The sequence below is a fragment of the Mytilus edulis genome, chromosome 10, assembly GCF_963676685.1.
Source record: "Mytilus edulis chromosome 10, xbMytEdul2.2, whole genome shotgun sequence".
Taxonomy (NCBI): domain Eukaryota; kingdom Metazoa; phylum Mollusca; class Bivalvia; order Mytilida; family Mytilidae; genus Mytilus; species Mytilus edulis.
Window position 1 is genome coordinate 58,942,187 of NC_092353.1, and position 288,358 is coordinate 59,230,544.

At 32.3% G+C, this 288,358-nt stretch overlaps 7 protein-coding genes across 14 annotated transcripts; 4 read left to right on the plus strand and 3 right to left on the minus strand.

Moving 5' to 3' along the window:
• Nucleotides 1-10,994: 10,994 nt before the first annotated feature.
• On the minus strand, nucleotides 10,995-179,032 carry LOC139491560 (uncharacterized). 8 transcript variants are annotated; one of them, XM_071279310.1, is made up of 74 exons: nucleotides 178,891-179,032; nucleotides 136,516-136,585; nucleotides 133,873-134,343; nucleotides 129,840-129,893; nucleotides 127,199-127,327; nucleotides 125,232-125,708; nucleotides 124,099-124,155; nucleotides 119,534-119,662; nucleotides 117,675-118,151; nucleotides 116,069-116,125; nucleotides 113,723-113,851; nucleotides 110,071-110,553; nucleotides 108,501-108,557; nucleotides 105,260-105,730; nucleotides 101,579-101,635; nucleotides 100,354-100,482; nucleotides 99,071-99,547; nucleotides 98,218-98,274; nucleotides 96,234-96,704; nucleotides 94,067-94,123; nucleotides 93,225-93,353; nucleotides 91,835-91,963; nucleotides 90,843-90,971; nucleotides 88,703-88,831; nucleotides 87,724-87,852; nucleotides 86,849-86,977; nucleotides 86,041-86,169; nucleotides 84,551-84,679; nucleotides 81,993-82,121; nucleotides 80,207-80,335; nucleotides 78,912-79,040; nucleotides 78,392-78,520; nucleotides 77,841-77,969; nucleotides 76,960-77,088; nucleotides 75,832-75,960; nucleotides 75,093-75,221; nucleotides 74,291-74,422; nucleotides 71,199-71,327; nucleotides 66,601-66,729; nucleotides 65,590-65,718; nucleotides 65,141-65,269; nucleotides 62,640-62,768; nucleotides 62,082-62,210; nucleotides 59,695-59,823; nucleotides 59,056-59,184; nucleotides 58,229-58,357; nucleotides 56,101-56,229; nucleotides 55,162-55,290; nucleotides 54,582-54,710; nucleotides 53,949-54,077; nucleotides 52,835-52,963; nucleotides 51,877-52,005; nucleotides 51,533-51,661; nucleotides 51,027-51,155; nucleotides 48,233-48,361; nucleotides 47,579-47,824; nucleotides 36,161-36,292; nucleotides 35,430-35,561; nucleotides 34,121-34,261; nucleotides 33,062-33,202; nucleotides 32,189-32,301; nucleotides 30,808-30,933; nucleotides 30,323-30,426; nucleotides 27,246-27,408; nucleotides 25,585-25,860; nucleotides 23,638-23,800; nucleotides 22,281-22,681; nucleotides 21,160-21,390; nucleotides 20,320-20,606; nucleotides 18,679-19,233; nucleotides 18,064-18,329; nucleotides 16,048-16,304; nucleotides 14,391-14,544; nucleotides 10,995-12,229 (listed from the first exon to the last, which is right to left on the minus strand). In XM_071279310.1, the coding sequence occupies exons 1-74, from the start codon at nucleotides 178,894-178,896 to the stop codon at nucleotides 11,001-11,003; spliced, it is 13,950 nt and encodes a 4,649-aa protein (XP_071135411.1). In that variant the 5' UTR covers nucleotides 178,897-179,032; the 3' UTR covers nucleotides 10,995-11,000. The 8 variants fall into 8 exon arrangements, with proteins under 8 accessions (XP_071135411.1, XP_071135412.1, XP_071135413.1 ...); XM_071279311.1 differs by lacking the exon at nucleotides 90,843-90,971; XM_071279312.1 differs by lacking the exon at nucleotides 62,082-62,210.
• A 21,353-nt stretch (nucleotides 179,033-200,385) lies between these two features.
• On the plus strand, nucleotides 200,386-204,591 carry LOC139491562 (uncharacterized). Its single transcript, XM_071279318.1, has 2 exons — nucleotides 200,386-200,421; nucleotides 202,177-204,591. The coding sequence occupies exons 1-2, from the start codon at nucleotides 200,402-200,404 to the stop codon at nucleotides 203,678-203,680; spliced, it is 1,524 nt and encodes a 507-aa protein (XP_071135419.1). The 5' UTR covers nucleotides 200,386-200,401; the 3' UTR covers nucleotides 203,681-204,591.
• A 1,169-nt stretch (nucleotides 204,592-205,760) lies between these two features.
• LOC139492863 (uncharacterized) lies at nucleotides 205,761-227,598 on the minus strand. The gene is made up of 3 exons (XM_071281014.1): nucleotides 227,163-227,598; nucleotides 213,715-213,852; nucleotides 205,761-209,169 (listed from the first exon to the last, which is right to left on the minus strand). The coding sequence occupies exons 1-3, from the start codon at nucleotides 227,596-227,598 to the stop codon at nucleotides 207,410-207,412; spliced, it is 2,334 nt and encodes a 777-aa protein (XP_071137115.1). The 3' UTR covers nucleotides 205,761-207,409.
• Nucleotides 227,599-235,753: 8,155 nt separating this feature from the next.
• Nucleotides 235,754-237,882, minus strand: LOC139492510 (acetylcholine receptor subunit beta-type lev-1-like). Its single transcript, XM_071280679.1, has one exon. It carries the CDS (start codon nucleotides 237,715-237,717, stop codon nucleotides 236,512-236,514), a length of 1,206 nt encoding a protein of 401 aa, XP_071136780.1. The 5' UTR covers nucleotides 237,718-237,882; the 3' UTR covers nucleotides 235,754-236,511.
• Nucleotides 237,883-264,416: 26,534 nt separating this feature from the next.
• LOC139491563 (uncharacterized) lies at nucleotides 264,417-265,758 on the plus strand. Its single transcript, XM_071279319.1, has one exon. The coding sequence runs from the start codon at nucleotides 264,433-264,435 to the stop codon at nucleotides 265,339-265,341; it is 909 nt and encodes a 302-aa protein (XP_071135420.1). The 5' UTR covers nucleotides 264,417-264,432; the 3' UTR covers nucleotides 265,342-265,758.
• Nucleotides 265,759-266,817: 1,059 nt separating this feature from the next.
• Nucleotides 266,818-268,801, plus strand: LOC139492864 (acetylcholine receptor subunit beta-type lev-1-like). Its single transcript, XM_071281016.1, has 2 exons — nucleotides 266,818-267,765; nucleotides 268,721-268,801. Exons 1-2 carry the CDS (start codon nucleotides 266,818-266,820, stop codon nucleotides 268,799-268,801), a joined length of 1,029 nt encoding a protein of 342 aa, XP_071137117.1.
• Nucleotides 268,802-275,978: 7,177 nt separating this feature from the next.
• LOC139491564 (acetylcholine receptor subunit alpha-type unc-38-like) lies at nucleotides 275,979-278,172 on the plus strand. The gene has a single exon (XM_071279321.1). It carries the CDS (start codon nucleotides 276,068-276,070, stop codon nucleotides 277,265-277,267), a length of 1,200 nt encoding a protein of 399 aa, XP_071135422.1. The 5' UTR covers nucleotides 275,979-276,067; the 3' UTR covers nucleotides 277,268-278,172.
• Nucleotides 278,173-288,358: the final 10,186 nt, after the last annotated feature.

The window sequence follows — 288,358 nt, forward strand, 5'->3', positions numbered from 1 at the left end:
ATCTTTAGAGGTGAAATCTGTAAATATAGAATCTGTACTTTGGCAACTTCCCTAAATTATTTAAAATTGATAATTTGTCAAATAGCTTGAAACTAACGGATTTAAACTTTTATTTTATAGAATTTCTGCAAAAAAGACCAATTTTGGCATTTTATGGTCAAAATAGGCATTTTATAGCTTTTTCAATGTTGATGCATAAATGGCATAATGACCTTCTGTCTGACAGCCCGTCCCTAGGATTTTCATGGAGTGTCAAGGATTGTATACTAAGTATTTCCATCGTTGCCATGAAATAGACAACTTTCGAGTTCGATGCATTTCCGTCAAAAACTCTGGTTTTAGTGAACGTCATTTGTGCGTTTAGGGGCGTCGTCACTTCCATTCCAATGTTGAGCGAGTGGTTGGAAAACTATAATTCTATATTGTACGAATTATACGACAAATTGAATTCTCAAAATTGACAATCAGCATTGATGTCATTAGGGAATTGTCATTAAGTACCTACAGAACAACCATTATTTCTAGTTCATCCTGCACAATAACGATCACCAAGACGCTTGATGAACGTAAATAGTGCAGGGATACAGGCGACACCCTCTATCTGGTAAATGACGTCATAAAGGCGCGTATAATTGACGAGTTTTTTCCGGTGACGGATGAACTCAAAAGTGGTCTATTCATGACAACCATTGAAGGATGGAAAGCATGGCAGCGATGGCAAATTCCCAATTTTTCCATGGAAAGTATGGCATTGATGGCAGGTTAACAAGAAAACGATGGCTACAATTAAAGATTTCCATGGAAAGTATGGCATCGATGGCAGGTTGACATGAAAACGATGGCTACAATTAAAGATTGCCATGGAAAGTATGGCAGCCATGGCATTTCCCTGTATTCACTCACAAATGGACATGCGGATAATATTACCTTGTATGATGTAGTTATATATAGTTGAATAATATATTATATTCAAAATAGGACACCGGGAAAGTAATTATCTGCAGGAGTTCTCAGCAGTTTGAATTACCTTGTTACTTTCAAAATAAAGCAGACCTTTTAAATTTCATTGCCATACATTGCTGGCAAAATAGATTAAAATAATAAAAACTATTAAAATAACTATGTTTCAATGTGAAGTTTTAAAACATTGAAATGTTCAAAGTTCATTATTGCTATCTGTCGTCTATTTATGTCACCCGATCGACAATGTCGGGTGACATATTGCTTTTCCTCTGTTTCTTTTTCTGTATTATTATTATACTTCCACCTATTTTGTCCGGCATGTTTTTTGGAGTGAAATGGAACCAATCTTAATGATAGTTCACTATAAGGTGGAACAAAAAATTTCGGGGTGCAGGTGGGTCTAAGACCATAAAAAATGGCTGCCGTTTCCATGGAAACAGAATAATTGTGAAAAATTCCAGTTTTTGGTTTTGGTGAATAATTTAGAGATTCTTAAACTCAGAATCATCATATTTTGATACAATGTAGGTGCCAGCCATATACTGGTTTTGGATGATTTTGGCAATCATTGGAACTACTATGTTGCCATGGAAACTGCACCAAAAATTTCAAAAATATCAAAATGCTCCAAATTTTTTGAAACTTCATAGTAACGATGAGCAACATTGGTAGATGTGCAATTTGGCGTTGGAATTTCGAAAATGTCTGCTGTTACCATGGAAACAAGTCGAAAATGGTCAAAATGCTTCAAAAACCTTAAAGTGGCATTTACTTTCTTAAAATGGTAGGTCAAATCCATTGAAACTTTGATGGTATGTTCCCTCCCATGTACCAATGTGGTATCTGCCATTAGAAATTTGGAATGGTATCTGTTACCATAGAAACCAGCCAAAATGTCAAAAATTTCAAAAATTTCAAAATGCTCCTAAATTTATGAAACGTAATATATTTGTTGACTGTCAAGTCTGCATGAGACTTTTGAAGTTGGAATTTCCAAAATGGCCACCGTTGCCATGGAAACTGCAGAAATGTCAAATATTTTCAAAATGCTCCAAACTTAATGAAACTTAATATAATTGTTAACTGGCATGTATAGATGACTTTTGACTTCGGGATTTTCAAAATGGCTGCCGTTGCCATGGAAACAGAAGAAATGTGAAACTTTTGACAATGCTCAAAACGTACTAAAAATTTACAGAAAGATATATATCGCAATGCGTTGATCTGCATTCACTGTTAAATTGTTTTCAAATGGATGCTGCTTAGTGGCAATAGGGGAAGGGTGACATCCGCTATTGCTTGCAATGGCAATTCTAGTTTGTCTTGTGTTTCTACAGATGACTGATGACCTGGTGGAAAACTTTCCATTTTTTTTTGTATGATGCCTAAAAAAACAAGTTACCCTATTAATTTTTATTCTGAAAAATATCATATATATACATGTACTAGACTAACTAAGTGTATTAAAATTAACCCAAAAAGTGTTTGATATTTTGAACCACTGGTCTTTGGTACTTTTATCAAGATATAATGTGTGATAATTAATTAAAAAATTGGAAATCTTTGTAAGACACACATGTAGGTGCTCAGTAACAGTGATCTTCCAACAGCAATCATGTCAGTGACATGATAGCTGTTGGAAGGTCACCAGTCATGCATTGAAGTGCAAATTATAATTAAAAGTTTATATAGCTTTCTATACTCATATCTCTTGCTGCATTGATAGCATTTCCCCATATTCCTCTTTTTATAGTTACATTGTATTATTAACATAATGTATTAATTGTGGTGAGAGTGACTATTAGACATGTTACGAAAAGGTATATTCTCGACGCTGAGGTTGACAAATTAGACTTTAAATTTGGGGACGGTATCAAAACATTGATTATAGATTTAAACAGGTAAAATTTAAATCCTGTGCGTCTTGGTTAATTCAAATCACATTATTTAGAACATCATCATTTAACATCGTATATGACAATTGCTTTTGTGATATCATTACTGGCTCTCATAAGACATGAAATGTGTACGCGTGCAGAAGTGCGGGATGGGCTAGAAAAGGGGGGGCTGAGAGTTAAACAAGTTAATTCGATTATATATTGATAATATATAAATAGTAAGCCAGTTAGATATAAGTTTTATTGTTGTTTTACAGTTCCTGAAAATGTTTCTCTCGGGTGTCTCCATAAGCTTCAAATGACGCTGATAGTTGTTAAGCGTCGTATAGCGTGCTCTACATATACCCGCCACTCTAATATACGCAAATTCATATTTTCACATTTTCGTCTTTCTGCTCGTGGTTAAGCTCTTAGTTAATGGCATTTGTAACGAGGGGCGATCGACATGGATAAATTTTATCCGCTAAGATGACTAAATTTTAGAGGAAATCTAACTACAAACCTGGTCCAATTAAAGACAATTATTATAGATTATACTGTTTGCCATCATTTTGGTGTCCTAGGAAACAACTTCCAATAAATCTTATAATTTCTGTTGTCCTAAATAACCTATGTATGAATGCAATGTCTCCATAAGTTGTTGTTAAGGTGTAAATGCAAAGTTATTATGCAATGCTTTTGAAACTCTGTAGGGATATTCAACCGGTGAGTAGTGAGTCGTATTTTACTCAAACCTCTTATCGTTCTGAACATGCGTGAAATATTTGCCACTGTACGTTAAGCAATCAACAATCAATCAATCAAATAACCCTTATAAGGAAACAACAAATTGAGTTGAAACTGTTTAATTTAAGATAAACTTGAAAGGAAATAGAGGACGCTATATGGCCGGCAGTAAATTTTCTAAAACTAAAATTGAATTAAAATCGTGTTTTATGTGTTTTAAAACAGATCCCATTAGAAAAAAAATTTAGGCGGCAAATAACTGGTTCTAAATACATACACTCCTTTGTTTGCTTTTCGTAACTATATAGAAATGACCATTATATACATATATATTCGCGAGTAGGTATAAAACAAATTATAGTTATTAAGATCATTTGCAAGTAGATATAGGAAGATGTGGTTTGAGTGCCAATAAGACAACTCTCCATCCATGTAACAATTTATAAAATTACACCATTATAGGTCAAGGTACGGCCTTCAACACGGATCATTGGTTCACACCAAATAGCAAGCTATACAGGGCACAAAAATTACTACTGATTAGCTATAAAAATTAAGATAATGGGCAAGGTATATTAAGGGCATGTATGTACCCCGTGCCTCCGTTGCCCCGCACATCTACTGCATTAACATGATCCCCTCCTCCTCCCATTTTTTTTTGCATTATAGTTTCTTAAAAATATTATGGAATTCTTTAATATCGATTTCTTATATTTTTTCTTATAGTACAAATGTTATTGAATATTCGTTCCATACGGAATTGCCTTCAAAAGGATCAATGCAGTTTTTAAATCATATTCAATGTTAAACTTTTTTGTGCTTTGGCACAGTCCCCACATTGAAATTGTATTTATCAACCTCAGCGTCGTGAATATACCTTTTCGTAACATGTCTAATAGATTAAACCAACACGTGCAATTGGATTTTTATAGGTCTGTTTGAATTGATTTTATAAATTAAAAATAGATGTTTCTCATTGTTTTAAACCGTATTAGAATGATTTTATGTGCATCGAATTAGTAATCAAATGATTTACCGTTGTTTCATTTTCATTGTTGACATTCTTTTTCTTTAAATAACCAGTACACGTACAATGCATGCGTTGTCAATCTCTGGCTAGGAGTAAATTGAAGTTCACATGAATACGGATTTAAAAAGTCGACTCATTCACTTGCAAGTAAATAACTAATTATCAATTTATCTAAGCGTAATTTGACAAAATTGAACCTTTTTGGCTGCAAAAAGCGAATTGTTATTTCACTATTTCACTTTCATTATTGATTGAACAGAAAAAAATCAAACTTTAGATTATTTATATATCTCATAGCTAGTGCCCCTTTAAATAGAAATATTTCTTTTATGATAAAAAGATAAAATTAATGCTCATGTCAATAGATATAAACAATTCACCAAAGTTTTCTGCAATTGTTGAAAGTATTTTAGAGTTATTGTCCGAAAACTGAAAAATCACTCTTTTTAATATAAAAAAACCTTAAAAAAAAAACTGGAAACTTAAAATCTTCAATTTATAAAAAAAAAAAACACGAAAGTTGATGGCAACTGTAACATGCGCTTTAAAAAGTAGTTTATACAACTGTGTTTCAAATATATATTTTAAATAGAAATATTTCTTTTATGATAAAAAGATAAATCCTCATGTCAATAGATATAAACAATTCACCAAAGTTTTTTGCAAATTGTTGAAAGTAGTTTAGAGTTATTGTCCCAAAATATAAAGTATGAAAGGAACATAGAGAAAACGGCAAAAATATGTGAAACTTGTAACTACTCATACACAACATTGATGGCAAACTGTACAACTTCGTGAAAAGCATCTATCAGAATTCTGAATTTTGTGTTCGATTAAATGGCAAACTTACAAGCTGGTTAAACTGTAAATCCGGAGTGAAACAGGGTGACAATTTATTCCCGACATTTTTCTCAATATTTATCAATGATCTAGCAAAGGAATCGAACGATCTAAACGTAGGAAAAGATTAAGTTAATATTGTTTGTCAGATGACATAGCTACATGTATATTAGCGAAATCGGAATTGGACCTTCAATGTATGCTAGATAATAAAACTTCACCAATGGTGTAAGCGGCGGCGAGTGTTGATTAATACTGAAAAGTCGTAAGATATTCATTTTAGGAAAGGGAAATTCAAACAAACTGAGTTTAATTTCACCATAGGCAGGAATCAGTTGGAATAAGTTAAACAGTACAAATACTTAGGTGTAACATTCAGCCACAACGGATTTTTTTGCGACAAAACACTGCCGTTGTAGCTAAATGTTACACCTAAGTATTTGAACTGTTTAACTGTTTGGCGGACGAGCACTTGGGAATATAGTTGCAAAAATCTATAATATTAAAGACTTTGGATATAAATCATACGAAAAATTGTTTTACTCTTGTATTGTTCCTATACTTGATTATTCGTCTGGTGTATGAGGATACCGAAAATGTCAGTCAATAAACAATATTCAGAACAGCTATTCTTTACTATTTAGGAGTACACAGATTTGCACCTATCCTTGCTATATATAAAGGCAACAGTAGTATACCGCTGTTCAGAATTCATAAATCGATAAAGAAAAAACAAATACGGGTTACAAACTAAAACTGAAGGAAACGTATCAAATATAAGAGAACTACGACACAACAGAGACACAACACCGAAACGTAACACACACAGAAACGAACTATAATGTAACAATGGCCATTTTCCTGACTTGGTACAGGGCATTTTATGAAAAAATGGTGGGTTGAACCTGGTTTTGTGGCATGACTAACCTCCCGCTTTAATGGCAGTGTTAATTATAACATTAAAATGACAACATTACACGACAGGGTTACAATAAATAAACAGATAAATGGGAGAAAATAAAGGACAGAGAAACAAACGAATAACAGACATCAAAAGTTAACAGGTTAACAAATATTTTTATACGCCAGACACGCGCTACGTCCACACAAAACTATGCTCAGATGTAAAAAGATTGAAAGCCATAACAACTACAAAGTTGAAGATCGCCGAGTTCCAAAATGTCGGCTGGATCCAACGTCAGTATAGGTGTTTGGTCAATGTTATGAGATACTGGAATAGACTCATTCGATTTGACAGCATCGAATGACCAAATTGGCATTCAATATTGACTATGATTGCTGTAAAAGTAATTGGCGTAGTGAAGTTAAGGCCATACTATACCAGCTTGAACTAGGAAAGTTTTACGAACTGAAATAAGAGGTCGACTTATTATTGGTTGAAACTAACATTTTTTCGTCTGTATTTAGATATCTGGAGGAATTCCGTCCAAGACGTTTCCAAACTAAGAACATATAAGAATTTTTAAAACAGTCTTTGAAACTGAAAATTACAAAAAAATGAACTTGAGAAAAATTAAGCGGTCACACTTAGCCCCATTTAGAATTGAAATTTTACCATTAAGAGAAGATACTAGAACGAAAGTGTAGAAGATATGTTTATTTTGTAAGAATCAAAAAACAGAAACTGAGTTCCATTGCATGTTTGATTGCCCATTGTAATATTGAAAGTCGAATTAACTTTTTTGGAAAACTTTTAATTGAGGAAAACTTCACAGATTTGAATCAAATTGAACAAATTGAACTTTTAATTAATGACTTTCCACATAAGAAAATTAGCAAAATATATGGTTCGTGCATTTCATATAAGACGTCAGTTGCTGTATAACACTTATTTTTTTGCGTATTTAAAGCATAAATTTTTGTTTAAAAATATCTTAATGTTTATATATTTTTGAACACAAAATTAGAACGTGATATAATTGTTTTATAATTATTTAATTTCATTTGAGATGACTTATAGGTCCTTTGGGCAGGGTGTATTAATATTTATTATATATTATATGTTTATAATTACATTAGATGTTTTTTTTTTTGTTGTAAAGAAAAAAATCAGTATTGAAACAGAATGGCGGGGGGAAAAGATTTTAATGTTTTTAGAAGGAAGTCTTGAATTTATTTTCCTTCTATATGTTAGGACTGATTCTGATTCTGATTTTAAGGCAAAGAATTATTTTAAATAACAGCAGTTACTGAAGACAATGTAGATGTCCTTATAAAAGTAACATACGTATACGTTGAATTATATACAGAAACAGTATCGATATCGTAATCACCATACATGCCATATACCACATACATGTAGATCGACTTTATATTAACTCATGTACGGTGACAATGAAATGGAGTACCAGCCTCTAACCTGTTCTGCGCACATATCACATACATTGACAGCCGCTGATTTAGTGGAGTTTCTGGTTGCTCAGTCTTTGATTTTCTGTATTTGGTTTTATTTACTGGTCTTTATGAAAATAAGATTTAGTATGATTCCAAAATGAGACACTTTTCCACTCGTTCCTAACTTACAGTTCTGTATATTATATTTCCCCAAATGACATTAACATTAACAAGTATAGGTCAACCAACGTACAGCCTGCAAAAATATCCTTACTGAATGGTCTGTTGTAAAAGGTTTGTTTATCAGGTTTTTTTTCATGTTGGTGTCTTGTCTTTTGCCGATTATTGGTATCGAGAAGTGATGCTTTTTTTTAATTGTAATTTCTATCCTGCCTTTTCATTAGTTCTCTTTTCGGTCCTGCCTTTTTATTAGTTTATTCTGATTTGATTAATACATATAGTCATTCTGTTTTTTTATTGGCAAAGTTGCTTCTCCCGCCTGTTGTTTACTCAAACCTTCTGTCCTGCCTTTTTATTTTTCATAAATTTCATATTATACTAAAATGTTCAAAAAAATTTCCCTTTTTATAGGTGGTATGAACAAGTATTCTCTGGATTTTGTTTAATAGTTATAACAATCTTTGATCTTAGAAAAATTGCCTTGCTTAAAATGAGGGCTTTTGTTATTAAATATATTATGTAAATTGTTGTGTCTTAGTTTTTTTACTGTATTTTTTACATTCAAGAAACCAATACTATAAAGTACATGAAAATCTGCAGAAGTTATATTTCCCATAATATTTTTAATACAGATTTGTTCTGAAATATTCAGCTTATTTTTCAAAATTTTTACTCAAACAGGAATACCAAGATGAACGTGCTTAATCAAATTGACATCGCACTAAATATGATAGGGTAGAAAAAACGGACGAAAGATACCAGAGGGACAGTCAAACTCATAAATCGAAAATAAATTGATAACGCCTGGCTAAATATGAAAGAAGACAAACAGACAAACAATAGAACACTTGACACAAATAGAAAACTAAAGAATAAACAACACGAACCCGACCAAAAACTAGGGGTGATTGCAGGTGCTACGGAAGGGTAAGCTGATCCTGCTCCATATGTGGCACCCGTCGTGTTTCTTATGTTATAACAAATCCGGTCAATAGTCTAATTCGGTAGGTCAAATTTATGAAAAGGAAAGGGATTGTAGTTACGACGTAAGGAACATATCCGATATCATTTGTGAAACGGTTATTCCATAACGGTCAACCAACCAATAAAGTTTTCTAGAGTTTTCTGATAGACATCTACCATGTCGATACACTTTAATGAGCTTAAGTCTTTCATTCCCTTCGAGTAAAATATTATTTACAAAATTTACAAAGACAAAAATGTCTGTCTATGTTTAGTATTTTACACAATTTTGATTTGGAATAAAATGGTTATTCCAGCAGACTTGTCTACCTTTGCAAGTTTGCGAATTGAAGCAAACAAAATACAAATCAGTTTTATCCAAAAGAAAAGGGTCAATTTCTCAATTACAACTTTTATAAAATATTAACCTAGCCAAATATTCCATCATTAATTGCTGTTGTTTAAATGATTGTTTAATATATTTTTGAAGTCATACAAGGTAAAGTGAAATATTTCATACCATTTTTATGTTATTAATAACCTTCACCACATTAGCTGTTTTTTCTTTCAACTTTAATTTCAATTATTTATTTTTTTGCATCTCTTACCCCATTTTCGGCATGCTTCATGACCATTTACCTTATTTTTATCCTGGCCTTTTGATATTATTCATTATACATTTTTTTCTTATTGATTTTTATATTTTTCTGTTCGTTCCTCCATGTATCTATCCATCCGTTCGTTACACATGATGTTAGTTGCGGTTTTTGCAGAACAAATGAAGCACATTTTCTAAATTATGGTATCGAGCATAAATTGCGCATGTTTTGTTTAAGCATTAAGTACGCATCTTTAGTGTACGCATGTTTTGTGTATGCATAAAGTACACATGTCTTGTGTACTGTTATTTGTCTGTTTGTTTATTTTGTCCATGGCGTTGTCCGTTTATTTTCGATTTATGAGTTTGACTGTCCCTTTGGTATCTTTTGTCCCTCTTATTTTGAGTCGACTTTTCCACAAATTGTCTGCATTTCTATAGTAATTCACAGTGCGCATTTACTTGCCATGTTCTACTTACTTATATACGAGTCGGAGTTTATTCAGGCACTTGTTAAAAACAAGAAGACCAAAGGAGCCAGAACATTCAATGTATTATTCCAATTTATTGATGCTCATCTTTCCATGAGCAATCCAAATTTTCCTCGATTCCATTGTAATTTCATTCACAACTAAAATTAAGGAAGCAACAGATACAGATTCATCCGTCTCATTTTTAGACTTAAATATCGAATTTGTTATGAGCAAAAATGAATTAGTTATCTCAGAACCAGAATCAATGACAATTGAGGCGATTTTAGTCTTGAAATTAAACATTTCCCTCACTTTAGCAGCAATATACCAACTTCATCTTGATACGGGATATCTATTTCCCAGCTTATCCGGGTTTCAGGAACTTGCAACAACTTCTTGGACTTTATCAAACGTCACCAGTGTCAAAGCAAAAAGTTGATGTTGAGGATAATGTCAAAGAACGTCTCGTCTTTTAAAAAACAGTTCATCGGAAGATACCAAGACCTTGTTGATAAATGTTTCGTATCAACATCTCACATTATACATGATGGTTTTAGATCTTCATGTATATTTTAGGTACTGACATGGTTTATCATATTAAATACATGGTATACTTTCTTTGCATAATTTTAACCTTTACTGTTTAGTCTTTTTGGTAAAATACCTTGACGTATTTCTGTATTTATACATACCATCATTGTGTTTATGTGAAAACCCTGTCGTACGAATTGACAAAAAAGACATGCCATTTCAAAATGTACCCGTTTTTTTTAAAGGCCACTCTACTCTGCAGTAAAACACATGTTTGTACAAGATCTGATTTATCCAATATGTGACTATGTATCTTTCGAAGATTTTGGTATTTTGAGAACATCGGATGTTAGAAAATACCTTATCACTGATATTTCGTATCAGAACATATGGACTGCTAACTGTATTGATCTTTTGATAGATGAAAAACTCAGGACTGCTAATTATTTTTTTTTATTATATGATCGAAACATTCTTTGGATCCTGCCCTTTAAGTACTTCATCCTTAACGACAACTGTGCATCTTGTTTTACTACCTTTTTCCTAACAGATTTTTTTGCATTAATTACAATTACAGAAAACATATTCATTAAAAGGAACACAAATACAAATATAAACAAAAGTATAAAAACAGGACCTAATTCAGGGTAAATTTCAAGATATTGTTTGAAATTGGCTATCCTGAAAGTCCATTCCATCAAAGTCAAAAAACTGTATCCGAATGATCTGTATCCTACCAAGGAGGAGCCAAACAACAAATAACCACAACATGCAAAAGCTAACAATGAAAAAATATACATTAAAGTGAAATACTTTAAGGGCTTGTTCGCATATTCCATCATTGAAAATAAATATTTCAATTTATGAGTCAGCATTAAAAGTTGCAGGAATTTCATCGATGTAACTGCGGTTAGCACAGCCAAAATGTAAAATAAAATGCTGTCCCATAGGATTGCAAGACTAAAATTTATGTAGCTGTTGTTACCAGAGTCTCTGTACTGACGTAGTACGATTGTTGTCCTTCTATATCTCACTATAAATATCACAGTTGCAGTATAACACAATATCAACATAAACATGGAAAGCTTGTTCCAAAATATTTTAAAGTATGTACAAAAACCAATAAATCTTATCTTTCTGATTTCAATGTATGAAAAAAGAATAGTCAAAACTAAAAATATCGCCTCAAACACCAACCACGTAATTTCTTCAGTAGACGAGTAGTCAGATAAAGGCAAAGTATATATATGATGTGTTTTCGTTAGAGTACCAGGACTGCTGTACTCAAAAGCTATCAAAACTGAACTATACATATAAACATTAGGATTATACAAAACGAATTCTATGAAAAAAGCTCTTGTTCTTATGTCAATCCATGACTTAAGATTCAACTCTCCAATCTTTGAAATAGCTGAAGAATCTGCTTTCATATCAACTAAATAGCCACCCCCACTATATATTGCCCCATCGCCTATGTATGGCACAGAATCTAAGTCCCAGACATTTTGGTAGGACCATTCATCATTGGCGGAGATCCCTTGTGACTGAGTCAGCCAGGACTTATTGTAATGGTTGTTGTCATCTTCTATCGAGTTCAATGAAGACGAACATTCAATACCAAGATGGTCAAAACCAAATAGTTTCTTCAACTTCTTTGGAAACTTGCAGCTGTCTGAAAAAAAATTCAAATATGTTAATGAATAGCTGTTATATCTAGAAAGAATAATACAGACTGTAAAGTGATTTATTTTCGCGGATAGAACTAAATCGCCAAATTAAATTACGCCAATTTAAATGTGTACATGCAAAGATATTGATGACACTTTTGAAACCGCCAAAATAAAAACAGCCAAATAATTCGTATACCTCATTAAATGAAAATTGCGAAGTTTTACACCCGCGAAAATAACCCGGTAAACGGTACAACATTGAAAAAGATAAAAAAAAAAAAAAAAAAAAAAAAACATTACACCTATACTTGTTAATGTCTCTGTCATTTTGGTCTCTTGTGGACAATTGTCTCATTGGCAATCATACCCATCTTCTTTTTTTATTATTGCAGGAACTATCATCACACTTTAGCATATGTAGGTTTGCTTGAGGGTGACTACCTACCATGATTTTCTTAAACAGTGAATGCATTTTATAAGAAGACTAAATTGAAGAAGCAACCCGGGTTTGTACTCTTTAATTCAATCAAAATTGCAGAAAAATCAAATATTTGATTAGCTTTTCTTGTCAATTTGCAAGCAAAAAGTAGGTCTCACTATAAACGGATAAGAGGTCCTCTTTCTTTTACTTGTAAAAAGTTACACTATGGGTGCTACTTCTGGAACAGGAGGGAATGTTATTATTTTTAGCATCTTTTTTGGAGGGCTATGCACAGGTATTTTATTTGGATATTTTAACGGTTTCATTTCTATATTTTGCAAAGTTAATAATAAACACAATTATTAATCTTGATGCTTTAGTTGTTTCTTAATTATTCATATTTATACTATATGTTAACCCAAGAAGATGACATTGTTGAAGTTTTGACTTCACAAGTACATCATATATTTAGTTCACAAATAATTGTGAATAAATAATTTGACCGATCCATACACACATAAATATATATATATATAGATATTGATGATATTATCTGTAAAAGACTGAAAAGCAATATTACGTAAATTTTATCCTCCCAAAATTGTAAGTTTACATGAATTTCATAGGAAAGAACCAGAGTTTAATATTACGATTTGGTGGTGAGCAAATCTTGATATCTCAAAAAGGTAAATAAGTTTAATCTATGATTTTTCTACTTGCACACTTCTTTAATTGAATATAACAACTTAAACAATGAAAATCATGCTGAGTCTCATTAAAGATCTCATATCTTAAAAATTAAAACGTATACGTTAATAAATTTGATATAATTCTATGCAAATAAACTCATCATATAAATTTTATATTTACGCAAGACGCGCGTCTACAAAAGACTCGTGAAAAAAGTTTTAAAGACCAAATAAAGTACGAGGTTGAAGAGCATTGAGGACCAAAATTCCTAAAAGTTTTGCAAAATACAGCTAAGGTAATCTATTCCTGATTTAGAAAAGCCTTAGTATTTCATTTTTTTATAAACAGTTAATCTATAAATATGACCATATCAATGATCATTCATGGTAGCACAGAAGTGCCGATTACTGGGCTGGTGATACCCTCGGGGAATTAAAACAAACGTTTCTTAAATGGAGAATAAAGTAAGCAACTTCTGCTATGCAAACATCACCCGCAATGTTACAAGACTTGTAGTCTTAATAAAAATGAAAAAGCCTACAGGAGCTTTAAAACAGAGAAATGCAGAAAAGTAAGGTATTCTTCTAAATGTGTATCAACTATAGAGTCACTGATCTTAGCCATTAATTTTTTTTTTGTATTACCTGTTGGGACCCTTATTTGTTTCAAACGAAATTTTCCCAGTGGTGTAAATAGTTATTTAAGGTATCAGGATTATATTTTAATACGCTAGACGTGCGTTTCGTATATAGACTCATCAGTGGCGCTCATATCAAAACAGTCAAAAAGGCAAACAAGTACAAAGTTGATAAGTTTGATTTATATTTTTTCTACCTACACATGTTAGAGTTGAAATTGCATTTAAAACACTTCTTTAATTGAATATAACAAATTAAACAATGAAAATCATGCTGAGTCTCATAGAAGATCTTATGTCTTGAAAATTAAAACGTAAACGTTAAGAAATTGATATAATTCTACACAAAACGTTTCTTAAATGGAGAATAAAGTTACAACTTCTGCTTTGCCTACATCACCCGCAATAGAATTACCTGTTGGGACCCTTATCTGTTTCAAACGAAATTTTCCTAACAGTAGAAAATCATTTTCTGGAATCTTCTTTAACGTGTCATATGGTATTGTTCTACTCAATGGTGGTATTACACTTTCCTTGATATAAGTCCAGATATCACCACGTGTCTTTACCTGAAAAGCCATATTCAGATATGAAATGTAAAACGATGTACAAATTTGATTTTAATATCAGCTTTTATGATATAATCAGCCTAAAGAACAACCATTGTTTTTCAAAAACGTTTGCTTTCTTTAAGTAAACATTTAAATTTATTATAGTTTTTGTTAATATTTCGATCTTTATTTTTAATACAGGAAACCAATTTATTGAAATAAACAATTTTATTTTTTTCAGTTTGCATTAACCTTGATACTTTTTTTCCCCCTGTGGTCATACGACAATGTTGTCACATTCTGTTTGATATGTTGTGTCATGTGTACTATTGTTTGTCTGTTTGTCCTTTTAATTTTTAGCCATGGCGTTGTCAGTTTATTTTCGATTTATGAGTTTGACTGTCTTCTGGTATCTTTCGTCCCTCTTTTATACAACTTTGACTGCCCTTTATAGTATTTACACTATTCACTATATACCTGCTTTACTTGATAGCGAATGACACATTTTAGTATTTTCTATTCATTAAAATTAAAAAAAAAAAAATATTGGATACCATGCGTAAATTATACACCATGTATGAAGTTTGTTTCGTCAAATGTTTAAGAAGCCTTCTGGCAATCAAATTTTCTGTTTTTCTTTCTTCTTAGAACAAACTCCCGGTGTGATACAATGTTTTTAAAATCATCTGTTCGAATCCCATATATAATGCATGCATTGATTCTAGTATGGACTTCTAATTCCAGAAATATTTCACTATTCCATTATGTACTTGATAAAATGAAAAAAGAAAGAAAATTCACATTTTCGTTTGTTTTGAACACTTCTTCGGCACTTGGAACAAAGCGAAATCATACATCTTGAGTTTAACAACTCTTGCAGCGATGATTATAGTCCCAAAGTTTATGCTCATGCCCATTATTATGTTGAAGTTTTTTTTTGTATTAAATTTCCGTGTCACTCCCGGTTTCCTTACAGACACTGTGCACTAGGTGCCATACAGACAGAAAAAAAACACTTCTATCTGTTAAACTCCTAATATAAATATATCTTGTCTCATTATACAGAACTAGTTCTACTGAAAAAAGGAATGTACCTAGAAGAAACAAACGCAATGTTTTTGGTCATAGCAATTTTTTAGACAAAGAGGGTACCGTCACTATATTAGCCATTACTTTAGTGAGTGCTTAATTCTCATATATCCCAATGAATTTAAGATTTTGCATACTTCAAAAGGTGAGTTTTTGCTTCCTAGTTCGATAGTTTTAATCGATATCGGCACAGATTTACCACTTAGACCATGAATTTATGGTAATTGTCAATTTTCATTTCCTCAGAACTAACACCACAATCCATCAAATTCGTTAATATATGGAGGTTAATACGTTACTCTCATGCATGCTTATACTATATGGATTTCAAGTGTTTGTAAATTGCTAAAAAGCACTATTACGGTAATTATTACAAATACATTGCCCGATACATTTTATCGGTTTCTATATCCCCCTATTTCTGTTACTTACGGTATCTACTTTCTTGTTGATAAACAAGTTACTGATGACTTGAGACTGCTGGAAACATTTCTCCACGGGACGCTGGTTGTGTACAACAAATAACAATATAAATGTAAAAAAGACATAAATAATAATGTCTAGAAGTTTTGTGTGGACTTTTCTCTTTAAGTCAAGTTCTTGTTTAGCTTTTTTAAGATGTTTTCTTTTAGCATGCTCTGGGATAAAAGTCCACTTTTTGGATCTTCTTGGCCAAAAGTTGTCATTTTCTGAAATTTTAAGATAGATTTATTTAAACATATCAAGTGAAGTAAATATTATGTATTGATATTCTTAACGTACATAAGTATGTCTCTTTTTAATTAATATTCAAAAACTTGTGGTCAGGATTATGAAATTGGCTTTTTCTCTGTTAACACATGATTATTTCAAATATTTTGGCCACGAGCATCACTGAAGAGACATGTATTGTCGAAATGCGCATCTGGTGCAACAAAATTGGTACCGTTGATTTTATTACTACCACTGGGTCGATGCCTCTGCTGGTGGACTATTAGTCCCCGAGGGTATCACCAGCCCAGTAGCCAGTACTTCGGTACTGGCATGAAAATACGGATTTTTTGTGTTATTAAAATTTGCTGTTACAAAATATTAGAAATTATTATAGATTAAGGAATGTATCTCCCTCATGCAAAGCTCTGATTCCTTTCACGAATTTGGCTATACTTTTTGGACCTTTTGGATTATAGCTCTTCATGTTTTATATAAGCTTTGGATTTCAAATATTTTGGCCACGAGCATCACTGAAGAGACATGTATTGTCGAAATGCGCATCTGGTGCAACAAAATTGGTACCGTTGATTTTATTATGACTTTCAGATGATGACGTCACTATTCAAATTTAGAACTACTAGTTTATCGTCAAATTTAATGTTTAAGATTACAAAATCCAACAATTTTTGAAGATAGCGGTGGTGTTCTTTCAAACTTTTATATTGATTTTAGTCATCATCTACATCTTATTTATCCAGTACATAAACATAATGTCAAATCAGAAATCTGTAGTTTAAGGGTTGTCGTTAGTTCATGTCCGTCATATTTGTTTAAGGTAAATTTATTTGTTAGAAATGAGACCAATTGTTTCTTTTGTTTTATATTTTTCAAGTTGGGTTCTTTTTTATATGACTATATAGGATGGGTTTTCCTCATTTTAAAGGCCATATGTTTATATAGCACTCAAATATACCAAACTATGGTGTCTATAAAGCATTAAAGGTGCCAATTAAAAAAAAAAGAGAGAGATCTCCATATCGGAAAGTAAGGTCCCTTCTGTAATGTCGAGGCCATCTATTTGAAAAGTCAGACCTTCGATTGACAAGATAAATGTGTGTTTGTTCTCTTATCAATAGACAATAAGTATGAAATATTTCTGATTTTTTTTCAAAAGCGTAACATATACACAAGATGTTCTACGAACTGACTTACTGAATGACTTATTGGCTGACAGAACATAAGCAAATTTAAATAAGTTACCTTTGGCCTCGGCGGTAAGCATTGCTGACTTAAACGCGTATGGCGTATAAAATTATAATCCTGGTACTTTTGATAACTATTTACACCACTGGGTCGATGCCACTGCTGGTGGACGTTTCGTCCCCGAGGGTATCACCAGCCCAGTAGTCAGCACTTCAGTGTTGACATGAATATCAATTATATGGTCATTTTAATAAATTTTCTGTTTACAAAACTTTGAATTTTTCGAAAAACTAAGGATTTTCTTACCCCAGGAGTAGATTACCTTAGCCGTATTTGGCATAACTTTTTGGAATTTTGGGTCCTCAATGCTCTTCAACTTTGTATTTGTTTGGCTTTTTAACTATTTTGATCTGAGCGTCACTGATGAGTCTTATGTAGACGAAACGCGCGTATGGCGTATAAAATTATAATCCTGGTACTTTTGATAACTATTAAACGAGATTTTTAACGACAAATTGTTTATTTCTTCATTAATCAAATAATCAAGCTTACCTTCAAATTCTCGTACAATTAAGGCGGGTCTATAATAAGTTATGTTTCTTCTTTTCAATAGAAATGTAAACAATAGCGCAAAAAACACAACACTGGTTGGTTCCATCACAAAGCAATCATCAACAAAAGCTGTCAAAAAGGACACTAGCCAATTCAAACTCTCATAGTAGCCATATTGTAATCCGTACAGCATTACAAAGTATGAAGAAATCAAAGACGTCAAAATTGTTGTTGTCCATGCAATGTATATACCCCACGTTGGAAAGCTGAAAAAGATCTTAAATTAACAGTATTTTTTGTTAAAACAATTAACAGATCCCAATACATAACTGATATGGATAGATTTTTTTTAATCGGAGTGATTCTTTACAAGGGATTTATCCCTCACTTAGACAAGATACTTGTATGTATGTTAGCCGTTCTTTTTTGTGAAACAAAGCAATACCAACTTTTTTCATTTGTCTTTTAGTTTGGAATGGGAAATATTGGTGTAAAGTGTAGAAAAGTCAAATTATTTAATGCTATTGCAAGATGAAAGAGTCTTAGATTGTATAACATATTACACAACATGAAAATAACCTAGTTAGCATGATGATAATAGGTTAGTAAACTTACATTGATCGTTTTACTGCCACAATTGGAATCTCTCCTTTATCTGATCTCTTTTTATCACATGACTCTGGACTGGTTACATCAATTTCCATATATCCTTCTCTACGTAGTTGTTTTGTCTTTGATACCAGAAACAGTTTAATGATAACAAAGTTAATAGGAAACATGATTAAGCTACTTTCAAGACCAATGATGAAGTCTTTCAGGGAAAATTCAAATTGAAAAGCAGCTACATCAGAACTAATCGTGTTTTCAGAAGGAATTCCATGGAACATTATACATGCCAACATAGTACACAGCAATAAAGACAATGCGCATGATAATCTTTGAACTCTCGTAAAATCACTCCAAGGTGGTTTTGAAATTATGCTGATCCACAAATGAGCTCTACGCAAATCTGTAGCTGTTCGCAGTAAAAACTGTTGCTTTAAATTATAGTTTGACTCGATTGACAGACAAACTTTGGCAGTCCCACTCTCCATTCCTAGCCAATTATCGTGGTAAAAGGTATAAACTTTCTTAGTTTGCAAGTCTTGTATTAGTACTCTCGAAAGAAACCTAAAATATATTATTCGAAATGACTTCAATAATAATCAAATACTTTCTTAAATAAATGATGTTCAGACTTGGGCCGATTTAGTGATTGTTGTTTTGGTAACATTCGCCATTGTACCAGATGGTATGTTGATCTCTAGAAGTGTCATCTTACGGCGGCCCAATTATAAGGTTTGCTGAAACAATAATCATGTACAGAAAATCTCCTTTAACCTTCACCCTATTTAGCAAATGAATGTACAAGAAACTAAGATCTGAAATTTCGCAATGGGACTTTTTTTTTTAAAGATTTGTATAACAGCTGATATACCTTTCATATTCAATAAAACGTGTATACAACGAGAGATTAAAATGGAATATAAAATATATTAATTTGGAGTTCGCATGGCCAAAACTTTGTTTTCTAATGTAGTGTTGTTTTTTTCGTTTGCTGCCTGTATAAAATTTAAAATCACGAAAACACTGAACTCCGAAAAAAGTGCGAAACCGAATGTCCATATTCAAATGGCAAAATCAAAAGCTCAAACATATAAAACGAACGAATAACAACCGTCATTTTCCTGACTTGGTAAAAGGGATTTTCTTTTGTTAAATCATACGTCTCTGAGATAGTTTACCAAATTATGTTTGACTGCTTTTACCTTTGGCATCGTTGTTCTTTTAGACGTAAGTCTTGTAAAATTTTACACATTGCCCCTTGCAAAATATGATCGAATTTTGCTGACACAGATTAGGACACTTACATTACAATGTATGTGGCAGGGTAGGAAGGGAAATGTAATCATTGAATTTTGGTCATGGATCTTTTTTCTGTATGCAAATTTATCTAAAGAAAAATGGTTCTTGGTTGTTAAGTTATTTATAAGTCTCGTCCAAAGCTCCCGCATACATTTTAATGGAGTAGCCTTTAATAAGAATCACAGTTACTGTAGTGAAGGCAATCTTGATTAACAGGCTGCTAGTTCGATTTAAAATTATAGTCTGATCATATTTCGACAGATTTAAATTAATAAATAAGTGGAGCAATTTGGAATAAAAGTTCTATAAAACAAAATCTTTAGATTTCGAAATAAATGATGTTATACAAACCATGATGGCGATGAACCACTGTTATCATGCCATATAGTCACATTCACCAAGTCTCCTATATCGTAAGAAGAAGTAATTAGAAACCAGTCTTCGGCCCCTGTTGAAAATAAAACCTGCGGCGATGAAGTTCTTGTCAAACACTGCCTTGCAGTATGTCCGTGTTTGCCTTTGATATAGCATGCAACATTTGCTGTAGTTCTAGCGTCATACCGCCACCCAGTGACAATGCACATAAGATATTTAAACGGTTCTGAAGGATCACTTGAACAAGGTGTTACTATACCATCCTACAGAAGATAAGGTGTTAATCAAGTCAATTATTTCACTTAAATGTCATGATAAACTATGTTGAACTTTACAATCGTCAAAGAGCAAAAAATTCTGGCATTCAGCGTCGAAAATCATGACATTTAGATCAGTATGTCTTGTATAGCTCGATTTAAACTGTATACAGGAGTACACATTTAAACTTTCGATCTTAACTACTAAAAGTAATTATAAATAGGATGAATATAAATATATTTTTGACCCTATTATTGAATGTAGTTTTATTACAACACATTATCGAACGATCAGATTGTGTTTTGTTTGAGATAAATTTATTACAAACACATTTTTATTTTTTTTTTTATTTTGATTGAAACACTCGTAGGCACACTTCAGCAAATATGTCTTTAGTACTTATCCAAGTTCCTTTTTTTCATTGGCCTCCAGTATTTTACATCCTTGGATCTAATACTCATTGTGTTTATCGTTTCTTGATGAAAACAAACCAAGAAGATCATATTTAATGTGTTATATTAACTTTCAATCCTTAAATACTAGTATTGTTTTATTTACCAAATGTCTATCCTGCCTGTCTTTTTGTCTTGCCAAGTACAGAGCAACAAAATATATAAACCAAACCAATACTACCACGGAAACTACAACTGGGTTGTCAAAGAATGTCAGGAACAGTAAGGCATCTTTAATCGGATCTACGATATTAGGTAAGACAAAATACCCTCCAGCAAAATCCGTCAGATGATCAACTTCACACTCCAAGTTCTTGCTAGATGAAACAGGCGAAACCTGAAAAAAAGTGTTACATTTGTCTTAATTTCATTTGATTGTATTACAGTTTGGGTATCCCTACAAAGCACTTTTTTAGCGGCAGTATTCGTTTTAAGTTGTCATCGTGTTCGATGGTTTTTCTGACATTTTTATCTTTACATCTTTTATCTTTATTCAAAAGGAACTGAGGAAGGACTTAAAATGAGACAGGTAATTTTCCTTATAAAGATATAAGTATAAAGATTTAATTTATCATGTCTTCAGAAATAGAAGCTGAAGCAATCATTTCATGATATGGTGGAACAACGCATAAAGCTACACAATGCGTCTAATAAAATAGAGACTAGAAATGGGCAACGTGTCATAGAGACCAAAGAATAATAATTTTAAAAATCCCCTTATAGGTCTTAAACACTACGATAAAAAAGGCAACGTATATAAATACATTTTATAATATTAAGATTGTAAACAATAATATTTTGCGTTTAAATTTCTGAAAGAGAAAATTACTTTTAAATTGCCATATCAGAACAGAAATTTTCGTATCTTAAAAAAAAAATTAAATCATCATTATTGCACTAAATGCTGTTCTTAGCTTACAATATTGGACAGTTTCCCTTTTCATTATTTTTTATATATCCAGGGATAATAATACATATATAAATGTTAGAATTATACAATTAAAACATACAATGTAATATATAACTTAATATAAATAAACATCGATATAAATTGATTCATTGATTTCATTTTTGTCTGCTTTCAAGTTACAAGAAATAACGGTTCTACACCGTAACGTTTTGTAATTATCATATTCTTCATTCTCACAGAATACCTGTATAATTTGAATTTACCTATTCTTTTATAATTTGAACGATTTATTTTTCAAACTATGTAACTAGAAATACCTTAAATCCACCTGTTATCCAGCTTCCGCTAGTGTGATTCCAGTATCTACAAGTAATGGCAGTCGACAGAACTTTGACAGTAATATTCTGTCTAAATTTCGCATTGGTTCTATATCCCGGATTAACGATAAGACCTATACTCCAGTAGAGCGTTTTCTCCGGAGGGTCTTTTATGTATGCTGTTTCTGAGTAGTCCAGTAGCACCCCATTTTCTGCTTCAAATGGGGTAACCTTTTCTTGAAAATTTATTGCAATGTTTATTGACACGTTATTTTGTGGAGCATCTGTAATTATCTTTACCATGTAATACATGTCTGCCGGCTGTGTCACTATAAGTCGTAGAAAGTAATCTTGTATGTGATTGTTGGTATTGAAAATAAATTTGTCGTATTTTTCGTCATCTACAAAATTTTACACAGAAATTTATGATTGTACTGGTTTGAAGAGTTGCATGAAATGTTCTAAATAAATTTACAAGCACTTATATTTCATTCAAGTTCTGTCTTTCTTAAATTTATTTTGAGACTTTCAACTTACATATTTAAAACCATAATGCTACAGAAAAACATAATATAACAGTAAAAGTAGTCAACCAAAATTCATGAAAATTCGTTACAGAATACTGACATGCAACATTTATATATGCAGCTATGCACTAACTAAAATGCTCTAGATAGAATTGCTTAACAGTATACTGATTAAGATATTTAGAATAGTATTTTTTTTATAGTAGAAGAGGACTTTCAGAAAGAAAATAATTTAAATACAGAACTTTAATATTTTGGTTGAAAATGGTAAAGTAAAGTAAAGTATAATCGCAAACAAAACATCAACAAACGAAATCTAGATGAACGTGTATATGAAAATTATAGGTCAAGGTACGGTTTTTCAATGATGTGTACTTTTTTTTTAAATATTGCTGACCGCAGCGATACTAACAATTTATATCTATAATCACATAGCTTATAACTTAAAAATATCAATATATGACTAACATGTGATGATTGTAACAGGATGCACGAAGTAACCAAAACAAAATCCCAATAAGAATTTCTCCCTATATAAACTGTGTCACTATTTCCCTTGACCCTGCCGATGTTTAACCGGTATTTCCTATCATGGTTATTCGACATAAGCACCATATATAATATACAATGTAACTTATCATTGTTATGATTAAAATATTGACAAAAATAACGAACTCAATTTTTTTTTTTTTTTATAAACTTGATAAAGTTAAATGCTCGAATATACATTTATGTATATCTACGTAAGAACGAATTAAAATCGAGTGATATACAAAACTATCTGTATCTTTCTTTCCTTTTTTACCTCTGTATTTACATATCATACTTACTCCCACAATTTCCAATTGGTATTTCAACAATAATAGGTTTATGTAACTTCGTCACATTGATCGTATGCTGATTGGAGTCCTTAAGAACTAAAGATACCATTGGTGAATTTATATATGCAGAAGAACTGTCCCAAGATCGCGGATTCTGGTCTAAGAATAGCATCTGTAATCAAGACATATGCCATGCGTTATTAAGAACAGTCATTCCCAAGGTCTGTCAGATATATGACAATGCCCTGTAATAAATAGTTTGATCCAATAAAATGTTACCAACTACTGGACCAAATTACAAGTGAGTATGTAATAATTTTTTACATATTTTAATAGTCATTCGTAATAGACTGCTTAAGCATTGACTTAAGGTAGCACAATACAAAGATTTTATAACTCCAACTCCCAAGTTTTAAAATGCTGTAACTTTCTTAATAAAGCTTGAAAATTTATAAAAGTGGTAGTTTTGGATAGCTAACAGATTACTCTTTCAAATAAATGCAATGTTAGTATTATGCTTTAATTATGTAACCAATTATAATGTTAACTGTGTCTAAAATATTTTTCACCAAATTTCCACTTTCAAATGAAATTAGCTTCTGCATAGGTATCCCTAGAGGGTTGATTTTATTATATGTTGTTCCTATGGCCATTATCTACAAAAGGGTGTCTCAGATTTTAGATAGAATGTATAGAACAAATTTTACACCTAATTAATCATTATCTTCTTTTATGTGGTTAGGATGTTTACACTAATTAGAGATTTGTGAGAGAATGGAATACCATAGAGACAATCTGAGACACCCTTTTGAAGCCCAAAATGTGTTGATTAAGATTTCGTTAAAATTTTTAGTATAGTTAAAGAGATGATAGAGCTAAATTCATTCAAGTGAACGTACCCAGATTTTGCCACTAATTACATAATAATTGATTACATAATGATTGCATAATAAAAATATTGCATTCATTTAAAAGATAAATCTTTTATCTATATCTATATATACCTCTTTTATTATTTTCTATGCATTCATAAGAAAGTTACAGCATTTCAAAGGTTAGTGATTGGAAGTAAAAAAATCTTTGTATTGTGCTACCTTAACCAGTAATGTTTGAATAGTTACTGAACCAAAAACTTTTTTTTAAAGCTCTGTTAAAGAAGTAGCAGGTAGATGACTGTATTATGTAAAAGTCGTTGTTCAATTATTCATGTTATTGCATAGAAATATAATATTGCCCACAGAAAGTAACCAAAATACAATAAAAGGGCTATCGCATGAATATTAGGGAACATTGTCCCTCGTAAAACAAATACTGCACTCGCAAGCTAGTGCAGTATAAATTTCTACTCTGGACAATATTCCCAAATATTCATACAATAACCCTATATTAGTGGATACATTAGCTTCTATTAATACAAATTTGAGTTCAAATAATGTAGTAACCGATAGCCATATGTTGAATACCCAAAAGATGAAATAATAAAAAGAGTATTATGTTTTTACTAGAGAATATAGTAACATTCCCTATAGACTATTTTCAAACTGAAGTTTTGAAATGCATACGAAAACTAAGGATTTTCTCACCCCAGGAGTAGATTACCTTAGCCATATTTCGCACAACTTTTAGGAATTTTTGATCCTCAATGCTCTTCAACTTTGTATTTATTTGGCTTTTTAACTATTTTGGTCTGAGCGTCACTGATGAGTTTTATGTAGACGAAACGCGCGTCTGGCGTATAAAATTATAATCCTGGTACTTTTGATAACTATAATCATAAGCATTTTTCAATACATACCTGACATTTGAATCCATTGGTACTACCGTACTTTCTTTAAGTTAATTCTTTTTATTTCTGATGGAAAGTTTAAACAATAAGTTAAGCATTTCTTATAGACTATTTTCAAATTAAAGTTTTGAAAAGCAAAAGGTAATTAATAACCTATTTTAAATACATACCTGAAATTTAAATCCATTGGTACTGCTATCTTCAAGTTGATCTTTTATTTCTGATGGAAGTCTAAACATACTAGTTACAGTTTTGTTACATATTTTTCTTGAAGTACCTATATCCGTTGAAGCGTTCGCTGATGTATTTAGTTTTGAAAGTCCAACTACTAAATTCATAGTCTTTGATGTGAACTCCTTTTTGTTAGGTTCGTTCTCGTTTAGAGATTCAAGTGCAGATTCAGCTATGACATCAACAGTGTGAAGAATCTTCTCTGTTCTCTCAATCTGATATATAGATATAAGAAGATGTGGTATGAGTGCCAATGAGACAACTCTCCATCCAAGTAACAATTTATAAAGTAAAATCATTATACTAGTTCAGGGTATGGTCTTCAACACGGAGCCTAGGCTAACATTGGACAGCAAGCTATAAAGGGCTCCAAAAAATACTAGTGTTAAACCATTTAAACTGGAAAATCAACCGTCTAATTTCTATAAATATAAAGTTTTCTTGCATATCTTAATCTGTTATAGTGTGTTAAGTCAGGTATTGCATGAATTAAATAAAAGAAAGTCATCAAATAGACTGTGTTACTTGAAGTATATTATATGATAAAAAGTGAAGATGTAAATAGAGCAGTATAAGAAAACAATTCGAGGAAACTACAATAAAAAGAAAGTAGAAAAGAGTACCATTCCATAAATGCATTAGTAAAAAAAAAGAAGGCACGGGTCCACGTAAAACAATGCCGGATTATAGGAGGACACGATTATTTAACAGATTTTTTAGAAAATAAGGTCTCATGATTCTTCAGTTTATGACTGTGAAACACCGAAGTGTATATAAGACCCATATGGTGATGCAATTATCAACAGTATAAACTGTCTGAAACAAATTGAAAAAAAAATCGTTCATCGTTAAAAATAATTGGCAGTCATTAAAGATGCTCTTTCATCCAATTGTAAATAATTGTATAAAAACAATAAATCTGATTGATGTCACTTGATGCGTATTTTGATAGATTAATGAGTAATGTCAATATTTGCCTATGATAATCCGAAAATAGACACACAAAAAAGATAGTAGGACTTTTGTTGTGCTTTAACACTTTTATTCCAGGTTAGGATTGGTGATGAGAGCAATATACATTGTACATGCTTAATTGTAAAATAACTCAAACACCGAACTCCAAGGAAAATTCTAAGCGGAAAGTCCCTAAACAAATGTCAAAATCAAAAGATCAATCACATCAAACTGATAGTCAACAACTGTCATATTCCTGAATTAGTATAGGTATTTTATTTTAAACCTGTGACATTCTTAGTTGCTTCTCCACTGTAGTGAGCCTGTTATTCAGTAGTTTTAGTTCGTTCATGTCTGAAATATTTGTTTTTTCTTGTAAATTGTTTTTACATAAATCTTTTTCAATTGAATTGATTCATAGTTGAATTAAAAAACTAATTTTATGCGTACATTTTGGAATTTGTTTGAACGAGTCTTAATATGATGCCTTCAATTGAATAAGTGAACAATAAATTATTAAAAAAAAGTCTGTTTCATTTAGTTTTATTTCTTTCTAAAAATACTAAAAGTAATTTCCACAATTCTAGATATATATCTTCTAAAAATAGTGGTGTTAATGTATAATATATAATTTAAATTTGATAACCTTTTTTTCTCTTTCAACTTTTTGTTCTGTTGTTTGTTCTTTAGGTTCTGGTTGTTCTATTGTATGTTCGGTGTTATATTTGACAATGATATTTTCTTCAGCAATATCAGGTTCTTGTACATGATTCAAATCCATAAGGTTAGAACTGGATTCAAAAATTGATCTGAAAACAAGAATGTGTCCCTAGTACACGGATGCCCCATCCGCACTACCATTTTATATGTTCAGTGGACTGTGAAAATGGGATAAAAACTTTTTGACAATAAAATAAGAAAGATCATATAGGAACATGTATACTAAGTTTCAAGTTGATTGGACTTCAAGTTCATCAAAAACTACCTCGACCAAAATATTTGTAACCTGAAGCGGGACGGACGAACGAACGGACGGAGGAACGAACGAACAGACGAACGGACGCACATACCAGAAAACATAATGGCCGTGAATGGGACATAAAAAAGATACATATTCTTTTTATGAAAAGTCAGCATGCATAATATAATTAAAATCTTTTACGATCAAACATTTGAATGATAGACTTGGTAATACATTTCACTAGCAATGGTACAAAATGAGTAACTATAGTATTTTGTGCATACGATACAAACTTCTTTGCAGAAAAGACAAATACTTAATAACACCCATCGGGTTCAATAGTATAGATGTTTGACTTTTTGTTATATGTCAATTTAACAACAACCATATTTTTCGCTGTGTTTTGTTAGATTTCATCAGATGTCTAATCTAAAATTAACACATGCTGGATTATGTTTAGTAAACTTGCAACAAAAGTTGCAGTAGAGGTAAAGAAGATAATATATGCAGACAACTACTGGGTACTGTTTTATTTAAACTCATAATATGTACACATATATTCAAGTCGTTGAAAATTAGTGCCAAAAAGGGATTACAATACATCATGTACATGTTCTACTGCAAAATGCAGTTTTAAAATTCATTGATGGAAAGCTACATCAGGGAACTGATATAGTTTGTAATAACATTTGGAAGCTGTGAAATTTGTTTTAGTTTATAATGCTGCGTACTCATTGAATAGGAGGATTCATATCATAAATTTTGATTTTGAAATTGAGTGAGGACAATGGAAACTATTTTTTTTTAATTTTCTGTTTATATTGTTGGGTTATATAATGGAATGGTTTGTCAAAAAGTGAATAAAAATTACTTGAGTGAGGTTGTTATACTATAACCATTGTTACCAGTCTATTAATTAATCTATTTCATCCATCAGCAAGTGTTACTTACATAGAAGCCTATATATTAATGTGGTAGGAAGGTACCTGCTTATGTGTACTAGTCCCATAAACAGTGTAAATTTAAGAAGCTGACTTACAAGGTAACAGGTACAAGACCCTAATGTGGTCCCATTATCCTATTTCCAATTTGATCAGTTGTTTCTCTTACTCCTTACTACTACATGTATGACTTGGCATCTGAGAGAAGGAACAATTTATATACCATTTGAAGTCCCTTTTTGAACACAAAAAAGATGTTTCCTAGTGTTAAAAATGGTTGCTTATATTGGCATTACAAATTGTAATAAACTTTAGACAAAGCCGTGCTGGTCATTCATCTTTTATGTTTGTGTGCAACATGAGGGGGGAGTTCTTCCTCATAATTTCCAAAACAAAAAATTGAATCCCTATTAATTGTTCTCAGAAACATACAGGAACAGTATTATTTTACAATAATAAATGATGCCATCTCAAGATTAATCAGAAGCAGCAGACAACACCTTATGATATTTTACTTTTGGGGAAAAATCACTTCCCTTCAGCAATTTTTTTTCCTTTTTTTTCCCTTTCCAATTCTGAAAAAAATAATTTTCCCTTCCCTTCTAAAACAAATATATTTTTTGTCACCTCCCTTCTTTGATAATGTTTTTTTTTTTTTTTAAATGAGAAAGAAAACAATTTGTTACATAAAAATTATCATCTTGGCATTTTTCAGGTTTTTTTTACTCTCTGTCAACATTGTCTTTCAAAACAACTTTTAAACATTTTTGTATGCTGAACAAGACTTTAAAAACCTCTGTCACAAGACGAGATACATCATGGAAAATAATTTACACTCGATTAAAATACGAATAAGATTTCAGAATATTGTCTCATCGTTCGAAACCACTTTTATGTAAATTAATAACGCTATGAGATGTAACAACACGTGTTTTTTATGAACCGCACTATTTATAGACTCAGCTGTCAATTTTGTCTATATCCGGTTCTATTTTAAATAAAAGTGGACTTTCGTTTTGTCGACCTACATACTGCAGTACAGCCTTTCAACGAAAAGAAATAAAATCCGTAGCACTACAGACTCCTGAGAGTGTCTAAAACGATGATAAAAGACTCTGACTCAATCAGTAATGAAAGGTTGACTGTCAAACGGCAACAAGAAATAATAATTCAAAGTCGTGCACCTGATGGCGACAATCAAAGTTTCGATTTCAGGTTGTTTTACAAATATCCTTCTCACAACTCCAAAATATACGTACAATCACTACTTTTGTACAAGTTAAACGACTTTCATGACCGCAGGTTAAGTTTTCTAAATGTTTCAACTCGAAATAAAACTCCTGACCACGATTGTTTATGATTTCGCCATTTTGTTTTTCTCGAGGTTTTTTTTTCTCAACAATCTTTGAAAAAACATATTTTAACAGTGTTTTTACGCCCGATACTAAAATATCGAATGCATTTGGTGTTTATCATAACATCCATAGACCAACGGGGCCAAGAAACATGTTAAAACGTTTTTTTTACTGTTGCACTGGAACCGTCTAAAAATAGACATCTATGTATCTTTAAGGATACATTCGGCGTCAACACCGGTGTGACAAAAGAACACATTCGGCATGCGCGCGGGTGTGCCAAAAGGCTATATTCGGCATGAAAGGGTTAATAGAGATATTCCCTTTTTGCATATTTTGCAAGACTTTTGACATCATGATCTTTCAAAAAATATATATCGATAAGAAATCGAGAATTTTATATTATTTTCAATTCATGAATTAATTATTCCTTTTTAACTTTTAAGTAATTATAATGTTAACTTACATGACCATATTGTTTACTTTGTCCGTTTCGTTTTTCATGTTTTTGTTGACATCTGTATAAGATATCTGGCTAGATATCTTGTCTATAACGGTAATCAATGCATCCTGTAAGAACACTTACATAATCAAATACTTGTCATGATGAAATTATAATGATGCTGGATTTTATCATGTTTGTAAACATTTTTGCTGGAATTGCAAAAAAATACATGTTTTACCATTTGCACTTAAATTAATACAGAAAATAACGTATCATTTCAATAACATCTTTTTTATATCTTTCTGTAAGTTGGTGTATTAAAGAGATGAATATCTTTTTTTGATATCACGTGCATGGGTCTCCCTTCTGCCTCTCTTTTTGAAATGTTTATATTGCAGCTAGTACAAATCCAAATGAAAAAAGTTGATAGTGTTATTTCCCTTATTATTCTATAAATATTTCATGTTTTACCTATTTTCTGTTAACTGAAAAAATTGATGGCATACCTGTACATTATCTGATAATGCATCAGTTTCCTTAGAAATTTCGTTCGAAGCTTTTAAGATGGATTCCATGTTACTTTCACTCTCTGTCGGTAAATCAGCTAAAACTGTAACCATTTCCTCAATAACCTATGATGGATTTAATGAAAAATATTATGAGTATATAAAATATTTTCAGTAAAAATATTTCTAAAAGATATTGTTTCGTTTCATGTTAAAAATACAAGAAAAGCAAGAGGATGTAAATTCTTAAAACGAGTCGAAAAGATTAAACACTAAGACAATCGATATATTTTTGTTTGTTTCATTTTCCTATTAACTTAACTTAATGTTTAGTGCCATATAAGCATTTCCTCATTTAAGTTCACATTTTAAAACATAATATTCATTATTACAACTAATAAATGTTTTTACTTCACGAAAAGGTTGGACTTGTTAAAGATAATGTAAGATGCAAATGATGAAAATAAAGAACATAATTCAATGAAATATAATAAAATTGAGAATAGAAATGGGGAATGTGTCAAAGAGACAACAATCCGACCATAGAAAAAACAACAGCAGAAGGTCACCAAACTTATTTTATTACAGGAATTTTTCAGATGCATTTTACTTTCCAAAATATAGCTTAAAGATTACATTTTAACAATTTTCTAAAACTGCTATATTTTGGGGCCAAAAAGGGGTCTTACTGAACCTACTCCTTTCTATCTTTAAAACTTTTTACAGGTATCACAGCAAATTACGACATGTTAAACCTTTAAAAAAAAAAATCAGAATAATGCATTGCAATTCATGTACAAACTATGCATTAATTCATATACCAAAGAATGAAGTATTGTCTACTTAAAAGTTTGGTCAGCAAACGACAAGTAATAAACTGTCATTTGGAAATCCGCTTATCATATGTGACTGTAATATATTCCTCTTTGTATATGTTACAATATATCCAGTATGGACCAAATCCCATTTACAGTTTCATTTAGCAAACAAAAACATATGTCACTGATTTTAGTCTATTTTGTGTAATTGGGACTTTGATGTGTGAGGTTTTGACTTCGAAATTAAACGTGTTAAATACATTCTTTCTATGAATAAATAGCATCATATATCAAAGTAAGTAAACAATCCCATATATATGGAATTTGATTCAGCACCAAAATAAATTTGCTCTCTACATGTCAACCCTATTTTAATAACTCTGACCTTGATCTTCAGAAATATGACATTATATTCGTTAGGGATCTTACTCTCATTTAACATGTTTAAGGTGACAATATATCAACGTAAGATTACAATCTGATAAACAAAAATTACTGATGGATTGATTAATCAAAAACCTTATTTTCACTGCATTGGGTATTAATGAATAGACACATCTTACATGAACTTTTTCTTTTGTCTCTGTGTTCATGTAATGCATTAAATCCATCGTTGCTTCTACAATATCTCCATAATCCTCAGTATTGTTAACAAACTCTTCAACCTTGAAATGAGCTTAAATGATAAAAAAAGTACGTTGGTTTGCGTTTAGCTACCAGTTTATGTCAATTGAGTCAATTCAAACAATTGATGATATTATAGGGACTTCACTTTTGTCTACGGCTCATAATATAACTGTTAAATAATTATTTGTGTAGTTTATTCGTGTGGTGTATCTATGGATTTTCAAATTAATTGTTTTATAAAGTTAAACAGTTTCAAAAATATCTTAATTGCACAAAATGTACTGCAAAGCCTCACATGTTTCTTGTTTTCAAGACTCATCCTTTTATCGTTATTATATCTAAACAATACTCTACTATCATTCAAAAATTTCAAATCACTATTATCTTCCACCACATACAGATTGATTTATTAAAAGTAAGATGTAACACATTTTTTTGAATTTGTTCAAATTATGTGCAATTTTGAATAAAGATATTTTTTTAACTGTTAAAGGAAGTTCGCTACTCAGTTTCAAACTACCAAGCTTTTCATAACACTAGTATATATCATTGTATATTGATTTGGAATTAATAAAGGAACCAATTGTCAATGAGCAAAAAAAATATAGGTCACTGCGCTTATTTTCAAGATATCAGCCATTGAAATTTTGGCAGGAAATGTTCTCTCTTGGTCTTTCATAGCTTTATCATTGACAAGCTTTAGTTCTCAGAAACTAGTTCTCAGAAACTATTAAAAAACACAAAGATTATCCAAGATTTTACAGATTTTTTATAATTAATCATAAAAAGAATAAGTTTTAAAATCATACCGTCATTACAAGTATTATCATCTGCATTGTAACGTTGCATTGCTGGCAGTTTGCAATAGCAGACACTGAATGAACAAAGCAAGGGAGGATAACAACTCGTATTTCTAGCGTCGATGGAGCAAGGGTCTTGGTATCTTCCAACTATAATGAATGGTTTGAACTGTTTTATTTTCTAAAGTTCATAGTTTTAATACACAATTGACGACTGTTTTTCAATATTAGTAGATAATAGTTAATAGTGAGTTGTATGAGGAACGACCAAAATGCCATGTCACTGAAGTAATTTGCTTAACATCGCCTTGGTGGACGTGTGGTTTAATAACATGATTGTGTAGTTTATCTACTGCATCACTAGTTTGTCAACACTTAGATTTTGCTGGACGGCTATTTATTACCGAGGGTATTATCAGCTCAATTTTTAGTTTTTAAGTACTTTTCAGAATAAAACTTCTTAGACTGCCACTGTTAAACAAATTTTAGTCTAACAACGTAATTTTGATGTTATTATCATCTGAAAAAGACTGAACAAGAAACCATTAAGTCATGTTCAGTCTTTCTGTCAATCTTAGATCAATAATCGGCGGGTATTGTAGTACTATTCAGACCATTCCCTCGAATTCAAGTCAGTTAGGTTCATTGATTTTTCATGTTATTCGGTAGGGTATTATTCTTTACTGGTTAACAGCAACTACATGTACTGAATTGTCTGAACAATAAAATGTAAAAAAAATCCTTTATTATGTACCTGTCCAACAGTTTCTTACATGTGATGTTGTCCAACAGAAAAGTCTCATGCAAACAATTCTTACTCTCGTTTTTCGAAGGTTGATAGAAATTATGCATCAATTTTGTTCATAAATTTAAAATCAATGAAAAGTGTATGCCAATCTTGTTCATGAATTTAAAATCTGTGGAATATCTATGTCAATCTTGCATGTCTTGTTCGTGAATTAAAAATCTGTGGATTATTTCCGTCAATCTTGTTTTTTGATTTGAAAATAAGTTTATAGAATGTTTATGGTAATCATTTTCATCAATCAAAATCATTCATGTACCTACTTGTTGTACAAGTATTATTACTTGGGTCATGATACATTGTTGCTTGCTCTTCACAATCACAAACTCCAAAACCACAAATCAAATTGTTGTAACATGTTGAATCCCCAGGTATAGAGATGCATGCTTCTTTGTAATTGTTTCCTATAAAACATATACTTTTATTATTACACCATTACTATAACAAACAATGCATTGTGCGAAGATCATATGTGCCATACTTTTCAGCGTACGGGACATGAGATTAAATTTATTCCAGTTGTTCGGTTATTGGTTATAGATATGAATCCCCTTATTTATAGTTCAAAGCAAAATTCAAAAACTACTTTTCTTTCTGTATCAGAAATAAATTCTACGCGTCAGAAGCGCTTTTCTGGTTTTAGCCTCAACTGGGAAGCTTAAATCCAATTATTTCAAATCCAACGATGTATGAATATCTAAAAACGTGAAAACGATAAAAAAAAAAAAATCTAATCTTTGTGCATACGCACGTCTTTTTTTTTATAACTACTTTCTAATATACATCATTGTCATTAATAAATGTAAACACACATAGGAATAATATATCAGATATGGGGTATGAGTCAACGAGACACCAATCCAGCGAGAATGATAACTAAAAGACAAATGATAAAATCGAAATCGTCGATTTGCTATATATACTTGTGAATACATACTTCAATCAATCAAAAGACTGTTCTAGGCATTTAACATTGTCGTGCCTTCCGGAAGTGATTGTCACGTTTTCATTCTACTGATGAGTACTGAACAATTGATACATGACTTCAGATCAACAGGTTTTAGCGTATTTCCACTAATCTCATATAAACAACGATACGTTATTGGTTGTACCTTTTCCCCCTTGATTTTGTGTATTTGTTAAATAGGTATACTTGAAATAAAATTCGGTACAGTACAGTGATTCGACAGTTGATTCCGTTAGATATCGACAACTTGAAATACTTCTGATTAATAACCAATTTGTCCAAATCGTGTTATGTCTTAAAATATATCTTTCGGTGTCTCCTTCTTAGTTTTGATATGGTGAATTGTTCCTCATGGTTGTACTTTTGTATTTTTTTTTAAGATAAGTGATCTTAATCATTGCTGATTGCATACACAGCATTATTAGAAACGAGAAAAAAAAACCAATGTATAGTTCCTTTTTATTATATACACACAATAAGTCAAATAAATTAATCTTTGAAGTAACAATTTTTGATGAAAATATCAAGGTCTATAATACGTATTTATAAAGTAAAGACAAGACGAAAAAAAAACTTTCGCAACATAACACCATAAAATTGCTTACTTGCTTTACAACTGTTATCTATTGGGTCGTGATACTGCTCACCAGGACTTTCACAATCACATCTCCCAGAAACACAAACCAAATTGTTGTAACAGCTCAATGGTGTTGAGCATGTTTCATTGTATTTTTTTCCTATCAATTAACAGTTTACATGATTATTAAAGCATATTCCATCTAGAACAGAATTCGTCGGTCTGAATGAACGTGTTGAATTTCCAATATTACTTAAAATTATTTTGTTCACATGAAGTTGATTTCGATATTTTAGCCCTAAAATTGAGGTTAACAATCACATTCAAGGGAATTCCGAAAAGATTCAAAAGTAAAACTGCTATTGAAAAGAAATGTTATATGTCTTCAAAAAAAATCGGTAAGCAAATCAGCTTTTTTTTTGCAGCATTCACAATGCGTTATATTTTTGTATTGGTATTTCTTGGTATTGTTCTGATTGCCAGTTTTTAAAGTTTTCCGTGCAACAAACTGTTTTAATTGACTTTTTTTCACTTTTGCGTTGAAAGAGCTTAAGATACTATTCTGTTTTCCACCTCAAAATTATGTTCTGTCGATGTCTTTTAACTTCACATTAAGCCGATTCGATATGTATTACATACCATGCAACAGTTTATTTGTTTTTGAAACTGACAGGCTTTTTAAAATGTGTTCCTGACGTCCTTATCCGTTTATATTTATTTGCTTATAGGATTTGATTTGTATTTTGATTAAATACTTACTTGCTTTACAACTGTCATTCAATGGGTCGTGATACTGCGTTCCCGGATTTTCACAATCGCATCTTCCAGAAACACATAACATATTATTGAAACAAAGTAGTTGTGGGGTGCATGTCTCTGTGTACTTACTTCCTACAAATAAACAAAGAACACACTTATATGATCTCAATCCTTATGGAAAATATTTTGCTGGCCGAAAGGAAGTTGTAATTTGACAAAGAGTCTTACATTATTTTGTACTTAATACAATTTCGACATATTGTCTTTTACGTTAAGAATAACATACGCACTTAGCACGGAATCAAATAACAAGTATATGGATTTAAATTCTACATTCTATCTATTTAATATCTAATCATGCTAATTAAAAGAAACTTATTCACATATGATCAACATGTAACAATAAGCTCAATATGTAATTACAATATACTGCAGAAAGGTTAGCATAATTGTGTTTTCAAGTTTGCCTTTGATTAAAAAGATATATGAGTGCTATTGTACAAGCTATGCATGTCTTCAAATATATGAGATCAAGCTTTTTACAGTGAGTTAGCTAACTTTAATAAAAGTCATAACTGTATTGATAAGCAAGATGCTTCCGCCTTTATGTTGGAACATAACAATGAGAAGATGTAGTATGATTGCCAAGGTGGTCACTTTTCAATACAGATCGAATAACAGAAACAAAAAACTATAGGACACCTTACGGTTTTCGACAATAAGCAAAACCATATACCACATAATGAACTACAAACAACCGTATGATATTGTATATATGACAATGTCTTTTAAAATTGGCTTTGCATGTATAAAGCTTTCTTATTTTCCGTGGAAAAAACTAAATTAGAGGCTTTTTCAACTTTCTATCACTAATTATTTTTCACTATAGGCGTTGTATTTTTCTTTCGCAATATGCAGATGACATCTACGGTTATGGCATCGAACAGTATGCACGCATTTAAACATTACAGTTTAACTGCATCACTGATCTAAAAATTTGGTCAAGAACAAATTCAATTTATATTTCTTTTTTTGAATTCAGTCAGTGTCAGTAGCTACTATTTGTTACCATAATTGTTAAGCCAATAAAAGTATATTAAAAGTTGGAAAGAAGTCCGGTTATTCTTAGTTCATACTTTTGTGTTCATAGAAGAGACAAAAGCGTATAACTGATGTTTGAAACTTGTTAATCTATTAACATGATTAAGAATATACACAAACTGCGATAATTTTTTTTTTATAGGAAATGGAATGAACTCAAAATGGTGCAAGACCTGGTGCGTCAATAGGATAAGAATCCTCTAAAATTGTTGCATTAGCTGCTATGCAATTCAGCTATCATGTTACTAAACGGAATAGGACACTATATAAATAACACATAGCTGAGAGGGTGATAGAGCAGACTGGTATCCCGAGAAAAAATTCAACCGCAGCGAAGCCAAGGTTGACAATGCTTTTTTGATGGTTACCAATCTGCTCTATTACCCTCTCAGCTATGTGTTATTTAATCTATTATACTGAATGTTCTATCATTATTATTGTTATTGTCTTTTACAGATGCATTTTATTTTAAAGTATTTTCTATGTATTCACGTACTTAACAACCTTACGGGTATTAGAAAAATCAACAACAAGGAAGCAAATAGACAATAATAATGCATTGACTTGACATATCAACGAAATAAGAATTCGGCCCGAAACGGGAAAATGCTTGGCTATTTAAAAAACAAATTTATTTCCAATTGTTGTTATTGTGTTGTTGTTATTTATTTAATTTCAATTTTGGTGGAAATCCCCTTTTAAAAGGCCTCATATCTGGCGGAGAAATATACATCACAATGAATATGATGAAATGTACATCACCTGTTGAAACCAATCGATGGTGAACGAATTTGTTTGAGTATGAAATAAAACATCAACAATAAGCATAACACATATTGATTTTGGGTTTTAAAAAAAAATATTAACAAGTGAAACATGTTTTCCCAACAACTGTAAATTTAATTCATTGTCCTTTAAGTTACTGATTTTTGATAGGTCTAGCCGAGAGGGTAACATACAAAAAAATTGTCACCCGCTTAACCATGTGATAGAGTAAATTAACATCCTCGTATTAGTCAATCAAAATATGGGATTTTAACGTGAAGTATAATAAAAATCGGTTAATTTGCAATCAATTTAAATATCAGGCAGCACATCTGACAAATATGATATAAGAAAAACATGTCTATAATGATTTAAGACACAGGCATATTTTTTCGTTTACCAGTTCATAAAGGTGTAGATGACTTTAATTTTTGGTGTCGATTATACTCTTCAATCATGGCAATAAAGTAGAATTTTTCCCACCACGAACTCAGGTCTGATGCCAGAAGGTAGTACATATTTAATATAAAATAGTTCCAATGAAAAAATGAAACTTTGAAAACATGCAGATTTTTTTAGGTAATTTGGATAGCAAATAAATGATGAACCGCTGGTGATCATTGTAGAACACTATTTTAGTGTTAACGTTGAATCAAAATAAAAGTGCATGAGGTTTATAAAAGTTAGCTTTTTTTCAGACCAAAAGTACCTGTTTTTTGGTACATTCAAAACTCCGGCAACCAATTCCCTTGCATATGCACATTAAAGTATGTTGATTGTTCCAGTACAAGCCATCATACTACTTTGCAATGCAAAGATTGTCACGGTTTTTTTTAAACTTAGCTGTGCCTGTTTACAATTTAGGATAGAGAGCATTCAAGCCATATATTAGTTGTATTTCTTTATGAGCACAACCCTTGTAAATGCAATCCATTTAACATAGAACCTGTCAAGAGTGGATTTCACAAAAATAACTTACGACTTAGATTGGTCGTTAGTCATGAACAATTCAGTATACTTACGATCAACCTTAATCATAAGTCGTTTAGTGAAACTGACTCCTGGTGCATACTTATATACTGTAATTCGATAATGTCTGCAGCTGTTTATTAATGCAATTGTTTAAGTAGCAAATCAGTGCACTATTCCGACATATTAAATAGTCTCTTGGGATTTGTGCCAAATAATTTTCTTTTGTTAACAAATTTGTGATGGTGACCTTATTGATTCCTTCATGATACTCCCCATAACGTTATAAGCACAAAAATGTAGATGAAATCCATATAAGTGAAAGTCTGATAAATATACTGGAATTTAAAAAAAACGTGCCTTCGTTTATTAATCCAACGATAACGACACTAATTAAAGTAAACAAAGATATAAATAAACAATACTAAAAACACAAAGAGTTATATGGCTTGTATATAATTCCTAGAGATTTATATTTTTATTGTTTTGTCATTTTCAACTTCCTCATAACACTCATTAGTTGCTTGCTCTTCATTGATTTAATGAGATGGGGTACAAAAGGCTTCTGCTATAGACAAAAACTATGAAAATTAGCAGCATAGTGTTGGTGTTGTTTTTATTTTTGCTTTATTGGCATGTCCTTAGGATTCTGTAGAGTGCATACTTGCTTTTATCTCACTTTGAATCTTTATCAAAATAGATTTCGTCATATTTATTGGCTGCTCTTTGAATATGAAAATCGGTTTTAATGTTTAATTTGGCCAACGGTTCAAGCATCTCTCACCCTTCAGGAGCACATGAAGTCATCCCCAGTTGTTGTTTTTGTGTTGGTTAATTTTTAGTATTCTATGTTGTGTCCTTGTACTATTATTTGTCTGTTTATCTTTTCCACTTTTAGCCATAGCGTTGTCAGTTTGTTTCGATCTATGAGTTTGAACGTCCCTCTGGTATTTTTCACAGACATTTGTTGTACGTGATATCTGTTGGGTATTGTTTGAATGCTTTAGTCGAGAATTGTGTATTGGATCGTATATGGCAATGTGATTGCCGGTTAGACAATAAGTCAAACGCCCATCAAGTCTAAACCAATTACGATAGCTTATTAACGACATAATCAACATCCTCAACACTGGGCTGACCCTTTTTTACCGTCGTACGTAGAGCAGGGTTATTTTTTTGTTATTCCGACTCAAACAATGATAAGATTTTATCAATTTCCCTTCACCATGTGTTTTGCAGCATATATTTGTAATATTTTGTTTACGGAAACTTTAATCTCCATAATCCCTTTCTCTTTGTATGGTTTTTAAATGGAATGGGTTCAAGGAATTACCAACAGCCCTGCACAACTCTACATAAGTGAAATATTGGTCTAGTGAGGGTTTACTTGTCTTTCCAAATAAATCGTGTTCAAATATGGATATTGGTTTAACCTCAATTACTGACTGTTCTGTTGCAGAAAAGCTCCGACTAAAGCTGCTTAACATAAGACTTCAACGAACTATGTTAGTCTGTCGAAACCCTAATTTAAATCGAAACAACTTTAAAATATGCAATCTTTCTGAATAATCTACATCAATGTACATTTAACTACAACTTGTATTTCTTTTACGAATTAAATATTGTATAATCAGTTCACCATACTCACACAGCTATTCTAAACACTCATCTCTGCCTGCTGAAGTATTTGTATGGGCGTGTTCGAATTTTCTAAACCTGTTTACATGTATGAACCATACTCGATCCAAAAGTCTGAACTTTTCTACACCAACAACAGATTATTATCATTCAGTTGATCTCTAATTAAATAATGTTGATTTTGTGACTCACTAAATTTCATAATTATACAATACTTATATCTTTTATTTTCAATTTTATTCAAATAGTAATCAAAATTTACATTCATTACACGCATGCTGAATACTACAATATACACAATTATATTTAAAAACAATAGAAAAAAATACTATGCATGATAGTTCTACATAAATACAATATATCTAAAACTGATTTTTGATATTTGAAAGTCTATAATCACATATTAATGACTGTAAATATACATAATTAAATGTTGAGAACCAGAAATAAAAATTATACCATGACTTTAAATCTTAATCTAAATGGTTTTAATGTTTTAGTAAAAAGATCTTACATCTCAATTTTAGTTGGAAAACAAGGACACAGGTTATAAATTCAACGCGTTTTTCTGTGCTTTATTAGGAACGCTCAAAGCCGAATATTTCAATATCTAAGGATGGATAAAACGGAAACAGAATCAAGTATTGATTTAAACATTGATCATAGACTGTTTGATAGATATCTGTTCCGGAACGTGAATTCAAAACAAGTCAGTCCATTTATTAGTAGCATTTTTAATATATGAAAATAAAATTATAAGAATTCCCCACTCGCACTAACATTTTCTATGTTCAGTGGACCGTGAAATTGGGGTAAACCCTCTAATTTGGCATTAAAATTAAAAAGATCATATCATAGGGAACATGTATACTAAGTTTGAAGTCGATTGGACTTCAACTTCATCAAAAACTACCTTGACCAAAAACTTTAACCTGAAGCGGGACAGACGGACGAACGAACGGACGGACGAACGAACGGACGCACAGACCAGAAAACATAATGCCCCTCTACTATCGTAGTTGGGGCATAAAAATTCATGCCGTAAAGACATGTGGTTGGTAGTTACGGAACTATTGATAATTTCAAAATCTACAGTGCGTGCTTAAAATCAAACCATCTTATGAAATAAAAACCTGCTAACGCATCAGAGCAGTGAAAATTGTCTTTCATTTGTTAACAATATGCATGTAAAGCTCACTTCAAAGTGTATTAGTTAATGACAATACTCTATTCGAACGAGGTAATACAACGGGAAGAAGTTTCAAGAAATTGTACAAAATGTTGTATGTCATATTTTATCTTTTGGAACCTAGATGAACAAATAATGAAAGAGATATTTTTCAGTGAAATAAACTTATCAGTAATTCAATTTATGAAAGTAAATTCCACCTCATTGAGGACAGATAAACAAAATCAAAACTGAAATTCTGATGTGTCTATCATCTGGCATGAGAGTTGTTGTACTTATGTCAGCTGCAGATAAGATTAAAAAAAAATTGAATAAAAATTGATTGACTTTTAAGTTTAAGTATTTAGGTAGTACTGTATATTTTTTTCAATATCAAATAGTTATGATAGTAAAAAAAGGGGGTTGATGCGTATTAAACAATCTCCTCATGATAATTTCACAAAGTTAACTGCATATTACAAGAAGCTAACTATAATTGATGTTTTTATACAATTTTGATTATTGCTGAAAAGTCTCCGATGAGGAAATAATTTTGTTGAACAACAACGTATTTATAAGTAGGGTCTCTTACATAATATATTGGCCTCAGCAAAAGATAGTCAGGTTCCTGACACAATACCATGAATACCGTAAGCCGACTTCCAGTGCGAATAAAGTAGTTACATTTAAAATAAAGTTAACGAAAACGATTGATTTACCAGGTATCCAGGTTAAAACAATAAGTGAGAAAAAAAAACAGCAAAATAAATGGAAGCAGTTAGGACCAACCAAAAATACAAATAAACTGGCAGTCAGTTCAAATGTTTAAAACCATATAGCAGCTAGAGTCCAACACATTATATAGTTACAAATTCAAGAGTATAATAAGCAGTATATAAAAGTTTTCTACTTTGCAGACACAAAACAAAAACCTGTCAGCATGGTTCATTTGTAGTGTTTCCAACCATTCTATTATGGTCAGACTGAGGTCTAACTTGTATTCGTCTTTTTCTTCTGAAATTAATAAATAGAATAGTATACAGAAGATTCAAGGCAAACTAAATGAATTGCTGCATCTTTAAAATTCATATCTATCAAATTTTCGGCTATTTAACTGTCAATTCCTGTGAGAATAACGGAAAATCTGTACAATTTTTGAAATTTTTAACATTAATACATAGCTCTGATTTCATGACCAGTGTTATTTCACTTTTATTCTTCTTTGTTTGATCACCTTTTCACCATTATTGATATATGATTCAAAAAACTGTTCTTGTTCTCTTTCAGAGTGTTGCAGTTCTTATATAAGTGTACGTGTGCTTGAACGTAGTAAATTTAGATAAAGATTTTGCTTCAAAAAGATTAAACATGGGTTATACCAGTATTTGATACCACCTATTTTAAACGTGGCAGGGATTGTGGTATTTTAAAATGTTGATTGTGATCCTTGGTTAGGATTGTAAACTTTTTTGAAGCATCAACATTTTAAAGAAATTGTCATTAACAAATCAAATAATGAACTCATGCTAAAACTATTTCATTACTCCAATTGCTTAATATAATAAGTGATATGTAAATGACAATTAAACAAAAACAGCTGTTTGCAAACTAATTCAGTGTGAAAATATTTCGTAAATAATCGCATAAGATTTAATTGGTTAAATACATGACCAAACTGTTACCTTGGAAAAAAGACAATGAATAAACACACAGCAAATATAAACAGCAGTAGAAACACAAGGCCACCAATAACAAATTTCAAAAAGTGGAAAGAGTCTTCTGAAAAATAAAATCTCAAATGAGTATATCACCAATTTTGGCAAATGAATACATTTGGTCATCACAGAAACACTTAAAATGATATTATTGCATAGCAATATAATATTTCCCACAGAAAGTAACCAAAAGTTAGCGAGCAATAAATTCTAATATTGCACTAGTGCAATAAATCTTCAAAATCTTGACGTCATCAACGACAAAATCTTAGTTTAAACCAATTTTTACTTTCAAATATTATATTGCTATATAATAAAAGGGTTATTGCATGAATATTGGGGAATATTGTCCCTAGTAGAATTGTATATTGAACGAGCTTGCGAATATTTGAAAGTAAAAATTGGTTAAAAAGAGAAAGACAAACGAAAGAAAAAAGCACTCACAGAAAAGAAAAGATTGAGGAAAACGAATCCAACTTATAAGGTAATACGCAATATTAATAAAACCATTCAGGTACAAAATAAAACTTTAATAACATTGTAATTGCTGCCTTTACACTGAAATAATCTTGATGTGAAATGTATTTTGACACAAATGGCTCTAACTCTTAGAACAATAAATTGAACTTGTAAATAACTAGAGTACTAGAGATGTGAATTTAAGATAGGTTTACAATAAGAAAAAAAATCAGAACTTTTTTTTCTCCTCATAATAGTACGTTTTAGTAATTTTTTTTGATAATATTTTACCTGTTGATTGCTCTTGAGGTCTCGAAACAGCTGTGGTAATCTGTGCCTCTGGGATTTCCAATAAGCAATCGTTAATGTCAGCCACACACTGCCCATTACTGCATCTATGTAATCCCTCGGGACATAGTTGTACAATCGTACCTTAGAAATAAACAAAATCGCATGTTTGCGATTTTTTTTTTACTTCTTTCATGTGTTACTATTTATATTTCAGTTGTTTCTTATTCTATTCTTCTTTTACTAACGAAAGATCCGAAAAATAAATCGCACACGAAATAAAGTTGGATTACAGTACAGTAGCTTCTTTTTTTTCATTTCTCTTTCTGTCATAAAAACCCTACCGTATCTAGATTGAGTAACTTGTACATCCTTGACGTTTAATTTTAATATCATTATGTTTCTTACAATGGGAAGGTGGAGAGGCTCAGGTATATTATTGATAAAGGGTATTCTTGAGGGAAAAAAACTAAAAGTCAGATTATTGCTTATTATAATCATCCGAATAGAGGTAATATGTAGATTCTATTACTCAACCATTAAGCTAGTTTTTGATGTATTTTTAACGTATTACCTTTTAGATTGGTAATATTATGTTTCAAGATGTCTGGTCTAGTATATAACCTAAGACCTTCAAATTCGCCTTTGAAAAATCTTATGGAAAAAACAATATTTGACAGCCTTAAATAAATTCATCATAGAAACATGAGGTTAGCTTGTATTAATTAGCCCTGCATATCCCCTTTTAACCATATTGTACTACAAAAAACTACCTCCTTGTACTATTGGAAGCAAGTCATTTCGTACCCTGACCATTTCGTACCTCTGCCATTTCGAAATGGTATTACATATAAATCTTCAATGAGGTACGAAATGGCATACATATCAATCCTCATTGGGGTACGAAATGACAAAAAAACATATTAATCTTTCATGAGGTACGAAATGGTATTACATATTAATATTCCATGAGGTACGAAATGGTCAAAGTACGAAATGGTCAGGGTACGAAATGTTTTTTTCCAGGGTACAAAATGGGAGGTACGAAATGGTTATGGTACGAAATGACTATAATTCGTATTATGTATATCCAATAAATCTGTTGTACCATTAGAAATATATATTTTTTCCAATAGTTAAATGCTTTTTTCATGATTCGATACACTTACAATTTAATATCCCTTTGGAATTATTCAAACTGTTTTGACGAAATTGTTCACAAATAGAGGAGTACATTTGTGTAGAAAATATACTTCCTAAATATCATGATAACAAATAATGTCATCAAACATAACAAAAAAAGTGTAACACAGTTCGTTTTGTTATCTTACGTGTACTATATTTATATGTGTGTCCCTAACATTTTATTAACTGTGCATTTACATTCAGATATCGCACATCAAATTTATTCGTTCATAGTATATTAATTTACGTTTTTTAATTGAGTTAAGCCTGCCAATTGACATTTTATCGTGTGTTTTTCTATGTTGTAATGTTATGCTATTGTTTCAGAAAAAAGGAGAAGGTTTGGTACCATTAAAATGTTTAATCCCGCTGCAAATGTTTGCACCTGTCCTAAGTCAGGAATCTGATGTACAGTAGTTGTCGTTTGTTAATATAAATAAATTTGGTGTATTCACTGTCTTCTGATTGGTAAAAATTATTAGTTTTATTTTCAATGTTGTCAATTTTTATGGCGACACGTCCACTCTGACGTTGTGTATTCATACGCCAACATGTGTGTACGTTGTTATTGTTAATATAAATAATATAAAGTGTTCTTCGAGCTTTATTTTTGATAGAAATTTATTTAAAATGAATGGCAATAATTTATTTTGAAATTATTGAACCATAAAATTAATTTTTGACTCTTCACATTTTACATAATCCGCTTCGCGGATTATTCAATGTGAAGAGTCAAAAATTAATTTTATGGTTCAATAATTTCAAAATAAATAATAGCCATTCATTAAGTAAACGACATTTATACGTGTTTCTCGTTTTTTATAAAGATTAGACCATTGGTTTTCCCGTTTGAATGGTTTTTATACTAGTAATTTTTGGGCCCTTTATAGCTTGTTGTTGGGTGTGAGCCAAGGCTCCGTGTTAAAGGCCGTACATTGACCTATAATGGTTTACTTTTTTAAATTGTTATTTGGATGGATAGTTGTCTCATTGGCACTCACACCACATCTTCCTATATCTATTATATATCTATATGATCTATTATGAGTGCTCACTGCTTAAAAATATGATACTAATAAAAAAATCAAGGGTGTTGACTGGGAGATAGAAAATGTATTAATGATTTAGTAAAGACTTTTATCTTGTAATTTAAAAACAAGCATTGCGTGACGAAACTATAGAGAATAACACTTTTGAAAGTACTTAAATGTATAGAATCTTTTCTGAATAGCCAATAGTCTAAACATATGTGAAGGATTTTCAATCTAAAATTGAGTGAAATAACTATATGTGAAAAAAACTATATTTAGTTTTAAAAAGAAATAAAAAGAACCATAGACATACAAAAATGTAATATAAGAGATTTTGATTCAACAGATAATGAATGGTCGATTCTTTTAACACAAAGGTTGTCCACTTTCATTATTGGCAATCTTCTTTTTATACCTATATGATAAATCTAAAGATTATGTGCCTGCTTTTATAAATCAAAGCATCAGATGAAAACGCATGTTTTTAATTACTTTTGGTCTCCCTAAAAATCATTTTACTTGTGCAGACTTAGAATAATACATAGAGACTACCTCCTTTTTTTAAACATTAAACCCATTCAATGCTTACTCGATATATATTGAAAACAAGAACTTATTACTCATTTCAAATTTCATTCTCTGAAGTAATAAACTTTCTGCCCAATCGTATACCATCCTCAGAAGGCAAGTGATGTGTTACGCTCGTGCATGATCATACATCTAACACAAACACTAATCATAAAAAGAAATTGAGGATCGACTAATTCCACACTTCATAAGTCAAACAGTCCCCTTCAATCAACTTACCGATATGATGATAGTAAATCTCATCTCACTCATGATATATTTATAGTTGTTAAATCTCTTTTTGGCAGAAAAGTCGTCTGATCTGTATTTTTTCCTATTACTGATTGTGAAATTTTTCGCAGCTGAAGATTTGACTTACAAATGATACTTGCAACGGGTTAATACAACAAGTATCGCTTCTTTTTTTCATTTTATGCACGTTTTTTTCTTTATACGGTATTTCATTTATTACCAGGGGGATTTCTTAGATGTTTACGTCGATAAACTGTTGTTGGCATTAATCAATACTTACTACAAAAGGGAATATCACACATCTCCAACCGCATACTAGGGTCCATGGTATAACACCAGGGTGAAGGTTGGGCATCTTCAAAGTCTGGATTACGACAATAGTTGTGCGCATATCCAGGTGGTGGATTGAACCTATAATGCACATGAGGATCATTTGAATCCCACCTCTGACAGGTCCTATTGTTGATAGTTATATTGACAGCTCCTCGATATTCCATACCTTGAGATGTCATTTTACAATCATCGTCTGCAAAAAATTTAAATTTAAATAAAATGACAAGGTGTTAAAATTTACTAATATACTTTTCCTGATTGTGAATTGCTAAATGAGATTTCTACCTATCGTATGTTAATAGATCCAATGCCTTAATCGGAAAGATAATAAATTCAAAAGAGTGTTTCGGTGGTATAATTAATTTCTGAGACTTTTTTAGAATTACTGATCTGGTTACAGGACTGTTAGCTTTCTAACTTTAAGTTTCACAAAATATTTCATTCCCTTTGGACATAAAACGATAGAACTTTTGAAAATGCTTAATTTCGAAATTCAATTAAAATCATAAAATGAGCAACTATCTATATCTAAATAAAGCAAAAAAGAATCTAGAATTTTGCTAAATAATGAACAGTTTCATACTTGATAATAGACACTTACGTATATTACAGGTATTATCATTTTCGTTGTAGTATTTGGTTGTTTCACAATCACATATACCAGCATTACAGATGAGAGGAGTGATACAACTTCTAACTGATGTCGAACAAAGGTCATTGTGGGTTCCAACTGTAAGGAAAGTAATCAAGTATTATACTTTGATGTCTATTTTTTACTTTTCTATAATTCAATATTTTGTTCGATTAGATTAACAAAATTGAACCAGCGTCAAAATCTTAACATTACTCTATCAGTTCTCTCAATAAAAATTAACAAAATAAAACAAAATTTGATTTAGAGCTTGCAAATTCACATTTTAACTTCGACGAGCGAATAGATCGAGCAAATCAAACTCTTCTAGTTATCAAGCGGTTGGTATTTATACAAATAACATCTTGAATTCAACTGCAGTTCTTCTTTATTTTGTCACCATCTGATGACATTTAACTATTTATTAAGATAGATTTTATGACTGCTGTACCCATATTTTGACTTTTTTATTTATTATGTCTGTTTAGTTCACGCATCATTGTAAATATAACGGAATTTGATGAGACTGTCATCAAAGTGAGAGGTTTAGCGCTATTAATCCATCATTTTCTACATTTGAAAATGCCCGTACCAAGTCAGGAATATCATAGTTCTTATCCATTCGTTTTTGATGTGTTTTGTCATTTGATTTTGCCATGTGATTATGGACTTTCCGATTAGATTTTCCTCTGAGTTCACTATTTTTGTGATTTTACTTTTTGATAACGTTAACTCGCAATGTAATGCTTGCTGGTAACTTTACCTTAATCATTTTGAAGTCACTGATAATGCCTGCTCAAGTATATAAGTCGTGTTACGGAAATGATGGGGTTACGAAGCAGTTGTATATAGGCGAAAGAAATAACATAAAAGTCATACAGAAAATTAGTGTATCAACAAATATATGTTCAATGTTAACAAGATGTAAAAGTAAAAATATATTTCATTTTTAATAGACTAAAAATTGTCAGTTTTCATACCGGCTTCCTCAACCATTAAAAAATGACAGCTACGAAATAGCAGTGGCAATGAAAACATATAAGTCAATCACTATATTGCAAGATATTAAATTTAAAATATTGTTGCGAGTTAAGTGTTTTCTGGTAAAGCTGTTTATGAACAGTAATTTAACATGACAAATAATTTAGATACATTACTATATCAAATATAACATTTGAATAATTGAGATTAAAAAAAATTTATATTTTCAATAATCTGGTTTAATTCAATGAAATATTTGTGTGGGTGCATGGGTGTTGCAGCCTGTAGCTCAATGCCATATTTGGCATGGTCTTATACAGCGCTCGCAGCATGAATCAGAATTTTGGAATTCCCGTATCAGCTTGAATAGAATTTTGGAATTCCCGTAACGCGCACTTGTTAATTTGCTGTCGACAAGAAAGCAGGTGTTACGCAAATTAGTTAAACTATCCAAACCCGCCCACCCTCCCTATGAGAATAGTTGCTGCTGTTTTTGTTTTATATTTTCAGGCACTTGTTTGCTGTAATTGATTGCAATATTATGGTTACCAGTATACAAGCAGGACCTTCATAGTATTGAACCTATACAGGATAATTTGGAATAAACTTGCGTTTCTATGATTTGAACATTTCCGTCATTAAGCACATTATTAACATATGGACTATTGTGATTTAAGCATCCAGAATTAATTCTAGTTTTAAGTAATGAACAATTTTAACAATTGGAAAGAAAACAAGACATTTTAAAGAAATTAATTATCTTCTACTATCCTTAAGCGCAGAGTCAATTTTGAAAGGGGGAGGTCCAGGGAGACTGGTAGTGATAGGGGGGTTATTTCACTCGGCCCTTGTTCTGGGCCTGACTAGTTTTACAATTTGCAGGTTTGGAAAATGTGGTTGGTGGTAACGGTGGGTTCTACAGATGGGTAACTTTGGGACCTCCTCCACCTCATCTTATAGAGGGGAAACCTACACCTGCCAACAGGTGGGGCACTAATAACTGGACCATTGGTAATACGAGCGTTTTCCCCCGGTCACTCCAAATGGTAGGTGGTGGTGTAACCGTGTTTAACTACCAGGGGTTTTATGACACTATGTCAACATAGGTGAGCTGATAGCCATTGTGTATAGGTAATCGGTAGTCACCAGCTGGCGCCTCAACAACATATTATAGAGTACTATGTAGCCAAAGTAATGCCACTAAGTAAAAATGTATATTCTAGTCATGAAAATGTAAATACAAGTTGGTGTAATAAAATGTATATGTTATTCAAAGGATTGTTTTTGTATTTGTTGTAAAAGTTATAAATGAAAAACAAAGGATGGAACCTCTACACAAATGAGTATAATATACAGAAATTCTGTATCATTTTGATTTTGGTATTTGTAATTTTCAGTAAACAACAGATAACTCTAGATTAATTTTAATTTTAATTGATAACTTTGTGATTAAAGAAAGGACTTCGACACAGTTTAGAAAAACTCTTGATCGTTGTTCTTCATCTCATTGTTATTCGTTCAGTATTGATATAGGGTCTTCTACGAGTATTGCAATTAAAACCAAACAGGCTTCGATTATATACCAAGACTAGTTGTTTAGAATAAAACCAAACAGGCTTCGATTATATATCAAGACAAGTTGTTAAAATTGTACCACCTGCATTTTTTCAGAGAATTAGCATATTTCTGAAATAAATATTGAATTTTCGCTAGAAATGTCTTTTCAGATAATTAAGGAATTGTGTCATGCATCATTCTATCAATTTTAATAATAAACACCTACGTGGTTTGCAGGTACTAAAGTCTTCGTTGTAGTAATGCGTTGTTGCACATTCACATAAACCAGACACACACATATAAGGGGAGTAACAACTGTTTACTGATGTCGAACAAGTTTCATTGTATCTTCCAACTAAAAAGAACAAAGCAATCGTGAATTATGTGTGAGATAATGCATTTAGCTTTCGAAAATTTACATAATGTTTTAAATGTTTTTAATAAGAATACAAAACTTTCACCATAACAAATAATGAGAATCCCAAAAAAAATCACAAACCCAAAATTTTAGATTCGTTGTAAGCCAAACAATAACACATGAACAACAACACACACGTATTAATTCACTTTCCGATTTAATTGATAAAACTCCTTGTCCTTAATTGATAACACCTTCTAGAGATTTATTTTAACAGAATGAACATTACTCCAACAGGAATGGAGAAATGTCACTACATGATTTTTTCGGCTAAACAATGAATCTATTCTTTCAACTTTAAAACAAACACTTACGTGTGTTGCAGGTATTATACTCTGCGTTGTAGTAAAGATTAGTTTCACATTCACATACACCAGAATTGCAAATAAGGGGAGAGTTACAACTGTTAACTGCTGTCGAACAAGAATCTTTGTATCTTCCAACTGTAAAAAAACAAAACAATCATGATTTAGTTGTTAAATATTGCATTTATCATGTTCAGTTTTATAAAAGTTTAATTCTTTGACAATTAGATCAGAAAACCTCCACCAGTGCCATAACTGATAGACTCGCAATAATTCACATTTACAAAAAAAACACCATCAGTAATTTGATATTTTTTAAACAGGAATATTGTTAGATAATAACAAACACCTACGTGTGTTACAGGTATTAGAATCTGCGTTGTAGTAATGCGTTGTATCACATTCACACAAACCAGAAGCACAAACAAATGGAGAGTAGCAACTGATAACTGCTGTCGAACAATGCTCTTTGTATCTTCCAACTGAAAGAGAAAGCAAGTATGATGGAATTGTGTGATATGACATTAATGTTTGGCCAATTAACAATCGTTAGAAGTAAGATTAGATGGCTTTCGCCATTACACAAATTGATAATATGTAATTCAATCACTCTTTCAAAATGAATTGATGAACCATGATTATCTTAATATTGTTTTAAGCCTTCTGTCACTTAATATCTTGTAGAAAAAAGCATTTCCTGCCGGACTTGTATGTAATTAGATCTAAAGCAGTTTTACTACAATAAAACATAAATGATATCCAAGCTATGTGCCAGTAGTGAAATATTTTGTTGTTCAGAAGCAAGAGAGTATTATCAATTGATCAACACATTCTTGGTTGCTCCAATTTTGACAAATAACAGTAATGATTTTCAATAAATTATATTATTTTCTTTTTTTTTTTGCTGTAATATTTTATACCTTTTCAAAAAGTTCTATAAGGTCTGAAAATTTAAGTTTGGGGACAGAAAATAGAGGTTACAATATGGGCATCAATTAAATATCAACAGAACACGGTTATGCTACAAGAAATTCAAATCTAAACTATTGAAGTATATTTCAGTTAAGCTGTTTTTACATTTTTGCTCTTTTACACATTCCAAATTTTTCATTCTCAATTGTATTTAAAGTAGAATATAAAATATGAAATACAGCTTGAGTAGTAAATAAAACTATTCCCTTTAAATAGTATTTTTTAACAGAAGTGTAATAATCTTGAAAAGAATGGAGATTTTGTTTAAAATTCACTTCTCTAAACAAAAAATTAATTGTGTCATGGTTCATTCTTTAAATTAGAATAATAAACACCTACGTGGATTACAGGTATTATAATCAGCGTCGTAGTACTGCGTTGTTTCACATTCACATAAACCAGAATTACAACTGAGGGGAGAATTACAACTGCTTACTGATGTTGAACAAGGCTCTTTGTATCTTCCAACTGTAAGAAAAAGAAATCATGAAATAACTGTTTGGGCCAGGTGAACAAAAAATGAAGATGCACGAGTTGTGGTACTTATCATATTCCAATTCATTCTGATAAATAGGAATTAGGGCTTTACCAGTACCGGAATATTTATCTGTTGATCGAACAGGAAGCTTTATAGATTTACAGATAACTTATCTTGGCCTGAATAGGAAAAAAATACGGACGACCTACGTGAATGTAATATAGACGCATTTCAAGAGAAGTATTATTATACATTAAATAAACGTAATGATACATTATGATTTTAATATAAAGTCATAGTTGAATAAACTTAAGTTTACAAACGCTGTTTCTAAAAAAAACCGGATCGATAATGGCATTTATCTGTCGCTTAGCACACAATCTATCAAGTAATAACTTGTCTTGATTAAAGTATACCAATTGTACTTTTTTGTCGATTTTTACAAGACAACAATAGTGTTATATTTCAAATTTACTTTATTATGAAAATTTTGCTGTAGAATTTAACATGTTTTACATCTAAACACTAAATGATAAATGATAGGACTTCTGATAATGCTTTAATTTGAAGACGTTTAATAAAGATTTATACATGAGCGATATTCATACGTCATAACAGCAATAGCTTGCGAAAATATGTTTAAATCTAAGTTTTATAATAAACATCTATTACTCGATTTATTTCACTTGACTTGGCGGAGTTTAACCGATTCGCTCAAAATAAACCAGTCCATCCATAGATAAGTGTTTTAAAGATAAACTCATCAATGAAGTGTCTAGTCATTGTTTAGTAAATTCGTTTGATGACACTGATAAGTGATTCGAAATCAGTAATAATTATAACGACAATCATCCTTATCACACACATCTTCAAATCGACTGTCCTTATGCAAATTAAAACGTAAGCTCCGCCCGATCAGTTGAAATAACATTGATAATACCTGTGTTAATATCAATTTAATTAATAAACACCTACATTTGTTACAGGTATTATTGTCTGTATTGTAGTAGTGATTTGTTTCACACCCACATAAACCTGATACACAAAAAAGGGGAGAGTAACAACTGCTTACTGCTGCCGAACATGGTTCGTTGTATCTTCCAACTGTAAAAAAAAAGCAATCACGAGTTAACAGTAAGATGTTGTAATTATTTTTTGACAATTAACATCTTGGTCAATTTAAAAACGAATGCTTCTTAAATGAAAGGAAGACTATACGTGTTATAATATCGTTCAATTACAATTAAGTTTAATCGATATCGAGTGTTATCAATGTATCAACAAATATTTATTTAATGTTGACAAGATAACTGTGTTTAAACCACACCGGTAAAAATTGTTCGGACTCGATGGTATCTAACATCCGACACAATGACTGAACATCAATAGACAGAAGAAAGATAGGGTTCTCCTTAATTTCTTATCTTTTTGTGATATCGAGGAATATATATACATATACAACTATTTTCTATTGTGAGATGCAATATTTTCTACAACCGTTCTATATTATTTCAATAGAATTGACATATTTTTGAAAGCTTCACTATATTTCATAAATAAAGAATTTTGTCATATTTCACTATTTCAACAGTAATAATTAACACCTACATGTATTGCAGGTATTATGATCTGCCTTGTAGTAATGATTGGTTTCACATTCACATAAACCAGAGGCACAAATAAGGGGAGAGTAACAACTGCTTACTGCTGTCGAACACGTTTCTTTGTATCTTCCATCTGAAAAAAATGTTGCATTCAGTTTTGGATAATCTACAATCTTTTTTATTAACATATTAGGAAATATTCACTTTAACCAAAATTGTTAATTCTTAAATAATTATATACTACACATAAATAAATAAAAAATTATATGAAACTTGCTTTTCTAAAAAATTAAAAAACTGACGATGTACTTGGTAATAAATTGTTATTGCATATTCCATTTTTTTTACACAATATGCATCATAGTTGCCAGTGACAAGTGTATACAGTGATACAGTTTATATATCTGAATAACAACTTACAGACATTTAGTAATTACCCTGACAGGTTAAAAAAACAGATCCGTCTATGTATTTTTTTTTTACAGAAATACCTTATAAATTTTTAAATACAGTCGAATTTTCGCTTGATTTTATATCTTTGTATCGGCCTCAATTTTTTCTTGAAGGTAATAATGAACACTTACATATGTTGCAGGTATTACTCTCTGACTTATAGTAATGATGTAGTTCACAATCACATAAACCAGTTTCACAAGTCAGGGGAAGGTAACAGCTGCTTACTGCTGCCGAACAAGGTTCTTTGTATCTCCCAACTGTAAGAAAAAAGTCATGATATAAAAGTTTGATGTTGAGTATTGTATTAAGTTTTGACTAGTTTACAAACTCAGTCAATATGATAACATAGCTTTTCTTCAGTATTTCCCAAAGTGAATGTCACACTTACAAAATGGATAAAAGAACAACTCTCAGAAACTTAGTATTTATTTGAACCTTGTCTTGATTGATACTTTTGAAGAAAATCATTAGAATGACAGTTTTAATGAAATTTGGTTCTAATGCACTCTAATTAAGTATGTTTATTTAAATGCATGCATGATAGTTCCCCATGTTTTGTGCAGGCTGTGATAAAGTTCTCAATATTTATTTGTAATATATCATTATATAAATGGAATGTTGACTAAAAATGGAAGCTCAATTGTCGTACAAAATAGTGTGGCAAAAAGATTTGAAGTCTACATTTGACGAACTAGGTTATTGCAATATAATTCCTACTATAGTTCTATCATAAAATACTACACTTAATCATGTACATTTAAAGCCTTAATAAATCAAAATAATTCGATCAACAATAGTCTTGTTTCTACAAAGAAGCAGAAATGAAAATGATATTTTTTATCATTTATCTCAAAATGTATCAACTTTTATCAATTGATCATTAAAAATATTTTTGACATTAAAAGATTTAAATTTGCCAGATAACAGTACTGATAAATTTTAATTTACAAAAGTTTGTTTGATTTAGGATTTAAACTTGAAATGAGAATGTTCGATAGATTTCCCTTATATGCTCAAAATTTAATGGGATCATTATTTTTTTTTCATCTATACTTATAAACACCTACATGCATTGCAGGTATTGTCATCTGCCTTGTAGTAATGATTTGTTGCACAGTCACATAAACCAGAGGCACATATAAGAGGAGAGTAACAACTAGTTACTGCTGCCGAACAAGGTTCTTTGTATCTTCCAACTGTAAAATAACAATCATGACTTCATTGTCTGATATTTTATATAGTTTTAGATAATACTCAATATTTGTCAAATAGATAAGAACATTCAACTATCACAAAAAATGATAATTCTTAAATAACAGATTACATGCATGAAAGAACACATTTACTTCATATTCTCTTGAACCTTGCATTGCTAAAATTTTGTAGTAAAATCATTTTATGATGGTTTAAATTAACGTGAAGGTTTTACGACTTTTAATTGCGCATCCCGTTTTTGACATGAAATATGCATTACAGTTCTGTGTGATTTGTGTATACAGTCTTATACACATTTGCAACTATATTTTCCAAAGCTTTAAAAAAGACCAACAGTGTAGACTAAACAAAATTGATTAGACGTGGTGTCGTACTAAGAAGTATTTTAATCATATATAAAAGGAAAATATTGAAGAAGGTGTTTATCAGTTCAAAAAGGCGTGGATACCTTAAACATATCAATATGCTGATCAAATAGGAAACTTGGAAGTCGTACGGAAAAGTGTGGAAAAAAATATTTAAGCCCAAATGGACGAACTAGGTGAATATAATATATGTATACCACTTCCCATAGTTGTATTAAAAGACACTTATCAGAACTATATATAGTAATATATCAAACAAATAACTCCTAAACTAATGAAATGAATTAAGGGAATAACCCTTGTCTTCGCGTATTTTTCAGAGAAAGTTGTATGTAGTGGGTTGTAAAAAGTGTGTTTAAACAGACATTGAACATTGTGCTGCAAATGTCCAAATGGATTGGCATATGGTAAACTGAGCAGCCACAAAACTGTTGAATATTATTAGAAACGAGTCATTTATAGTATTAAATGCAAGGAGATAAAAAAAATTGCTGGAGATGACCTGTTGAAGAATGAACACATTCTTGCTGATGTTTAGTCTTTGTGTGGGACACACCAGTTTGTTGATCTGGGGGCTTCATTACATATGACGGTGCTGGAACTTTTACAGTTGTTACAAGTAATAATTATTCTCCAAAACAAATTTGAGATTTTTGGCCATAATTTTCCAGATAATGATATATACATATATCAAGTTCCCAGAGCTAATTCCGTGAAGGATTATAATGAATCAATTGTGGTAGGGATTAACATACAAAATGTCCAGACCTTAATAATATTTCGAAAAGAGACATAAAATTATACTTGAACTGCAAACACAGGCACGTTATATCCCAACAAATAGTCAGAGGGAGATAGAATTTTAACACTCTTAAGATTTTTTATTCGATTCCAAAACGTTTCACAAAAGTGATGAGTGCAAAATGAAATATCTAATAATATGACATGTATGAAGCCAGTTCAGATAATCTTTTTGCTATAATAACTGAGGTTAAAAAGCGACAAGTACTTTGTACTGTTATACCTAAGGCACCCATTATGGAATTGTCTTTACTTTTTGGTCTAGATTTTAAATAAAAATTGAAATAAATTACAGAACTTGAAACATTATCACAATTTGCAGCCTTTTACTAGAATGTAAGATTTATATAGGAGCGACAGTCATACATCTAATCATTACTGTCTTGTCACAAAATGTTTTTAATTTAAACCATTGATGAGAGTGAAAAATTTTCATTACTCTCGACTTTTACTTTATTATGATAACAACATGACAACGTATATAAAATGCATGCCAGGCCAAATTACAAATATAACATATGAATAACAAAACAAAGACTAGTACGAACTCAAATGACTTGTTAATAGAGTTATACCCCCTGTAAAGTTTAATTAACAGACTTAACATTAAAACGAATAGTAGGGAATAGTTTACTAAATATGATCTTTTGATTAATAATAAATGTGTTGAAAGCCACACGGTTGCCTATATTTGCTTACACGCACTTCATTTAAACTTTAGTTGATAGCGATTACATTGGAAATCATACCACATCTCCCTATTTTAATATACACCATACTGCATTCTCTTTCAACTGTAATAGTAAACACCTACATTCGTTGCAGGAATTATGATCTGCCTTGTAATAATTATTTGTTTCACAACCACATAAACCAGAAGGACAAACAAGAGGAGAGTAACAACTGTCTACTGCTGTCGCACAAGATTCTTCGTATCTCCCACCTGTAAGAAAAAAGCGAAATTGATTTAATTGCTTGATGTTGCCCTTAGTATTTGACAATTAACAAAGTTATTCAAATACATTTTAATCATTTCATTTTAATCATTGCACAAGTTAAACATCCCTCGATAAATCTTTCATGCAAAATTGGTAGAGAATTTTTACTTCAACAAGATGGAATTATTAATGTACTCTAGGCAAACTATGTCAAACATGAAAATCTTACTAACAAAAGACATGTTCAAATAACTATTTTGAACGGTTGACAAACAAGAATGTGTCCTCAGTACACGAATGCCCCACTCGCACTATCATTTTCTATGTTCAGTGGACCGTGAAATTGGGGTAAAATCTCTAATTTGGCATTAAAATTAGAAAGATCATATCATAGGGAACATGTGTACCAAGTTTGAAGTCGATTGGACTTCAACTTCATCAAAAACTACCTCGACCAAGAACTTTAACCTGAAGCGGGACAGACGGACGAACGAACGAACGGACGCACAGACCAGAAAACATAATGCCCCTCTACTATCGTAAGTTGGGCATAAAAAATTCCACCTAACCAATTATAAAGCAGAATGTACATCAGTTTGGAAGGAATGTAGATTTTGTGCAAGATTCCTTTTTTTTGGCTAGATAGTAAATTCATTTGTATTTGTGAAAATCTATTCTTTCCAAACTTATAATCAACACATACGTGTATTGCAGGTATTAAGATCTAATTTGTAGTATTCTGATGTTTCACAATCACATAAACCAGAGGCACAGATAAGGGGAGAGTAACAACTGGTTACTGATGTCGAACATGGTTCTTTGTATCTTCCAACTGTAAAAAAAAAAAAGATCATGATCTTATTGTTCGATATTGCATTTAGTTTTCTATTATATAAAATCTTGCCCAAGTTGATAATTTCTAAATAAATTATGCTCAACAAGTGAATAGAAAAACCAGTAGTAACTTGATATAAATTTTAATATTTTTAAAGATTTTAAAAGGAACTACAGTTCTCGTATGGAATTTTTTTTAACGATTCATAAGAAACACAGACACTTATATTTTGTGTGGATATAAACATAAACCTGATAGATGATTTTTTAAAGCATGAAATTGCAAACGTTGCCGTACTTATCATTGTCTTATCCTTTAACAGTTCTGAAACGCAATCTGTAGACCAAATTCGAAGCTCATGAGATTAACAAAAACATTTGACAACATTATTTGTAGGCGAACAGACAAAAAAGATGAAGGCCATATAGCTCCACTCCCGAATAGTATTATTATACACTAAACTAAACTAACATAAAAAGTCGTAAAGCATTAGCATTATACACCTACGTGCGGGACAAGTATTATAATCTGCGTTGTAGTACTGCGTTGTTTCACACTCACATACACCAGAAGCACAAACAAAGGGTGAGTAACAACTGATTACTGCTGTCGAACATGGTTCTGTGTATCTTCCAACTGTAAGAAAAAAAAATTAATATTGAATTCAGTTTTGGATAATTAACCATTACCTACCACCATTTCACCCGTCAATAAACAATGATCCCTGTGATATGTGCAAGCAGTGACAAAGTCTGATCCATTGTTTTTTAAATTTAAAAAAAAAGAAAGCGAAATTTGTACACTAATTGGTTTTTTTTCTAAAATTTTAAAAGAAAAACACATGCTTACATAAAACCTGAAATTGCACTCGCTGTCGTACTAAGCACAGGGTGAGAAAGAAGGTGTTAGATAGTTAAAAAAAACATAAATTATGTAACAATGTATCATCATTATAAAAAAAGAAGATTTGGTATGATTGTCAATGAGACAACTTTCCACAAGAGACCAAAATGAAACTGAAACTAACAACTAGTGGTCACCGTACGGCTTCAACAATGAGCAAAGCCCATACCATATAGTCAGCTAAAAAAATGACTAAATGTAAAAATATTCAAACGAGAAAACTAACGACCGTATTTATTTTAAAAATAAATAAACGAAAGAAAAAAAAATAGGTAACACATAAACAAACGACAACCACTGAATTACAGGCTCCTGACTTGGAACATGCACATACATAATAATGTGGCGGGGTTAAACTAGTTTGCTGACCGAACAAAAAGCCCGCAAGGTCTACCTACAAGTGTAATAAAAATATGTGTAGGCCTAAGAAGAAGAAAAAGGTAAACTCCATATAGCCACACTCATATATTTGTATTATTAAACAATATACAAACATAGCAATCAATTTTTGAATATTGCCATAATGAATCAAAACATGTACATGTGAAAACGTCTAAACTTCAATTTACTGCACAAATCAAATAGGGAGCTGATTCGGTTCACAGTAAATTGTTAATTAAATACATGTTGATTATATAGACGACAAGATGTTGAAGATACATTCCAAAAAGACCCATCCAATGCACTCCTACAGTTTTATAAAAACACTCTAAAGTACTTTTACTAATGTATTTAATATGAGCCATAGTAAGTATATGTTATTTACAAATAGTTGTATCTACAAAAAGAGTGAATAACTAGTACACTGTATTGGTTTTCAAACTTTTCCAATAGTGACAAGAGGTTGACATTTCAAAATATATCTATATCCAGAAATTCTAATAATCTGTTTTTTTCGCCTATTTACATGTATTTTCTTTTGCTCCATTTTTAGAGTGTTTTACGCTCGACAAGAGTAAATCTGAAAACTTCTGAAAAAAAATGTGATAACTGTTCATTGCAAATTCCCTGATAATGTCTTTTCAAGTATAAAAGATGCGATACAAGAATTACGTTGCGACGGAGCAGGGGTATACAGAAAATATGGAAGGAAAGAACGGTAAAGTAAGTGTATTAGCTCTCAGCATACTAGCCACCCAATATTATCTATAAAGACATTTTTGGTTTGATGTTTTTAAGATATCAAGGTACCATTATCGATATTTTTCAATACAATGAAGTTTGTCCATTTACTATAAATTTAAGAAATTTTGCAGTTTAAATCAATTTACAGAACTTCAAAACATTCTGAAATTAGTTCGAAGCATTTTAATCAAGATTCGTATATTAGTAACAGTCATGTATCCATTCAGCACTATCTTGCCACTAGATGTTTCAGATATAAAAAAAAAATATTAAGAGTTTAATATTTTCTGAAAGATAAATTTGTAAAAGTTGTTGCTTAATTCAACTTCTATGAGACCGAAATTGTCAATGCATTCTATGCCAACGATGTCAACTATGACATGATAAGTCTAATAACACAGACTTTGGTTAATTTAGATCATAAGTCAATAATAGTATTCCTCTTTTTTAAAAGTTCAACAAGAATGTGTCTTTAATTCAAAGATGCCCAATCAGCACTATCATTTTCTATGTTTAATTGACCGTAAAAACTATAATTTGCCATTAAAATTAGAAAGATCATATCATAGGGAACATGTGTACTAAAAAAAAAGATTGGATTTACTTCAACTCCATCAAAAACTACCTCGACCAAAAAATGTTTCCAAAAATTTTAACCTGAAGCAGGACAGACGGACTGACAAACAAATAAACGGACTAACGACCGGACGGAGAATCGGACGGACGAACGGATGCACAGGCCAGAAAAAAATAATGCACATAAATGGGCCAAAAAAATAAATTAAGAGTTTTTTTAAATTAATTTTCTTTCACAAACAAAGAATTTGTTAAGCTTCATTCTTTTAATATTTGTAATAAATACCTACACGTGTTACAGGTATTATCATCTGTATTGTAGTAATGATTTGTTTCACATCCACATAAACCAGAAGCACAAATAAGGGGAGAGTAACAACTTGTTACTGCTGACGTACAAGGGTCTGTGTATCTTCCAACTGTATTAAAAAGCAATCATGATTTAATTATTTAATATTGCCTTTTTTCTAAATAAACAAAAAAATCTCAGTCCTTTATACTAGACAATTTTGATTGTTGCACGTTGATAATCTCTTCATAATGATAAATTATTCATACAGAATGAGTAAAAGAGGTGTATACTAAAAAAATTCAACTTCAACACAACAAACATTATCAAATGTGTGTTATCTAAATTATTTTACTATGACATTTGACTAACACCACACAATCTTGAATTGACTTACATGAACAGTTTATCAAAATATTCATTAGTGACATTTTTTTCAAAAGAATTAAGATAATTCAGAACAGAATTGAGAATTTGACCAATAACTACATTTTGGTATTATAAAAATGTTTGTCTACTTAAAATCTGTTAAGTAAACATAAATTAAATAAACACCTACATGGGTTACATGTATTATCATCTGTATTGTAGTAATGATTTGTTTCACATCCACATAAACTAGAAGCACAAATAAGGGGAGAGTAACAACTGTTTACTGCTGTCGAACAAGGTTCTCTGTATCTTCCAACTGTAAGAAAAAGAAAACGAACCATTTAGTTATTTGATGTTCCTTTAGGTTTTTATTATTTTAATTAGTTTTAACAATATGATTCGTATCAATAGAATAAAAAACATTTTAAAGATTGCACAAGTTGATTAACACTCAATAAATCATACATACAACATGAGTAATATCGCATAAATATATAAAAATAAGGAGATTTGGAAGAATTGTCATTGAGACAACTGTCCACCAAAGTTGATGTGAGCAATTATAGGCAATTGTAAGGCCTTAAACGATGAGAGAAACCCGTACAGGATGGTCGGCTTTAAAAGGCCACAACACTAGAAATATTTAACAAATCAATTCAGAAACATATAACGGCCTAATTAATAGCATATTACGAAAAACAAACATAACAGACATGAACCGAAAACAACCAATAAGATACAGGCTCCTGACTTGGGACATGCACATAATGAATGTTGGGGTTTTACACATGATTGTGAGCGCTCTTACATGAGTCAGTGATGTAACAGAACAACATAAGAACTTAACTCATCAGATGGGTCCATATAGAAAAACATATAACAAAAACACAGGACGTGAATAGGAATTAATACATAATATACACATTACTACAAAAAACGGTCTCACTGTACGTTAGCTGTTGAGAATAAATAAAGGCAAAAGTAATATACCGCTGTTAAAAATTCATAAATCGATAGAAAAAAATAAATCCGGGTTCCAAATTGAAACTGAGGGAAACGTATCAAATATAAGAGAACTATGACACCACAGAGACACAACACCGAAATGTAACACACAGAAACGAACTATAATGTATCAATGGCCATTTTCCTGACTTGGTACAGGGCATTTTATGAAAAAATATTCAGTGCGTATCCCCCAATATATCATTGAAGAAAAAGAATAAGAAGCAGGTGTTTAATATAAGAGGAAATAATTCATGGATTACAACTCATCAATATATATACTCCGCTGAACCAAAAGGGTGCTAATTACATGTAGATCCCCTAACGGAAAATTGAGACGGAATCATGGTCGCCCTCTTAAAAAAAAGGACGAACAAGGTGAATGCAATTCAAACCCACTCCGAGGATAGTTTTATTATACCGTTATCTTCACCAACATTTTAGCATAAAGCCCTAGAACTCAATAAAAATCGCATTTCTACAAAGCAGGAATGATAATGACACTTTTCAACATTTAACCCAAAAGCCATTAACATAATTTACTCTTAATAATCTATCAACACATATTGCTCGATGTTACCAAGACGCAAGTTTGTCAGATAACAGTAATGATATATTTCAATTTAATCAACTACACTTCCGTTCTTAAAGTGATGATATTGTTGCGATGGTAGGCCAATTGAGGATCGGAAATTCGTTATATATAAATTTGACTTATATCCATTTTTGCACAAAATGAAAGTTATAACGAAGTTCTGTCAGTAATGGTATACCGGTATTTCAATAAACTAAAATATGTTCTTTTAACTGTTGCATTCCTTGCTTTTTTTTTTAATTTGAAATCAAGAAAATTTTTGAAATGTCTTAGTTTAAAGACTTTTAATGAAGATTCATAAATAAGCGACAATCATATATCCAATCAAACACTGTCTTGAAACAAGATCCCAGTTAATTAATTTTTATGCAAATCTTTTTTTTAAATGATCAAAATATTTGAAAACTCTATGTCAACTATGTCATATATGACATTTAAATAGCCACACATACAATTCTATGAGCGAACCTGACAATATTTGTAACATAGTTTACACACTTATAAAAGGAATGGAGCATGTTGGATATATTAATTTCTTGTACTATGAAATAATGCGAATATTTCAGAGTGAAAAGGATTTGAACGAATAGTGATCGTTTTTTTTAAATAAGTAAATAATTGAAGTTAGTTTGTTAAGTTACACTAAGGCACAAACATGGAGTTTCGACACGTACCTACATGTAAAGTATATGCAAGTATCAATACTTTTACCTTTATGATTAGCTATGTTTTAGCATTTTAACATTTTTATCTGTACATTTTTCTAGGATTTAGTGCTTGTGCATAATAAAACGGACTTATCTTGCTCGAAATCCCACTTCCACCTCATCGTTGGTGAGTAGGAGACCAAGACTAACGGAATGAGTACTTATACTTGTAAATAATTGAACTGATTATAAATAAATAAGTATTATAACCTGTATTTTACCTGAGTTTACCTGTCAAAAAATGCGCGCAATTGTAATCAAAAGCTGCGCGCAAACGTAATGATTTTTGCGCGCAAATGTAATGGTAATGCGCGCAAACGTAATGCACCGGAAATAATGGTATCATGCTTCATATCTTTAACTTTAATAATAAAAACCTACGTGTGTTGCAGGTATTATCATCTGCATTGTAGTAGTGTGTCGTCTCACATTCACACGAACCAGAAACACAACTTAGAGGAGAGTAACAACTGCTTACTGATGTCGAACAAGATTCTCTGTAGCTTCCAACTGTAAGAAAAAGCAATCAAGATTTAAATGTTTTATAGTATTTCATTTAGCTTTGGTAATTAACAATTTTTTTTTTAAATTACATTTGTACCACTGCCCTTATACTCTTTATAAAATGGACAACATAACCTTGGGTTTCTTTTTATTCATTTAAACCTTGTATTAGTAAAAATCTTGTAAAAAAATAATTTTGATGCTGATAATGGAAATAAGCTATCATGAATTTTGAATGGAGAAATTTCCAAAGATCGCTTTTTTTTTTAACCAAATAACGAATTTTGTCATACTTTTATATTTCAACTTCATTTATGAATACTTACGTGTGTTACATGTATTATCGTCTTCGTTGTAGTACTGCGTTGTATCACAGTCACATAAACTAGAAACACAAGTAAGGGGAGAGCTACAACTGATGACTGACGTCGAACAAGGTTCTTTGTAGCTTCCAACTATAAAGAAAATAAAATATGTTTTAATTGTTTGAATTGTTACTAAAGTTGAAATTTCCTTTGATAAATCAATCATACCAAAAAAACTGATTAATTGACGACGGTCGTATAAAGCGAAAGAAACATACACATGAATTTTATAAAGATAGCAATATCGTGCAATTAGAATTTTCTATGTCTGTTTGATTTCATGTAATATGTTAAACAATTAATTCAGTTATTCATCATTTTACACTGTATAAGAATTTGTTTTGTGAATCGTTTCAGACAACGACATGGTTCGCCTTTGATTCACTTTCAATGTTGACATTTTTTTTAAATGGTTGAACACAACTTACACATGCATAATCAATCTCTTTCTAGTTAATTGGTTCAAATTGAAGGTCGCACGTAAACGGTTGAAATGAAGTCGAATTGGTCAACTCGAAGTGACTAATTTATCAGCGATGTTTCTTTATGTATCTTGACAAATTTGTATTAAACTGGCTGCAAAAGAACGTACTCTTTTTCATCGTCATTTATGATATATTGTAACGTTTGCCACTTTTAGTTTGTTTTAAATTTTTTTTGCTGTAGGAGTTTTTCGTTTCGTATCTAAAATAAATTTCAGAACGTCTGAAAATCTTTTAGTTTTAAGCCTTTTGATAAGGAATCTTATGTGAGTGGCAATGATATATGCAATCAACGCTATTTTGTCACATACTGTTGAAAATTAAACTTTTAATGAGTAAAAAAATGTTGCTAATATATATAACTTCATCTAGTCAACATAAACATATATCAGAAAGAAACTGAGAACTTTCGCTAGATTTGCTGTTTAGCCTTACAAAAAATTTGATTATACTTCATTTTTTAATAATATGTTTGATAATAACAACTTACGTTTGTTACATGTATTATAATCTGCGTTGTAGTAATGTGTTGTTTCACATTCACACAAATCAGAAGCACAAATAAGAGGAGAGTAACAACTGCTTACTGCTGTCGAACATGGTTCCTTGTATCTTCCAACTGTAAGAAAAAGCAATCATGATTTAAGTGTTTGATGTTGCATTTGTGTTTGGATATTGTTTTGTACTATTAACCAAATTGATAATCCTTAAATAGATCTCTTTTATGACATGAATACAAAAAACATTAAAAACTTTCATATTTTTTTAATCATGCATTCCGACTATCACGGTGGGTATGGTTGTCCTGCGAGAGAACGTACTGTGCTGGTGATTTGGTCCTGACGGGTGCTGGTGATCAATGAAAAAATGTAAACAAAGATGAAAATAATGTTTTTAGACGTTTTCACTCATAAAAAATGGAAGAAAACGGTTGAGATTTTTCAATTTTGTTTCTTATGGGTTCATATATAAACCATTAAAAAGTTGACCATCTACACTGTTTCAGTAAGCGTAACACAAAAATGCTCATTTTCAGAAAATCTAGAATTGAAAAAATAAAACAAAAATGCTCATAGAGTCCGCTTTCTATACCGCAATCCACACGACAAAACTATTTTGTGAAAAAACATTGCAATTTATTAAAATTTAGCATTTTCTCAATTTATTCATGTCCTGATACTGTGCTGGTGGGTCCTGTCATTGTGCTGGTGGGTCCTGATACGGTGCTGGTGATTTTGGATAAGAAGTTGGTCATATTTGAAACAAATATTACAAAATCAATAAAATTGGGCAGATAATTGTTGTCAATAGGATCTATGACTCCTATTTTAGCTCTTGTGCATCCATTTGGCTGTTTAATATGTGTTTTCAAATGATCGTAACTTGTATTACATAATTACATAAAAGGGCAACATCTTTCGTCAATATAAGATAACAATATAATAAGATAACAATATATTGTATCTAAAATAAGAATAGTGTTATTAAGATATTAAATACCCATTACATTGATGCTTCAACAATGATCAAATCCCATGCCGCATAGACATGTTTGTAAGTGCTCCGCATACCCCTCCCCATTTCCACCCAACCAACCCTCCTCATTTCCTCCTTCATTGTTACAGTGGTGTACCAACACAACAATTTATCACATAAAATAATAACACAAAGACACAAATTATTGAACAACGAATGCTCGCAGGTACTGAAAGCTAGTTCAAAGCCGCATTTTCACTAACCATGTTCTCATATACAAAAATCCCAATCGTGTCGATTAAAAAAGTCTCAAACTTAAGTTCACATTTTAATGTTTGATGAAGCAGAACTTTAAAAGTGTGCAGTGAATCTTGTGCTCACAACAGTTATTTTCATAATTATATTTACATAAGACTTATAAAGGAATTAAGAAGGTACCAAGAAATATTTTACAGTTCAATTTAATGATCATGAATGGTATGGAAGTTTACATAGGACAAAAAGAAATTGATAGTATTTTTTGGCGAAAGACTTAAACGCTTCTTTGCATTATATAGTACAGCTCTTCTATAAAAGCATGCAAAAACAAAACTTTGATTGACTTGCTTGCTATGTTTGCTTGGATGTTGTCAAACAATAGGTAGGCGGAGTTTGAATACATACTGGGATTTGATTTGACAAATATAAACTGACAGGAATTGAAGTTAATGTTTATTGTCCAAACAAATTCTAGTATATAGTAAACAGACTACTTACCTGTCGTTTAAAAACATCCAAACAATCATAGCAAGCAATTTGATCAATAGTTTGCTTTGCATATATTTATAAAAGAGCTGTAAATTCTAAAAAAAAAATCTTGTTGTCGTAGATGGTTAAATCCTCAACAAAATCTCAATAACTTTGTTGGAACGAATAAAGGTTTTAAATCAAATTTTCGTGGACTTTTTAGCTTCCACCCTGACGAGGCATGTTAGCTGTTCGTATGCTGTTGCACCTGACGCACGGAAACTTTCACATTTTCATCTTCTTTTCTGAAATATTTTACCCAGCTCATACTTGACAGGATTGTTATCCTAGTAAAAAATGTAACCTATGAATTGAACACAAGTTAAAAATTCCACAATACTATATAATTCATTTTATGTGTCAATTTGTTCGAAAAAAGTCGAAAAGAAGAGAGTTTTTTTTTAATGTCATGATTATCTGTCGCTTTCTAGATCTATGCTTAGCATTTATTTCAGATGACATGGACTCCTCACCCTGGTGACCCTGCTGCCTTTCATAACTTTATCCGTATGCATATATTAATAGATAAACAAAAGGCTGCAACTGGTATTTTTGGATTTAAAATGATTCGTTGTAACGAGAATATTTGTGGTGAATGGAAACTGTGGGGTCAAAATCTTAAATTGCTTATAAATGTTGCTGGACCCAGTTTCGTTATCTGATCTGAATTTTCTGAAATGTGCAAGGTAGATAGACATTAGCCTTTTGATTTTTTTTACTCGGTAAGTTTTGCCCTAATTGCTTGAACTATTGCAATATTAAAGCCGATTTCAATGAGTGTGTAGACAAAGGGAATATCTTTGGTTATCTTGCTTGCTGAACAGAAAAGTCACAGTTTAGCTAACAAGCAAGCTAACCAAAGATATTACCTTTGCCTACATACTCAATGGAATCGGCTGTAACTAAAAACTCGAATACATTTTAACAGACATTGGTCATGTTTGTTGATGAATAATGTTTTTCCTAGATTCACTCTTGAAAAATCATTTGGTAACATTTGGTCAAGTAATTTCAGAAAAGATCTTTTTGTAATTGCGGACGCCAAGACAATACATGAACCTCACACAACCCCTCGACACATGTGAGCTTATATATGATCTTATAGCGATTCGGGTTGATAACCAGTTGAAATTAAGCCAGTTTTTTGTGTGTGTAGATTTGTATTGTTTTATAAAAAAGAAGATGCGGTATGATTGTAAATGAGACAACTATCCACAAAAGACCATAATGACTCAGACATTAACAACTATAGGTCACCGTACGGCCTTCAACAATGAGCAAAGCCCATACCGCATAGTCAGCTATAAAAGGCCCCGATAAGACCCTGTAAAACAATTCAAACGAGAAAACTAACGGCCTTATTTATGTAAAAAAAAAAAAAAAAAAAAAATTCTATATATTTTTGCTCTCCATTTTTATGCAAAACCTTTTACATTTTTATTTTATGGGTTATTGTTGAAGGTCGTACGATGACGTATGGTTGTTAACACATACTTCCTCTGGTTTCTTATGGAAATTTGTCCATTGACAACAAACATACACATCATCTACTTTATATAAGTATTGTAAAAATTACAACGTATTTTGGTGATCTTGCAAAATGATCGTAATCCAGAAAATCGTAAACATATTTTCTTATCTTTAGTTAAAAGGGGGCAAGAAGGGTTCCATTAACAGGCCAATAAATAAGATTACAGTTAATTTTAAAAAAAGATAAAAAAAAATAGGGGTATTTTTTCTCTCATAATAACAGTAAACAGATTCACAACAATGTCAATTTCAAGAAAGCAGACAACAGTTAATTAGTCAATAACAGTACAGCATCAATGATCTTGAATATATGCCACTTTTAACTAAAATATAAAGGCACAGAACCAGGACATAGGAGCACAGAACCAGGACCGTTTTTCTTATCACCAGCACCGCGTCAGGACAATTCCGTTTAACGAACTTGCACGACTTTTGCAATGTAATATTGTTGTAATATACTTTGCATGGTACTTATGACGCATCAGAGAAAAATTAAGCAACAAAACAGTCGTGTTATTGCCGTTCTGATACAATGTAAACAAACCCACCAGCACAGAATCAGGACCCACCAGCACCCGTCAGGACCAAATCACCAGCACAGTACGTTCTCTCGCAGGACAACCATACCCACCGTGACTATATTGTATATTTTATGATGGTCAAACATTTTTCGTAGGATGAATTTGATGTGTATGCCCGGTTTACCGCGAAATTAACACAAGTATTTGTATTCTAACCGAATTATCAAATGATGCTTCTGAAAATATTGATTCCAATGAATCCATGTAGTTATGCCATTGTATAAGTTCAGAGAAAGATTTTGTTTGTAAAATGGACGACGATAGACGATACGGTAACTTCTGTTCAGGTGAGCTTAAATCTTATCTGTCAAATCGGACTTGAAATAGATAGATTGATAGACAGATTGGTGTTTAACTCCACTTTCAACATTATTGTAATGTGCCTGAAAAAAACATCAGTGAAAAATCTTACAATCTTAATCATTTAAACTCTTTCCATATGCAGGTACTTATATTCATTGGATTTTAATTATTTTCCCATGGAGCGGGATATTAAGACTGATGAAGCTCATTCATTGAAAACTTAAATACTTTTGATTAATTTTAATGATTAGAATAAAATATGAAATGAGAAAAATCCAAAAAAAAAATACTCATGTGATCTTTAGATTTTTACTGTCTTGGTTAAAAAAAAATTATTTACACTTGCAAGTTAACAATATTTGATTTCAAAATAATGCGGCGAAATTAGTCAACATTACTAATGAAAACCTACGTGTGTTACATGTATAATCATCTCCTTTGTAGTATTGAGTTGTTTCACATTTACATAGACCAGATGCACATTTAAGAGGAGAGTAACAACTCTTTGCTGCAGTCGAACATGGTTCTTCGTATCTTCCAACTGTAGTAAAAGCAATCATAATTAAAATGTTTGATAAAGCATTATTTTTTGAAAAATGTATAAGCTTAGTCAATTTGATTAGAATATGTGAACCATACCCAAGTTAATAGCCTTTTTGAAACACATGCATTAAAAAAAGTCATCATTTTGATCATTAACTTGATTACTTGAACCTTGCATTGCTAAAACTGATTAAATTACCATGCAACATGTTAATCACCTCTGATTCAAATTATTTGCTCTAATATACCTGTTTCTCTAACAGTATCAAATATTGAATTCGACCATAAATCAAAATATATTATAACCATATGAAATATAGATAAATAAAAAAAAATCATACCAGAACTGTAAATAAATATTTTTTAAATCCTTAAAGTTAAAAAATAAGACCAAATATGGAAGGTTAAGTGCTTGGGTTATACAATATTTACTTTGTTTGTTTATGGTAATTAGTAGAATTATGCGTTTCATAAAAAAAGTATCGCCAAAGTAATCTCTACACGGCTGGTAATCTACACACGCAGAACATTTGGTTCTGCAATGAAAACCGTGAGAGGATTTTCCGGTTGTGCTTGAGTGGAGTAATTGTCACCGCTTCAAAAGGTATGTACATTTCTAAATCTCAATTTTCTTATTCAACTGATCAAAATATTGAAAATCAGAGAATGCTATGCTGTGGTGAATACTTTAACGAAGAAATACATATATCATTTACTGTTGTACGTAGAGTTGAACTCTTACAAAAACAGTTGCCTCACGAGAAATTGCCTAAAAAAGTGACATTTCAATTTTGAAATGGTTCTATTTACAGACCTACAAGTTCAAATTTAGTTTTTTTTAGGGCAATGGGTATGAATGTTGTTTTTGACGGCGTGTACGCTGTCCGGGATTGTCAGACGTCTTAATTATTCCAAAAACTACATTTTTTCATTAATTCATGCGTGAGGGGATCGGTTCTGATTGAGGACATCGTGAATGCGTGAGGGGAAGTACAAATCAGTCTCAGATCTTTTTAAATTAATTTCAAGCTATAAGTCGTTGAAACTTACCTAAATAAGGCTACATTGTTCAATAAAAAACACATTATGTGTGCTAAAAAAATCACTGAGATTGATATTGAAATAAATTGTTGGAACCTAGGGTTTAATAATATGTTTCACGAAGAATAAAAACAAAAATTGTTGTCAACGATAACCAAAAATACTGCAGATATGTTGGGGAGTATCTCATTCGTCTTGATTCGTCCTTTTCAAACCACTCAACAATGTCCAAAAACAGGTCGAATACAATGTTGTTTTAAAGGAAAACGTCCACTAATGAAAAAAAAATAAAAATCTTTCCCTTTTCCCTTCGTCTGAGAGTTTATCTAAAGCACTTTGAAAAACTTTATGTTCTTCCTCAATGTCTTCCATGTGGTCTTTCTCGTGGTCTACTACGTGGTCTTCTTCTGTGACTTCTTCTATGTCTTCTTCGTTGTCTAATACATGCTCTTTCTTATGGTCTTCCTCGAGATTATCTTGGCTTACATCGATGTTCGTGAATAATAAATTATGTATACATGGTATATCTGCCCTTTTTGTTTCGAAAATTTCGTGATTTTGGGTGAACAGATTACGTCTAATATATATAGGTGTTGAAGTTTTGATCGGCGATATACTTTTCTTTAATATATGTGGTGATCTCTGTGACGTACTATATTTGACGACAGGACAACTCCCACAGGGTTTAGTTCGCTTCGAGGGCGGGGATAACTTTTATCTCCATGGCTTTTTGTAGAGAGTCAATTTTAGTCCTCTTTTCCTTTTACCTTTGAATAATGGCATTTTCTGAATTTGAGCAAACAATGTTAAATAGTTTGATTTCATTGAATAAGTGATCAGTTTACATCTGTTAAAGTATAAGGACAAATCTGTGATAATTTTTAATCAGCATTGATCACATTTATTGAGTCAACAAAAGTCACAGAGCCAAAGATTAAAAAAAAATTCTTTACTTCCCCTCACGCATTCACGATGTCCTCAATTAGAACCGATCCCCTCACGCATGACTTAATGAAAAAATTAAGTTTTTGGAATTATTAAGACGTCTATCAACACCGGACAGCGTACACGCCGCCAAAAACAACATTCATACCCATTGCCCTAAAAAAACTTAATTTGAACTTGTAGGTCTGTAAATAGAACCATTTCAAAATGGAAATGTCACTTTTTTAAGCGATTTCTCGTGGGGCAACTGATTTTGTAAGAGTTCAACTCTACGTAAAACAGTAAATGATACATGTATTTCTTCGTTAAAGTATTCACCACAGCATAGCATTCTCTGATTTTCAATATTTTGATCAGTTGAATAAGAAAATTGAGATTTAGAAATGTACATACCTTTTGAAGCGGTGACAATTATTCCACTCAAGCACAACCGGAAAATCCTCTCACGGTTTTCATTGCAGAACCAAATGTTCTGCGTGTGTAGATTACCAGCCGTGCTCTATTAACACTAAAACTACTTACACATTACGTGCAACAAGTTGCCAAATATATGTTTTGTAATTTTTCATGACTTGTGTAATGTTTTATGGACATTTGGCTATCTCTTCTTTTTTTTATTTCCCTATTCTTGGCTATTGCTATTGTGAACAAATGAACATGTTTCCTAGTCCGTTTGAAGAAAAGGGATAATATAAGCATAGCTATAAAAATAATTTTTAATAATGAGCAAATCAGGTTGCAAATTTTGAATTGATATTTTGGTATGAAAAAAAAGGTAAAAGAAATGAATTTTTCCAGAGTAACAAATGCATGGAGCAATTTTCAGATTAAGCAACTCGTATTTCTTAGAAAATTCTTCTTAGGTTGTACTGCTATATACTGAAGGTCTTTCACACCTTAAAATATAAAATACCTTATTCTATACATATAATCTTTTTCATATGCTTTTTACCTGTGTTTGAATTGAATACCTACTTGCTTTACAACTGTTATCATTTGGATCTATATACTGCGTTTCAGGATATTCACAATCACATAAACCAGAAACACAAACCATATTATTGGAACAGGGGTCCACTGTTGAGCATGTCTCTCTATCTATTTCATCTATGAATAAACATATAACACTATTATTTTATCACATTGCAAAAAACAATTATATAATGGTCTTAAGAATGTTACAACTTAACTTTGAGTCACATTTCAAAAGAAGATGATTTTAATATAGTTTCACTAAAATGACGGATATCAAAACATTACTTATTTCAAAATTAACAATGTAATTCAATATACTAAATGTTCTTAACTAAGTTTTTTTTATTGCTGAAATATTTTAAACTATTTGCATTTAAAATTAAGTACAGAATTTCTGGAAACGCTTTAGTTTGAAGCCTTTTAATTAATTTTCAAATATAAGCAACAATCATGTATGTGTAAATCTAAGCTATTGATGCAAGTAACACATATTTTGGTAGAATTCAAAAAGACTAAAATATTAACAGCATTGTAGGCATGTCAAAATATTACGAATAGACAAAAATACACATGATTTTATTAACTAAATTTACTAGTTGACAAACTTTACCCTTTAAACAGTTGTGGTAACATTATAAAAGATAGGCTGTTTTTTTCAACTATTTGGTCAGGTTGTTGTTTCATTTACACGTCCCCATTTCCATGATCTATTTTGTAATTTCAAAAGGAAAGGAGTATTCTCGCTATATTTGTTTGTCTGACCAACATTTTGTTTTGTCATACTTCAACCATTAAAACCTACTTATGTTACAGGTATTATCATCTTCATTATAGTAATGATTTGTTTCACATCCACATACACCAGAAGCACAAATAAGGGGAGAGAAACAACTTGTTACATCTGTCGAACAGGGTTCTGTGTATCTCCCAACTGTAGGAATATAAAAATCATTTTTATTTTATTTTTGAACGTAAAACCAATATAGTCAAACTCACATAGAGTAGTATCATTATATACGAAACCATCCTTTACATTTTATAACAAATAACAAGTGAATCAATACATACACATTTAGGGACGACATCAAAAGATCAATGTAATATAAAAAACTTTATTCAAATAGTTTGGGGGTGGGGGGTTGAACTGCTGCAAGATTTGGTTATCCGACATTGATTTTTACATATATCCATATTGGTCAATCAATTTTCCCCAAATTAAGTTAATAGGGGGGTAGGGGGGTCAGTGAAAAAACTATTTGAATTAAGTTTTTTATCCTTCATTGAACTTTTGATGTCGTCCCTTACAATGCGATATTTCAACGAAAAACGTATACATTATCGATATTGCTACATATAACGAGGTAATATAGTTAAGTATGAAGCACAAGCTACAATTTTGCGAGTGAGTGGAGTAAACAAGCACACAAAGAAAAAAAATGATTTTTTTCATTTTCCATTTTGTAAAATAGAATTCCGTTTTTTTTTCAAATAGTAAATTTTTAGGACAATTAATTATTTCAAAACTTGTAATAGTCACTTACATGTGTTGCAGGTATTATGATCTGTCTTGTAGAAATGATTTGGTTTACATTCACAAAGACCAGAAGCACAACTAAGGGGAGAGTAACAACTAGTTTCTGACATCGAACAATGTTCTTTGTATCTTCCAACTGTAAGAAGATTAAACATAAAGTTATTGTTTGGTTCTGCAAGTATATTTAAATGCTGTACAATCCATGTTAAAAACAATTAAAACATTTTAGACATTGCCAAAGATAACAATCCCTTTAATTAATCACACATAAATAAATAAAAAAGCACTTTACTTTGATAACTATTCGAACAATGATTTAATTGTTTGATAGTGATCAGTTTTTGGATGCTCTCCAATATTGGTCAATTAATATAGAAAATTTTGACCATCGCTTAACTTACAATGACTCAATCAGTTACTTTAATAAATTTATAAAAGAACCACCAGCAGCTTGATATCTGTTTATACTTTCCATTAGAAACAATCTTCTAGAATTTTGGCTTCTTGTCTTTTTTGTATCAGATTATAAAAAAAAACATAAATTTGCAAACGTTGTCACTCTAGGCATAATCTTAATCTTACTGTAGTTGTGCTAATATGAACAACAAGACGACTGACGCATGTAAAGCAGGTGTTGATTAACCTTGCAGAGCACCTCGTATTTTATGTTGTGCTTTGTGCACTATTGTTTGTAAGTTGACGTTTTCTTTTTAGCCCATGCGATGTCAGTTTATTTTCGTTATATCTAGTTAAATGTGTGTCTAGTATATTTCGCCCAACTTTTTATCATAGGGGTACAAAAAGATGGGTTGTTTGTTTTTGCAGTATAAGGGTGAACGCATGTATACAAATTCATGAATAAAAAGCAATATGATGCTTATTATGTTCACAAAAAAGTATGACGAAAATAAATGAGGGCCTTTATTCATGATATAAACGAACGGACAAAAAAAGTAACTCCGAAATATTTCAATTTGGGGAATAGCATCACTATATTATACAATAGTTTTTTTTTTATTAAAACAAAATTAAAATAATTCAAAAAGGAAAGTAGATTTTTAAAAAAGATAGCTCTCCGACTTAATGATGGCGTTTGTCATAATTCATTCTTCCAACTTCAATAATAAACACCTACATGGGTTGCAGGTATTGTAATCTGCGTTGTAGTAATAATTTGTTTCGCATTCACATAAGCCAGAATCACAACCAAGGGGTGAGAAACAACTGGTAACTGTTGTCAAACAAGTTTCTTTGTATCTTCCAACTGTAAGAAAAATCAAACATAAATTATTTATTTGATGTTGCCTAAATAGAAAACCCTTCAATCAAACATTGTTATAAAATAAATAAACGAACCATCAGTTTATCAATATTTATTAATCTTGCAGTGATGAAATTGTTGTAAAAAAAGCTTTTGATTGCCTTCATCATGTAGGTAAGCTGTTAAAAACTTTAAATGTACTTCCCGATTTATTCACAGTATGCATTACCTGTCCCTTGCTATGTGAAGGCAATGATGCCGTGTACGTTATCGTTGTTTTTTTCTGATTTAAAAACAACACAAGTGCAGACAAATATCCTGCAATTGAACGTATAATGGTATTTAACATACTATATGTTAAAAAGGCAGTTAAAAAGAGTGCACATGTTACAACTCATCAATATAGAATCAATCTGCTGATCATATAGGGAGCTAATTAGTCGGACAAAAATAATTAAAAGGCAAAATTGAACCAAATTGGTGATTGCAATACACTCCCACCAGTGATTGTAGTATTAAGTTTACTAAATGTTGAAGCACATTCAATATTAAGCCTTGGTAAATAAAACATGTTTGTTTACAGACGTCTGTTTCTAATGATAAGTCACAATGATAATGAGATATTATAACCAGTAACTTCAAAACAAATTAAGTATTTTCAATTAATAAACAACATTTGTTCAACGTCAAACATATCTAAATATAGTAGATAAATGTAAAATTATGTTTCAATATAAAGAATAACAAACACTTACATGTATTGCAGGTATTAGAATCTGCATTGTAATAATTATTTGTTTCACATTCACATAAACCCGAGGCACAAATAAGGGGAGAGTAACAACTGTTCACTGCTGTCGAACAAGCTTCTTTGTATCTTCCAACTGTTAAAATATGCAATCATAATTTTATTATTTGCGTTAGTTGTAGTTTCGTATTATTGGAATTTTCACAGTTTTCAAAATTGAAATCTTTCAATATATCACTTTTAAAAAAAATCTCAGTAACTTAGTATTAACTTGAAACTTACATTGCTTAAATTCATGCAGAAAAGGCATTCATGACAGCCTAAATGTAGGTAAACTCTTATCAATTTGATTGTATATCTCTAGTTTACCGGGTAATATGCATGTAATGATACAGTTTGCACATTTTTTTTTCTCCCCAATTTTCGTGAATTCAAAATTATTCTAGATTCAATATGTTCAAATATTTCCATGTTTTAAGCTTTTTTGCCTGATTCATATTTTTGGCGACATAAATTTTATCCTACTTCATTATTTTCACTATAATAATAAACGCCTACATGTGTTGCAGGTATTATCATCTGTCTTGTAGAAATTATTTGTTTCACATTCACATAAACCAGATTTACAACTGAGAGGCGAGTAACAACTGGTAACTGCTGTCGAACAAGGTTCTTTGTATCTTCCAACTGTATGAAAAGAAATCAGGATTTTAGTGTTTGCTGTTACATTAATTTTTGGATAATTTACTATATTTTTTGTCAGTAAGGGTAGAAAATATTCACTATTGCCAAAATTGATAATAAAAAAAATCACTATTACAAAATTTATTACACCACTACGCTACTTGATCTTTTTTAGAAACTTGCATTCGTTAAATTTTATAGAACAGTTATTTGATGACGGTCTTAGGTAAGTTTAAATGAATTTTAATTCGGTATCCCGCTTTTAACACGTAATATGAATAATAGTACCTTTTTCCTTCTTTTATTAGTATGTACTGAAAAGTAATTCAGAAGTTTTGTAAGCAGACTGTATTTTGTCATTCTCCATTTTTTTATTTAAAAAGTAAACACTTACATGTATTGCAGGTATTGAGATCTGCTTTGTAGTAATGATTTGTTTCACATTCACATAAACCAGAAGCACAAATAAGTGGAGAGTTACAACTGGTTACTGCTGCCGAGCAAGATTCTGCGTAACTACCAACTGTACGAAAAAGAATAATCATAATTATCTGTTTGATTCAATTTGCATAATTTATAACACAATGTTACTTGCTGTATCCCTAATTTTGACATTTTTACCTATTATGTCTATTTGTTTTATTCTCACATTATTGTCAATATAATGGAGTTTCGCGCCTGTCCAACAAGTGTGAAAGTCTAATTCGGTTGGTTCACATTCGAGAAAAGGGCATCGGTATTGTAATCACAACAATAAGATCGTGTCCGGTATTATCCGTAAAACGGATATTGGATAACGATTAACAAAATCGTGATAGCGTTAGTCAAATTAACGAAGAACTGAATTCAACTTTACCACTTAGAACTCTTTGTGTAAAAGCATCCCTCTATCAACGAAAACTTGATGATAGAGAATATTAAGCTAGAAAGAAAGGAAAGTTCAGATTGGAATGCTGAATTCATCCATTGTGTCGCAAGGTTTGGAAGCAAGCGGCACTCATTCTCAATTTTTAGTGATAAAGTAAGATTTAAGGCAGACTTAATTAACTGTATCTGGTGTATCCAATATCTCAAGTTTGAATTGGATAGATGTTTAACATAGTCAACAAATTTGAAGTCTTTTAGGGAGTGAATAGATCTATAAAACGGTTAAATTTAAGGATACTGCTAACTTATTTTCTTTCTTCCTATGAGGTTCCTGTATGAAGTCACCCTAATATGAATAACGACACAAGTCGCCAAGAAGAGGTGCAACGTTAATTCTTATGAAAATGCCGACATGCATGCATTTTGTTGAAAAACTTGTCCTTAAAACTAACAAATATGTTGTCAATCAATACACCAAGCATCTTGATAATGTCAGCTTTAGAGAATTTGTAAGAATCAAAATGATTTTGTACAAAGTACGATTTATCCCTCTTTTAGATAAGGCAACTATTTCTACGTTGACCATCCTTTTTTTAAACAATACTTGGTCAACTCTTTCAATTTGTCTTTAGGTTTGGAATGAGAAATACATGTGTTACGAGTAAAACAGTGAAATGTTTTAATACTTTGCAAGTTGAAATTGACTTAGATTGTATTGATATAACTTATGAATAACAACACACATACTAATTTTAATAAATATAATTCATATATCGCGATATTTCGCTAGATGATTGTTTTTTGCTAATGTTTTACACTTACATGTGTTGCAGGTATTAGAATCTGCTTTGTAGTAATGATTTGTTTTACATTCACATAAACCAGATTCACAACTAAGGGGAGAATAACAACTGGTTACTGATGCCGAACAATGTTCCTTGTATCTCCCAACTGAAAGAAAAAGCAATCATGATTTTATTTTTTGATGTTTCATTTAGTTTCGGATAATTTACAATCTTTTTGAATATTAATATAAAGAATTTACAAAGTATTGTAAAATTGATAATCCTTAGAAAAATCACTGTAACAATTTTTTTAAGCGTTTAATGAGGGTTTGAATGAAGGTAAAATCTACTTAATTTTAATTGCGTATCATGTTTTACCCCACATTATCCATGCCAGTTTAACGTGTTTTGAATATGCAGTAAAACTCATTGCTCTGTTGTTTTCTAAAGATAAAAAAAAACACTAAATGCAGCCTAAAGATTTAAAATCTAACGCCTTGTTGTGCAAAGCTTACTATAAGTCGTAGGGCAAAGAAAGTTTGAATATGGAAGTTAAAAAAATCGCGCAGGATTACTACTATCACTATTCAGTCAATCAATGTTAATTTGCAAAAAAGTACGAAATATAGTTGCATGTTTCAACCATTTGGTCAAAACGCAGTATCATTAATTTATCAAAAACTATTTTTCCGATGCTGACAATATCTTAATTTGTAAGACAACAGTAATGACACCTTTCAATATATTATACAGACCACAAAGAAAGATCATTAGGTTCACTAGAAAATTATGATAAAAATATGTGTTGTCCTATTTGAAAAAATGGACGAACGTATTAAATGCAGCATAGACCAAATTTTACAGCAGTTGTTTTATACATAAAACTTGATTTGCAAAAACATTTTACTAAAATGAAGAACTAACATTGACATTTTTTACCACTGAGATCAAAATCAATAAAGTTTTTACTCTAATTTTTGTGCTATTTTCACATTTCCTGACCGGTGTGAGAAAAACATTTCTCCTCAATATTGTAAAATCTCTTCTCGGCAAATGATTGGTTGAAATTTAATTGTTTCTTGTTTTCTCCTGAATGTTCTTATTGTGACGTCACGATAAAAGGCGACCATGCCTGATTACGTCACATCAAAAGTACACAACGTTCCTCAAATCTTTAAATAGGAAGGATAAAAATCATGAGAGAAGCAGATTCCACCACTGTAAGTGGTGTTTTACGATATTTCTCCACTCTCAACAGTTAAGTTTTAATTATTTAAAAGGCTCGGCAAGCCTCGCGCTTTAAATATTCAAATTTAACTGTTGAGAGTGGAGAAATATCGTAATACACGTGTGGAGAAATATTCGTTATACACTTGTTGCAGTTGTGGAATCTATATATAAATCTATAAACTCATATTTTGTCGATGCTAAAATTATATAATTGCCAGATAAGTCATGTTATTTTAATCATACTAAAGTATTTTCTCTATTGTTGACAGATTTTTTTACTTCTTGCAATCGAAATAAACTATAGAACGTCTGAAAATGTTTCAACTATTTAATCAGCACTAGAAGATGATTAAATCTAAAGTGAAGTTATCAATACGATTAGGCCGTCTGTTTTAATATGACATGTGTAACAACTCACCAGCTTCGTTTTTTTACCAACCTGAATGCTCGATAAATCTATACTCCTTGTACCTTTTATAACAGAACTAACAAAATTGATAAAGGAAATCAAATATTTCGCTTGATTGGTTTTTTTTCAAAAGTAACGAATCTTGTTATGATTCATTCATCCTACTTTAATAGTAAACACCTACATGCGTTGCAAGTATTATAATCTGCTTTGTAGTAATGATTTGTTTCACATTCACATAAACCAGATTCACAACTGAGGGGAGAGTAACAACTAGTTACGACTGCCGAACAAGGTTCTTTGTAGCTTCCAACTGTAAGAAAAAAACAGTTATGATTAAATATTTTGATGTTTATATTTAGTTTTAAATAATAAAGAAAATTTGTCAATAACATGAGAACCTTTTCACTGGTGCCAAATTGAAAAGCATTGAATAAATCACACTATTATTTTATTTATCATTATCACTTTAACTGTTAAGTCAGTTTTTGTTATATCTATTTTGCGTGATTGTATTTATGCATCCCGTCATACTTTGAATGACAAAATTATTTCATGTCTACTTGTGCGAATTTCAAACGCGCAATTTTACACCAGTACTGAAAACCCTCCTTCCTTGATGGGTGCATTTTACATAGACAAATAAAATCGTATAATATGATCAAAATGAGGATGTAAATTTGATGTATGCCTTTTTGTGCTTCTTCGTTGCATTTGCTGTTTTTATAGTGATTAAGATGATAACATAATGTTGACTGCTGTACCCCTATTTTTGACATTTTTACCTATTGTGTCTGTTTGTTTTGATCACGCATCCGTGACAATATAATGGAATTTGGTGTCATATAAGTGAGAGGTTTAGCTAGCTATAAAACCAGGTTCAATACACCATTTTCTACATTTGAAAATGCCTGTACCAAGTCAGGAATATGACAGATCTTGTCCATTCGTTTTTGATGCATTTTGTTATTTGATTTTGCCATGTGATTATGGACTTTCCGAATTGATTTTTCTCTGAGTTCAGTATTTTTGTGATTTTACTTTTCACTGCAACGAAATTAACCAACGAACCCTAAATTACTTGATATTGGTGAAACCTTGCATAAATTTAAAATTGTATTAAAAAAAGAATGCGTCCATAGTACAGGGATGCCCCAATCGCACTTTTCTTTTATGTTCAGTGGACCGTGGAATTGGGATCAACACTCTTAAATAAGAAAGATCATATCATAAGGAACATGAATACTAAGTTTCAAGTTGATAGGGCTTCAACTTCATCAAACACTTCCTTGACCAAAAATTTAACCTGAGGCGGGACAGAAGGACGGACGAACGGGCGAACAGACGAACGAACAGAAAACATAATGCCCATAAATGGGGTATAAAATGGGGCATAATAAAAACATGTTAAGATGGTTTTAACGATGTAATTTCTATTAATGAAATTAAATTGTGTATCCCATGTAACCAATCAATATGCATAATATTTTCCTGTGCTATGTATATGCTGTGATACAGTATGCACTTTTGTTTTCTGAATATATTCAAATTAAAAAAATAAGTGCAGACTAAAAACCTGAAATTATACGCAATGTAATACTAGGCTTTCTATTTCTCGTATGGAAAATAGGTACTTTGTGTCATACACTTTTATAAAAGCGCAAACATGTTATGACTACAATTTACAACATCCATCTGTTGAAGTCAGAAGTCATACGAAATAGTGTGAAACAAAATGGACGAAATACTAATAGATGAATGTTATATAGCCCCCTCTGCTATACTTGTTTTGTAAAACACTTAACTAAACTTAGTAAAAGATTTTCTTTTAATGCCTTTGTGAATCACAAATAATACGATTTGCAATGTCTGTTTTTAAAACGAAGAAGGAATGATAATGACGTTTTTTAACCGTTATGTCAAAACGCATTAAGTGTTATCAATTTATTAATTTATATTTTACCGATGTTCATAAGATTTGCCAGTAGCAGTAATGATATGTTTCAATAAGATGAACAACTAAAAATCTCATTAGTATTCCAGGATAGTGTGACGAAAATACGTGTTTGACCCATATAGATGAACAGATGGACACTGTAAATGCAGTATGGCCACAATCGTAGTGTAGTATTATTATACCTTCAACAAAACTTTCTTAAACAATTCAATGAAAAGCCATATTACTTCAATACATGTAAATTTACAAATGTTTTTTCTATTTAGAAAAGGAGCAACATTTTGTTATACATCTAGATCAAAGCAATAAAGCATTACCAATCTGTTTAAATCAGTTTCGTGATATAAAAAGTGTATTAAACTGCCTGATAAAAGTTATGATGCATAAAAACTAAACCATAGATAGTCTGAAAATAGTATAATGTATGTCGCCTTTTGAAGTAAGGCAATTAAATATACAATGCTACAAGATGGTTGAATTTCGAGTTAAATTTAGTATGCGAGTTAAAATAAAATTTAATTTGTTGCTCAATTTAATGTCAATAAGACCAAAATATTCAATGCATTCTAGGCCAACAATTCGAAATATTATATACGACTAAGACCACATGTGTAATATTTTTATATATACCTGAAAAATTTATATAACTTTGCCCTTGTATAGCTTTTTAACAGCATTAACATAATTGTTTAAGGAATTGACTCTTTTCGATAAATTAATTTGTTTGCCTTAATAAGGAATACTATCTATACTCCATTCGTTTAACTTCAATAATAAATACTTACACGTGTTACATGTATTATCATCCGAGTTGTAGAAATAATTTGGTTCACATTCACATAAACCAGATTTACAACTAAGAGGAGTGAAGCAACTGCTAACTGCTGTCGAACAAGTTTCTTTGTATCTTCCAACTGTAAGAAAAAAACAATGATGGTTAAATTTTGTGGTATTTCATTTAGTTTTTGATAACTGTGTCAAATATATAAAAACATATTGACTTTTGGCAATATTGATAATATCCTCAAAAAGTACTTTTACAGAATGAACAAATCAACCCTCAATTACTTGATATCAATTTGAATCTTGCATGGGTGGAATTTTGTAGAAAACAATTTCTGATGGTTTTAAGTAAGCTGTAAGTTATAACATGTTAAATGAGTTGTGATTGCGTATTATGTTTATATATTGAAAATGCATGATAGTTTTCCGAGGTAAGAGTATGCAGTGATACAGCGTTCACTTTTTTGAGGTGAAGATTAAAAAACATAATAGCAGACAAATGACCTAATGTTGCACGCTTTGTCATTCTAATCTTTAATCATAGAAAAACATCAACAGTTAGAAAAAGGGGACACTTTTTACAATTCCTCACTACATAGTATGACTAACAATTTGGAACATCATTAGTGGTACTGTTGAGTGTGGAGAAATAAGTTGTTTGCCATAATGAACAAAACAGGTCACTGAAATTTAGCTTTCTCGTCTATAGTTAAATGTAAATTTCTTACAAGTTAAAAGCAAAACGTTATAAGTTCCATGCCTCCTACAAATGTATTCTTAAGCGCTTTATTGGATTTACTTTCATCAGGAACGCTCAAAACCAAGGATGTATATAAACATGAACATTTGAGGAGCTAAATAAACAACAGTTTGTAATGAAAGACTTGAACAGAACACCAAAGCGAATCAAAACAAGCAGGAATACTAATGAAACTTTTAACCATTATCTGAAAAAGCAATACTAAAGTATTAGTTTTTCGTCAAATTATATTTTTTTTCGGTGTTAACATGATCAAAATTTGTTAGATATCAGTAATGATATGTTTCAATAATTCAATTTTGGATGTATCACGTCTTCAGAGTGGCTTATAGTGTTTTGACTATCAGCACATAGACATAGTTATGACAAATGACCGTGTCGTCATATATTTGTGTTCAAATTTTTGTTAAAAAATGAAATTTAAAATCATATTAAATGGAATGACATATATTGTTGTCTATCCGAAATAACATTTGAAAAAACTTAATTAGTGTGCACCATATTTTTAATGTTATTTCTTCATATACGGAAATAAAATAGTGAAAGTCATATTCAATTTACTATACAGACTAATGAGAAGCTCATTATGTTCACAAAAAATGGGAATAAAATAAGTGTTTACCTGTATAAACGAACCAACGAACTAGGCAAATGCAGTTTAGTCCCAATCCTAGAGTAGCAGTAAGGTACACTATAATCTATTTAACTGATGGAATAATAATAAATACCTACAAGCATTGCAGGTATTATGATCTGTCTTGTAGTAATGATTTGTGTGACATTCACATAAACCAGATTCACAACTAAGAGGAGAGTAACAACTCGTTACGGCTGTTGCACAAGGTTCTTTGTATCTATTAACTGTAAGAAAAAAAGCAATCATGATTTGGATGGTTGATGTTTCATCTGCTCTCGGATATTTAACGATCTTTATCATTAAGATAAGAATATTTTCATCATTGCAAAATATTGGAAGTCTCTAAATAAAAATCTGTTACAAAATGAAAGAAAGAAAAATTTTCTAAAAACTATATAAACAAAGAAGTATGCGTAAGACAGCTCAAAAAAGCGTATACATGTTTAAACTCGTCATCATATAACCAATATAAAGCTTGTAAATTTACAAATATCTAATTGTTCAAAGAGACAAGCATGGTAATGACATTTGTTTTAACAATAACCTCAAAACGTATTTATTATTACCAACTTTTTATCAACAAATAGTTTCAGGAATGTTCGCACGATTTAAATATGTCAGTTAATAGTAATAGTATGTTTAATCATACCATACAGACCAAATATTTAGCTTAAAAGATTTACAGGAAAATGTGCCTAAAAAAAAACATATGATGATATAGATGAACGGTAGTACTTTGGTGCAATAAACTAGTCTTACTTATACATTGAAATACTAGTATAAAGCCATATCAAATCAAAACATGAAATTGTACAATGTCTGGTACAACAAACAGGAAGTTTTGCTAGATAATGAATAATGTCGACATGCTTCAATATTCAAACCTCAATAATAAACACCTACAAGCGTTGCAGGTATTATCATCTGCCTTGTAGTAATGATGTGTTTCACATTCACATAAACCAGTTTCACATGTAAGGGGGGAGTAACAACTGGTTACTGCTGTCGAACAAGGTTCTGTGTATCTTCCAACTGTAAAATAGGAATCATGATTAATTATTGGATTTACAATTTAGTTTTTAGACAATTTACAACCTATGTCGATTCGATTAAAACAGTTTCAGTATTTCTAGAATTCATAATCCCTGAATAAATCATTCTTACAAAATAAATAAAAGTACCTTCAGTTACCTTAACATTTTTTTAAACATTGCATTGCGACAAATCTTGAAGGAAAAAGCATATCATCCTTTAGATAAGCTCTTATATATATATTAGAAATAACATTATTAAATGTATAAATTGACAGCAATAATATGCTTCAGACTATTAAAGACTTTTTTACGCTACATGTAAGATAACTTTTTGCAATTAAAACAAACGATAGAACGTCTGCAAATGTTTTATCTTGTAGCTTTGAAATAAAGTTCCTGTACGAACGACAATAAAAAATCAAATCAAAACTACAGCATGTTCAAATTTGATGGGAGAAATTTCAGTAAAATATATTGTAACACTGTTGATGAAATATATCTTCAAAGTTAATAAAACAAAAGGCATATTAGATCAGCAATGCCAAAACAAAGAATTACAACACAGACTTCTTCTAACTAACTATACTAGTTGTTACAAACTATACCCGATGTGTAGTTTTCTGTAGGAGAATAAACATATTTTCAAATTAAGGAAGTGAGAAATTTCGCTTGTTTTGCTCTTTTGCGTACATAATGAATTTTGCTGAATTTAATTCTTTTAATTTTTTATAATAGAACACTTACATGGTTTGCAGGTATTGTCATCTGCATTGTAGTAATAATTTGTTTCACATTCACATAAACCAGAAGCACATACAAGGGGAGAGTAGCAACTGGTTACTGTTGCAGAACAAGGTTCTTTGTAACTTCCAACTGTAAGAAAAAACAATCATTATTCAATTGTTTGATGTTAAATTTAGTTTTTGGTAATTCAAAATCTTTGTCAATTAAATATACCATTTAAGCCGTTGTCAAACTCGATAACCCCCAATCAATCACTCTAAAAAGAACATTTAAAATCTTGTATTTTGGAAATAATTTCAACCCTTAATGATAAAATTTTGTAGCATTTAAAACAGTTTTAACAATTTTTATTGCGTATCATTATTTTACCAAACATGAAAGTTTCCTGTGCTATGTTCAGACAATTTTACAGTTGATGATATTGTTTTTCTTAAGATATAAAAGGAAGATAAGAGCAGGACAAAACATTTAATGTCCATGAGATGTCTTCTAAGTATACTGTTACGAGTACTCAAGTGAACCAATAGTAGTTATTTGTAGGACTTAAATGCGCACATATATTTACTGTATATTCAATGAGCTGACTAATATTACGTCCAATGATTGTACGGGAAAGTCTGTTTGAAATATGTGTAGGCTAAAATTGATGTAAAATGTGAATACAATAAACATGATAAAGTCTAGCCCTATACATGTATGTCTTACAGGTTCATCTTTTTAAGAATGAATATATTTTCGTGAGAAATTCTAAAATGTAAAAATTGAAATGGGGAATGTGACAAAAACAACATGACCATAGGGCAGACAACAGCCGAAGGCCACCAATGGGTCTTCCATGTAGCGAGAAACTCCCGCACCCGTAGGCGTCGTTCAACTTGTCCCTTAAAATATATTAGCTTGCTGAATGTTTGCTTGCTTTTTTTAAGACATGATGAATTATGTAACACTTCATTCTTTCCAATTAAATATTATCACTTACATGGGTTACAGGTATTATAATCTGCGTTGTAGTAGTGATTTGTTCCACATCGACATAAACCAGATGCACAACTAAGGGGGGAGAAACAACTGCTTACTGCTGTCGAACAAGTTTCTTCGTATCTTCCAACTGTGAAAAAAAGCATTCATGAAATAAATGTTTATCATATTTGATGATGAATTAAGTTTGAATAATTTAAAATCTTTTTCAATTAGATTAAAATATATTTACGTTTCCAAAAAGGGTATTTCCTCAATTATTCACTCTAACAATTTGAATAAAAAAAACAAGTAACTTGATATTTACTTGAAACTTTTATTTCTAGAAAAAAAAAACTTATATGACAATCTTGATATAGATAAGCTCTTATGCATTTTAATAGCGTTTCCCTATTTTACCTCACCATATGCATGATAGTTCCACGTGCTATATGTATGCAGTGTAACAGTTCGCACTATTGTTTTCTCTTATTTAGAAAAAAACATAAGTACAGACTAAAATAAGAACTTGCACGCTTTGTCTGTTTATCAATCTATTATTTCATAGATAAAATAGGAAACCGCTCTTCTTTTACCATTTATTACTATACAAACACAATTATGCTGATCAATAGATATTTCCGAAAAGTCTCTGTACCGACTGGTGAAACCGAATTAAATAAATGTGAACTTACGGCTCATTTGTTCCATAAGGCATTTTTGTAAAAAAAAAAGGCTATTGCTCCGCCGATAATAAGCTTCAAGATTTCAATACAGATTTTTTAACAGCACAATTTAATCTGATGTATTTTCAACCTCAAATATGTACTTTTGAAAGTTTTCCTACACCTTGGTCGTCAGTGTACAATACAATAACAATAACATATGTGATAGAGACGTTTATAGTTCCACAGATATAAAAACATGTGTTACGTTGAGTAAAATTGGGAGTGGGAAAAGCAGTATGAGTGATGATTAAATTTACATACAAATTTTTTCCAACAAATTAGTTTAAGAGGTCGGGTGGCCATTCTGACAACATTAGACAAAAGGACGCACTTCGGGAAAGTGGCAACCTAGAGGAGCTTCTATAAACAAAAATTGAATGTTTCCAAAAAATATGTCAACCAATTTTAAACCTTCATTTCAATCCTGGTATCTATGATGAGTTAATTTAGTAGTTTTAACTAATCGATGCTAAAAGGCTGTGATTGCTTTTTAAAAAATTAGATAAGGCTACCAGATAATTTCTTTTGTAAAAAAAACGAAAGAGCAAGTTTTTGTACTTCACTTAAAAAAAAGAGGAAATTCAAAAAATGAAAAAAGGTACTAGGTTTAACCATTGTTACAGGATAGACAATAACAGTATAGACAAATGTCTATTTGTATGACACTTTTTATAATAAGTATAAAATTGTCCTCCTGTATTCATGTCATTAATTTGTTGGCAACAGCATAAACAGACATGAAAAAAGCGTACGTTCAAGGTTTTTCTTTTTTTTCTTTACAATGGCAATAGCTCAAAGAAACATTGACCTAAATGAGCTAAGAAAATTTGACAAAACTTGTATAACTATATATAAAAAAGTAAAATCACAAAATAGTAAACTCTGAGAAAAAAATTTAAAACAGAAATTCTCTAATCTAATGGCAAAATTAAAATCTCAAACGCATCAAACGAATGGATATCAACTGTTATATTTCTGATTTTATACAGGCATTTTCTTATGTAGAAAATGGTGGATTCAACCTGTTTTATAGCTTTATAGCTATTCCAGAAAAAAATGTATGGGGGGGGGGGGGGTTAGAAGGCAGTTTTTGTCAGCACCCGCCACCCAGACAATTGTAATTGAGAATTATAGTGCATTATAGTGTGAAAAGTTGCTCTGATAGCCATCACCCATGTATTATTAATATAATGTGCCTTCCAACACCCCCCCCCCCCTCCCCCCATACATTTTTTTCTGGAATAGCCCTCAATCATAAATCGCTAATGTTTAGCTCAAAAGTGGTAGGAAAAAGTAAATTGTTTACCTAAATTGACGATACAGGTGAAGGCAATATAACATCGTCCTAAAGGTTTATAAATATAATTAACGTATTTCGAATAAATGATGTTATTGTCATATTTTATCCTTCCAACTTTAGTAATAAACACCTACATGGGTTGCAGGTATTGTGATCTGCATTGTAGTAATGGTTTGTTTCACATTCACATAAACCAGAGGCACACATGAGGGGAGAGTAACAACTGGTTGCTGCTGTCGAACAAGATTCTTTATATCTTCCAACTGTAAGAAAAGGCAATCATGATTTAATTGATTAAAGTTGCATTTAAATTTACATAATTGAAAATTTTCGAAAATTAAATTTGAAAACTTTCACAATTACTCAAACTGATAATCACTCATTGATTGAACAATGCAAAACAACTAGAAGAAAAAGCATTCAACGACTGTCTTTATACCGGAGACTATATAAATTTTAATTGCTTATCCCTATTTTAACACACAATATACATGAAAGTTTCCTGTGCTTAATATAGACACTTATACAGCAGTCATTTTACTGTTCATCAGACATTTGGCAAAGACCAATTGAAAATAGTTTAATTAAGTCAAGAGATATGTATTACTGGAGCAAATGACTAGTAATTTTATCTTTTTTTTTTGGCAAAATTACACATTTAAATATCTTTTAAAAAAGAATATGGTCTATCTTTAAAACAATCCTTCACTGGACATACATGTTATTATATATATTGTCCAGTAGTTTTCTCAAAGTCTTGTACAACTGATACAGTTTGCACTGTTATTTCATAACATAATTACAAACTAAAAACCTGAAATTATACACGTTGTTTTCTAAGCATAATATTACTCAAAGATGAAATATAAAAACAAGTTGTAAGATGGTAAAAAGGCGAACATAAACTTATGTTACAAAATCAAATTCATACTGAAAAGTTTGACGACAATATGTGTGGGCCAAAATGAACGAAAAATATGAATGCAATATAATCCTATCCTACACCTTATTTCAGCAGAATTAATATAATTTAAAAGGAATTTTGAATTTTCAATACATTTCCATTTTTGATTTATTATGAATTTGGTCATATTTTATTCTTTTAACTTTGATAATAAACACCTACGTTTGTTGCATGAATTGTCAGCTGCGTTGTAGTAATGTTCTGTTTCACATTTACAAACACCAGAGGCACACATAAGGGGAGAGTAACAACTGGTTACTGATGTCGAACAAGGTTCATTGTATCTGCCAACTGTAAAAAATAAACGCATTCATGAATTAATTCTTTCATGTTGCATTACGTTTTAAGATTATTTAAAGTCTTTATTTGTTATATTATATCATATAAACCATTTCAAAATGGATATAAAATCACTTTTTTTTATCACTCTTACAACATGAATAAAAGAAATTCCAGTTTCTTGATAATCACTTGAACCTTGCATTTCAAAAACAAATTGTAGTAAAACATAATGTGATGGTCTGAATGGAGAAAATATTTTTTTATTGAGTGTCCATATTTTACCACACAATCAATATGCATTACAGTCCCAGGTGCTATGTGTTGGCAGTGATATTTTTCATTTTGAAAAAATGTTTTGTTATAAATAGGTTGCTAATATTTTCAATTTAATTGTTTTTCATGTTGTGGTCTTAAACAGCCGACTTTACCGTATTGGTTTTTCTCATTATTAAAGGCTGTTCAGTTGATTTTTACCGCTTATATCCATGGTTATTTTCAACTTTGGTGGATGTTTGTCTCATTTGCTAGCATACTACATATTTTTATTTTTATGAACAGTTTACACTATTGTGTTTTTTTAATAACCAAAGAAGCAGAAGTGCAGATCAAAAACGTAAAATTGCGCGTTGCCTTCTTCTCATATTATTATTCCTAGGTGAATAAAAGAATTTGGTGGAAGATATTAAGTAAAGGCGCATATGTTCAACTCATCAATATATAGTCAAACCACTAAACAATAGGAAGTACATTAGTTGTATTGAAAAGTCTGGCAGCAACATTTGTATGCTGAAATTTAAAACAAGAATGTGTCCCCAGTACACGGATGCCCCACTCGCACTATTATTTTCTATGTTCAGTGGACATTGAAATTTGGGTCAAAACTCTTATTTGGCATTAAAATTAGAAAGATCATATCATAAGGAACATGTGTACTAAGTTTCAAGTTGATTGGACTTCAACTTCATCGAAAAACTACCTTTACAAAAAACTTTAATCTGAAGCGGGACGAACGGACGAAGGGACGGACGAACGAACAGATAGACAGACAGACGAACGGACATATAGACCAGAAAACATAATGCCCCTCTACTATCGTAGGTGTGGCATAAAAATATGAATGCAATTTATCAGTTTATAGCATCGTCCTATAGGGTTTTTTTCAACTGAATTATCCCTAGAGAATTGAAAGTTTTTGCCCGATTCGACTTTTTGAATAAATTAGGAATTTTTTCATACTAAATTCCTTAAACTTTAATAATAAAACACCTACATGCATTGCAGGTATTGTCTTCTGCAATGTAGTAATTATTTGTTTCACATTCACATAAACCAGAAGCACATACAAGGGGAGAGTAGCAACTGGTTACGGCTGTCGAACAAGGTTCTGTGTATCTTCCAACTGTAAAAAAAGGCAATCAAGATTTAATCATTTGAACTTGCATTAATTTATCAAAAATTTATATTATCAATAAAATGAGATTATCTTTAACATTTTGTTAATTCCTCACTACAATTTTCTTACACCTTATTCTTACAAAATGAATCACCTTATTATTTACCTAAACCTAGCATTGCTAACAATCTTTTTGAATCACATGTTACATGTATGAGGGTCTTTGTGAGGGTCATGAGTTGTTATGAATTTCAATTGCATATCTCCATTTTAACCCCAACACTTTCTGTTTAAGAACTTGTAAACGGTAGCGATATCCACCCTCTTCGTATCATTTGATTTGTTTTACTGTCCCATACAAGAATATTTATGGTTTCGAGGTGGGAATCTCGACCGTTTACAAGTTTTTAGAAAGAAAGAGGTGTGATATATTTCAATCTATTTGTTTTATTGTTCCATACAAGAATATACAATGATATATATGGATAGAGGTTATATTTTGTAAACCCCTCACCTATTAAGCCCCTATAAATACCCACAAAATGCAAAAACGAAACATTGTTAGTCCAAGAAATAGAAGAAGAAGAATAATAATAAGAATGAAAAATGAAAACAATAAATTTCCCAACTTTGTTTATGAGACTTAGTTACATCACATCTTATACACTTAATACCTCATGTTGTTTTTGGTTGTGGTGGAATTACAATTCAATACTTACTTGCTTTACAAATGGTATCTACTGGGTCACGATACTGCGTTTCGGGATCTTCACAATCTAAAAACACAAATCAAATTATTGAATGAGGGCTTATATTGTTGATACATTATTATTAGTTGAATAACAATTTTCGTGATTTTTTTTAGGATACAGGTGAACCCCGAATTAAACTTTCAACGAGTAACAAATTGTTGGCAATAACAAGAAAATTGAATAACCACGAACATGTTAGTTTTCTTTAATTCTTGAAAATTGATATCCTAAAAAATAAAAGAAACCACAGTATGTTGAGCATGTCTCTTAAAACTTTTTTCATGATTAAAAATGGTTTATGTTTATCTGAATCCAATGCTTATGGTAAATAATCGTTTGGTGTATTTGAGCTTTTGATTGCCATTTAAATAGGGACTTTCCGTTTGTAATTTTTAACCAATTGAACATTTTTTCCGTTTTTTTTTTCACAATATGACTTCGAGCTGATGTTGACAGGAAGGGGATTTCGACCTATCTGCCTTAAACTAAAGGACAATAAACACAAAGAATTTAGCGTATATTTATTAAAATAAATATTACTGAGTTTAAACAAAATTAGTTTATGAAATAATTGTACTATTCTAAATAAAGGCAACAGTAGTATGCCGCTGTTCAAACTCATACATCCATGGACAAAAAACAAAATCGGGGTAACAAACTAAAACTGACGGAAATGCACCAAACATAAGAGGAGAACAACGACACAACACTACAATGTAACACACACAGAAACGGACCAAGCATCAGACAAAAGAAAGATTATTTTTGCATGTGTTTTCTAATTTGACTGTGACGAAGTAAATGAAGATTTTGTAACTGCTGCCGCACAGGTTTTTTATAACTTGAAATCTATAAGTAGATTTACTTTCTTAGAGTGAGTCTGATAATATGTATAACTTTAATTGAAATTATTGACGTTTCCACTTGCAATACAAGCACCACCGTAAGGCGAATCATTCAAAATGTCATGAAACAGTCGAAGGGGCAGTTCGGTAAATGTACTGATTTAACGAAAATTCTAAAGAATAAAGATGCAAAACAAATATGTTTTGTGTTGTTAGAAATATTTGTTCGTTAAATACTTCATTGTAGTGACCTAAATACAAATTTAAAGTATCAATTTCTGTCGTTATTCCTCCTCTTTACCGAATAAGAGGATATTTTGCTTTATAGCCACATGTGTGTAGATGGAATAAATTCAATTGAAATAATTCTGATACATAAAAGGTTCTTCAGTGTTTGCTTTTGGAGTCATGTGTTAATGCTATTGGTTTCCAATGGACAAATCAGTTATATTATGTCAATTATTTTTATTTTGAAAAAAAAACCAACATTGTAGCAATTTTAAAAATAATGAAAACATTGAAATTTGTCTGAAGTCATAGTTACTTAATTTCGTCAAAAGAAGAATGGTTTTCTGAAATATTTTTTTTTCAAACTATTTATATTTACTTCACAAAATGTAACAAAAATGTGTGTTTGCTAATCGTAAAAAGATAATATTAAAGAATTTAATAAACAAACTCTTCTAACAAAGCTACGTTAATTGAAATGAATAAATTATACAATCCCTTTCATTGAATTACAAATCTAATTTGACTTTGTCCCAACTCATTTGCGATACGTTTCACTGTGATAGATTTTGAGATACCAGAATAGGTGTCTGATCTATACACACATTGATTATGTTCCCTTCTCGATTGTGCCATATTGACTTTGTATGTATTTCCATATCGGCTGATGCAACACAGAAGGAGACGCTTACCATATCATTGCACCTTGTTTCGCTCTTCTTTGAGTTTGCGTGATTCCTTTCCATTTTAGTTTTACATTCTAATTCACCATCGTTTGTTCAGGGTTTTTTTAATGGATAACGTCACCATTTTTCATGGATAACGTCTTCATTAAGAATGTACGCGCACGAGCAGATAACGTATGACAGATTTTTTATATAGGATTTGACGTTTTTTTTCTGTCAGTTTTGTTTTAATGGAGATAACAATATTATCAATTGATGCCGTCGGATCTTAAACATGTTAAAATACAATGTTGTTATCTCCTAATTCGTTTCTTTTGGGTTTATTTAGTAGGTTTTAACATAGAAAAACTACTGTGATTAAACATCTTTACATACCACAGAAGGGAATATTACAATAATTCCATTCGTCATCAGGGTCCGTGGTATAACACCAGGGTGAGGATTCACCGTCTGGATTACGACAATAGTTATGTTTAAATGCTGATACGAACGTAAAGTTGTTAGGAGGATTAGGAGTTTTTTCATCCCACCTTTGACAGATCGTGTTGGTGACAGTTACGCTGATTGTTCCTCGATATTCACTACCTGCTGATGTCGTCTTACACTCACGACAAAAGGGAATATTGCAATACTCCCAACGGTCATCAGGGTCCGTTGTATAACACCAAGGCGAGGAATCACTGTCTGGATTACGACAATAGTTGTGTCTATATTTACGAACGGACGGATAGTTTTGAGGATAATGAGGAGTAGTTGAATCCCATCTCTGACAGGTCCTACCGCTGCTAGTCACACTAATTGTTCCTCGATATTCCGTTCCCTCGGCTGTTGTCTTACACTCCTCGCCTACAAAATTCCAATTGCAGAAGATGATATAACTGATGAGGATAGTTTTCTTTGCATTACAGTATATTGCTACCTTAGATTGCTATGTATTTAGTAATAAGACCTGGTGTTTTAATCGTATAGAAAAAACAACAGATAATGTGATTACCAATAAATTTAAGTCAAAATCCTTAATCACACAGGAATATTTGGTAAAATCAGAACTATGGGCTTCAATGATGTTGATACTCATAAAGCGCCATTAAAGTAAAAACAAGAAAGTAGTGGTTTTTTTTCAAAATATCTCTGTGCAGTGATATTGGATATGTTTCAATTTTTAACAAGTGACCAAATTTATTAACACTTGTTATGATTTAAAAGTAGGCAGCTATGAAAAGTATGCACAGAACTAAGATATAAAAAAGAAGATGTGGTATGATTGCCAATGAGACAACAGACCATAATGACACAGAAGTTAACAACTATAGGTCACCGTACGGCCTTCAACAATGAGCAAAGCCCATACCGCATAGTCAGCTATAAAAGGCCCCGATAAGACAATGTAAAACAATTCAAACGAGAAAACTAACGGCCTTATTTATATAAAAAAAATGAACGAAAAAAAAATATGTAACACATAAACAAACGACAACCACTGAACTACAGGCTCCTGACTTGGGACAGGCACATACATAAATAATAAGAGTTCAAATAACTTATTGTATGAAAAAGAAATCTTTTACTCCGTGAAGCATGTGTAGCATTAGAAAAATGATTTTCTGGGTGTAATTTGTGAAAAAATAATTTTACTTCGTAACTAGAAATTATGACCACATATGCGAGAATGTCTTAGCTTCGAAATAAAATGTCCAATTGTATTTTTGTCAGTCTGTCGAGTTAAGCCTTTTTCAACTGATTTGTATAGTTCATTCTTATGTTGTACTTTTATACCACTGTCCCAGGTTAGGGGGATGGTTGGGATCCCGCTAACATGTTTAACCCCGCCACATTCTGTATGTATGTGCCTGTCCGTATACAGGAGCCTGTAATCTAGTGGTTGTCGTTTGTTTATATGTTGCATATTTGTCTTTTGTTCATTTTTTAGGTAAATTAGGCCGCAGGTTTTCTCAATTGAATTGTTTTACATTGCCATTTCGGTGCCTTGTATAGCTGACTATGCGGTATGGGATTTTCTCATTGTTGAAGGCCGTACGGTGACCTATAATATTTGTGTTATTTTGGTCACTTGTAGAGAGTTGTCTCATTGGCAATCATACCACATCCTTGTTTTTATATATACACATCCACATTTACACTATGGCTAAAATAATTGAAGAAAAGGCTACCATTTCTAGCTTCCTGGATTGCATTATGCATGTTTATCCATTTCAAAAATAAGCCTTACTAAGATGTCAAAGTCAAGGCCAAATTAAATCTTTCACAGCATAAAAATACAAATAAATCACATGATATTTTATACATGTTTTACCTCATTTGCTTTTTAGTTTTGTTATAATTATAATCAAATACCTACTTGCTTTACAAATGTCATCCATTGGGTCGCGAAATTGCATTCTGGGATCTTGACAATCTGAAACAAAACAGGGCAATTGTGTAAAGCATGTCTTTCTATACTCTTTTTTTAGGAATGAACATATAACACGATTTTTTTTCAAATGACTTATAGACAATAATATATTGGTTTAAATCAAATTACATTGAGTCGATTAGAAGAGTAAGGTGATGTTGATATATTTACCCTGAAATGAGGGATCACAATCTCTAAGAAACAAAGTGTTCTTGTACTTCAAAAAATATTTACTGATTCTAAACATATTATAGATATCTTTCTTTGAAAGATAAGTGTTGCTTGTATTTCCTAGTTTGTCTTTTCCTTAAAGAGAAACTGATGTCGAACAGGCTTATTATGTCTTCGAATCTTATCGGATACCGTCTCTCTTACAGTGAGTTACATAATCGGTACAAAATATTATCAGTTTCATTGAAATTTTAGATGTTTCATCATTCTGTGGAAATACCTGCTGATTTTTTTTCTGGTTACCAGACCATAATTATTCAACTTGATTTTTATCTAATTTTTTAAGGAATTTTTTTAAGTGTAATTGGTTGAAACTTTCCCGTGGCAAAAACTTCAGATGGTGTCCATGTAAAATAACCTATTCACAGATATTGAACCAGAGATTTTTTTATTTCGATTGATTGCGGTTTTCAAGTTGATTAGTTTAAAGTAACCTATCATATGACACTTGAAGTGACTCTGAGTAAATCAGAAGTTGCATTTTGTTGCCCCCACCTTTAAGACAAATATAACTTACTTTTGAAAAAAAACGAGTGTTAGAAATTACAATTGTACCGTTTATACTTACCACAAAAGGGAATATTGCAATATTCCCATTTTTCATCAGGATCCATGGTATAACACCAAGGTGTTGAATGATCGTAAAAATTTCGACAATAGTTGTGTTTAAATCTGGATAACACTGTAAAGTTTTCAGGATGATGAGGAGTAGTTGAATCCCACCTCTGACAGTTCCTGTTGCTTCGGGTAACGCTGATCGTTCCTAGATATTCAGTACCTTTTGCTGTCTTTTTACACTCAAGACAATAAGGAATAGTGCAATACTCCCAACGCTCATTAGGGTCAATGGTGTAACACCAAGGTCTGCTCTTATCGCTATCAGTTGGGTTACGACAAAAGTTGTGTTTAAATGTATCTACTAATGTATAGTTTGTAGGATAATGAGGAGTAGTTGAATCCCACCTCTGACAGGTCCTGCCTTCATCAGTTACGTTGATTGCCCCTCGATATTCAGTACCTTTATCTGTGCTCTTACACTCATCGCCTGCAATATTCAAACTAACAAAGGTAATATAATTGATGTCAATAACTGTCTTTTTTAACTGTGAATTGAAACCTAATAATGTTATCTATCATACATAAATTGATCCGTCGTCGTAAAGATTGTATAATAGTTTTTTTGTTGTTCAATTTATTTGTAAGATAATATAATATTGTTGACCTTGTAGCTGTATTTTCAGCTTTATTTGATTCAAAATTACAGGCTGTGTTGTGCCGATCTTATGTGTTATGCCATTTTCAGTTTTTCGACGTTGTTTTTTTTATTCGTACTTTTTCGCCTTTAATCGGCATTATCTCAGGTTAGGAAAAGAGTTTAGAGCTGAACGTTGTTCCCTTCTACATGTGCCTTTATAAAGTCAGAAGCCTGTAATTCAGTGCTGGCTGTTTGTTGCGCTCTTGTTTCTTTTTCTATTTGTGAGTTTGAAAATCCCTTTTTTTATCGTATGACTCACTCGGTAAAACATTTATATCTTCAACAAATAACTAAGCTAGCATTTTGCTGCAGCCAGGGCAAAAATCAAAAACGACGACATGACAAACAAAAGTATTTTAAACACAAGTTTGAAAACTAAAGACTGAGCAACGCGTAACTAAAAACACTTTGACCATGCAATATATTTCGTTCCGAAATATGAAGATGTGGTATGATTATCAATGTTTTATCACCAAATACTAAATGATATAATAGAAGTTATTTACTACAAATAAAGTATATTGATGAGTTTGTTTCATTAACTAATAAACAAGTGAACTTAATTTTGTCAACTCAACTTAAAGATAAACACATACGTGGGTAACAGCTATTATCATGTTCGTTATAGAAATGCGCTGGTTCACAATCACATGTCCCAGAAGCACAAATTAAAGGAGAGAAACAACTGCTTACAGTTGTCGAACAAGGATCCTGGTAGCTTCCAACTGTCAAAAAATCAATCAAAATATATTCTTATAATATTAAATATACGTAATCTACCGGAGGTTATAACCAAATTGTAACATATATATTACCTTTAAAGTTATTAAATATATACAAATATTAATAATTTTGATCCCTAATTTGATGGGGAAAAACCTGACTCAGACATAATGCCATTATTTTCTTTTTATTAATATTCAAGTTCTGGTCTGATTATTGATTACTTTTTATACCTCAGGTTTGAATGTTAGAAATAAAATTAAGGACTATTAAAATATATATTGATTGAGTGGAGGGAAGTTAAATTTTTGAATGTAGGTAATTGGTCCTTTTTTTCAGTTTGCGTCTATGCATATAATCCTTAAAATCGTTCTTGGTCGGAGGGATATTTTGAAAGTCTCTGCTTACCTTACCACATACATTTAAATGGAATAGCCCTGGAAAATTTAAGCTTAAGATTGCAAAATTTATTCTTACATAAAAAAGTGACATTATTTTTATATCATTAACATCCTTGACAAATAATAGTTCATATAGTGATTACAATTGAGAATGGAAATGGGGAATATGTCAACGAGACTACAACCCAACCAAAGGAGCAGACAACAGTCGAAGGTCAACAATGGGTCGTCAATATAGCGAGAAAATCCCGCATCCGGAGGGGGTCCTCAGTCGGCCCCAAATAAAATTGTGTACTAGTTCAGTGAAAATGGACGTCACACTAAACTCCAAAACATATAAATGAACTAGAATTATTCATACTAATCAACTTTCGAATCTGTTGCATACATTTACCGAATTGTGACATTGAGTTGTCTTTCCCTCATAAACCCGCCTTATCTGGAAAATGGTGTGAACCACATGTTACAATGGTGTATAATTTATGTTTTCAATATGAACAGTAAAGTAAAATTATAACTGAAAATATCCAGATAAAGTAACTATTTGTGATACAAATTTTATTGTCTGCCAGCTTAACGTCTTTCTTTAATTTGCCGTAATACATTTGTAAGAGGATAAAATGAAAAAAAAATACATTTTAAAAATGTCATACCTTATTTCTTTTGAGCTGTGTCTGACTTACAATTAAGCACTTACTTGCTTTACAAATGCCATCCGTTGGGTCTCGATACTGCGTTTCCACATTTTCACAACCTAAAAAAATAGTATTGTAACAGTAATACTTGAGTAACAATTCAAATATGCGGGTCTAAAGCAAGATACAATATGACGACGAGTCAAATTTTACAGGAAGGTGATTTCGAAATATATGTCCCTTAAAAAAGTATAACAAACACAAAGTATCGAAGTGTATTTGTGACAGATAAAAATTTTAACAAATCGTTTAATCAGCTTTATTCGTTTAGAAATAATCAAATTGTACTATACTGAAGAAATGTTAGTCTGTTTGTGTTTTCTAGATTGATGAAATCAAATTATGAAATGAAATACATGATTGTTGTCCTACATACAGGCTTATTAACTTTTTTTTAAATCATAAAGACAAAAATAAATTCTTACAGTGAGATACAGTTTACATTTAAGGATAAAAAGTATAATTTTAATCTTAATGATAGAGGTGTCCACCTTTTTGTAAAGATACCCTTAGATTTTGGACAAGTTATATTTTTTTGTAGAACTACATATGATTTTTTATCAGATTATTAGATTCTTTTTACTTCTTCGTTACAAGAACTTGAGAAAGTATCCGTGTAAAGTTACCCTACATAGATTGGAAAACCTAGATGATATTTTTAATCCGGTTGTAGCCAATTGTTTGCGATATTTAAGTAGAATTGGTTGAAAGTAACTATTTTTTGTTTTGTTTTTTGAAGTGACTAAGAGTAAGACAGAAGTTTTTTTTCCGTTGCTATCACTTTCATTCAAAATACAAATCTCTTTTTTAAATCAGCGAGTATTAGAATTAACATTCTAACGATCATTTTCATATATGATATCAATAAATGTAAATACAATGGCGGAAAGAAGTTTGATTTTACATGTACATGAATTTTAATTTATACAAGCGGCAACACCACCGTTTTACTATTTAAAACTGGAACATGTGTTAAGAATATATAAAAAAGGAAAAAAAAAAAACTCGTAAAATCGAACAAACTGTATAAAGTTCAAAAACTGTCGTCCATAGGATCGTGGCTTCCCGTACGATATTTTAAGGCGTATAAGTACGCGGAAGGAATCAGGAAACGTAAATTTGTAGTCCTTACGGGCGTAGAAAGAAGTGATAAACCTGGCGTTAATTTAAATAAGGAAGGTGTGAATTTTTCTACTAGCGTAAAACTGTTGGTATGGCGTATATCATGATGCTGAGTTTTAAGGATTATAGGATATTTTTTTCAAAATTTGGCTCTTTGGTATTAGTTTGCAAGATTTGGACTTATGATCTTTATATATTCCTTATATATAATCATCTAGTTAAATTGCAGTACTATCATTGATAGTTAAGTTCAAATGATATTAATTTTCAAGAACGAAGATTTGTCATAGTTCTTATTTAAGGAGGTTCGCTACTCAGTTTCAAAATAACAAGCTTTTCATAACACTAGTGTATATCGATAAGGGATTTATAAAGGAACCAAAAAAGTAAAGATAAAGTATAGGTTAATATGCATGTTTTCGATACTAGGCCATTGAAACTTTGGCGGGAAAATTTCTCCCTTGCCTTTTCATATCTTTATCATTGACAAGTTTAAGTTCTCAAAAACTATTAAAGGATAACAACGATTTTGTAAGACTTTTACGGATGGCTTATAGTGATTCATGTTAAAGATTTATAAAGAGAAAAAATGGGGCCAATGGACTTTTTTTAAGGCTTTCAAATGGATAAAACCAGAGGATTCCGAAAGGATTCCGAAAATCTGACTAAAATTCCAAAACATTACAAGCGAACTTCCTTCAACTGAAAACATGACAAGCGAACTTCCTTCAACTGAAACTTATTTGGACCAGTGTCTGTCTAATATGTACTTATTTATATAGCTTCTTAATGCCTCAAGTTTTATGTCAAACATTGAGAAATTTAAGCAAAATTACAGACGTTTGTATCAAAAACACAAAAGTACACAGCTAGGGAAATACATTGATTTACATTAAGTGTTGTTTTATATAAGGATATAACACCTGGTTTATTTATTGACCAGGCGTTTGCATTTTCACATTAGGACTGGTTTTCTGTCAACCAGGCGTACTCATTTAAATATTACTCTGGATTCATTTATTTTCGTGGGTATCAATAACCATGGATAAAGGAAAAATTGTATGTTCATGGATATTTAATTTTGTGGTTTTGCTGAGGTCTGCATACAGGTCTATAGAAAATTTGTCATTTGTTTAAGAAATAATTGATGCAGTTTTATGTGCAGTTTTTTTGTATGTAGTTTTAACCAGGGAAGGCATTATATTCGTGATTTTATTTGCTCGAGCGATAGTGAGGGCTAAAATAACACGAATATAATGCCGACCAATGCTAAAACAACAATAAAGAATATTTTGCATCAATTATTTTTTATTCTGATTAGGACAATTAAGGTAATTTCTATGTCCTATGTGTATAAGTGTAGAAGGTTTGTGTACGCTCTTCCACGAAACTACGTTTTGTCTGTAAACAAGCAAATGACTTGCATTGTGATTTTTCAGAAGGAGGAGTTTGAACAGCCAGCATGAACGGACGTATCTAGGTCAAATATGTCAATTTTTAATTGCAACACATTACAAATAATAACAACAAATGCATCACAGTTTAGAAGTGTTTTAAGTTAATGAAATATATCAAATGCATGCCAATTTGATCAAATTCATTATTCTGCAGTAGTCAATTTACGCATGGGCAAAAAAAAAATTATTGGATTAAGAGCATGGGTTTTTTAAAAAGCGAAAGAAGCACGTCATATTAGAATGAACATTTAATTTCTTAGTTTACCCGTACCCACGAAGTCCAGGAAAATTGGTATCAAACGAATATAGTTAGTTGCTTTCAAGGCACATTCCTGTAAATGAAATCAATATAATTGAAACAAATCTGATACATAGGATGTACCTCAGGGTTGGTTTTTTCTCTTTTGCAGTCAGGTATCAATGCTATTGGAGTCAAATGGAGAAATATACAATAATTGTTACAGTCATTTCCGAATGTCAAAATTGAAAATGCTAAAAAAAATATTTTGGTGCAAACAGTTTTCCAAATAACGAAAGCATCGGAAAAATTTCTGAAGTTATAGTAAGTTGATCTGTTTTTTGTAAGATGATTATGAAACGGTGATTTTCTTAAATATTGCAGGCCTTTTATTAACCAGAAAAAACAAAAACTTTACAAAAAGGAATTTTCTTATCTTAAAAATATCATTTTAAAAAGTTCCATAAACTAAAAACTCTTCAATCAAATAAAGGCGGAAGAACGATTAATATTGTGATAATCGTTGAAAGGTATTTATACGGTCCCCTCGATTGATTTACTTGTTTAATGTGTCTATATGTATCAACTCACTTTCGATAATTTTCACTGTGTTAGATCTTGACATACGAGAAGTAGTGTGTGATCTATACACACATTGATTATGTCCTTTCCGATTGACTGATATTGACTTAGTATGGATTTGCATTTCGAATGATTCAACATACTCAACCTATAATTGCACATGATTTCGCTCTTCTATGAATTAATGTGATCTCTCCACACTCTAGTTTTACTTTCGTATCTTTTAAGTGGATTGATGGAGTTTTAACATAGTTAAACTTCTGCTATTTAAAATATATACTTACTACAGAAGGGAATATCACAACGATCCCACGTGTCATCAGGGTCTGTGGTATAACACCAAGGTGACGAATCACCGTCTGGATTACGACAATAGTTATGTTTCAATGCTGACAAGAACGTAAAGTTTTTAGGAAGATGAGGAGTTTTTACATCCCATCTCTGACAGATCTTGTTGCTGACAGATACGCTGATTGTTCCTCGATAATCAGAACCATCTAATGTCGTCTTACACTCACGACAAAAGGGAATATTGCAATACTCCCAACGGTAATCAGGGTCCGTTGTATAACACCAAGGTGATGAATCACCGTCTGTATTACGACAATAGTTGTGTCTATATTTACGTATTAACGGATAGTTTTGAGGATAATGAGGAGTAGTTGAATCCCATCTCTGACAGGTCCTACCGCTGACAGTCACGCTGATCGTTCCCCGATATTCTGCGCCCTCGGTTGTCGTCTTACACTCCTCGCCTACAATATTCAAACTAGACAAGATGATACAATTAATGGGGATTTTATTTGTTGTTTTTTTTTATCTTAGCAGTAGTTGGCACAAATCTTTGGAATTTTGGGTTATCAATGCTCATCAGCTTTATACTTGTTTTGCTTTCTTGATATTTTGATCTGAGCGTTAATGATAGGTCTCATGTAGACTAAACACGCGCGTCTTGTGTATCAATATTATATAAGTCTGGTACCTTTCATAACTATTTTTGTCCCTTACAGTATATTACTACAATTACACCACCATCTGTGGTAAAGGGAAGAGTTGAAAGTTGCGCAGACGTTATCAATCCCGCAAACTTCTTATTGTGGCTGTTCTTAGTCAGGGGTATGTTCGTCAAGGATTGCCGTATGTTGCTGACTTTCATTTATTTTTATTTTCATTTATTTTTCGTTTAAATCATGCTGATTTTGAACTTTTTTACATTTGTCCTTTTCGGGATTTGTTTCAACTGACTATATGGTTATTCGTAAAGGGCTAATCTATCAAAATGTATGCAGGGTAGGCAGGGACTTTCAAAATATCCCTACAACCAAAAACTTTTTTTTAGATAATTTTGCATAAGTGTAATAGACGCATATTGAAAAAGACCCATGGCCCACCTTCAATAATTGAACTTCTCTTCCTACCTTCTAACATACATTTTTATTAAATATCCCTAAATACTATTGTGATTCCGAATATGTCAAAAAGAGAGGTAAATTGATATCAACGGAATGTTTTAACGCATAAGTTGGAACAGACTTACAATGCCCGGGCAATAATGAAAACCGACACAAACACAAATAGTAAAAAAACTATAAAAAAAAGGAGCAACACGAAACCTTTTTTTTTCTTCGATTTTTTTTTTTTTTTTGTAATATATAATGATATATTTATAAGTTTGTTAGAATTGATTGACACTTTACTTTATCAACGCAACTGTTCACTTGTTGACAGTAAACAGTAAAGTACTAGTGTTCAGAAGTCCTAAATCGGGAGAAAACAAACTCGAGTTACAAACTAAATCTGAGAGAAACAAATGAACTATAAGTATAGGAGGGAATACAAGGAACAGCAACACTGAATTACAACAAAACCATACGTCAATATACATCGAAAATTACTATATTTGATGACAACTGCCATGTTCCTGACTAGGTACAGGACATTTAAGAAAATGGTGGGTTAAACCTGGTTAAATGGCTAGCCAAACCTTTAAAAATCACCATCTTTTTGCGGTTTTTTTGTTGGCAATATGTATTTATAAGTTTGTTCAATGATTTTTGTCAAATAACACAAGAACTTATTCTTTCTTCACGAGCATATGTGATACACGCTATCCAATATCTGTTTTGTTTATTTGTTTAATTTTTAGGGACAGTTGGTGGTATTACGAGGGGATACCTTCTGTGTTGACATGAATATCAATAATGTGATCATTTTTATAAATTTCCTGTTTACAAAACTTTGAATTTTCGAAAAACTAAGGATTTTCTTATCCCAGGCATGGATTACCTTAGCCGTACTTGGCACAACTTATTGGAATTTTGGATCATCTATGCTCTTCAACTTTGTACTTGTTTGGCTTTATAAATATTTTGATTTGAGCGTCACTGATGAGTCTTATGTAGACGAAACGCGCGTCTGGCGTACTAAATTATAATCCTGGTACCTTTGATAACTATTTATACCACTGGGTCGATGCCACTGCTGGTGGACGTTCGTCTCCGAGGGTATCAACAGCCCAGTAGTCTACACCTCTGTGTTGACATGAATATCAATAATGTGATCATTTTTATAAATTTCCGGTTTACAAAACTTGGAGTTTTCGAAAAACTAAGGATTTTCTTATGCCAGGCATAGATTACCTAACCGTATTTGGCCCTTTTTTTTTGGAATTTTGGATCCTCAATGCTCTTAAATTTTGTACTTGTTTGGCTTTATAAATATTTTGATCTGAGCGTCACTGATGAGTCTTATGTTGGCGGAATTATGTAGACGAAACGTGCGTCTAGCTTACTAAATTATAATCCTGGTACCTTTGATAGCTATTTATGTGTAAACCTGTTATGGCCCTTTTCAGGGTGTTGTTAACTGTTATCATAGATCAATTAAAGCTGTTAACTGTTTTCAACCCAAAATGTAACTGTTAGCCAAAATCGAGGTGCTGTTTAAAACATGTTAACTTATTGTCCCCTTTATTACCACTTTCTTGATATCTTATCATGACAATGACTGGAACAAAATATTAAGAATTGTATAATAAGCGATATTTTTTTAAAATGAAAAAATAAATAACTTAAAGGTTCCACAAAAAAAAATGTTCCATAATAATAATTTATGATACAAAGGGTAAGGTCGGCCACTAATTTCGCTCAGTATCTATAATCACACAAACAAATCGCCTAGGAATATCTGGAACGATCAGAACTATAGATTTCAATATCTAAAAAGCATTATTCTAGGACAAACACAAAATATATGTACTGACATGCGACATGTTTCAATTTTAAACAAGTGACTGCATTTACTTCTTGTGTTGACTTTTAGAGCGAGAACAGAACTATAGAATAAACCCTTATCATCTTCTTTAAAGGTGCCAAAAGTATGCAGTTATGAAAAGTATGCAAAGAATATTCTTATTATTTAACTTATTGTATAAGTGGATTTTTTTTACCTTATCATGCATGAAATACCTCGTTTGCTTTTTAGTTGCGTTAGTATTAGTTGCGTTAGAATAAGTTCCATTCTTACCTGCTTTACAAATTTTATCCATTGGGTCACGAAACTGCAATCTAGGGTCTTGACAATCTATAAAAAAGAATATTATTTCAACTGGGCAATTATCTTGAGCATGTCTCTCTTTACTTTTTTTTTTGCTAGGAATAAATATTTTACACGATTGTTTGATAACATTGCGTAAAGACTATAACATAATGATATAAACACGATAACATAATTTACAATATGACTTAGATTTCTGTTGAACAGTTAGTTAATTTCGACAAATCTATCATTCAACAAAGTAATAAGTAACGAGAGAGTACCTGGCTTGTTATTGTTTTAAATCTTAGAGTAGATCGTCCTTCTAACAGCGAGTTAGACAATTGTTACAAAACAGTTATACAATTACTTTACCTTGTCTTTCGAAGATTATACAATTTGACTTTGATTTGATTATTTGATTGATTTTTACTTCTCCTTTTCAAGAACCTAATAAAGGATCCGTGTTAAGTTATCTAATATAGATAAATGTATGAAACCGGAGATTAAATGTTTTATTTCGATGACAAACTATTGCAGTAGTATTTCGTAGCAAATAAGTTCAGAGGGGCGTAACTCATAGAAAAAAACCTAAATTATAATTTCTTGTCGATATGCGCATCTACAAAGTATGTCTTTATTACAAAGTGTCATGAAATTCTGTTGTGTTGATTCAGAGGAGTTGTGATGACAAACTGTTTCAGTAGTATATTGAAGCAAATAAGTTCATAGGGACGTATCTCCTAGAAAAAATTGAATCATAATCTCCTATCAATATGCATATCTACATAGTATGTCCTTATTATTTGAAAATGTTTCGTGGAATTCTGTTGTGTGGTTTCAGAGAATATTCGATGACAAGAACAGGACTGACCGACGGGTCAAAATCATCATATCCTCCGTAACGTCGTTGCGGGGTGTATAATAAATGTAAATGCAACGGTGGAAAGAAGTTTGGTTTGACCTGTACATGCAATGATTTTATACAAGAGGCAATAATATCAAACATGTTTGTTTGCTGAAACTAATGTAGCAAATTTCTAAATGACATATATACATGGAACTTTATTTTGCAATTTACAGTAAGTTCATTTCGTCCAAAAAAAATATTGAACAGTGGTTTACTAAGGTTTTTCTCAACCAGGATATATTTCAACTTCTTACAAAATAACAACAAGTAATTTTGCCGATCTTTGAAATGATCATATGAAATAATTTAAATACCATTAGCTGTTCCAACAAAACTATAAGAAATAACGACTTAAATTGATACTTTAATTCACCTGTATTGGTCGACCAATATAATATGTCAGTGTTTAAATTCAATTGAGATACTTTTCACTGTGTTCTTGCGATTCAAGAAGAATTTTCTAATGAATTATAATCGTAGATGATGCAACAAAAGAGACGCTTACCCTACTATCAACGCACCTATTTTAGCTCTTCATTCAATTCGTGTGATGTCCTCTCATTTTAGTGTTTCACTGCTGATTTTTTTCATCTTTGTGGATTTAATGGACATTAACATCGGTTAACTACTGTTACTAAAATCTATACTTACCACAAAAAGGAATATCGCAAAAATCCCATTTGTCATCCGGATCCATGGTATAACACCAAGGTCCGCTATCTTTGTCGACGATTGGATTACGACAGTAGTTGTGTTGATATTTAGATACGTCCGTAAAGTTTCGAGGACGATGAGGAGTTTTAACATCCCATCTCTGACAGCTCACGTTAGCGCGAGTGACGCTGATCGTTCCTAGATATTCAAAACCTTCTGCCGTCATTTTACACTCAAGACAATAGGGAATAGTGCAATATTCCCAACGCTTATCAGGGTCAATGGTATAACACCAAGGTCTGTCCTTATCGCTATCAGTTGGGTTACGACAAAAGTTGTGTTTAAATGTATCTACTAAGGCATAGTTTGTAGGAGAATGAGGAGTAGTTGAATCCCACCTCTGACAGGTCCTGCCTTCATCAGTTACGCTGATTGCCCCTCGATATTCAGTACCTTTATCTGTTCTCTTACACTCATCGCCTGCAATATTCAAACAAACGAAGATTATGAAATTGATGCGGATCATTGTCCTTTTTTTAACTGTGTATTGAAACTTTATATTGCTATATATCATACATGAACTGATCCGTCGTCGTTATGATTATAAAAGAGTATTTTCCTCGTTCACTTTATCGCTAAGATAATATAATATCGTTGACTTTGTAACTGTATTGTCAATTTGTTTGATTGGAATTACAGGCTTTGTTGTGTCGATCTAAACAGTTATGGCATTTTCAGCTTATTCTTTGTTGGTTTTTTTTGTTGTACTTTTTGCCCCTAAGCAGCATATCTAAAGATAAGGAAAAGAGTTAAGAGCTTAACCTTGCCCCTTCTAAATATGCCTGTTCCAAGTCAGGAGCCTATACATGGTTGCTGTTTGTTGTGGTCTTGTTTCTTTTTCAATTTGTGAGTTTGAATATCTCTTTATTGCGTCACCAAAACGGAGTTTTGAAAACTTTATTTTTTTGTCCCGTTTCTTATTATTAAGTCACCAAAACGGAGTTTTGAGGACTTATTGTTTTGTCCCGTTTCTTGTTATTATTCTTATTTTTCTCTTTCTGACCCCTTAAACTGTCCTACCATTTTTTTGGAAGCAGTAGAGGATGGAACTTTATATTTTTTCTGTGTATGAGTCTGTATCATGGGGGTTGCAGAACCCAATGTCCATGATACCAGGGTGTCATTTTTGCATAATTAGGGGGGCTCAAAGATGGTTGGGGTCAATTTTTTTTTTACATTTCTTAAATTTTCTACTGCATATAGAGTAGACGGAATTATGATTACTATTAGGATTATTTTGAGACACATGTCTGCTCCTATATGGAACTTATTTTATTTCAGTAGGAGGTCTCATTGGCATAATTTTAGGGGGTGATATTTCATAGAACATTCCGAACATCATTGTTAAATTTATTCTAGAGACATTAAATGGTATATGATGGTATATAATTATAGAGGGAACAAATTGCAGTGGAGATTTGACTTACAAATATTCAAAATGGCCGCCGTTACCATGGAAACAGCAAAAATACGAAAAACTTCAAAATGCTGAAAATTTAATGAAACTTATAACAAATGTTGCCTAGCTTATGTAGACTTGACTTTTGAGTTTGGAATTTTCAAAATGGCCGCCGTTGCCATGGAAACAGCAAAAATGTCCAAATTTCAAAATGCCTCAAATTTGATGAAACTTAAAGCAAATGTTGCCTAGTATATCTGGACTTGACTTTTGAGTTTTGAATTTCCAAAATAGCTGCCGTTACCATGGAAATGGCTCAATTGTAAAAAAAAAATTAAAATTCTTCATATTAAATAAAACTTTACACACACATTATCTGGCATCATGGATACTTCAGAACAATGATGTTGTGTCCGTTTTGGTGACTTTTGTGTTAGCATCCTAACACAGGATTACTTGTTATTCTTTTTCTTTTTTTTTGCTCCCCCTTGAAACTGTCCTACCATTTTCTTGGAAGTAGCAGAGGATGGAAACTTTATTTTTTTTCTGGGTATGGGTCTGCACCATGAGGGGTGCAGACTCATATTTGCATAATACCAGGGTGTCAACTTGGCATAATTAGGGGGGGGGGGCTCAAAGATGGTTTGGTCAATTTTTTTTTACATTTCTTAAATTTGCTACTGGATGTAGAGTAGATGGAATTATGAATACTTCTATGAATATTAAGAGACACATGTCTGCTTCAAAATGGACCTTTTTATATTTCAGTAGAAGTCTCCTTGGCATAATATTAGGGGTGTGAATTTTCATAGAACTTTCCAGAATATCAATGTTAAATTTATTCTAGAGACATTTAATGTTATATGATGGTATATATTTAAAAAAAAAAAAAGAAAATTGCAATAGCTGTTAGACTTTGGAATTTTTAAAATGGCCGCCGTTACCATGGAAACAGCAAAATACAAAAATCTCCAAAATGCTTCAAAGGAGTAGGTCCGGTAAGGGCCGATTTTGGCCCCAAATTTCAGTTTCATCTAACGAGATATTTAGGACACTTTTTAAACACTTAAGTGTCTATTTCAATTGATTCGATTAGTTTATGTTAAAGATTTTAACTGATTCAGTCATTAAAAACGCTCCGTTTGAAGCTTAAAAATGAAAAATCTATCAAATATGCCAAAAAACGTCACTTTTCAGATGGTTTTCGTCAAAAATGAAAGTGGCCGCATCCGTGTTCATCCTCAACCTTTATATATGTTATGTATTATCATCAAATACAACTTACATTTCAATATTATGAATGAACACGAATGCGGCCACTTTCATTTAAGACGGAAACCGTCTAAAATTTAACTAAAATGCTATAATTGTGAAGATTTCAGTAATTAAGCATGACTTTATGATGCTAGTACATGATATATGTGCATTGTATTGTCAAAAACAGCACATATTTATGTAGCAGAAGCCTTCTACTTTCCAAAATATAGCTAAAAGATTACATTTTCACAACTTTGCAAAACTGCTTAATTTTGGGGCCAAAAAGGGGTCTTACTGAACCTACTCCTTTAATGAAACTTATAACAAATGTTGCCTAGCTTATATAGACCTGACTTTTGAGTTTTAAATTTTTTAAATGGCCGCCGTTGCCATGGAAACAGCAAAAATATGAAAAACTTTAAAATGCTTCAAATTTCATGAAACTTATAACAAATAATGTCTGGCATATGAGACCGTGACTTTTCACTTACAAATTTCCAAAATGACAGCCGTAACCATGGAAACAGCAAAAAATATGAAAAATGCAAAATGGTTTTATTAAAATGAAATCAAGGATTACGCAGAACAATAATTTGTGGTCCGTTTTTGGTGACTTTTGTGTTAGCATCCTTACACAGGATTACTTGTTATATTATGCTTCTCTCAGTGTAACACTTACATCTTCAACAAAGAACTAAGCGAGCATCTTGACAATCAACAGAAAGAAGACACAAAAATGAGACGCGTATCTAAACACAATTTTATCTTGCAATATTTTTATTTTTGTTATTTCCGAAATATGAAGATGTGGTATAATTGTCGATGTTCTTCAACGTAAAAAATGATAACAAAATTATGATCATGAGTTTGTCTCATTAACTGATGGACAAATGAACTTAATTTTGTCAACTCATCCTAATGATAAACACATACGTGGGTGACATCTGTTATCATGTTCGTTGTAGAAGTGCGCTGGTTCACAATCACATACACTAAGCGCACAAATTAAAGGAGAGAAACAACTGCTTACAGTTGTCGAACAAGGATCCTGGTAGCTTCCAACTGTAAAATAAATCAATCGACATTAAATTGTGTGATGCTCCATTTATTTTTAGATAATCTATTATTTTGGTTAACAAGAATCATAGCGAAAATTTTAACATTGGTTAATTGAATCACTCTTAAAATATGAACAAAGACATGGACAGTCTTAACTAATGGGGCTGGTCACTACCGACTTTATCTTGGTCAACCAGGATCATAGCAAAAATTATTTCATTCGTAAATTGAATCACTCTTAAAATATGGTCAAAGACAGGGACTGTCTAAACTAACATGGCTGGTCACTGCCGACTTTATCTTGGTCAACCAGGATCATAGCAACAATGATATCATTTGTTAATTGAATCACTCTCTCTTAAAATGTGGTCAAAGTATGTGTTAACTAACAGGGCTGGTTACTACCGACTTTATTTAATAACTACGTCTCCTGTGTAAAACTAGTATCATACTATAAGCTAAGTATCCTGCCTTTGATATACGAAGCTGGTGTTTTATTGGATATTTCTATTACAACTACATTACAATTAAAAAACATTTCAAATCATACAAATCACATGGAGAGTCTTAACTGATGGAACTGGCCACTACCGTCTTTATCTTGGTCAACTAGAATCATAGCAAAAGTTATATCATTTGTTAAGTGTATCACTTTTGTAATATGAACAAAGACCTGGACAGTATAAACAAACGGGGCTGGCCACTACCCACTTTATTTAATAACTACACTTCCTGTGTAAAGCCTGTACAAAACAAAATAAACAGCTGCGCTACAAGCGCATGATACGCTCTTCGTCTTCGTCTCTTACAGTTTTATGCAATAATCATAGATATTTTCTGAGATACAGCGCGACATGTAAAACCCTTTTTTTTTACAAAAAACTCAAACAAAAAATTTCAATCATCATCGAAAATTATACAGATCTTTAGATTAATATAACTAAAAAATGTGTAAAGTTTGAAGCAATACTCTTAATTGTTTTTGAGATAAGGCGCGACATGAGAAAAAATACGCCCCCTGTTATAATTTTAAAGTCCTGTAACCATGGTAACTCAAAAAGATTAAACCTTATTCTAACCAAAAAGTATATAGATCGTGTTTCCATCATAAGAAACAATCATTTTAAGTTTCATGAAATTTGGATAAGTGGTTTTTAAGTTACGCTGCAACATGTGGACGGCGGACAGACAGACAGACGGACATTTGTATACCATAATATTTTCCATCAAAATTTTGTCGGGTGATACAAGTCAATCGATAGTTTTGTGAATACAAAGCATTTCATCCAGACGCATGAAAAAAAAATTGAAGACGACGTTTACTCGCGTACACGTCATGTTACTGCTGCGTTAACGATAACGTTCTCTGCTTCAACTTCAAAATTTCAAAAAGTTGTTATCAAAAGAAACATTACTTTCACGTTTGGAAAAATGTGTACAAAGTTTCAAGATGATTGGACTTCAACGTCATCAAAAACTACCTCGATCAAAACTTTAAACCTCAAGCGGGACCGACGGACGAAAAACAGTACTAACGGACGCACAGTCCGACAGAAAACATAATGCCTATAAATGGGGCATAAAAACTTAGCAAATATTTCAAAGTCAATAGACCATCACTAAGAGAGAGGGGCCAAATAATCTCCATTGGAATGAGATATGCCAAAGTTATACAACTGCAAACCATTTGTCATCAACGTATTACTAGTGGTTCCCTATAAACTGACCTAATCACAAACTAATACATAATAACATGACAAAAATTTCAAAGTCGCTAGACCATGACTGAGGAAGCGGGCCAAATAATCTCCATGGAAACCAGATCTGATAATGCTTATACAACTGCATACAAATTATCATTTACTTACCATTAGTGGTTCCCAATAAACAGATCTAATTACAAACTAATACATGAAAACTAAACAAAAGTTTCAAAGTCAATAGATTATAACTGATTTGGCTGGGCCAAATAATCGCCATGGTAGTGAGATGTACCAATACTAATACAACTACATACCGAATATCTTTGACTTACCACTAGTGGTTCAGCATAAAATTAAACAAACTTATACATTGTTGACGCCGACAAACCCGTATCTAGCATAAATATGTCTCGCTTTTTGACGCAGTCTAGCGAGACAATAATAATCATTTATTAAACACATATTATATTACCTCAGGTGCCTTTAGTTGCACTTTAAATTTAAATTAAATACCTACTTGCTTTACAAATACCATCGTCTGGGTCGCGATACTGTGTTTCAGGATTTTCACACTCTAAAACATAAAACCATGTAATTGTATCAGGGCAGTTATGATGAGCATCTCTCTATGTACCCTTTTCTAGAAAAAACATAAAACACGATTTATATTTGATCAAATTGCTTACGAACAAAACATGCTGGTCTAAAGCAAGTTACACTATGAGCTTTTGACTTTGAGTTACCCAATTTTCATGATTATTTTGTTCACCAATTTTCACTCAGAAGTTATCGTCCATTTTATTTAAAAAAATGAACAGTCGTTCTATGCACGTAGTTGGGCAAATATGATGGGAAGGTTTATGGCTCTGTTTTGTGTGTTCCAAATACCTTAGTAAAGCCCATCCCATCAGGAAAAAAAGTTTGATCACATTAAATTTATTAGGTTCGTATTTTGGCTTAAACTCAACCTATAAACCAGAGAAAGATAAAAATAGTATGGACATTAATTGAAGGAATATGCTTCGATGAGGTTAAACATACCAAACAGCTGACCTCTGAAGCATGTTAAAAGTACAGAAAACAAACAGGGGTGTTTTGGGTAGAGGCTGTAATATTGATAATATAAAATTCGAACTAAAAAATCAAAATATGATGATGATGATGACTTAAATAATAAAATCACAAGTCTTTCGGTCAGCTCATTTTTTGATAAATCGTTTCAAGGGTGTGATGAAATTATGCCCAGTCGCCCGACTTGTACAATTGAACACCCGGACAAGAAATTATGTTTGTCTGGGTTGCCCGTTGATACGAAAAAAAATATAGAAAACAAAGTTGAAATCGAACAAAAACCGAATTAATTTAATAAACGCATCAAGATGTTTAATTTATGTGAAAGAAACCAATGATCAGCGAGGAAAAAGATATAGTTTAAGTCAAAACATCAATGTTCATGGCGATAAATATTAAATAACACCGGAAATAGATCTATTGCTATAATATTGTGAAAGTACGTTTATTCGTTAGGAACCATTTTTTGTGGCTTTCGTTGATGAATTAATTCATGAATTTAAGTCTCCAACAAAATATAATAACTGTTGTGCAAATCAAGACATTGTTTGACTTCATGGATATGGGCATGCCATAAAATCTAGAGAATAAATCAAATATCGTCAAAATGACAAAATTCACTATGAAGTAAAACTGCTTGCAGAATCATACCCTATGCTGTGATAAAGTGTTAGTTTTATATCATTATACTTCTCATACGAGAAATGATAATTTCATATCGATATCGGGCTTGCTTTTGATAAGAATTCATTTTACAATTCAAGGTACATTTATAGCATAAATTATGTTTATGACTCAATTAACACCTTTGATAGTCTTTAATCTGTTAATCACACAATCTCAGGTTAATTTGTGTCATCACTTCTGACAACATGTCTGCAACAATTCAAATGTTTACGTAGCAATTGCCTTCAATCGAGACAATTTGTAATCACAGATGAAAGCAATTATTGTATTTCAAATTTAATGTTTCACTGTTCGTTTGTATCGTCTGAGTTAATTTGATAGACCTTTACATTGGTAAAATACTTTTATTAAAAATCCATACTTACCACAAAAAGGAATATCGCATAAATCCCATTTGTCATCCGGATCCATGGTATAACACCAAGGTCCGCTATCTGGGTCGACGACTGGATTACGGCAGTAGTTGTGTTGATATTTAGATACCTCCGTAAAGTTTCGAGGACGATGAGGAGTTTTAACATCCCATCTCTGACAGTTCACGTTATTGCGAGTAACGCTTATAGTTCCTAGATATTCAAAACCTTTTGTTGTCGTCTTACACTCGAGACAAAGGGGCACATCGCAATAATCCGAACGGTCATCTGGGTCGGTTGTATAACACCAAGGTCTGGCCTTATCGCCTGGATTACGACAAAAGTTGTGTTTATATGTATCTACGAATTCATAGTCTGAAGGATGATGGGGGGTATTTGAATCCCATCTCTGACAGGTCTTGCCGCTTTCAGTAACGCTCATTGCCCCTCGATATTCCGTACCTTTAACTGTTCTCTTACACTCATCGCCTGAAATATTCAAATTAACGAAGATGACAAAATTTATGACGATTATTGTCTTGTCTTAACTGGATATCGTTACCTTAGATTTATATCTATCATAAATAAATCAATACGGCGTCATTAAAGATTATAAACGAGTATTTCCTCGTTCAATTCATCTATAAATCTTCTTTAATATTGTTGATCTTGTAAATGTATTGTCAGTATTTTTTGTAATCATAGCCAGTGTTGTGCGATCTGACCAGTCATGCCATTTTGAGCTATTTATTCGTTGGTTTTTATGTTGTACCTTGTACAACTATTCGGTATTTTACCAGGTAGGGAGAATTATACAGACCTCAACTACGTTTTCAACACTGTCACCTACCTTATGTGCCTGTTCCAAGTCAGCAGACTGCAAGTCAATGATTAACGTTGGTTGCTGTCTGTCAAATTAAGGAAAAGGTTCACAAACAGCACAAAATGACGTAAAAGTATTAACTTTATAAAAAATGAAATAAAAAAGGGCATAATTTGGTTAGTAAATGGTATAATTCAAATGCCCTTATGCTTAAAAATTATTCCATTTCATAAAAGTACATGATTTTCTCAAAAGAAAGCTCATTTTGGACATTTTGTCAAAATATAACGATTACAGACATTTTACAGACCTCAAAGCTTTTGGAACACCTAGGCCGCCACCTACGATCCAAAATGTTTTGTTAGTAAAAGATTCCCATTTTTTATATATAAATCATCATATACAAGCTTTTTGGATCATGGATGGCGGGGGGGAGAGGGGGGGGGGGCTGGAATTAACCCTCAAAATGTAAAGGTCATAGCTTCATAAATTTTGAAGGGAGATGCCAAAAGATATATGTATGTCCTAATAGTATTCTCACAAGTAATTCTATGTAAAATTTGTACTTTTTGAAAAATATAAAAAATAGGGCCAATTTACACCATTCGAAATCCTTCTCTTTTGTGATCGTTTTTGTTTTTTGTAATTCAGGCTGTTTTTTTGGTTGTTTTTTTTTAATTTATTCTTATTTACATTTAGTTGCCTATCATAGCTGAACATTTGGTATAGGATTTGTTCAGTGTTGATGCCCATACTGTGACTCAAATCTTTATCAAATCAGTTCCACTGGGACTCCGTTGGATAGTGGTCTTATTTAAACCATTCAACGTATCTTAACTTGAAATAGAATAAACCATTTAGATTATAACGATATAACAAAACAAAAAAATATTTAAGTAATATATGAAGATGTGGTATTTTGACAATGAGACAATTCGTCACCAGAGATCAAAAGAAATAAAAGTAAACAACAATAGAAAATATGTTTATGAGTTTGTGTCATGAAATGGGGATATTTTTTCAACTCAACTTAATGTTAAATACATACGTGGATGACATCTATTATCATGTTCGTTGTAGAAGTGCGCTGGTTCACAATCACATACACTAAAAGCACAAATTAATGGAGAGAAACAACTGCTTACGGTTGTCGAACAAGGATCTTGGTAACTTCCAACTGTAAAAAACAAATTAATCGACATTTAATTGTTTGATGCTCCATTTATTTTTCGATAGTTTATCATCTTGGATCAACCTGGATCGTAGTCAGAGTTATAACATTCGTTAATTGAATCACTCTTAAAATATAAACAAGGACAATGACAGTCTAAACTAACGGAGTTGGTTATTATTGGTTTTATTTAAAAAAATACGTCCCTGGGTAATGTTAGTAATAAACAACTAAGTTTCGTGCCTTTGATATGCAAAGCTGGTCGTTTTTTGCGTATTTTTTTTTAAGTTCATTGTATTTAAAAAAAAATCTAAAAAAAAAAATCTGATCAATAACCTATAACCATTGCATAACCAAAAATGCAAGATTTTGATACAAAATTAGAAATGTTAAATTATTTTACTGAGATACTCCGTTAAAAACACTGTAGGCGTGCAAAAGGGAGTACATATTGAATATGTTGATTAAGATGGCGGCTACAAAAATCTAATAGTTCAAAGGTCTATTTATGAAAAAGTATCCGAGAAATCTTTTCAAAAACAGCATTTTACAATGACAAAGTGTAAACAATTGCAATAAAATGTTACTTCTCTAAAATTGCAAAATTGAGTAATTACTGTAAATCCAAATCAAATTCAAATGTAAATGGTAAATTGCGCTATATTTACAGAACATTGCCCTAAAACACCAGCTGCAAACGGTGCTTTTTTCGCTACATAATATTGCCAATATCAACAGATAATGATCACTCATATTTAAAATAAGAATGTGTCCAATGTACACGGATGCCCCACTCGCACTATCATTTTCCATGTTTTATGGACTTTAAATTGGGTAAATATCTAATTCGGCATTGAAATTAGAAAGATTATACTATAGGGAACATGTGTTCTAAGTTTCAAGTTGATTGGACTTCAATTTCATCAAAAACTACCTTGACCAAAAACTTTAACCTGAAGCGGGACGAACGAACGAACGAACGAACGGACGGACGGACGGACGAACGAACGAACGGAGCCACAGACCAGAAAACATAATGCCCCTCTACTATCGTAGGTGGGCATAAAAAAGGGCAATGAAAGAACACAAAAGGTATGTTTGGTAAAATATAGTTTTCCGATGTGCAAAGACATGTAACGAAGTTTATTCTCGTTCAAAGCTCGAATGAAAACTGTTTGTACCATGCACTTTTCAGTATAAAATCTGTCGAATTCCTTTTCATGTTGGACCATTACGATATACTTTATTAGTTGTTTTATTGATTACGACTAAAAATTCATTATTCTCAGATTAGTTAAGATTGAATACCCTTCCAGACCAATGGCATACCGATTTATGTAATGTTCGCACATGTCGGTATAATGTTTTAACAAGTTTTGTTTGTGTGTGCACACATGGAGGTTATAGTGAAGGAATTGGTTTCATATTAGATATATTCAATTAGAGTTGGTAATATCAATCTCTCAAAATTTACCAGAACATAATTCGTTATGCTCGTACGATAAATGAGCAGGCGACTCGTGAAAGGTCTGAATTTTAGTCAGATGGTTTTAACCCACGTTGTAGCACTTATACATAACATTTGGTACTAACTTTCTTTTTTTGTAACATGTGTATAACTTAGTATTGTTGTGAGATCTTTGAGCCATTAGAAACTCTTAAGAAAAAAATATGAAAATAAAATGAGAAAATCACCAAAAGTCGCTGTCAGATCAACAATAGAAGGCTCGGTGCACAATAAATATCCACAAACATACAATGTATGTAAGATTAGATGACATAAAACCAATTATTGATAATCATTGTTTTCTGTTATAAATCGATTGAGAGCAAAAAATCCAAGTTACTGAAGTGCAACAATTCTCATGATATTTTAGGATAAAATAACTTCATTTCAACCATAATTTTATCATTAATGTACATGAATGATCTTTAGGTCAATAAAAGTGAAATAAAAAAAAATCATGGCCAATTAAATTTGAAATTTGATGCTGCTATGTAGATTTTTATTGTGACACACAGTAATTTGGTCCTGATACTAACAGCTATAACGTATATGTTGTTGATGGGGATTACCTGCCGAAGAAGGTCGGTGGCACCTTGGGCACTCCGTGGGCCTAAACCTTTTAAAATTGATCGCCGATAAAAACTTAAGTAGTCAAAAGGTTGTAACCGACAATTGCGCCAAACACCAACAATTGATCAATCATCTCTATTTAACAATGTATGTATATAAACTATTCATGGAGTGTATGAAGTGTTATTGCAAATTGCTAGAATTCAATCTAAAAAAATAATGTAAGTAAATAAATAATTCCGAGTCTCAATTTACATGAGAGAACTACGTGGTTTTATAGAACTAAAATACCTTGACCAGAAGAAGGTTTGGGGGCATCTATAATACTAAAATTACGAAGTCAAATTTGTCAGACGTCATCACGTAAAAACGACGAATCAAAGAATTCAGCTTTATATATAACTAATATAGAACAAAGGTGTAGATTAAAAATTACACCACTCCAGGCCCTTTTGTTTTCCACGTAATTAATATTGCCAATAATTAAGAAGTTCCGGGGCGAGTCCGATACCAATAGTATATTCACCTGTTACCTATTACCTTATCTGTACGTTCCGCATCTAACAGGTGCACCACCAAACGGTGTATTTAAGATTTTGTTATATACACGGGTCATAATCACAGGGCTGACACTACTAAATTCAATCATTGTCAAATTGATCCCTATTGTAGTATTTTAATCAGTAAGACTTTCTAAGATGACCATACAAGTACTAAAAATCTGGACTTAAAATAAGGCGTATAGGTACAGTTTTCAATTTGTTAGCGGGCTTGACGTAAAACAGTGAATCAAAGCATTCAACTTTATTTATAACTAATATAGGACAATGCTGTTGATTAAAAAATACTCCATTTCAGGACCTTTTGTTTTCCAAATAATTTATATTACCAATAATTGATAAGTTCCAGGTCTACGGGTTCATACAGAAAGATTTTGAAAGCAGATAAAACTGTGCATCTTATAATCGGCATGACTTTATCAGATGACAATACCAATATTAAAATAAGGCTTACGCATAGTTATATACATTAATTCAGTCACGGACCCACGATATCACGGGTGTGTTCTAGTACTTATAATAATTGTCACTTCCCCAATCAATGCAAGATTTAGCATCAGCAACCAAGAAAACATATAAATATTGAAATATTGAAATATCAAAGTTTCGATCAAAAATGTTACCCTAAAAACATAAATATGACCTTTGTATTCTGTCTTTCACACCAAATTGACAGTTGGACCCCGGATGACGGCATTTGTGTCATTATAACTAGATTTATTGAAGAAGAATTAAAATATAAATATATTATATATCAATATATACATGAATAACTTTCATGTTTGATTGTATTTAAATAATACATCTTAAGTTGATCATCCTAAGCCTGCCGAAATACTAAAGTAGTGTTGGTCATATCATGCAATATGGGATGACTGGTTGCATAGGTGTTTTGTCATATCAAAAAAAGTGCCAATATTTTCTATTTTGTTAGAACATCATAAAACATGTCACAAGTATTTCAAAGAATAGCCATTAGAAAGTGGTGAGGTCAAGGTTGTTTAAACCTTTCACAGCTTCAAAATATTTAATTAAAACTGTTATCACAGAAATATGTATCGCATTTTTTGTAGTTTCGATAATGCAAAATGTTGAAATTAGAATAGCAAAATAGCAACTCTTTAACATGTAAAAGAGGGACGAACGATACCAGAGGGACAGTCAAACTCATAAGTCGATAATAAACTGACAACGTCATGGCTAAAAATAAAAAAGACAAACAGACAAACAATAGTACACTTGACACAACATAGAAAACTAAAGAATAAGCAACACGAACCCCACCAAAAACTAGGGGTGATCGCAGGTGCTCCGGAAGGGTTAGTAGATCCTGCTCAACATGTTGCATCCGTCGTGTTGCTCATGTTATAGCAAATCCGGTAAATAGTCTAACTCTGTAGGTCACATTCATGAAAGGGTAAGGGATTGTAGTTACGACGTAAAGAACATATTCGATATCATCTGTGCGACGTTTTGCAAAAATTCAAAGTCATATACGTGAAAACTAAGCAAAAGTTTCAAAGTCAATAGACCATAACTGAGGGGGCTGGGTCAAATAATCCCCATGGTAGTGAGATGTGCCAATACTAATACAACTGCATACCGAATATCTTTGACTTACCACTAGTGGTTCACCATAAAATTAAAAAAATATATACATTGTTGACGCCGACGACCCCTTACCTAGCATACCTATGTCTCGCTATTTGACTCCCTCAAGCGAGACAATAATTATCATTTATTATACAAATATTATATTACCTCGTGTGCTTTTAGTTGTACTTGATTTTAAATTAAATACCTACTTGCTTTACAAATATCATCGTCTGGGTCGCGATACTGTGTTTCAGGATTTTCACACTCTAAAACATAAAACCATGTAATTGTATACGGGCAGTTATGATGACCATCTCTCTATGTACCATTTTCTAGAGGCTGTACTATTAATAATATTAAATTCACACTAAAAAAGCATAGTATGATGATAATGATTGAAATCATAAAACCACAAGTCTTTCGGTCAGCTCAGGTATTGATAAATCGTTTCAAGGGTGTTGTAATGCTATGCCCGATCGCCCGACTTGTACAATTGAACACCCGGACAAGTTATTATTTTTGTCTGGGTTGCCCGTGGATACGTAAAAAATATAGAAGACAAAGTTAAAATCTAACAAAAACCGAATTAATTTAATGAACGCATAAAGATGTTTAATTTATGTGAAAGAAACCAATGATCAGCGAGTAAAAAGATATAGTTTAAGTCAAAACATCAATGTTCTTAACGATAAATATTAAATAACACCGGAAATAGATCGATTGCCATAATACTGTGAAAGTACTTTTATTCGTGGGGAACCAATTATTGTGGTTTTCGTGGATGAATTTATCCATGCATTTAGGTGTCCAACGAAACATAATAACTGTTGTGCAAATCAAGACATTGTTTGACTTCATGTATATGGCATGCCATAAAATCTAGAGAACAAATCAAATATCGTCAAAATGGCCAAATGCACTATGAAGTAAAACTGCAGGCAGAATCATACCCTATGCTGTGATGAAGTGTTAGTTTTATATCATTATTTTTCATACGAGAAATGATAATTTCATATCGATATCGGGCTTGCTTTTGATAAGAATTCATTTTACAATTCAAGGTACATTTATAGCATAAATTATGTTTATGACTCAATTAACACCTTTGCTAGTCTTTAATCTGTTAATCACACAATCTCGGGTTAATTTGTGTCATCACTTCACGTCTGCAACAATTCAAATGTTTACTTAGCAATTGCCTTCAATCAAGACAATTTGTAATCACAGATGAAAGCACTTATTGTATTTCAAATTTAATGTTTCACTGTTCATTCGTATCGTCTGAGTGGATTTAAGAGACATTTACATTGGTTAAATACTTTTACTAAAAATCCATACTTACCACAAAAAGGAATATCGCACCAATCCCAGTTGTCATCCGGATCCATGGTATAACACCAAGGTCTACTATCTGGGTCAACGACTGGATTACGGCAGTAGTTGTGTTGATATTTAGATACGTCCGTAAAGTTTCGAGGACGATGAGGAGTTTTAACATCCCATCTCTGACAGTTCACGTTATTGCGAGTAACGCTAATAGTTCCTAAATATTCAAAACCTTTTGTTGTCGTCTTACACTCGAGACAAAGGGGCACAGCGCAATAATCCGAACGATCATCTGGGTCGGTTGTATAACACCAAGGTCTGTCCTTATCGCCTGGATTACGACAAAAGTTGTGTTTATATGTATCTACGAATTCATAGTCTGAAGGATGATGGGGAGTATTTGAATCCCATCTCTGACAGGTCTTGCCGCTTTCAGTAACGCTCATTGCCCCTCGATATTCCGTACCTTTAACTGTTCTCTTACACTCATCGCCTGAAATATTAAGACTAACGAAGATAACAAAATTTATTGTCTTGTCTTAACTGGATATTGTTACCTTAGATTGATATCTATCATAAATAAATCGATACGGCGTCATTAAAGATTACAAACGAGTATTTACTCGTTCAATTCATCTCTAACTCTTTTTTAATATTGCTGATCTTGTAAATGTATTGTCAGTATTTTTCTTTTTAATCATAGCCTGTGTTGTGCGATCTGACGAGTCATGCCATTTTGAGCTATTTATTCGTTGGTTTTATGTTGTACCTTTCACAACTATTCGGCATTTTCTCAGGTATGGAGAAGAATACAGAGCTCAACTACGTCCTCAACACTGTCATCTACGTAACTTATGTGCCTGTTCCAAGTCAGCAGACTGCAAGTCAATGATTGACGTTGGTTGCTGTCTGTCAAATTAAGGAAAAGGTTCACAAACAGCACAAAATGACTTAAAATATTAACTTTTAAAAAAAATTAAATAAAAAGGGCATAATTTTTGTTCGTAAATGGTATAATTCAAATGCCCTTATGCTCAAAAATATTTCATTTCATAAAAGTACATGATATTCTCAAAAGTAAGCTCATTTTCGATATTTTGTCAAAATATGACGACAATGGACGATTATGGACATTTTACAGCGTCAAAGCGTTTTGAACACCTAAGCCGCCACCTACGATCCAAAATAATTTGTTTCCAAAAGATTCCCATTTTTTATACAGAAATCATCATATACAAGCTTTTTGGATTGTGGATGGCAGCCAAGATAAAGTATGCCAAAAAAACTAATAAAATTATGGCGGGGGAAGGGGGGGGGGGAGGAATTGACCTTAAAATGCAAAGGTCATAGCTTCATAAATTTTAAAGGGAGATACCAAAAGATATATGTGTGTTCTAATAGTATTCTCACAGTCAAGTAATTCTATGTAAAATTTGTACTTTTTGGCCCGATTTAAAAAAAAATTTAAAAAATCAGGGCCAATTTTAACCATTCGAAAAACCTTCTCTTTTGTGTTTTTGTTTTGTGTAATTCAGGCTGTTTTTTGTTTGAATTGATTCTTATTTACATTTTATTGCCCATCATAGCTGAACATTTGGTATAGGATTTGCTCAGTGTTGATGCCCGTACTGTGACTCAAATATTTATCAAACCAGTTCCACTGGGCCTCTGTTGGATAGTGGTCTCATTTAAACCATTCAACATCCCTTAACTTGAAATAATAGTAACCATTTAGATTAAACGATAAAATAAAAAAACAAAATATTTAAATACGTTTTGCTGAATAACTATGTAGCAGCTTTTTGCAATGGATTTTTTTCTTCTTTTATTCCAAAATATGAAGATGCGGTATAATTGACAATGAGACAATTCGTCACCAGAGATCAAAAGATATAGAAGTAAGCAACTATAGAAAATATGTTTATGAGTTTGTGTCATGAAATGGTGATATTTTTTCAACTCAACTTAATGATAAACACATACGTGGATGACATCTATTATCGTGTTCGTTGTAGAAGTGCGCTGGTTCACAATCACATACACTAAAAGCACAAATTAATGGAGAGAAACAACTGCTTACAGTTGTCGAACAAGGATCTTGGTAACTTCCAACTGTAAAAAACAAATCAATCGACATTTAATTGATGCTCCTTTTTTTTCGATAATTTATTATCTTGGTCAACCTGGATCGTAGTCAGAACTATAACATTCGTTAATTGAATCACTCTTAAAATATAAACAAGGACAGGGACAGTCTAAACTAACGGGGTTGGTTACTATTGGTTTTATTTAGATAATACGTCCCTGTGTAATGTTAGTACCAAGCAATAAACTAAGTTACGTGCCTTTGATATGCGAAGCTGGCTGTTTTTTGCGTATTTCTATTTAGGTTCATTGTATTTAAAAAGAAAATCTAATAAAAAAAAAATCTGATTAATAACCATTAACCATTGCATAACCAAAAATGCAAGATTTTGATACAAAATTAGAAATGTTAAATTATTTAACTGAGATATCCCGTTGAGAAGAACAGTACAGGCGTGCAAAAGGGAGTACATATGTATTGAACATGTTGAACAAGATGGCGGCTACAAGAAATTAACAAACAAATACTAATAGTTCAAAGGTTTATTTATGAAAAACTATCCGAGGAATCTTTTCAAAAACAGCATTTTACAATGACAAAGTGTGAACAATTGCAATAAAATGTTACTTCTCTAAAATTGCAATTTGAGTTATAACTATAAGTCCAAATCAAATTCAAATGTTAATGTTGATTGCGCTATATTTACAGAAAATTGCCCTAAAAAACACCAGCTGCAAACGGTGATCCTTTTGCTTTTTTGGCTACATAATATTGCCAATATCGACAGATAATGATCAATCATATTTTAAAAAAGGCCAATGAAAGAACTTAAGGATCACAAAAGGTATGTTTGGTAAAAAATAGTTTTCCGATATGGAAAGACATGTAACCGAGTTAATTCTCGTTCAAAGCTCGTATGAAAACTGTTTGTACCATGCACTTTTCAGTATAAAATCTGTCGAATTCCTTTTAATGTTAAGATCATTATGATATACTTTATTAGTTTTTTTTATTGAATACGACTGAAAATTAATTATTCAGATTAGTTAAGATTGAATACCCTTCCAGAGCAATTGTATACTGATTTATGTAATGTTCGCACATATCGGTATAATGTTTTAACAAGTTTTGTTTTTATGTGCATATATGTAGGTTACAATGAAGAAATTTGTTTCATATTAGATATTCAATTAGAGTTGTTATATCAATCTCTCAAAATTTACCAGAACATACCTGCTTTCAAGCTATCTGATGAAGTTATAAAATGTAAATATCTGATTTCGTTATGCTCGTACGATAAATGAGCAGGCGACTCGTAATAGGTCTGAATTTTAGTCAGATGGTTTTAACCCACGTTGTTACACTTATAAATAACATTTGGTACTATTTTTTAAATTTTTTTTTGTAACATATATATCACTTAGTATTGTTGTGAGATCTTTGAGCCATTAGAAACTCTTACGGAAAAAATATGAAAATAAAATGAGAAAATAACCAAAAGTCGCTGTCAGATCAACAATAGAAGGCCCAGTGCACAATAAATATCCACAAACATACAATGTATGTAAGATTAGATGACATAAAACCAATTATTAATTAACATTTTGTTCGGTTATAAATCGATTTACAGCAAAAAATCCAAGTTACAAACTAAAACCGAAGGAAACACATGAACTATATAAGTCGCCGATAAAAACTTTAATAGTCAAAAGTGTGTAACGGAAAATTGCGTCAAACACCAACAATTCATCAATAATCTTTATTTGTCCCAAAGGGTATGACCAGCCAAGTAGTCAACACTTCGGTGTTGACATGAATATCAATAATGTGGTCATTTTTAAACATTTCCTGTTTACAAAACTTTGATTTTTTTCGAAAATCTAAGGATTTTCTTATCTCAGGCATAGATTACCTTAGCCGTATTTGGCACAACTTTTTGGAATTTTGGATCCTCAATGCTCTTCAACTTTGTACTTGTTTGGTTTTATAAATATTTTGATATGAGCGTCACTGATGAGTCTTATGCAGGCAAAACGCGCGTCTGGCGTACTGAATTATAATCCTGGTACCTTTGATAAATATTTAACAATGTATGTATATAAACTATTCATGAAGTGTATGTAGTGTTATTGCAAATGTAAGTAAATAAATAATTCCGAGTCTCAATTTACATAAAAGAACTACGTAGTTTTATAGAACTAAAATACCTTGAACAGAGGAAGGTTTTTGTGGCATACTTATGATTATTGTCACTTCTACCAGTCAATGCAAGATTCAGCATAAGCAACCAAGAAACATTTAAATATTGAAATATTGAAATATCAAAGTTTCAATCCAAAATGTTACCCTAAAAACATGAATATGACCTGTGTATTCTGTCCCTTAACATTTTTGCACTTTTAAGCAAGATTTGTGTTTTTAGCCTACTATTGACTACATACAAATTGCTTTATCAAAGAACAGCTACACAAGCTATCTTTTTTGCAGATGGTGGTATTTTGGCAACTGCATAGTACTTGAATATAATAAAATACTTACTTGCTTTACAAACATCATCGTCTGGGTCTCGATACTGAGTTCCGGGTTCACATTCTAAAAACATAAAAACATGTATTCATAACGGGGCAATTATGTTGAACATCTCTTTCTGTACATTTTTAAATGAATAAACATGAAACTCGATTATTTTATCACATTCCTTATGAACAATCATATTCTGGTTTAAAGCAAGTCACAATATGAGTCTATGACTTCAAGTCACTCAATTTTCACGATGTTTTTACCAATTTATTGACCTTAGTGACTGGGTGATGCTGATGGATGTGTGACCCTGTAGTCTTAATGTAGAGTGAACCCTAGTGAACAAATTGACTTCAAAGTGTTGAGCTAGGAATGAACCTTATCTATGTTAATAATAATGTATGATAATCTAAAGGCCAAGCCCAACAAAAATCTGGAGTGTTCCGTGTTTCCCGTTTTTAGGCTTCACCTGGAATAACCACAGATTGTCGTTCCTAACGAAAAATTACAGAAAAAACAAGAGCAGCTGTTCTATGTCCTATTGCCTCTGTACTGTGTGGCTCAAACACCAAACTATTGCCCGTCGCGTCCGATTCAATTTACGATGTTCGTATTTTGGCTCATACTGGCCTTAAGTTAGCAATACACGGTTAGGAAAAAAGAATTCAAATTGACACTCATAATTTTTAACCACCTTCTTTGCCTTCCTTTCTAACAAATAAGACTTTTTATACTGCACTCGTTCTATTTGAGCAGTCAAAATGCGTTGACTGTATATTTCTATGTCATATACAGTCACTGACCCGATATCACTTTTCCTCATGAATATTTAAATAGAAATTGCCGAAATAATATTGGAATTATTCATACGACCTCTTCAACCTGTTCTTGTTTCTAATGCATACAACGATGCGTGGAACGACTCAACATTGTTTCTTTTGCAATTATTGGAAAAACATATTTAATTTGTTAATATTTTTTGTTTGCAACCTATAAATCATTATGTTTTATGCTTATGGTTGATATTTAAGTCCATACTCTAACGATTTCGTTCACCATCGAGTGTTGGTTTCAACAGGTAAATGTTAATTTCATTGTGTTGTATATTTCTCCGCGAGCATGATGTGAGGCCTTTTTAAAGGGTATGTTCCCCAATATTTAAATCAAATAAATAACCTTAACGCATTAAACAACAATTGAAAATGTTTTTTTAGATTGCAGTATAAAGACAATAATAGTGCATTGACTTGACATATCAACGATATAAGGATTCGGCCCGAAACGGGGAAATAGCTCGGCACAGCCTCGCATTTCCCCGTTTCTAAGCCTCATCCTTATATCTTTGATATGTCAAGTCAATGCACTATTATTGTCTATATATTTCTGTTACTTTGTGTATATTTATTTATAGAGCATCTCCCTTATATTTCATTTAAGATAGTTATAATCGTGAAATATAATCACCTTTTAGTCATTGTTTGTGTTACCATGGCAACAATCTGCATTTATTTGATTTAAAGGGGGGTGCCACAAAAGACTCAAAATGTAGTCCGAATAAGAATTGCAATCCATTAGAGTGATATCTTTTCTGAAACAATACACATACATCTTTCACAAAGTAAAAATAAAAGCACATGCATTTCGGATCATTTTCCATAAAATTGAATTGAAAAAATCGGGGGTCAAAACATTGTTGAAAAACATTACAATGATTTTTGGACCTATGGGCAGTACGGATTTAAAAGATAGACTGTCAAACAGAAAATTTTTATAAATGTTCATATATCATAAACCCACTTGGAAGACTATATTATACTTCAGCTATCTAAAAATCAGCTTTCATGTACACAAACTTTCATATTAAAAAAATAATCAAAATTATTATGACCAAAAAGCGAAACTAAACTTATAACTGAATTGCTACCGAAACCAGGGAAACATGACAATTATTGGCCGAAGGTTGAGGGAACATGCTTCAATGTCGACAAACTTACAATACAGCTGACCTATAAAACATAGAGAAGTTCAAAGAGTCACTGGAGCCATAAAAAGACTATTTTTGGGAGAAGCTGTAACCGCGCATGATAAGGGTTCCTTACATCGTAAAAATTACAATGTAAAACAAAACTTGTAGCGGGTGAATTTAGACATAAAAATATATTTTCGTTTACCAGTTTAACTCTGGCAACAAAACCGTTGAAGTATTGACGACGTTTTGCATCTACTAATGTAATATTCCAACGGCTTTGTCATGATGTTGTCACTTATTTGGTAATAAAGATATAAACTGTTATTTGATATTCCTTTGAAAATGATTACTTTGCAATTTCCTCATGGGATTCCTCCTGTAAAATGACAGAAGAGTACTTTATCTTTAACAAAACAAAAATGCACCGAAAATTATTATATAACATGATTAATGATTAGGACTGGATTCAAATATTTACAAGTGTTTCGGTCATCGCAATGTATTCATAAACCGTTTGAGTATGTCTGTGTATCAATAAACTGCAGGATTTTGAAGCATTCTGTAATGTGCTGAATTCATGTTTCATTCTTAGGCCTTGAATTAGCGAAAATTTATATTAAAAATGAACCATACATTTTGAAATTTCTTATTGAACACATCTCTTTGAAATGATTTCGTTAATTTTGATTGTTTTTATATAATTAGAATTAAAGTCTAGTAATATGTCTACAAATACACTTTACTTGTTCTAGCTGTTACACTCATGATAGAGTTGGGGAGGCAGTTCGACGTAAACGTATGTATTCGTTCGCTCTCGTCTCCGGTTGTATAGGGAACAATTTGTTTCATGTCTCGTGTTTGGATAATACTAGTCACAGGAAAATATTACCTCATCTGTATTTGGGAAAATTTTAGTAATTTTTTATCCTTAATGCTCTTCAACGTCGTACTTTATTTGGACTTTTTATTTTTATTTTTTTTCGGGTGTCACTGATAAGTCTTAAGTACATGAAACGTGTGTCTGGCGTAAATACAAATTTTCAATCCTGGTTTCTAGGATGAGTTTATATGAACATAAGAGCCCTTGCTATAACACTTTGAGGGGTTGTTAGTAGACCTGTTGGTAAACGATGAAAGGCAAATTGTCTGCCCCTTTTCAATCCCCTAATTTCCAGAGCTAGTTTAAATTTTTATCACCTACTTTGTTATCAGTCAACCATGCAAATACTATATATTGTATTGGCTGTATATGTGTAAACGTTCTGAATATGCACAAAAAAAAATTGTATCAGTACATAAACAAACAGAAAATTCAATATCTTAATTTAATATCACAGTCAATAGATTTATATAAACGCGTGACACTGATGTCAGGGCACACAACTAGAATGTCTGATATAGCCTTTAACCTTTATTATTTTCATTCAAGGCCAAAGCCTTCTTAATAAAAGTACAAAACAGTTGAAACAACCAAGTAAATGAATAAAAGATATTCTGAACATCCAAAGTCAACACATATGTGAAGGATTTGTTATCTTAAATTAATTGAGACTTTCATCTCCATGTTTTTTGATAAAATTAATTTAGAAACGTTATTGGACTTTATTAACATAAAAGGGAATTCATTTTTGTTTTATCGTCTTGTTCCTACATCAGGCATGTACTAAACAGTTGTCCTTGAATATTGTAAAACTTTTTTGGACAGTAATGTAAATGAATGATTATTTTACATACATTAAGAATTTAATTAATCTCCAGGCATTGTAGCTGTACAAACATTTGATTCCCTCGCATTTTAGTGTTTTTGTTTCTATGTATAACTTCTACGTGAATTAATTAGACTTTAACATCGGTGAATACACTCATATATACCAATATTAAAATTTGGTATATGCATCAGAAAAGTCTACAAAAGTCTCATCAGTGACTTGAATAAAAATATCAAATAGGCAAAATAAATAACGAGACTGAAGAGCATTGCGGACCAGAAATTCCTAAAAGTTTGGCCAAATATAGCTACAACAATACTGAGATAGAAAAGCTCAAGAATTTCAAATTATGTTACTAAAAATCTAGACTTACCACAAAAAGGAATATCGCAAAAATCCCATCTGTAAAGAGGGTCCATGGTATAACACCAAGGTCCGGGCTCATGATCTGGATTACGGCAATAATTGTGTTTCATTTTAGACAATTCCTCAAAATTTGTAGGGCGATGAGGAGTTTCCACATCCCATCTCTGACAGGCTAAGTTGCTGCGGGTAATGCTGGTTGTTCCTCGATATTCAAGACCTTTCGATGTTGTCTTACACTCCTTACAAAAGGGAATATCGCAATAAGACCATGTGTCATCAGGGTCCATGGTATAACACCAAGGGCTGTCATCACCGTCTGGATTACGGCAATAATTGTGTTTCATTTTAGATACTTCCTCAAAATTCGAAGGACGATGAGGAGTTTCTACATCCCACCTCTGACAGGTCTGGTCGTGTCTAGTTACGCTGATCTGTCCTTCATATTCGAGACCTTTCGATGTCGTCTTACAGTCATCCTCTACAATAATCAAACAAAAAAGTTAATTAGAGTAACGAGGACAATTTTGTAATTTTCTTACAGTCAGTTCATTGCTGCTTTCGATTTTTATACATCAAAAGCATGAAAAGGATATACTAGTAGATTTATCGCCATAGGCTAATACAGATTATAAGAAAATATGTACCTAGTTTCATTTATCCTTTCAAGTCTTATATAATAATTCTAATCCGGACATCACTATCAATTTTTGTTTTACTTCAATAACAAGCTGGGTTTTTTTTTCATAATATAAAACATTTCCAACTGTTTAGTTGATCTGATGTTGTGCTTGTTTACCACTATAAAACAGGGGCGAAAGATACCAGAGGGATAGTCAAACTCATTGATCGAAAATAAACAGACAACGTCATACTTAACACAGAAAGAAAGACAAATAGATTAATATTAGTACGCAAGATATAGCCCAGTCAATCTAGCATAAATTAACCTAACCTTAAAGTTATTGCAACAGAATATTTTTAAGTTCTAATCTTTAGCATTATGCCACAAATATACACAGAAAAAAGTCTCATAAAATCTTACTCGAGGAAGACTAAAAATAATTATCATTTAAAATTCCAATGGAGATTTGAATTGAAAAGGGAGATAACTCTTGCAAAAAAGACAGAAATATCAATAAAAATTGATACAAAATTATAACTTTACCGCTTCTATTCATCAGAATATATTGATTCTTGATATGATATCGGTCTTTAGGGTATAACAAACAACTCTAAAGGTGTTTTCATATCTTTAATCAAGCTTTCATCTAGATTTCGTAATGCATTAGTTGACCATTAATTGAATTTTTCAACATGTCAAGGTAAAGAATCTCAAATTTTAAAAAAATAGTTAAGCATGTATTCTTCTTTTTGTGGTTTAAAGTTTCTTTAGACAAGTAAGATGCTGAAAAATATGATATACAGATATAAACAATACCAAATTTTCACATTATTTTTTTCCAAACTGGTCACAAAGCTTCAAATTTGCAATTCCTTTAATGAAAAATGCACAAAAAAAATACAACTACCTATTACACTTCGGTTTTGTACATTTTATGAGCAGTAGATTATATAATTTAGTTAAAAACAAACTTATAACCCCATCAAAGTATCATACTATACATAAGTTTCAAGAAAATCAACCTAAAAAGACCCCAAAAAAGACTAAATTTTTTCGGAGTTATCTCCTCTTCCAATGTTGATTTCCATAGGAAATTAAAAATGCTGATTTTGAGATTTCCTCAAGTTAGATTTTATGGGACTTTTTTCTGTGTGTATCAAGGGCATTTTATAATGCTATATATTAGAACTAAACCATTTTCTGTTGCAATTAGTTTGAGGTTAAATCTTAGTTTGACTGGACTAACACAACATAGATAACTAAAGATTAAGCAACATGAACCCCACCAAAAAACTGGGGTTGATGTCAGGTGTTCCGGAAAGGTAAGCAAATCCACATGTGGCACCTATAGCTCTTTCATGTTAAAAGAAAAATTGAGAGCTCACAGACATGGTTTATCCAGCTTACTGGTCAATGTACATGTCTAATGTTAGGAGCCTGCAATTCAGTGGTTGTCGTTGGTTGCTGTTTGTCATACTCTTTTGTTAGTGATTTTTTTTTATAAATATATCCGGTTGTATGGCGTATGAATTGTTGAAAGTTATGATATATCGGGCCTATTGTAGAAGATTTCACAATTATATGCCAAATTTAAGAACATTTTTCAAAAATTAAATGTGCTTTCTTTACAAATTTTCCTAAGAATTCAATTAGTATTATTATAGAGAATAATTTAAATAAACCAAAAAAAAATATATTTGTCTTTCTTTTTCAAGTTAAATGGGTCAAATTTGTATCAAAACATTTATCAAAATCTGTGTCATACCAAATTTACTGTCATCACTTTTATGAAAAATTCTGTAGTATACTTCAATTTTTATTTTTTTATAAGATTTAGACTCCTTCTGGTCCATTTCGAGGTGATTGAATTTCGGTATTTTCAATTTTTCATTGATGTAGATAAATAAGGAAATATTCGCGACGATTTATATTGGACCTTTTTTCTTACTAGAGAATAAATCGCACGCAAAAATAAGTTGGTTAACAATAAGTTAAAGTTCACATTTTTAGAACTTAAATTAAACTTACGAGCAGTGGATCCGTGTAGTGTTAACACCAGAATGGTAACGAATAACGTTCTCATTGCTGCGCAATCTACCTGAAAAAAATAAACACTAACAATCTTCATCAATGTCTACTAAGAGAAAAAAAATCCTAATGAACTAAGCTAGGAGTTTTGCATACGTGCTACGTGCGGCAGCTTAAGACCCGGCCATTGAAAGGTCAGTGAAACAGTAGTTTTACTGCTTAGATCACTAGGCCAATGAAGCCCTTAAATTTGAGACAATTTCGGCTAAACAGTAGATCTTTGATTGTTTATGTTAGATTTAATCATTTTGAGTGTCTTGTTGGCCGTCCAGGTAATCTATGAAAAAAGTTGCAACAGAATATATTATTGCTTTAATGTTGTCAGATGACTGCCATATACAACATATAAACAGTCTTTGAAAATCAAAAATGTATAAAGGGGTCAATTCGGGGGGTCTACTTTGTGGATTTTGGCTTCCAGATATTGACACAAAAAGATCGCCATACACACAAAGGGAGACAACTACAACAACAAGACTTTTAGTGTCAGCTACAAACGATATCGTAAACTTATTCTGCAAAACTAATTATGCAATGTCAATAAAGACTTCAATTGATGGTAAGTATCTCTATATATATATTATTATACGAGTTACAATAACATCAACGGTACCAATTTTTCTGCACTAGATGTGCATTTCGACAATACATGTCTCTTCAGTGATGCTCGTGGCCAAAATATGTAAAATCCAAAGCTTATATAAAAGATGAAGAGCTATAATCCAAAAGTTCCATAAAGTATAGCCAAATCCGGGAAAGGAATCAGAGCTTTGCATGAGGGAGATACATTTCTTAACTTTTAATAATTTTTAACATTTTGTAACAGCAAATTTAATAACACAAAAAATCCGTATTTTCATGCCAGTTCTTGTATACTGGGTACTAAGCTGGTGATACCCTCGGGGACTAACAGTCCACAAGCAGAGGCATCGACCCAGTGGTAGTAATAACATAACGGTACCAATTTTTCTGCACCAGATGCGTATTTCGACTATCATATATGTCTCTTCAGTGATGCTCGTGGCCAAAATATGTAAAATCCAAAGCTTATATAAAAGATGAAGAGCTATAATCCAAAAGTTCCATAAAGTATAGCCAAATCCAGGAAAGGAATCAGAGCTTTGCATGAGGGAGATACATTTCTTAACTTTTAATACTTTTTAACATTTTGTAACAGCAAATTTAATAACACAAAAAATCCGTATTTTCATGCCAGTTCTTGTATACTGGGTACTAAGCTGGTGATACCCTCGGGGACTAACAGTCCACCAGCAGAGGCATCTACACAATGGTAGTAATAACATTAACGGTACCAATTCTTCTGCACTAGATGCGCATTTCGACAAATACATGTCTCTTCAGTGATGCTCTAGGCCAAAATATGTAAAATCCAAAGCTTATATAAAAGATAAAGAGCTATAATCCAAAAGTTCCAAAAAGTATAGCCAAATCCGTGAAAGGAATCAGAGCTTTGCATGAGGGAGATTCATTTACAACCTGTACAACAACGGTAGAAGCAAGAATCAGCAAAAGTAAACATTCCCGAGTGACGTCACTACGCGGGTTTTTCACATGCTATTTTCGGCATTTTTCAAGGAACTAATCAGAACTTTTTGATATGAAATACACATATTTACAGAAATAAATGTATGTTTTGTTATATTGGACCCATTTATACGTTTTGTTTCTAAAATATTAACAATTCTACATACGTCATTGTCCAAATTTAAAATCTATGGAACGCCATTCGAGACAAAAAACTAACAATTATAATATATATAATATATATATATATATATATACACGGATTAGAAAAGTTGCATAAATTTGATCAAATCTGAGTTACTGCAACATAAAATAAGAAATATTAGAAAAATATAAATGCATTTGTGTAATCCTGATGCAAAAAAAAAACAACAAATTAATATTAAACATATTTTAAAATAAATAAGCAAATTGGAAATTACATAACTTTTTTTTTTGCAGATTATATGGATGAATTGAATGATATAAGCAAAATTAATGCAATATGCCACGATGAGATATAATCCAACAGTGATTTAATAGTTTTAAGGTAGTTTTAAGGTAATTTATAACAAATCGTAGAGTTACATGTTCACTGCACAAATATTTGATTAACAGTAAATATACGTATATTAGTATTGAAATATCAATTACCAGTCTCTGTATTTAAAAGATAATCTGATAGCCACGTTTTGAATAACTGCCAGGTAAAATCAAAGAGTATACAATTTGTTGTTTCTGCTTTCATAAATCACAAATCGTAAAGTATTTTAATTCTAATACACAGTGAAATAGTGATGGACGTATACATACTAAACATTATTATTAAGAAATATAATTAGGATTTTCAACTGTTTAAGGGTATATATTTTTATACTTGCAGGTATCAGTGGCTGTGATGGAAAAATGCATCATTTGCCTTAAAGATGACGATACATCATCATTTAATTTAGTCAAGTTACGTGGAAAAGGAAGCCAAGGAATAAATGGGGGGCAAGGAAAATTATTCATTGGCATCAGATGTATCATTACTTAAATCAAATTTGGAATATGTACCTGAGAGCTTAAGCTATCTACTAGAAACAATGTTTGCTGAAAAGGACTCTAAAATGAAAATAGCTCCTATTGGACAGGCAATAATTCAGGCATCAAGACCCCGTGTGCGTATTGCTCCTTTGCAAATTGGTCTTGGCATTCAACTTCATCACATCTTTGCATACCGTTTTCTGGTTTCTACTTTAAATAGCTTAGGATTTTGCTCATCTTATCAAGAAATTCAAAAATTTTGAATCGATAGCTGCTTTAACACAAGGCGAAATATGTAATAGTTTTATTCAATTTGTAGCTGACAACGTAGACCATAATGTGATAACACTCGATGGCAATAACACATTTCATGGAATGGGAATCATAGCCGGCATGTAATGAGACGTAGTGACAGATATTGGACAGGGTTGTCATTAGATCTTATGATTGAACAAGTGCTCATGAGAAGTGTAAAAAAACATCACAGTGGCCTTTGTCCATGCCCGTTTGTGCAACCACGAATCAAGCTATTCAAGAGCTCACAGAAGTAGGTTACTACACAAGTGATCAGCACAAGGAAGAATCAATTGCATGTCAAAAACGAGACAGAGAAGACATTATGTCAATTCTTACATTTTTATAAGAACGCAGTCAGTTCACTGTGCAATATTGAAACTGGAGTAACAGCTGATAGCTCTGTTAATGTAGACAACTCAAAAGATGTGGGCACAGCGATAATAGAATCTCTCGTTGGACAAAACGTCATTGACTATATTTTCAAGAAAAAAAAATCAAGTAATAATAGCAAAACTAGTTTCAAAGTAAACGGAGAATTATTACAAGTCAACCCACAGCTACTGTTTCAAAGATGCACCACCATAGCTAATGGACTATTTGAAGACATATCAGAAATATTCAAATATGAACTCTGTAGTGTTCCATCTCGTTATTTGACAATAATGGCTTACCAAGACAGGCAAATAAATCAATTCTAGCAGACTCAATTGGGGACTTTGATGGAAACTGATGTTTGGAAACAGGCACCAATGTTCACCATGTATTAGATGGTGGGTCTCTCATACATCGCATACCTTGGACAAAGGGAAACTCATACAATAGTATTTGTCAAGCGTATATTGATTACGTTAAAAGCCGCTACTCTGAAGCAACTTTTGTATTTGATGGTTATCCAGATGAAACTACTGTCAAAGATATTACTCACATACGACGATCAAAAGGATGTATTTCTCCGAAAATAAATTTTTCGGCTGAAATGCCCTGTAAAACTAAAAAGGATGCATTGTTGTCAAATGAAGAGAACAAACAACGATTTATCAACCTGCTAAGTTCAAAATTTGAGGCAAGTGATTATGCAGTAGTTCATGCCCTTGACGATGCCGACTTGAATATCGTTCAAACAGCAGTCTCAATTTCGGAAGAACGACATGTCGTTGTTATAGGTGAAGACACAGATTTGCTTGTTTTACTTTACTATCATGCCATAATGCACAACAAAAACGTTTATTTCAAGTCAGAACCGAGGCAAAGTGTTCAAAAGATCCGAATATAGGGATATAAAAAAACAAAGAAACATTTGGGTGAAGCTATCTGTCGGTTGTTGCCGTTTATACATGTATTTAATGGGTGCGACAAGACACCACGAGTGTTTGGGTTAGGAAAAGGAGCACTATTGAAAAAAGGTTAGTCATATTAACAAGATCAATCACAGCTTTTCCATCAGAAATCAAGTTAAAGATCAGGTTGTCAAAGCTGGAGAAGAGGTTTTAGTTGATTTGTATGGCGGTGTTCGGTCAGTAGAAGGCTTAGATTTACTTCGATACAGGAAATTTGCGTCAAAGGTCGTTGTAGGGAACATTTTCGTTTAAGTCGTACTCTGTCGTCAACATCGGATGCAGCTACATAGCATGAGAACCTTCTATCAAACACAAATTTGGATTGGAGAAGGACATGACTTAGATCCTAATCAATGGGGTTGGTATACATCAGAGAATAAACTAATGTCTGTTAGATGTTTATTACCACCGGCACCCCAAAAACTGCTGAAAGTAATACGATGTAACTGCAAACAGAACTGTGATTCAAGAAGATGTTTGTGCCCAAAACATGGAATTGACTGTTCTGCTAGTTGCGGCATAGTTATTCAAAGTGATTTGGACGAAGTTTAGATTATTTGTTTGTTGTGTATGGGGGAAAATGGCTATGACTATGATTTTAAACAACACAAGTGTTATATAAACAGGTTAGAGAACTAGACATGTCACTTTAAATATGAACTATAGACTAGTATGGACATTGTCCATTGAATGTGTAGCTGATATTTTTTTTGTTCCTCTCCAACTTCTGCTCAATATATCTATAAAGTTAGAATAACTAGCCGTTAAAAAGATATATAATTTCATATGTTTATTTTTGTTGCAACTAGAATTAAAAGTACTAATTTAACATTTTTTCATGATTTTTTTAAATAAACCTCTTATTTTTGACACGTGTTATAATTTTTGGTCATGGATTTACTATTTAAAATTTTGTTATAGGCAGGCATTACAAATAACAGGTGACAAATTAAAGTTCTATTTTTATTGACTAGTACTTAGAATGAAATTCAAAACAGTGTAGCTGTGGCCATTGATTGACACATTAAAATCATCCATTGACTGGGACAATTTAGGTGAACGTTTGTATGTAACGACCAATGCTCACTATGTACTTTTTAAAGACACTTAAACTATGGGGTCACCAAAGGTTCTCAACACCTAAGTAAAGTAATTCGAATTAATCAGAAATAACACGATATTTTGATTTATATCAATTATATAAATCAAAACACAAAGGTTATTCCTGATTAATTTTTCGAATTATTTTATAATTAAAGGCGTTAAGAAACCTTTGGTAATCCCACAGTTTAAATGTCTATCGTAGGTACGTCGTGAACAGTGGTCGTTACAGACAAACGTTCACGTAAATTGTCCCAGTCAATGGATGATTTTAATGTGTCAATCAATGGCCACAGCTACACTGTTTTTAATTTCATTCTAATTTAACCATTCCAGTGATTTATAATTTTCAATGAAAAAAAATTTGTTATTTTCGATGAAAAAAAGGTTATTTTCAATGTAATATTTGTAATGTTCAATGAAATTTGCATTTTGAACTCAAATTATAGACCACAAATTTATAGTTTGTCATATAATGCCTTTTATATTTATAACAAAATTAATGTACAGTAACTACCAAATTAATTATTTGAAGCATATTTCCAGTTTTCCTAGATTTTTTCATAACAAAAATCCTATTTTTACCCCAAAATAACGTTTTTGACATATATATGTCCTTTTTTGTTAAAACTCATTTCTTTTTGTATCATTGTCAATTGAATCACACACTGTTTGAATGATTTTACTACAAAATAAACTTGTTCTGGTCTATTTCCAGTTTTCAGCGATTTTTCTATAAAAGCCTGTATTTTACCCCAAAAATAATCGTATTTTCGCACTTCAGATTTTGCAAGACTTTTAATTTGTGATAGAGGAGGCCATATTAACCTTTAAAATGAGACCAAATTTCTGTCTGTTGCAATTTGTTAAAGGTTGGGCTATTTTCGGGGTAGAATGACTGAACTACATATTATATTCCTTGAGAGTTTGAACTTAAAAGTAGAGATGCCTTGTTTATCAAAAATTGACAAAAAACAACACACTACCGAGGAGGCAAATTCTTCTCGCTTATAACAAAAGTTCGCTGGGCAGTTAAAAGCGCCAATGGATGCATTAAACAGTGGCGCTTTCTCGACAAAGTCTTTTCAAACCACTTCGTTCCCTATATTGGAGATTTTGTCAGAATTGTATCAAACGATGCTGTGTCAGGTGACATGGGCTGGAAACCACCATGTGTTAAACAGTGGATAAATATGTTTAGACACTGGTCCAAATGTACAAAAATGGACAATAATAGAATTAATTATAAAGTTTTTAAATGGTCAGTGATGAAAGGTAGTTGTAAATTAAAAAATTGGTGCTACAAAGTTATGGAGATGTTGAAATCATTTGATTTTGAAAGATATTGTAAAATAAATGAAAATTTTCTTGATAGTTTTAGTATATCTCAGTTAGAAGAGAAAATGTTTGATAAATATAAAAAAGACTGGTGTACAAGAATTTTTTCATATAGTACCGGTTGTAAATTGAGAACATATAAACTTTTTAAACATACTTATAACACTGAGCAATATTTGCTACAGAAAATGCCACAGCGCCATCGTAGTGCTTTTTCAAAGTTTAGATGTGGTGTAGTACCATTATAAATTGAAACTGGTCGATATGAAAGAAAAAATCTAGACGAAAGAGTCTGTTTTAACTGTAATATTTTAGAGGATGAAAAACATGTATTTTTAAATTGTCCCTTGTATGAAGATCTAAGACATGCACTTTTTATTGATATATTGTGTCATAATGATGTTTTTAAACTTGTCTGATGAAAAATTTACATATATGTTTAAAAATACCAATATTAGTAATATTGTTGCCAAAACCTGCAATAACATTTTAACAAGGAGAAACAGTATTTTATATCATTAACTACTGTATTTGTAGTATTTTATAAAACGAATAAGTTTTATTTGTATTTTAATAGTCTCTCATAATTCTTTTAAGAATGGCACATACATGTATTTAATTGTTTTAACTATGTTTACTGTATAATTAATTTTATAATTGTATCTTGTTTTAATCATGTTGTATGTGGTGAGACTTTAATAAACTATTGAATCTGAATCTGAATCTGCATTCATTAATTACTTCCCGGATCCACTGATTAATGACTTTTGCAATGAAGAGCTTGGCCAAACTATGCTGGATATAGCGCAGCTTGGTAACCAGGTACAGAAGTATGTCGAGGACAATAATTTAACTCGCAAAAATGCTATATATTCTGAAGTAAATGGCACGGAAAACCTTTTAGATTTTGCTAAACTTACTTTCCAACAAATCAGAGATATCATCTGAAGCATGCCCCAATATATACAGAAAGCCATCTATCTGATGACAATAACTTGCTCCAGACTTGCCGTGACCGACCTAATCTATTACGAGAAAAACTTATATATTCAGACATTCGTCCTCAAAAGTGTACAGTGTATGGATTGAATTATATTAGTGGAGATGAAGTCACCGGCTGGTACTGCACCTGTAAAGTTGGCGCCCGGGTGGTCGGTTGTTGTGCGCATATTGCATCTACAATATGGTACCTTGGTTATATCAAGTGGGAACTAGAGACACCAAGCTCGTGTAATTATGCAGATTCGATTTTCAATGCAAAGATGTGTCACTTGAAACTGATTCCGAATCTGATAGTGACGGTTTCATTGAGGAGTGACTTTTTCTTGTCTTGCGAAATTCTATTAGCTATTAATGTTAAATACGGGTTTTTTTCTCGCTGATTGTAAATACTTTACTGTTAATTATCTGCTCACTAATTAAGATAAAGAATATGTTTGTACACATTTTTAATCACATGTAAGTTTTAGTCATAGCTTTAAAGGTGAAGTTTTATTCATGCAGGGGAACTTTTTACAAAGAATGATTCTCATTGGTTCCACGAACATTCACAGAACATTGTTTAATTTTATTAAAGACCCAGGAGCAGGGCTGCCAATTATTTCATTGTTTATATAATTGTTGTTTAATCATTGAATAAAACAATAGTTCAAGTTATGAATTATGATTTTTTTTAACTTATCTGCTTTAGGACAAGGGTTTAACCTAATACGTATGGTGTCATCATGAGAGGGCCTTGAAGGTCATTATAAATTTGAATTTTTGGTAAAAACTTTTTCGTAAGAGTAATTTTATTGTTTTTTTTTTGGGGGGGGGGGGGGTGGAGAGGTTGAAGTTCATACATCGAAAAGTCGATGCTATGCCATGGATACGGTTGCTAGGTAGTTTTCTAAGCATAAAAAGCTAACAAAAAGTAAGATATTTAATGTAATGTAATCACCTAACAATAGAAACCTAGCTTTGGTCAACACATTATTGATTGCATAAACCTTGCAGAGATATTAAAGGCTGTGGTTGCTAAGTATACATTGATGTTGCTAAGGGTCATTCTGGTGGCTAAGATGTTGATAAATACTGGTATAAATAGTTCAGATAAATGAGACATTACTGTTTGCGATTTCCACATATGTATTATACAATGATACATTTTGATTCATATAAAAAAGACACATGTTTTGATAAATAAGGTTTAAGATAGCGTATAATTAGCAGATTTTAAATCTGTTGCTAGGCAACCAACAAATGATAATTACAAATAAAAACTGTCATTTTTTAAGCTTCTATATTTATTCTATTGAAATTATAAAATTCAATTCATTTGAAGAGGGGGCAAAAATGGGCCTTATTGTACCTTGTCCTTTACCGTTACATAATGACTGGATGTAAAAGTACAGAGCCACGTCATATGTGTAACAAAGAAACAAGGGTTTTTAGACAAAGCCGTTTAAGCACATCGCAAAAATGAAAGACAAGCAAAAAACAAGTTTTCGAAGTAACCTCGAAAGGCATATCGACCAAGCACACAAACAACGATAACTGACAAGAATACGAGAATATCATAAACAATAATGACAGGATGTACAAATACCTCACGACAAGTATCTTTAAAACAATAAAAACAAACAAATATTTAACAAAGAAGCACACAAAGCTTAATGAATACATCAATTTTTACAACCTCATTCTTTGCTTTCTTAATTTTGAATTGTTTTTATGTATGTTAAATCCGCCCAAAAAAACGATTGAAAGATTTTAATCATTGGGACCACATGGCCAGATCGACATGGTTAAAGTAAAAACTAAAGTAAAATCGCACGTTTGACGTCAGAATGTAAACGTCACACAGTCACAGGTAGAGATCAAAAATAATTTTGTCGTTCAAAGTATGAATATAAGATAGTCTATAGTTCTTTAGGCATATCCTCTGCAGAATGTAAATTAGAAGTTAATATTTCCTTCTTGTCGGTTGTCTATAGGTAAATTGTGTATATCTTCTAATAACAGAGCCATGTCCTCATGTATAAAAGAAACAGAAAAGGGCATAAAGGCAAAGCATTATTATAATTTAGTAAATATGAAAGACCAGAACACAAAAATAATTAATAGAACAATAACACATTATCAAGAAGTTTTATTACTGAGCCACGTCATATCAAAGAAACAAAAAAAGTCACAAGGACAAAGCAAATATGAAAGATAATGCAAACAACACAAGGAGTTTTCGATTAACAGGAAGTTGTTTTAACATGCACAAACATGTTTAACCCCGCCGCATTTTTGCACCTGTCCCAAGTCAGGAGCCTCTGGCCTTTGCTTGTCTTGTATTATTTTAATTTCAGTTTCTTGTGTACAATTTGAAAATTAGTATGGCGTTCATTATCACTGAACTAGTATATATTTGTTTAGGGGCCAGCTGAAGGACGCCTCCGGGTGCGGGAATTTCTCGCTACATTGAAGACCTGTTGGTGACCTTCTGCTGTTGTTTTTATGCCCCACCTACGATAGTAGAGGGGCATTATGTTTTCTGGTCTGTGGCTCCGTTCGTTCGTCTGTGGTTCCGTTCGTCCGTCTGTGCGTCCGTTCGTTCAGGTTAAAGTTTTTGGTCAAGGTAGTTTTTGATGAAGCTGAAGTCCAATCAACTTGAAACTTAGTACACTTGTTGCTTATGATATGATCTTTCTAATTTTAAAGCCAAATTAGACTTTTGACTTCAATTTCACGGTCCACTGAACATAGAAAATGAAAGTGGAAGTTTCAGGTTAAAATTTTTGGTCAAGGTAGTTTTTGATGAAATTGAAGTCCAATCAACTTGAAACTTTAGTTAGTACATATGTTCCCTATAGTATAATCTTTCTAATTTTAATGCCAAATTAGATTATTACCCAATTTCACGGTCCATGGAACATGCAAAAGGATAGTGCGAGTGGGGCATCCGTGTACTTTGGACACATTCTTGTTTTTCTATGGTCGGGTTGTTGTCTCTTTAGCACATTCCCCATTTCCATTCTCAATCTTATTAGTGATGAATTTGAAAATGCAACGCACGGTATATTTACTCTTATATAAATCCTGAAAAAAAATTCTTGTAATGTAGTTACTAAAAAAGATGCAACAAAAATATGCATGAGACGCACGGACTGACAGACGGACGGAATGAAGGACCCACTGACGGCCAAAGGGACTGAAAGACTGAATGATATCGGATAGATGAATGAATGGACGGATGGATGGACTACAAGACATACAGACAAGACGCTCAAGCCAGCTGAGAATCTAATATTTCTGCACGAAATGGTCGAATGGCTGGTTTCTCAGATATCCACAATGTATTCCTACACAGATACAGATCTAGAATGATCATGGCACTTTTTCGAAATAGACTAGGAGGTGTCCCCTCTGGATATTTTGTTAATGTCAATGATTGTAAAACTATGAAACAGTATTTGTTTCTTGTTTACTACACGAGTCACCTACACCCACTTTTAACCATAGTATGCCATACCCCTTTTACTTTTCAGACAGAAGATCTCGACATTTGCATGACAGAAGCAATTATCTCCAATATGCTTACACTAATTTTGTTTCTCCATGAAAATATTTTAACATGATTTGGGGTTTGGCCCGTGATGTGTGTCTTGGGTCATTTTTAGAGTAAAATGGTAGCCTGGGATCCTGGTTGAATGCTTGACAGAAGAGTCAAGCGGAATACAACATGATTTTGCAATTGGATATAAGGATTATTATTAACAAAAATATAGAGAAAAGAAATATTCGTTTGACCATCTAGGTCAAATTTTCAAAATCTTCAGATACCTGCAGCAGACGATCCGTTACAAATTAACACCCCTCAATTTGAGAATCGACTAAGCTCTCCATCAATATATTTATAATTATGTAATCATTAATTATCCGAAGGGATATTTATATTAAAAAAAAAACATGCTGTAAATAACATTGTTGTTGAAAGGTCACAGTTTAAATATTAGTCGCAATAGGTTTTCTCTTTCTCCAGTTCTGTAAACAATTTCAAAATTTTGCTATGACCTATGCAAACGATTTGCACACATTACACCCCTCAATTTGAGAATCGACTAAGCTACCCATCATGGTATTTATAGTTAATGATTAATTCTCCATCGGGACATTTATATTGAAAACATGCTTTAGCTATGGATTTCACCTGTCTGTATCATGGTACATACTGAGAAAATCGTTCCTAACCCAAAACGTTATAGGTTGGGAGAGGGGTGCTGGGGGGACTCAGCCATATGTACCATTCAAATGCATTGATCGACCAAAAAAATGGGTTTCCGACCCCTACTGCTCCTTCTCCAAGGGGGAGACAAGTAGGAATCATCCAATGTTCACCCCCAATTTCAGGGGTCAGTGTATTAAGTCACTTTATTATTTTTTTAAGGTTTCCTGCAATAACTTTAGCTCTCAACCAAACATCCGACAAACTTAAAACAAATAAAGATTCAAGATTTCAGCATTATCTATCTTAAACGCCAGCTGTGTTTTCAACGGGACGAATTATGGTAAACCGTTGTCCACTGGGTGGACACGATTATGAAATCGAACCCTGGGAATGAATGGGAATGAATGGGAGTTAGATTAGAGGGAATTGAGACTGAGGCGGTAACCAGGAGACGAGGGTAGTTAAAAAATGAAAATTGAAACAGTACTTCACTAATTTATGCTTCACCAATAAAAAAAAATGGAAAGAGGGAGACAAGTGGGAACCATCCCATGTTCTGACACCCCTCAATTACAGGGGTCAGTGTATTAAGTCACTTTATTTATTTTTAAAGGTTTCCTGAAATTACTTTAGACCGGCCAGATTAACATTTTCATTGAGAATAGTACTTTAAAACTTTCAAACAAACATCAGATAATCTTTAAAAAATGTTTTAGACGGGACGAATTATGATACACTGTTGTCTGACCGTCTGTTTGTCGTCAACATGTCGTTCATTAACTACAACCTGCTTTCACGAGTTACCATAAAACTTTGGTGTACTGTTTATATCTTTGGATGTAATCTCACTCTCGATTTTTTGAAATTTCAGTTTTAACGTTAGACAATCTTAAAAAATTGTCTTAGACGGGAAGAATTATGATACACTGTTGTCTGACCGTCTGTATGTCGTCAACATGTCGTTCATTAACTACAACCTGCTTTCACGAGTTCCCATAACACTTTGGTGAATTGTTTATATCTTTGGATGTAAGCTCACTCTCGATTTCTAGAAATTTCAGTTTTAACGTTTTGGATCATAAAGGGAGAGGGGTTGTTTATAGTTTTCAGAAAATCAATCACATGTTATTTAAATACAAGTCCAATTGATATTATTACAGAAACCGTACTTTTGTTTTGAAGTAAAATTGAAACAGTACTTCTCTAATAGCACAAAAACCACGTTTGCATGAAGCCGTACATGTACCTGCAATACCATGAATCCCTGATACATTATTAACACATATAGTCATCACTGCAATTTATTAGTGCAAAAGAATAAATTACTTTGCAAACAATGAATTTAACTAAAAAAAAATAACTATTCAAATCTTTATATATGCTCTGTCTTGAGCCGAACAGTTTTATCATTTTTACACAATTTAATCTACTGTGTGATGGTTCATATTCTGGACGCCAGTCTTTGCTCCTTTGTAATAAATCTACATACCAAAAAACAAATATGAAGCTTAGAAATGGAAAAATATTAAATACTAAACTCGTTCAAAGGGTATCTACACGTCTCAATCTTCAGAATCGCTTATCTAAAAATACGACCATAGCTAACGTTTTTAACAATAAAAATCGTGGTTACCCTTCTATCGATAAGTGTCATGCCAAAAAATGACTTACGTGTCCCCGTCTTTCCACCAACAATACAGTAAGGTCCACATTTAATGGTCGCACATTTTCTCTAAATTTTGAAACTGATATTACTTGAAAAACAAACAGTATTATTTATTTACTCACATGAAACAAACCGGGATGCGGTATTCAGTACGTAGGTGAAACTGGGCGATATTTATCTAAACGCACGCAAGAACACCTGTATCGTTTTAAAAGACCCAATAAATTCAAAAGTATCATTTATCAACATCTTAAGAAGCACAGTCATCCTATTAAATATTTAACAGTTCAACCTTTAGAAGTAGTAAATAAGCAGCCTGGTGAATCTCATTCCAAGTTTGTACGATCACGAAAAATAAATGAATTAAATTGGATTAAAAAATTACAGACAGTCTACCCTCTCGGTCTTAATGATAATATCATGGGAATTGGCAATATATCAAGAACCGATTCTGTTAACATTTTGGATATAGTTTCTAAAACTGTTCGTAAAAATCGTTCTCATGGACGCAGAAAAAATCGCAATCAAAGAAAATTTCGGACCAACCATACAAATATTTCGGACCTAATTTCCATTTCAAAAAACAACGGCAGACATTATCTGTTAACCAAGCTTTGTTCTTTACCTATAAATAAATTAAATAAAATTTTAGAGGATTGCAACACAATTTCATATTACAGTCCTAAGTATGAAATTGTCCAAATTATAATGGCATATTGTTATTCTAAACTGTTTCCAAAAATTGATCGCCCTGAAGATCATAAAAAACATTTTATTAAAATAAAGTATGTCAATAAAGGTTTTGATTTTGTAAATATTGCCGGTATTTTTAACGACCATTCTGTTAAAGACCAAATTCCTGGATATTTTGATAATACTGAACTCCCTCTCATTTGTTATATTTACAAGAAATCTACCCGAAAATATGTGTTTAATTATAGCCAATTGTGTAAAGATGTAAATATCACTGAAAATACACCTATGTCGTGTAATTGCAGTAATTCAGAATACACCTATGGACCAATTTCCCATGTTATAACAGGAGACCTTAACATCGTTCGCGACCGAGAGTTAAAATCATTCCTCAGTAAAGGACCTAAATATCGTCCCCCGTCAACTGTTAACTGGAATGAGTGTCGTAATATCATCAACGACTCACTCCGCGCCTACTGTTTGAAATGGGTAAAACGGGAAAAAGCTGACAAAAAATCTTTGGACTCTTTTTTTAATTCAGTAATGAAGATAGTTGATATTCGAATACAACATTTTAAAGAACATTTTACCCTCAACAAAAACTATAAAAACCCTATTTCGCGTATCAAAAATAAACTAACAGAACTAGCCAAGGAATTTGTTTTTGTCCCGGCTGATAAAGCTGCTAATAATATCATTATTGTTTGACGTAAATTTTATATAGAGGTTCTGCAAAAGGAAATCACGAATTCACCAACATTCCAACTGACTTCATTTTCAGAAAACGACATCTGTAACAAACATAAACTTTTAGCTACTTCTTTACAAGCAGAACCAAACACAATGAAAGTCCCAACTATGTACTGGCTTCCGAAGCTGCACAAAAAACCTTACAAATATAGATTTATTTCATCTTCCAGCCATTGTTCAACTACTAAATTGTCTGTTTTACTTACTAGTACACTTGGTACAATAAAAAACCTGATAATAAATTGTTCAAATAAGGCCTTTGAAAATAGTGGAATTAATTACTTTTGGAGTGTCAAAAACTCGTTGGAAGTACTTGATAAATTGCATGCATATATTGGTGATTTTGAATCTGTTCAAAGTTTTGATTTTTCTACCCTATATACCACTTTGCCTCATATTCTTATTAAGAAAAAATTCACATCCCTAATTAACTGGGCATTTAAAAAGTCGGAATGCGAGTACATATGTTCAAACTCTTTTAGATCATTTTTTAGTAGCAATAAACAAAAGAACTATGTCAATTGGACATGCTTTGATACTATTTATGCACTTGAATTTTTACTTGATAACATTTTTGTTCGCTTTGGAGATTCCGTATATCGTCAAGTTATTGGAATTCCAATGGGGACTAACTGTGCACCACTTATTGCGGACCTGTTTTTGTATTGTTATGAGTTACAATTTATGACTAAAATTAGCAAAGACCCATCAAAACAACATTTGATACAAAAATTTAACAATACTTTTAGATATTTGGATGATATATTGGCTCTAAATAATGACGACTTCAGTATGTATACTAAAGAAATTTATCCTGTAGAACTTACTTTAAATAAAGCTAATGATAACAGTGACCACTGCCCTTTCTTCGATCTTGATATCTATATCATAAACGGGAAGCTTAATACAAAAATTTATGATAAAAGAGATGATTTTTCATTTCCTATTGTTAATTATCCATTTTTAGATGGTGACGTTCCCTTGTCACCATCTTATGGTGTTTATATATCTCAACTTGTACGATTCGCTCGTGTATGTAACAATGTATTAGATTTTAGCGAGAGAAATTTATGTATTACTGAAAAATTATTACACCAGGGTTTTCGATATCACAAACTGGTCAAAACATTTACTAAATTTTATCACCGGTATAAGGAAATAATTCGTAAATATAACTCAACATGCAGACATCTTATACGTTCAGGTATTTCACATCCAAAATTTTATGGAAATATTCTTTATAAAGCACAAAAATGTCAGTATTCTCCTCAGAAACTAACAAAACCTTTAAATAGACTTATTAAAAGGGGATATAGTTACGATACTGTTGTCAGGTCATTAAAGATTGCATATTTTGGCTTTAACATTGATTCACTGATAGGGTCTTTGCATCGGAACTAAACACATTTATTTCTAAAAAAACAGTTGTTGGCATGACACGGGTTATGTTCTTCTCATATATTTTATGATAGTATGATACTAAACCCCTAATGGGAGGGATTGTACCTGATATTCATATGATGAAGACATAATCTTTCAATCAGTTTAATTGAGGTCTGGAGCTGGCATGTCAGTTAACTGCTAGTAGTCTGTTGTTATTTATGTATTATTGTCATTTTATTTATTTTCTTTTGTTACATCTTTTGACATCAGACTCGGACTTCTCTTGAACTGAATTTTAATGTGCGTATTGTTATTGTTTTACTTTTCTACATTGGCTAGAGGTATAGGGGGAGGGTTGAGATCTCATAAACATGTTTAACCCCGCGCAATTTTGCGCCTGTCCCAAGTCAGGAGCCTCTGGCCTTTGTTAGTCTTGTATGATTTTAAATTTTAGTTTCTTGTGTATAATTCGGAGTTTAGTATGACGTCCATTATCACTGTACTATTATGCATATTTTAGGGGCCAGCTGAAGGACACCTACGGGTGCGGGAATTCTCGCTACATTGAAGACCCATTGGTTGCCTTCGGCTGTTGTTTGCTCTATGGTCGGGTGGTTGTCGCTTTGGCATATTCACCATTTCCTTTCTCAATTTTATCTAAATATGCATGACTGTACATCAAGCAATCAACCAACAAGAGTTAATGTATGTGTTGCGAATAATCATGCTAAATATAAACAACTGACTTTGAACAAACCAATGCTAATAAATGACCCCTTACTCAATACATTTGTAGTTTGAGAACTGAGAAAACTTGTACTAGTCTAGTAAGAACTGTCAAGATAAAACTAAATGTATAATATTTGTGAATGAGCTCAATTGCCGTTATATAAATTTAACCTAGATATTATTATGAACTATCTTCAATTACGAGAGCTCTTTATTAATTTTTCATCGATATTTATTATCGACTCCTAGGAGTCGATATTAAGAATTGAACGATGGACAGTCAGTGCGTGAATTTTTCTTGCTACCTGATTGGAAGATATTACGAGACGTGAATAATCAAAGTTTATTGATTGGTTAGGACAATCCAAACCTAGTAAATGTTCTTCAATCCCGTAGAGTATCGGATTCGTCCTCTCTATTTTCGCAATTAGATTTTGCCTGGTCATTAAACATGCATATTCATGATATTGGTACACAGGTAACTTTTATCTATAAATAGTCGAATCTTCTGGAGTTTCGTAAACAACAACGTTAAACGATATACATGTACTACTTCATAAAGTGTGACCTCACGTGTGTGGTTAAATTTGTTGATTGATGCACGTGGCTATATATATATTCTAGTAAATGAATTAATCTACAAAGCGAGCGCACTTTCCATTTTCATCAGCTAAGAGTCGACTACCCCTTTTTGAAAGGCTAATGCTTGTTCTATTGTTATCTATATTTTTGTCGTAATGGAAACCACCTTGTCGATAAGAAGTTAATGCATTGGACACATATATCCTTTTCCATAGATACTCACGGTTTTTATATATGCTTTTGTATGATATTATGAGGTCAGTATACTGTGACACAAAGCTATAAAGAATTCTTATGACACCATCAATGCAATACTGGGTTATTGTGGAAACCTTGACTATAATAAATACTTGTATGTCCCCATTACTTAAAGAAACATGAATCATTTTGTGTCCCCACCCCTACATGCTGATTTACCTCTTTCTCTACTTCTTTCAGATAAGGCTTAATAAACAACCTGTATCCAACTATATCTTATTTTATTTAAAAAGAATAATAAACAGTTCCATTTAAACAGATAAAAATGACAGTTCCATTCAATTTGTGTTCATTTTATCCAAAATTTACAACATAAGCACAAATTCAAGATTTGTCATACTAATCTCCATTCCATGCTTTTAATAGTATATGCCATATTGTGGTTCAAAATTTAAGTGCTGGTTATAAAATGCATTACTCTGTCTTGAGATGACAAAAACAAGAATATTAGACACTTAAAACATTAAATCTGCAAAATACTCAGCTGTAAAGTTGCCTTTGTTGCCTGTATTAATCTATGAAAAAGCTGAATTATGTCCCTTGGGAGTATTAATTTCCAACAAAAGTCCTTTCTAACAGTACAAAATGACAAATTATATATGCCTGATATAATAAAAGATAGAAACTACAAAATGAAGCACTATTAAAATGTTTGCTGCATGAATTGCCAACAATGTGAGCCATCCTTTACACAGGAGAGTATACATTCTATCTAAATTTAGCCTCAAGAGTCAAGTGGGCCTCTTTTTTCATAGATGAACAATTTTAACAGTGAAAATGCTTCTAGTGTGACCAAATACTGCCTTACTATATAAACAGTACAAACTTAACCAGACAATATCCAATTTTAATAGATTGTGTCAAGGGAAATACCCAATTGATACATTTAGGGAATTACTGTAACACAGCAAAAAAAGGCAAATATTTCAGTTAAAAATATTTGTCGCGACTTGAATTCTGGGTTTTCTAATTGAATTAATCATTGCGAAAGGTGAAAACAAATACAAAAGAACAATAGTTTGGTGCAGTTTATACAATATAGATAATATTGAAACTCTAGAATAAAGTTTTATATCAGTACCTATCAATTTGACTTATTATGATGACTCAGCACTTTTCTCAACACAGTACTGTTCTCAGATAAAAATTTCTATTCTTTGTGATAAAAATCAAATGTTCTTATCAAATGCTTCAAAATAGTATAATATGACTGAAGTCTGATTGATTTTGATTTTCCTTGCTCTCTTGAGTATAGTGAAAACGGTACTATTTAATTATTCTGCCATAGGCGACAATACTAACATTTTCTAAATTTACCAGTTTTTATAATAAAAACCTGGATGAAACAGTTATGTGTGGTGTTAGTACTTTACTCTATTTTAAAAATTGAAGCCAAATAGTATCATGACCAATTTCCAACGGAGCTTGTTTATGTTATCCATGCCCACCGTCATTTTGCAGCGAATTTATAAAATTTTGGAAGCCTTTTCGAATAATTCTCTAGAAAATATTTCAATAGGTTTTAAAATTTATATTGTAAATTTACGCACTGCAGTTATTCATAGATAATAAAAAAAATATGTTGTACCCTTACATCCAATCACAGCCCTCCTAAGTTGACTTCCTTCACCTGTCTTGGGTACACAAAAGGCCAACCTAATGCTGGGAAAATGTAATAGTACCGTTTTCCCTTTAGGTCTTAAGTCTGGTAATGTCCGGACCTTGCTAACAAAGTTTAAAGTATAGGTATTCCGTCTTCAATTACTATAACACGGAAAACTCCCGGTTATATAAGTAAAAGTGTATAACAAAGTATATAACATAATGGATTGAGTGTTTTTCTAGGTGTCTTATTAAATTGCTTTGCTTTGAGTCCAGTTCATTGTTATGCATGCACATGCGTTCTTTGTGAAATACAGATTTGATACACAACTCACAATTGCACATGATCTGCTGTAAGGTACTAAGATGATCACAACTGTCAGCACAAGAAGTTGTTGAGGACTGGAAGCATCCATCCAATTAATTATTTAAGGGGAGATTAAATCATTTTTTTTACATGTAAACCAAACATTTTTTTACCAGAAGCCAAACAATGAAAAGCACATAGTCAAAACCAAACAATGCTCCTATCATGCTACTCGTTATATAATGATTGGTGGTTTTGTAACACTTTTCATAAACATAGACAAAATGTGCTGTCTATACTGATGAGTCCTGAGTTTAAATGATCATTCACTTATAATGTTAGCAAGTATAACTTATGTAATCTTTTTGTCCACCAGTTCTAGTCATATCTAAAATACTTTTATTAGGTTGTAAATGTATATAAATGTATAGGCCGGAGTTTTAAGCATCTGTATTGATATTCGGCATAATTCGTATATATTGTTACTTGAAACCATAATAAGTCTTCGACATTTAGACAAATAAAATTGGGGATGGAAATGGGGAATGTGCCAAAGAGACAACAACCCGACCATAGAAAAAAAAACAACAGCAGAAGTTCACCAACAGGTTTTCAATGTAGCGAGAAATTCCCGCACCCGGAGGCGTCCTTCAACTGGCCCCTAAACAAATATATATACTAGTTCAGTGATAATGAACGCTATACTAATTCCCAAATTGTAAAATCTTTGATCAATGATAGTAGGAAGATCCTGAACAAATTTACAGTTGTATGTGGACAGACACAAGAAAAATATTAACACATCAAAGGAACAAAATAGACTAAGAGCCATACAAATATCACATGCTTGCTGATCCTCGGATACCACATCTTCGCTAGCCAAGGGTTACGATCCACTCCCGCTCTCTCAGAGCGGGAATGGATCGTAACCCTTGGCTAGCGAGCGGGAGTGGATCGTAACCCTTGGCTAGCGAGCGGGAGTGGATCGTAACCCTTGGCTAGCGAGCGGGAGTGGATCGTAACCCTTGGCTAGCGAGCGGGAGTGGATCGAAACCCTTGGCTAGCGAAGATGCGGATACCATCTCGCATATTAAAATCACATCGTGTAGAAATGCACCTTATGTGATCCTCTTCTTATTTGATTTTTGCTACTATCCAGACGACGTCAGCGTGCAGCAACAGCGAGCATTTCGGGATCGCGCAAAGCTCTGTTCAACTGTTGCATGAGATTAACGACGTAAACACTGTAGCATCAAAAATGGGAGCCACTTGTGGAAATAAATGTAATTCAGACAGGAAGCAACAAAGAAAAGAGATTGCTCTGATAAGGTTTGTTCAGAGACTTAGAAACATAATAAGAACAGAGTTGTATTATAGTGAGCCAGGATCGCGTTCTGTATCAAGTGTTATAAGTAACACGACAGTAAAAACACGAGATAATAAGAACAAGAGCAGACGTCTCTCCACGGAAGAAATAACGTGGCAAACGGCATTGAACAAGCCCTGTATAGATCTAAATCCAACACTGCTTATGTTTAAACTTTTATCAACGAATAATTGTATTCTTGAAAATTGTTACAAAGAACAGTCAGGTACGCAATCAATGTACATGTAATAACAGAAATAGTTGGATATATCAACTGAAGTATTTATAATTGTTTAATTTGGGTCTGAATGACTTCTGGTATAACCAAGGTAATTTAGTTGTAAATGACACTCTTAAGTATTTTATCAAAACTAGAATATTTGATCAAGCTAATCAATATTTGAATCAATTATTGGATGGCTCGCCAAAGTGTTTTTTATATAAATATTGTGTAAATAGTGTTCGTTTACAATTTTACATTACTAAACAAAAAGTCATGTGAATTTTAGAGTGTATCTAACGAGAATAAGATTGTCTTCAAATAACTTATTTGTTGAAACAGGACGATATCACGGTGTTAACAGATCAGAAAGAAAATGCACTCTCTGTACATTAAATACAATAGAAGACGAGTTTCATTTCATTTTACAGTGTGGTTGTTATAATGCAATTAGGAGACAGTATATTAAGCCATATTATTATAAGCGTCCATCGTCATTTAAGCTTATATACAGTTGTTGAGCACAGAAAATGTAAAAGACATATGTAACCTTTGTAAATTTCCTTTCCATGCATTTAAACGTAGAACAGACATGGTATAAGATACCAATACTTAATATAGATCATTATTCTTCTCGTATGTATTCATTATGTATGTTGTATTTATTTATGATATATTGTATTTGCACATATTATATTTGTACTGATGAGCATCATTTGCTCAAAGTAAGAAAGAATTGAATTGAATTGAATGTTGAGTTCAACAACGATGAACTACCTTCAGCCATGCAGAGATAAACCGAATAGTTTACGCGACATTCGGAAAATTGGAGAAGAAACAAAAGAGGCCAACGAAATGCAGTCAACCAGCGGTATAAATACATGTTATGCAAAATTTGAAAAAAAACGTTGATGAACTGTTGTCTGCAACAAATGATACACTGGACAGAAGTTGGAGACCTAAAGCAGCAAAGGGTGTGAGAACAAGTATGACTATAATGTTTGCAACCAACTCAAACATAGATGGTAAGTTACCGGGAGAAGTTATTCCATCCTCAAATACATCAAATATATCAAGAGCACAGTTGACAGCCCCTGAGATACCTATTAAAGAAAAGTTTATTTGGACAGTTAGATGGAACGTCAGATCCAGAAAGATAATCTGAAAAAATAAAATGTTATGCTTTAATACATTGTTTGTTTAAGTTAGTATATAGTTATTATAGGAAGATGTGGTATGAGTTCTAATGAGACAACACCCCATCTAAGTCATAATTTGTAAAAGTATAAACCATTAAAGGCCAAAGTACGGTCTTCAACACGGAGCTTTCACATTTGGCTCACGCCGAACCGCAAGCTATAAAGGGCCAAGAAATAACTAGTCTAAAACAATTCAAATTGGAAAAACAACTATTTCAAAATCCTTAAACGAGAAACATTATATGAACCTCATCAACAAGCGACAATCACTGAACATCAGGTTCTAGACTTAGGACAGGTGCAAACAAATGCAGCGGGTTTCAACGTTTTATAAGACAGTTACCAACCTTCATCCTTACCTGGAACATTGGTGTAACAACACAACAGAGAAAGGCACACTACAAAATATCAATTAAAATGACTTCACTTAATCAAAAGACATAGGAAAACAAACAAGTGAATATGCACTGAACGAATAAATTTGATCTATGACACAATGTAAATACAAAATCAATAAAATAAGGAGTGAAATAATAAACAATTTCAGAAACTTAACCCTATCCTAGAACGTGTTGCCGCCATGTACATGATTTAACGATGTAAACCTTGAAAAACAATTCGGCCAAATAGAATAATTTGCACAGACAAAAGGAAAATAATTTTGTAGAGTAATGGAGAACAGTGTATGTAAAGTGCGGATCCTAAAATATCATTTTTACTGTATATGCCATAAATGTCTAATGTAGAATGATAAATAAACAGACGAACTTTTTTTTAATTTTTGAAGAAAATGAAGAAAATTAGTAAAAATGTATATGTTCAGAAATACATAATACTAATAAAACAAAGTAAGAGATGCGAGCGGGGTTTTATCGCGCCTAAAGCCATCCAGCTGTGAAATATATACCAAAATAGGTGAATATTTATAAAAGTGCCTAACAAGATTTTGTGAGGTAGACGAAATTGACTTTAAAACGATCGTATTGACTTTTGATGTGCAGAAATAGGCAGATCGGACATATTTTGACTTTAGTTACTTACTTTTTAAGTTTGGGATTAATTGTAATCAACATATTCCAATGAGACTGAAAAATGCTTTTTTTTATTATGATAAATAATAATTTTACCTGCCGTAGTCGTGCGTAAAATATATTTCGGTATTTCTCTTACGAAAATGACTTGTTTAATGGAACAAAACGTATTATTTGTAAACTTTCTCTTTACTCTTCACAATAGGCTTTTAAAAAATAACCTTTCAACTGTATATTACGAAAATTTTGTGAAAATCGAATTAGTGGCAATTCTTACCTTTCATACCTTAACTTTCATTGATAAAACATAATATTGACTCGTCCAGTGTCCAGTTTGAAGGTCATTTTAGTTACCGTACACATTCATGCACGTTCTAATTAATCAATTGTCATGTATGAAAAGCATAAACAAGTTTGAAGGTAAACAAATAACAACTTAATCCAATCAAATTGCCTACGATTCAATAACAATGACCAGTCCACATCATAAAAATGTATAGGGGTAAACTGGGTAGGGAGAAAATGTCAGATATATTAAGTTCATTATTTTGCAATAACGAGTAAAAATTTGTTAACCAATAGATTTGTTATAATTTCATAAACATGTCGTTATGTATTGGTATAGTTTTTGGATCTTTCATTAGCGTATTTAAGGCTGTAGAAAGTTTGGCCTTCAAAAGTCAACTTAATCATTGACTTTATAAAGAAAATTCGCCTTTTTAAAACATTGAATGTTTCACAAATAATACGCGACAACAAAGCAAAATCATTTCTTAAAACACTGCAAAAAAAATAATTCTGATTGATGCAGTGGTATTGTCATAAATTGCACTGGAGTGAACAGTGGTACATCAAACGTCGAATTCCCTCACACAATGTTATCACACACTAGTGCCTAACAAGATTTTGTGAGGTAAACGAAATTGACTTTAAAACGATCGTATTGACTTTTGATGTGCAGAAATAGGCAGATCGGACATATTTTGACTTTAGTTACTTACTTCTTAAGTTTGGGATTAATTGTAATCAACATATTCCAATGAGACTGAAAAATGCTTTTTTTTATTATGATAAATAATAATTTTACCTGCCGTAGTCGTGCGTAAAATATATTTCGGTATTTCTCTTACGAAAATGACTTGTTTAATGGAACAAAACGTATTATTTGTAAACTTTCTCTTTACTCTTCACAATAGGCTTTTAAAAAATAACCTTTCCAACTGTATATTCCGAAAATTTTGTGAAAATCGAATAAGTGGCAATTCTTACCTTTCATACCTTAACTTTCATTGATAAAACATAATATTGACTCGTCCAGTGTCCAGTTTGAAGGTCATTTTAGTTACCGGTCACATTCATGCACGTTCTAATTAATCAATAGTCATGTATGAAAAGCATAAACAAGTTTGAAGGTAAACTAATAACAACTTAATCCAATCAAATTGCGTACGATTCAATAACAATGACCAGTCCACATCATAAAAATGTATAGGGGTAAACTGGGTAGGGAGAAAATGTCAGATATATTAAGTTCATTATTTTGCAATAACGAGTAAAAATTTGTTAACCAATAGATTTGTTATAATTTCATAATCATGTCGTTATGTATTGGTATAGTTTTTGGATCTTTCATTAGCGTATTTAAGGCTGTAGAAAGTTTGGCCTTCAAAAGTCAACTTAATCATTGACTTTATAAAGAAAATTCGCCTTTTTAAAACATTGAATGTTTCACAAATAATACGCGACAACAAAGCAAAATCATTTCTTAAAACACTGCAAAAAAAATAATTCTGATTGATGCAGTGGTATTGTCATAAATTGCACTGGAGTGAACAGTGGTACATCAAACGTCGAATTCCCTCACACAATGTTATCACACACTATAGCGGGACACGGATAATTACAAAAAATTAGAACTGCATAGTATAAGCGGGATACGGGAATCTGACAAAACAATAAGCGAAATACGGGAATCTGCCAAAACAGTAAGCGGGATCCGGGATCAGAACCCCCCAATGAGACCCCAGAATAAGATATTTTTGTATATTCATCCTATTGTTACAGTCATGCCTTCAATAACAAATGTATCCGATGTATGCATTTTTTTTTATATTTTTGGTCCCTTTTTCAATTTTGTGGGGTCCAAATTTATAGACAAAAGTGCTTTAATATAGATATTTGGAATTCGTTGACATGCTGAATCTAACCGTATATCTAGTAGCCCACATAGAGTTCCAAAGGGTCTAAAATCAACAAAAATGAATTGTAGCATGCATTTCGTGTACAATAACCCAAATGTGCATGGTTTTACCTCTGCGGTAGTATTCATTCGCGGATCTAGAATTTTTCATAAGTAGGGGCCCACTGACTGCCTAAGAGTGCCCGCTGCTGTCACGCTCCAGTGATTCCCTATATAAGTTAAAATCAAGGAGAAACGTAATCTGAAGAATACAATATGACATTTTGAAAATCGCTTTTGTGACAAGTTTGAAAAGCTATATATTTGATGAAGAATGAATGAGGAGTTTGTATTTCAATTTGAAAATACATGTATCATAAATCCTAAAGTCATCAACTAAGATTTTTTCATTTATTGCAAGTGCATTTATCACATAATTCTACAATAAAAATTCCTCGCATCTTTGAAAATTCTACATTAATAATGACTGCACTAACAGTGATAATTCATCGCATCTAAAGTTAAAATGGATCGCTTTCAATAATCGATATGCTATATTATGATGCTTTTATAACACTTATTTGAACTTTAATGCTATGTTTGTATATTATAAAGACATATCACAAGGAAAATATGTTAAAACTTAACTTAAAATCCTTTAACTTGATATTTTCAAAACGTAAACAAATACAGTTTTCCCATGATCCTTTATTCTACAATAGACATACCCGCATATAACAGTAAAAATGAACTAGCTGGATTCGCACTTTATATACACTGGAGAACAGAAATATTTTTTATAAAATAAATAATTTTGTTCATAGTACTAGTGCAGGAGTGCCGACACTTATATTAATACAAAACAGTTATCAAAGAACTTTTTAAAGCTGGTTTAATAAATTACAACTAAAGAGACGAGATATAACTTTAAACAAAACGTAAATCATCAAAATACTGAAGTACTGAACATTGGATGACCGCAGGTTCTTGTGGATGGTCAAAAGCACTTGTCACAGAAAAAGATCACATCTCTATACCTGAAACTGCGGTTTGTGTTCAGAGATCTATTTTTTTAGACAAGTTCATGCGCGGATGATGAATAAATGACAGGAAATTCAACTGCACCGTAATAACTATTATATTGTAGTGATACAAATGAGTATACACTGGTTTGTTGTTATATATATTATATTAATATATCAGTTACATTGAAGTCCATCACTAGGCTGTCACTGTGCACCTAAGTTCAACATAGAACCCTATGGGGGAAAACCAGAGACCTACTTATGTCAGAAAACACGATCAAACATCTAAACATACTATCCACCCTGGTCTGTGTCCACACTTGTAATATTATTAAAAAAAAATATTTGTTTTAATTAAACACTGTTAATTTAGTCACAAAATCTTTTCCCCTGTCCATACAGACGTTGTCCGTCTAGTCTTTAAAAAGCATGCGCATCCTCTATAGTCACCTTACAGTGCAGTCGACGTCAGCGTGCAGCAACAGCGAGCATTTCGGGATCGCGCAAAGCTCTGTTGCATGAGATTAACGAGGTAAACACTGAAGCATCAAAAATGGGAGCTACTTGTGGAAAGAAATGTAATTCAGACAGGAAGCAACAAAGAAAAGAAATTGCTCTGATAAGGTTTGTTCAGAGACTTAGAAACCTAATTAATAAGAACAGAGTTGTACATTTCAGTGAGCCGGGATCACGTTCTGTATCAAGTGTTATAAGTAAAACGACAGTAGTATCACACACTAATAGAAATAAGAGCAGGCGTCTCTCCACGGAAGAACAAACGTGTCAAACGCCTTTGAACAAGCCCTGTATAAATTTAAATCCAACACCGCTTCTTGATAATGTTGAGTTCAACAACGAATCGATGACCAGAGATAAACCAAATAGTTTACGTCACATATGTAGAAATGAAGAAGAAACAAAAGAGGCCAACGAAATGCAGTCAATCAGCGGTATAAATACATGTTATGCAAAATTTAAACAAGAACTATCTTTAAAAAAGATATCCGACGTATTTAAATTTGAGTATATGTTTAAAACTATTATTTCCATAACCTTCAGAAGCACAAAGATACCATTTAAGGAGGTAGACCTAGGTTAAGGGAAATAACTCTTAAAATCATCAGTACGTTTGTGTCAACCATTTTCAAAAACATATTCTAAGCTTCTAAATTACATAGATTATTTTCAATCTGTTTCAGGTAAATGCTTAAAATACATTGATGAACTTGACTTTTACAAACGCTTGACTGATTTAAAGAGTTATCTCCCTGAACCAAGGTCTACCCCCTTAAATAACGTTTTCTCTGTTTCTGTTCAGTATTCTCGGTCCTCGTATCTTTCTGTTTACATTCACCAAAACCCCGCTGAAATCTCACATCCGTAGGTGCGTTCTAAAAGTCATGTTCGTTCGTACAACAAAGTTTAAAATTTAAAAATTATATAATTGTCCCGAATAAACAGCTGTCACGAATGCAAAGAGCGATTGGAGAAACAATTATTTTAATAAAAATATAAATCTTTGTAAGATCTAGTTCAAATACATATAGTTTTTCACTTGCTTTCCATCACAATATAATTAACGAGACGTTTTTTCAAACACAACCAAATCTACCACCATGACAACATTTTGTCCAATCACAGAAAGGATTTTCGAGCATGCGTATTCTGTTGTCATAGTTAAGCGTCCTTAAGTTCAAAGGGCACAAACCGAAACTATACCGACTACGTCGGAAAAAGGTTGATGAACTGCTGTCAGGTACAAATGATATACCGGACAGAAGTCGGAGACCTAAAGCAGCTAAGGGTGTGAGAACAAGTAGGACTATAATGTTGGCAGCCAACTCAAACACGGATGTTAGGTTGCCGGGAGAAGTTGTTCTATCATCAAATACATCCAATGTATCAAGACAACAATTGACAGCCCATGGGATACCTATTAAAGAAAAAGTTTATGTGGACAGTTTGATGGAACGTCAGATCAAAAAAGATAATTTGAAAAAATAAAATGTTATGCTTTTATACATTGTTTGTCTAAGTTAGTATACAGTTATTATAAGAAGATTGGCATGAGTTCTAATGTCAATGAAACCACTCCCCATCTAATTCATTATTTGTAAAAGTAAACTATTTATAAAGGCCAAAGTACGGTCTTCAACACGGAGCTTTCACATTTGGCTCACACCGAACAGCAAGCTATAAAGGGCCCAAAAATTACTAGTTTAAACCCATTCAAATGGGAAAAATTACTAATATATCAAAATCCTGAAACAAGAAACATATGAACCTCATCAAAAAACGACAATGAATCACTGAACATTAGATTTCAGACGTAGGACAGGTACAAACAAATGCAGCAGGTTTAAACGTTTTAAAAGATAGGTACCAACCTTCACCCTTACCTTGAACAATAGTGTAAACAACACAACAGAGAAAGGCACACTACAAAATATCAATTAAAATGACTTCATTCAATCAAAAGACATAGGAAAACAAACAAGTGAATATGCACTGAACGAATAAATTTGATCTATGGCACAATGTAAATACAAAATCAATAAAAATTTAAAATAAGGAGTGAAATAATAAACAATTTCAGAAACTTCATCATATCCTAGAATATGTTGTCGCCATGTACACGATTTCACGATGTAAACCTTGAAAAAATTGCAGCCAAATAAAAAATTTTGCACAGACAAAAGGAAAATAATTTTGTAGAGTAATGGAGAACGGAAATATTTTTTACAAATTAAATAATGTTGTTCATAGTACTAGTGCAGGAGTGCCGAAATTTATATTAATACAAAACAGTTATCAAAGAACTTTTTAAAGCTGGTATAATAAATTACAACTAAAGAGACGAGATATAACTTTTAAAAAAAAGTAAATAATTAAAATACTGAAGTACTGAACATCGGATGACCGCAGGTTCTTGTGGATTGTCAAAAGCACTTGTCACAGAAAAAGATCACATCTCTATACCTGAAACTGAAATTTATGTTCACCGTGCAGCAACAGCGAGCATTTTGGGATCGCGCAAAGCTCTGTTGCATGAGATTAACGACGTAAACACTGAAGAATCAAAAATGGGAGCTACTTGTGGAAAGAAATGTAATTCAGACAGGAAGCAACAGAGAAAAGAAGCTTTGATAAGGTTTGTTCAGAGACTTAGTAACATATTTAATAAGAACAAAGTTGTACCTTTCAGTGAGCCGGGATCACGTTCTGTATCAAGTGTTATAAGTAAAACGACAGTAGTATCACACACTAATAGGAATAAGAGCAGACGTCTCTCCACGGAAGAACGAACGTGTCAAACGCCATTGAACAAGTCCTGTATAGATCTAAATCCAACACCGCTTCTTGATAATGTTGAGTTCAACAACGAATTGATGACCAGAGATACACCAAATAGTTTACGTCACATATGTAGAAATGAAGAAGAAACAAAAGAGGCCAACGAAATGCAGTCAATCAGCGGTATAAATACATGGTATGCAAAATTTAAACAAGAACTATCTTTAAAAAAAGATATCCGACGTATTTAAATTTGAGTATATGTTTAAAACTATCATTTTGATAACCTTAAGAAGCACAAAGATACCATTTAAATAACGTTTTCTCTGTTTGTGTTCAGTATTCTCGGTCCTCGTATCTTTCTGTTTACATTCACCAAAACCCCGCGGAAATCTCACATGCGTAGGTGCGTTCTAAAAGTCATGTTCGTTCGTACAACAAAGTTTAAAATTTAAAAATTATATAATTGTCTCGAATAAACAGCTGTTACGAATGCAAAGAGCGATTGGAGAAACAATTATTTTAATAAAAATATAAATCTTTGTAAGATCTAGTTCAAATATATATAGTTTTTCACTTGCTTTCCATCACGATATAATTAACGAGACTTTTTTTCAAACACAACCAAATCACCCACCATGACAGCATTTTGTCCAATCACAGAAAGGATTTTCGAGCATGCGTATTCTGTTGCCATAGTTAAGCGTCCTTAAGTTCAAAGGGCACAAACCGGAACTATACCGACTACGTCGGAAAACGGTTGATGAACTGTTGTCAGGTACAAATGATATACCGGACAGAAGTCGGGGACTAAAGCAGCTAAGGGTGTGAGAACAAGTAGGACTATAATGTTGGCAGCCCACTCAAACACGGATGTTAGGTTACCGGGAGAAGTTATTCTACCCTCAAAAACATCCAATGTATCAAGACAACAATTGACAGCCCCTGGGATACCTATTAAAGAAAAAGTTTATATTTTTTACAAATTAAATAATGTTGTTCATAGTACTAGTGCAGGAGTGCCGAAATTTATATTAATACAAAACAGTTTTCAAAGAACTTTTTTAAAGCTGGTATAATAAATAACAACTAAAGAGAAGATATAACTTTTAAAAAAAGTAAATAATCAAAATACTGATATACTGAACATCGCATGACCGCAGGTTCTTGTGGATTGCCAAAAGCACTTGTCAAAGATCACATCTCTATACCTGAAACTGAGGTTTATGTTCAGCGTGCAGCAACAGCGAGCATTTTGGGATCGTGCAAAGCTCTGTTGCATGAGATCAACGACGTAAACACTGAAGCATCAAAAATGGGAGCTACTTGTGGAAAGGAATGTAATTCAGACAGGAAGCAACAAAGAAAAGAAGCTTTGATAAGGTTTGTTCAGAGACTTAGAAACATAATTAATAAGAACAGAATTGTACATTTCAGTGAGCCGGGATCACGTTCTGTATCAAGTGTTATAAGTAAAACGACAGTAGTACAAATGTATCACACACTAATAGGAATAAGAGCAGACGTCTCTCCACGGAAGAACAAACGTGTCAAACGCCATTGAACAAGTCCTGTATAGATCTAAATCCAACACCGCTTCTTGATAATGTTGAGTTCAACAACGATGACCAGAGATAAACCAAATAGTTTAGGTCACATATGTAGAAATGAAGAAGAAACAAAAGAGGCCAACGAAATGCAGTCAATCAGCGGTATAAATACATGTTATGCAAAATTTAAACAAGAACTATCTTTAAAAAAGATATCCGACGTATTTAAATTTGAGTATATGTTTAAAACTATCATTTTGATAACCTTCAGAAGCACAAAGATACCATTTAAATAACGTTTTCTCTGTTTGTGTTCAGTATTCTCGGTCCTCGTATCTTTCTGTTTACATTCACCAAAACCCCGCGGAAATCTCACATGTTTAGGTGCGTTCTAAAAGTCATGTTCGTTCGTACAACAAAGTTTAAAATTTTAAAATTATATAATTGTCCCGAATAAACAGCTGTCACGAATGCAAAGAGCGATTGGAGAAACAATCATTTTAATAAAAATATAAATCTTTGTAAGATCTAGTTCAAATATATATAGTTTTTCACTTGCTTTCCATCACGATATAATTAACGAGACGTTTTTTCAAACACAACCAAATCACCCACCATGACAGCATTTTGTCCAATCACAGAAAGGATTTTCGAGCATGCGTATTCTGTTGCCATAGTTAAGCGTCCTTAAGTTCAAAGGGCACAAACCGGAACTATACCGACTACGTCGGAAAAAGGTCGATGAACTGCTGTCAGGTACAAATGATATACTGGACAGAAGTCGGGACCTAAAGCAGCTAAGGGTGTGAGAACAAGTAGGACTATAATATTGGCAGCCAACTCAAACACGGATGTTAGGTTACAGGGAGAAGTTATTCTATCATCAAATACATCCAATGTATCAAGACAACAATTGACAGCCCCTGGGATACCCATTAGAGAAAAAGTTTATTTGGACAGATGGATAGAACGTCAGATCCAGAAAGATAATTTGAAAAAATAAAATGTTATGCTTTTATACATTGTATATCTAAGTTAGTATATAGTTATTATAAGAAGATTGGCATGAGTTCTAATGTCAATGAGACAATTCCCCATCTAATATATTATTTGTAAAAGTTAACCATTTATAAAGGCCAAAGTACGGTCTTCAACACGGATCTTTCACATTTGGCTCACACCAAACAGCAAGCTATAAAGGGCCAAAAAATGACTAGTTTAAACCCATTCAAATGGGAAAAACAGCTATATATTAAAATCCTGAAACAAGAAACATATGAACCTCATCAAAAAACGACAATGAATCACTGAACATAAGATTTCAGATGTAGGACAGGTGCAAACAAATGCAGCAGGTTTAAACGTTTTAAAAGATAGGTACCAATCTTCACCCTTACCTTGAACAATAGTGTAAACAACACAACAGAGAAAGGCACACTACAAAATCTATAATACTAAAATTACGAGGTCCAATTTGTTAGCCGTCATCACGTAAAAACGACGAATCACAGAAATCAACTTTATATATAACTAATATAGTACAAAGGTGTAGATTAAAAATTACACCACTCCAGGCCCTTTTGTTTTCCATGTAATTAATATTGCCAATAATTAAGAAGTTCCGGGTCGAGTCCGCTACCGATACCAATAGTATATTCACCTGTTACCTATTACCTTATCTGTACGTTCCGCATCTGACAGGCGCACCACCAAACGTTTTTTTCAGGATTAAATTGCTATATACACGGGTCATAACCACAGGGTTGACACTACTAAATTGTCAAATTGTTACCTATTGTAGTATTTTAATTAGTAAGACTTTCTAAGATAACAATACGAATGCTAAAAATCTGGACTAAAATAAGGCGTATAGGTACAGTTTTCAATTTGTTAGTGGGCATGACGTAAAACAGCGAAGCAAAGAATTCAACTGTATTTATAACTTATATAGGACAATGCTGTTGATTAAAAAATACTCCATTCCAGGACCTTTTGTTTTCCAAATAATTAATATTATTGTTTCAGTTCGACGGGTTCAAACAGAAAGACTTGAAAGCAGAGAAAAACTGTGTATCTTATAATCGGCATGACTTTATCAGATGACAATACTAATACTAAAATAAGGCTTGCGCATAGTTATATACTATAATTCAGTCACGTACCCGTGATATCACGGGTGTGTTCTAGTATCAATTAAAATGACTTCACTCAATCAAAAGACATAGGAAAACAAACAAGTGAATATGCACTGAACGAATAAATTTGATCTATGACACAATGTAAATACAAAATCAATAAAATAAGGAGTGAAATAATAAACAATTTCAGAAACTTCATCATATCCTAGAACATTTTGCCGCCATGTACATGATTTAACGATGTAAACCTTGAAAAAATTGCAGCCAAATAAAATTATTTGCACAGACAAAAGGAAAATAATTTTGTAGAGTAATGGAGAACGGAAATATTTTTTTACAAATTAAATAATGTTGTTCATAGTACTAGTGCAGGAGTGCCGAAATTTATATTAATACAAAACAGTTATCAATACAAAACAGTTATCAAAGAACTTTTTAAAGCTGGTATAATATATTACAACTAAAGAGACGAGGTATAACTTTTTAAAAAAAGTAAATAATCAAAATACTGAAGTACTGAACATCGGATGACCGCAGGTTCTTGTGGATGGTCAAAAGCACTTGTCACAGAAAAAGATCACATCTCTATACCTGAAACTGAGGTTTATGTTCAGAGATATGTTGGTTTTTTTTAGACAAGTTCATGCGCGAAAGATGAATAAATGACAGGAAATTCAACCGCACCGTAATAACTATTATATTGTACTTAATTTGTAGTGATACAAATGAATATACGCTGGTTTGTTGTTATATATCATATTAATATATCAGTTACATTGAAGTCCATCACTAGGCTGTCACTGTGCACCACAGTTCAACATATAACCCTATGGGGGGGGGGGGGGGGAAACCAGAGACCTATTTATGTAAGAAAACACTATCAAACATCTAAACATACTATCCACCCTGGTCTGTGTCCACACTTGTAATATTATAAAAAATAAATAAATAATTATTTGTTTTAATTAAATACTATTAATTCAGTCACATAATCTTTTCCCCTGTCCATACAGACGTTGTCTAGTCTTTAACAAGCATGCGCATCCTCTATAGTCACCTTACAGTGCAGTCGACGTCAGCGTGCAGCAACGGCGAGCATTTTGGGATCGCGCAAAGCTCTGTTGCATGAGATTAACGAAGTAAACACTGAAGCATCAAAATGGGAGCTACTTGTGGAAAGAAATGTAATTTAGACAGGAAGCAACAAAGGAAAGAAATTGCTTTGATAAGGTTTGTTCAGAGACTTAGAACGAACGTGTCAAACGCCATTGAACAAGCCCTGTATAAATCTAAATCCAACACCGCTTCTTGATAATGTTGAGTTCAACAACGATGACCAGAGATAAACCAAATAGTTTACGTCACATATGTAGAAATGAAGAAGAAACAAAAGAGGCCAACGAAATGCAGTCAATCAGCGGTATAAATACATGTTATGTAAAATTTGAAAAAAAACGTTGATGAACTGTTGTCTGCAACTAATGATACACTGGACAGAACTTGGAGACCTAAAGCAGCAAAGGGTGTGAGAACAAGTATGACTATAATGTTGGCAGCCAACTCGAAACCGGATGTTAGGTTACAGGGAGAAGTTATTCCATCCTTAAAAACATCCAATGTATCAAGACAACAATTGACAGCCCCTGAGATACCTACTAAAGAAAAGTTGATTTGGACAGTTGGATGGAATGTCAGATCAAGAAAGATAATTTGAAACTAGAGGCTCTAAAGAGCCTGTGTCGCTCACCTTGGTATATGTGAATATTAAACAAAGGAAGCAGATGGATTCATGACAAAATTGTGTTTAGGTGATGGTGATGTGTTTGTACATCTTACTTTACTGAACATTCTTGCTCCTTACAATTATCTCTATCTATAATGATCTTGGCCCAGTAGTTTCAGTGGAAAATGTTAGTAAAAATTTACAAATTTTATGAAAATTGTTAAAAATTGACTATAAAGGACAATAACTCCTTAGGGGGTCAACTGACCATTTTTGTCATGTTTGACTTATCTTTAGGTCTTACTTTGCTGTACATTATTGCTGTTTACAGTTTATCTCTATCTATAATAATATTCAAGATAATAACAAAAAACGTCAAAATTTTCTTAAAATTACCAATTATGGGGCAGCAACCCAACAACCGGTTGTCGGATCCATCTGAAAATTTCAGGGCAGATAGATCTTGACATGATAAACAATTTCACTCCGTCAGATTTGCTCTAAATGCTTTGATTTTTGAGTTATAAGCCAAAAACTGCATTTTACCCCTATGTCCTATATTTAGCCATGGCAGCCATCTTGGTTGGATGGCCGGGTCACCGGACACATTTTTTAAACTACATACCCCAAAGATGATTGTGGCCAAGTTTGGATTAATTTAGCCCAGTAGTTTCAGAGGAGAAGATTTTTGTAAAAGATTACTAAGATTTACGAAAAATGGTTAAAAATTGACTATAAAGGGCAATAACTCCTTAAGGGGTCAACTGACCATTTCGGTCATGTTGACTTATTTGTAAATCTTACTTTGCTGAACATTATTGCTGTTTACAGTTTATCTCTATCTATAATAATATTCAAGATAATAACCAAAAACAGCAAAATTTCCATAAAATTACCAATTCAGGGGCAGCAACCCATCAACGGGTTGTCCGATTCATCTGAAAATTTCTGGGCAGATAGATCTTGACCTGATAAACAATTTTACCCCATGTCAGATTTGCTCTAAATGCTTTGGTTTTTGAGTTATAAGCCAAAAACTGCATTTTACCCCTATGTTCTATTTTTAGCCATGGCGGCCATCTTGGTTGGTTGGCGGGGTCACCGGACACATTTTTTAAACTAGATACCCCAATGATGATTGTGGCCAAGTTTGATTAAATTTGGCTTAGTAGTTTCAGAGGAGAAGATTTTTGTAAAAGTTAACGACGACGGACGCAGGACGACGACGGACGACGACGGACGCAGGACGACGGACGCCGGACGCAAAGTGATGGGAAAAGCTCACTTGGCCCTTCGGGCCAGGTGAGCTAAAAATAAAATGTTATGCTTTTATACAATTGTTTGTCTAAGTTAGTATACAGTTATTATATTAAGAAGATTGGCATGAGTTCTAATGTCAATGAGACAATTCCCCATCTAATTTATTATTTGTAAAAGTTAACCATTTATAAGAGCCAAAGTACGGTCTTCAACACGGATCTTTCACATTTGGCTCACACCGAACAGCAAGCTATAAAGGGCCCAAAAATGACTAGTTTAAACCCATTCAAATGGGAAAAACAACTATATATTAAAATCCTGAAACGAGATACATATGAACCTCATCAAAAAACGACAATGAATCACTGAACATCAGATTTCAGACGTAGGACAGGTGCAAACAAATGCAGCAGGTTTAAACGTTTTAAAAGATAGGTACATGTACCAACCTTCACCCTTACCTGGGACAATAGTGTAACAACACAACAGAAAAAGACACACTACCAAATATCAATTGAAATGACTTCACTCAATCAAAAGACATAGGAAAACAAACAAGTGAATATGCACTGAACGAATAAATTTGATCTATGACACAATGTAAATACAAAATTAATAAAATAAGGAGTAAAATAATGAACAATTTCAGAAACTCAACCATATCCTTGAACATTTTGCCGCCATGTACATGATTTAACGATGTAATCCTTGAACAAAATGCTGCCAAATAAAATCATTTGCACAAACAAAAGGAAAATAATTTTGTAGAGCAATGGAGAACAGAAATTTTTTTTATAAAATAAATAATTTTGTTCATAGTACTAGTGCAGGATTGCCGAAATTTATATTAATACCAAACAGTTATCAACTTATCAAAGCTGGTATAATTAAATAACAAATAAAGAGACAACATATAATTTTTTTTTAAATGTAAATAATCAAAGTACTGAAGTACTGAACTCCGGATGACCGCAAGTTCTTGTGGATGGTCAAAATCACTTGTCACAGAAAAAGATCACATATCTATACCTGAAACTGATGTACAGAGATATATTTTTTTCTGGGAAAAGTGAATGATGAATAAATGACAGGAAATTCAACCGCACCGTTATAACTATTATATGGTAGTGATACTAATTTGTATACTAGTACACTGGTTTGTAAGATATATTATATTAACATATCAGTTACATTTCCATTCTCAATTTTACATCAGAAGTTCGTCACTAGTCTAATAATGGACTTCTCATTACATGATGTTCTTTAACCCTGCTGACTGCTATTGGCGATTGCCAAATAAATTGATCACAAGATATAACAAAATGGATCTTAATATAAATTTAGTACTTAACAGAAAACAATAAACTTGTGGACAAGATGTTATACCACAAACATGGGGTGTCAATATTATTTTGTACACCAAACCCACAAAATCAGTGATATGTTAGGGATCGAAACGGTATTTGGAAGGCCATATAATTTACCTCAATTTAGGATAGCTTGAATTTAAAGAGTCAATATATGATACAAGCCCAAACGAAAAAATATAAACATGTCTAAATTGAAAATTACATTTTTTCCCTTAACAACATTCGGAAATTGTTGCGGTTCAAAGACGCTGTTGAAGGGGCACTAGCTACGAGATGTATAAAAAAAACTAAGGTAAGATTTTTTTGGTTCAATCAATAATGAAAGTGAAATAGTAAAATAATAATTCGCTTTTAGAAGCCAAAATGATTCAATTTTGTTAAATTGAGCGAAGAAACATTGATAATTACTCATTCACTTGCAAGTGAATTAGTCGACCTCATTTAATCCGTATTCATGTGAACTTAAATGTAACCCCTTGCTAGACATTGACAACGCAAGCATTGTACGTGTATTGGTTATTTAAAAAAAAAGAATGTCAACAATGAAAATGAAACTACGGTAAATCTTTTGATTACTGATTCGATCCATATAAAATAATTCTTATACGGTTAAAAACAATGAGAAACATATATTTTTAATCTATAAAATAAACTCAAACAGACCTAAAAATAATCCAATTGCACGTGTTGGTTTAATCTATTCATATCTTTATTCATGTTTACATCGCTTATATGGTCATCTGAGGTCAAATCGATAGTTAATTAGATGGCGTCTGGACTAAAATACACACGAAACGAACCTACATATTGTCTACCCCATGCTCTGTAAACTGTTTATTTTAGACTTTTGGTAGTTTGGATAAATGTTTTACATTATTATAAATCAAATATGAGAATTTGAGTCAAATCGATAACCACGAATTTGACAGCTGGTGCCCCTTTAAGGAAAAACATATGTATACACCCTATAATCTTTCGGTAAGTCTCGCTAGCGCTATACGGTAAAATTCGTCACTGCACATAGCTCAAATGAAAGGCAATAACTCAGGGAAGGCCACACTGAAATGAATTTTTGGGAGTTAGGCCCATTCGGAAATTGTTAGGGTTCAAAGTTGCCGTTAATGGATAAAATATGTATACACCCTATATTCTTTCGGTAGCCTCGCCAGCGCTTTACGGTAAAAAGTTCGATACCGGACATGCTCAAATGAAAGGTACAATGTACAACTTGGGCATGTTGGGGAAGGCCACACTGAAATGATTTTTTTTTTACCAAAAAAGTGAATAAGTATATTTTAACAAAACGCATTTGACTAACAGGTCAAACAACTGATGTTCTTACAGTGATAATGTTTGCCTCGAATTAATGGAGAATAAAGGCTTTTCCCCTGGAGAAGAATCCAATTTTGAAAAAAAATGGCTTTAAATTATTCCCAAAAAGACAACTTTTTTTCCCACACAGTACAGTCTTAGTAGTAACTAGAAAACACCCGTGATATCGCGGGTCCGTGACTGAATTAAAGTATATAACTATGCGCAAGCCTTATTTTAGTATTAGTACTGTCATCTGATAAAGTCATGCCGATTATAAGATACACAATTTTCTCTGCTTTCAAATCTTTCTGTTTGAACCCGTCGAACTGGAACTTATCAATTATTGGTAATATTAATTATTTGGAAAACAAAAGGTCCTGGAATGGAGTATTTTTTAATCAACAGCATTATCCTATATTAGTTATAAATAAAGTTGAATTCTTTGATTCGCTATTTTACGTCATGCCCGCTTACAAATTGAAACTTATTTTTAGTCCAGATTTTTAGTATTCGTATTGTAATCTTAGAAAGTCTTAAAATACTACAGTAGGTAACAATTTGACAATTTAGTAGTGTCAACCCTGTGATTATGACCCGTATATATAACATATTAATCCTGAATACACCGTTTGGTGGTGCGCCTGTCAAATGCGGAACGTACAGATTAAGTAATAGGTAACAGGTGATAATACTATTGGAATCGGTATCGGACTCGACCCGGATCTTTCTAATTATTGGCAATATTAATTACGTGAAAAACAAAAGGGCCTGGAGTGGTGTAATTTTTAATCTACACCTTTGTACTATATTAGTTGTATATAACGTAACGTTGAATTCTTTGATTCGTCGTTTTTACGTGATGACGGCTGACAAATTGGACCTCGTAATTTTAGTATTATAGATAGTGCATGAATTCAAACTGAAAAATACTTGTGTATACATTTTCATGCCTAAAATTACTATATGTGCAGATTTGAGGGTCAATTTATGTGTCATCACTGACAAAAAGGAGTCTTATTTCAAAACAGGGTTTGACTCTTGAAAAGGGGTCTGTAAATTGAAGTTTCAGTCAAATTCATGGTTTAATCTAAATTTCCCAATTTGATGAAAATGACGCATATTTTCCCAATAAAAAAAGGGTAGAGGTAGTTTTGAAAAAAACCAACAATATCACTGTCTTAAACCCTGCTGACTGCATGGCCATTGGCGATTGCCAAATAAATTGATCACAAGATGTCACAAAAAGTATATGTATATCTGACTTCAAAGCATTTTCATATTATTAATCTATGATCATCTATGTTCTAAACAAAAATAGTTTTATCAGTATTCATTGAAGTGATGTATTTCTTACAAACGATAAGGAATGTTAGTCGGGACTAGTTAATATCCGCGTATTTATAATGTAAATAGTTGGTTACAAACCCAAAACGAAAGTTACGTGTGCAAATCTAGGCGAATCCGATAGCAATACATCTGAATACCCTCACGATCATCTCGATGTAATAAATGACAAGAAAACGTTACAAATTGTATCAACAGGTCAAATTATTAACACGAAAGTACGATTTGGAAATACTGTACGCTATAGTTAAAAGCCAAAAACAATTAATAATAATAAAAAGCATGCATCAGAGACTAAACTCAACTAAAAGATATCCCAATCCACTATAAATAAATATGTTTAAACTAACATTGTTTTCGTAAAAGTCTCCAATGATCCCTAGGCTGTCACATTTCACTTACTCATTTGCTTGGCTACGCCACTTAAAGCTCTCTATTACATAATAAACAGACATTTCGAAATTTACGGGAAATGGACTAATTCGAAATTCATGGTGGAAAAAAAGGGGGGTATCATAATTAAAGGTAACGTTATACGCAGGTGCGCAGCTGGTATTATACATTTCTTTTGGAATTTTTTAGATAATTAATAAATATGATGTATCTCATTCTTTTATTATTTTCGATTATTCTTATTCATCTTTAAGAATAATGGCTATGGCTATTCTGTAATTATTTATAATTAAGGAATTGTTAATTTTTATTATTGCCCATTAATCACTATTTTGCATGTAAAACCCGTTCACACCCTCAACAGAGTGCAATTTCAAAGAAGTAATAATATTTCAATGGGTCATACATTTGCATCTTTATATAATATCAAATAAACATGTAAAATATTTGCCTCTAAATGTAAATCCCTTTTGACAGCAGAAACCTGACTTTTGTCAGATATAAATGTATAGCTGACAAAAGTCCGGTTTCTGCTGTCAAAAGGGATTCACATTTATATTGCAATAAATTATTCAGAAGGAGGTACAATCGGGTTACATTATAATATTTCTCTGGTTGCATAAGCAATGTACAATACCCCCTGTACTGACAAATCGATATTGAAAGTATACGGGATGCAATTTGGTTACTGTGTCAAGGACATTCACAAGATAAGTTCACAAAGTGCAAACAAATGTCGGATTTTGGGGATGGGTTGGGTTGTTGTGGTCCAAATAATGATATCTTGAAAAGCTATTATTAGGACTAGTTTCATTTGTTTAAAAAAACATCTCAGTGTTCACCCAATTCTGAACAACCATGCGTCCTTACCCACAAATCTGTCAGACTGACTTCAGCGTAAAAAAACCCAACCCAAAATGGTTTTAGCCTTCGGTTTGTAATCAAGAGCAATAAATTTCACTGGTCTGAGACAACTTTGAAGTTTTACAAAAAGATATGCACACAATAAACTAAACTTAAAGAGATTAAACGGAATGTTCTTCATGTTATCATTAAAAATAAGGTCATCAACGGAAAAGGTTGATGTTGATAAAATTTCACAAAACGAAGGTGGCTTACCGACATTACGGAATGACTGTCATTCCTCTTTGTCCATTTCTTTGTTCTGTGTCGTCAAAGCTAGAAAACATTCAATCTTCAGTAAACATTGAACTTGCAGGTGCTTTCCCATTTCATGACGTCTGCGTAAAAGCTCTTTTTTTGTTATTGGTACTTTCCCTTATGACGTCACACGTAAAATCACTGAACGTCGACGGCAAATCGATAAAAAAAAAAGAATGTACTTACGTGGAATTAAAAATATAGAATTCAAAATTGATGCTATAAGTTAGATGAGCATTTGTTAAGACACAAGATATTAAGCTAAATATATAAATAGGTTATAGAGCTCCTTTTCGATATATATTAATTTTTTTAAATGGCGGTAAGAGGCTGACTCGATTTTCAACTCCCAATATCGAAAGTAAACGACCTTTTATGAGCTATTGAAATCTTATATAAAATTAAAAAGGATGTTGTGGGGTTAAATATTCAACCCTCTACGTTTTTGAAAAAAAAGGAGCCGAACATATAACAAACAAGAATGTGTCCATAGTACACAGATGCCCCAATCGCACTATCATTTTTTATGTTGGGTGGACCGTGAAATAGGGGGAAAAAAACTCTAATTTTGTATTCAAATTATAAAACTTGCATTATCATTTTCTATGTTCAGTGAACCGTGAAATTGGGGTCAAAAGTCTAATTTGCCATTAAAATTAAAAGATCATATCATAGGAAACATGTGTACTAAGTTTCAAGTTGATTGGACATCTACTTCAGCAAAATCTACCTTGACCAAAAACTTTAACCTGAACTTGAGCGGGACAGACGGACGAACAGACGGTACGACGGGACGGACGGACGGACGGACGGACGAAGGGACCCACAGACCAGAAAACATAGTGCACTTCTACTATCGTTGTCGGGGCATAAAAATCCTAAACCTGACATAAGTACATCATTCTCGGTGAAGGGGGAGGGGCCACTTGCTATGTATACAAGATTATAAGACATGTTGTTAAATAGGTAACTTTTTCCAGATTGAAATTATGTGAATGGGTGGGAAAACATCAGACATACGTGATTATGTCAATTAAGAACTTGTATATGAAAAGCCCTGTCACTGTTTTCACCGCCGAAAGTCTCGTCGTAAGTATTAACATAATAGTTACATACAGAAACTTAGGCTTTCCAAAACACCACACGAAACCAACCAATATGGGAAAAAGTTACATTTTTATCTACGCAATATTAAAAGGTATATTTTTTTAAGAAGTTCTAAATTATATGAAAAGGGTGCGATAACAGTTTTTTTCTACGCTCCAGCTTAATTCATCCTTATCAATTACGTAGTGAAGCCCCCTTTGAGACATACGTAAGTTAAAAGAGGATAATATAACAATAAGGGAGGGCCTGGATTGGGTTTACAAAATAGAAAACAAAAAAAGTGGGTAAAAAAATACAAAATTGGTAATTATGGCCAAATAATAAGAATGAGAAAAAGAAGATTGGCCTTTATAATTAAAGAATACGTTTATATATATAACAAAGCATTTGCATAGAGGCGAAGAAGGCGCATACATGTATATATATAGCATATCAATATATTGAAAACAAAATCTCATCTTGTACTTGCATAAGTGTGAAACACATGTACATCACGGAAGGCGGAGAATCTCTTCCTATTTGAATATTTATAGTTATAATACGAAAACGTGTTACTTTTTTATATGTCAAGAATATCAACGGCATGTGCACAATCACGGCTATTTGTTTCTACATGTGATCACATGTGTATCGGAGCTTCTCATTGATTGCAACATGTGCCTGTGGTTGCAATTTTACCTGGATAAAAGGTTTTCACGAAACAGAAGTTCCTTCATAACACGATTCCCAAATTGTACAATATTCTCGTGGACTATAATTTACAGTTGAACAAATATAATATAGTATGTGTTCCTATGGGTGCGTTAGGAGGAAAGGAAGTTGGGCCTAAATTGCTCCTCATTAAGTTAAAAAAAAAACATAAATCTATTGCTTATCACACACAAACAAATAGATATGCTAGCCCCGAAATAGTCTAGATCTTCAAAAAACAATTTGGCCTTCTTGGCTCCGCCTCGACACATTTGTGAGACTATATTTATTATATTACCGACTTTTGACTCCGGAACTTATGTTTTTCGACAGATACCTGGTACTCAGTCAATTTAAGCAAGAACTACGTTAAGAAGTAAAGAGGGGCGTAAAAAAGGGGGGGGTCTGCATGGAAGAACGCGAAATAAAATTGCCAATTCACGTTGAACGAACAATTATTAAAAAAGTCTTGCACGTTATTCTTTTTATCGATTTAACGAAACACGTTGAATAACGAACATTTTTTCACGGAAATGAAAATGGCAAAACACGTTGCACGAAAATAACCCTGTACCACCCTCAGTAAACTCAAACTTTCATTCGGGGGAAATCAACTGTTTTATATATTTATATTATAATAATAAAAACAATCAGAAAGCATTAAACTTTCCCCCAAAACTGCACAGATCATTTGTTCGATTTTACTTCTTTTGGTTTCTTATATATATTGCCGACTGGCCCATAGTTGAGGGTCTGCATGTAGTTAACTGAATAGAATGAGCACTTATTCTGAATCTTTTTCGATACTGAAATTTCTAACTTGACATAAATATTATTCCCATTTGAAGATGTTAAATACGAGATTGTTCTCTATTATGTGTATAATACAAAATTTTGTAAGCGTGCAAGTAGACTGTACAATGTATGTTTCCGATCAAATCGCACAAATGCTATGAGGCATTCCAGCCTGTGTAGTTGTAGTATCTGAAAATAAATCAGACGTATGTGCATCCACTTCAGCAAAATTTCACAAAACGGAGATAGCAAGCAATTGCCATTATTATTACATTGCTGACTAGGACTCCAGGATAATTTTCTACAGACAAAAAGGTATTTCACAAATTATGAAATAAAACTTTTCGAAAATTCAAAGAATTGAATTTTATACTTTTCAAGGGACTTCGAGTTGCTTTGTTAACTGTTACGAAAGCCCTGGAGTGTCACGCAAATAAAAATAAAAAAAAAAAATACATATATATATATATATATATAAGTACGTCTGAGTCAATGACAACTCTACAACAGATGTACCCATCGGATCGCCATCAATGATGGTCATACATGGCTGTGTACATGATGTATATACAACTCGTCTAAACATCAACCCAACGATGTTAGATCTGTAAATTTGCTTGCCGGGATTCGAACCCATGCTACTGTGATATCGTGACACCAAATCGCCTGCACTGCAGCCGTCCCGCTAGACCACACGACCACCTAGGCTCTACAAAAATAAAGCTTTCAGTGGCCGTGTGTTACCTTTCCTCGTCAGTTTTAATCTAGCGGCGCACTACAGTACATGATATATAAGGCATGGAGATGTTATCGTCACAGATCAGCTCAATTATCTATAGTAAAGGATCCTACAAATTAATGTAAGATACAGTCACAGAAAATAATATATTTATAAGTACGTCTGAGTCAGTGACAACTCTACAACAGATGTATCCATCTGATCGCCATCAATGATGGTGATACATGGCTGTGTACATTATGTATATACAACTCGTCTAAATATATATATATATATATATATATATATATATATATATATATATATATATATATATATATATATATAACAAAGTATATTTATTCGGAATGCTGAACCGGTTTGAGTCCATTCATAAAGACAACAATATAGAAGTCATGTGACTACCATATTTGGACAAATTTTACCAGTCTTGTACTTTACTTTATTGAAAAGCACTTTACGGCCACATGGGCCAATGGAAAAATATCATACATGATATACAGTTTACATATATAAAACAACGAAAAAAACAATGCAGACGCTTTGAACTAGAATCCTTGTCTTTCTTCAAATAAATATATATGTATATAAGAGATTAAATTTATATCAAGGACTCCCTGCCCTTAGCCTTTAATAGTGATCTTTTTAAAAAGGAGGCTTATTTGTAAGTGTCATGTTTTGTTTCAGGATTGAGGATATGTTTTAATTTATCTATATCATCAGTGGCGGATCCAGAATTTTTCATTAAAGGGGGGGGGGGGGGGGGGGCTCCAGTCATGCTTCAGTGATTCCCTATATAATCAACCAATTTTTCCCACGAAAGAGGGGGCCCGGGCCCCCAGCCCCCCCCCCCTGAATCCGCCTATGATCATTTAAGTTATTCTCTTGATACAACCTTCATTTTGTAGTGAACTTCACTACATAATACTATAGTGTCACACATGTACGTCACCCCATGATACATGTATAGATGTATGCCTTTGAAAAAACATTTACTGTGAAAATATAAAGAATGCAAAACTCATAATTAAAGTGTAAAGCTACACGACAACAACGCTGCTACATTGTAGCCTATGTTTATTAAATATGTTACACATGAAAATTCATAAACACATATGTATATATATATTATACACAACTATATATTTCACACAATATAATACCAAAAAGAAAAACAACCCTCCAGTCCAATCAATCCTATATATCTTATAAATAAATAAAAAAGGGGGGACTAAATGAACAAATTAAAATTACCAAGTGTTTAAAAGAGTACCGATCGCTTTGGCGCTGTCGTGCTGAATGACCGAAATCCCCGTTTTGCGGGAAACAGACCACACGATAGGTACGACACTTATATACATCATGAAAAGACAGGAGAAAATAATTTCACTCTAACTCACTACGTTCAACTGTATGAAATTATATTTCTCTTGTAATAACCTTCGTTCTATATTAAACTTCACTACATAATACTAGTCTCATGTACGTCACCCCATGATAATGTATGCCTTTGAAATAACAGTTACTGTGAAAATACAAAGAATACATAAGTAAAGTGTAAAGCTACACGACAACGCCGCTGCTGTGCCAAAGAACGAGAAAATCGTATTAGAAAATAGAGATTTATTCAAAAATATATCTATAGACCCAAATTTAGTTAAACCAACATTCTGTCGGGAAAATAGTCCCTCACATAACCATCTTTCGCAGTCTCCGATTTCCATCGTCCATGCCTTTTTTAACAACAGTCTATCCGAAATTCCAAAATTACAAGCTGCAGATGTTCCACCTGCTCTCAAACTATGGAGACCAAATGATTTTATGTTCGGCACAAACGGAGTAAAAACTTCAATAAAAAGCTCCCTCATTCTTGTATATGAAAGAAGTTTGTTGTCTTTACGGAAGACTATCCTTGGATTTCGTCAAATTCCGAAATAAAATTAAATCACAATCTGTTTGATTATTACTCCATTCCAAATACTTCTCTAAATTCTTAACAGAGCACAATTTATTCCCGATTCCCGATTCTAGCGATAATTATTCTATCACCATCTCTGTAAATATCGGTTTTACTTTTCTGTATAAACTTTGAAAAAATAAGGTAGCACTCCAGAGTTAGGTGTGTAGTTTCGCATTTTGTGGATTTTTTAAATATGAGAGCTAGTGTGCAATAAAATTCATTTTTGGATAGCTGAGTATTAAAATAGCCTTTGTATTGGATTTATATGAACATCAAGGTTATGTAAATATGTATATAATATACCAGGCTGTTTTCTGTATGACAGTCCGCATTTGCATGTCCATACCATACATTGGTCCGGCAAATATTGTAATGTTTTTTTCCAACTTTTTATCGCACGAACTTTGTAATTGGATTTTACGAAAAAATGAGGCGATCATTTTTTATTTGATCATTAGGAAGATTTATGAAAACAGTTTCTAAAAAAGTATCACTCAAAGGCATTGAAATTCTAGTTTGATCAAAATTTAGGGGATATGTGACATGTTCACCCCCCCCCCCCCTTTTTGCAATATTTTATGGTAAATAAATGCAGAATGTTGCCATGGATACACATGAAAGGAATTGATTTTCACCCTTTTAACTTTTGAAAATCAAATTTAAGGAAAATACTGATTACATACATAATTTTATGCACATGTACAACGTTAACACAAACAGTAATTATGTTCACGGGTTATGTTCTTCTCATATATGTTATGATGGTATGATACTAAACCCCTAACGGGAAGGATTGTGCCTGATGTTCATATGATGAAATCATAATCTTTCAGTCAGTTTAATTGAAGTCTGGAGCTGGCATGTCAGTTAATTGTAACTGCTAGTAGTCTGTTGTTATTTATGTATTATTGTCATTTTGTTTATTTTCTTTGGTTACATCTTCTGACATCAGACTCGGATTTCTCTTGAACTGATTTTTAATGTGCGTATTGTTATGCGTTTACTTTACTACATTGGTTAGAGGTATAGGGGGAGGGTTGAGATCTCACAAACATGTTTAACCCCGCCGCATTTTTGCGCCTGTCCCAAGTCAGGAGCCTCTGGCCTTTGTTAGTCTTGTATTATTTTAATTTTAGTTTCTTGTGTACAATTTGGAAATTAGTATGGCGTTCATTATCACTGGACTAGTATATATTTGTTTAGGGGCCAGCTGAAGGACGCCTCCGGGTGCGGGAATTTCTCGCTACATTGAAGACCTGTTGGTGACCCTCTGCTGTTGTTTTTTACTTGGTCGGGTTGTTGTCTCTTTGACACATTCCCCATTTCCATTCTCAATTTTATATAAGTTTTTCTTGTTTCCGAATCCCTGTATTTATATTGTATATTTATATTTCATGCACTTTTTGAATAAATATTGTTTAAACTAAACAGTTCGGTTAATGTATTTAGGAGATGATAAAACATTTTGTGGCCCATTTTTTATTTTATTTTCTAACTGTGGAGTGCTAGCTAAAACATCACAGGTTTTAAGATTCAACAATTCGGACACACGTAAAAAATCAGAATACGATAACAAGCAGGCACAAATAGAACGCTGGTTATACAGATTATCTTCACAATAAATTTATCAAACATATGCGAAAGCATGTCTGGAGTTATGGGCTCTTTCTTCTTAACCGTAACTGATAGACGTCTCTAATTAGCTCCTTCCAGAATATTTTTCACTAAATCGGAATCAGTAGGATAAATCTCAATAGTAATTTTATGTGCCCATCTAATACTATAAAAAGCTTGATTGACAGGACTGGGCGTATGGTTTTGTTGCACTAAACACACTAGATATATATAAAGCCACATGAATTGTTTTGGCCGGTAAAATAAATTCACTAGATATTCCATTTTTTCCATCTTAAAAAACCATAATAATAATTTTGAACTGTGTTGCTCGATTTACTCTCCGTTAACAAATCAGAATTTTTTTCAATCAATGAAGTAGGTACATGTAGTTCCAACAGGTCGTTTTTGAAAGCCTACAAAAACATACGTAAAACTAAAACATACATTAATACGTTATGTGCATACAAACAATTTAACTAAGACTTAGTACTCATTTACTAATGTTTTAAAAACTTCATCTTTGATGAAATAAAAACCACCACCACAGTCATTCAGACTGTCTAGAAAATATGACTTTTATACCACCACCTCTGTATAGCTGAAATAAATCACCACCAACTTGAAAGCTTTTACATGTCAGTAGCTAGCAGGTTCAAAACCATTTTCAAAGCCAGCACCCTAAAAGGTAAATCGATATTCCCAAATACTGATTTATTTCCTTTACTGGGGTTATAGTATAATCATTCCTTGTCAGTGGGTAGGTCAATACATCCCTTCACCTCTTTAATAAACCCTTCACCAGTGGAAGATAATATCGGCCAATAGCTTGCCGATTTCCATAAAGGCAGAACAATAGTTCCATGTTCATTTTTTTTTTTAATTAACTGTAATCTTAATTCTTGACCTGTTAATGGAACCCCTCTTGCCCCTATTAAGATGAGAAAATATGTTTATGATTTTCGGGATTACGGTCTTTTTGCATGATCACCAAAATACGTTGTAAATTATACAATACTCATATAAAGGAGTCTCAAGAGATGTGGTATGTTTGTATACTTGGACAAATTTACATAAGAACCCAAAGGAAGTATGTGTTAACAACCATACGTCATCATACGACCTTCAACAATAACCCATAAAATCAAACTGTAAAAAGTTTTGCATAAAAATGGAGCGTATAAATATAGAACAAAGGACATTAGAATCATGTGTCTTTAGCAGCTTAAAACAGATTTATTTGTGAACAATTTAGTGCTGACTATAAGAATGACAATAGTATTGCAGTTTTTTTTTTTGGGGGGGGGGGGGGTATAAGTTAGAGCGAGGGCACAGTGAAAGTTTTAAGCCTGGATTAGTTTCCTGTAAGTTTTAAAAGTTGTATTTTAAAAGAAAAATGTGTCTTTTAGCTATTAAGAATCACTTGCTGTATCTGTAATATTTTTGTCAATTTTGTCTCACAAAAGTCAATTTTGTCTCACAAATGTCAATTTTGTCTCACAAAAGTCAATTTTGTCTCACAAAAGTCAATTCTGTGTCACAAAAGTCGATTTTGTATGCAAATTAGTTCACAGAATCCAAACTAAACAAATGTGCATACAAAATTGAGTTTTGTCGCCCAATTTTTAAATTAGGTAACAAAAGTAAAGTCTGTGTTACAAAAATGAATTTTGTCATGACAAAAGTAACTTTTGTCCACTGAACATGCTGAAAGATAATTTTGTATGACAAAATTTTAAATTTGTAGTATGCTACAAATTTTGTTAAACTGAACTCATTTTTGTTGAACAAAACTCACTTTAATTTTGTTCGTACAAAATTGAGTTTCGTGTACAAAATCACAAGAGTCCCATTCGGCGCCCCGTAGTTTGTGTTACTAATATTTTAGACATTAAGATTGATGAATAAGATACATATGTTGGCGTTAGCCCGAATTGGTTATTCTAATTTACACTAATATATCATTGACAATGCAGAATGACAGTTTTTAGTAACTCTACCATATGTTATTAAAAATCATGATAACCACAAGGTATCAAATTCTTTTAACAAAATCTTGGTGTAAATGATTTTAGATACGAACATATATATCGTATCAAGTTACTAGCACACTATGTAACGAATTTATCTTATAGACTATCTTAACATGTGGTATTTAGACAAGTGGCCTATCAAAGTGACCAAGTGTTCAAAACTGTTAGTATTCAGAACCTACTTCCATCGGTCTATACACAAACAACTACCAACTATAACAACTTGTAAGCTTTATAATTGTGAGGCTGTCTTCATACAGGAACTTCTTAGGAAGAAAGACAAGAAGTTAGCAACATCCTTTAACAATACGTTCCGCTGTATAGATGATGTTCTCTCACTAAATAATACAAAACTTGGTGACTATGTTGAACGAATCTATTCCATCGAACTAGAGATAAAGGATACTACAGATACAGTTAAGTCTGCCTCATATCTTGACTTACATCTAGAAATTGACAATGAGGGTCGGTTAAAAAGTTAAAAACAAAACTTTACGACAAAAGAGATGATTTCAGGTTCCCAATTGTGAACTTTCCATTTCTATGTAGCAACATTCCAGCAGCACCTGCATACAGAGTATATATCTCCAAATTGATACGATATTTCTGGGCGTGTATTTCCTATCATGATTTCCTTGATAGAGGATAGCTGCTCAATAGGAAGCTATTAAACCAAGAGTTCCAAATGGTGAAGTTGAAATCATCCCTTCGTAAATTTTACGGACGCCATCACGTGTTGGTTGACCGTTATGGTATAACGGTTTCACAGATGATATCGAATATGTTCCTTATGTCGTAATTACAATACCCTTCCCTTTTCACGATTGTGATAACATAAGCAACACGACGGGTGCCACATGTGCAGCAGGATCTTCTTACCCTTCCGAAGCACCTGAGATCACTCCCAGTTTTTATGGGGTTCGTGTTGCATAGTCCTTATAGTCTTCTATGCTTTGTCTTCTGTCCTATTATTTGTCTTTTGTCTTTTTTTTTAGCCATGGCGTTGTCAGTTTATTTTCAATCTATGAGTTTGACTGTCACTCTGGTATCTTTAGTCCCTCTTTTAAATGTGTTTTGAAGTTATTTCAATCGTTCATCGTCTATTTTTTCGTCTGTTGAAACATTTAAGATTTTTCCTCAACACCGAGTTGTTGATATAAAGGGACGTAACATCACTACTAACTGTGTATTGAAATAAGCCCCGCCTACTAACCTAATATGGAACCCTACTAACCTAATATGGATTATACACGGTCTCCACGCGGTTGCTTTTAACCAACCAAATTCCTAGAAATGTATAGGAGGTAAGATAAATACATTTAACGACAACTTGTACATTTTCCCTTTGATCTTACTGCATAATATTTGTACCTGATACTCGAAAATATGAGACAATGTCGTCATGTATCATTGCAGCGATGTTACGTGTTGAAGTCCATGCGCATCAATTTACCAATGAAATACCCGCCACTTTATTCATTCAACTGAACAATTAAGTTAACGTTTTACACGCGTAAAATTTTACTATTTTTAATTGTTCATGTCCGATCCTCTATATAATTCAACATACCATATGAGTTTTGCTAATTGTTGAAGGACGAGTGATTACCATATTTGCTTATATCTAAGAAAGTTAGGTTCTAGAGATAACTGTGTGGTTGGCAAGTGTACCACATATTCTTATTTTTATATTTATGGGTTGTATTTGATGACCATATAGATTTATAATATTCGTTTTGATTTTTTACTTCATTTATTTTTTCATCGAATAACAAATATATATATATAAAAAATGTGCCAATTTTGGTTAATCGTTACCTACCATTTCCATTGAATTTAATATTTTAAGGACCGTCAATAAAATTATATATGACCGAATAAACAACATTGGTGCATACTTGAGAATTCTAAAATCAACAAGTTGTCATAATGTCTAATTTTGTGTTTGGTAACATATCTAATCTTTTGAATCTTTTTTTTTCTAGTTTAACCACTCAAATATACACAAAACAAGAAAAAACCCGGTAAAAATTGTTAATTTCAGGGAATAATACATATACTTAAGGTATATATAAAGTCATGTTAAAGCATTTTCGTCAATTTACAGGAAACGTTTTCTCTTAGAATTATCATTGGAAAAAATGGTCACAACAATTGCTATATTCCAAGCTTACTGTAACCATATGTAAAAATATACATAGTTGGAGAAACCTGTTTTTCCCCAATTAGTAGAATTAATTTATCTTTAATTACATATGAATATAGAGGTAAAGTCAAAGCATCAAACGCGACTGCTCATAAATTAACCTACCAGTCAGAAGGAAACTTGTCACCAATAGTCAATATGGACATTTATATTATTCACTACTTAATTTGATCGACGTGACTACGTATCTATATAGCTTGAACTGTAACAGACAACCCCGCTCCGGATAAAGAATGGTACCAGAGGAACAACCACCATTCTCTGTCATGTTTATTGTCTGTACCGATCTTGATCCTGTCAACATGACTATGTATTTATATTTATCTTACCTCCAATACATTTCTAGGTATATCAATTGTAAAAAACTACCGCATGTATATTTCATATGGGGTTAGTACGTTAGGCTTATTTGAATACACGGTCAGTAGTGGTGTTATGTCCCTTTATTAAAACAATATAGCGTTGATGAACAGACTGAAAAAAGATATTGATGAACAATTGAAATAAATGCGGAAAACACTTTACAAGCTACAAAATTGTTACTGTTGGCATTTGTTTTGTCTAGACCAATACAAGTAGGTTCTTTGATCGGCAATAAGCCTAATTGTCACATGTTAAGATAGTCGGTAGGAAAAATTCGTTACAGAGTGTGCAAGTGACCATAAACTTTCACTATATATTTAATTTATTGGTCCTATATATATCGATTTGGGTCACTGCCACACTACGTAACTAATGATATACATAATAGTATTTATTTTATTACAATAAACCAGATGGTCCGATATCTCAATTTGTCGTTGATATAAGTCCTAAAGCCACATCCAGAGTTTCGTCCACTTTCTGAATTTCAGTAATGGTCATCAAATAGGGTGACAGTGTTATTTGTAATGGTGCTGAAAAATCAGAATTTTGGACGATTGGATGGTTGGTAACTTGTAAAAATATCAGTATATAATTGCATATATGTGACGATGTCTGACCATGAACATGGTTCAGCAAAAGAATAAATAGAAACTTTCTGATAATTTTACAATTATCCATTATAATTAAAAAACCAACACAAGTTATTTTCACAACTATACGAATAAACGTTTGAATAACAGCTTAAATAATGCAGCCTTCGAATTCAATAATTTTCATGTATTTAAATATGGTGTCTCGATAAAGACCTCCATTTTGTAGTAAGTGTTTAATATTCATCCAATCAAATCTGCCTACGATTTATTTCAATAAAAAGATTTACAGTTATATATATATAGAGAGAGAGATAATTTAAAGTTTACCAAGATAAAATATTATGCGTACTATATCAAATGTTATTACATGAAACCACTTTCGATCAATGGAATATTTACAAATGTCAACCGAGGACAAACGTCTGGAGAGATAACTATAAATATAAACAACATTTAGAACTCGGCTACATGAAATGTGTATATTGTACAGATTCTACACTAACAACACTAGCACATTAACGTTTAGTTAACGAATAACGAATAAGGTCACTGCCACACTACGTAACTAATGATAAACATAATAGTATTTATTTTATTACAATGAACCAGATGGTCCGAGACCACAATTGTCATCCCTTGTTTTTCGTTGTCCACGAATATAGTCCCTAGTGTTGACAGTGGGTTGCTTGCCAATTTTTCAAATCTATTTCTCCATGTTTTATGCCTCAAATTGCAAGTAGGGAGTGAAATTACACAGGATGTATTCTTCTGACTTTTCAGTCTCGTTTAGTCTCGTTGAAATCTCGTTCATGAATTATTTCCAAAACATGTGATACAAATGGAAAATATCAATGAAATTTAAAAATATTATAATCAAACTGTGTGAAAAAAATGTGTATTTACAATGAATGGTTTTTGAGTAATTTAGTTTTCAAATTTTACGACCAATCAAGTCAGTATTTTTAGCCATAATTTTGAGAAAATGGGTGAGGTATACAAAAAGTGATTTTACAAGAATTATGTTCATCCCGTATCATTTTGGTCTTTTCTAATTTCTTAGATATGTATTTTGTCAATCATTTATAACAAAAAAGTGGAAATAATATGCATTTTGTTCTTAAAACTGAGAAAAATCACAAAAATACAAAATTGACAGCATTTTACACAAAAAAGCGTTAAAATATGATAAAAATTTTCTTATATTAACACCTACCTATAGTTTTTTTAAGTAAAATTTATTCAGATTGGTCCACTTCATCTTTATAAAAAGTACGAAAAAAAGTTTAATTGTTGAACTGTGATTTTTTTTCACGATAATAGCCCAAAAATAGGTAAAAATCGATGAAAAATGGGAAAATCATCAAAATTGGGCATTTTCAAAGGGATGTAGCAAAAACGAAGTGCACCACCATATGATTTTTTCTTCACCAATTATTTTGTAATGGTCTTATAAACCCAAAAATCAGGTTAAGAACAAAATTTTAATTCTAGAAATGTTTGGCTCCTCGGAGGTGTACTTCCTTAATAGTAGGTACTGACAGAAAACAAATTAAGTGTAATATATAGTATAATTAACTTGCAGAAACCTAAAATACTTTTTTATCTGCTACTGTGAACTTAATATTTGAAGTATTTGAGATGGTTTTACAAGTGTTTTGACAACCGTTATCTGTATATGATTCAGTATTATCTTTTTTTAATAAGTTTATATTAGTATACGCTTATGGTATATTCCATTGAATAGTATATATTTTTTTAACCCCAATCAAGCCCCATATTTTGCTATTTTCAAAATAAAAACAAATCAATTTGCAAGTTTTGTATTCAAGTTTCAAATTTGCGGTTTATGAAAATAACGTTCTGCATTATCTGTTTTTACATGTTTTATGACCTTTTTGTACTTTCAACATTAAAACTGAGTATCTGTTGGCCTAATATTCCATATGTCACTATCTTATTTTTTTAAGTTATAAAAATGTTCAATAATCTGCAAAGGATTTTTTACTCAGGATACGCTTACCTTAAATGTTGCTGAGTTTTTTTATTACTACGTTTATATATTTTTATTTCTGCCTTATTTTGCATTATGTTGATACATGGATTTAGGAACATTTAATTTGGTGAACTACTATTGCCTCAGAATTCCAAATTTTAATTAGCGTGAATAACTACCGTTGACTCCATTTGTACTTTAAATCATAATACTGGCATAATCTTCGTGTGTTTCTTTGTCAATTGTATTCTCCAATTTATTCATATTGTAGTCCTGTGGTGTTGAGTTGTCATTTTAATGTTATATTTCACATGGCTATGAAAGGGGAGGTTTGGCATGCCACAAAACCAGGTTCAACCCGCCATTTTTTTCTTTAAAAATGTCCTGTACCAAGTCAGGAATATGGCCATTGTTATATTATAGTTAGTTTCTGTGTGTGTTACATTTTAACGTTGCGTCGTATGTTTTCTCCTAATTTTGAGTGTAAATTCACATTGCGATAAGACGTGTCACGGTACTTGTCTATTCCAAATTCATGTATTGGTTTTGATGTTATATTTGTTTTTCTCGTGGGATTTTGTCTGATATTCGGTCCGTTTCTGTGTGTGTTACATTGTAGTGTTGTGTCGTTGTTCTCCTCTTATATTTAATGCATTTCCCTCAGTTTTAGTTTGTTACCCCGATTTTGTTTTTTGTCCATGGATTTATGAGTTTGAACAGCGGTACTACTGTTGCCTTTATAATGCTTAAACATATGAAATATAACTGAACATCGGTATACTGATGTCATATGTATCATAATATACTGTTTGTAGATATAGGAAGATGTGGTATGAGTGCCAATGAGATAACTCTCCATCCAAGTAACAATTAAGTGTTTGTTTACATGGATGTGTAATGTTTTGTTGATGAGTAAAGTCATTTTTAACTGGTAGTATGTTGAGGTAAATATAACCTCTCTGAAAACAAAAACAACCAAACAAATCGGCTTAATACTTGTTTACCTAAGAAACACCATATTCCCTTCTGAAATGATTTATTTTGATGCGTTTTGATAGTAAATTCAAGTTTAAATTCAAGATATACATCATAATTGTGCTAAAACTAAGGTTGAAACTCATTAGCCAAAGTTGACTTTAGTCGATATTATAGTTTGTATGCAGATCAAAATACTCTACATTATATGCAATTGAATGGTCGGTCGAAATAACATTTAAGTACTGTTTAAATGTTTGAATTTAAGAGAGTCGGCAGAAAGCTCTTTGTCGTCGAGTAAATATTGTTATAACATTAAGTGCTCTTAGTGAACATTTAACTTAAGAATGCTTTTAACGCAAATCAATTGATATATAACAATTTAAAACGTAAATTTTGATCTGAGCGTCACTGATGAGTCTTATGTAGACGAAACGCGCGTCTGGCGTATAAAATTATAATCCTGGTACTTTTGATAACTATTAACGACGTGTGTCGACCTTTTATACTCTTAATATGCATCATACATTGTCCCATTTTTATTGTTAAGCAAACACAGAGTTGAGGTTATGACGTAGAACACATTTGTTATTGTTTCATGTTATAATTATATTTGTCAACGTCATTTGGAACGTGTCACCCTTCATCTGCTTTAAAACTTATTCTTTGTATATTGCTATTTTCTTTATATGCATTGTAATATTACAAAGTATGTATTCATTACATATATGGTGTAAACCTTTTGATTTCGACTTAAATCTTGTACTAATCATGTCCATTATAATATAATGCAAATGTTAATCTTCTTTCAAAGGTGAACAAATCAATTAAAGTTGGTTCTATTCAGTAAATGTTCTGATTTACCATAGGGAAATGAACTGATACAATCTTATTGAAATAGCAGTTTACTTCCATTGGTCTGATCATTTATATATAAAATGCAATTTTGCTTTTTTATCAAAATGGTTATTATATCCAATAATTTGTGAAAAAAGAATATTCAGTCATGGACTTGTAGTCAACATATGCTATATTTGTCCAAAACAAAATGCAGTAGAAGACTGTTTAAGCAGTTGGGACTAAGGGTAAAAAAAGCTGTTAGTCCATATAAAAATATGGAGATATGTTATATGATTGCCAATGAGACAACTATTCACCAAAGTTCAAATGAAGTAGATGTAAGCAATTATAAGAAACCCTACAGCCTTCAACAATGAGAATCACCAATACCTTATAGTCAGTTATTAAAGCATACCATATGTGTTTTCCTCGGTTTTAGTTTGTAACCTGGATTTGTTTTCTCTCAATCGATTTATGACTTTTGAACACCAGTATACTACTGTTGCCTTTATTTATATATGAAATAAACTGTTTTTTTTTATTACACAAGATAAAGATAACTTAAAAAAGCTAATAAATTAAAGCTTTGATAGACAACCGTTTTTGATAAAAATCATTGATACGATTGCTTTTTTTTAAGCTGCAACATACACTGATAGTGGACTTTCTTTAGTACGGAACGTTTTACAATAAAACAGAACATAACATATCAATAATACCGCTTACAACGAAAAACACTCCATTCAACTGATAGATTAATACCCCCCCAAAAAAATAATAACTTAACTTCAGTGTGAAGATGACAACATTTCAATAATATGACAGATAACATATAGTGAAAAACACTCCATTCAACTGATAGATTAATACCAAAAAAAAAATTAATTAAAACTTAACTTCAGTGTGAGGACGACAACATTTCAATAATATAACAGATAACATATAGTAACAGTGGAGTCATTTCAACACTTTGACCATATATCGGTTTTTTTTGCGGGTGTTCATTGTCGCTTATTCTGGAGGATAAATGAATAGTGCGGGGAAATAAACCCGGGCAAATTTATGCAAAGGTTTGGTACTTTCTAATAGCTTTCAATAGATCTATATGATCATATATAAGGTCATGTTTTCTCTGACTGTTTGTGACGTCTTAACACTACATGCATTGGATGTTGGATATGTACTGATTTATAATTTAGTCTTAGGTTTTGTTTTTATTAGCTGTTAGTGGCTTTAAACTAGCTTGCAATAACTGCGAGTACTCTCAGATCTGTACTTAGTGTCTTTTCTGTTGTTAGGATGTACAAGTACCCGCCCACGTTCACTCTGTTTTTGTTTGATGTATTTCTATTTGTATCCATCTGATGAGTTAAGCCTTTACAACGGATTTTTATAGGTCGTTCTTATGTTGTACTGTTACACCAGTATCCCAGGTTAGGGGTAGAGATGGAATCCTGTTAACATGTTTAACTCCGCCACATTTTGTTTGTATGTGCCTGTCCCAAGTCAGGAATCTGTAATTCAGTGGTTGTCGTTTGTTGCTGTGTAACATATTTGTTTTTCTTTCATTTTTTTGTACATAAATTAGGCCATTAGTTTTCTCGTTTGAATTGTTTTACATTTATCATTTCGGGGCCTTTTATAGCTGACTATGCGAGGTGGACTTTGCTCATTGTAAAAGGCCGAACAGTGACCTATAGTTGTTAATTTCTGTGTCATTTGGTCTCTTGTGAAGAGTTGTCTCATTGGCAATCACACCACATCTTCTTTTTATATATTTTTAGTTTAGGTCGTTGATGGTACTCTTTCGTGTATGTATACACTTATTAATTAAAGTACAAAAATATAATCACACCACATCTTCTTTTTATATATTTTTAGTTTAGGTCGTTGATGGTACTTTTTCGTGTATGTATACACTTAATAATTAAAGTACAAAAATATAATTGTAAGGTACTCTGTAAGGTGTTTCACCCTTTTTAAATAGTGTTAAATTATAAAAAAGTTGACTGCCACTCTTGATAATTTTATAACCTAATTATTAAATAAAGGTTCCATTCAATTTCGTAATTAAAAAAACAATTACATTGACAAGTAGTTTTAACACCTGTTAAAAATAACTTACCGGTATACTATTCATTACCTATATAGAAATGTAATCAGTTTATAAGACCTCATTCAGGTTCAAATTCATGTAACCATAACAGCAGATCACTATATGATTTTGTTATTATTATTTCTTTTATTGTTTTATATAGAACTACAGCAAGAACATGTTTCACTGTTTTATCATGTGAATTTTTACATAATAATAGTAAGAATAAGTACAACAACAAGAAGAACAACAACAACAACAACAACAACAACAAAACAAGAAAATAACAAGAAAAAAGAACAAAAACAAGTTTGTTAAATAGCCTCTCTGTCAAAATATAACAGGAATAATACTATTAAATAAATAAATACATGAATAAATAAATAGTAACTTTAACTTTCACGAAATTATACAATCACGGGTGCAAATTACTTTTCAATGCGCAACGTCTTCTTATCATATTATACACCAAGTTAGATAACTGGTTACAACTTTGTAACTGTAACTATTTTAGTATCTGTCATCATTTTAAATTGGGAATGAAGAATCTGCAAGTTAAAAATCGCAAAATGTTTTCATATACTTTGTTTCAACAAAATCGCAAAATCTTACACCCGCGGAAAAGAAACGCGCTATGCGGTATTTCGGTATTACTTTGATTATAACGGAAGAAATATGTCCTGTTTAAAACTTCTAAATGTTCCCAGTTTTGACTATGTTAATAAAATATTTCAAAATATTTCTAGAATCCCTTTAAAATATGATTGCATTTTATTTAAAAAAAATGTTAATATGCTCAAAACCATATTCAGGAGCTTTGACCAAAGACTTAATAATTAGTATTATATAATTGTCCTAATGCATACGGCTAAATTGGGAATTAAGAGCACAGAATTGTCGAATTGGAGTCAAATTATATGCCTGAGTTTGGTTATCATTGTTTCTGTCAACTGCTTTCCTTTGAGATAACACGTTGGGTGAGTGTCCAGGCGAAGGTCTTTAACATAGTGTGAGAGATTTTCTCCGTGCGTTAGAGACCCATTGGTTACTGTTACCTTCTCTTTTGTCGTGTTTTGTTTCTTTGATATAGTCCTCGTTTTTATTCCCTATTCTATTGATATGCATATGATATTAATATTGTCTGAAAATTTTTCGTTTTCTGTAGAATATTCGTACATCAGAGTTCTTAGGTAATATGATATAGCATATTAATCTATTGCAATAAAAAATCATAATATCTAATAAAATTTGTAGATTTAGCGAACAAAGTCCTTACATTTGTATACAGTAACATTCGTTTATAATTGAAAATTGTTTTATCGTTGAATAAGCTACAATTAAAAATTGCTTGCTGGTCCCTCTCTGTGATTACCATTAGATTACGCTGGTTCATTTTCCAATCAATCTATCACCTAGGGAAGATAAATAATTCGTTTTTCGTTCATAGTCTTTTAAAAAAATGATGAACGGTTCTTTATATTGGTATGTAATCATTTTAAACGTTTCAAATTTATGAATTTATATTCGTACATCAATGTTTTGATACACCAATAACAAAAACTGAAATATATTGATTGATACATTTTGTAATTATTCAAAATCATATCAGAAACCTAAACTTAATGAAAAAATAATGAACCTGTTAAGGGGAGAGAATACTCGCATAACTTTTTCGAATTGGCACATAATACAACGGAATGTCACTCTTGCATACAAGTGGCACATCAATATAATTAAGTATCTGTGCAATCGTCCCCCACCTTCAATGATGATTCTAAATTATAAATATAACCAAAAGTTGTTAATCTATAGATAGTTAAGACTAATGAAAGCTAACCCATTGTAAAAATATTTCTTTGCAATTTTTTAAAACTTCCTCAGAAAAATGCTCGAGCCACTTGACTTTCATAGCTGAAAATTAACGTTTTTACACAATATTTGAATAAAGTAGTTGAAGATTATTCGCTTCTCATAGTGTAAGACGCAATAAAAATCGTATGCTTGCACCATCCTACCGAAATACGGATTTAATTAAGTCCTGAACATTTCGACATTTCTTCGTATATTTTGATCAAATCCGGTTTTAACCAAATCACAAGTACGTGTTAAGATCCGACTAAATACCTATTTTCCGACATGGTCAGGTAAAGTTGCTATAATATGTTATTCACGTATTTCCCAAATCGTTAATTTTGTCATATCTTAATTTAGTCAGTTTTTGTAAGAAACAGGCAATTTGAAGGAATTTAAAAACATGGCTTAAAAGTCAAAGAGTGTTATATACTTGCAATATTTTACATTTGGAACATAAATTAATGTAGAGTTGAGCGCGTTTTTTGTTAGTCATGTTTTTACCACTACCTGATTGTAAAGTAGATTCGCACTTAATGTGCATGTGATAGCAAACACCAAACTATTCATTCATATATGTTTATATCACTACGATACAGCTATCATAAATGCACAATTAATAATGAAAATGTTGGTATATAGTATGACCATCATTAGTGTATCTAATGCGTGACAGACTTTCTGCCAGGTTATGTTTGTCTCTAGCGGGGAAGATATCATCTCCCCCTTTCCATCATTGTTCACCAACGGCTTCACAGATGCATGTACATGTATTTTACTCCATGGCAACCTTGTTCCGATGAACTTCCAAAAAGAGTTAATTTTAATATGTGATTCTCTGTGATACAGTGACGCTATGTAAATAGTTGCAGCAGCAGTGATACCGCTTACTACAATAGTCACTATCATTATAATCAGTAAAATACTCATTGGATTTGAAGAGGCTGGTATTGACATTTGGACCATTGTCAGGAATATAGCATACGATAATAATATTGTCATAGCAAGTCCTACGCGTTCACCAGATTCTACCGGAAGTAGAAATACGAGAGGATTCAATAAAAAGAATATATTTGTTGGTATAGCTACCATTACAATGTAGTACAATGGTGCACGCTTTATCGTCATTGACACTATTAGCATAGAGTATCCATTCATAACCGTAGATTTAGAACTATAAGAATCCAGTGCCCAATTGGAATTTGTATTGTAGAACGCTAAGTTAACAGGGTTTGCTATTATCGTTATATCATTTGATGTAATTCCCCAGACGGCAAACTGCAGATCACAAGTTTGAGAATCAAATGGAAACTTGTATATATTCGCTGTACATTTCGATGACAGTACATCGCCATAAATTATTGACATAGTACCATTATAATATACTGTTGCAAAGACATCATTATCTCCTGCTAAAGGTTCATATGTTTCTACGGAATTTACAAGAACCAATTTCGGGGTCCACACATCTGTGTGAGGCACTATAATGGCTCTGTTCCGCAATAGCAAATCCGGGGGTAATTCCGTATACGTTCCGAAATTAGTATTCCGGTATAACTTCCGGGGCGTTCAACTATCATCAGCAGCTAGGATGAACGCAGCATCCTCCACTATGTTAACGAAGAAAAAAAGGTAAGGCAGACATGAATAGCGTTATCTTACTTTAAGATTTATATTTGATATGTGATATGAGTGCCAAAGGCAACTAGAAGCCCAAATGCAAAATTACATGTTTGTTTTTTTAACTTTTTAAGCGTAACCGTACGTCATTATAGAACCGGTTGGGAACAAACCCTCTACAATACCATATGGTGTTTATATCTTTATAGAGGGATGAAATTATCTCTCAGGGATATTTTTTAGACTTGATTTAAAGAAGAAGAATGGCAAAATTGAATGTCTAGTTATATTGGCTTTAATCTATAGCTTTCGGGTCGATCCGTCCCACGTCGATCCGGCCCATATGTAAAGTCGATCCGGCACCAATAAAAAATATATTTCTATGAAATATATATATATGAATTGTAATTCATACAATTCATAAATGTTCATTATTTTTATTATAATGTTAAAGGTGTACGGTAAAAAAAAATAATATTAAAGGCCTTTGAAAATATTTTCTTTAGATGAGTTCAAAACAACTAGGTTGATTATGTTTTTATTACAAGTTTTCAAGATCATTGGGTATAATTATATTACAGGGGCGGATGCAGGAATTTTCGAAAGAACTTTCAATCTATTGTGTACCTATCTGAACACATTTGACCCCCCCCCCCCTCCAAAAAAAAAGAAGTAAGTTAAATTAATACAATGAAAAAAAAATTGATAAAAATTATTTTAAAATTCTAACTGTCTGACAACATATCCAATTATATTACATTGATTGTTTAGAAATAAAATAATACAAGAGGCTGTCACAACGACAGCAAACCGGATTTATTTACATTTATTTGTGTCCTGGCAATATCACAAGAACCATTACTGATGAATGGTGAAAGTGAAAATCATCAATATCAAATTTGACCTCCATTTTGTCATCAGTATCAACATTTTGAAATAATAATATTTGAAAAGCTTAGATTGAATGGTTCATGAGTAAATGCAACAACGTGAATGGAAATGCTATTTTACAATCTTTCAAGAACCATAACTCCTGAACAGTAAAAGTCAAAATCGTCATTATTGAACTTGACCTCCATTTTGTCATCAGTAACAGCATATTTAAATTTCGGAAGCTTTGGTAGAACAGTTCATGCATAAATGCACGGACACGACTGGAAACTCCATTTTTCAATCTATCAAGAACCATAACTCCTGAACGGTAAAAGTCAAAATCGTCATTATTGAACTTGACCTCCATTCTGTCATCAGTAACAACATATTAAAATTTGGGAAGCTTTAGTAGAACAGTTCATGAGAAAATGCACGGACACGACTGAAAACTCCATTTTTCAATCTTTCAAGAACCATAACTCCTGAACGGTAAAAGTCAAAATCGCCATTATTTAACTTGACCTCCATATAGTTGTCAGTAATAACATATTAAAATTTTAAAAGCTTTGGTTGACCGGTTCATGAGTTAATGCACGGACAACATTTGATTGCCGCCTTTCAAGAACCATAACTCCTGAACGGTAAAAGTCAAAATCGCCATTATTGAACTTGACCTTCGTATAGTTGTCAGTAATAACATATTAAAATTTTAAAAGCTTTGGTTGAACGGTTCATGAGTTAATGCACGGACAACATTTGATTGCCGCCCGCCCACCCGCCCGCCCGACCGCCCGCCCGCCCGCCGTACATCCCCAAATCAATAACCGACATTTTTGTCACAAAAATCCGGTTAAAAATGACCTTTTTTATCATGTTTATTTTTATATTTTTCAGCACTGGAAAGAAATATTGTTGTGTCCCAGGATGCAGTCATACATCTGACAAGATAGGACCAGATGGAACAAAATTTATACTTCACCGTATTCCCATGTCAGAAAAAAAAGCCCATATTAAAAAACTATGGATTCAGAGACTTAAAAATGTGAGGGCAAACTTAATTGTTAATGACAGTACAAGAGTTTGTAGTGCTCATTTTGATGGACCATTTACACATGAATCAATTCCAACTATCTTTCCTTCTAAGCCAATGAAGAAGGTGACTACACGTCGTCCACTTTTTAGAAAAGAAGTCCATTCAGAAAATACAAATACTGACACAGCGGAGTTAGACGAAAATGAAAATATAAAAATACCAAACATTAGTACATGTATCATGAAGGATCTTAATATTGCCTCTGACATTGACAAAGTAAATACGTGTTCATTCAGGACAAGCTGTACACAAACTGAAATTACTACATTTACAACCAATGCAAGTACATGTACAACAACAGACAATATTGAGACAGATATCAAGATCCATTCTGTGAGTGTAGGCATTCAGACAGACTTGCCACAAATAACAATTGAAAATGTGAAACATGATAATGCCAAAGTGAGATTTTACACTGGATTTGTTAATTTTAGTGTTTTTTGGATGTTCTTTTCAGTACTACTTAAACATGGAGCAGATGAGCTGAATTATTGGGAAGGAGAATCCCGATCCATGGGTGAAAAATCCTACCAACAAGAAGGAAATTTAAAACCAGGAAGAAAACGCTTTTTAAGACCAATTGATGAATTCTTTATGGTTATGATGCGATTGCGACTAGGACTTCTGCAGGAACATTTAGCTGATATTTTTAGAGTGTCTGAATCCACTGTTTCTCGTATAATGAACACTTGGATTAACTTTCTATTTGATAATTGCAAATCATTAGTAACCTGGCCAACACGAGAACAAATAGTTTGTAACTTGCCAAAACTTTTCACTGGGCATCCAGATACAAGAATTGTGGTAGATTGCACTGAATTTTACATTGAAAAACCTTCATCATTAAAGGCTCAATGGATGACTTGGTCTGAATACAAGCACTCTAACACCTTCAAGGTACTGATTGGTGTAACACCAAGTGGCATGGTAACTTTCATTTCTAGACTGTGGGGAGGAAATGTGTCAGATCGTCACATTGTGCAACATGATGAATTTTTGCCAAAACTTAGCAAAGGGGATGTAATTATGGCTGATAAGGGCTTCACCGTAGAAGACCTGCTTCCAGCTGATGTGGGACTAAATATGCCACCAAGAGTCTCAACGAAGAAACAGATGTCACACCTGGAATTTTTTAAGACCAATAGCATTGCTGCTGCAAGAATAGTTGTGGAAATGAAAATGGAGCAAATAAAAAACTATAATATACTTAACTCTCGTTTACCAATATCTGAGGCTCATTTATCAGAGCAAATGATTTTCATTTGTGCCGCATTTACAAATTTGTTGCCTCCACTTCTTAAATAAAACATGAAAAAAATTACCTAAATCATGTTCATGTATTTTGCTTGCTAATCATGCCAATTTAACTTCCAAAATTTAAAACTTATTAATTAAGACCAAATAATGGAAATTCCAAGATATTCATATCTTTTGTTTTTAATGGTTGTACATAAAACAGTGTCAGGGATGCAACATAATCAGTTGAAATTGTTGTATACTTTTTTGTATGCTTAAAAGCAGAATCGATAGAAAAATATGACTAAAATTATACATATAGTTATTTTCAGTATGTCTGTCATGTCTGTCATTAAAAATAAAAAAATTTAAATCATGGGAACTCTTTTAAAAAAAATTAAAACACAAATTTATTTTAACAAAATTAATATATACTTGGTGTATTTTTGTCAAAAGAATCAACACTTATATGAAAAAAATAACCTTTACTTTAATTATCAAATGATTATATTATTTAAAAACTTTAACCTACATTTTATAATTCATATAATTTCTTTCAACTGTTCTGTCTGTTGTAAATGGAAAGTGTCTACTGTCAGGATCCCCCGGAGTGCAACAAAATCTGGTTAAACACGGTGTTGATATACTATTTTTTTAAATTTATTATTATTGATATTTGAATAATTTTTTTTTTGGTGTACGCCTTCTAAAAGGGTTACTCTTACATGGAAAGTAATTTATCTTCATTTCCTTATCATTTGTTATATCATTATAAAATCTTTTTTGAACCTGAGCCTCCAAAAAAAATGTAAAACAAACTGTATTTATGACAGAAACTAATAACTATATTTCCTGCAATTATTTGCAGAGCAAAAAAAACTGTCAATCTCGGTTTTGAATTCTTTTCAAAAGGTAGTAAGCAATGTGTTCATGTTATGTTTTTTTTGGTTATATCCTGTTAATAAAAATGATGAAACTTTTTTAATCATTTCTTGATTTTATTGGCCTCGTGGATTTTACAAACTTTAATTAACATAGAACCTAAAATTACCAAAGAAAAAGTATTTCAACTCGATTGACAAAAACATTCAGTTCCTGCCTCATTTATTTTGAATTCACTTTCATCCGCCATGTCCATCCTCAACATGCTCAACAGATGTGTATTTTGGAGAGAAATTTTAGGTGTAAACAGTTTGTCTGTCCATCTGTCAGTCCGCCTTATCAGTTTCTCACTCTTTTTTATTTATTTGTTCATGAAGATATTGATTTGATATTTGGTAATGTATATAATTTTATAATGACTCGATTCCTTTCAATTTCGAATTTTGTCTTAAGTCTGATGATTTTGTCCAGAGTTATGGTTCTTGGATTTATGTTTTGGCATGACTTCTTTTATTTTTGTTTGTTTTCTTTATTTTGTACATAAATCAGGTCATTAGTTTTCTGGTTTCAATTGTTTTACATTTGTCAGTTAGCATGGTTATGGCCTTTTATATCCTACTATGCAATATGGGTTTCACTCACTATTGAAGATCATACAGGTCTTTGTAAATTTCTGTGACATTTAAATTTAGTCTCATGTGGAAAATTGTCTCATTGGCAATCATGTACCACATCTTTTTATTAATATTTATTTCATTTATACTAACCATGAAAACTTAACTTTGACTATTGAACCCTGCAACTGAGATGAACCGACCAGGCAGTCATGTATCATACAATCATTTCATTCAACAAATATAATAAGATAAGAAGAGGGGCTAAATAGTATGTACATGTACATTGTACCTGAACAAAGGGACAAGAGGTCAGTATCATGAGTCTATAGCTAGACTCAATGTTCTGATAGGCATACATAATCTGATGTACAGTAGTTGTCGTTTGTTTATGTAATTTATACATGTTTCTCGGTTTTTTATATACATGTAGATTAGACCGTTGGTTTTCCCGTTTGAATGGTTCTACACGTCTAGTAATTTTGGGGCCCTTTAAAGCTTTTTGTTCAGTGTGAGCCAAGGCTCCGTGTTGAAGGCTGTACATTGACCTATAATGGTTTACTTTTATAAATTGTTATTTGGATGGAGAGTTGTCTCATTGGCACTCATACCACATCTTCCGACATCTATGATAAACATGATAAAACACCAAGAAGGTTTAAATAATTTAATTAACAATAACACCTTTGATGAATGATGATAACCATGATAACAAATCAATTAATAAACAATGTCATACAGCAATAATAAGATTCTCATTTAAGTACAAAAATATGGGGGGAAAAAATATTTCTTACAATTTACAATAATTTGATTTTGGATGTAACGCATCTTCTGATTGGCTGACGTCGTTTTGTTTATCAGCCCATAGACATAATATAGTCATGTGACCGTGACATTTTTTCATGATTTACTCCGGTTTAAAATGAAATTTAGAATTAAATTATAAGAAATAACTGTAATATTTTTTCTGTCTATTCGAAATAACATAAAATATGTGGTGTACACTTTAAAATAACCCGCTACATTTGTACGTGGTTATTCAGTCTGCACCAAATTTTTATGTTATTTCTTCATAGACAGAAAAAATATTACAGTTATTCCTTAAATGTCAAAATAATAAATGTTAAAACTCCTAAATCATAAAAACTTAATTTCAAAAAACTTAATTTAAAAAATCATAATGTAAAAGTCTCAAAAATCAAAATAATCCTCAATAAAAAATTTCCAAAGTAAATAAAAAATATGAATAAGAGCTCGAGATGAACTTTAATTTGCCTCAATGCTGCACAATCAACTGGTACATACCAATGGAAAGTCTTATATATAGGTCCAGTATAAAAGAAATGTGTAGTGAGAGGTTATTATTATATATATATAGTTTCTGAAACTCTGAAGCCTTTCCAAAATTTGAAAATGCTACTTATATTAAAATAAGAAATTAATCATTTCGACGACATGAAAATAAAAGTGCTTTGATCAAATAAAGCAAAATTGAAACTACATTAAACAATGGCTCTTCCCATAATGTTTTTGGTAAAACTTATACATCTGTCATAGCCCCATGCTAATAATATATATAATAACAATTCATGTTTACAAACAAATTATTTGAGTAAACGGACATGTCGAGTACTTGCAATATCATACATGTACATGCCATAGGCATGATAGGTAAAGATAATATTTGCCACTTACATGTAATATAAAACACCAACTCATCCATCAATGACATCTTTTCTACCTTAATAAAAGAATTACTCCATAATGCTTTATGCTATAAACTATTGCCATTAACATGATCAAAGTTTTTGGATGTTTTTATGTTTGTTTCATTTACATGTATACAAGTGCCAAAAAATGAGAGATAATAGTCATAGAAAAATTTGTTTGTGGTATGATTTAACCATGATAACTACCGTATAGTATTAAAAAGACTAAAGGACAAATGTGTGAATAATTACTAGGAATTAAAAATTATTTATAAGCTTCTCAATGATCAAAATTAATATTTGTCAAACTGCTATATATTCAATGATTTTTTTCTGATAAAGTGTGTGGTTAAAGTTTTTTGGAAATTTTTATATTTTTGTCAAAGTCATGAAAGTGTCAAAGTTAATATTTTGTAAAAATTTTATGAAATTAAATGAGCCAAATAAATTTTAGTCAAGGTGTTCAGTACCACCTTTTAAAAAAGTAAGGGAACATTTATTGCTGTTTATATTTATATCAGCTATTTTGGATATACATGTATATTAAAGTAGGTTTCTGATAGTCAAAATGGTAGTTAACAAGTTAAATTCTAATACAGTGGTTTCCCCCGTTCTACTCTCCTTGTAAATATTTCTGGTATAACACAACCAATATAAAATTCTTTGAGCTTTTGCAACATAGAATTCCATGTAGATTCATCAAAGTTAATTCTCTCTACACTGATACCTTTTTTAGTCCAAATTACAAAATCTACCCAGTTCAGTTCATACACTCCTAACTGACCCTGAACCTGATACATATAATTACTTGTGTCTTTTAATTCAAGTTGTCCATCTACTTCATTGCAACAGAAGTTGGTATCTTTGGCACACTCAACTGGAGTTTTATTCCTCCATGGTTCCTTTTTACTGTCTGAGCCATACGGACATTTTACTTCAACTAAGCCAACACCACATTTGTTGCAAGTGACCAGTGAATCGATGCTAGCCCCTAAAAAGGGATATTTGGGGTTGACTAATAGTCCACGAGACTCGACTGTAGTATTTCCACATTCCTTTGTATGTTTCTGAATGTACTGACTTACAGCAACCGATTCATATTTGCGTCCATACTTTATGCTCTTGACCCTATCTGGAACAGTCACATAGCCACAAATTTTTTTCAACAAATTGTCTGGCACAAGCTTTTTTCTTTTATAAACTTCTCCCATAACAGATGCTGTTATTAAGTTTTTTCGAGCCTTTATCCAATTTGTATTTACACTTTGACCTCTTGTTCCCTCTTCAAGGGTTTGACTAATTGCATCTGTAACTTTTAGGTTGTCAAAAAAGTGTGTGAAGTCTTTAACACAGGTATCATGTGTAAGACTTACAAAGTCACAAAACATATAGTCCGGGTAGAACAATTCCAAAAAAGGATCAATATTTGCATTTTCAAACCTAAGTGTCTGATATAAAACACACTGTGGATATGCATTCTCCAACCCTTTTAAAATGTCATCTAGAAAAGTCTCATTCTGAATCTCCTTAATAGGTCCAGCTTGGTATATTCCAGGATATGGTCGGACTTTTTTTGTTTGTGTTTCTTTTTCTGTCTTAGTAAAAGTTATATCGCAGACTCTTGCAGGACTTGGCTTTCGCTGTAGAGGTCTAGGACGATCCCAAGTACACTCACTTGATGTGCATGAATCTTTGGTTTTAACTAAAGTATACAGTAAAGCACCTACATGCGCACAGAGACCAGCCCCACCTGCCTTACAGTTGCATCTAGCATTGAAGATATTTCCAAATTTTCTACCTAGGCATACATTTAAACTATAAAATTTGGCAGTCATGCCAGATGTCCCAATACTAACAGACTGTTTCATAGAGGGTAAACACTTGGACTTGATATAGCAAAAGTCTGATAAATCACTATATAGTATATCTCTGATAAACCCTTCATTGCATAGTCGTTTTGCCTTTTTCATTTGTCGGTCAAAGTGCAATCTTGCTCCTGTTGTAGGGTTTTTTTGGTAGAGAAAATAACCGTCTACATCTTTTGAGGCCAAACCATTTGGAATGTCACTAAAGTCTAGTGTCTTCCAATTTGAAATCTCATGTACAGGAATTAAATCCTCACCTAAGCTCTCATCTGAGCTATCTGGATCTGAATCCATGTAACCAGACATTGCTCGATAAACCCGGTTTACCAATATTTCCTTTAATCCTGACTTTTTCAATTTGTGTTTTTCTAACCACTCTTGAAGTTTTGTCACTTTCCATAATTTTAACTCTGGAAGACTTGAATGTAAATCGGGTGGTTCCTCTGTTTCTGATTCTTGTAGATCTTCTGATAAAATTTTCAAATCTGAAAGAATAAATATACATAAGAAAAAATATAATTTACATCAGGATACTTGTTACAGGTACATATTAACTAGAGGATCTAAAGAGCCTGTGTCGCTCACCTTGGTCTATGTGCACATCAAACAATAGAACACAGATGGATTCATGAAAACACTGTGATCTTGGTGATGGTGAGATGTGTTTGTAAATCTTACTTTATTGAACATTCTTGCTGCTTATAATTATACCCCCGCTTTAAAAAAGGGGGGGGGTATACTGTTTTCCCTCTGTCTGTCAGTCCGTCCGTCCATCAGTCCGTCCGTCAGTCAGTCAGTCAGTCCGTCCCATGAAACTTTCGTCACATTTTTCTCAGGAACTACACATCCACCCTTTCTGTAATTTGATATCAACATTTATATATGTCAGCCACATCGTGTAATGCGTTTTCAGATTCATCACTTGACAACTTCCTGTTTACCGAACACTTGTCTGATTTTACACATGATAGCCAAGTTGAAAATTTTCGTCACATTTTTCTCAGGAACTACAATACAAGGATTTCTGAAATTTGGTTTCAGGATTTATATAAGTCAGCTATACCGTGTGATGCATTTTCAGATTCATCACTCGACAACTTCCTGTTTACCGAACACTTGCATATTTTTACACTATTAATATTGCGGCGGGGGTATCATCAGTGAGCAGTAGCTCGCAGTTTCACTTGTTATCTCCATCTAAAATGAACTTTGCCTAGTAGTTAAAGAGGAAAATATTTTGTAAAAATTTACAAAAATTTACTAAATTTATGAAAATTGTTAAAAATTGACTATAAAGGGCAATAACTCCTTATTTGGTCAACTGACCATTTTGGTCAGGTGACTTATTTGTAGATCTTTCTTTGCTGAAGACTATTGCTGTTTACAGTTTATCTCTATCTATAAGAATATTCAAGATAATAACCAAAAAAGGCAAAATTTCCTTAAAATTATCAATTCAATGTAAGCAACCCAACAACGAGTTTTCCGATTCATCTGAAAATTTCAGGTCAGATAGATCTTTACCTGATAAACAATTTTACCCAATGTCAGATTTTCTCTAAATGCTTTGGTTTCAGAGATATAAGCCAAAATCTACATTTTACCCCTATGTTCTATTTTTAGTCATGGCGGCCATCTTGTTTGGTTTGCTGGGTCATCGGACACATTTTTAAAATTTGATACACCAATGATGATTGGGACCAAGTTTGGTTAAATTTGGCCCAGTAGTTTCAGAGGAGAAGATTTTTGTAAAAGTTAACGACGACGGACGACGACAACGGTGGAAGCCAAGTGATGAGAAAAGCTCACGGCCCTTCGGTCCAGGTGAACTAAAAATCATGTAAATTATGCAAATCATGTAAAACATGTTTAAGAAAACACATTTAAGGGGAGTCAATGCAGTTTCATATTGAATTGCCATGAAATGAAGCATATAGGATTTGTACTTGTTTTTGAGAAAATTAAGGTTAAAAATTTTGACATTCAGTTGTTTTGTTGAAATTTTATAAACTTAGTGTTTCAATTAGCCACATTAATTTTATTTAAAAGCAATACTGAAATTACATATGCATTAGAGACATATTTACATAAAATACATGTAGTATTTCCTACAAGGGGGCTTTGGCATGGTATGGCGCCCTGCCTTGTTTTCTAAACGCCCTGCCCTTTTCAGGAAAAACCAGGTAGCTATATACGACCCCAGTGGTCGAACCCTGAACAGTGTGGGCAAATTTGGTCACAATATTCAAGCTTGATACTGTCTGAATTTGCATTGTGATCAAATTTTTTACATAATATGGGTTTTTGTCACAAAATTAATGTGGTCAAAGATCTAACAAATCTATTGCACAATACTGTGCAATTTAATATTTCTTCTTGAAACTTTTCAAAATTTGAAATTTGAAAAAATTTTGAAAAAAAAGGAATCCCTTTAAAAATGGTAAACAAAAAATCCCCCCCCCCCCACTTTTTCAAACCCCCATTGGAGCAATAACCCTTAAACTCATTCCCATGCTTTCTTTTGTAGTATTGAACCTTGTAGTACAATTTCAGAGAGATCCATACACTTAAACACAAGTTATCGTCATGATTGTTTGGAAACTAGAAACATGATTCTTTTTGGCCCTTTTAAGGCCCCTAAATCCTACATATTTTGGGCAATTAACCCAAAAACTTAATCCCAGACTCCCCTTTGTTATATGGTACGTTGTGGTACAATTTCAGAGAGATCCATACAATTACACACAAGTTAAATTATTGTCTGGAAGCTTGAAAAATGCTTGTTTTCCTAAACTTTGGCCCCATAACCCTGAAAATGAATCCAAACCTTCTACTTGTGGTTTTAAACATTGTGATATAATTTCAGAGCAATTGAAATACTTGTACACAAGTTATTATCCTGAAACTAGGAAAATGCTTGTTTTGGGCCCCTTTTGGGCCCCTAATTCCTAAACGGTTGGGACCTTCATCCCCAAAATTAATCCCAACCTTCATTTCGTGGTATTGAACCTTCTGAAAAAATTTCATAAAGATCTATTTACTTAAACTAAAGTTATTATCCGGAAACCAATGTGTTTTCTTACGACGACGACGCAGGCGACTTAGACGACGACATTATACCATTATACGATCCCAAATTTTTTTTGGGGTTGTATAAAAATTGGTGCCATACAAATTTCATGAATATACAAGTAGTTACTGTAGTTAATTATGGATCACCAGAGGATATTTAATGGTGGAGCTACTCCACCGTAAATTTTTCAGCTCAACCCTTACCTTGAAAATTTTTAACAATTTTTACTTCAAAAGTATAAATTCATGCCTTCATTACAATTTTTTTTACAACGGCTTTAACATGTTTAATTTCATTTTGATTATCTTTTTCCTAATTAACAGATAATGATCTTGTGTGATTGTAATTTCAATATCAGCACCACCCTGTTCTTATCATGCTTATACCTCATTGTTACATTTTAGTGTAGTTTTAATAAAATTAACGGTATCAATTTTCTTGCACCATTTAATGTGTATATTGTAACAGTGGTTTGATTCTGCCAGTGCACTTTATCCGGAGGAATAAAATACCTAGTGATTTTTATCCACCAACAAAAATTCTCTAGGTTTTTTTTTATCCTGGTCCAGTGTAAAACATCCACCAGTCACTATAACATTCTAAAAAAGCTTTTTTGAAGGGGAAATATATATAAAATTGGGCTTATTGATATTTTTTCATGTAATTGAAACGTGCATAGTTGATCTATGTAATAAATGGAGAGTTCTCGTCCAAGGAATGTTCACACTTTTGTTTCTGAACCAGGAATGATTACACTAGTGATTTTGTACCAGAATGATTGCACTATAGCTAGTTATTTTATACCAGGATTGATTACCCTAGTGCTTTATATCCATACATTGATGAAGTGTTTTAGTACTCATTATTCATTAGATTGACTCAGATTATTTAAACTGGTTCCTTGGAAATCAAATTTTATCCTTTTATTTATGTAAACAATAAATCGGTCTAAAATAAACAAAAACAACAATATCAAGATCGACCCTTTCACACTATTTACATCCAATATTCTCATGGGAAAAACAGCTACCCGGAATAAAAACATGGTGGAATGAAAGTACGCTTACATATATACATTGTGTACCTACTGATTAATGAAGGACCTGACTGTTTAGGTTTTTTAACGTGTTTAAACTTTCCATTCTCTATTTTAACTTTAGTTTAGACTTAGAAGTAATATTTTTTTTACCTTTAATTTACTCACAGTACAATACTTTAAATACCACTGAAGTGGGTGCTAGGGACCAAGGCCCAGCTTGTCAGGCAAATCAGCCATTGGATGTCAGAGTAATCTCGCACTAGACGCCTTCTTGACCTTGTTGTAGGGTATGAATAATTCATTCATTGTTGAAAACCCTCCAGGGACTATCAAGATAAAGAACGGGAATAAAAGGCCTGATCATTGATAATTTTTTTCCATGTACATGTATTGTGTGCAATTTTGACCCATGCACATTTACTCTTTTAAAGTCTATCTCTTTTTTTCTATTTACTACATTCATTGTCATTCACTTGGGACATACTCAGGTAAATTCCTACCTAGAACCCTGACAAATTCAAGTTTTTTAAACCATTGTGCAAAACTTATCAATTTGACGTTACTGGTCAGAAAATGAAACTGAAAGACAATTAACGGCAAACCCGGCGCGAAAAAAAATGTGCCAAAAAATGAAGAAATGTACCCTGAAAATAAAGAACGACGCATACAGAACTGTCAATCATATACTTACAATTATGAGAACTTCAACCAAGTAACTCAAACATCTCTACTTGAATGGTACACTGTATTGTGTCATTGCAAATCGTTGTTATCGGTAAAATTCATCAAGGTGTACTGCAAAGACTGCGTTCCTGAACGCCCCGGAAGTTGATTTCGAGATAAAACTAAAGATCGGAACAAACACGGAAATACGTCCGGAAAAAATATTGCGGAACAGAGCCATTTGTTTCGCATTACCATATGAGGACGGAGTCCACGACAATCCATCATCAACCCAGGACGTTATTATTCCTATAGCCATGTCCAGAGTTTCTTCAACTTCCTGAAATTGAGTAATGGTCATCAAATATGGTGTCAGTGTTATTTCTAAAGGTGCTGAAAAATCAGAATTTGGAAGAATTGATGGTTGGTAGCTTGTAAAAATGTCAGCGTATAATTGTTTGATATTTGACGACGTCTGACCATGAACATGGCTCAAAAAAAGAAAAAATAGAAACATTCTGATAATTTTACCAATATCCATTATAACTGAACAACTGACACAGCTTATGTTCCCAAATAAACGAAAAACCATTTGAATAACCACTTTAATAATGCAGCCTTTCGTGATTTTAATGTTTTTAAATATGTTGCTTTCGATAACGATCTAGTACGTTTTAAGTATGTATCCAATAAAATGTTATTGAGTTGTTTATGTTATCATAGACATTTAGAGGTTCATGTATATACGATTAAAAGTCTAGAATGAAAACAATATTGTCATAACTATATCAAATATTTTACTTGATACCACGTTCGATCGATATAATATTAACAATTATCAACCGTAGTCAAAAGAAAAAAAATAATGAAAGTTGACATGATATAAATAGACAAGGAACACTTGAAAATATATTAAACTCGGTTACATCAAAGGAGTAGAGCCAGGAACCCCTATAAACGGTCATGTAAAGGTGCTTTTTTAAACTTTTATTATCAAAGTAAATATGGTGTGTATGTATTGTTAAACGTATGATATTTGAAAGTATATTAAGTTAAAGTTACATCTGCTTCATATTTATATAGATAATGCCAGAAATAGGAAAAAAAATCATTTTCATCCGTTTTCTTGGAAATTTCTAACTTTTTCAACCTCATTTCATGATTTTATATGTGGCGACACTTCTCGTCCATTGAATTGTTTGTTGAAAAGTAAAAAATATGGTATAAAAAAAAAATTGTGGCGAAGGATGTCCTCACTGTTAATTTTGCAGAAAACTGTCATAAATTTTTCAGAATTCTGCAAAAAAAAGAAAACAAATTTTACAAAATTTACCTACATTATGACGTCACAATTGAGGCAATTGGTGAAATTTTTTTTTAGCTGCGAAACTATTGAGCATATGTTTTCATCAAATTTACAATACATTTTCGTTGAAAAAAAATCTGATTTTTAGGGCCAAGATTATGAGTTAGTGAACCAACTCCTTTGAATGGTTAATGAGATTCGACACATATAACACCATCACATGAAAGTTTTAAATGTCACAAAGTGTTTGCAACGCAATTGATACAAGTAAACAGACAAATAGTTTCCTTATTAGACAACTCGGTCTAAAATCAAGAAATTTTACAAAATAGGCAAATTGTGTCTTGGTTTGTTGCCATTTTAACTCGTTCAATGGGAAATTTGTTTTTATTTTCTGAATATCTTGTACCGTAGTCTAGTTTGAACACATTTAAAAATATGGATGATAAATTTGCATTAAAATTAAAACCAAATAAGGGCCTTATCACCCCTACTCCTTTATAGAACATGGAATACAAACAATATTTTCCAAGGCTCTTTACTTCTGACTATTTATTTATTTATATATTTATTATATTTCATCAAAAATGTTCAACTACAGTATCCATCACCGTAACAATTGCAACGAATAAGAAACGATATAATATTATTGTTGCTACATTGTAATCCCGTACCTTTTTCCCGAATGTGATCTACTGAATTAGACTTATTACCAGGTTGGTACTAACATGAAGAACACGACGGGTGCCACATTTGAAGCAGGATCTACTTTCCATTCCTGAGAACCTGATATCACCGCCAGTTTTTGGTGAGGTTCGTGCTGCTCATTTTTTAGTTTTCTGTTTGTGTTTTGTGTACTATTGTTTGTCTATTGTTTTTTTTTTCTTTTTTAGCAATGGTGTTGTGTATAATTTTTGAAATATGAGTTTGAATGTCCCTCTGGTATCTTTCGTTCCTCTTTTGTCATTACTTACCAGTAACAGTTTAAGGTGGCACGGTAGTATATACATTCCGAAAGGACCGATTTTGGCCTCAAATTTCAGGTTTATCTGACGAAAGGTGTTGACCACTTTTTAATCACTTAAGTGTCTATTTAATTTGATTCAAATAATTTATGTGAAAGATTTTAACTAATTTAGTCATTAAAATCGCTCCCATTAAAGCTCAAATATGAAAAATCTACCAAATATGCTGAAAAATGTCACTTTTAAGATGGTTTTTGTCAAAAATGAAAGTGGCCGCATCCGTGTTCATCCTCAACCTTTATATATGTTATGTATTATCATCAAATACAACTTACATTTAAATATTTTGAATGAACACGAATGCGGCCACTTTTGTTTTACACGGAAACCGTCTAAAATTCAACCAAAATGATAGAATTGTGAAGATTTCAGTAATTTAGCATGGTGCTAGTACTCGATATATGTACATAGCATTGTCAAAAACAGCCCATATTTATGTAGCGGAAGCATTCTACTGTCCAATAAATAACTAAAAGTATACATTTTAACAATTTTGTAAAACTGCTATATTTTGGGGCCAAAAAGGGGTCTTACTGGACCTACTCCTTTATGTTGCTCTTTTGTGTACCCTTCTTAAGACATGTATTTGAACAGTGTAATTGGACAACAAATACAGCATCTTCTGAACCTACGTTCCCAAATTGAGGGATGAATCAGGTGTGAAAAATATGAAATGATTTAACATACAGGTGAAAATAAGTGTTTGAGAAATGTTTTAATTTTATATTCACTGCATGACACAAGACCGTAAATCACCAGTGTCCTTATGTTTATAAAGATAGTAAATAAAGCAAACGATCATCATACATATTCATACTAATTTCTGAATAGTATAATGTAGTACTTCAGTTAAATATGTACGTAGAATATTGGGCAGTGTTAGAAAGTGTTGAAAATTCTAAAAAGGCTGTCGGTATTCCTATGGACCAGAATATACTACCGTGCCACCTTAAAGATAAATCAGACTTATACAATACATGCATCATAGAGCATAGATATGAATCCTTTGCTTTTATTTAGTCAGAGGGATTTTTGGAGTTGTAATGATTAATTAATATGCAGTATGCATTCAAATTCAAGTCAATTATACAATATCTGAATTTCACATTTTAGTTCAAAATAACAACCTTAAAATGATAGGTTTATATAAAAATGAGACAAAGGATGTCAAAATCATTTTATCTAGGCTAAGTTACAAGTAATAGAGAAGTGGGAACGTAAATCCAACTATAAAAATAAGCAGATATAAGTTGGTTGCCTTATAAACAACTATCCAATCAATTCACACGACTTGATTTAAAAAAAAAGGTAGCGTGCGTCCTACAATAATGAATTAAACTTTAATTTGATATCAAGTCAGCTACAAAAAGCTCCGGGATAACAAAATATGGCAAAACATAGCGGTCTGATTCCATCTATACTATATGTTTTTACTATATTTTAGTTTGTCTGGCGGACTTTATCAGATCTAAAGTACTGTTGAATAATTTGTTTCAATTTAAGAGCGTCAGCAGAAAACCTCCCATTCATCGGGTAAATATGTTATAACTTTTAGTGTTCTCCACTCAAGAAAGTTAGATTTCAATATTTAAAGCACGAAGCTTGTTGAGCTTTTTGAATAATTAAAATTTAGATAAAATTTAACTATAGAGAGTGGAGAAATATCGTAATACACGATTCATAATGATGGAATTTGTTTCTCTAATGATTTTTAAAAGCAACTTTATTCTTTCTTTTCAAAGATTTGCACAAAGTTGTGTTCTTTATACGTAACGTCATCAGACATGGTCGCCTTTTTTTCTTGACGTCGCAATAGGAAATTTAGAAGTATTTAAGAGCATTTGAAGTCATAATTTAATTTCGACCAATCATTTGCTGAGATCAAGGATATCTCTAAGGATGAGAAATATGCTACTCAGACCGATCGAGAAATTTAATAAAAGCATGAAAATTAGAGAATGTTTTTTTCTTGATTCCTATTAACGTAAAGCAATTGTCATATAACACTTTTGAACATAAACGAGACATTGTTGTTGACCTCCTATACTTTTAAGGTGGTACCTAACACTACAGGGATATAACTCTGTAAAATCAGCTAAACGTTTAAATTACGTTGTATTGTTAAGGAAATATTAAGCTTCCCAATGATCAAAATTAGTGTTTGTACATATAAAAGAGGGACAAAAGATACACAAGGGACAAACTCATAAATGTAAAACAAACTGACAACGCCATGGCAATGCATTTTTTTCTAATGAAATAGTTTGTTCAAATTTGTTTTTAAATTTTTATCTTTTTGTCAAAGGGTCCAAGTAAATATTTTGTTAAAAACAATGAAAATTAAACGAGCCAAACTAATTTTAGTCAAGGTGTTGAGTACCACCTTAATATGCTTCATACATTGTCTAATTTCTATTTAAAACAAACACAAAGTTTAATCTAGGGTGTGGAACACATTTGTTATAGTGTCATGTTATAGTTATATTTGTGAACTTCATTTAGAATGTGTCACCCTTTAACTGTTTTATAGCTTTTTCTTTTAATATTGCTGTGTTCATTGTACGAATTACAATATCGCAAAGTAGTTATTCATGACATATTTGATGTAAACCTTTTGATTTCGACTCAAATCTTATATTAATCGTTTCCATTATAATTTAATACAAATTTTAATCTCCTTTCAAAGGTGAACAAAACAATTAAAGTCGGTTCCATTTAAAAATTGTTCTGAATAATGTCCTGATTTACCAATATGGAAAACGAATGGATACAATATTGATACATTATTAAAGCAATCAGTCGAATCATTTGACTGTCTACAGAATATTTATTTGCAGTTTAAACAATAGAATAATTTTTAAAAATAATGTGAGAGAGAAAAAAAATAGTTATGAACTGGTTATGTGGTCAACATATGTTTCATTTATTCCAAAGACTGCAGTGTTCCCGCAGTTAAAGACTGGTTAACAGTTGGGACTACTAGGGTTAAAACACAGCTGTTGGTTATAAAACAGGGTGATGGGGTATGATTGCAAATGAGACAACTATCCACCAAAGTTCAAATGAAGTGGATGTAAGCAATTATAGGCAACAACACGGCCTTCAACAATGAGCAAAAACAATACCGTATAAAAAGGCAGTTAAGAATTTACAGGAAGTCAAATTCGAAAAATGCATATTTATTATTTAAAATTTAGAGAAAGTGATTGAAGGACGTCTTTAATTAACAACCGGCATTCTTATGGAAACAAGCTGTGGTCCTCTTTTTGACGACATCTTATTTTATTCATATATGAGACTGATTTCGTGCAGAAGATTCTCATGAAGAATAAAAACACGCTAGCATATTCCTTTAATTTTACGTTAGTAGCGGTTATATCGATAAAAGTTTATAGTGACTATGATGCATTTATCCATTCCAATCGTTTTTTAGGATTCGAGCGTCACTGCTGAGTTTTTTTGTGGACGAAACGCTCGTCTGACGTAAATACAAAATATAATCCTGGTATCTATGATGAGTTTATTATGAAATAAATAGTAAAAAGATATAGTCAAATCTCTGCTTTATATTTTTTTGACTTACATATAGAAAATTTACAATAATTTTCATATAGGAACAAAACTTTACGTCATAAAGAATGATTTCATATTTCCAATAGTGAATGTTTCTTTACAATGTAATAACATTCCAAAAGCACTACATATGAAGTACATATGTACGATATTCGACAGCTTGCATTCCCTGTCATTTTTTTCTGAAAGAGGATTGGTGCTTGCAAAATTGAATGAAGGTTACCAAGTGGTAAAGTTGTAGTCATCCGTTCGAAAGGTTTAAGGAAGCCGGATGACTGTTGTGGAAATCTGTGTCATCAATGACCACTTATTTGATCCAACTTTAGCCACAATTCAGCTGTTCTCTTTTCCTCGATCACGATATCACCAAGTAAAACTTATCAACTAATTTTCACTTACTACAATGTATGAATAGCACGACGACCGATACTAGCACAGCAGTTTTTGCTTTCCCATTTCAGGTACCTGAGATCTCCTCCTCTTCTTGTATGTACATTTTGGTATACTTTAGCCGAAAAGTGTATTACGATGAACAAATCAATAAAGATATAAACAAATGGTACCATTTCCACCTAAAAAATGTCGCGGTGCCCTCGTGTTAAATATTGAAGAACTTCCAACAGGTTAACTTCGTTTTTTACAGATTTCTCGGGAAACCGAGATATTGAGCTTGGATCGAACTTTTTATCAGATAATTTTTTTTTCTGAATATATATTGAATGTGTAATGATTTGTTAGGTAATATAATCAATCGTATTCTGATTTGTTAGGTAATATAATCAATCGTATTCTTATTCAACATCTTAAAACAAATGGAATGAGTTTTATGGGGAAACTGACCTGTACAATAATGCAGCCAAATTAATACACCAAAGATCAAAGTAATACCGTCTTGGAATATTTGTCGTTTCTACGTATACATCATGTCTTTTTTTTATAACTAAATACTTTAACACGATAAAACCGTTATCTGAAAATTGTGAAATCTTTTCTTTTATTACTTTAAAATTGTAAATTTTTAAATCTTTTCTTTTATTACTTTAAAATTCATTACGAAGATTTACGTTTCTGTATTTCACGTTATTTGTTTAACCAAAGTGATGGGAAAAATTGAGATTTTTTTTTCTATATGGTAAAACGAGAATAATTATAAAAAAGAAGATGTGATATGATTGCCAATGAGACAACTCTTCACAAGAGACCAAATGACACAGAAATTAACAACTATAAGTCACCGTACGACCTTCAACATTGAGCAAAGCCCATACCGCATAATCAGCTATGAAAGGCCCAGAAATGTCAAATATAAAACAATTGAAACGTTCATTAAGCATCTAAACTTATTCATACAACAGTTACTGATTATTTCTGTATTCAAATGATTACTTAGCAGTATTTGTAATTCTGGAAAAGTAAAACTGCTATTTCGAATAGCGTATTATGTTGTTTGTCTGTTTGTCTGTTGGTCTTCTTTTTTCTTTTTCTTTTTTCAGTCAGGGCGTTGTCAGCTTATTTGTTTGAATGTCCCTTTGGTAGATGAGGATTTTTTTAATAGTCAATAAACTAAGCAAACTTTCATTTGGTAATTCATTTGTAACAGTTTGGTTTTGAAATCGTACGAAGGATAATGAATTCAAATCATCATTTTTAAATTATATTGACAAACGAATTATTTTGATCAATATTCTAGCGTCGTAGACACATTATTGCCTTATGTGGTCTTTAAATATCCTTAAACATAACAAATATGAAAATTATATAAATAAATATAATTCAAATTAATAAATTGTCGTTTTATGTTTATATGGTCAACTATTACTTTACTCTATGAGATATTGATACGCAAATATTTTTTTATCACCAGCTTAAAAGTTTAAATCGCCTTGATATTTGTTCTGTTTAAAAGGTCTGATCATAATTTAATGTATGTACACCTAAACCGGTTTAAAAACTACTTTGATATTTCATGTAAACATTGGGTAACCATTATATACGATGCCGAGTGTATGTCTTATTAAGGGGGTATGGAACACCTAAGGGAGTTAACACTTTAAAAATAAGCTGCAGAATTTAATCACATAACATGTACTATTAGTAAAATCAAGCTTCTAAATGATCAATACCAGTGGTCTTCAAACTGATATAATTTATATTCAATGAAATTATTCCTGAAAATTGTGTGTTCAAATTTTTTGCAATTATTTAAAAAAAATTTTAACAGGTCAAAGTAAATATGTTGTCAAAATTTTATGAGAATTAAAGGACCCCAAATCTATTTTAGTCAAAGTGTTGGGTATCCTCTTAAAATACAAACAATTGTTTTATTTCATTTATTGTGTTTTTTTGTTAACACATATCACACTGTGGGATACCTAGAGTACTGTATATCGTGTTTCTTTAATTATGAATATGGATACAATATGGCAGGTGACAGACGTATTTTTTTATTGTCCGGTACCTTAATTATGTGATTTCCTTGGATAAATGATGTATATTGCCTGGAAAAAGAGCTAAACGTAAGGACATTAGTTTACTTAATGATTCTGAAAGCAAAAAAAAACAACAAGAAAGAAGTCTAAGAAGAAGGCTAGAAGTATAAATTCAACTGAAAATAACAATAATACTAACAATACATGTGACATTAATTCAAAAACAAATCAGCAGTTCCACAAATATTCAGTGGTCAAACACACTTTATAATCAGTACTGTTATCATTATGTTGAGTGAAATAAATATTATGTTATGTAGACTGATCATTATGTTCGGTAAAATAAATATTATGTTCAGTACAAACAACTTTATGATCAGTGGTCAAAATGTTTTATGTTTGGTTCAAAAAATATTATACTAGGTGGTTAATCAATTATATTCAAGACTTGATCAGACTAGGTGATAGAATAAGATTGAGGGAAACGATGAGGAAGACTATGTGACTAAATGACACAGAAATTAACAACTATAGGTCATCATAATGCTCCCAATAATTAGAAAATCCCCCGCATTGTCAGCTATAAAAGAGGGAGGAAAGATACTAGAGGGAGAGTCCCCGAAATGCTGTCTGTCAGACAGTGTTATTAATTAATTTTAATTTAATTAAATATACTTAAACTCTCGGTTAAAAAAGTCGAATATATCTAAAAACAGGAAATCTTTCAGATCAGGTTCCAATCTACCCCAGAACTAGGCAGTGGTAAAAACATGACATATAGAAACCCACTCAAGGTCAACGAGCGGTCGTGTCCTTTTCCGGATCTGGTAATTCAATATTTAATTTGATTGAAATGCACTAGAAATTACCAATTGAGGGGAGCTTAGTTTGAAATCTGTAACTTGCTATCATTCTAACTAAATGTTATCTAGAGATTTTTCGAATTACCAGACACGCATATGCGAAAAACTTACCACTCTAACTCAGGATGAAGATACCTTCAAAATAGCATGATTAGGTCGGTGGTGGGTTTTTTTTTCGGTCATGTTTGGAATTTTTTCTAAATTGCCTGATTCTTACAAATATATATAGGAAGATGTGGTGTGAGTGCCACTGAGAGAACTCTCCATCCAAATAACAATTTTATAAAAGTAAACTATTATAGGTCAATGTGTGGCCTTTAACACGGAGCCTTGGCTCACACCGAACAAAAAGCTATAAAGGGCCCCAAAATTACTAGACAAAGTGTAAAACCATTCAAACGGGAAGACTAACACTGAGGAGTAAAAACAATATAGGTCGATTAATAAAGCTGAATGATTGGTTGCTCCCTAAACGTCAACCCGCAAATGACATGCATATATATTTAGGACGAGATGCAATGTGGGTCGAATGAGAACAAACGTTAAATATAAATGGAATAAACACTTGAATGAAATGATTTGCTAGAAAATTCCATAAAGAATACCCTACAAAAATAAGGTTGAACCTTAACATATATCGTAATGTAAACAGCCATCTATAAAAGTAAAACATTTGTGTACTTATATTGTATGTCAATTTGCATTGCAGCCATTTTTAAGTTTCGGACAGGTTTGATTTCCACTCTAATACCGTCCTATTTTTAAATGGAGATTATCAGCAAAGTTCACTTTGATTCTTTGATTCTTCGATCCTATTTTAGACCCCCTGATTGTGAGGTGGCATGTCTAATCAGTCATGGCCGATAAACTTTTTGTAAAAAGAACCTCAACTAAAAGACCGACACTGGGTTAGTAAGTTCGAGGTACAATAGGTAAACAAAAGATATCCGATATGAAATGAGATCGTCCCAGGTATCTTAGATCAATTGTTTGCGTTAATTAACAACGAAAATGGTTCTGGAAGGTTTATTAAATTTAATACATAATCCGAATTAATAGTATTATATTATCTAAAGGCGATTAACATAACATTAATCGTGTAATAATTAATTTAGTTTGTATAGCCAAAAGCATTGTATTTTTGTTCACTGTACGTGTATATCTGTTTTGGTTAGAATCGTAAACCTGTCCCGTTCAAAATGTATCTCTTTCTTGTTTCGAGCTACATTTTTCGCTTTTCTAAATACCCCTTTAATTTGGTTCGGTTTGTTTCTTAATTGTGTTGTAATTGAAGCCATTAATTTTTGTTATCTTTTACTTAGTCGATAGTACCTCTATTTTTGTTATTTTTTTCTATGTCCATAGTACTTCTATATTTTTGTTATCTTTTATTAAGTCGATAGTACTTTTATTTTTGTTATCTTTTACTATGTCCATAGTACTTCTATATTTCTATCAACGAAGCTTACTAATTGAATAGAGGATTGTAATTTTAAACTCACTTGTTGCGGAGCATTGCTCAGAAACTGTAGCAACTGCTTTTTCTATTTCATCCGTCTTTGTTAGATTTAATTGTACAACATTTAAGTTTCTAAGATTCCTATTTCTTAGTTCGCATATTCCTTTTTAATTGAAATTTAATACACCAGCAAACAATAAACCCAGCACCGACTAGTCTGTTAGCTAAGTCGTGTCCAAATCCTAGAGAAAAGTAACCGACATGAAAATATTAACATGATGGAAATAAAGACAACTCGGACAATGGCAACACGGACCACTTTAGAATATGATGTGTCTTCATGGAGAAGGTAACCTTTTTCCCTTTTCACTAATCAAGGTCACTTTCCGCGATTATCAACATTTAAATAAGAACATTCATTGTAAGTACTTATACATAGCTTTTCTTATTTTGCACTGACCGTTATGGGATATCTGCCACAAACAACAACGGTAATGTTTCCTTATTTGTTGCCGCAAATCGTATGACAGAAAAGTGATTGCAGATATTTTAAAGCCTCTACTTAAGTTTACTGTATGTAAACCCTGGGTGAAATGAGATTGACGCTTTTAATATTTATAAATCACCCCTGGTTTTTGGTGGGGTTCGTGTCACTTAGTTTTTATAATTAGTTTTTGTTGTGTTTTGTGTAGTGTTGTTTGTCTTTTTCCTCTTTTTTTGTGTTTTTGCCATGGCATTTGTTGCGATTGATGAGTTTGAATATCACTGTGGTATGTTTTGCCTCTCTTTTATAGACACTGTCTGGTGTGCCTCTCTTTTATAGACACTGTCTGGTATGCCAATACAGTATGCTAACCAAGATATGATTTAGGTTTTATTCGTGTCATTTGGATGAAGTCTCATTGGCGGAATCTACACATCTTCTTATAAGATAGACAAATATCGGAAACATTCAATCCAATGTGTGATGTAGTTAAATACAGACCAATACATGGTAACGGCTTACCTGTATCACATCCCGTTATCAGAACAGCCTTTTTATTTACAGGCAAAAATTCCTTGAAGTTTCGTTCCTTAACTTTGAATGCCAAATAAAATATCCCAAAGCAGATCAAACTTGTGTAATTCTCATAGCAAACAATAATTATGAACACCAGTTCACTTGTTGTAAATAATACGCGAGAAATCAAAGTTATGTCCATTCGTGTACGTCAAGTAAATCTAGATATCTAATGCACATACTAGATAAGGCACGATCTGGAAATAATTGTATTGGACTAGAACCGTATTATCAACAGTATATTATAGACATGTATTAGTTGTTCCAAAATCGGTATTATCATTATAGAAGATTTATGATAAACTGGACAAGTCCTTTGTCAATTTACATACTGCCTCTTTGATTGTAATTAGAACGGTTTTGGAACAACTGGTACATGTATATAATTCAAATGATATTCAATAGTATACAGTGTAATGATAGACTTTGATCTTCAAAAGAGGACGTTTTACTTGGGAGGTGTTACCTTTGCTATATAAATGTACACCAAAAAATGTATGTCTACAGTAACTTAAGTTTAGCCCAAAAATGTTAAATCTGCACATTTTTATTCTTCAATCAACGGGATTCGAACCCCTTCTTGTGTGACATCATGACAACACCGTGTTTACTATGTCCAGCGCCATAGACCACTTGTCGATTCATTGAACCATTGTTTCTATCAAGAGTAAAGTTAACCGCAACTTTGCGACTACTTTAAATTCTATAGGCTTGTATGCAGACTTCGGCAAGACCACGAAATCAAATACAAAATGTATTCACAAATTTAAACATGCAAGTTTTCATTTATCCACGGAAATTGGGACCCACGAACAGAAATGATTCGACAGTATATTCAAATAAAATTTTGGGTTCTTAGACTCTCTTTGACTGTATCGTACGTAATCACATCAATACAACTATACAAGACAGACAAGAATGAAAATGGATATTGAATGTTCAACCCATTGTAAAAAAACGTGACAGCTTGACAGAACAAAGCATCCTTCAAATTTAAATGAACTCTTTAAGTTGCTATAACAATTTCAATACCTAACCTTTATGATGAAAGCTCAAAGTTAGATAGCTTGCGATAACACTCTTTTTCTTATTTTAGATTTAAATTCCGCTCCACAAACTTCAGTCGACCAAACTTCAAGCAGCAATCGCTTAATATAAGTTAAATAAGTATGATGTATTTGCAAATATTACTCACTCCATATTGTAAATAGGATATAACATGAATGATTATACAGATATAGTTATAAAATAGGCACAAACAAGAACCACAGTGACAGAATACGTCATAACCATCATGATATTATCCAGTCCGTCACACACATCCTTCCACGTTATAAATATATCAGTTTTACTTTTCAGATTGTCCTTCTCGCCATCTTTGCACATCGGCTTGACGTGGGTAATTCTGTTACCCCTTTGCCATTTTTTCCCGATAAATTTCAAAAGAATGTTCATTTTTGTCGATTCCTCTCTGTAATAAAGTGATGTTATGTAAATGGTAATAATAGCAATAATTCCACTCAGCAATATAGTCGCTATCATTATGATTAGTAAAAGACTCATTGGATTTGACGCTGCAGGTATAGACGTTTGCACCATGGACAGAAAAATAGTATAAGATAGTAATACTGTCATTGCAAGTCCAATACGTTCTCCAGCCTCAACCGGAAGTAAAAATACCAATGGATTTAAAATACTAAATAAAATGAAAGGACAAATCACTATTACTGTGTAATATAACGATGCACGTTTCAGTGTTAGTTCAATTTTAAAAATAGAATATCCAGTTGAATAATATGTCACAATATTCGATACCAAATCCCAATCAGAGTTTGGTGTGAAGGAGGATAAGTCAATGGAGTTTGAAACTGCTAACAAACGTATGTCCCTCGCATAAACACCCCAGGCAGCAAACCGTAGTTCACATGTTTGTGAATCGAAAGGAAATTTGTATATATTTGTACTACACTTTGATGATAATATCTCACCAAGCGATACAGTCGTAGAGCCATTGTAATTGATTGTCACAGACAGTTCATTACCTAATCCCAAAGGTTGTAATGTACCAACAGAATTTAAAAGTACTAATTTTGGTGTCCAAACGGTTGTTTGTGGCACTATTACATATTCAGCATTGCCATACGAAGAAGGTGTCCATGAAAATTCACCATCAGTCCAGAAGGCTGTTATTCCAGCCACTATCTGCAAAGTCTCTTCCACCTCTCGAAATTGGGTGATTGTCATCAAATGAAATTGCAATGTTATTTCTAACGGAGAAGAGAAATCCGAATTTGGAATTAACGATTTTTGGTGATTCGCTGAAATATCACTGTAAAGTTGTTTCATATCTGATAAAGTTTGACTATTCCCAGATGATAATATGCAAAGCAAAAACATAAAACTAACTGGTGTATCGATGTACATTCTTATTTACCAATGAACAACACATCTAATGAGAAATGGTGTTAAAAAAAAATCCTTTAAATCCTTTGAATTAGTATGTCGTGTACATAACCTTTCGAATCATTCAAACATTATTCTATAAAAAAAAATAGAACAGTAGTGTGATTTCATAAGTGATTAAATGTCTTTCAAGCAAGTTATTAAAACTAAAACACAATTATATTATTATTAAAAGTCCTGTCACGTTATTTCAAAGCGGTTTAAATATTATCCAATCAATTTACTAATGGGAGACTTAATATCAAATTGATCAATAATAATTTTTACATTTTTGTTTTGGTGTATAAAGTATATGTCAATATCTTTTTAAGATAAAGTGAATTACTAGAACAACAGAAACGTCAGGGTGAGAGGGGTTCTTATTATGAATATTATGTAAACAAACGTGCGACTGTGGATTATTATTAGAAAAATAATGTCTACTCTACTACTCATATATTGAAGTTTTGTAAAAATATTCCTTACATATATTTATACATATATATCTATTTAACCATATCAATACATATTCATTTAACTCGGTTATAAAGTGTATATAGTTATCAAAAGTACCAGAATTATAATTTAGTACGCCAGACGCGCGTTTCGTCTACATCAGACTCACCCGTGACGCTGAAATCGAAATATTTATAAAGCGAAACAAGGTCAAAGTTGTAGAGCATTGAGGATCCAAAATTCCAAAAAGTTGTGCCAAATACGGCTAAGTTAATCTATGCCTAGAATAAGAAAATCCTCAGTTTTTCGAAAAACTCAAAGTTTTGTAAACAGGAAATTCATAAAAATGACCACATGATTGATATTGATTGATAATTCGAAATATTTTAATGATATACTTAGGTCAGGTTAATGTATTCTTGTCAAATGTTCGGACTCCTTGGATTTTTTCTACGATACAGGGTAATATATTTCGCCCAATAACACCCATTTTTCTTTTTATATAAGACTTCAATAGCTCATAAAAGGTCATTTGCCAAAACTTAAGCAGATTCTATATTTCATATCTTTCGATTTGAGACCCAAATAATACCGAGTCCGAATATTTTAACCTTATTTTGTTTTAACTTAAAGTATCAATTTTAAATTCTAGATTTTTTTTAATTTTACCCATGCTCATCGTGAACTATATATATGTGTCTCCATAAACTTTTCAAATGATAATTATGCTAACCACGTGGGTCATCTTTTATGAATAACTTAGTATAAATAGGAACACAATGGTTACACACATTTAAACAGAATCTTAAAATGGATAAACAATTGGCATACCATATACCGTGGATCAGAATCTGCTTACTCTTTCGGGGTACCTGGGACTAGCCCCCGATTGTTGATGGGATTCGTGTTTTGCTCAGTATTTGGTTATCTATGTCGTGTTTTGTGTATTGCTTGTCTGTTGGTCTTTTTTCTTTTCTTTTTTTAGCCATGGCATTGTTATCTTTTTTTCGACTTTTGATCTTGAATGTCTTTTAATTGGTATCTTTCGCCTATTTTATACTAGGGATAAGAATTTTACCTCGATGAAATTGGCACCCAATCATATATTTGATCAATTAAAGGATGCATGGGATTTGTTCACCTGCGTTCATTTTGTCATGAAAAAGTACTGTTTACGCTCATGAACACAAATTTTAAGTCGTTTAAAATTAACTAAATAACAAGGCTTATAACACAGGTTCTTCAATGAAACGACCATTTATATTTAAAAAAAAAACGAAACAAATAAACGATTCAGGCTGTTCCTGGTATAAGCAACCCTTGATAAACAATAACTCAATTAAAACCGTTTGCATTCCAAAAAAGCTCCACACGACCGCACACTATCTGATATTGTAACAAAAGGGGAGGTTTAAACTGGTTTCATCAGGCAGTGATATCCATTTCTTGCGTTGGATGATATAGTCGATTGTTTAATTTTTTCAGGTTTTATGGACTTTTCTACTTAATAAATTTACCTTGAAGATTGTTATTTTTGCTAATAGTTTCATGCAATCTTATTTTGGTCCTTGATCAGATTTCGTCTGAAAAACATTTTTTTTTAAAGTACACATTCCGACTGGTTTACATTTTGTACCTTGACATATCTCTAATTACTTTGAAAATCGAATACCTTATACAACCCTTGAAGAGATTATTGATATGACCAAGGGTAAAGCCATCCCCGAAAAAGGCCTCGGAGCTAGGCATGATGGAAATGCATTTATAAATTTGGAAGATTTCCAAAACAATTTTAATAAAACATGCCAGAACCAAAGTACAAAATAAACCGTTATTCACGTTGACATGTTACATACTAAAGTGATTTCATAATGTGTCGTACAGATCTAAAATTCCGGCGATTAGAGCGCCTTCTAAGTATATGAAATAGTCTAATTTAAAACCTTTTTAATGACTTCATGCGGTAAATGTAACCGATTAAGACATTAACAGACCTTGGTCGCCTGAGACAAAAACTGTACTACTTAAATAATCAATTTGACAGTCAGCATCAATGCCGAAAAAAGTTATAGGTTTGAACCAAATCTCCTCTCTGAGGAGCCATAGTTACCGAGTGGTCTAAGTATGTCATCTACGATATCACAAGCCTATCAATAATGAGGTTGTGTATTCAAACCCCGCACATGCCATGTGCGTTTGACCTATTTAGTTAAAAGTTACGTTAACGTTTTGTAAACTGCTAATTATTGATTAGGTCATCTTCTAATATATCAGGTTTTTTAAGTTTGTATTTTAATTTTTTTTAAATGTACTGATCTCGATCATCATTAAAGAAACATAATTGACGAATTCGCCGTTTCAGAATCTAATGCATCCTGGGTAATATTTTAAAAAGTGGACACCAAAACGTCCTAATTGGTTAAAAATGTCATAAAAAATGGAAATTTAACCAATGACGTGACGTTATCATTTTGGGGGTACGAACAATGAAACTACCCATGATAGTCCTTTACATTCTATAACGGCCAATTGCACATCAGGAGTCCATTTCACAAAAAAAAACTTACGACTAAGATTGATCGTAAGTACACTGAATTGTGCATGACTAAAGACAAATCTTAGTCGTAATTTGTTTTTGTGAAATCGAATCCAGGTGCATTTAAATTGGTGCCGTTTAATATGATTAAAAGATATGAATAACTTGCGTATTGAAATAAAATCCTTGGTTAAATTTTTTTTTATTTTTAATGTCCCTTTGGAATTCTTCGCCTCATTTGCTCTAAGCTTTTGCAGATTGAAATAACTACCCAGTACTTAAATCCTTGAAAATAATGAAATTTAGTTATTTGTGAAAATATCCCGCTAAAACTTTTTTCATACCAGACAATTGTATTGCAAGTAAATACATACATTTTACAAGAACAAAAATCTATTGGGGTTTCTACACAGTACAGAGTAAGCAATCATTTATGAAAATGAGATCTGCAATAATAAATTGATGTTCAAATTATGTATTTGAAATATATTCCTTGAACATTACCCTTTGAAGTATTAATTTTTACAACAGTTTATTTCAGAAAACAAATGAAATGTCACAAAATAAATAGAAACGCATTAGGATTATTAAGGTGATAAAATGTCTAAAAGCCACACAATTAAACCCATTACAAATGACTCAATGAAAAGTTACTACCATGATAGTACTTTTAAGTGGTATAATCAATATTCAATTAGTCTAAATGGATGGCCCGATAAATAATAGGTGTCAATGTATGCTGTGACGTATAATTATTTTACGCATGCAAATGTTCAACGATGCATGTATTTATTAAAGATTATAGGTCACTAATTGTATCCGAACTTTTGATGGGTATACAAATAATTTTCTATTCAGTGTATGTCTTTACCAGGGGCACACTTGTTGTTGCTTTAGAAAAAATATTTCAGGTTGTGCTACTTGTCATGTTTGATAATAACTGTTTTTCAAAACTGAGGTTTTTCTTTAAAAGTTGATTCCATGCATGTTATATGCTATAAATATACACTCGATTTCAATGGATTGCTTCAGTTTTTGTTATTGAAAAATTTAACCGAAAAGACAACGTTGACGTTTGCAACTGGTGTCAGCTCTACTGCATTTCTGTTCTGTAGTTAAAAGCGGAGATTTCATATTCATTCACAAATTTAAGCTATAAAGGGAGATAACTCAATGTATTCTATTGAGTTTCGAGTTCACAATATGCATCTTAATTTATAATGGTCATACAATTGTCCCTTTATTTTCTCAATTATTTAGCTAATATTCAGTTTTTTTATTGCACAAAATCATTCGATAAGTTCGAAAGTATTTAACAGGCCAACATAAATTACGAACAACATAAACAATAATACAAGAGAGTTGTCCCATATCTTGCTAAGGCATATTAAGGCATATATGCCTAGAGGTAAACATCCTTTGTGTTTTGAATAAAAGTATCATTTTGTTAATATCTTTTTAAAAAATACACACAAATGACGATATCGGTTTTTGTATTATGTGACCAAAGGGACATTTATTATTTTGCTGGTGACACCCTCAAGACTGATCATGAACAGCCAATATCAGTGGAGAGAGGGATATCGTTCACATATTACTTTTTAAACAAAAGTATAGAAACTCCAATAACAATCAGCCACAATATACCGCTTTTGATGTAAAATTAGTGCATCTTGTATTGATAAATTCATGCATCTCGTATTGTCTTAGATACATATATCAGTTCACTAATTTATAGAAGGAACCATTTGTACTTTTGTTAACTGTATAGTGTTTTTGGACATTGCTAAAGATTTTACAGTCTTTCAGTACTTGCATGAAAATAGGAATAAAGTATTAATGAAAGTTAGTTAACTAATATTTTGAAATCTTATTTCATTAAATAAAGTATACATCTATACATATATGAAGGCCGTGGATTGACCTATATTGATTTACCTTTTTTTAAATTGTTATTTGGATGGAGAGTTGTCGCGTTGGCACTCACACCACATCTTCCTATATCTATGTCACACATATTGAACAGTTTTGAATTTTCTAATGGTCTCGAGAATTGCTGAAGAGACAGTGATTGATAGATGTTTTAATGACGTCTTTAAACTTTAAATTCATTGACCGTTGGATTTAAACCGATTATTTTAATATACGTGTTTTTTTAATATGAAAAGAAGGAAGGAGATGTGGTATGATTGTTAATTCTAATGCAACAACATTTGTGTAACATTCATTTTGATTTGATAACGTCACTTATTTACATGGCATCAATTGACAATTGATGCTATCAGACGTACGCACAAGCGCAGACGGCATATGACAGAATTTAAAAACATGTTGTAACGTTGTTTTCGATCAGTCTCAAATACCCGTTTACTGTCTCCGCTAACGTGTCGCCATGAAACTTAATTTGTGACCAACAAATTCCAAATTGATGCCGTCGGAGCTTAAAATACAATACAGTTATCTCCTAATGAGACAACTATCCAACAAAGTTCAAATGAAGTGTATGTTGTTATTGGTATTGGACTTTCTTTCAAAACCTGTACTGTTTCTTAAAAGTTTTTGATAATTGCTTTGTGCTTTGTATCGAATTGATGAGTGAAGTCGTTTCCAACTGATTTTAATTGTTTGTTTTTATGTTGTGCTGTAACATCACTGCCAGCGTAAGGGGTGGATTTGTCACCTGCAAACATGTTTAACCTCGCTAGATTTAGTATGTGCATGTTACAAGTCAAAAGCCTTTATTTCAGTGGTAGTCGTTTGTTGCTGTGTATAATTGTTGTTTGTTGTTTGTTGTTTTGTACAAAAATCAGGCTCGTTTAGATAGTTTAACATTTGTCATTTCGGAACCTTTTATAGCTTGCTATGCAGTATTGGTGTTGGTCATTATTGAAAACTGTATGGTGATATATAGTTTCTAGCTTCTTCGTGGTTTTGTCTGTAGTGGAGAGTTGTCATCTTACTATTTTAATATCGTCAGGTGAAGCTAAATATAGAATGAAATTCAAAACAGTGTGGCTGTGGCCATTGATTGACACATTAAAATCATCCATTGACTGGGACAATTTAGGTGAACGTTTGTATGTAACAACCACTGCTCACTATGTACTTTTTAAAGACACTTAAACTATGGGGCCACCAAAGGTTCTCAACACCTTAATAAAGTAATTCGAAAAACTAATCAGAAATAACACGATGTTTTGATTTATATCAATTATATAAATCAAAACATAAAGGTTATTCCTGATTAATTTTTTGAACTATTTTATAATTAAAGGCGTAAAGAAACCTTTGGTGACCCCACAGTTTAAATGTCTATCGTAGGTACGTCGTGAACGGTGGTCGTTAAAGACAAACGTTCATGTAAATTGTCCCAGTCAATGGATGATTTTAATGTGTCAATCAATGGCCACAGCCACACTGTTTTGAATTTCATTCTAATCTTGACACTTTATTGCAATTAGTTCATTTTTTGTCTACTCTCTTTACATTCTATATATCATTATTACTTGTGGTGTCAGTGTGATTAAATGAAGTTATTTCAATCATTTATCTTTGTATCTCAACCAGAAGCTCAAAAATGGTGCATAAAAGAAAATAGAATTAAAACTTTGAACAGAATAAGCACTTCACTCTAACATAACGATATACAAACGGTATACTTATATGCATTAGAATACCGTATCAAAAATATGATAGCGGATATGTTCCTCACGTCGTAACTACAATCCCCTTCCCTTTCATGAATGTGACCTACCGAATTAGACTATTTACCGGATTTGTAATCACATAAGCAACACGACGGGTGCCACATGTGGAGTAGGATCTGCTTACCCTTCCGGAGCACCTGAGATCACCCCTAGGTTTTGATAGGGTTCGTGTTGTTTATTCTTTAGTTTTCTATGTTGTGTCATGTGTACTATTGTTTTTCTGTTTGTCTTTTTCATTTTTAGCCAAGGCGTTGTCAGTTTGTTTTAGATTTATGAGTTTGACTGTCCCTTTGGTATCTTTCGTCCCTCTTTTATTACAGTCACTGAAACCAAGGGTTAAGTGTTTTAAACGTTTAACCAGTTGATAGACACCTATATACAGTCGAACTCTTTATATATAAAGGGTTATATTCCGATAAGACAGAATAACGCACGTAATAAACGAAGACACGATCTGGAATTCCTGGAATCTACAGTACAATATCCAAACACAGAAACGGTTCCATCTTTATTTAAGCTATAGATAATGCTTACGTAATGACTCAAGAACAAATGTTGAAGTAATTTTGTATCAATGTTATTATCATGCAAAGTATCAACATGTATATGACTATAAAAGGATGACTGCTTCATTTTGGCAGTTTAAATCATATTTCGTCAATGTATTGGTATAAATGTGGTGAACTTTAGTATCAGTTGTGACTATTTTTAGAGATAACTGTATTGTATTTTAAGCTTGGCCTTTGGAAAACGTAGATTTTACTGTCGCAAACTGAGTTTACATATAACGCGTAGCTGAGATAGGTAAACGGATATTTGCGACAGTAAAATTTTTTTTAAAAAGTTTTACGAAAGCTAAGCTAAAATATCATTCTATTGCCACATATTAAAATGAATATCATTTTAGTGAATATTTTGGCTAAAAGATTCCATAAATGGAAAAACCGCAAAACTGACATATCATCTTTGGCTTCTAAACAATGTGACGTCACAGATATACTCCCGATGTCAAGCATGAACACTAGACGTACGCTCATGAATGGTTAAGATATTGTCAAAATGAAAATTTTAAGGTAAAAATGTGACTTTTTTAGGTTTTCTTTGGGAAATTACATACGAAACAAATGCGGTTTTCAAAATGGTAGTCTTTCCTTAGTTAAGGACTGAAAAACGTAGAATCTGACTCTTCAAAATATGTCGACGTCCAATGAATATTATCGTTCTAAACGAATTGCATTATAATGTATTATATCTTTATCCTTATTGTAAATAATTTGTTGTAAGGAAACAGTAAGTTAGACTCTAAATATGTGTGTTTAAGTGGTACCTAACACTACAGGGAGATAACTCTGTAAAAATCAGCAAAACGTTTTAATCACTTTGTTTTGTTAGGCAAATATTAAGCTTCTCAATGATTAAAATTAGTGTTTGTCAAACTGCTATATATCCAATAAAAATTTTCCGAGAAAGTGTGTGGTTCAATGCTTTTGATTTTTGTTATTTTTGTCTAAGGGTCAAGGTAAATATTTTGTCAAAGTTTTATAAAAATCAAACGAGCCAAATTTATTTTAATCAAGGTGTTCGGTACCACCTTAAGATTTCTTTATGTAATATCCTATTACGTCTATATGAATATTTTGTAAAGAAAAACACGTTTTTCAATGGTAATAACGATAAAAAGACAATTCCGAACCAAAAAGCATGCTTATGCTTGTTCATAGCCAGAAAATGCCGGAAGAGTTTCTGGAATATAATATGTTTTCATAAATATTTCCTTTGTTAGTTTAAGTACAATTTCAAATTCATCTTTTTCAAAGTTTTTTTTTAGTTTAATGTATAATTGGGGGAAAACTTTCAACCGGGAATACCATATTAAGTTATTTAAAGATATTACCATGCAAATGAAAATCGTCATGATTAAAAATGGGAACACATCTTCTGTGATTTGAAGATATGCATGATTATTCGTATAATCACTGGGTATTAAAAAGATGTTAGTATTTGTCAATTGATGCTTTTGGTATTTGATCTGCGTCCTTCTCAATATTTGTAATTCAACAATTTTTTTGAACTCATTAAATTATGAATCATTGTACATGTCTCATTGCAATAATATATAAATTTGGAAGCAAAAGCTTTTTTTAGTAACTGAAACTTAACATACTTATTAGTCTTACATCTGGATATGGTCAAAAATTAACTTACAATTATGAAAAATACTGTTATCAAGCAAAGCATTATAATGTACGAGACAATCAAAAACAAAATATCCAATCCATAACTTACATCCTTCCAATTTACATTTCCGTGAGGAGTAGAAGTTTTACATATTGCCGGTTTTTCATCGGTAATTGGAACTACAGTAACAATATTGTCTTTTCGGGTCCATGGTAGTCGAGATCCAATCAGTTTCCAAAAAGCATTCATTTTCTTCTTGTCTTCTCTGTAGTAAAGATACGATATGCTTATGGACATAACAACTATAACACCACTGATTACGATAGTCAATATCATTATGATTAACAAGTAACACATGGGATTCGACGAGGCTGGTATAGCTGCAGAGACTAAGGTAAGGAAAATGGCGTATGACAGAAGTATAGTCATCCCAAGTCCTATGCGTTCTCCGGAGTCAACAGGAAGTAGAAACACTAGCGGGTTTAGTAAACCAAATAGAATGGTTGGACACACTACCATAACACTATAATATAAAGACTCTCGTTTGATTGTAAGAAAAATCTCAAATGTGGAATACTGGTTCCATATCACAGCCCGTGAATGATATGATGTAAGATTCCAGTTGGAGTTTGGTGTGTAGAACAACATGCTTATTGGATCTGAGCTTTCAATTAACACGGCAGTTTCTGCTGAAAGTCCCCATACCGCGAACTTCAAATTACATGTTTGTGAATCGTAAGGGAATTTCGATATGTCCGTAGTACACTTAGCTGACAATATACCACCTAAACCCAAGGACACATTTCCGTCACTGAAAATAGTAGCAAGATTGTCTGTATTCCCTTCAATCGGTGATAAAATATCGACGGCGTTTACTAAAGTCATTGGAGGCTTCCAGATGTGTTTACTTGACAAAATAATGTACGGTATGTTACCATAGGAACTAGGATTCCACGATATCCCAGCATCATTCCAATCACAATGCAATCCACCTAAAACTACAATAGTTTCATCAATTTCTTCAAATTTAGTGATGCTCATCAGATAAAATGTCATTTGTATCTGTAACGGCGTGCTATGATTTAGATGCGGTATGACCTCTTTTTGGTGATTAGCAAAAACATCGACGAATAATTGCTTTTCCTCGGAGAGGTTTTGTCCACTGCAATAATTCAAGACAAGAATGACCAAAGTCGAAAATAATGATATGGTGAACATGGTCATTCAGACTTTATCCAGCAGCAACAAAATTAATTTTCGGCAGAAGGACTTTGTCCACTTGCAAATGACCACAGTTAAAAATAAAAATACGTTCAATATGGTCATTCAGGCAACATCTAGAATCGTTGATGTGAGGATATTTATCTTGTAAGTTAAAACTATTAGCGTTCGAACTAAGCAGCCGATTATTTTGAAATTGAAAGCAATGATCATGTTTAATTAATATATTGTAATAATTTATAAATTAGGTTTTATACAAATATTTAAATAGGATATTTTATATTTTGATGTCAATAGTCTTTATAATATAACCGTTGTGTAAATAATGAGTTAATAATTGTTATTGCTTCTTCGTTCAGTGAAATCAATTTTAGTTGAAGCCTTGATTAATAGACATCAATTTGCTGCATTCAAGAAACTTTCTGTGTCAGCTAATATTTAACGCAAGAAATAATTATCTATAATATTTATCTTGTTGATCACCCATTCTGCTTTCGTCATCAGTGGTTTTGTTAATTTGCTTGATTTGAAAAAAAATATTACCGGTATATCGGAAATTCGAAGACAAGTTAAAAGCAAGAATGCATTGGGATTGTAAACAGTGTAAATTTGCAGCACTGCTATATGCGATAGAATATAATAATACCATACACTGGTCTCTCATACAATTTAGAGATTCAGCTAGATATAAAACTAGATTTAATCCAAAATTTTCTACAGAAAGAAATGTCTTTATCAAGTTAGGAATATAAAAGTTGTTTCCTTTTCGTGTGATGTGTTTGGGCTTTTTATTTGTCAGTTGCTAAGGGACTTTCCGTTTTTAATTCTCATTAGAGTTTGGTATTTGTGTTACTTTACTTTTTTATTACTCCTTCTGCGTTCGTCATCAGTGGTTTTGTTAATTTGCTATATTTAAAAAAAAAATGATCGGAAACTTAAAAACAAGTTAAAAGCAAGAATGGGTTAAGAGACTGTATTTATTTGCAGCACTTCTGTGCGATTGAAATTTAAGCATCCATCAACTTACATAATGAAAGTGAAAAAAAAACACCAGCATGCACTATGCCTTTACAGAAAAACCAGTAGTGGAAACACATATGCTCAATTATTTGTCAAATATAAATAAAAGCAACATTTTGGTTTATGCCTATGGTTCACCGACATTACAAAGAACATAAACAAGTAGATATATACACCTCGCCAAAAGTTAAGCAACACCTGAATTTTTTTAAGAATTGTATTTTACCGAATTCATAACTAATCAAAATATCGATAAAATAAACTGTTGTTGTGTTTTATTAGATAACATATAGAACGTTAATGGTTAAGTGAAAGTTTGGACTGTTTTCATAATTGAATCTTTGACTATTACATATTGGACAAATGGTTTAAAAATGTCAGTATCTATGGCAAGCCGTTGTGGAATTTATTCCCTATTTATTAATATTAATAAATGATTTTTTAATATTAATAAATAGGGAATAAATCCCACAACGGCTTGCCATAAGTATCTTCCATGAATATTGGTCTAGTTGCAAGATTGTGATTGTTTAATTGTGGCACAACGATATCCCGGATGATGTTATCGCGATATTTTTGGCCCGTCATAGTCCCATCCAGAACACAAAGGTCATATTTGCAGTCGAATGAAAAGCATCCCAAAACTGTCAAACCACCACCACCTAACGCTGTAGTTCCAATAATGTGCTGTTTCTTGTACAATGTATATGCTGTATTCCGAGGACGCAATACACGCATGCGCCCATAAATATGATGTAGGGGGGATCTGCTCTCGTCAGACCAATGGAATCGACGACACTGTCTCAAAGTCCAATTGCAGTTACCACGTGACCACTGATGCCTACGAGTCAACAATGGTGTTTAGACTGGCCTACAGGCACGTAAATGGGCACTTAGTCTGTGGTTAACAGATCGTAGACTCACGCGACCATGTATTCCCAAGTTGTTGCATAAGTGTTGAGCAATAGTGAATGAATGTCGACGAGCTAACTATAAAATAGCCCTGTCATTTCTTGCAGGTGTTTTACGTGGCCTACCAGAACGTTCGTGCTGATCAACGGTCTCACTATCAATATGGAGCTTTAATAACCTCGAAATGACACTGTATGCAACCCCAAATTGAACAGTTATTCTGCGCAGACTCAAACCAGAAGTGCGCATACAAATGTACCAATGACTTGCCATTTCTGTGCAATTGCTAACTTTACGCCTGGTCATCTTCCAAAACAGAATATTTAACGTATACATTGACAAAAGAGGACGCGAAACACCTTACATCTTATTGCACAAAATTTAAAAGCAGAAAAATTGTATGTTGCTTAAGAAAACTTGTTTTTTAGATATCTAGAACTAAAATCTATACCTGAATTCTTACCTGTCGATGAACAATATATTAAAGAAATATATGGAAACAAACCAGTATCAAATTTGATTTTAAAACAAAAGATAGAAGCAAAAACATTTAGGTGTTGCTTAACTTTTGGCGAGCTGTATAGTTCAGGTTACATAGATTACCCAAAAAATTTATAGTTTCTGCGCAATATATTAAGTTCTATATTGCCACTTGTTAACCAATTGAAATTAATCCGATGTAGCAATAACGCCTTTCACGCGCACCAAACGTTTCTCCGTACGTTGCATAGTAAATACAATCGCAATTCTTTATATTATCTAATTTATTCTATAAATACAGGAAAAATCCGACTAAGACAATTCGGACCAAAAACAATTTAAAGACAACCAGTTTAACAGATCGGTTGGGCTTATTTTAGGACGCTTCTTCTCAGTTTCAAAGACAACTTGGACCATTGTTTTTATCACAAGAGTGCTTTTGAATTCCATGTTTACTTAAACTTTCCGGAAATGAATCTTTTAGGTGAATACCACTTTTTTTTTAAATTTTTGTATCTTATATATATGAATTATGGTAATTTTTCACTATCCATTTTTGATGATCAATTTAAATCTATTGACAGGAATATGACAATCGACCATTGAGTAGAAAAAGTATACTCTTGTTTTTTTTTTCGTTGGAATTAGCTTTTCATAATTAAGTACTAATTATTCCTAAAGAATTAGTTTTTTTTATTCACAAAATGATCAGACTCCTTTCATTTCTTTAAAAAAATTTAGTCAATGTATTTTCTTTCAATTTTCACAATTCATTTAATTGATAAATTTTTCGGAACAATTGTAAGAATTATAATTATAATGACAAGGGTCTGACAAGTATTGTCTTTCAAAGAGAATGAAATTAGTAATCTGAATCGATAAACTAATTGATATTTGACCAATGGAAATAATGGAAATAGGGAGTGTTACCCTCAATATTGAAATTACAAAGTATAATAACAATATAAAGTCGCCTATAAGCCATATCTGTCAATAAAGTGACCCAACAAAATAGGAGGTGCTATTTCTTAGGTAACATAATATCGTATTTACCCTGAAATCAAATATTTGCGTAATTTAAATATAATTAAATCGAAATTAGATGCATTTTTATTTGAAACAGTATACCGGTATATCATTTGACCTATACACATGGAAAAAAAGTATTGCAACACCGATATGAAATTCAAATTAAAAAAAGACTCTTAATTTTTTTGGTGATACAAAGTCAATTCACCCGAGTTTTATCAATAAATATCGACTCGAGAAGTTCTTATCTGCACATGCAGATACTGTACCCGTAAACAGATGTTTTTATCCTCATTGTTTTCAACACTTTAAATAACCAAGTTTATAAGTTATGTGATTGACACCTTGTAATGGGTCCTGCGCAACTCATAACTGCAGCAAGATAACAGATTATCAGCATGAGAGAAGCAGATATGTCGCTCTGACAATTGCACGTAGTGTTGGTCATCACCATTTCACTATAAGTTGTTTTGAGAATAAAAATCAGGCAACAAACGATGTTAAAGATCTTCCGAGATCAAGACGACCCCCTATAACATCTGCTTGGGAAAATCAAGCATAATGAAGGTTGGTCTGATGGAAACCCATCGCAAACAATGCAATCCTAAAACGAGGGTGGTTGCCATACAGGAGACTTTAAATAAAATTGGTTATTGTGCGATAAGAACATTTCGGGGACCTTGCCTACGAACAGACATGCAGTGGCCCGTATCCAATGTAGTGCAGAGCTCGCCAAAGCTGGAAATTAGCATCATGGAGGAAGATCCATTGTTCCAATGGAATTCGGTTTATATTCCTTGACCCGATCTTAGCCCGGATTTGAACCAAATCGAGCATATATGGGACACTATTAGGCGTAAAGTACGCGAAAGGACACCTCCAGTTCAAACACGTCATGAAATAAACAATGCCCTTCATCAGGAATGGTTGTGGTTAGTTACCTCAGTAACAAATTAGTCGCCTGGTGGCAGGAATAAGATAGACGTTAAGAGGCGGTTATCCGTTTGAATGGAGGCTGTTCCAAGTACTAACTCTTTGGCGTATAACGATCAACCATGATGTCAACAATCATCTTAAGATTAGTTTTAAAATGTCCGACATTGTAAAGTTCGACTACAGTGAAAGTTGTAAAAGGCATTTTTTTGTACAAAACAAATTGTTATCAAAATTGTAGTTAGATAAAACATTTTTTGTTCATACATTTTTTTTATTCGTTTAATGCCAATGTTATCATTAACTATGTTTCAATATTATTTTACAAATATTTTATCATATTCTATCCAAAAAAAAAAAGGCTGATTTTTGAAGATTTAAAAAATCAAGGTGTTGCAATACTTTTTTCCATGTGTATATATTCGATCAGTACCTCCTGCTTGATTTTGGTTTATTTATTTTTTATTTTTTGCTATTTTTTGGTTTATGGACATATCTGAAAACTAGCTGCTAGCGGAGTGGCTACTAGCGAGTGACTGCTAGCTTGAGGCAAGCACTTCCGTTATCTAATTGAATGTCAATTGGACCCCATAATCTAGTTTATCAATCTAGCTTCGTATTGAAAAAATATTATATTTTCATTTTAGGCATCTGTACGAAAGCGTATTAACACCACACATTTTGTTCTTCCTATCTTTGCGTTTAACGCAAACATTTGCGTCATAACGCAAACATTTGTTTCATCTTATTTCTTATTTAAGATTCAAAGGAGACAGCAGTTATAAATGGAGGAGGCTGTATATATTAAAATTTATCCCCTTCGTAGTCATTGCAAAGTAAAATGATTGTAAAATTAGAAAATATCATTGACTAATAATTAGCAGAATGATATAAGAAGATGTGGTATGTGTGCCAAAAAGAAAACTCCATCTAAGTCACTATTCGTAAAAGTAAACCATCATTGGCCAATTGAAAGTACGGTCTTCAACATGGAGCATTGGCTCACACCGAACAGCAAACTATAAAGGCCTCCAAAAACGATATCCATTTTACTACTAGTATATATATTACAAAGAAAATTGAGTAAATTGAAGTTATACAGAAGACAAAAAATCAACCCTGCTAATATAGCTATAACCGAATATAAATATATTTCCAAAGTAAGCTCTCGTTTGAGAACTGTGTTCAGTTGGTTAGATTTAAAACAAGCTACCCTTTGGCAATAAATGTATAGAATGAAGATGTTTTATTAATAAAGTTATGTTCTCTCTATTCAAATTGCTACCCAAGCATCTTAAAAATACTTCACTATATTGAAATGAAAATTCAATGACTTTCTATCAAAGAATCTTTATCATATTATTCTGAGATTTAAAAAAAAATCGATTTCTTGCATCAAAATTAAAAAGAAATGTTTCCTTATCAATAATACATTTTACAGCAGAAAGATCATTTTGTCTATTTGACATGGAAGTTTCACAATTGTATAACATTATTTTTGATCTTTCTATTTAAATATGCCTATATACTATACTATAATTTCTATTTTCTTGTTAAATTATATACTTTTGTGATGCACAAATCAGTCTTAATTTATGTATAATTGCACTTCAAGTATTTCATTATTCCTATGCATATTTATTATAATGATTTGGTCTTGTATGTATGTTTCTTTTTTTTTTTATCTACTAGTAAATCACAACCGAAATGAATGACAGACGGACATATATACAAAACTTAATGAATAATTGAAATCAAGATATTTGCGTTATAACGCAAAGGTTTGCGTTACATGTATATCGCAAATATTTGCGTTATATATAACGCAAAGGTTTGCGTTATATCGCAAAGATAGGAAGAAAAATGAAAAAAAATGTGTGGCCCTTATACGCTTCCGTACATCTGACCTATTAAAAACTGCATTTTGTAGTTTCTTATTTACATGTTATACTATGACAAAAAATAATTAAAGCTTTTCAGTATTTTTTGTATTTTTTTGCATCTTATTTTATATTTATGCTAGCCATTTAGGGGTCAGAGCACTGAAAACTGGTTGGCGCGGAGTATAATGTGTCCAGGTAGAGGTCATGTCTTCCTGCGGACTGTTACCTCGTGAACTGGCAAGTTAAAAATCCGCCTCAGCGTGTCGGTCTTGTACAAAGATGGATAAACGTTCATATAAAATTAACATTTTCCCGTCTTGAATATGTTTTTAATTTACAGCAGGACGTTAAACAGCCACCTATTGTAAACCAACTTATTTTCGCGAGCGATTTATTTTCGCGACTTTCGCGAGGAGAAAAATAACGCGAATATAAATCGTCGCGAATAAGTAAAACGTTATTTATCTACATCAAGTAAATAAGAAAATCGCGAATTTTAAAAGGCGCGAAATGGACTATAATTGGTAAAACGCGAAATAAAGTATCCGCGAAAATAAGTTGGTTCACAGTATTCATTCAACGAATCCATGTTTAACGCCCTGTTAATAAATTCACTCCAGCAGAAAATGGTTCCATTTTACAAATATTAGCAAGAAAAAAATATAGATATCATTGACTAATTTCTTTCTTGCTTTTTCAAAATAGAATATGATCCATACACAAAGGGCGTTGGAAATTTCAGTGCGAAAAAGCGGAAACTAAAAATGTTACTTTTGTCGCCTAATGTTACTTTGTCGCCGTTTTACCTAGTGTAAAATCAAATCAAAGGAAAAAAACGCTATGACCACAGTAGAATACCAATACAAGTAGGACATAGAATAATTTATAACAAAAATGATAAACCTCAAGAACGTAAAAAAAAAAAAAAAATAAAACGCGAGAACATTCTTCCTATGTTTCAATATATTTAATTTTACCATAAGCATTCATCGTACAATATTCGACTTTTATCATCGGATGATTTTATTGTCCCTAAATCAAATACAGAATTATACAAATCAAGTTTTTCTTTTAGTGGTCCAAAAGGGGAGAATTCACTATCCAGTGAAATTAAAAAATCAAAAAGTATATCTGCATTCAAAAACTCTTACAAGTCATTTTATTTTTAAAAGTGTTGAAAAATAAGTTAAGCCACAATGTATACCATAGTTGTTTTTTGTTGTTGTTGTTATATTACTTTATATACGTCTATTGTTTACATGTGTGTAATAGTAGATTAATTAATATGTTGTATTCATATTGTTAACATTGTATGTAGAGAGCCTTATTGAAAATTTGTTTAATCCAAATGAGTTACTCTCTTTAAATAAAGATATTATTAATTATTATTATTATTATTATCGTATATTCCTCCGCTATTTTCATGACGTACGATGGATGCTCAATAAAATTTATTCAGAAGGACTGCGGCCGAAGATACCAGAAATGTTTTAATCAAACAACCTCGCCGCGATATATCATTCTTGTGTTGATATGGCCTTAAGCAACAATCAATCATTTAAGATTATTATTAAAATAATGAAAAATCACATGCTACAGGGTGGATATGTGCGGCAGTATTATAACGCCATACACACTTCCTTTCTATTCCATTTTCTCTATGAAATGCACCATTCAACTTATCCGAAGATTCTCATCAAGGTGGACCTCTATTGCATGACCTACATTTTATATTTATTGTTAATTGGCATGAATATGCATGACATATTTGCCACTGGACGGAAAGCAAACGAATAAGCAATTATCATTCGATTATGTGAATGGCTGATATTTGAAAAGTTAAAGAAGCGAACTAATCAACCTTCCAATTAAAAAAATCAAATCTAACTAGAATGATTCAGCGCCCTCTGTCAGCAAGGGTCTTCTCGAAGTAGCGATTGATAGTGAGACGGAATATAACAACTGGATTAGTCCGGTTAAATCAAATCAAGCAAATAATCCGGCAAACAAAATAAAACCCAAAACCCACAAACAAATAAATAAATAAAACCATTTATAAATATTCTGAACAAAATCTATAGCAGCTTTGAATTGCAAAATGATTTTTTTTTATCTTAATGCAGAACATAATTGAAATACGGCTAAACACTGACAAGTTATTTGGATATTTTAATATAATTGACATTTTGTGCTGTTTTTACAAACCTTTTTAATACACTAAAGTTTTTTGGTAAATGTCTAGATTTTATCTAAAAAAGACAAAAGCAAAATGGTTTTAAAATTAGATTATATCTGTCTAATTATCGAATTTATGCAAATAATATGGCTAAAGAAAATGAAATTTGATAGCTTTGACATATCATGTACATGATTTATTGCTGAAAAACAAAGTGAATTTGTGTATATAGTATTACATGGCTAAATGCGAAAAACTTAACGAAGCTAAAATTTATTATCTCTCAACCCATGTAATGGTTACTTATTTTACCTTTGAAATTTTATGTCCTATTACTCTTTTATATATTAATACATTTATACTTATAGCTAATTAAATGTAAACATTGGTGCCTTTGTTTTTTCTCATATTTTAAGTTTTTTTTATGGTTTCTTTTGTGGTTTCTTATATTTTTTTTTTATGGGGAGGGGTTAATTTTATTCTCAATCTGTTTTTTACTCTGTTTTGTCATAAAATTGATTATGTTATAAAACATGTTAAAAAATAGAATAAATGAAAATTGAATTAATCAAAACTGAGGCCCGCACGGAATTTTCCTAGTCTTGTGCATCAACATTAAATGCAGATACACAAAAGATGTATTTTTCTACACGTATTAAAATTGAGAAAGGAAATGGGGAATGTGTCAAAGCGACAACAACCCGACCATAGAGCATACAACAGCCGAAGGCCACCTATGGGTCTTTAATGTAGCGAGGAACTCCCGCATACGTAGGTGTCCTTCAGCTGGTCCCTTAAAAAAATATGTATACTTGTACAGTGAGAATGGACGTCATACTAAACTCCGAATTATACACAAGAACTAAAATTAAAAATCAAGACTAACAAAGGCCAGAGGCTCCTGACGTCCATTGTACATGAAATCCAAAGATATATGATAAAATATACAAACTTTCACAATATTTGATTATCAAAATTATAAAATAATATGTATTGCGTGTTTATATTCTGTTTGTAACGGCTTTAACTAAATCTGTTGGATGTGTACTGGTTTATATCAATTTCGGTCTGAGAAAACATGATTTATTTATTTATAAATTTCAGTAACTGAGAAGTATTCTTAGATCGGAACTTTCTGTAGTTAGTCTTTTTGTCTTTTCGTAAGTTGAGTTTTGTGTTACGTGTGACGGATAAACCTCAAGATTTTACAACTGACTTTTATCGTTTGTCCTTATGTTAGATTAAACATATTTATTTATAGTGGATGGGGAAACAAGTTTTGCAACTTATATTAATCCCTTTCCACTTTGCGGGTGCGAGTGCTGCCTTGTAGCGGCATTAGCCTGCTTTTTTTCGAAATCTACAAGGGTGTCTTTAACCTGCAAGGGATATGGCTCTCTCTTAACACGGGTCAGCCATTTATCGTCCCCTTCCGACGGACTATCATCTTTCCTCAAGACCATACTCGCAAATGGTGACAAGGGAGAGCCGAAAATTCAGTCCCTGAAATTTTCATCCCAGACGGGAATCGAACCAAGAACCTTTGTGTTAGTAGTTCGAGTCCTTATGTTGTGATGTAACACCTCTGTCCCAGGCAAGGGGATGACTGAGTTCTCTCAATTTTGTTAACAACTTTACCCCTAATACCCATGCAATAGAGTGATTGTCGTTGGTTGTTGTCTCTCTTCTATTTTTTTTTTTTTTTACTTTTTTGTATTCTTTTATCCTAAATGGGGCAGCTGTTTTTTTTTCTCGTTTTAATGATTTATCCTTTGTGTTGGTGCTCCCTTTTATATCTTGCTTATACGGTATGAGTTTGTTAATTGTTGACGAGTATGGTGACCTATACCGGTGTTATATAGCCATTCTTTCCCCATGCCACTTTTTCCACCGGAGGAAAAACTGGAATGAGCCGATTTTTCCAATTTGCCAACACATGTACGTATACATATAGTTACCTTCTTCTATGCTAATTCCTCCCCTCCCCCACCCCCTAGAAAATATGTCACTATATTTGTATAAGGCTGAAAATTAAACCAATCAGTGATAGAATTATATTTTTATGCTGACAAATAGTCAATTTACATTTACACAAGTCTGTCTACATGTTCATCAGTCTGTCTATGTGTCCTCTATAATATAAAAAAGAAGATGTGGTAAATGTATGATTGCTAATGAGACAACTATCCACAAAAGACAAAATGACACAGACATTAACAACTATAGATCACTGTACGACCTTCAACAATGAGCAAAGCCCATACCGCATAGAGAGCTATAAAAGGCCCCGATACGACAATGTAAAACAATTCAAAAGAGAATACAAACGGCCTTATTTATGTAAAAAAATGAACGAAAAACAAATATGTGACACATAAACAAACGACAACCACTGAATTACAGAAGAGGGACGAAAGATACCAAAGGCTCCTGGCTTGGGACAGGCACATACATAAATAATGTGGAGGGGTTAAACATGTTACCGGGATCCCAACCTTCTCCTAACCTGGGACAGTGGTATAACAGTACAACATAAAAACGAACCATAAAAATCAGTTGAAAAAGGCTTAACTCATCAGATGAACAAAAATACAAGTGCACGTGGCCCAGTACTTATACATCCCGAAACAAAAAGACACAATGAACAGATCTGAGAGTACTCGCAGTTATCTTTCAGCTAGTTAAAAGCCACTAACAACTAATAAAAAAATCATGCAACTAAGTCTAGTCTGTCTTTATTTTCACCAGTCTTTCTAATAGTCCTCTAGTCTGTTTACATTCTCAAAAGTCTGGCTATATGTCCACAAGTATGTCTACATGCTAACCAGTCTGTCTATGTCCACTAGTCCGTCGACATTTTCACCGGTCCGTCTATGTGTCCACTAGTCTGTCTGCATGTTTAATAGTCTGACCTAATGTTCACCAGTCCGTCTTTCTGTCTACTATTATGTCTACATGTCCACCAGTCAGCTGTCATCTTGTTCACTAGTCTATCTACATGTTTAACTGTCAGTTTACGTTTCCACCAGTCAGCTGTCATCTTGTTCACTAGTCTATCTACATGTTTAACTGTCAGTTTACGTTTCCACCAGTCTGCCTTCATGTCCACCAGTCTGTGTATTTGTCGACCAGTCTGTCTACATGTCTACCAGTCGGTCTATATGTCTACCATACTGTGTCTACATGTCCACCAACCTGGTCTACATGTTCATCAGTCCGTCTACATTTTTACCCGTCTGTAATTGCATTGTGTTTTGTCTGATCGTCTGAATCTTCAATATGCTGACATTTACATGCATTCTTTTGACAAGAAAGCTTACTAGGAATATACTCCATACTTTATGCTTTGAAATGCCAAAAAGCATTCTAACATCTAACTGTTGGAGTGTACTGACATTCCTTCTGGTTAAGGTCTAGCCGGCTGCTACACTTCTTACAACAGCTAGTACCGATGTAACATCATCCGGTAGATATATAGTAGGTTACTAGCACTATTCATGTGAAGTCATTTCATCATATTTCGAGACATCATAAACACGTCTGTCCAGTGGAAAATGTACCCACTGACCGAAGAGGTTAACTAATTGTTTTTGTTTTGTCAACTGATATATCAAGGGTTCACGAATGAGAATGGATGTGATCACCTCTTCAGAATGTGCTACATGTGTGTACATGTATATGTAAATATAAATCAAATGTATATTAATACGATGAAGGTTTAGTACCGCTAAACTAATCCAAAAAAGTTACTATTCTTTTTTTTGATAAAAATATCGAGCTGACGTCGCCGACGTTACATTACAAGGGGGAAAATAGCTTTTCGTGCCATAAGGGGGGAAATGGCCTAATCCTAGTTCCCCCCCCCCCCCCATCACGCTGAGAGGGGGAAAATTGGATCGATCTAGTACCCCCCACCCGGAAAAATGTGCATGGGGGAAGAATGGCTATAGGACACCGGAAGTTACATCCGCGTTATTCGGTCTTTCTTTCTTTTTTGAATGGTTAGCTCAGACATTGACAATCATACTACGTCTCCTTTTTTATATATCGACAGTAATGATAGAAGATGGCATACATATGTCAATGATATCTAAGTCATAAAATAAACAAACAAAATTACATAACGACCCATTCCTTGATATCGACAAAATATTAAGCTCTAAAGCGTCATGGTTCCAGGAAAGTCAAAGAAACGACTAAACATCATGCAAAAAGGAAAAAGGAAAATAGGTTATGGTTTAATGGTTTACTTTTACAAATTATGACTTGGATAGAGAGTTGTCTCATTATCACTCATACCACACCTTCTTGTATCTATGAAAAAAAATTGGCAAAACGTTTAGAAACCACCAAATATCTATCTTCAACGACAAATAACTTGATCGACTAAACCAGTATCCACGCCATGGTCCCAAGCAGGTATGTATAAAAGATAAAATGTGAACCTAATGTAGTTAGGATGTCTAGGTAATAGAAAAACAAACTTAAGGCTATTGGGTATCCATCCACGACACAAAATTAGTACATGCACAGAAAAAACACCAAAAGCAAAGGAACAGCGCTCAACGCTAAATAAACATATCAACAATATGGTCCGAGGACACAGTTATCGTCCTTTGGTTTTCGTTGTCTAAACCCTAGTGTGAACTGTGTATAACTAGTCAATTTTTTTCATACACTTTCCCAATTTATTTCTTGATATTTTATGCATGAAATGTTAAGTAAGGGGATGAAATTACATGCTTAAAAAGTTTGGGTGCTGAATCTTTATGTTAAGTAGTGATTTGGTCCAGTTAAAAAGGTCAAAAATCAGTATGTCTGAAGCTGTCAAACTGAATTTTAGACCCCCTTGACACAGAATTGTCAATATTTTGAGTTAGAGCTGGTAGAAGTTTCTATAATTTTGATATTATTTGTCCCAATAGTAGTACACTACACTGTAAAAATCTTTTTGAGATAGAGCAGGTGCGATTTTTAATTTGAATTTATTGAATAAATTCAAATTAAAAATCGCACCTGCTCTAATTGTCTAAAAGAAATGCACTACTACGAAATAACTTTGTTCTCGGGCCACATGTAAGCAATTATAGTCAAAATATCGACAGTATGTCAAAATCTTTTCACTGTAACGGAAATTGCCATTTGATTTGTCACATGCAACTAATTTTGTTCAGATATGTTATACACAATGATTGCGTTTGAAAATAAATCATTCAAACTATCGAAGATCCATTAAAAAAGTATTACTGGAACAAAGACACAAACAGCAAATTCAATAATAAAATAAAAATGAATCGTATGACACTTATTAAAGAAGCCTTGTTATATATTAAGTTGAACCTCAGTCTTTGGTGTAAAGGCATCATCAAAACCTGCGTATTTTACACGTCGACACATTTTCTCCCTATTTTTTGTTTTTATTATCTCATTTCGACGTCCGATCTCTAATCGATGCCTGATCCTCAAATCAGATTCCAATCCATAGTAAAGTAGGATTCAAACTTGACTTCCGATTCCTCTTATTCTGACAGAATAACTTTTAAATTTGATTTGAAACTTCAAATACTGTAGTTATCCCAGTAACCTTATTCATATTAAAGAAAAAGGTGTTTGATGAATAAAATTGTGGCATGTTCAATTGTATTTGTGAACTATTTGCAAATAACTGAATCCACATGAGAACCCGAGATAAACAGAACCTACTTTATCCAAGTGCATACAGAACATTGAGTTATTTAATGCAGAATACATAAGACTTAGTGTTTATTTTTTTAAAAATCGAAGCATTTGTTGAAATAAAGTAAACAATAATTATAGTTAAAATATGGAGCTGATCAGTAAATTGATTGTACATGTAAACAAGAGTCATGTACATATTGGTATATACCATGTTAATTAATATTACGATATTTAGTCTCGTAACTTTAAAGGACTTGATCATATTTAAAAAAAACCAATATTTCAAAAATATCTCAAATAACGAATGAAAACTCTCTTTGTGAATTTTTCTGCATACACGACATGTGTATTGCATTGGTCTTAGAAACACAAGCTGATAGATATTTTTTTTTTTAAATCACGTGTGTTGGTAATTCTTGTAAATGCATGTGACTGTCCATCATGTTTTGCTTCATTAGACAACCTGAAGTAAAGGGTAACTTGAGAAAAAAAAAATTTGGAGGAAAACAAAATTTTGAGGGAAAAAAAATTTGAGGAAAAAAAAATTTTTGAGAAAAAAAATTTTTGAGGAAAAAAAAATTTTGTGTTTCAGTTTGGACTTATAATATTTTTCAAAATTTGAATATCGAAAAAGGAAAAAGGAAAAAGGAAACAACTTGTGTCTGGTTAACTTGAACTGTTTTCACCACTGATATTTGTTGTCCATTTTTAGGAATGAAGCTACATGTAGTTTGAATAGATAATGGGGTTAATACTCAGGCTATTTTGTCCCGCTATCCGACAACCTCATCCTAATCACCTTTAGTCAGATTCTGAAATAAGACTTCATAAACGTCGTAGGTACAAGGCGCTTTTCTTGATTAATCTACAACAAGAACACTTAAACCAACACATTAAAAACATATACAATTCTACTTATTGTTATGAACTAATTATAGGGGGTGGGGGGATAACTCTTGTTTGTAATTTAAAATTTTGAGATTTAAAAAGTTTAGATAGAAAATCCTTTACGTTTGGATTGCAACTATATTTTCTAGAGATATAAGTTAATCTATTATTATATAGATATTTATCCTACACTAACTATATCCGGTATTTGTTATTATACTTTGAATTAGTACATATTTTTGTGTAGAGACCAGCTGAAGCTCGCCTCCAGGTGCAGTATTTTCTCGCTGTGATGAAGCGCCTTGTGTTGTTTTCGCTCTTTGGTCGGGTTGTTGTCTCTTTGACACATTCCTCATCTCCATTTTCAATTTATCTAATTGCAGGCATCCACCTCTTTTTTTTTCATGTTTGCTTGAATTTGAATGAGATATTACCAAGGATAAACAATTATTTCTGTTTACTCGCCCTTTTCTGTTTACTCGTTCTTTTCTGTTTACTCGTTCTTTTCTGAACTTCTCAATGAGTAATCGACCTCATAAAAATAAACGTACTAATTATAAAACAGGGTCATTACGATATATCGAAATTGGGAACATGGACATTCTAAATTAGAACTTTAAAATTTAGAACAATAGAAGTAAACTGCCGTCATTCAGGATTCCGTTCAAAAATATTCAACCCAATTCGATATTTTATTGTACGTCAATTGTTTGCACTTTAGTTTACTTTAGTTTAGTTTTATTTATATAAAAAAGAGGATGTGGTATGATTGCCAATAAGACAACTCTCCACAAGAGACCAAATGACACAGCAATTAACAACTTGAAGTCACCGTACGGCCTTCAACAATGAGCAAAGTCCATACCGCATAGTCAGTTATAAAAGGCCCCGTAATGACAATGTAAAACAATTCAAACGAGAAAAATAACGGCCTTATTTATGTGCAAAAAATGAACGAAAAACTGTGTAAAACATAAACAAACGACAACCACTGAATTACAGGCTCCTGACTTTGGACAGGCACATACATACAGAATGAGGCGGGGTTAAACATGTGAGCGGGATTCAAACCCTCTCCCTAACCTGGACCAGTGGTGGTACAGTACAACATAAGATCGAACTATAATTATAAGTTTAGTTTTTAGTTTAGTTTAGTTTAGTTTAGTTTAGTTGTAGTAAAGTAAAGTTAAGAAAATGACACTATATAAGTTCTTGCGTCCGAAGCGCTTTTCTACCCTGTATGGTTAGGAACGCTCAAATCCATAAATATTGAAAGGGTGTTTTATAAATATACCTTGACGTTAGAAGCTATATGAACAGACTGACTTAAAAAGAATAGCGAAGTTTAACTGATGTTAACTTTTGCACAGGGAGTTGGAACCATAGTTTCTGGGTAACTTTTGATTTGTCATAGGGGAGTTTTTCGTAGAGTATGTTATGATTTTTCGAAAAATTCCTTTATATGTTTTTGAGTTTAATATGACGTCCATTTTCACTGAACTAGTACACATTTTTAGTAAGGGGGCCAGCTGAAGCTCGACTCCGGTGCGTGATTTTCTCGCTGTGTCGAAGACCCATTGGAGGCCTTCGGCTGTTATTTGATCTTATTATTGTCTCTTTGACATATTCCCCATTTACATTCCCAATTTTATAAATCATTTCGTACTGACGCACTGACTACTGACCTGATTTTACCTACATGGACTAACAGTCCGCCAGCAATTGTATCGACCAAGTGCCTGTCAAAGAAATAAACAGTTAAAAAATGACCAATTTTTGTTTCTGTCTATGAAGAAAGAACATAAAGAATAACCCCGAGGTCACATGAAAAAATGTCTATAAGATGATAGACCAAAAAAAAAACGTTCAACCAATTAAAAGACATGTTGCATCCCGGCAAAATGAAATAATTCAAATATAAATTGATGCGTCCTGTACTCTCTTCTTTATTTCCCTTTACCAAGAATCCACAAATCAAAATACTTAATTTATAGCATAACATGACTTGTATAAATACGTAGAAACGTTATGATCTATATGAATAACCAAAATCTACGGTCAGCTTGGTACATGTCCGATGGAATTGAAACCTTAGTTCCTAATAGTTTTAATAGTAATAAACTTTTTTGGAAAAGTTTGTAATTTTTTTTATATAAAGCACGTTAGTACGGAGGCACTGACTTCTTGGTTGATGATTTATTCTATATTCAATCTAATGAAGATTTAGTTTGCAATCCACAGTCTCATTTCTAAACTGTTTGCTTACGTCGATAAAATCTAAATTAAATGGTATTTATGTGCACATTAAAATTGATTAAAAATCACTTACGGTTATAATATCAACTTAATTAGTTTATCTCTTTAGTCGATATTTTCAAATTTCGTGACAATAAGTAATCAAGCAATAATTAATCTGTTGAAAATGTATCTATTGAAGAGGGAGTTAAAAATCGAAAATTAGAAACAGTGTACTAACGAACAAATTAAAAACGACTAGACAAACATACGGATCAAGAATAAAGAAACCAGACGTTTATATAAAATGATGGTCAGGTACGATAAGGTACATACGGACAAATGCCTTTTGCAACAAAAGTGCATTAGTGACGCAGAAATTAACCATTTTAATAACACTTATGGTCCAACATCCTGCCATGTTTATACAATGGTTCTTTACAGTGGCATTAGCTGTCAAATACGTTCATTGATTTGACTCAAATTCTCATATTTGATATCTATATATTTGTAACAAACTAAAACGTATATAAAAATAATAGATAGTCTAAAATAAACAATTTACGTTTCTCGGACTCAATAATATGTCTCAGCATTTCTGGGTATTTAAGTCTAGACGCTATCTAAGTAACAATCGAGGTGACGTCCGAAGACAGCCGACGATCATATAACCCGATATAAACATAAACAAAGATATCCTTTTGTTGTTTGGTACCGTGCCAAGTCCACTCTGTGTTTTTTTTCTTTCTTTAGATGTATTTATAGATGTATCCATCCGATGAATTAAGCTTTTTCAACTTATTTTTATAGTTAGTTCTTATGTTTTACTGTTACAAAATGTACATGTACACCAACGTCCCAAGTATAATGGATGGGTTGGACGCCCGCCGACATGTTTAACCCCACATTCTGTATGTGGCTGTCCAAAGTCAGGAGCCTGTAATTCTGTGGTTGTCGTTTTTGCTGTATTACATATGTGTTTTTCGTTCATTATATTTTGTACATAAAATAGGCCGTTAGTTTTCATGAATTGTGTAACATTATTTTGTCTTTTCGTGGCCTTTTATAGCTGACTATGCGGTATAGCCTTGCTCATTGTTAATTTAATTTAAATATATTTATTTATGTTTAAACAAGATTGATAGTTTATATAAATATACAGTTTTAATTTCCATTGTTTAACGCAAGCGTTTATTGCAAAAAATCCTGCTCAAACTTTAGTGAAAGACGGGTTTAACTTTGCATTGTTGCGAGAATTTATATTCTTTGTTGAATGCAATTGTAGTGACCTGCAATACAAGAACCATTCAATTGAGTTTAGTTATATGTCTTGTGTTTCTGTCTCTGTCCTAGGTTTTCAATATTTTGCATGTGTAGTGCATCATGACATAAGACATTGTTACGTGTACCATGATGAGCTTTCGTGCAAGACTGCTGTGTGTATTTTTTACATGGAACATTTGATCAGACTTTGACTCCTGACCTACATGTATGCACTTTGGGTGTGTCATCATGTTGCAGTGTGTTCCTCAGTATATTACCTTGACCTCAAAATATAATTTTCAATTGACCTTGCTTCTGAATATGTGGCATGTAGATGTATTGTCATAAGATGATGAGTCTATTGGCACGAGAAACTTCATGTGAGCTTGACCTTTGCCCTCAATGTAAAACTTGTATATTTTGTTTGAATTAAATGGAGAATTAACGGTATGATTGGCACTCGTACCACATCTTCTTAGATATATTAGATATATAGATATATAGATATATTGTTAATTTTGTGTACCACGATGACCCTTTTCTCAAAACCCGCTTTGTATTTGTTTTTTTGACAAGGATCTCTTGACCAGACTATGACTTTTTGACTCTTGACCTTTGCATATTGGATGTGTCTCTTGGTACTATGATTACCTTGACGTCAAGTCAGGAGTCTCTGGTTTTTGTTTGTCTTGTATGTTTTTAATTGTAAGTTTATTTTATGATTTGGAGTTTGAATTGGTACTGTTAAGGGTCATCTGAACTATGGGCGAGGGATTTTCTCGCTTTGTTGAAGATATAAAAAAAGATGTGGTATGATTGCCAATGAGACAACTATCCACAAAAGACCAAAATAACACAGACATTAACAACTATAGGTCACCTTACGGCCTTCAACAATGAGCAAAGCCCATACCGAATAGTAAGCTATGAGGACCCATTAGTGGCCTTTGACTGCTTTCTGCTCTTTTGACATGGTTACTGTCTCTTACACATTCCACATTTCCATTCTAAATTTTTAAGAATGTTTCAATTGGTTCAGATGAAACTAAATCCTTTAATTTCAGTGTATATCAAGTGAGACAATTTACTTCTTCAGTAGCATCGTGTGATAGATAATGCAAAATGTTTCAATCATTTTACCTTAGATTTCATTTCATAGACATGTATGTATGGATAGTCTGCTTTTACATCATAAAAATTCACACAGAAGGTATACGCATAACAATAAACTGAACTCAATGCTAAGAACCTTTAAAGTACACTTAGACAGAGAGCTCAATCTAGTGAAACACTTTGTTAAGTTGGTCACATTTAACTTGAAATATCACTGTCTGTTACTAACTGCACCGAGATCCTGAAAAAATGTGCAAGTTCAGTCTATTTAAAGAAGAATTCAATGGAAGTAAATAAGCTGATTACTGAAATAAATGTAGAATATGTCTATTAACCATAAATGGCCCTGCTTGTGAAAAACATGAGTAAACTGCCGCATATAGATGCAGGATTCGCGTAATTTTGACCGTTTTGTGACCATAAGCATTGTGAATAAGTTTCAAAACATTTGGTTGAGGCAAATTAAAATTAAAGAACGGAAACAATAGAATTAGCAGTTTTCCTATCCCAAGGCTCCGGGTTGACATTTGTATCATTGGTACTCGTACCACAACTTTTTACATATAAAAACTCATGAACAGTGACGCCATCGGGACCCAATATCGAACTTAATAGATCTGTGTTATGGGGTAATGTGAATCGCGTATAAGGTTCCTAACATTTGATTGAGTCAGACTTATTTAAGAGAAAGGAAACAAAAGAGTCAGCACTTCTTATGTTTTTAAAGGGACATGATAACTCTTGAACAGTTAAAGTGACACTTAAAAATTTGAAATTTGATATTGTGTTGAGGTGGGGATCCTGCTTACATGTTCAACCCCGCCTTATTCGGAATGTATGTGCCTGTGGTAAGTCAGGAGTCTGTAATTCAGTGAATGTCGTTTTTTAAGTGTTACACACTTGTTTTTCGTTCATTTTTTGCACATAAATTTGTTCTTTTATTTTCTCGTTTGAATATTGTTTTACAATGTCATTGCAGTGCCTTTTATTGCTGACTATATGCGGTATTGACTTTGCTCATTGTTGAAAGCTGAATATGACCTATAGTTGTTAGTGTTTGTGTCATCTGGTCGTTTGTGGAGAGTTTTCATTGGCACTCATGCCACATAAGGGGGAGGGTTGGGATCCCTCTAACATGTTTAACCCCGCCTTATTTTATATGCTTGTGCCTATCTTGTTTTTCGTTTATTTTTTGTACATAAATTAGACCGTTTGTTTTCTCGTTTCTTGTTTGCTCATTTGTTGAAGACCGTGTGGTGACCTAGGCTACATTGAATAATTGTTAATTTCTGTGTCATTTAGTCTCTTGTGGAGAGTTCTCATTGGCACTCATGCACCAGCTTCTTTTATATAGTGTGTATAAGTTTTGTAGTATTTGGTTGAGGCAAACTAAAGTTAGGAGAGTGGAACCCGTTTTTTATGAGACGTTCGGGACAGACGGACTCGTGTTACTCTTTATGCCCCTAAATCATGGCGCCAACACAGAAGTTCTGACTATTGTGCTGGTGGTACATATCCCACTAGCACTGTCATTAACACATGTACACATAATTTTATTATAAAAATATTCAATCTTAATTTTGATTTCTTTATTTTTGGCCGAATGATTATATGCATGCCCTTCACAATGACTGACTAAATGAGTATCAAATTTGACAAATTATTGTACATTATTATACATTTTATTATATTTTATAACTTTTTTTCCAACTAATTAAAGCTTACCAACTTATTAATCATCACTTTCCTTTATATGTCTTTTAACATTCTGTTTTGAACAAAAAGATTTGTTACATATACTCCACATGTATTTCTTTCAAATCTGACATTATTAAAAAGCCATTTAAATAAAATTCAGTCGAACTTGATAATAAATATGCAATCAAATATATATGCAAGAATGGCTAGATGCACATATCGTTAGCCATATAAACAACATGTCCTAATTGCGTGGTTTTAAAACTTCTAGCATAGACGGATCCAGGGGGGAGGCGCCCCCCCCTTTTTCGTGGGAAAAATTTGGTTGATTATATAGGGAATCATTGAAGCATGACTGGCGCGGGGCCCCCTTAAGAAAAGTTCTGGATCCGCCACTGTCTAGACATATTTACGTAAATAAGGGATGAGTAAAGGAAAAAATAAAGAAAACAAAACGACTGAATTAAATTAAAGGATGTTCGGTGTACTGTATACTTCGGTTTGCTTTAAAAATCTATACGATGCTTTATTTTTTATCTAGTTTCCTTATCAAAATCATAAAAATGAGAAGATAAATACCTTATGGCTTCCTTTACCGTCGATGCTAAAATGTTTAATGTTATAAAATAATTTTAGCGTCTTTGACCTACTTTACCTTTTTATTCGGAGACTTGCGGTTATCTTTTGTTATGTTCAACGGGAACATAAGAATGATCTAGAATAGAACCCAGATGAAACCAAGAAGTTGTGTTGCCTTAACCAAACAACCCGGATGTTGAACCAGTTACCATGGTTTCGAACCAAAGAACCAAGGTTCAGAACCAGAAAACCCAGATGGAACCAAGGTTTAGAACCAGAGTGCCCGGATATAACATAATTGCATTCGGAATTCTCATGAATTTTTATACCTTCAATGTATTTTCAAAATCATTTATTTATTTAGTATATTTATATATAATTTAATTAACAATGAGCAAGGCTATACCGAATAGTCAGCTATGAAAGGCCCCGAAAAGACAAAATGCTCATTGTTGAAGGCCGTATGGTGAATCATAGTAGTTCAGTTTTGTGTCAATTTGTCTCTTGTGAATCATTGACAATCAAACCCCATATTCTTTTTTATATAAATATAAATAGATAACGAACTCGTTCAAATGGATTTTTCTATAGTCTGTTTGAAATCAAATTATTATAGATTTTTTTTTTAATAATCATGTTGATCTGTATAATGATGAGTTTTTATATATTAAATAAGTCAACCGAATGGTTTAGTAATTTACCCTGGTTTTATTTGAATACCAATTTTGACATTCTTTTCTTTTTATAGCTGAACACCCTAGTTTAAGCATTTCTAATTAACGGGTTCAATTGAAGTTTACATGGAAATTGATTTAATGAGGTCGAGTTATTCACTTGCGAACTCGGAGCTAATGCCCCTTTAAAGAAATTAGATTATATACGACCGCAAAATTTATTTTGGGATCGTTTAATGCTATGATGTCGTCGTCGTCGTCGTCGTCTGCGTCGTCAGCGTGGTCGTCGTCGTCCGAAGACACATTGGTTTTCCGGACAATAACTTTAGTTTGAGATGGATCTCTATAAAATTTTACAAGAAGGTTTAATAGCACAAAAGGAAAGTTGGGATTGATTTTGGGGGTTATAGTACAAACAGTTTAGGAATTATGGGCCAAAAAGGACCAACACAGGCATTTGTGTAGTTTCCGGACAATTACTTATGTGTAAGTGTATGGATCTCTTTGAAATTGTACTACAAGTTCCATATCATGAAGGGATAGCTGGGATAGAGTTTAGGGGTATTTGTCCAAAACATGCAGGAATGAGGGGCAAAAAAGGGGCCAAAAACAATATTTTTTTCTAGTTTCCAGACAATAACTTGTGTTTAATTGAATGGATCTCTCTAAAATTGTACTACAAGGTTCCATACTACAAAGAGGAGGTTGCGAATGAGTTAGAGGGTAATTACTCCAAAGGGGTTCAAAAAGTAGTGGGGGGGTTTAAGGGGTTCGTATTTTTTTTTCTTCAAAATTTTTAAAATTTAAATTTTTTTCGAAGGAACAGTATTGTGCAATAGATGTTTTTTAGTGTCAGAATCCTATATTATGTCAAAAATTTTATAACAATCAAATTCAGACAGTATCAAGCTTGAATACTATTGGTCGTATCAGGCTGCTCTCAGCGAACCATTTTATTAAAAGCTGTTTAAAAGTCCAAGTTAGTCACTGAAAACATACTACATGTACTAGCCCATAAACTGCACTTTCGGTTCTATATTTAGGTATTGCACACGGTACTGCTTTACAAGACTATTCATGACGTTTTCAAACTAAATATGTTGGATGTTTCACTTGTAACGGATTAATACAGTTGTATTGCAGTCTGAAAGACCTTCATTTATACAATTTAAGTTGTAATTTGTTGACCAAGCTTTATTTGTGTTTGTTTCTTTTGGTAAAGGTAACTTGTGTTTGTGCAACCAGCCGATGTGTTGTGACGGGTCATTTCAGACGGGAATTAAAAGTTTGTTTTGGTGCTGTTACACCACTTTCCCGACTAACGGTATAGGGTTCTCCTGTCAATTTTCTACACATTCCAACGTTTCGGTTAACTAATGTTTCCTCTAATTCATATGGAATTGTGATTTGAATAGCAAAGTGTATTAAATTGTAGACAAAAATAAAGAATCATGTGATTCGTATTAAATACAAATTAAAATTTAAATTCATTTTGTTTTATAAAAACTTCAGAAAATTAAAAATTTCTTACAACTACAACTGTTTGAAATGTTAAATTCTAGGCACATATTTATAATGGTGTCTTCTTCGCACAATCGGAATCTGGTTTCAGTAACTGTCAAAGATTGTGTTTCATTTACTGAAATTAAGATCAACGCGCTTGAAATAAATAAAAGGTACATTCAAATAAAACTCAAATAAAAAAAAAAAAATCAAGCTCTTGTTTTGTTAAATTTTCAGTAGTCTAGTGAAGTATGAATGGAGGTCAGCATACATTGTACTTCAACAGTCTTCAACGAAAGACAGATGTAAATTCAAGAACTCAAGCTCTGAACAGTTCTTTGATATGTGTGAATATATTTTGACAGCACTATAAACGATTGACAAATAACAGAAATTCCAGAAAAATAAAAAAGCACTAAAATATGACAGAAGACACTCACAGCCAAGGTTCGTAGGGAAAGGCACATTTATATATATAAGGTTGGAAAACTATTATAGTGCTGGATCTCAAATCTCTCTTTTTGATTCTCGATCAATGGAATAACAAAGTGTACAAACAAGCAGTCGAGGTAAAGGACTTTACTCTAAAATAACGCTACAATAAGTACAAGCAAATCAGTACACCTTTGTGAGATTTTTTATGTTATTAAAATTTGCTATTACAAAATGATAGAAATGATTATAAATTAAGGAATGTATCTCCCTCATGCAAAGATCTGATTCCTTTCACGGATTTGGCTATACTTTTTGAACCTTTTGGATTATACTGTAGCTCTTCATCTTTATATAAGCTTTGGATTTCAAATATTTTGGCCACAAGCATCACTGAAGAGACATGTATTGTCAAAATGCGCATCTGGTGCAAGAAAATTGGTACCGTTAATTTTATTACACGGAAGACTTTTTTTGGGCTGACAACTACAAAAAACTTTAGCACAAATATCAACGTCTATGTTTTGGATTGTCACCTAAAAATTCATTCAGATTCAAATAGAAATTGCAAAAGTTCATGTTTTGTTAACGAGTCTGGACGTTTCAAACGCAATTGCAGATTAACAAAGTGTAACACAGACAGACAAATCAATAAATTAAGTTATACCGTAGAAGTAGTTATTTAAATTACTGAGCGCAAACTAAACATACTGGCCCGAGAACACAGATATTTCGTAGTGCATTTCTTTTAGACACTAAATTCAAATTAAAAAAATCGCACCTGCTCTTTCTTGAAAAGATTTTTTACAGTGTAGTGTACTACCAATGAGACAAATAATATCAAAATTATAGAAACTTCTACCAGCTCTAACTCAAAATATTGACAATTCTGTGTTAAGGGGGTGTGAAATTCAGTTTGACAGCTTCAGAGGTAATAAAATTTGACCTTTTAACACTGGACCAAATCACTACTTAACATAAAGATACATCACCCAAATTTTTTTAACATGTAATTACATATCCCTTCTTAATATTTCATGCATTTAATATCAAGAAATAAATTGGGAAAGCGTATCAAATAAAACATGCAGGTTATACACTGTTTACACTAGGGACTATATTCGTGAAAACCAAAGGACGATAACTGTGTCCTTGGACCTATTGATAAGAAATCATGCCGTCCAAACTCCTTTATCAGTCGTATACCTTAGTGACGATTTCATACTGCAACAGAATCAATAGTACAGGACAAAACGATGTTCTCAATTACTAATAACAAATTCAACGCTACAGAATTTCAATGAAAAGATAACATGAATTAAACTGCCGATGATTCTTCGGTATGCTTCCTAAACTGAAATAGTCTTCCGACAATTATATCATTCTTTCTTGGCAAATATGATCATGTCATGACGATTCATTGTAGGAAAATCAGAAATTAAGAAAACTTAATATATGACATATATTTTAGAATTACACATTGAATTGCGAGAAACGCATAGATATTTATTCAAACTAATTTTGTCATGAAGTGTGCATAATACTAATAAAAGAATATTAATTTACTTATGAAAACACAACACTCGTATCTGAACTTATTAAAGGGCATATAACTCATTTCTATTCATATAAAAGAATCTTAAAACATTCATGATATTCAGAAGCAAAACATAAAAGATAGTTACAGGATGAAATATAATTGTAATAATGATACAAATAATAATACTATCAATCAGATTTTGAACTCATAAACAACATACATAATTAAGAAAAGTGTCGTATTTGTTATTTAAAAAGAGATATTTTAAAAAATGTACACATACTTACACTGTTAAATAGATATTATACTAAACGAATTATGTATAAAGAGCCAGTTCGTATGAAAAGTTGGGGTTGATAAAGGGTTCGCTTAAAGGGGTAGTTATTGTCCGTAATGGTATTAATAGTGGCAACCGGAGCTAGAAAAAAAAAAATTTACGATTTTGTGCCAAAATATTTTTTTCTCCGATCACAGTGACTTTTTTAGACTCTTTACTATGATTCTATGCAATTAACTCCAAACTGTCATATACTGTTCATGAATAACATGACAAAAAGGAAACAGTTTTAATCTGAAGATTGACGAGTAAGAGGAGTAAGAACCGTCCAAAATCCGGAAGAACCTTTTTTTCTCAAACATAAAAACAAAACAGAGCTCTTTCATTTTCTGTCACATAAACTGATGGATGAGAACATTTTTGGAAAGACAATAATTGCTACAGATGGACAGCATGTTTTGTGTAATCCACCCCGTGATGACATGTTAGGCCTTGCACCTTGCAATCAGGAAGAAGCTGATACCAGAATCATGGTGCATATTGCAGATGCCATTAAAGAAGGACATACTAGAGTGATGATTCGGACAGTGGATACCGATGTAGTAGTAATTGTTGTGTCTTGCTTTCATGCGATAAATGCAGCTGAAATATGGGTTGCCTTTGGGACTGGGAAACACTTCAGATACATTTCTATTCATGAGCTAGCTAACACTTTAGGACTAGAAAAAGCATATGCATTGCCTGTCTTTCATGCCTTCACTGGATGCGATACCGTCTCATCGTTTGCGGGTAAAGGGAAAAAAACAGCATGGGATACATGGATGGCATTCAATGATGTCACAAGACCATTCATAGTAATGAGAGACCAACCAAGGACTGTGAATGTTGAAACCACTATAATGCCATTAATTGAACGGTTTGTAATACTGATGTATGATCGAACAAATATATCAGAGAAGGTGAATGAGGCACGTAAACATCTTTTCGCTCAAAAAGGCAGGTCCATTGAAGGTATTCCACCAACGCAATCAGCTCTTTTTCAGCACACCAAACGTTCCATTTACCAAGGTGGGATTGTTTGGGGTGAATGTCTCAAATTGGAACCACAATTGCCTAGCCCAAATGCATTTGGTTGGATAAAAGACAAAAGCGATCAATGGCAACCGTTTTGGAGCGATATATCAGAGGCATCTTCGTCATGTCAAGAGTTAATTCACTGTGGATGCAAACGGGGATGTCGTGGTCGATGCAAATGTGGACAGACTGCCCTCCCATGCACTGCCTTGTGTGCATGTGGTGGCGAATGTGAATGACAAGTCTCTCAATATGTGAATTTGACAACAAACCCATAGTGTTATTAGGTCATAAAGTATGTTTTATTGGACAACATTGCTTATTTTCATTAAAACATATGTATTTTGCCCCTGTATTTTTGTGATATTTTGTACCGGAAGTGAAAAAATCTGAGTGTAATATCCCTAGATCTTCACCAATATCTTACTCTATGTTAATCCATGAATACACAGTAATATTACCGTTTAGCTAGCAACTTTTAACTACTAGTTGTGAGAAATAAATAACCATATCTAGTTATTAAATGCTTGTCCGCCATTTTGATGATAAAACCGGAAGTTGGAAAAATTAAGCTTGCCTCCATAGCTAAATTTGTTTAGAATGGTCCAAATGAGGTTCCTGCCAAATTTCATGCTTTTAACACAAAGTGCACAATTATTCACCTATCAACTGATAACGAACGCAGAATGAGTAATAAAGTTAAGTAACACAAATACCGAACTCCAATGAGAATTAAAAACGGAAAGTCTCTAAGCAACAGACAAATAAAAAGCCCAAACACATCACAGGAACGGGAAACAACTTTCATATTCCTAACTTGGTACAGACATTTCATTCTGTAGAAAATTTTGGATTAAATCTAGTTTTATATCTAGCTGAATCTCTCACTTGTATGAGAGACCAGTGTATGGTATGATTATATTCTATCGCCTATACAGATATGCAAATTTACACTGTCTACAATCCCATTCTTACTTTTAACTTGTCTTCGAATTTCCGATATACCGGTAATATTTTTTTTACAAATCAAGCAAATTAACAAAACCACTGATGACGAAAGCAGAATGAGTGATCAACAAGATAAATATTATAGATAATTATTTCTTGGGTTAAATATTAGCTGACGCAGAAAGTTTCTTGAATGCAGCAAATTGGTGTCTATTCATCAAGGCTTCAACTAAAATTGATTCCACTGAACGAAGAAGCAATAACAATTATTAACTCACTATTTACACAACGGTTATATTATAAAGACTATTGACATCAAAATATAAAATATCCTATTTAAATATTTGTATAGAACCTAATTTATGTTTTATTACAATGTATTAATTAAACATGATATTTTCTTTCATTTTCAAAATAATCGGCTGCTTAGTTCGAACGCTAATAGTTTTAACTTTCAAGATAAATATCCTCACAGCAACGATTCTAGATGTTGATTGAATGACCATATTGAACGTATTTTTATTTTTAACTTACGTCATTTGTAAGTGGACAAAGTCCTTCTGCTGAAATTAATTCTGTTGCTGCTGGATAAAGTCTGAATGACCATGTTCACCATATCATTATTTTCGACTTTGGTCATTCTTGTCTTGAATTATTGCAGTGGACAAAACCTCTCCGATGAAAAGCAATTATTCGTCGATGTTTTTGCTAATCACCAAAAAGAGGTCATACCGCATCTAAATCATAGCACGCCGTTACAGATACAAATGACATTTTATCTGATGAGCATCACTAAATTTGAAGAAATTGATGAAACTATTGTAGTTTTAGGTGGATTGCATTGTGATTGGAATGATGCTGGGATATCATGGAATCCTAGTTCCTATGGTAACATACCGTACACTATTGTGTCAAGTAAACACATCTGGAAGCCTCCAATGACTTTAGTAAACGCCGTCGATATTTTATCACCGGTTGAAGGGAATACAGACAATCTTGCTACTATTTTCAGTGACGGAAATGTGTCCTTGAGTTTAGGTGGTATATTGTCAGCTAAGTGTACTACGGACATATCGAAATTCCCTTACGATTCACAAACATGTAATTTGAAGTTCGCGGTATGGGGACTTTCAGCAGAAACTGCCGTGTTAATAGAAAGCTCAGATCCAATAAACATGTTGTTTTACACACCAAACTCCAACTGGAATCTTACATCATATCATTCACGGGCTGTGATATGGAACCAGTATTCCACATTTGAGATTTTTCTTACAATCAAACGAGAGTCTTTATATTATAGTGTTATGGTAGTGTGTCCGACCATTCTATTTGGTTTACTAAACCCGCTAGTGTTTCTACTTCCTGTTGACTCCGGAGAACGCATAGGATTTGGTATGACTATACTTCTGTCATACGCCATTTTCCTTACCTTAGTCTCTGCAGCTATACCAGCCTCGTCGAATCCCATGTGTTACTTGTTAATCATAATGATAATGACTATCGTAATCAGTGGTGTTATAGTTGTTATGTCCATAAGCATATCGTATCTTTACTACAGAGAAGACAAGAAGAAAATGAATGCTTTTTGGAAACTGATTGGATCTCGACTACCATGGACCCGAAAAGACAATATTGTTACTGTAGTTCCAATTACCGATGAAAAACCTGCAATTTGTAAAACTTCTTCTCCACACGGAAATGTAAATTGGAAGGATGTAAGTTATGGACTGGATATTTTGTTTTTGATTGTCTCGTACATTATAATGCTTTTTTTGATAACAGTATTTTTCATAATTGTAAGTTAACTTTTTGATCATTTCCAGATGTAAGACTAACTAGATAAGTATGTTAAGTTTCAGTTACTAAAAAAGCATTCGCTTCCAAATTTATAGATTATTGCAATGAGACAATGATTCATAATTTAATGAGTTCAAAAAATGTGTTGAAGAATTACAAATATTGAGAAGGACGCAGTTCAAATACCAAAATTATCAATTGACAAATACTAACATCCTTTTAATACCCAGTGATTATGAAAACACATACGAATTATGCATATCTTCAAATCACAGAAGATGTGTTCCAATTTTTAATCTTGACGATTTTCATTTGCATGGTAATATCTTTGAATAACTTAATATGGTATTCCCGGTTGAACGTTTTATCCCAAATTATACATTAAACTAAAGAGAAAACTTTGAAAAAGAGAAAATAGATGAATTTGAAATTGTACTTTAACTAACAAAGGAAATATTTATGAAAACATATTATATTCAAGAAACTCTTCCGGCATTCTTTAGCTATGAACAAGCATAAGCATGCTTTTTGGTTCGGAATTGTCTTTTTATCATTATTCTCATTGAAAAACGTGTTTTTCTTTGCAAAATATTCATATAGACGTAATAGGATATACATAAAGAAATCTTAAGGTGGTACCGAACACCTTGATTAAAATAAATTTGGCTCGTTTGATTTTTATAAAATTTTGACAAAATATTTATTTTGACCCTTAGACAAAAAAAAAACCCAAAAAAACCTTGAACCACACACTTTCTCGGAAAAATTTCATTGGATATATAGCAGTTTGACAAACACTAATTTTGATCATTGAGAAGCTTAATATTTGCCTAACAATACAACGTGATTAAAACGTTTTGCTGATTTTTACAGAGTTATCTCCCTGTAGTGTTAGGTACCACCTTAACACTTACATACTGTTTCCTTACAACAAATTGTTTACAATCAGGATAAAGATATAATACATTCTAATACAATTCGTTTAGAACGATAATATTCATTGGACGTCTGCATATATTTTGAAGAGTTAGATTCCACGTTTTACCAGACCTTAACTAAGGAAAGACTACCATTTTGAAAACCACATTTGTTTGACATGTAATTTCCAAAAAAATAAACAAAAAAGTCACATTTTTTACCTTTAAATTTTCATTTTGACAATATCTTAACCATTCATAAGCGTACGTCTAGTGTTTATGCTTGACATCGGGAGTATATCTGTGACGTCACATTGTTTAGAAGCCAAAGATGATATGTCAGTTTCGTGGTTTTTTCATTTATGGAATTTTTTAGCCAAAATATTTACTAAAATGAAATTCATTTTAATATGTGGCACTAGAATGGTATTTTAGCTTAGCCTTCGTAAAACTTATTTTTACTGTCGCAAATACAGTTTTCTCTAAAATAGTCACAACTGATACCGCATTTATAGCAATACATTGAAGAAATATGATTCAAACTGCCAAAATGAAGCAAAAATGATATTTTCAGTCATCCTTTTATAGTCATACTTTGCATGACAATAACATTGATAAAAAAATACTTCAACATTTGTTCTTGAGTCATTACATTAGCCTTATGTATAGCTTAAATCAAGATGGAACCGTTTCTGTGTTTGGATATTGTACAGTAGGTTCCAGGTATTGCAGATCGTGTCTTCTTTTATTACGTGCGTTAGTCTGTCTTATCGGAATATAACCCTTTATATATAAAGAGTTCGACTGTATATAGGTATAGGTGTCTATCAACTGGTTAAACGTTTAAAACACTTTACCCTTGGTCTCTCTGACTGTAATAATGTTTAATACGGTATTCTACTGCATATACTTTTGTTTTATAAGTATACCGTTTGTATATCGTTATGTTAGAGCGAAGAGCTTATCCTGTTCCAATTTTTAATTCTATTTTCTTTTATGCACCATTTTTGAGCTTCTGGTTGAGATGCAAAGATAAATGGTTGAAATAACCTCATTTAATCACACTGACACCACAAGTAATAATGATAATACTACATTCTGTATGTAAAGAGGGTAGACGAAAAATGAACTATTTGCAAAAAAGTGTCCAGATTATATTTAGCTTCACCTGACGATATTAAAATAATAAGATGACAACTCTCCACTACAAACAAAATCACGAAGAAGCTAGAAACAATATATCACCATAATATGGTTTTCAATAATGACCAACACCAATATTGCATAGCAAGCTATCCAAACGAGGCTGATTTTTGTACAAAACAGTAAACAACAAACAACAATTATACACAGCAACAAACGACTACCACTGAAATAAAAGCCTTTTGACCTGTAACATGCACATACTAAATTTGGCGAGGTTAAACATGTTTGTAGGCGACTAATCCACCCCTTACGCTGGCAGTGATGTTACAGCACAACATAAGAACAAACAATTAAAATCAGTTGAAAATGACTTTACTCATTTGATCGATACAAAGCACAAAGCAATTATCAAAAACATTCAAGAAACACAGTACATGTTTTGAAAGCAAGTCTAATACCAATAACAACATACACTTCATTTGAACTTTGTTGGATAGTTGTCTCATTAACAATCATACCACATCTCCTTCTTTTCATATTAAAAAATCACGTATCTTAAAATAATCGGTTTAAATCCAACGGTCAATGGATTAGGTTTAAAGACGTCATTAAAAACATCTACCAATCATTGTCTCCTCAGCAATTCTCGAGACCAAAATACTTGAAAATTCAAAACTGTTTAATAAGCGTGACATAGATGTATAGATGTATACTTTCTTTAATGAAATAAGATTTTAAAATATTATTTAACTAACTTTCATTACCACTTAATTCGTATTTTCATGCCAGTACTGGAAGACTGTAAAATATTTAGCAATGTCCAAAAACACTATACAGTTAACAAAAGTACAAATGCTTCATTCTATAAATTAGTGAATTGATATATGTATCTAAGACAATACGAGATGCAGGAATTTATCAATACAAGATGCACTAATTTAACATCAAAAGCAGCATAATGTGGCTGATTGTTATTGGAGTTTCTATACTTTTGTTTAAAAAGTGATACGTGAGCGATATCCCTCTCTCTTCTGCTATTGGCTGTTCAGTCTTGAGGGCGTCACCAGCAAAATAATAAATTTCCCTTTGGTGACATAAAACAAAAACTGCGTCATTTGTGTGTATTTTTTAAAAAGATATTTACAAAATGTTACTATTATTCAAAACACAAAGGATGTTTACCTCTAGGCATATATGGCCTAAGCCCTTAGCAAGATATGGGACAACTCTCTTGTATTATTTTTTATGTTGCTCGTTATTTATGTTTGCCTGCTAAATACTTTCGAACTTATCGACTGATTTTTGTGCAATCAAAAAACTGAATATTACCTAAATAATTGAGAAAAGAAAGGGACAATTGTATGACCATTATAAGTTGAAATGCATATTGTGAACTCGAAACTCAATAGAATACATTGAGTTATCTTCCTTTATAGTTGAAATTTGTGAATGAATGTGAAATACACGCTTTTAACTACAAAACAGAAATGCAGTAGAGCTGACATCAGTAGCAAATGTCAACGTTGTCTTTTCGGTTAAATTTTTCAATAACAAAAACTGAAGCAATCCTATGAAATCGAGTGTATATTTATAGCATATAACATGCATGGAATCAACTTTTAAAGAAAAACCTAAGTTTTGAAAAACAGTTATTATCAATTCAATTCAATTCAAATATTTATTGTCATATAAACTCTGAACAATAAGTTTGTGACAAATAATATAAACAAACACAAAATACATTTAACAAACAAAACCATGAAAACAAAAAAAGCAAAAAAGCAAAACAATCTATGTTATTATCAAACATGACAAGTAGCACAACGTGAAATATGTTTTCTAGAGCAACACAAGTGTCCCCCTGGTAAAGACATACACTGAATAGAAAATTATTTGTATACCAATCAAGAGTTACAATTAGTGACAAAATCTTTAATAAATACATGCATCGTTGAACATTTGCATGCGTAAAATAATTATACGTCACATCATTCATTGACACCTATTATTTATCGGACGGTCAATCCATTTAGACTAATTTAATATTGATATACCACTTAAAAGTACCATCATGGTAGTAACTTTTCATTGAGTTATTTGTAATGGGTTTAATTGTGTGGCTTTTAAACATATTATCACTTTAATAATCCTAATGCGTTTCTAATTACTTTGTGAGATTTCATTTATTTTCTGAAATAAACCGTTATAAAAATTAATACTTCAAAGGGTAATGTTCAAGGAACATATTTCAAATACAGAATTTGAAGAACAATTCATTATTGCAGATCTCATTTTCATAAATGATCGCTTACTCTGTACTTTGTAGAAAAGCCAATAGATTTTTGTTCTTGTAAAATGTATGTATTTACTTGCAATACAATTGTCTGGTAAGAAAAAGTTTTAGCGGGATATTTTCACAAATAACTTACTTTCATTATTTACAAGGATTCAAGTACTGAGTAGTTATTTCAATCTGCAAAAGCTTAGAGCAAATAAAGGGACATTCAAAATACATTTTTTTTACCAAAGATTTTATTTGAATACGCAAGTTATTTATATCTTTTAATCATATTAAACGGCACCAATGTAAATGCACCTGATGTGCAATTGGCCGTTATAGAATCTAAAGGACTATGGGTAATTTCATTGTTCGTACCCCAAAATGATAACGTCACATCATTGGTAAAATTTCCATTTCTTATGACATTTTTAACCAATCAGGACGTTTTTGTGTACATTTTTGAAAATATTACCCAGGATGCATTAGATTCTGAAACGCGAATTCAACAATTATGCCTCTTTAATGATGATCGAGATTAGTACATTTAAGAAAAATTAAAATACAAACTTAAAAAACCTGATATATTAGAAGATGACCTAATAAATAATTAACAGTTTACAAAACGTTAACGTAACTTTTAACTAAATACTGAGCAACACAAACCACACCAAGCATCGAGTGGAAGAGTAGGTAGATCCTGCTCTACAATGTAACACCCGTCGTAATGCTCACAGCTACAACGCAGGTATTTGGTCGGTAAAGTATGCGGAAAAAAGGATTGGATCATACATACAATTAAAACATACCCGTTGTCATCTGTGAAACAGATATTTCTTAACACATATCTGATTCGCTATGGCGTTTGAACAACCATGAAAGGGATGTGTTCAACTTCAGCAGTTGAAAATGAGTTTAATAGCTTCCTTATAAGCAGAAATCCTCTTTCAAAGACAATGACTCAGTATACATAGTGTATCACCTCACTTGTAACATTTGAACGTTTTTCCTATTTCACATAACTTTTCATTTCTTTTCAGTACGAATGAAACACAAACAATATAGCGAAATACAATTCCAAAATTTATATGTAGTTTTCATATAATGATAACGGTTTTAACTCTTTTAGTTAGTACATGCAATTTAGATAAATTCACCAGAACGTGATGTTATTTCAAGAATAAGATTGAATATCTGATTGCTGGCTTAATTGGGGAGGTCGGGGGAGAAAGCCAGTGTGCCTGGAAAGTACCATCGATCTTCGAAAGGAAAACTGATAGTCCTAGACAATTTAAGAATAGAGTCAAACGCACATGCCATGTGCGGGGTTTGAATACACAACCTCATTGTTGATAGGCTTGTGATATCATAGATGACCTACGTAGACCACTCGGTAACTATGGCTCCTCAGAGAGGAGATTTAGTTCAAACCTATAATTTTTTCGGCACTGATGCTGACTGCGTCAAATTGATTATTCAAGTAGCACAGTTTTTGTATCAGGCGATCAAGGTAGGTCAAAATTGTGATAGAAATCTGAATTATTACGACCTGAGTTATATACAACCTTATCAGGTAAGTCAAAATTGTCGGCGACGGGGTCAACAATGTATTATTTGTATGGAGAGTTGTCTCATTGGCACTCACACCACACCTTCCTATATCTATTAGTTTGTGATTAGGTCTAGTTTATGGTCTTAACCGGCTACATTTACCGCATGAAGTCATTAAAAGGGTTTTATATTAGACTATTTCATATACTTAGACGGCGTTCTAATCGCCGGCATTTTAGATCTGTACGACTCATTATGAAATCACTTTAGTATGTAACATGTCAACGTGCATAACGGTTTATTTTGTACTTTGGTTCTGGCATATTTTATTAAAATTGTTTTGGAAATCTTCTAAATTTAGAAATGCATTTCCATCATGCCTAGTTCCGAGGCCTTTTTCGGGGATGGCTTTACTCTTGGTCATATCAATAATCTCTTCAAGGGTTGTATAAGGTATTCGATTTTCAAAGATATTAGAGATATGTCAAGGTAAACCAGACGGAAGGTGCAATTGTTAAAAAAATGTTTTTCAGACGAAATCTGATCAAGGACCAAAATCAGATTGCATGAAACTATTAGCAAAAATAACAATCTTCAAGGTAAATTTATTAAGGTGAGAAGTCCATAAAACCTGAAAAAAATAAACAATCGACTATATCATCCAACGCAAGGAATGGATATCACTGCCATATTTCTGATGAAACCAGGTTAAACCTCCCATTTTGTTACAATATCAGATCGTGTGCGGTCGTGTTGAGCTTTTTGAAATGCAAACGGTTAAAATTGTGTTATTGTTTATCAAGGGTTGCTTATACCAGGAACAGCCTGAATCGTTTATTTGTTTCGTTTTTAAAAAAAATGTAAATAGTCATTTTATTAAAGAATTTGTGTTATAAGCCTTGTTATTTAGTTAATCTTAAAAGACTTAAAATTTGTGTTCATGAGCGTAAACAGAACATTTCATGACAAAATGAACGCAGGTGAACAAATCCCATGCATCCTTTAATTTATCAAATATATGATTGGGTGGCAATTTCATCGAGGTAAAATTCTAATCCCTAGTAAAAAAAATAGGCGAAAGATACCAATTAAAAGACATTCAAGATCATAAGTCGAAAAAAAGATAACAATGCCATGGCTAAAAAAGAAAAGAAAAAAGACAAACAGACAAGCAATACACAAAACACAACATAGATAACCAAATACTGAGCAAAACACAAATCCCATCAAAAAGCGGGGGTTAGTCTCAGGTGCCCCGAAAGAGTAAGCAGATCCTGATCCACAGTATATGGTATGCCAATTGTTTGTCCATTTTAAGATTCTGTTTAAATGTATGTAACCATTGTGTTCCTATTTATATTAAGTTATTCATAAAAGATGACCCATGTGGGTTAGCATAATTATCATTTGAAAAGTTTATAGAGACACATAAATATAGTTCAGGCTGAGCATGGGTAAAATTAAAAAAAAACAACTCTAGAATTTAAAAATTGATACTTTAAGTTAGAACAAAATAAGATTAAAATATTCAGACTAGGTATTATTTGGGTCTCAAATCGAAAGATATGAAATATATAATCTGCTTTAGTTTTGGCAAATGACCTTTTTTGAGCTATTGAAGTCTTATATGAAAAGAAAAATGGGTGTTATTTGGCGAAATATATTACCCTGTATCGTAGAAAAAAAAACAAGGAGTCCGAACATTTGACAAGAATACATTAACCTTACCAGTAACCTAAGTACATCATTAAAATATTTCGAATTATACACTTTAAAACCGAATTAAATGAATAGGTATTGATGTGGTTAAATAAATATATATATATGTATAAATATATGTAGGGATTATTTTTACAAAACTTCAATATATGAGTAGAGATTATTTTTTCTAATAATAATCTACAGTCGCACGTTTGTTTACATAATATTCATAATAAGCACCCCTCTCACCCTGACGTTTCTGTTGTTCTAGTAATTCACTTTATCTTAAAAAGATATTGACATGTACACCAAAACAAAAATGTAAAAATTATTATTGATCAATTTGATATTAAGTCTCCCATTAGTAAATTGATTGACAAATATTTAAACCGCTTTGAAATAACGTGACAGGACTTTTATTAATAATATAATTGTGATTTAGCTTTAATAACTTGCTTGAAAGATATTTAGTCACTTATGAAATTACACTACTGTTCTATTTTTTTTTAAATAGAATAATGTTTGAATGATTCGAAAGGTTATGTACACGACATACTTATTCAAAGGATATAAAGGATTTTTTTAACACCATTTCTCATTAGATGTGTTGTTCATTGGTAAATAACAATGTACATCGATACAACAGTTAGTTTTATGTTTTTGCTTTGCATATTATCTTCTGGAAATAGTCAAACTTTATCAGATATGAAACAACTTTACAGTGATATTTTAGCGAATCACCAAAAATCGTTAATTCCAAATTCGGATTTCTCTTCTCCGTTAGAAGTAACATTGCAATTTCATTTGATGACAATCACCCAATTTCGAGAGGTGGAAGAGACTTTGCAGATAGCGGCTGGAATATCAGCCTTCTGGACTGATGGTGAATTTTCATGGACACCTTCTTCATATGGCAATGCTGAATATGTAATAGTGCCACAAACAACCGTTTGGACACCAACATTAGTACTTTTAAATTCTGTTGGTACATTACAACCTTTGGGATTAGGTAATGAACTGTCTGTGACAATCGATTACAATGGCTCTACGACTGTATCGTTTGGTGAGGTATTATCTTCAAAGTGTAGTACAAATATATACAAATTTCCTTTCGATTCACAAACATGTGAACTAGAGTTTGCTGCCTGGGGTGTTTATGAGAGGGACATACGTTTGTTAGCAGTTTCAAACTCCATTGACTTATCCTCCTTCACACCAAACTCTGATTGGGATTTGGTATCGAATATTGTGACAAGTCCGTCAACCGGATATTCTATTTTTAAAATTGAACTAACACTGAAACGCTCACCGTTATATTACACAGTAATAGTGATTTGTCCTTTCATTTTATTTAGTATTTTAAATCCATTGGTATTTTTACTTCCGGTTGAGGCTGGAGAACGTATTGGACTTGCAATGACAGTATTACTATCTTATACTATTTTTCTGTCCATGGTGCAAACGTCTATACCTGCAGCGTCAAATCCAATGAGTCTTTTACTAATCATAATGATAGCGACTATATTGCTGAGTGGAATTATTGCTATTGTTACCATTTACATAACATCACTTTATTACAGAGAGGAATCGACAAAAATGAACATTCTTTTGAAATTTATCGGGGGAAAATGGCAAAGGGGGAACAGAATTACCCACGTCAAGCCGATGTGCAAAGATGGCGAGAAGGACAATATGAAAAGTAAAACTGATAATATATTTATAACGTGGAAGGATGTGTGTGACGGACTGGATAATTTCATGATGGTTATAACGTATTCTGCCACTGTGGTTCTTGTTTGTGCCTATTTTATAACTATATCTATATAATTATTCATGTTATATCCTATTTACAATATGGGGTGATTAATATTTTCAAATACATCATACTTATTTAACTTATATTAAGCGATTGCTACTTGAAGTTTGGTCGACTGAAGTTTGTGGAGCGGGATTGAAATCTAGAATAAGAAAAAGAGTGCTATCGAAAGTTATCTAATTTTGAGCTTTCATCATAAAGGTTAGGTATTGGAATTGTTATAGCAACTTGAAGAGTTCTTTTAAATTTGAAGGATGTTTTGTTCTGTCAAGCTGTCCCGTTTTTTTTAACAATTGGTTGAACATTCAGTATCCATTTTCATTCTTGTCTGTCTTGTATAGTTGTATTGATGTGATTACGTGCGATACAGTCAAAGATCTAGAGAGTCTCAGAAACCAAACTTTTATTTGAATATACTGTCGAATCATTTCTGTTCGTGGGTCCCAATTTTCGTGGATAAATGAAAATGCATGCTTGTGGATATTTGATTTCGTGGTCTTGTCGAAACCTGCATACAAGCCTATAGAATCTAAAGTAGTCGCAAAGTTGCGGTTAACTTTACTCTTGATAGAAACAATGGTTAAAACTTCAATGAATCGACAAGTGGTCTATGGCGCTGGACATAGTAAACACGGTGTTGTCATGATGTCACACAAGAAGGGGTTCGAATCCCGTTGATTGAAGAATAAAAATGTGCAGATTTAACATTTTTGGGCTAACATAAGTTACTGTAGATATACATTTTTTTTGCTGTACATTTATATATCAAAGGTAACACTTCCCAAGTAAAACTTCCTCTTTTGAAGATCAAAGTCTATCATAACACTGTATACCATTGAATATCATTTGAATTATATGCATGTACCAGTTGTTCCAAAACCGTTCTAATTACAATTAAAGAGGCAGTATGTAAATTGACAAAGGACTTGTCCAGTTTATCATAAATCTTCTATAATGATAATACCGATTTTGGTACATCTACTGTGGATTCATTTATTTTCGTGAGTATCAATTTTCGTGGATTGCTGAAAGCTTGCATATTCGTGGATATTTGATTTCGTGGTTTTCCCAATATCTGCGTACGATAACTATTGAAACTATGTTGTTCGTTGAACATTTGAATTCGTGGTTCACCTTTACCAACGAAATCCACGAAAATTGGTATCCAACGAATAATAATAAATCCACAGTAATACATGTCTATGATATACTGTTGATAATACGATTCTAGTTCAATACAATTATTTCCAGATCGTGTCTTATCTAGTATGTGCGTTAGATAGCTAGATTTACTTGACGTTCAAGAATGGATATAACTTTGATTTCTCGCATATTATTTACAACAAGTGAACTGTTGTGCATAATTATTGTTTGCTTTGAGAATTACATAAGTTTGATCTGCTTTGGGATATTTTATTTGGCATTCAAAGTTACGGAACGAAACTTCAAGGAATTTTTGCCTGTAAATAAAAAGGCTGTTCTGATAACGGGATGTGATACATGTGAGCCGTTACCATGTATTGGTCTGTATTAAACTACATCACACATTGGATTGAATATTTCCGATATTTGTTTATCTTATAAGAAGATGTGTAGATTCCGTCAATGAAACTTCATCCAAATGACACGAATAAAACCTAAATTATATCTTGGTTAGCATACTGTATTGGCATACCAGACAGTGTCTATAAAAAGTAAAAACACAAAAATACAGAACTCCGAGGAAAATTCAAAAAGGAAAGTCCAAAATCAAAAGGCAAAATCAAAAGTCCAAACACATCAAACGAATGGATAACAACTGTCATATTACTGACTTAGTACAGGCATTTTCTAATGTAGAAAATGGTGGATTGAACCTGGTTTTATAGCTAGCTAAACCTCTCACTTATATGACAGTCGCATCAAATTTCATTACATTGTCAACAATGCGTGAACAAAACAAACATACTCAAAGAGTAAATATGTCAAAAATAGGGGTACAGTAGTCAACATTGTGTTATCATCTTAATCACTATAAAAACAACAAATGTCTATTAAAGAGAGGCACAGTGATATTCAAACTCATCAATCGCAACAAATGCCATGGCAAAAACACAAAAGGAAAAAGACAAACAACACTACACAAAACACAATATCAAAACTAATTATAAAAACTAAGTGACACGAACCCCACCAAAACCAGGGGTGATATTTAAATATTAAAAGCGTCAATTCACCCAGAGTCTACATAAAGTAAACTTTAAAATATCACTTTTCTGTCATACAATTTGCGGCAACAAATAAGGAAAAATTACCGTTGTTGTTTGTGGCAGATATCCCATAACGGTCAGTACAAAATAACAAAAGCTATGTATAAGTACTTACAATGAATGTACTTATTTAAATGTTGATAATCGCGGAAAGTGAGCTTGATTAGTGAAAAGGGGAAAAGGTTACCTTCTCCATGAAGACACATCATATTCTAAAGTGGTCCGTGTTGCCATGGTCCGAGTTGTCTTTATTTCCATCATGTTAATATTTTCATGTCGGTTACTTTTCTCTAGGATTTGGACACGACTGAGCTAACAGACTAGTCGATGCTGGGTTTATTGTGTTTGCTGGTGTATTAAATTTCAATGGAAAAGGAGCATGCGAACTAAGAAATAGGAATCTTAGAAACTTAAATGTTGTACAATTAAATCTAACAAAGACGGATGAAATAGAAAAAGCAGTTGCTATAGTTTCCGAACAATGCTCCGCAACAAGTGAGTTTAAAATTACAATCCTCTATTCAATTAGTAAGCTTCGTTGATAGAAATATAGAAGTACTATGGGCATAGTAAAAGATAACAAAAATAGAAGTACTATCGACTTAATAAAAGATAACAAAAATATAGAAGTACTATGGACATAGTTAAAAATAACAAAAATAGAAGTACTATCGACTTAGTAAAAGATAACAAAAATTAATGGCTTCAACTACAACACAATTAAGAAACAGACCGAACCAGATTAAAGGGGTATTTAGAAAAGCGAAACATGTAGCTCGATACAAGAAAGACATACATTTTGAACGGGACGCCTCTTACCAAAACAGATATACACGTACAGTGAACAAAAATACAATGCTTTTGGCTATACAAACTAAATTAGTTATTACACGATTAATGTTATGTTAATCGCCTTTAGATAATATAATACTATTAATTCGGATTATGTATTAAATTTAATAAACCTTCCAGAACCGTTTTCGTTGTTAATTAACGCAAAAAATTGATCTATGATACCTGGGACGATCTCATTTCGTATCGGATATCCTTTGTTTACCTATTGAACCTCGAACTTACTAACCCAGTGTAGGTCTTTTAGTTGAGGTTCTTTTTACAAAAAGTTTATCGGGCATGACTGATTAGACATGCCACCTTACAATCAGGGGGTCTAAAATAGGATCGAAGAATCAAAGTATCAAAGTGCATTTTGCTGATAATCTCCTTTAAAAAATATGACGGTATTAGAGTGGAAATCAAACCTGTCCGAAACTTAAAAAAATGGCTGCAATGCAAATTGATATACAACATAAGAACACATCTGTTTTACTTTTATAGATGTTTGCATTACGATATATGTTAATATGTTAAGGTTCAACCTTATTCTTGTAGGGTATTCTTTATGGATTTTTCCAGCATATCATCTCTTTCAAGTGTTTATTCCATTTGTATTTAACGTTTGTTTTCATTCGACCCACATTGCATCTCGTCCTAAATATGCATGTCATTTGCGGGTTGACGTTTAGGGAGCAACCAATCATTCAGCTTTATTAATCGACCTATATTGTTTTTACTCCTCAGTGTTAGTCTTCCCGTTTGAATGGTTTTACACTAGTAATTTCGGGGCCCTTTATAGCTTTTTGTTCGGTGTGAGCCAAGGCTCCGTGTTGAAGGCCGTACATTGACCTATAATGGTTTACTTTTATAAATTGTTATTTGGATGGAGAGTTGTCTCATTGGCACTCACACCACATCTTCCAAATCTATTTGTAAGAATCAGGCAATTTAGAAAAAAATTCCAAACATGACCGAAAAAAACCCACCACCGACCTAATCATGCTATTTTGAAGGTACCTTCATCCTGAGTTAAGGTGATAGGTCTTTCGTTTCAGCGTGTCTGGTAATTCGAAAAATCTCTAGATAACATTTGGTTAGAATGATAGCAAGTTACAGAGTTCAAACAAAGCTCCCCTCAATTGGTAATTTCTAGTGGAAAAGGACACGACCGCTCGTTGACCTTGAGTTGGTTTCTATATGTCATGTTTTACCACTGCCTAGTTCTTGGGTAGATTGGAACCTAATCTACAAGATTTCCTGTGTTTAGATATATTCGAATTTTTTAACCGATAGTTGAAGTATATTTAACAGGTTTGAAGTTGCTTTATATACTTTATATGGAAATGTTAAACGATTGTTATTAATGAAAACATATTTTTGTAAATTAAAGTCATACGATCGATTTGGTTTAAATTTGAAATTAAAGTTTTTTTAAAGTTACTTAACATTTAGCAAAATATCACATACATGTACAACGTTGTTTCTGGTTTTTAATCGTTCAAATTCTGAAATACAAATGTGTATGGGTTAAATAGTGTCCAGCGACAAAAAGTGGTACTGATATATTAGCAAGAAGATCTGTAAAAAGTTTCATTTCATTCTGTCAGTAAATCCTAAATTTCAGTTTTTCTTTATTCATTTGTCTTTATCGTGTGTAATAAATTTAGATTGCGTAGTCTACAATCTTACACATTACTCATTTTTTTTTTACAATACGCCCTGTTAAATTCATGCACAAGTAGTTCGCATATTCATTGGAAATACAGGGGCGGATCCTGCCATTTTAGAAGATAGGGGTTCCAACCCCGGATTAAGGGGGGGGGGGGGTGTCCAATCATATGTCCCCATTCAAACGCATTGATTTTCAGAACAGGGCCCGTTTAATGAACTCAATATGCATGTATGTTAAAAGTTGTGTCGGATTATTGTAGTACTACCTTTGACGTTTAACTTAACCTCCATTTTAAAAGTAATGTGAATATATTGTATCATATTCAGCCAAACTAAGGGAAGGGGAGAAGAACCGAAAACAAATTGTATTGAGGGAAAATTACTCTTACAAGTGTCATTAAGGCTTACAGGATAAAAGTTCCCTTAAGGACAATAACTTTTATAAGGAAACAGCTGACGATTTTGGCCAATCAAGTTACTTGTTTATAGATCTTGTCTTGCTGACTGGTTAGCTGTTTTTGCTGTGTAAAAGCTTCTACATTTGTCTATGCCGAAAACGGAAAAATGGGTAAAAATTGTCATTTAAGTAAGGCGACTGTCAATTTCAACCATATGACTTATTTGTTGATCTGACTAACAATAATTGCTATTTCAAGTTTCTCTCTATCTATGTCAGTTTAAATGACAATAGCCATAACACAAAATTGGAAAAAGTCGTGATTGAAGGAGAATAACTCATATTTATATAAGGGACGACATCAAAAGTTCAATGAAGGATAAAAAACTTAATTCAAATAGTGTTTTCACTGACCCCCCTACCCCCCTATTAACTTAGTTTGGGAAAAATTGATTGACCCATATGGACATATGTAAAAATCAATGTCGGATAACCAAATCTTGCAGCAATTCAACCCCCCCAACCCCAAACTATTTGAATTAAGTTTTTTATCTTACATTGATCTTTTGATGTCGTCCCTAAGTAGTCGATTTACAGTTTTGATCACATTGAATTATTTGCAGATTTTGTCTTTCTAATCGTCTTTACTAATTAGTTTCTCTCTTTCAACAATCACCAAAATTATGATGACCTAAATAGTCATTAAATTTCCATAACTCCTATTAGAGGGTCACGATCGGTCCACGTTTACAGAATAATTATCAAAAAAAAAAAAAGATAGAAAATAAGGCAAAAAATATGAAGAATACAAAACAATGGCATGAAAATTAAAAAAATACAGAAATGAAGGACCTCCCATTCATAGCCTCCTAATAGGATCCAACTGATGATTTAGATCATTCAACTTGTGCGTAGATCTTATTTTGATGATAGCGTTTTCTCTCTTTTTTTAATCAAGTTTCCCCGCAAACGCAAAACAGTCAATAACTACAAAAAGGAGTCGGCTACGTCCACATTGAAACAGACAAATCTCCAAAAAAATTGTCCGCCATTGCATTATTTTTATAGTCGAGCCCATCCCAAAGTATTGATGATATCATATTTGCATAAAAAGGAAAAAAAGAGATTGATGAAAAATTGATTAAAAATTCTTCACGCATGAGGCCATTCCACACTTTTACCTCTATGCTGCAGTACTGCATTTAGCACAATCCTATATTTAAATAAAGGGATTGGTTGCTTGAATAACGTCCAGTGGATAATGTTAAATATATAGGTAAGAAGATGTGGTATGAGTGCCAATGAGACAACTCTCAACCTAAGTCACAGTGTATACAAAGTTACCACTTATAGGTCAAAGTACGGCCTTCAACACGGTGCCTTGGAACAGCAGCTATAAAGGTCCCCACAATTGCTAATGTAAAATGCATATTTCGGACCAAATCAATTTAACAGTTAATACATTTTGTAGGTCGACAAGGATTGCATTATTGTTATTGCTTAACGTCCAATGGCAATTATTTCATGCATATTCAGGACCAGAACTGTTATCAATCATTACATTATAGAAAGGTTCTACAATATTGGATGAAGGGCGGTAAATGTGCATGACTATGCGGTATGGGCTTTGCTCATTGTTGAAGGCCGTACGGTGACCTATAGTTGTTAATGTCTGTGTCATTTTGGTCTTTTGTGGATAGTTGTCTCATAGGCAATCATACCACATCTTCTTTTTTATATGACAGCATATTGAAAAACAATGGTACGTCGGGGTAGACATTTTACCTTGCGACATGCCACGTACGGATCCCCTTAAAGGGTTATTCCACGAGAACAGAACGTGGCACACTCGCTAATGAAGGCATCAAGTAAAGTTACCCATTTCAATCGAACGTGGCTATGTATTGATACATCCCACAAAGACAAACGGGTGCCCAACTTTAGCAAGGGTTTACTGTTCTTCGGGAAAAATCCAGGGATGACAATATTTCCATACCTTAGCCCTTAGAGTTTAAAAAACAGGTGATGTGAAGTTTACTCTGAAGAGACAGCAAACTAACGACTCAGAACACACAAGACATGTAGAGTTAGCATAGTCTTTTCAAAATAGACAAATGCTGATACAAAATATCGTGTTCGAAACCGCCTCAAAAAAATAATGAGTTAATTTAACATTATTTACCACCAAAGAAATGCCGACAGAAGCAGAAACAATTTGTGCGTTTGAAAACTTTTATCCTCCCTTTTTAAATCTCGATCATTGTAATTACAAATTGTAAAAACAAGTAGGAGCCATATAAAACCAGTATAGTACAAGCATTTTAATATATAGTATAACGATATACAATGTACTAGTAATAGAATAACATACCCCCTCCCTACCCCAAAAAATATATACAAACAAAACAACAATAAGTACAATTTCATAGATTTCGAGAAGTTATACCTAACAGAGCTAAAAGTATCTAACCTGCTGATATCATCGGACGCTACACTTTTATATCGATGGACGACTTTATGGTAAATTTCATTAATTAACGTCATGAATTATTTTATGTACTAATTGTAGGAAGAGAATATCTCGTGCAATATCTGGAACACTCAATCTACTTTAACATTTCCATTCATATCACACATTAATTATAAAAACTTTAATGTTATTGTTATTGTAGTTATTTGCTTTTGGAAGAACTACATGACTGGACACTACTATAGAATAGAGAATGGAAACGGGGAATGTGTCAAAGAGACAAAAACCCGACCAAAAAGAAAAAAACAGACTAAGGCCAACAATGGGTCTTTAACGCAGCGAGAAATTATCGTTCCCGGAGGCGTTCTTCGGTTGGCTCTTAACAATAACGTATACTATTTCAGCGAAAGGGACGCCACAATGATCCCAAACACAAACAAATAAACCAAAAAAAAAAAAAAAAAAAAAAAAAGACTAACAAAGGCTAAAGATCCTGACTTGGGATAGGCGCAAACATACGACGGGGTTTTAAATTATTTTGTGAAATCCCATACCTTTTTAAAAGATGTTTTCACTGTGATTTTTATATATTGTCTTATTACGGTCTATCATATATATGATTATGTCATGCATTTTTAAACTACAACATGTATGAAAAGTACAAGATTTTTTATGGGTGTTCGCTTATAAGACATGGAAGTGAACGACGAATGACTGAAAGAAGGTGCTTGATTTTTTTATGTGTTACATTGTATTTAGGAATGATGATAAATTTAACCAAATTATCTCGCCTTTACACGTTTTTGCAGAGCCACTCAAACCTACGTTTATACTTGAACCCGAAGATGTTGTTACATTTAGGGCTTTTAATATTCGAATTGATGCATTGCAGTTTACAGACATTGTTATTTTTCATTTAAAAAAAAAGAAAAAAAAAAGATTTATAAATCAATGGGAGTGGACAGTGAGAGATCAATATGATCATTTTGCGTTTACATTTGTCATGTTGCGTACATGTATATATATATATATATATATATATGCAAAGTACATCTGTAATTAAAACCTAAATAATCATTACACGAGTTACAGTAATTTTGAGGTCTTTTCAAATAATTATTACGTTAAATACATAAACATTTCCTCCATCAAACCAACCATTTTTTTTCAAAAAGGGTATCTTAAAAGCTTTTTTGAGAATAATTCCAAGGAGCATCTTCGAAATTTAAACACTTACAGTATCAATAAAAACTAGAAAGAGGGATGTTCGAAATGTGCTCTTTTTCTCTATAAAAGGCTTGTACAAGTCTTAATATCTTTAGCAACATAAATGAGGGTCTGAATGGGGGGGTCTGTTATTCTGTAAACATTTAATTTTCACCCCTTTTTTCTCTAATCTTCAAAAAATAAGTCTATTCTTTAAAAGTGATTTTTTACGCATTATTCTCTAATTTTTCCCCCAGTTTTCTTTAATCTTTAAAAAAAAAAAGAGTAAAAAACATTCTTTCAAATGAATGAGAACGGTAATTTCCAAACAACAGCAAGGCTTTCATTTGTTTCTCAACAATGACGTGTTGATGTGTATTGTACTCCATGGTTAAAGTGCTAGTTCCTTGAAGTAACAAGTCAAAGTTCTCATCAGTTCTTTACAGTGATTTTGACTACATATATGAAGATGTGGTCTAATTGCCAATGAGACAACTGTTCAAAGAGACCAAATGACACAGAAATTAACGACTATAGGTCACTATACGGCATTCAACAATGAGCAAAAGCCAACCGCATAGTCAGCTATAAACAGGGGCGGATTCAGGTTTTTTGAAAGAGGGGCCGTAGTTTGTAAAGATAGCCGAGCGGACTAAAAACATAAAATAAGTGAAATATGCATTTTTTAAACGGTTCCTGGCGTTGGGCATGCATATTTTGTAGTTGCTGGTAAGGTGTAAGGGTTGGACATTTTAGATGCTGCATCTTCCTATCAATTTATATCATTAAATGATAGTTTGGATCCAAGAGCTATGTACTGATATATTTAATGTGTGATTTGTCAGTAAAACATAGGCATGGAAAATTCTTGCACGTTTGTTGTAAGTTAAGTTAGAATAACCTCATAGAGTTCTTGTTGTTAACAAGATATACGCTGGGCTATTCGATTGAATTTTAAATACAACCGACACGAGTTAAAAAAGACAAAGAAGAAATTTTTATCCAAATGTTTGGTTGATATGTTTCACTCAACAACATTAAGGGAAGTAAAGGGTTCCAAATCAATAAAAGACTAAGAATGAGTGTGAAATAACAACGAATTTATGAACGCCTGCCGACAAATGAAGACATAAAGGCCACACCCAGCAGGCAGGTTGCAGTCTGGTCTTGAAAAAAGTATTCCATATATCAGTTTGGCGAAACAGACATTCCGGTCAGACATGAAAACCCCTGTCACAAAAAAATATGCCCGCTTTTATTCATCATGTTCATTTAATGCTAAATAATTCTGTTGGGAATTTTCGTTTCTAATAGCAAAAAAGTGGACAAGATTGTTCAAAGTTTTGTGTCTAGAATTTTTGTTTAAGGCAAAAATCAGAGTTAATTTTTTTTCTCTCAAAATATATCTTAGACTGTCTCCTCAAATCAAATGGTTCGTACTTACGAATTTAAATCTATATAGAGCTTATACTGACTGGGGATCATTATTCAGCTATATTATTTTAAAATAGGCTGGGGCGTTTGGGGTTAAACTTGTTTACGTAGTTAGATACTATTGTTGTGGAACTTTTTTTTCATGAGAGTGCTATAGAGCATTACTTTTTGTTAAGTGGAATAGTGAAATAGAAGTCAATATGTTCTTGCTAAATACTGTGTCGCTTTGAAGGTGTCATGATTGTCATCCTCAGCCTACGCAATGTGTTACTGTAATTTGAATTTCAAAATGACTGAGAGACGTTTTATTCGACGCACTGCAGGTCAACTCCACCATATCGAATCACATGACTTTGATAATCAGTAAATTCCAGCGAAAAATATAAGTCAAGAATTGTCGTATAAAAATTAAATAGTAGTACACGGGAAATGGCAAAGTTCACCATGTTCACGAAGTCTAGTCTGATTAATCATTAAAAAAAAACAAAGTCCGAGCAAAAGGGGGGGGGGGTGGTGGCGGATCCAGAAATTTTCATAAGTGAGGGCCCACTGACTGACCTAAGAGGGGGCCCGCTCCAGTCACGCTTCAGTGATTCCCTATATAAGCAACCAAATTTTTTCCCAAAAAGGGGGGGGCCCGGGCCCCCTGCCCCCCCCCCCCTAAATCCGCCTCTGGCCACTGAATTGAAAGTCCGAGTACAAGTATCGGAAACCAGTTCACATTGACTGAATCCTATAGTCTGTTATCACGAAACCAAAAAAAGGTTTACCAAGTTTGTTCACTTTTATCATATTTTTACAATGATAATTTTGATAATTTTCTTTAAATTTTAAGAAGGGA

Coding starts and splice junctions, on each gene's coding strand:
- LOC139491562 (XM_071279318.1), top strand. CDS start 200,402: ATGTTAACGAAGAAAAAAAG. Junction 200,422..202,176: donor ATGTTAACGAAGAAAAAAAG/GTAAGGCAGACA, acceptor TATATTTTTCAG/CACTGGAAAGAAATATTGTT.
- LOC139491560 (XM_071279310.1), bottom strand. Junction 86,170..86,848: donor TGATAATACCTGCAACGCTT/GTAGGTGTTTAT, acceptor TTTTTCTTACAG/TTAATAGATACAAAGAACCT. Junction 65,270..65,589: donor CGATAATACATGTAACACAC/GTAAGTATTCAT, acceptor TTTTTCTTACAG/TTGGAAGCTACAGAGAATCT.
- LOC139491564 (XM_071279321.1), top strand. CDS start 276,068: ATGTACATCGATACAACAGTTAGTTTTATGTTTTTGCTTTGCATATTA.
- LOC139492863 (XM_071281014.1), bottom strand. CDS start 227,598: ATGTACATCGATACACCAGTTAGTTTTATGTTTTTGCTTTGCATATTA. Junction 213,853..227,162: donor CTCTACGACTGTATCGCTTG/GTGAGATATTAT, acceptor CTGATTTTTCAG/CACCTTTAGAAATAACACTG. Junction 209,170..213,714: donor GTGGACTCCGTCCTCATATG/GTAATGCGAAAC, acceptor TTATTCTTTCAG/ATTTGAAAATTTTATCAGAA.
- LOC139492510 (XM_071280679.1), bottom strand. CDS start 237,717: ATGACCATGTTCACCATATCATTATTTTCGACTTTGGTCATTCTTGTC.
- LOC139491563 (XM_071279319.1), top strand. CDS start 264,433: ATGGATGAGAACATTTTTGGAAAGACAATAATTGCTACAGATGGACAG.
- LOC139492864 (XM_071281016.1), top strand. CDS start 266,818: ATGACATTTTATCTGATGAGCATCACTAAATTTGAAGAAATTGATGAA. Junction 267,766..268,720: donor GAAATGTAAATTGGAAGGAT/GTAAGTTATGGA, acceptor TGATTTTTACAG/AGTTATCTCCCTGTAGTGTT.